Source organism: Tiliqua scincoides, chromosome 7 (assembly GCF_035046505.1).
Source record: "Tiliqua scincoides isolate rTilSci1 chromosome 7, rTilSci1.hap2, whole genome shotgun sequence".
NCBI classification, from domain to species: domain Eukaryota; kingdom Metazoa; phylum Chordata; class Lepidosauria; order Squamata; family Scincidae; genus Tiliqua; species Tiliqua scincoides.
In genome coordinates this window covers 61,361,509-61,648,513 of record NC_089827.1, presented here as the reverse complement: position 1 = coordinate 61,648,513, position 287,005 = coordinate 61,361,509, and the positions used below count along the sequence as shown (strand labels likewise).

The following is a 287,005-nucleotide window of genomic DNA, read 5'->3' as shown; positions in this document are numbered from 1 at the left end:
GGATGGCATGGCAGTGGGGGCCAGGACTTCTGGGAATTTTCAAATGGAACCAGCAGAGAAAGAAATGGGCTAATGCAGCAGTGAGATTGAGATGGGTGTGAGCCCTCTTTCATTGCGCAGGTAGCTGTATAAAGTGTGTGTGCCCATTTGCTGCCAGGTTCCTGGACAAAAACCAGAAGTGATGTTTGAGGCCTTCAGAACACCTCTGGGGGGAGGCAACGGACACGGGCAGCCATTGGGTGACTTGGCTTGGATGGTGGTGGCGCAACAGCTGTGCCACCCATGGTCACTTGCACCCTTGGACCCCCCCCCCAGGTATGCCATTGTTCCTGGGCACCATGATGGAGGTAACTGACACATGCAATGCTTTCCAAACCACAGAGAACTGCTCCATTGGGGGGGGGGGAGTCTTTGCAGGCCTTTTGCCTCAAGGTCCCCCCAAACCTAGATTTGTCATTTCATCAGGGGTTTCCAAACGTTTTGGCCAGAGGGCCGCATGAAATACCTGGTGCAGTGCTGAGGGCTGGAAAAAATTTAAATATAAAATTTAAATAAATAAATTAGATTTGGAACTTAGTTGAATGAATAAATGAATGAGTGGGCTCATTCACTCAGCCTCTCCAGCCCTCAGAACATCTTCCAGATGCAATCAGAGCACAGCTCTGGTCATGTACAGTCGAGTGGGCCAGAGGCTTGCAGGGGACAAGAGGCTGGCCGCAGGCTGGATAGAGGCTTGCTTCAGGCTGCATCTGACCCCCAGGCCAGGGTTTGGAGACAGTGTTTCTCAACCAGTGGTGCATGTGGGACCACTCGCCTCCCCCCGCCTGGCAGTGTGACCAACAATGCAATGCAACAAGCAGCAGTAGGAGGCTTGGCTCAGTGGGCAGAGCTCCAGTGTGCATTTTTCACATGCTCAAAAAAGCCCTCCCATCCGCCCTGAGCCTCTTACCAGTGGTTGTTGCATTATGTCTGGCCTCCTAATTTGTAAGTAACTGGCGATAACTTCCAATAGGTGGACCATGCAAAGCACTACAGCGGGGAACAAATGTTGAGAAACACTGCTGTAGATTGTTGTGTGCCACACCATCACTTAACTGAGCGGTACAACAATAAGCCTTCCTGTTTCTTTTTCCTTTGTTGGACTCATAGCAGACTATTTCAGCCACCAATTGTATGGGGAAATTTCTCAAGCAAATTGGTCTAACTGAAATTTGCATGTCAGCATTCCAATTTTTATTCACCTCCTTGGATTTTTGCCCTCCAACATTACTAATAATGGATGCTGCTGCGTATGGTGTTTAGGGGGAAAAGCGCAATCTACTAGTACTAAATGGAAGTCTATGCAAGCACAATTCTATACACATTTACTCAGAAGTAAGTCCAATTAAATTCCATGGGACTCACTTAGAGCAGTGTTTCTCAAACTGTGGGTCAGGACCCACTAGGTGGGTTGCAAACCAATTTCAGGTGGGTCCTTATTCATTTCAATATTTTGTTTTTAATATATTGGACTTGATGCCAACATGGTACCTTTAGGGAGAGCTTTACTTTTAACAGGCAACAATGTCTATACTTTTAACAGTGATTGTCAATGGGGCTTACTCATGGGTAAGTGTGGATAGGATTGTAGCCCAGGTTTGTTAAAAATTTTTCCTGCTTGATGATGTCACTTCCAGCCATGACATCACTTCTGGTGGGTCCTGGCAGATTGTCATTCTAAAAAATGGATCTTGGGCTAAAAGTTTGAGAATCACTGACTTAGAGCCCAATCCTAACCCCTTATATCATTGCCTTCCAGCACTGGCATAGCGGTGCCAATGGGACGTGTGCTGCATCCTGCAGTCGGGTGGCACTCACGGAGGCCTCCTCAAAGTAAGGGAATGTTTGTTCCCTTACCTCAGAGCTGCATTGCCCTTAAGTCAGTGCTGGAAAGCACTGACATAATGGGTTAGGATTGCACCCTTAGAGAACTGTGTATAGAATTGCAGCCTTAAGAATAATAAAAGGGACAATGAATGCATAACTTTCCCAGCCCAACAAAGAAAAAATCTCTGCTGATTAATCCTTAACCTTTGCAAGGAAGTGTTTGTAGTTGCTGAAGATGACTATCGGGTTTGGGGGCTTCTCCTCCCCCTTTTCACAGCAGGCAATTGTATTGTATTTCCTGGTAATGTTTTGCAGTGCTCATGGTGTGCTATAGACAAATCACAGTTATACAAATATGAGATATTTATTCATGTAGGAAGAGTGTATTTAGTAACTTTTAAAAATAGAAAGCTGTGATGTCCATTAAGAATTACGCAGTTTCACAGTCTGATCCTGTGCATACTTCTTGGGAAATATGTCGCACTGCATTTGATGGGGCTTGTTCTCAAGTAAGTATGAATAGAACTGTTACAGCCTCTGTTACTCATTCACTCTGTATGAAGCAGGACGATGGTAAGATGGTTTCAGGTAAGATGGTTTCAGAACACAAATCTTCTACCATTCACAGGGAAAAAGAGAGAAAGATTTCAGTGTGCCAGTGAAAAGGGACATTCCTCGGCAGTACGTCTCACATGAATGTCTGAAAATGAGTTTTGGCTCTTGCAATTCAGCTTCTCCGCTCCAGCTTGTTCAGTATTTGAAGCATGTGGTTTTTGCTGGAAATCTCCTCTTTCATTTTTTTCTTGCCTCTCCAGAAAGTTGCTGAAGCAAACTTAAATGGAGATGCCTCCGTCGGATAAAGACCCAAATGGGCTGGACAACCCTGTTTTTATAGTAAGTTGGCATTTCCTCTGTGAATCAAATGTCTACATAATTAAGCTTTGATGCAAATAAAATCAAAAATAAATAATAGGGAAGGGAAAAGTGGGAAGAATGAACAATGCTAGATTATTTAATGTAAAATGGATAATTTGGATTATTGCAAAACATGAATTTTACTTGTGGGTATTTAAACTGTTCTTGCTGTGTTTCTGCTTCTGGTTCAATTGGAACATTTTTGTTACTTATATCATTTTCTTTCTTAAATTTGTCAGGAGAGAGAATATATTTAATTTCATTATTATTAACTCTACTGTGATTGCTTAGTTGCCTCTACTTTGTTTCAACCCCACCCCAGACTGCAACAAATAAACAGGATAAAGAAGTATTTATTGTCATTAACATAAAGGAACTTTTGAATAGGTGAAGACACAGTGCAATTCATACTTTAAGCACATAATTTAAGAGATTTCCCACCATTATCCTTTATTCCATTGCTTGCTTTCATCAGGTTTTAAGGTGGTAATCCTGAATACATTTACTTTGGCATAAGCCCTACTGTGCTCATGAGATTTTTTCCATGAGTAAACATGCATAGGATTGGTATGATCTTATGGGGAAAGAAAGAGTGCATGGAAGGGACTAAAGGGGGAAAGTGTACATGTGTGTGGGACACAGAGGTAAATTCGAGGAGGCAGAATATATCCAAGAAAGAATATCAAATATTTTCATACACACCTAAGGGGGGCATAATCCTTGCTTTTTCAAAGCAGAGGGTACTGGGTTCAGCCCTTAGCCTCTCCAGTTTGAGGATACTGAGAGTCTGCTGCCCATCAGAGCAAAGAATACTGGGCTACATGGACCAATAGGCAGACATCATAAGGCAGTTTCATTTGTTGGTGGGTTCAACTGTCTTATTCATAAATACCAAAACCTTCACTGCAAGGATTTATGGGAGGATAAAGCAGATTATGAACATGTAATCAGATGGAAAGGCTTGGAACAAGAACGAGAAATGTAATAGGTATGACAGAGGCCCATGACTTCCTGCTTAGTTCACCAGTGATGTTATTGGGATATCTAGATGGCAGTGCTAGGAACGAACACCAGAAATTGGTATGGAGGTTTCTGCCAGCCAAGTAAAATTTTGGTTGCTAAGTACTAGAGAAATTCATCATTACTCAAGTTTAGCATATATTAAACATGCTGTATAAATAGTGGCTGTAGTAGTTATAATATTTTTATTATTATGAAGCACACTTGAGCTGGCCCTTCATCTTAAGAAGCACAGGGTAGAATATATAATAGCTTATAAAAATATTGTTACTATTAGTACAGGTGTGCACTGCTTAACAACTGTTTGCTTAATGATGGATCGCATATAAGACGGTGGTCAAAGCACAATAAAGATGCTCTTAATGAAGCAATCGCATCTCCCATAGCCTGCAGCAGAGTGTCTGTTTATGCAACAAAGAGGTTCCTAATGCAAAGAATAGGCAATCTATCTCCAGTAGCCTGTGCAGCCAGCTAGTGTCTGGCAGGGAGTGTCTGTTTACATAACAAAGGCAATAGATTGGACTGAATGTTCACTTAATGACCTAATTGCATTACAATGAGGAATAGGCGAGTGTATCCCTGTTGTTAAGTGGTGCACACCTGTATTTTTATTTGTTTATTTCAGTGTATAGTATGCTTTACATCAGGGGTTGGCAACCTTCTTCCACGTAGGGGACAGACAACCAGTCCGTCAGTAGTAGGAATGCACTGCACATTCGATACACATGCGTGAACCTCCCAATCAGGCCATAGTGTTAAGGAAAAAGAGCTGAGAATGACATGGAGAAATGTATGCCCAGACAGAGCATGTTGCTCAAAGGAAGATTCAACCCACCACCTGTTTGTAAGCTTTCCAGACATAAAATTACAAACTTGAATTCTTTCTTAGGACCACCATGGACTGGACTGGATATATCTTTTTGGGACTTTGGACTAATGGTTTTGGCAGATCTGTCCCATGGGTCATAGGTTGCCCATCTCTGCTTTACAGCATTTGTCTCTTGTTCACACAGAGCAGTTGTGTGGAGGAGACTGCTAGCATCCCCTCTTTGCACAAGGGAAACTGAACTGGAGAACAGTAATCATAGAGTTGGAAGTGCAGACCAGCACTCAAGTCCTTGCTGGTTCTCAGACCTATTGCATATTTTGTAACCCATTTCTGTTTCTCTCTGATGGTTGTGGGTCTTGCAATACCGCTTTCACTGGCCCTTCCTCCCCTGTAATGGCTCTTGTTAACATGCAAAAGAAAAGATCTTGTTCTGCTTTGTAGCAGAAAAATCAACATTTTGTTTGAAATAAACTCATTAAACATTTTCTGTTTGGGCCACATATGGAGCGAATAGTGTGTTACATTTGTGCAGCATAATCCTGAGGACAAAGGGCAGGGTAAAGAAAACCTTCATGGTATATTATTGCCTAGATAATTGTCTAGATTGTTGCCATAGATAATTTTTTCTGTTGTTTCCACCATGCTTGTCCCTTTAAGTGACAGGTGCTGCACCCTCCTCCCCTTGGAGAGCCTGGGAAATACTCAGAACACTGTAGGGGGGGTGTTGTCCCAGTCACCCCCCCATATGCTACCATCATCTTAGACACCTCCCTCCAGTCTTGCACCCAGGGTCCGCCCCCCCACTCGTTCACCTACTTTTACGTCAGTGCTTTGTCTGTACCCAATTCAAACACTAACTGTAATGTTCTATCTTGGTTCCTTCAGATTGATGATGGAGGACATTATTGTAATTTTCCTGATGTTGATGCCACAGTCCCAGCCTATGAAGGGAGGCAGAAAAGCAAAAGCAAAGACACGAACAGACTGGCTTACACAGTCACCGACATTCCTCCGTGGTACCTTTGCATCTTCTTGGGAATTCAGGTGAGGGTTGAAAAGACAAGTATTTTTTTTTTGGGGGGGGGGGTCTTGACAGATAGTGTGGTGAGGTGACTAAAAATATATTCTGTTGAACTTAAAGCCAGCCTAGATGCAAAAGTCATATATATAATTGTGAAATTGGGGCATCTAAGAGTCTTTCTGCATCTCTCTCATAAAATTTACATCCACACACTCTCATGTCAGTGATGATTCTTGTTTTAGAGGCCCTTTCAGGGCCCATCTTCACCAACTGCTGAAAGAGGATCTTTCAGGATACTTTCCTTGTCAGTTCCTCTGTGAGTGCCACACTGATTTTAGAATAGGGGCCCATGTCTTTAATAATTGTATAAAAGGCAGAATTTTGGCATTGGTGCAGCACTATAATAGGAAAAACTGAAGGTGCTGAAATTCTGTCTTCCCACAAATAGTAAAGGCATGCCTTGTACTCATTATAACCCACACTTCCTCTAAGTGGAATACACGGGGGCTGTTGTTCTATTTATTTTTACAACTGCCCTGAAAGTAGGTTACACAGAGAAAGACAGTAACAGACTCAAAGCCCAATGCTATCTATATAAACTCAGAAGTAATCAGTGGGCCTTACTCCCAGGTAAGTGTGGATTTTCCAACCATCATCATCAACCATCAGTCAAATAACAAGTCCAAAAACACAGACTGCAATGGTTTGGCCCTCTCCGCAGAATGAACACCAGTTGGCTGCCACAGAAGCTCCTCTAGAGAGAGCAACTTACCTATTGGATGGTTCAGCAGGCAGCATGGCTCAAAAACATTGAGGAAGATCTCAGAAACCAACGATTGACCATCGACAAGGCGAGAAGCATGTCATAAACAACCTATAGATCTCAGAGGCACCTATAGCAGCTTATTGGTTGAGAGGACTACCTGCTCCCCAAGTGCCAGAAAAAGTGTGGATAGCATTGCAGTCTTGGTCCTTGTGAGCTTTACAGTTGAATGGAGATTCGCTTCCAAGTCTGCCTGGTCTATCATACTCACATTACATCAAAAGGGCTCTGACAATCCTAGACCTGCCTCACAGTCATTTACACACACCTTTAATACATAAGTCATGGTGTAGCTTATTCCCTCACCTGAATTCAGTAGTGTCCTGCCTGTCTCTACTTGTTTAAAAAAAGCCTTGAGGGGTAGTGTGCTTCTGAATATTAGTTGCAGGGAAACAATGTTGGAAAGAGGGTTTACCTTCGTCTCCTGCTTGTAGGTTTCCCATAGGTAACTGGTTTTCTGTAAAAAACAGGATACTTGAGTAAGTGGACTTTGCCCTGATCCAGCATGGCTGCACTTAGGTTCTTATGCCTAGTTCACACAAATGGCTGTTGGGATGGTAAACCCATATTTGGACATCACTGCTTTACAGATTGCAGATGGAGTCTCATGTTTAAATGGCAAATTCCCTGCCCCCATGGCAACGTGCTCCCAGAATCCCATCCCCATGCATGCAGTGTTTGTCTGCATGCTGTACCCAAAGAGAGTCTCTCATTCCTAATCTCTTCCTGTGTATGATGTTCGTCCTTGCAGACAAATACTGTGGGGAATGGAGCCTACCAGTGTGCTTCTGCTGCCGCTCCAACCTACGTGTTGGGTTTCATGGGAAAACAAACATCTGAATAAGGCCATAAAGAGCCAACACGTTGGAAATGGGCCCTAGTCAATCTGTTCCACAACACGTTAATTTTGTATATGGAGAACATGTTGTCGTTTGAGTTCTAACTTGCAGTCTGCAGTGACTCAGCCCGGAAACAGACTTACCTCCTTTTTTGAGAACTAGACCCACAAGAAACCCATAGTTCCCTTCACTTATTTCCCTACATGCTGAATTGTGTAGATGTGAGGAGCCAGGAGATACATGGAATCCTTGTGGAAAAACCTGCCGCACTATACAACCCTCATGGGGAGCCCTAATAGGGAGCAGCAGCCAGTGGGAGCCGCTAGCCAAAAAAGTTTGGGAACCACTGCCCTAGACTTTCTCTTTCCTGATATTTCATCCTGAAAAGAGTGTGTCTAATCAAGTTTTCCTTGTGCCACCTCTACCAGTTGATGTGTTGCCTTGCTCAAGCCAGTCCTGTGATTAGACAGGGACAGGCAACCCGTCTCGGATAGCAGCTTTTGGTGCGTTCTTAAAGGGCAGCAAACCGTCATTATTATGTGGGTTGTCTTTTCTGCCTCAAGAGACTTATTCATAGATCCTGTGAGCCACGATGCCTGCCAAGGCAAAGGCCTTGTGTGGGTCTAACACAGAAATAGAGTTTTGTCCCTTTAGCTGGTGCTACAGCCCTATCCCCAGTACTGCTGTCGAAAGTGTCTTCTATCCTCTTCCTTGCCCTCTGGGGCATTGCTTTATTTCCCAAGAAGCCTCTTCAGGGTCCTCTTCTGCTGTGGAGTTCTGGTGCATAGGAGCTGCAGAGGTGAACAAAAACATATGCTAGCTGAGTAAAATTGTAGGGGTAGGGGAGAGATTTCATATCATTGTTCCATCCAGGTCAATATTATTTACTGTCAGTGCCAGCAGCTGCCCAGGGTATCAGAGAGTAGTCTTTCTGAGCCCTGTACAGAGATACCAGGGATTGAATCTGAGACTGATCCTGCATGCAGTGTAGACTTTCATACAAACAAAACAACAGCAAAGAACAACTTAAATGGTAGCTAGAGGGAGTACATCAGGATCAGGACCATGGCATGTAGGGAAAGGCTCAGCGACCCTTTTTCTTTGCACTCCCATTGCAACAAAAATGCTCCCACTGAGCCTGTGATTTCTGCCAGGAGGGAAGCCTTGCTGCTGAGACTACTCACAGCTGTGACGGTGGTGGTGGTAGGGACATTTTAATTAGGATCTTACAAGTGACAGTAGAAAGGCTTAATTACCTATTTTCTGCATGCCATGGGTCCCAGTCCAGGCAGGCAGGTAGGCAGGCATTTAATCCATTTGCATTTCAGACATCATTGGTGTGGTCTGGTTTAGAATTTCTCATTGTACTAATACTAAAACTTGTACCAAGTATAATAGATCCTTTTTGATAAACCATCTTTTCTCTTTGGTTCTTAGCACTACCTGACTGCGCTTGGAGGACTCGTGGCCATCCCTCTCATCCTTTCCAAAGGGCTTTGCCTAGAGCACGATGCTTTGACACAGAGTCACCTGATTAGCACCATCTTCTTTGTCTCAGGGATCTGCACCCTCCTTCAAGTCCTCTTTGGAGTCAGGTAGAATTGTACCTGTGGAAGCAGTATTGCTATATTTGCAAGGCAGCATTTATAAATGATTGAGGTGAATTAGTGCAGGAATTCTTTAAATGATGTTTTGAAGAAGTTCTGCAAGGGGAAGTGTGTTTATATTAAAATATTCCCATTTTCTGGAGAGTATTTTCATGCTCATCCACAATCGGATTTCTTTTTAGCAGTTTTTCTTCTGTAACTAATATTCACAAGATCTGACTCCAAAATTATTTGGTCACCTGTTTCCTATTTTCCAATGGCAGAATTCTGTAATGTTTTTGTTAATGGTATCAGTATAAAAACTGCAATGAAATAGCTCATCAATTGACAACTTCAGGAAACACATGAATAGTATCTGGTGTCCTTAATTCAGTGGTTCTCAAACTTTTTAACAATCCTAGGCTGCAATCCTACGCCCGCTTACCCAGGAGAAAGTCCCATTTACTGTCATTGTTGAAAGCATATACATAGTAGCCTGTTGAAAGTACAGCTCTGTAACATTTCCCCAAATGCAGTCTCATATTATGGTAGCATCAAGTCTAATATATTAAAAATAAAATATTGAAATGAATGGGGACCCACCTGAAAATGGCTTGTGACCTACCTAGTGGGTCCCAACCCACTATTTGAGAAACACTGCCTTAATTTAAGCTAAGCTAAGTGTGGCTGAGGAGGTGTAGAGTGTAGGTACTGACTTTCTGGCATGTACAAAATGTTGTGAGTCCCCAACCCCTAGCAACATTAAGGCTATTTCATGTGACCCTGGAAATAAGGTTGATGTGGATCTATAGTGTGCTGTTTTGTGGCAAAATTGTAATTATAAAAGAAAAACCCAGGAAGCAGGAAGCCTAGCTCTGCTTTGTGGTGTATATCTATTCATTTTGAGACTGACTTTCCTTGTTTTAAACTTTAGAGCATTTCCCCCAAAATAGTTGGCAGCAAAACTTCCTTCTAGTAAAATGATCTACCTGTATCAAAACACTCAGGACAGACGGTTGTAAATTGCTAATTTAGCTAAAGGAGAGTAAAAATCAAACTTGTTAATCAGAGTTGCCTAACGTGGACGGAATCTCCCTCCCAACAGAATATAGAAATATTTTCATAAGTGGTATTGAAAGCAACTTTGATCCTCTGTCAGACTACTTGCAGACATCAGCAGATGTTGTTAACATAGGATCAAAAGCAAGAGAGACACACTTGACGAACACATGTACATTCTAGCAAGAATAGCAAGGACATGCCAAATGGCACCCAGGACTGTAGTTTGTGATTGAGTTTTTAACTGTTGCTTAAATATATAACCCATAACCCACTAAAGGAACATTTAGCAGCTAGAGCATGTGATTTACACTTGAAAAATAGTATGAGGAGGAAGTGCTAAACTGAATCCTATTCTAATACTATGATTCCAGTCTAGAACTGTGATTCCAATTCTGTTCCCTACCAATGCGACTGCCTTTTGAAACATTTTAAGATGGGAGATAGAGGCTGCAATCCTAACCACACTTTTCTGAGAATAAGCTCCATTGAACTAAATAGGACTTACTTCTGAGTAGACCTAGTTAGGATTGTGCCCTGAGTTATTCAAATTCTGGTGAGAGGGCTTAACCCCTTACAATTTGTGATGGCCCCCTTAGTTACTGATTATAGAGGCTACAGGAGAGCCATAATTGACTAAAATCAGTGCCAATCAGTGATGGGGACTTGTGGATTTCATTAAAGGCCACCCTCCATCTTCTCCCATAATTTTGAGCCCTGCAGTCACAGATCTCTAATGTTCTCCTATCTACCAGCCAAAAAATTCCAGAGAGAATTTAGCTTAATCCATGGCCTCATGTAGGAATAATCCATTAATTAGCATTCTCTGAGCTACATTTGAAAAAGAACAGCTGATTCTGTGCAAAGCACAGAAAAGTTAGGTCTGCTTTATATAAGAATCTTATTAGCTGCCAATACACAGTGTATATAGAACAGCTTTCACTGCAAACATACGTAGAACAGCCTTCATTGGACTATGGGTTCTTAAGGCATGCAATGTTGTTTAAGAGTGTATGACTGTCATTCACTTATTCCACATTTGCTGTGGGAAACACTAGTGAAACACCTGTGCTCAGTTTCAAACATAACAGTGCAAAAGGTGCAGTATCCTCTTTAGGGCACATTCCTAACCAGGTCTACTCAGAAGTAAGTCCTATTTTGTTCAATGGAGTTTACTCTCAGGAAAGTGTGGTTAGGATTGCAGCCTGAGTGAGGTGTACACATGCAATTGTGTAAATTCAGCATTACTATAGAATCTTGCGTGAGAGTAGCACATATGGGTGATCTGTGAAGACTGGTGCTGGTTGAGGTAGAACAAGCTCAAGTGAAACAAACTTGAGATGAACTGCTGGTGCAGATCAGATTTCTGGATACAGTTTTGATAAGGGCTCCTTTGTGGAACGTCATGAGACCCTCCTGATAGAGGAAAGCGTATGTGTACTTTCTTATGTATCTTTGTTCTTCTGAGCCTGCAGGAGAAGGAGGAAAAACAAAGTTTATTCATAGTCACACTTTGTGTTTGCTCAACAACAAAACTCTCAGAAGTATACATTGATTCTCTTTGTTCAGAGGAAAGCAAGATCCTAATTTACTGAAGAGTTGCTTTCCCTAGCAGCCTTTCAACTTCACAATGACCCTTTTGATTGTGTTGCAGGCTGGCAAATAGTGTCCAGAGTGCAGACTCAGTTAAATCTCCTAACCTAAACTTCATGGAGCATACCTGCTTTGTAGCCATAGCTGTGGAAGAATGCAAGTGTGCCAAAAGTCATTTAAAGGCCACACGCGGGAGCTCTCACGGCCCACAGTTATGACCTAGCTATTTCTTGTGTTTGCCAGCTGTTTATATTGGGAGAAGGACATCTGATACAGTGTTGGCAGATGCCTTAGAATTAGGATTTAGACATAGTAAATAACAGCTCTTGTCTGGAGTGATTCCATATTTTCGACAAGATCAGCTATAATGTGAGTTGCTTCATCCTGCTCTGAAGTCATTCTTTTCAAACTATTTCTCATAGTGTTATTCTGTGCTTTCTCTAAGTAGCTCAGGGATGATAGCTGCATGTAGCACTTACCTATTTATTTCAGAGCGCAATCCTAAATTGCATCGGCTTCCAGGTGTTGCACATAAAGCATGTTTGTGCCACCATGGGAGTTGGGGAGGCTGGTGCAAGGACTCACAATGGCCTCCCCATGCCAGATCAAGCCCTGTGCCAGTGGTGGGCTGCTGACGCAGGGGTTTGTGAGTGTTAGTTCCAGGACAGAGAGGGTGGGCCAGGCCCAGGTGGTGGTACCTCTGGCACTTAAATCCTAATCCCGTTCCCAAGCAGCCCAGCCTTACACTGGGATGCTTGGGTCTGCATCTGTGATTAAGCTGGCACAGATCTGAGTAGCCCCATTGAAGTGGCTGGGGCTTTACTCAAGGAAAGGGAACAGAAGTCCCCTTACTCCAAACTGTGTCAGGTTCACCTCCAACCCTGTGCTAGATATAGTGCAGGTCAACCGGCCGGCCTGTTCCAGCACAGGTTAGGATTGGGCTGCTCTTCTTACAAAATCCTTGTGAAGCTGCTTAGGCTGGTGGCTGACTTATAGTCCCCCGATGAGCTGGCGTGGACTTCACAATGACCTTCAAAGTGATTAAGGAAAGAACTAGTGGTTCCAGCAGTTTATAATGCCATTACTTGCAATCCTAATACGCATCAGGCAGGGTACTCTGACTTTTTCCAGCCACTGTCTGCCAAACAAAACAGCATTCTTCTCTTTGAAGGAAATTACAGGTGGAACAAGAGCTCCTTTTCAGGAATCTGTTTTCTGCCACACCCAAAGCACCTCTATGAATGCCTCAGATGTAACCTTTGATTAGTGCGTGATCCTCATTCTCTGGTAGTCAGCCAGCTGCGGTGGGGTGTGTGTGTGTGTGATAGGATGCTAATTTTTCATTTCCTTGGGTGGCGGAATGTCTTTGACTGTTTCCAGGAGAATGAATGAACCCCAGTTTACCAAACAAAATGACTGAATCTCCTGCTTTGTAGTCTTGGCCTTGGGTACGTTCAGTGCAGTATCACTCTTTTATACAACTTGCCAAGGTAAACTGCAACCTTGATCTTTCTGTGGAAAGCCCGTGGGCATACTCAGGGAGGCAAATATTAACTAGCCCCATGGAGTGATAAGTAAAATGTCATGAAGAAAATGGAGCAACAGAAGTGTGCATTTTGGTATTTATTTATTAGATATTTTTTTCTTCTCTTCTGCCAAGGAGTGGTGTACAAGAGTGGTGAGCAAGATTATCTCCCTCCCCACCCTCATTTATCCTCCCAATGGCCCTGTGAGGTAGGTTAGACTGTGACTGACCTCAGGTCATCCAGTGAGCTTCATGTCTGAGTTAGGGTCCAAACCTGGGTTCCCTGGCCCTACTATAGTGCACTAGCCACTTCTGCAGGATGAAACTAAACATTGGGTAATGTATATCAACTCTTTCAAAAAATTTGTCTGCACATGCAGTCATCCTGGATACACAAGCCTTCTACCTACCAAGCTTTTCCTGAGAGTAGGAGAAACTTTGTAGCTATAGTTCCTGCACATCTTCTTGATTACTGGGAACAATGGAAGTGTCCATAGAGATGACTTATGGACTTTACATGACCATGATATGCAGGCATGTTCAAAAGAGGGTTTAATGACAGGATAGTGATCAAAAACCAGATTGACTGGTGTAAAGCTGGTTCATTGCAGGAAATTGCAGAAACTGAGCTGGATTCAAGGGAAGATAAGAGTCTTGCTATTGCTTCAGAATGTCAAGGGTTCCTGCTTCCATTCCTTCCCCATTCAAACCTTCATTCTCCAGTTCCTTCCCCATACTATGGAGAGGAGTTCTGCAGGGATACAGGCAGGCACTGTACTTAATTTAGAACTTCAGCCATTCATTAGCCAGTAAAATCCCATGAAAGCAGTTATGCTTAGGCAAGAAGAACTAAGCCATTTTGAAGGTGTCCTGATCTTTCCAAAAGCTCTCAAAAATCTTGAGACAAAAGGACTCTGCAGAAGGAACAAATTTTTGAGCTGTAGAGCCAATTCATTACCCTAGTATCTACTGTGCTGCATCAGCATGCATTCAGGTTCACCCAGTAGTCCTTTGTCTTTTACACAGTAGTCTAAGGTAGGTGCTTTGCTTTGGCTAAGGAAAGGGGCCCTAAATGTTAACTTATTCACCTTGCCATCTGCTTGTGTCCCTATAGGGTTCCACATGCATGATGAGGTAAATGTGGGTCTGAAACACTGACAGAGGTATATGGCAGTGGTTTTCAAACTCTCCAGGAGAGTTTGAGCCACTGTAAGTTCTTGCGGGGGCAGGGGGGGAGGCAGCAGGGGTGGGTGGAAGGTAGTGGCGTGAACCCCAGGATTGCACCGCTCAGGGGCTTGGGAGCACTTACCCAAGCCTCCTGCAGCCTCCCCAGGGTGCAGGGAGCCCGTTGCGAACCTTTGTTAGAGCTGCCTGCAGCAGTGAATTTAAAAGCGGAGTGATCGCGCCCCACCTCTGCTAAAGCGGAAGTGAAGCAGGATCACTCCACTTTCACTTTCACTGCTGTGGGGAGCCCTAAAGGTTCGCACCAGGCTCCCCGCACCCTGGGGAGGCTGCAGGAGGCTTGGGTAAGTGCTCCCAAGCCCCTGCAGCCCCCTGAGCTGCGTGATCACGGCGCTGCCTCCTCCCTGCCTCCAGGCTGCTCCCGCCCCTTAAGGGGGCAGAGGCCTGGGCCCACAGGCTGGGGCGTTGCAACGCCCCCGTTTGAAAGCCCTGGTATATGGTGTTGGGAAGGGAGTTTCCGGGGAGAACAACTGGAGGGGAAGGTGTGAACACTGTCTTCCTTGCATCATTCTCTTATGCAGATAACCTCCTCCATTGCAAAAAAGAGACAAGTCACTGTTGAAGCTTTTTTACAGGTGGTTTGTTAAAGGTGGTTTAGTGCAACATGTAAATCCATCCCTCACAGTGGAAATAATAGTTTTATTCCAAGACAACAATTTCAAGGAACTGCTATCTGTCTGAAAACTCTAAGACCATGTGGCGCCTATAAAGGTTGATGTGTGGGTGACACACAGCTGTAATTTCATTGCAACTTTCAGATGATCCTTCCAGTAGCTGTACATGCAGCAAAATGAACACATATACCAGTGGTTCCCAAATGTGCCTTGGTCACAGTGCCCTTCTTTCATGGTGTCCTGTTGCAGCAGCACCACACAGCAGACGGGCGAGCTGGCCACAGTACTCTCCAGAGAACTTGCACAACAACTGTGCAATTTCAGCAGCCAAGGTGGCAGTTCCTGACAGAGCCAGGAAGAAAAGGCTGTGGCCCCCTGTGAGTTCACCACAGTGCTCCCAGGGTTCCGTGGCACACAGCTGGGAGCCACTATCATTGCAAGTGATGACTGCACAAGTTTTATTCACCCTTTTTCTTACAGAAAAATGTATTCTGACATTAGGGATGTTTTGAATTGATTCGAGTGTTCTGCTGAAGCAGGAAATGAGACTGACAGATGTATTATAGAGCAAGTAGACGGGCAGGAGGTAAAAACATTTGGACAAGTCCAGTTTTCTCAAATTTTGGAGAATCCCTCTTTGAACCCCAGTCTGCAACATGGGACCCATTTTTAGTTTTTAATATTTTTCTTAAATATATTATAACAGGTATTTATATACCGCCTTTCTTGGTCTTTATTCAAGACTTTATTCAAGGCGGTTTACATAGGTAGGCTTTATTTAAATCCCTTATTAAATAGGGATTTTTACAATTTGAAAGAAGGTTATTTCTTTCAAGAACCACTACATTCAGGTGTTTCATTCCGATCTGGCTTCACATTCTGGCCTCCATCCTCCCATGCTCAGACCAGATGGAATAGCTCGGCTTCAGCTTGTCCGCTGCTTCAAGGTCGCACGGTGCCGGTGGCCTCGAACTAGCGACCTTGTGGATGTTATCTTCAGGCAGACGGAGGCTCTACCCTCTAGACCAGACCTCCTGCCCTGATATTGCTTTACATAAATCTGTGCTCCTCCTTTTACCATTTCTGCCTTCCCTTTCATGCCTCTCACAAAAATGGTGGTGATGTTACTGGCCCAACATTCTCCTTTGGTGAGGTCCTAACCCACCAGCTGGGGGCTAGTGATATGCTTTTCATTTTCTTGGTCAGTCAGCTGACATAAATGACTTTCAAAGTGATATTTGCTGCAGTTTGTTTTATTTGTATCAGTGCATAGCCTACCTGCCTGATCCTAAACACTCAAGGCAGGAAACTTCAAGTGGATAACCTTTCTTCTCTTCCTTTCCTGGCCCAGGTTGCCCATTCTGCAAGGAGGAACTTTTGCCTTCTTAACACCGTCGCTGGCCATGCTGTCTCTCCCCAGATTGAAGTGCCCTGCGTGGACCCACAATGCCAGCTTGGTGGATCCTTCTTCTCCAGTTTTCATTGATACCTGGCAGCCCCGAATGCAAGAGGTAATAAATGGAGATGTGGGGAGTATCTTGTTCTTGGTTGTGAACGGTTTGATCTCTTGCAAGCAGGGAATTGAACAGAGCCTGAACCCAAAAGTCAGCTTAGAGAGCGATTTTCAATGAAGAATTGAACCTGAACCTAAAATATCTGGTTTACCTTTAACCTGATCCAAACTCCTGAACACAAAAAGTAGGAACTGGTTCAAGATAGGTACTTTTCCAAGCAGACACTTTAGCTAATGTTAGCTGAGTGTTTTCTTTCATAGTTATGTTTTTTGTTTGCATGTTTTAATCATAGCACACAAACTTACTTCATGTTTTAATCCAACTATGTGTGCTTGTAAAAAAAAAAAACCTATTAAAAGTTTTTCAGGCCAATGACAAAGATGCAACATATACATTTAAATAAATAAATAAATTCAAAGCAAAACATAGGAAAACATTTACCCCCCCTCCCCCCAATTAAATTTTTACTTTTTGTATTCATTTTATAGTGGTGCACTACAAGCAAAAAAGCTTGATATTATTCTGCTTCTAAACTGGCTTATATAAAAAATTTTCTGAAGTAGTCAAACTTTTGCTACTGAACCGCTTGTACACAAGCATGCACACACCTGTTCTAATGACATGTGTTTAGATAGAAGGGCCTCCTTCCTTCCTTCCTTCCTCCCTTCCTTCCTTTAAAAAAAAAAAAGCCAATCCTGGACAAAATGGGCATTGAGCAGGATGTTCCCATGTGGTGTTTTATTATGGGGATCAGCCCACTAAAGTAGCAGTTTGCTCTCAACACAGAATTGTCGCTTTGGGGATGAATCCCCACTCCAGCATGGTGATTTTTCAGGAGAAAAACATGCAGCATGTGGGGATGGGGGAAAATGAACCTCTCACCTCCCACCATGTAGTTTTAAAGGGGGCAAAAAAAGGAGGTGCTTGCAATTGGAAACTCACCTCCAGAACGTGCTTTTGTGTGCTTGTGGTGTTTGGCCCTAAAAGTCAATGTCTGGGCTGCAATGGAACCCACCCTTTTAATGGTTCAACTCTCCACAGTGGCCCAAAGTTTCTGATTTGAAAAGACTCAAACCCTGAAGAGGAAGGAGTAAAGACAATGGCCAGGAAAGTTCATAAGTTCCTGCTTGAAATATCTGAAGGAGCTTGAGTGATTTTACTAGTGCCTTTTGATCCAACCCCTAAACTGCCGTTATCTGCTTGCAACTTAAAAGGGAAGGACTCAAACTGAAATCAGACCAATAGAAAGTTTTGTTTTTTTCTGCTTCCATTCTGTTCCAGTTGCAGGGAGCTATCATGGTGGCGTCCTGCTTCCAAATCATTGTGGGCTTTTCTGGCCTCATTGGGTTTATGATGCAGTTCATTGGCCCTTTGACCATTGCCCCTACCATCTCTTTGGTGGCACTACCTCTCTTTGAGTCAGCAGGGGAAGAAGCAGGATCACACTGGGGCATAGCTGCCGCGTAAGTTTAGCCTTCTTTTATTGACAGAATTTACGTGATACGAACAAAGTACGTAACATTGTTTCCCGTGTCCTGGGCGCCTAGATAATTATAAAGCAACTCTTTGGCCCTTGTGTATTGGCTTGTTTCATGTAAACATTTGTAAGCTGAATGCAGAATGTGCATAAACACTGGTGCACATATGCAAGGAGTATTTGAAATTATTTGCATCGTTGTCCATAATATCCAAATGATGGTGGGAGACATATACACCAATTGCAGTGAAAACAGCCTATTTTGTACATTATCTTGTTTGCTGACAATCCTTCATTCCATATTTTTGGCCTGTGTTCCCTATTTGGGACACTTCTGACCAACTTGCCCCCGAGGCTTTTGAGATGCTTTAGCATTCTAAAAAGGCTGTTGAGTCCTCCTGATGCAGCAGCCATTATTCTGGAATGCTACCCTTTGTTTTAGCATCTTTGCCTTGCCCATGACTGGTAAACAAAGAAAACTTGAATTTGAATCTGTTCATTGGACTGTGAAACTCACCTGATGTCCAAGAGTGGGAGGTTCAGAAACCTGTAACCCCCACCCCCAACCAAACTCAGAGGTAAAGTAAGGTTAATACTGTATTCACTAGCTTTTTAAAAGAGAGGACAGGTACACCCTGGTTGCGTGTTGCCCAGGCCTGTTGTTGGAAGCAGCTGCTGCTTCATAAAAGTTGTGCTGTGCCATTGGGCTGCATTGTGGGTTTAGGAATCTGAGCCCTGGAACCACATGAGTAATAAGGATAAGGATCCTACCCAGTTGCGTTTATTGCTGGCCTTGTTCCCACCACTGTTTGGATTTTCCAGCCCTTACGTTACTGCTTCATTTGCCTGGTCTTAGTTCGCTCCGAAGAGTGCAGGCTTGTCATGCCTTTCAGAAAGGCATGTTCCATTGCTGTTTTGTTCTTTGAAAGTGGGAATAATAAATAGCAGGCAGCATCTGTCCCCTGCTAGAGACAAAGCGCAAAACCCCCAGGAGGCCATGCTACCAGCTTAATTATTGTGCGTGTTGTTCCGTAACTCTCGTGGAAGTGTGTGGGGTTAAGATTATGCAAGGTGATTCAGGAAAGTTGGTGTCTCATTGAGTGAACTCTTTACCACAGTGTGGAAATAATGGTTATGAAACAGTAGGAGCATCATATCTGCATCCCTAAATAAACGTGCAACATGGCAAGTCAACCAGTCGCCAATGCTTGTATTAATCTCTGCACAAGTGTTGGCTTAAATTCTGAATCAAGTGTTTCAACCCAAAACATAAGATTTCCTTTCTTCATTTTTGTGCCACTTTAGGACCATTTTCTTCATAGTTCTGTTTTCTCAGTACCTGAAAAATGTGTCTGTTCCATTGCCATCTTACAACAAAAGCAAAAAATGCCATTTCTCCAGGATCTACCTCTTCCAGATCTTCCCAGTGAGTTATCTCCTTTGATTTTAAATTATTGGGTAGCTATGAGCTGGTGGAGTAAATTAAAAGTTTCATGTTCATTATTCACTCAACAAATCCCACTGACTTCTGCTGGAGGCAACAAGATGACTTATATGAGGAAGAAGTTCACACGGTGGCAGTCAATCTGTCACCACCTGGAGGAGATTTTGTTTTGATTTGTGTTGAAATTTATGGTGGGTGGCACCTAGAATGTGCATTTGCACAACCTATGCACACCATCTTCTCCACCTTCACTTTCAGCAAGTGGGAAGAGAATTGGGCCAGTGTTGGTCTACCTCAAGAAGAAAAAGCTATCACTGCCACAGTTGCTTCCTCACAATCTCCCTGCCCACACAGGTCCTTAGAAAACCAGACATGTGGGCAAGGAGGACTGAAATGCAGCAATCTGGAGTCCACCTCCTTACCTTGCCTGGAGTTCTGGCTGTGCCCATCCTAGTTAAAATAAACAAGAAAAGCAGAGCATCCTGGGAGCACTCCTCGAATGCCTTGCTCTTCTCATCCGTTTTTTTCTTTTTGCACCTGTATTTGTGCGTAAGTGTGGGTAGGTGGTTGGGGAGCCATATGTATGAGTTGGTGTAATGCAAATTTCACGGGTAGTGAAATTTGCATGACACTTCAGGTGGCATTTGGGGTTGGACCAGGTTTGCATATCAGTGATGGTTCTGTTCCTCATTATTCCTCTCAGCAACTGACTGCAGAATCCAAAACAATTTTTCAATGAGAAGGAGTCAGTATTAGAGGTTCATTCAAGGGTGGAAAGAGCAGGTCAAAGGAGACCATTCCACTGTCCCAGTTTTGGAGAGGGAATTTATCCTCTGTATCTCTGGTGTGTTGCACTGCAGGAAGATCTCTAATGAAGGCTGCAGTCCTATACATCAGTGGTTCTCACACATTCAGTACCACTTTTGAGAATGAGAATCTGTCAGGACCCATCGGAAGTGACGTCATGACCGGAAGTGACGTCATCAAGCAGGACCATTTTTTTAGAATCCTAGGCTGCAATACTACTCACACGTACCCAGGAGTGAGTCCCATTTACTGTCATTGTTAAATACATATTAACTTGTTAAAAGTACAGGTCTGTCACATTTCCCCAAATGCAGTCACATACCATGGTAGCATCAAGTAATATATTAAAAATAAAATATTCAAACGAATGGGAACCACCTGAAATAGGTTTGCGACCCACCTAGTGGGTCCTGACCCACAGTTTGAGAAACACTGCTATACACTGCTAAACACTGCAGGAGTAAGCCATTTAACTTGCTGGAACCTCCTTCTGAGCAGACATGCATAGAATTCCGCTACAAAACTGGACTTTTTCCACTATAGTTTTTTTTAATGGCTCCTCAAAATGCAGAATAATGGAAAGAGGAATTTCTGGGCACCTTTTTGATAATACAAATCTGCAACAAAAGAATCTACCCTGAACTCTGTGTGGCATAACTCTGATGTCATAATCTTGCTGTTGAGGTCAAACGAAAGAAACAGATCTCACTAATGGCTGCCTTTTGGACCTCCTGGCTGATTTATACATCTATGTGTCACCAGGGCCCAGTTGATTTAACTCAGAGCCCAATCCTGTGGTCCGTGCTGCGCCTCCGTGGCGTGGACCACAGTCACAAACGTGCTGTAAGGCATGTTTGTGGGGCTTACCGCCGGGCTCCCGCCAGATGTGGCTCAGCTGTGGTCGGCGCTGAGCCACTGCCCGGCAGGTGCCCGTGTTCCGCAGCTCAGCGGTGCCTGCAACCGCCGGGCTGCAGAACAGGGAATGGGGGTGTTTCCGGGAGCATGGGGGAGGCGTTCCGGGGAGGAGGGAGGCATGGTTGGGGGTGTTCCTGGGGACGGGGGGAGGCGGGTCCGCGGAGCTGAGCTCCACAGGATCCAGGGTGCTTGGGTAGCGCTGCTCGCCCTACACAAGTGCCTTCACTTTAGCGGTGACCAAACAGTCACCGCTAAAGTGAGTAGTCCCATTGCAGAACTGCTTCCCTTACTCGGGGGAAGGGGATGAATGTCCCCTTCTCCTGAGGAGCCATCCGCGGGAGCCCTTTGTGGAGCCGCTCGGTCCCGCAGCTCCGGGAAGCTCAGGATTGGGCTGCCCAGGGACAGTTTGCATGGGTCAGCTGACATGGGCATCATGGTTGGCACTACGGCAGCCAGGTTGGGCACTGACTGAGGTCCCAGCTGGCTGGGCTGACCTTTTGAGCTCCCTCAGTACTGATAGCTGCTGCTGCTGTTTCCCCCTCCATTTGTTGATGGGGAGGTTGGAAGGAGCTCATACCTGTTGCTTCCACCGCCATCCATCACTACCACTGACAAGCTTGCAGGGAGAAAGTGCTGATTTACCCAGAACCTCTGGTAACCTGGCATCAGCTCTGATGGCTATTTAAATATTTAACGATGACAATATTTAAACCAGATGTACACAGTGGCAGACATAGCTTCAGGGCAGAACAATGCGTTATTCTTGTTTCTCTCCTTTTTCAACATCACAACCCTGAATAATTCTCTGTCCTTGCACTAGATCAGCATCATGACATAAGAGAAAATGTTAAACTGAGTTATGCTTTCCATAGCAGTGGGAGAGACTTGACGGGATGCCAATTCTGGCAGCGGCCTGTGTGTTTTATGTTTTGGGGTTGTTACATTTAGCTCTGCCTTTAGGTCTAGAGCCAATGGTTAGGATCAGTTTGTTGCTGCAGCCCTGAATGATGATGCAGTTACACATCCTCTGTGTTACTTCATGCAGCAATAAAACTTTTGTGAGTGTCCTATAAAGAGACTGGCGCAAAGGTGCTGTCCACAGAAATGCTCAGACAGCAGACAAGATATCATCATCCAGCAATAATATTTCTAATCCTGAAATCCAGTATTACTGTAAGGAGTGAGTGAGAGCCAGCTGTGCCATAATTATATTTCTTGGGTACGTCTTGTAAATACGATGGAAGCCTAGTTCATCCTTAGAATAGAACTTTCTGCCTAGGGGAATGAATCCTGCCACTAACTTGATTCTGTCTTCTGTAACCGGCTAGGTACTGTTTGGCCTCTCTATTACGTGGTTTCTGTGTCTTGCCCTCACTCTCAGCAATGTCTTCCCTTCGGATCCTAAAGTTTATGGCTTTTTGGCTCGGACTGACAACAAAGGTGATGCTTTGTCCAAGGCACCCTGGTTCCGCTTTCCTTATCCAGGTACTGTGAAGTTATAATGTTGCTGGTGTTTCCTGACCTGTTGGGGGACAGTTGCTGAAAGCATCCATTGATGGGTATCTTTACAGCTCAGTCCTGTGCATGTGGGTTCAGAGGGTCTTATTCCAAAACATGCATCGGATTGCAGTTCTAATCATTTTATTTCAGATTCAAATCTGGATTTGCATCTATTATGCAATGTTAATAATGTTAGCAGTGTTATCCTTTCAGCAAACAGACTCTACTATCACTGGCACTGATGGTTGTGTGGATTTTTAATTTATTTAATTTCATCCTGCCCTTTTCACCCCCACCACAAGGGGCATGCTTCAGAAAATCTATTTAAGATTATTTTCAAGCAATATTTTGTGATTTATTGAAATGAATTAATGGTCCATTCTGTAACATTATCATTGCTGCAAAGCTTTCTGCCAAATGTAGGAATCGCAAGATTTTCTATTGGAAGCGAGAGGTGGAAATCTGAACACACCTAAGGGAGAGCCTGGTCTCTTCCTCCTGATGCTTTCCTTAAAGGCAGTGATTAAGTGGGAGGTGAATGAAAGTCATAGCCTTTAATTTGGCTCACACCTACTCTTCTTGCTGCTGCTTGCTTCAGTAGTTCCAAGGACAAGCCTGCCATTCAAAGAGCTGTCGTCTGGGAATCCAACACTCAAACCAAGCTCTGATTCCAAGGGTAGCTGTTTGCAGGGAGGAAGGAGATGAAAAAGGAAGGCATGAATAAACAGCTGAAAAGTGAAGTGGGAAAAGACTGGGAATGGGGAAGGATGCAGTTTAGGGAAAATTTTGAGTAGGGAAAGAGGAAGTTTGTGGTGTGTAGGAAAGAAAAGAGAACAGAAAGGTTATAGAGAAATTGTTTCATGGGGTGGCAGCCATACCAATGTGGTGTGCACCATTTGTATGCAGTGTTGCTTCTGTGATCCACGTGGTGAATCGCTGCATGCCAACAGCCCACCACTTGATGACAAGTTCTTCATGGGAGACTCTTAAATGGGGATGTGGGCGTAGCTCAGTAGTAGAGAGCCTGCTTTCCCATGAAGAAGGTCCCAGATTTGGGCCGTGGCCTTTCCAGATATGGCAGGGAAAGAGAGACTCTTGCCTGAAACACTGGAGAGCTTCTGCCCATTTGTTTAGATAGTATTGGCCTAGATGGGGAAAGGCTTTAACTCAGCAGAGACAGCTTCTCTTACTCCTAGAGCACCTAGCAGGCAAAGTAAAAGTATGGGTGTATTCAACATTAGGCAAGATTTTTGAGATGAAAATAGCTGGTCTCTTTTGGTGGACTTTAGTAGTCTCAGCTCCATAATCTGAACATAACCTTTTTTTTTTTTTGGTCGCGTATAGGTCAGTGGGGAGTTCCCACAATCAGTCTGGCGGGCATATTTGGCATCATAGCTGGAGTGATCTCCTCCATGGTGGAATCAGTGGGCGATTACTATGCCTGTGCTCGTTTATCTGGTGCCCCACCTCCTCCGAAGCATGCCATCAACCGTGGAATAGGAGTGGAAGGGATTGGCTGTCTTCTGGCTGGGGCCTGGGGAACTGGGAATGGCACCACCTCTTACAGTGAAAATGTTGGTGCCTTAGGGATCACCAGGGTAAGTCTCCTTTTACTGCAAGTTATCAATAGAACTTGATTCAAGCATAGAAAACTGCTAGCATTTTCAAACAGTGGAGCCAAACCTGAGCATTTAAAACAGGAATTGGGCTAGTTATAGATTAGGTCAGTGTGTTCGATCCCTTTTGCACTGACTGGTGTGCTATGCATCCTCCATGGGACCTTTGTGTTTTGTGAAGAACTGTTCATGGTCTAGGGCAGTGATTTTCAACCTTTTTCATCTCGCAGCACACTGGCAAGGCACTAAAATGGTCAAGGCACACCATCAGCTTTTTGACAACTGACAAGGCACACTGTGCTGTCAATGGGGGCTCACATCCTCCAAAGGTCCTATTGATAAATGACCCTCTCCCAAATTCCTGCAGCACACCTGGGGACCATTTGCGGCACACCAGTGTGCCATGGCACAGTGGTTGAAAACGGCTGGTCTAGGGCATGCAACCAGCTTGTGTGGGGCATTGGACACACCATTTACCCATTTGATTTTTTTGTGTGTGCACAAAGTTTATTTATTTAAATAACTTTATTTATTATAAATAAACCATTTAACCATTTGAAATGAGATCATACCTTAGAAGATCCCAATAATCCCCTGCATCTGCACCATACAAGAGAAGATCAATAGTGGGGATCAGGTATCTTTCATGGATACTTTTTACTGACCTTCTAATTGAGGAGTTGATACTTTTCCAAGGAACCTCAAATTTCCCAGGGTTTCAAAATCAACTGAATTAGAGGATTTAAGAGTACAGTACTCTTAACAACTATGATGCTCTTGGTAGGCTCATATCGGAATTCAGAGTATTTTAATTTCCATTTGTGTTAAACCACTGTAACCTACTGGTCTTCATGATAGTACAGTAGTCTATTCTTAAAAATAAAGAACAAGCAAGCATTGGCATGACCAACTTCTGACAAATGTATTCAGATATATATATATACACTGTATATATGTGATATATATGCATATGTATATATGGGATATATACAGCACACAAAATTGTTAGCAGTCTGCCCAGGGACAAAGCTAACTAGTTAGTTCATGGAAAGTTACAGACAAGGGCTAAGTATGTCCAATATATACTATTGAAATTTAGAGAATACAAAGTGGATAAGGGTATAGGTCTTAGCTGAATGTATTTTGGTTAGTGTAACAGTGAATGCTGAACCCATCATAATTTTAAGAGACAAATTCATGGAATGACCAGCTGGGATGGCTTGACATTGGTTCAGTGGAAATCCTATAGTAGAATACCGTTCAGCACTGACCTGCTATTGTATTTTGATTATACTTGTATTTATACATATTATACTGTATTTATATTTATGAGCTCTCTGGGAGTTGGCAGAATGGTGGGAGCTTTTGTCCTTTGAACCTTTTTCATGGCTTGTGGTCTTTCTTCTCTTCTCAATGCAGGTAGGGAGTAGGATGGTGATTGTGGCTGGTGGCTGCGTCATGCTTTTGACAGGCATGTTTGGTAAGATTGGAGCAGTGTTTGCCAGCATCCCAACTCCCATCATTGGAGGAATGTTCTTTATCATGTTTGGAATCATTACTGCTGTAGGCGTTTCCAATCTTCAGGTAAAATTAGTTCTGCATGGATGGAGAATCTTTCAATTTGTGAACAGTTCACTAAAATTGTGAACAGTTGTGAACAGTTTTTCACTAAATGCTAGCATGACTGTTTTTGTCTAATTAAACAAATTTATATCCTGCCTTGCAGTGTAAATATAGGCCCTTGACAGCCCAATCGTATCCACACTTTCCTGGGAGTAAGCCCCATTGACTGTAATGGGACTTACTTCTGAGTAGACATGCATAGGATTGGGCTGTGAGTTGGTTTACAGTAAAGCCATATACATGAGCATTAATGAATCCCTGAGTAGCACAAATTAGAATTAACTTGTTTTCTTTCAGCTGAATTACTCAAGGATGCTTCCAGCCTGGTGCCTTTTTCCATGTTGCCGTCATTGGTCTGATGTATGTCAAAAACAGAATAGCACTGGAGTTTCCATACATGACCCAAAATTTGTTTTTATATGAATTTTTCCTATGGGTAATCCATTTTTTCTCCAGTCAACACTAAGGAGTGGATTACATTCTTCTCTTCTATTTCCCATGCCCGCTTTCCCTAGAACAGTGGTTCTCAAACTTTTCACTTCGTGACCCACTTTTTTAGATTGACAATCTGTTGGAAACCACCAGAAGTGATGCCATTAACCTGGAAGTGTTGTCATGGCCAGAAGTGACCTTATCAAGCAGGAAAAATTTTTATCACCCCCATATGACAAAGTCAAATCAATCAATCAAGTAAATTAAAAGTTTACAATAAGTAGAAGTTTAAACATTTATTTAAAATAAAGAACCCTCCAAACCCTCCCAAGTAGTTGCTGATCTGTTTAAAAAAATTCCCAAACATCCCAAAGACTGATATCTTTTCTACACTTACCAGGGAGTAAGCCCTATTGACTATCATTGTTAAAAGCATATACGCGGTAGCCTGTTAAAAGTACAGATCTGTAACATTTCTCCAAATGTAGTCTCATACCATTGTAGCATCAAGTCTATTAAAAATCAAATACACATTGAAATGTATGGGGACCCACTTAAAATTGGCTCGCAATCCACCTGGTGGGGCCCGACCCACATTTTGAGAAACACTGCCCTAGCAAGTAAACCTCCTTCACTTAGGATAAAAAAATAATGCCCCTTGAATGCTTTTTGGAAGAAATTTCCATTTTATTAAAGAGCTTCTTCCTCTCTCCATACTTGTGTAAAACAAGTGGTGTGTCACTGCTGACCCCATCCTGAGAGCTTGCATGCCTTGTGCTATGCCAGCCCCAACTAGCATAGTGCAAGGCCTGCTGGGGTGCTGCCCACTGAGGTAGCCAGCTGTGCTGTGACCTCTGATGTTGGGTGGCACAGAAGGTGGCATGGAGCAGAGCGGGCAGCTTGGGGGCTTTGCAGGGGGCAACAGGTAGGGTGTCATTTCAGTGTCACTGCCCCCCAAGTTGGTGTTAACCTGTGTGGTCCACACCCACTGCAGTTCCCTAGTGACACCACTGCATTCAGAACATTATAAAACTCTTTAGTTCTTTTAACAAAATCTATTTAATGAAAGTTTATTTACATCAAATTTGATCATCTTAGAATGATGCAGTTACATTAATTCGTAAATAAGAAACCATTCTAGACAAATTTGGTCATACAGGACAATCAAGATAGCTAGGAACAATTTTATTAATAGACTGAATAAGATTACATGGTATTACAGAGAAAATCCAAGTTTACTACATGGAGATTGTTGTTAGATAATATAAGCAGTTTACCTATAATTAATGTATTACAGTATTGCAAAAATAGTAGTAGTCAAATGTTTGTGGAGACCAGAAAGGTGATTGAAAGAGTGGAAGCATGTTTTCCATGCCCTAAAATGCTCTAACAATGTTTATATTAAAGCAAGTTATAAGACACACTGATTGCGAATATTAACTAATAATCAACGGAAGGATAATATTTATGTACAAGTTGCGGATTGAAGATGGCGTTTATGAGCATTGTGATTTGGTTTAAGTATGGAACCACTTACAAAAATAATCTGGGAAATGTTAGATATTAAAGGAATGTAGATAGGTCAACATGACAATATAAGCTTACGTGAAGGGGATATCACGTACTTTAACAAATCCAGAACAGTCAATGAACTGTGTGTCAAACTGTACTGAAAAATAGTTGAGTTTCAGGCAACAAGAATAATTAGGCTTAAACATTAACTGGGCTATAAAAAAGGACAAATCATTAATTGAAATGGGCCTTCATCCCTTTGTAACTAATAGGATAGGTGACCTTTATCAGCAATATTATCAGATTAAGAGATAAGATTAAATGAGAGATTCTGTGATAATGATGTAAAAACTAGTCATTTATAACTGCTACCATAAAATCTGAATGTGTTATCAAATATTGTTTTATATGTTCTCTCTTATTTCTATCACACTGCAGATTCTAAACTGTAGCAAAGGATGCTTACAGATTGGCTATGGAAAGATTAACATCCAAGTGTAGCCAATTTATTGTGGCCAAACTGGTCCTCCTATTACTGAGATTAATCGGTGTGTTTATAAATGACTTTCACTCTTTATTCAGTACACAGACATGAACTCTTCAAGAAACCTCTTCATCTTTGGATTTTCTATATTTGCGGGTCTGGCAGTACCCCACTGGGTAAAGAATAATTCTGAGGTACTGGAAACAGGTACGTAAAGAGACCATGGTTTTATCCTAAGATATTACAATTTTTGCTAAAGGTTAGGATAGAGAAATAATTGGATAAGTAATTGTAATTTAAATAAATAATAATTTTGCAACTTGCTAAAAATAGAGCTTATACATTGTATCTGGCTATGCTAATGCAAATTATTGCATGCCATAAGAACATAAGAACAGCCCCACTGGATCAGGCCATAGGTCCATCTAGTCCAGCTTCCTGTATCTCACAGCGGCCCACCAAATGCCCCAGGGAGCACACCAGATAACAAGAGACCTCATCCTGGTGCCCTCCCTTGCATCTGGCATTCTGACATAACCCATTTCTAAAATCAGGAGGTTGCGCCATAATTTAAATACATTTTAACAGATATATTATTTGTGCTAGGCTATCACTGCAGTTCACTTCTTGCCTGTCATTCTTTTGATCATACGATACCAATTGCTTTAGTCTCCCCTTAGGCCTCCAGTCTTCCTGTGAACAGCATTGTCACAGCAGACCATGCTGCCATGTCCTTGGTGCTTATATGTATGCAAATTCTTGCTTGTGCAGTTTATCGGTGTGCGTGGGATCTGTAGACTGGGGCCAGTGGTTTAAACTGCAGGACTGTAGGTGTAGATTAGGTGTTATTACAACATTCTCTCTTGGGCACAGTTACTATCATAATTATGAAGATAAATCTAGACGGGTACCTTGAAGAGGTGGTTAGATCACAGTGATTCCAAAACAGTGTACTGTCAAGGGTGAGAAGATTCTTGTTTAGAGGGAGTAGATAATTAGGATTGTACAAGAGGGATATTGTTTTAGTGGCACAGCCTTCATATTACCAGCTGCTAGAGGTTTAACAACATGAGATGGCTCTCCTCGTGAAGAGAACTAATTGACTGAATGGGAATACTGAGACTGGATTTGAATGGAGTCAGGGAGATGTTTGCAGCTGTGATTGTGATTGCTGTTCTGTGTGCCCAGTTTATAATCCTGATGCATCTGTTTAGCTGCTGTTTGTTAGACAGAATGCTAAGCTCAAGGAAACCATTAATCTGACTCAACAAGGAAAGAACAGGTTCTGGGGAGGGCAACTAAGGGTGCAATCCTAACCAAATTTCTAGCACTGACATAGCTGTCCCAATGTGGCATTCACTGGGGAGGCAGTCAAGGGGCCTCCTCAAGGTAAGGGCATGTTTGTTACCTTACCTTGGCTGCATTGTGGCTAAGTCGGTGCTCAAAAGTTGGTTAGGATTGTGCCCTAAAATAGTGAGAGGTCTGGAAACCAAGCCCAATGAAGGACTGTTAAAAGAGCATAACCTGAAGAAGAAAAGACTAAAGGGAGATATGATAGCCATCTTTAGGTATCTGAAGGGCTGCCACACTGAAGGAGGAGTGAACTTCTTTTCTGACTTCTGAGGGCAGAACTAGAACCAATGGGTTGAAATTACAGGGAAGTAGATTTAGCCATGAAGAAGAATTTCCTAGCTGTACAAGCTATCCAGCACTGGGAGTGTCTGCCTTATGTAGTGGTGGACTCTTTCTCCTTGAAGATTTTCACGCAGAGCCTGGTTGACCACCTGTCAGGGATCTTGTAGCAGTTTCCTACACTGAGCAGGGTACTGGCTAAATGACCTCCAAGTCCCTTCCAATTCTAATGTTCTATTCATTCCTATAATCATATGTCCTTTTGTATGCATGATAGTGTGCAGAGAGAATCACAGGTCATCAATGCAAGAGTCACTATAAAGTGCAAACATATACAGTGACTGCCCAATAATGATTTCAAATGAATGATGCTGAAACTGTTTTAAGTATAAGAAATCATGTGCCAGTGTGGAAGAGCCACCACCATACTTTCTTCAAACAAATGGCTTCCCCTCTTGGCTTTAGTAACTTTTTGAGGGGTGGACTGGAGAGGTTCTAATTTGTCCTGATGTTTGTTTGACAAGTTGATTTTGTTTCTAGGAATTGCACAGTTGGACCAAGTGATTCAGGTGCTGCTGACCACAGGAATGTTTGTTGGAGGGTTCTTAGGTTTTCTTTTCGATAACACTATTCCAGGTAGGAGTCACTGTAATGTTCCAGCTTCCTTGGCTATATGTTAGCATTGGTTGCCTACACTGCTGTAGTGTGAGTAGGGCTGCCCTTGGTTGCCAGCCAGTATTTTAAGCATCTTTAGAACAGATCTGAAATTGCAGTCCTGATATGGTGCTTTAAAAGGAGGAACTGTGTATGCTTTCAAGCTTCCACCACTGAAACTGATGGTGCAGCAATACATAGTTGGAACGCTAAAAAAAAAAATCTCAAGCTGCTTTTCCATGGGCAGTTTCTGTATGACTGGTGTGTTGTTTAAATGGGTTGACCACATCAGAGACGTGCGGTGTGGGGGGTGGCAGGTGAGGCAGAACTGCCCTGCTGCAGTCCACAGAAAACAGCTGCAGCCTCTCCTGCAGCTGCACAAGCACTTCACCCACTTTCCGATTCAGCATGAGCACTGTCGCAGACGAGCTGTGGCTATTTTCTGTGGACTACAGTAGGGTGGTTCTGCCTCACCTGCTGCCCCCACAGCACATGTCCCTGGACCACATGGGCAAATGGAAAAAAAAATAGAAGGAATGCGTGTAGCTCTGCATCATGTTGTTATATAAGGGAAACTGCCTTGGAAAGCTAAAGTTTGTGGTGAATGGCCCTTGAATCTTGCTCTCAATCTAAAATGGCTGTGCTGAGGAAAAATGGATCCAGCTGTTTTGTGGTGCCAGGTGGTGGTACTTGAGAACAGTGCAAAATGGCTACATGAACCATGCTCTTGTTAACTATGTTCTTACTTTCTTTTGAAAGGGACCAAGGAAGAGCGGGGACTCGTGGCATGGAAAGAGGGTTATAAGGAGGACCCTGAAGAGGCTGCAAACACCTCAGACGTCTATGATCTTCCCTTTGGAATTGGTTCCAAGATCTGTGCTGCTAACTGGTTTCAGTACCTACCAGTGTGCCCTAAACGGCCGGCTGGACCGAGTGCAAATATGCACAACAGGTGTGCACCAGAGAACACTAGCAAAACTGATTTGGAAAAGAGAACAGAAGTTAACACAAGCATGTAAGATCACCACCAATCAACTGACTTGACTTGCTAAGCCACTGAAGCTGCACCTTCCGCCTTGCTATCCTGACATAGTGGCCAAAGAGACAAGTTTCTGCAAGGTGTTGTTATTTGCCACCAGCTCAGCATGAACTGGAGTACCGATGTCTCTGCGGCAAGAATATGGCATCAATTTGAGGATTAATTGTTGACTTCCTGAGTAACTGGACAAGCACATCCCAAAGAGTGAGGCTACTGGCCTGGGTCCCATGCAATCCAGCTTCACTTTTTGCCTGGCCTGGCTGTCTGTGCAGTTGGCAACACTGCTTCTTCTTTCTCTCGCCATTATTTCTGGCCTCTCTTTCTGTCTTCAAGTTTGTTCAGTATGTAAACTTTCTGAGAGGACAGGCTGCCCCTTAAAATGTGACGTTAATCTTATCTGCCATGCAGGCTGTTGAATTAAACTGGGGGCTCCAAGCACATCTAGTCTGATTTCTGGAAAACGAAGGCATTTGGGGGGAATTGGTGGCAACCAAGTGTAGGGCCAGTCAATTGAAGCAGTTGCCTCAGGCAGCAGATTGGTGGGGGCACCCCCCTCTGTCCACCTACTCGCCTTCACCGCTCCTCCTCCTCCTTTCAGTCCTTAGATTGGAAAAGGAAGAGGGAGAAAGAGAGGAAGGGGAAATATGGAGAGGAGAGTGTTGAGCTAGAACGTTGGGAGCATAGAAGGAGCAGAAACAGGTACATCACCAGGTAAGGGGGCAGCATTTGGCATGTCACTTCAGGCACAGCATGTTGATGACTCTGCAGGAAAGTGCAACTGTGTCCCAAGGAACATTGGCTGCATGTATTATGATGCCTTGTGCATTTGCTCCAGTATAGGAAAGATGTGAAAAATAAAAGAAAAGGTGTCGCCCTTCTAATGTGAATCCTGCAGAAGAGTAACATCTAATGTGCAATGTGTTAGTCTTACCTCAACAGGATCAAAAAGTACTTCAGATAATACAATATCCTGTGTCAGTGCAATTAGTTTTGTGGCCCCCAAAATGTGTAAGGTCTGCTTTGTATCTGGTAATGCCATAAAGTGTTCCTCTAGTTTGGGGAAGGGGGCATGTCCATAATCTGTCACCTGGCGTATTGGTCTGGTGTCTTTTACTCGATGCTGTCTGGTTTCCCCATAGGTATTTGATATGCATGGTATCACCATACATACCTGCATGAGCTGTGGCCAAATAATGGGGTGTAAAATCTGGCAACTTGGATGTTTTATCCAACATGAAGAAACAACTGGATGCCACTAGTTCCTACCCTCCTACCCCAAGATATCATAACTTCTACAAAGTTCTACAACAAAAGGTCATCATTTTTTCAAGATGGTGGCCAGACCATGGGGCAATCTAGATTGTTTAACTTGCCATGCTTTTCATTAAGTATAGGCATTTGCTTTGGCATGGGAAAAGTGGGATATAAATCTCTTAAATAAATAAATAAAATTAAGGAACATTTGCCTGCCACTGATTTCCACAAAATGCTTTCTCCACTTTTTCTAGAGGCTTTTTTTTCTGGATTTCTGACAGCCTCTAGCCTATGCAGTTATTGGTTCTAAATTGTTTTCAGGCTTTCATAGAAATTAGGATGTGTGAGTATATATATAATTACATTATTGTATGAATTATGTTGCTATAATGTTGTGCCTTGTGTGTTTAAACCTGTCCAAACAGAAGGAATCCCTAATCCCTCTTGGACATCCCTCTTGGAGATGCACAGGGCAGGTTTTTGATTATCTTTCCTTGTGCCAATATAACAGTCAGCCTCATTGTTGGCATTATCTGAAAGTGCCATATCTCTAAGATATGTGGGGTTTTCATATTGATAGGCTGAAGACTGGGGCATTCACAATTTCCTTATCTGGCTTCTGGAAAGCCAAGTCTCATTCTGTCGACTTTCTGTGTTTTGCTACATGGACATACCAAGAGAAACCTCATGTAAAAGGAGCAGCACCCAGTAAAACTCTGTACCTCAGCTCATGCTTAGGAGTGAGGTTGTCTTCTATCTCTCTTCCTCTTTGTAGAAACCCCAATGCACTCACACTATGTCCCAAATATATAACTCCTTTCTGGCATGTTCAGGGCAAACAGGGTCAACTATCTTTGAATGTTTGTGTTCTCTTTTTATAGTCTCAACAAAGTTCCTGTGCAGGCTTAAATGGCTTCAATCCCAAACCCATACAATCTCATGGATAGGGACTTTGCGGTCACCCCATACTTCTGCCATTCCACAAAAGTCTCTTGTGTTCCCTAATCTGTTCACAGATCACCTTTTCAATTTGGTTCCCTTCTCTCTCCTCCCCCACATCCTGGAGTTCAGGCCAGTGGCATTCCCAGAGAAAGGGCACAGCATTAAGTTTTACAGGGTGCCTCAATACGCCTTGTAAGCTGCTCCTTGCCATCAGAGCCATTCCGAAAGGCTGCAACGGTGACAGGGAGGGGAAGCTTATCCAGCACATTTTTGCAGGTGCTGCAAAAAGTTGCGCTGTGTGCCCCCTCCATGTGTCATTGCTCCAGGCTTTCCTGACCTCCCTTGCTACAATATCTGCCCGCCTGGCAACATGGTATGTCTTAATGGGGGCAGGATTGGTGCCTTCTGCCTACCCATAAATTGTTCTTTCAGAGACATGTTTGGTCTGCTTCCACCCTCGTGCAGTTGCGTCATGCAGGCCCAACTGTGGTACTGACTGCTGAGAGCTGGCAGGTATATCCTCATGGGTTGTGTGACCATATATGTTTCTTGCCTAGCTTTCTATTCTTGTTCTCTAAGGCTGACATCTGTGTTTGTGAGGTTTTTCAGTATCCATCTATTGAGGGTACCTACCTTCACATTCTTGGAATGGATGGATCAAGTTTCCACACAGTTGTCTTTATTCAGCTACTACAGGTTTCTACTCACACATATCCCTTTGAGGAAGATATGCCCATGTGACTCCCTGGGTTGGTTCATCAGTTGGGGTTGTCCACACATATAGTCACTTTGAATAATGCCCACTTGGGAGACAGAGCGATATAAATTTGTAAATAAATAAAAGAAGCTGGAATTGCAACTATCAGCTGTATGGGAAGGGGATTTGGGGGCTTGATTCAGCCCCCACCCCCATACCTACAGAATCAATCAGCACAATTCCACTTTTTTACAAAGTTGGCTGCTGCATGCGTATGCTTTTGGATTGGGGCCAATGACATGTGGCTTAGAAACGTTTCATTCCTCTGATACCAATGTATTGTCATCCGGGTGAAAAATAAAGAAAAATTAGGGCTGTGACATTTAGTCAATTGATTTAATAACCTTTGATTTTTTTAAAAAACGGGTGTTACCTATTAAATGGGTAGCAGAATTTAAAATACTGTAATTGTTAATTATGTTTTTTAAAAGTAGTACTCATAAAAGCCTCATATGGCAGGCACCATGTTTTACAAGGCATTTTTCTTTCTCTCTCACCTGGAAGGTTGTCTGTTTTCTAAAATCATACTTGCTAAGACACATTTGTGCATCATAAAAAAAAAAAAAAAACTTTCCCCCAGAATGATTGTTTATCCAACTACTAATTTATACAGATTTAGGGCCCAATCCTAACTGGGCCTAGTGCCGATGCTGGGTGTCGTAAATGGTGCCATAAAGCACATTTACAGTATCCTGTGAGGAGTCACGTGCTGGTGCTGAGCCCTGTGCTTGCTGGCCACCGCCTGGAGCACAGTAAGAGCGCTGGTGAGAACACTGGTGGCGGGGGAGGCTCTCCGGGGCAGGGGGAGGGCGGGAGGGTGGGATCAGCGGAGCCCTGCTCCACCGAATCCTGTGTATGTCGGATTGAAAAGCCCAACATGGAGCTCCTCCAGTCTGCACTGGTAAAATAGCCAGCGCAGAATGGCAGAGACTCATTGCGGCCTCTGAGATCTTATTCAGGGAAAGGGGATGAAAGACCCCTTTCCTGAGGATGACTCTGGCAGCCCCAGAGGTGCCAATGGATGCAGTTGTAGCCATTTTGGTGCTGCTGCACTTGATGGAGCCGCAGGCCACAGGATTGGTCTGTTACTCAATTAAATTAAAATTGTGTCCTTATAATGGAAGGAGATGCAAATCAAGTCAACTTATCTCCCCGTTGCCAATAAGAGTCTTAAAAACATTAAAAGTTTTATGCTTTTATCTGTCTTTTAAATTATGTTTTTAATCTGTTTTAACCTGTTGTAAGCCGCCTTGAGTCCCTTCGGGGAGAAAGGCGGGGTAAAAATAAAGTTATTATTATTATTATTATTTATTAAATGGAGATTAAATGACTACCCTGCTAAGGGCAGGCTTTTGAGATGGTCACCATAGCTCAGAGGTACAGTATCTGCCTTCCATGAAGAAGACTCTAATTCTCTCCCCCCCTCCCCCAATATCTCCAGGTAGGGCAGAGAAAAATTTCTGTCCAAATCCTTGAAGAGCCACTGCAAGTCTGTGTTCACAGCATTGAACTAGATGGACCAAAATAAGTTTCTGATGTTCAGAAATTCTCTTTCTGATTCTGGCAAAGGACTACAGCCCATGTGAGAGGGCTCTCTACCATTTACCTGTAGCAGCAATAGAATCTTTGTTGAGGTACAAGTAGCACATACCGATAAACAGCTTAGGGTGATTTAGCTTAACCTGCATCATTTTGTAAGCTCAGACTAGAAAGTGATGGAGACTGACATGTTTGTATTAAACCTGTGACTATATCGGACCTTTGGAGGGATGCTGGTGGAAATGTCTGTTAAAGTTAAGGATGCATGGAAGAAGGGAGATGATCATAGGCCTCTCTATGCCCAGTTTATATTGCATGTAGTTTGGCCTTTAGTGGTAACAGTCAGAACACTACAGAATACAGATGAAGTGATTTGTTTCTATTGTGTGTTGCTTGGCACTCAGCACTAAACTTCGGACATAAATGTTCTTTAAAACTTTATAAATATCAAATTGTGATATATTTAAAAAGTACAGATAAGTTAACTGATGGCAAAATACAAACTCAACATCAACAGAACTATTTCAAACATCCTGCAGGTCCAGGAATGGGTGCAGCAGCTTCTCTTCCCCCAGTAGTGGCAGGATGGGAGGGATGTCATTTAGCCACAATCTGAGGTTTGTCATGTAAGGCCACTTGCTCAGTTACAAATCATCATCATCAAAGGTCTCGGTGCATCGCAGCATCACAGTCTCATAGTCTAACTGGATAACCTCTTCCTGCCAAAGGGAGAGAAGGAAAAGGCATTAAAACCCCGATTTTATCAAGCAGTTTTGGTCCTCGCTGTCAGTGAATAAACATTCTGCACCTGAATAAGCCTGCAACCACTCTCTGAAAAACACTTCCCTCTTTCATGAGGGAAGGAGGGCAGGAGGTCTGGTCTAGAGGGTAGAGCCTCCGTCTGCCTGAAGATAATATCCACAAGGTCGCCAGTTCGAGGCCACCGGCACCGTGCGACCTTGAAGCAGCTGACAAGCTGAAGCCGAGCTATTTCCATCTGCTCTGAGCGTGGGAGGATGGAGGCCAGAATGTGAAGCCAGATTGGAATGAAACACCTGAATGTAGTGGTTCTTGAAAGAAAGAACCTTCTTTCAATTGTAAAAATCCCTATTTAATAAGGGATTTAAATAAAGCCTGCCTATGTAAACCGCCTTGAATAAAGACCAAGAAAGGCGGTATATAAATACCTGTTATTATTATTATTATTATTATTATTATTATTATTATTCATGACATCTGGCTGAAAACTAGAGGCTCAGCATGCCTAGTGGGAGGTTTTTTAAAATAAATGCAAGAGGACAGCCCGGCAGGTGCTAAGCACATTCTTCTGATTACTGAATGAAAATAGTCGTCCTTTTAGGTTACAATTTCCTATACAGTGAGGAGGGTCAAATGGTGTTTTATAGGCTAGTTAAGTAATAATATCTGGCCTAATAAATTTAATTATGCTCACAGTATATATATATATATATATATATATATATATATATATATATATATATATATATATATATAAGGTGAAGAAAATAGTTTTCAAATGTGGTTCAGTAGCAACAGATTCAACAATTTCAAAACTACCTACCTCTGTAGCCTTTGACCACATTGCAATGTAGAGATAAATACACACACAGCTATTGGCCTAAAGATGCTAAGTCTGTACTGGATTTTCTGAAGGTCTCCCTCACTGGAGGTTTTCAACTAGCAGCTGCACAGCCCCCTACCATGGGTGGTGTAGCAGTTGCCATCACTGAACAGAGTATTGAGCTCAGTGACCTGGATGCTCACAGGTAGAGCATGATGGAGACAGCCAACCCTTGTAAATCTGCCCCCAGCATCCAGTAATTGAAGACATGCCACCTATAATCACCAGAGGTGGTTCATGAATGTCTCTGATTCTTTTAAAGCCTTCTCTGTTAGTGACCATTATTTCACTTTGCAGCAATAAGGTGATCAGGGGCTGTAGCTCAGTGAAAGGTTCCAAGTTCAGTCTCTGGCAGCTGGGAAAAAACTGGATTAGAAAAGAAAGAGGAAGTGTGGCGGAGAGGGGTGGGCACTGGCACTCTAGTCCCACCTCTCGCCCTAACTTCCTCTTCTGCTCTGTCCCCTTCTCCCTTTCCAATTCAGGGAGTAGGAGGAATCAGGACTGACACATTTTAATACTATCTTTACTGGGTATTTATATAGGTATTTATAAGGTATTACCTTTATTAAAGCACTTTTATTATGATCAACCAAATAACACAGTCTTGCGCAGCAGCTTTTGTGTTCCTTGAGTTTAACTCTTCATCCGGCTGGATAGTAAGGAAACCAAGAGGGCAGGGGAGAAGCTGGGCTCCATGACCCCCCCCCCCAAGTTCTCTGATTCATAAAAATCCAAAGATGGAATCAGGAGTTCATGTCACTCGGCCTCACTAGCAGTGTGCAGCAGGAGGAGCTAAGATATATCTGAATGCTGCAGAGATCTTTGGGAGGCTGCAGAGACCTTCAGAATGCCACCTGCAACCAGTGCAAACCCCTTTAAAATTACTGGCAGAAGCTTCTCCTGGCCATTTTTTAAGGGTCTGCGCTGGTCACAGGAGCCATTCTGAAGGTCCCCGCAGCTTCTGGAAGGTTTCTGCATAGCAGATGACGAGAACAGAGGTGCAGACAATGAAAGTAGCAATTCTGCCCCTCACAGATAAGCGAATTCGCAGATAGTACAAAGAGCACTGTCCATATAATGTTTCAACCTCTTGTATGCCTTTATTAAAAAACGCAACACATCAATTCCTATAATTATTTCAATGGTTGCTTTTCCACCTTCTTTGGTCTATGAAAAATGAGATTCCCTATTGCTGGGTTTATTTTTGTAACACTGAGTGCAGAATCCAAGCCGTGCTCCTTCAGCCCTTCTTGTTAATTGCTCATAAGCAGTGTGTCAGATTTTCATGCACATACTTAGTTCAGAGCAGCTTATGTGACACGTCACCATCTCTGCCTGGTTTCTAGAAATAATGGTCAGTATTTAATGGGAACGACTACATTAGGTAAGGAGAAAGCTGTGGCTGAAACCAAAGCCATCCCAAGTTGTAGTTTTCTCTTTATTGAGGCGTATTCTGCTGCAGTTATCTGAAAAGAAACTGGGTGCCACCAGTATTATTTTCTTTTCATCTGTGCAGACAAGTTATCCTGCTCTTTTATTTTTCCCTGACCATCCTGTTAGAGCTCCACTGGGAACTTGTGGTTCTTGCCCAATTATAGTCTGCAGCATCTCAGTTTTATTGTCATGGGTGTGAGTCAAACTGGGACTGGGCAGTCTTAGTCATCGACTCTCTGGTGAGTTGCACAGCATCAGCTTATCCCATGTATACAGGGGTTTGAAAATGATATTTACTTTACGCAGCCTATTGTGTTCAGAAAGACTTAGGTGGTAATTCTGTCTTACTCACTGGAAACAAACACCTCTACCCATGCCTATTTCAGTAATTGCAATTTAACTCCATTTCCTATGCCAGGACAACATGCTGTCATCCATCCCAGGGCTTGTTTTGTTGTCCCTTTTCCATTTTCCAGGGCAACTTTGGCCCTGCCCCAGAGTTCCATTTGGATGCACACATGTACCATTTGTGTAAGCAGACTTGTGGGGAGGGATGTGGCTAAGCAGTATAGTACCTATTTGATGTGCAGAAGGTCATAGGTTCAATCTTGGGCATCTCCAGGAAGGACAGAGAAAAATTCCTGTCTGTAAACCCGGACAGTGGCCATCACTCTGTGCTGGCAAGACTTATACAGATTGAACAATGGTCTGATTCATTATAAGGCAGTTTCTTATAATCCACTATGTGCCACATATAACACCAATAATCCTGAGAGGTAGGAACAATATGCAACCCACCATAACTCCAGACTTCTAAAAAGGCAAGTTTGGCCTTTGGTTCTTTTTACCCTTCTCTTGTGCTGTAGAGCTGCCCTACCTTCTCTACTGAAATCCATGGACAAGCTCTGCACTCAGGAGGAATTGCTATGAGAAGGCTTTGGGTGCTTCTAGTGACAACAAAGGCTGCGAGTGGGCAAGGTACACTGACTTGGAAGATTAACTACGAACTCTTACTTTTCATTTTTCTTGTAGCTTTTTCATGCATGTAACTGCTTTTATATGGCTCAACGATCCAGGAAGCATAAAGTTATCTCTGTAAAAGGAATCTGATTGTGACTGATAAACTGAGGCACAAATGCCTGGGAAGAATTATTTCTCAATTAAGCGTGGAGACTAAATCCAAAAGAATTGGTTGTGTTTATTCCCTACTATGCAATTACACGGCTACTCTGTGTCTTTAAGAAACTTTAAGAAACAGCATATATTACACAAGTGGATCTTAAAAACACAAGGAACAAGCTCCTGCCTGTGAGTCCTTCCCTGTTTGGTGCTATTGCACTTCTACCAATCTGTGAGATAGTAGGATATCCATGCTTGTTACCGAGTCTAGAGGGCATAGAACAAACCTTTGCCATCAAATGGCCTTCTGCCCACCTAACTAGATGAGCTAATCATGTCCTGTTTCACCCTGCTTCAAAATCTGCCTACACAATCCCTCTGGGATGTTAGAAGGCAGGGATGATCTGATAAACAATTTAGGGTCCAAGATGCAAAACAATGCACTTGCACATGAGACTGGTAAATTATGATGGACACAACAGGCACCAGCTCTGATTAACCATCCATGCTGACATTTGTATTGGCAACCTTCAGTCTCGAAAGACTATGGTATCGCGCTCTGAAAGGTGGTTCTGGCACAGTGTCTAGTGTGGCTGAAAAGGCCATGCTGACATCAGCGACACTTATAAAAGAGTGCAATAGGGAAGTGGAAGGACACACACAGATGTCCTTATGAATAAAACCCAACTCAAAGAATAATCCTGAAAACATTCAGAACCCTGCCTGGAATTCTAGGCACACTTTTCAAACTACTTTTTAAAAAAATAGCATTTATACAGCATTTTTAGTGTGCTCCATGTACCGTACTTTTCGCTCCATAAGACGCACTTTTTCCCCCCAAAAAGTGGGGGGGGGGGAAGTGTGTGCATCTTATGGAGCGAATACTGCAAAGCTGCAGGCGTTCTCAGGGCAGCAGAGCCTCCTTGGCAGGTGCTTCTGCCCCTGACCAGGGTCCTGCCTGTGTTCAATGGTAATGCAAATGCAAATTGAAATGCAAATGCAGGCGCTCAGTGGTAATACAAATGTTCATCGCTTAGTGACAAAGCACTTGCAGAAAAATACTACAGTACCTCATTCTACCAGTGCAAGGATGATAAAGCATAAAAGGCTAGCATATAAAATTCCTTTTAAACTAGAGGTAGTAAAATATGCTAAGGAGCATGGAAACAGAGCAGCGGAGAGACATATTTTATTACACTATTTGGTTCAGAATATTTTTTTCCTTGTTTTCCTCCTCTAAAAACTAGGTGCGTCTTATGGTCAGGTGCGTCTTATAGAGCGAAAAATATGGTATATTATCATGTTGTAACCCTTAGAACAACCCCTATAAAGCAAACCCCTCTAAACCCCTCTACTTATGCATGAGACACAGGGGTGAAGTAGAGTGACTTGCCTCAGGCCACTGAGTGAATTTGTGGCAGAGGCAAGATTCAAACCAGGGAAGTCCTGATTCATGGATCAGTCAGCAATCCTATCCACACTTACCTGGGAGTAGGCCCCAATAAGCACAGTGGGAATTACTTCTGACTAAACATATCTAGGATTGCACTAACAGTCACCAGGCAACATCAGCTCTCGTTACTTAAAAGAATAATGTTTTCATACCATTTTTATAAGAAAATAAATGAACATACAAAAATTGAACAATTTAAACATGGCAGGAAAGGCACGGAATGACAATATGACTGCAATGGGGTTTCATTTAAAACTCAGTCATATAACCCCAACAAGGGGCATACACTGTAATTGTATCAAAGGGACATTCAAGTTGAGCCTACTTACACACTGATTTTCCATCTGTGGATCTGGTTCAACACAGGTCCCCCGACCCCCCCCCCCCCCCGCTGAGTCAGATTTGGCCAACCTGAACCCTTCAAAGGCAACTGGAGCAGTGTTCCAGTTGCCTCCAAAGGGCTTTCTGGAGCCCAGAGACCCACACATCCACTCGCGGCCTCTGTGGGCTTCACAGAATGCTTCCTAGAGGGGAAAAAATGTTAGAAAAACTGGAAGTGACATTTTTATGCCTTTAAAAGGCATTCTGAGGGCTGGGAAGCCAGCAAGCCAAATGCTGCCCTCTTACCCAATGGTGTGCCAGCCTCTGAGCTCAGCAACCTCCACCAGTTTGCGACCTGACGCCACTACTTCAGTTGGCCTCATGGACGGTCTGGCTCTGCCACTGCTTCCTTCCTGGGATACTCAGAAATGTCCACAAGGCTGGCATTACTTTCTTCCTCCTGCCTCAACTCCCCCCCTCACCCACCTGTCACTGCTGCATTGCCAAAAATATATGCATGTTGTACACACCCACAAGAATATTTAATGCTTATGATCAACAGACAATCTTTACTTTCAAAGCTGTTTTCAAAGTCTTTCAGGTGAGTTTCAGTGTCAACTGTGTGCATCACTTTACATTTGCCTATTTGTTTCAGGCTCCAATCCTAGCTATACTTTCCTGTGAGTAAGCCCCACTGAACGCAATGAGACTTGCTTCTGAGTACACATGTCTAGGACTGTGCTGTTAAGCATTCTTTCGATTTAATGCCCTGTAAGTGCAAGTCATAAGTTTGCATTGATTAATCCCCTACCCTTTAATCCAAAAACATCCCCTCACACTCTGGAAAACTACAGGTACAGCTGAACTGGGTTTTTTTTCAGGGACTGGACGCCCTCATACAATACCTCTCCCCCCATAAGGAACACTGTGCCCAGGTACAGCCTGGGAGTGGCCTCCCACTGCTACGCAAGAACAGTTTCTGTTGATCCTTGTGTATCCTTAACATGATAAATCACTGTGACTAGAAAGAAAATTATATTCAGAGAACAGGTTGCCTTATAAACAAACATGTTGCAATGGCCTACCTGTGGCATTTGTGTGTTAGCAAAAAACTGGCTTTTCAAGAAGTCAATAATCTGCAGGTACAGGTGATGGTTATCCTCTTTGCTGTCTGAAGTGCAGTCTGTGAATACTGAGCTGTAAACAGAAGAAGCACCTATAGTAAGCTTGCCCATCATCAAAGAGACAAAACGGGGAGGCATCCCCCCCTTTTCTTTAAACTCTATTGCTTCTTCTTTATGCATGCAATAAACTGGAACATGATTTCTACTCCCTGGTTAATTGCTCTTGGCCATGGTACACTAGGTGAAATAGAACCAGACTGGCATTCTGGTTTGGAACAAACTATTACAGTGCACTCTCCTTATCCATAGGTTCAGGACCTGTGGATCTGACCCAATGAGGGTGCATGTCAGGAAGGCCTCACTGAGCCTCCCAGATGTGACTGGAAGAGTCTTCTGGTTATGTCTGGGAGATGGTCTGAGGTCTGGGGAGACTGTGTGTGGCCTCCCAGAGCCTCAGAAGGCCTCCCTGGGCCTCAGAACACCTCCCAGATGCAGGTGATGGCCCCCACCCATGGATTTAATTATTCATGGGTTTCAGGATCTGCAGGGGGTCTGGCAAAAGGTAGTCTGTAGATACCAAGGTCCAAACGTATGTTAACAAACTTCTCGCTAAGGATCAAAACATGCAAACTGCTACCAAATATTAGTCATTCTTGCATTAAATCACAGTCCTGGAACGTGCTGGAATCCCTAGCATGTATTCACTGCTGAAACAGAGACGCCTGCGTTGGCTTGGTCATGTCGTGAGAATGGATGATGGCCGGATCCCAAAGGATCTCCTCTATGGAGAACTCGTGCAAGGAAAGCGCCCTACAGGTAGACCACAGCTGCGATACAAGGACATCTGCAAGAGGGATCTGAAGGCCTTAGGGATGGACCTCAACAAGTGGGAAACCCTGGCCTCTGAGCGGCCCGCTTGGAGGCAGGCTGTGCAGCATGGCCTTTCCCAGTTTGAAGAGACACTTTGCCAACAGTCTGAGGCTAAGAGGCAAAGAAGGAAGGCCCATAGCCAGGGAGACAGACCAGGGACAGACTGCACTTGCTCCCAGTGTGGAAGGGATTGTCACTCCCGGATTGGCCTTTTCAGGCACACTAGACGCTGTGCCAGAACCACCTTTCAGAGCGCGATACCATAGTCTTTCGAGACTGAAGGTTGCCAATACTTGCATTAAATCTAAATAGGTTGCCGCCTCCAAAAATTCATATGCTTCAGAATACACTTAGGCTGCAATTCTATACAACTTACCTGAGAGTAAGACCCACAGAAGTCCATGAGATGCATAGGATGGCACTATTAGAGCCTTTCACATTTTAGAGTCACAAATGATCATTTCTTGCACACACTCTCTTGAGGCTGTTTTTTTGTTAAAAGGATCTTTGTATTTTTTCATGGGTATGCTACATTTTGTACCTGGGGAAACAATACCACATTCCCTCCCTAGGATTGCTGTTAGGATTGTCATGTGAAACATGGGTTTGGAAGTGTCACAGCCAGTACAGGCTCCAGGACTTGGGGTATAAAGCTACCTCAGCAGATCCTCTTTGTTCAGAGTATTTTAAAATATTTGAAGCCCATTTTTTCTCTCTAAAAAGAGGCACACAAGGTGACTCATACTTCCTAACAGTAGAATATAAAACATCATACAAAAATAAACAAAAGCCAACAATTTATACCAAATGAGGGAAGGCCAGATGAAAGAGAAAAGGTTTTGAGTGCTGTCAGAAAGCCAAAAGTGAAGGGGCTAGCTCAAAAGGGAGAGGTCTCCACAACTGTGCCGCCACCACAGGGCAGCCCTTTCTTGCGTCATCACCAACTGGTCCTCAAACAGTGGTGGTACTCCCAAGAGGGTCCCTCCAGTTGTTCTCAATGGGGGGGCCATGGGGAGAGGGAAGTGGCCCTTCAGGTACTCTGGTCCAAACCCTACAGAGCTTTAAAGGTCTTTTCTTGAGTGCTCCATTCTAAATGAGAAAGGAGGCCCTGCCGGGACCATGGAACCTCTCGCTAGACTGGGGAGGAGGAACTACCTGTTCCTGCTACCTTCTATCACTAGTCACAGCAACCTATTTGCCATCACTTGTCATCATTGAGGTATACCAGTATTTCCCCCGTGTGATCATTTCATGAACTTTTACTTTATTGCCACTTACATTTATATAGACACTCCAACATCATTGTTAGGACAACATCCAAAATGGATATTGCATGCACTCTGCAGCCATCCAGCTGAGTGCTCACTGAGAAAATAAGTTCAGTGCTACTCCACTCTGCCTGCAATTTAATGAATATTACTTTTTTTAAAAGAAAAAATAGGTAGCATTCAGTTTCTATCCCTCCCGATTAAAGGTAGGAAATTGTGGGTGCTACCCAATGTTGTTAATGTCATCATCTGTTCATCAAGCACCTGAACTGATTCGGCCTCATTTTAAATAAATCTAAAACACATCCACTGTGGAGCTCTAAAATGTCTTTGTGCTCAGCATCTCACCAGCACTCCCACCACCTGATCCTCTGATGAGATAATGACCATCTTACCAAAGCTGTCCTGTTGAAAAAAGAAAAAAAGAAACAACTGACAGCCTTCCTGATCACTTCACTCCTCCTTTGCTATCTTCAGTTGATTAAGGAGTGTTTTCATTTCCAAGTACTGAACTATCTGTACCAATGAGTGCTTCAGGCACCAACTTAACTGTGTTTGTGTCCTACTGAACTTGTACACCACCCTTACATGATAATGTGGCAATTTGTGGGACTAAAGCCATTACCTTTGACTGGGTATTTCCTCAGTTTCATCTCTATCAAGGAAACTAATTGCCATGTCAAAGGCATCTTCAAAGAGGACCTAAAAGAGAAGGCATTTTGGACATTAACATCAGACAATACTGATTCAACTGAGTACAGTGTTGCAGCTCAGGGTATCAACTGCTCTGATTATTTTTTTGTTCTGCCAGAATTAACTGCTTTACACAGCAGTAAAAGCCCTTCTGACAGCAGGCAGAGTCATGGACTGCTGGGAAGGCTGGAGCATTCCGCATATGCTGGATAATTGTCCTGGACCAGCAGACACAGATAAGGCGGGATGGAGTGAGGGAGGGCAGAATGGGGGTGGGAGAGGACAGAAAGGGGTGGTGACAGAGCTGAGGAAGGTTGGATCAGCTCCTGGAAGGGGGCAGGTTCAGCAACAGTGGTGGCTGCAGAATCCTAGCCCCCTTCCTAGACCCAATGCTGCAGCCCCAGTCCATGCAGACCTGCTCCAGTGATTTTACTAGTGAAGGTTCATGTAGACCCCTAAACTCCATGGAGGTTTACCACCAGGTAAGAGAACAAATGTTCCCTTGCTCAGAGACATCCGTGATTGCCGCCCCGCCAGGATGCAGTGCAAGCCATATAGGCATCTCTGTATAGGCGGGAGGGATGGGTAGGATTGGGCTGTTGGTCTTTGATACTAGACTATATGCACTACTGGTTTGATCTGGTATTTATTGCATGTTGGCTTTATTATTTTTATTTGTATGATATAAGAATTTATTCCATGCTTTGCAAGTTGCCTTGGATATCAAGGAAAAAGCTGGGGCATAAATTGCTTAAATAAATAAATAAATAAATGCACAGCGCTGTACAACAACAAGATCTGTTCTTTCTTCCGCAGAGTTAGGAATCTGCACATGACAGTGGTAAATGAATGGAAAACCAAACGGAGAGGGACAAAACTTGAAAACACGAAGGTGAAACTGCTTTGCATGGATACTGATTACACACTAAAGTTATCTGTGACACCCACACATTTAAAATCCTTGTTTTTATTTCTTTAAGCCAAGAAGGTATATTATCAGCCTGGAACATGTTTTATTGTTTCTGACTGGTTTTATAGGAGGTTGCCACAATTAATAAAAAAGGGTGGAACGGAAGCTAGCCAGTTTCACTGGGAACTTCACCTTTCAGTGTCACATACTGCTTGAATCCAAGTCAGCTGTTCACAACACTCAGTGAAAGATGGAAACCACACCAGTGGCTCCAGCATTTTCTACCATCACAGTGGTCACCAACTCCAATTCAGCTGTGTGCCGCAATCCACCACTGGTTTTAACCCACCTTTCAAAAACTTACTGAATACACCCTCAGCATGCGCATCTTCTCTGCACTACATACACCCAGATAGCTTAGTTATAACCAGAACTACTCAAGAGTGAATGGCAAGCAATGGGGAGGAAAGGACTAAATTACTGTACTAATTACTCTTTACCTTCTGTTTACTCCACTGATTACCAAGGACGTTCAGTAGTGAAGCTGCAGGGTTTTTTCTTTCTTTTTGCATGGTTGTTTGCATTATCTGGGGCTGTTGCCCTGGGGATCATCTACCTATTTTAAAGTCTCATGTGTTTACTTCATCAACCCATGAAGAAAAAGTATTATCAAGAAAAGAGGGGGAAGGGAAGTCATTAGGCTGGGTTTGGTCCCTCTGTGCCAAAACACTTTAGAAAAAATCCCCCACCCCCAGGAATTGCAGTGGAGAATCCCACTGGAAAACCAGTTGGCACTGAAGTCTTTATTTATTTATTGGACCTTCATCTTGCCTTTCTGCTCCCAACATGGGTATTTATGTTAGCTCAAAACAGACCACAATGGTCTCATGTAATTAAAAAAAAACAGTATTTGTGACATTGCCATCTAATACAACAGTAGTATTCATCACCTATTGGCATTATTTCAACACCCATCACTAACTGGCAAGGCAATCAGTATACAGCTTAGTGTGGCCAACTCACAGCAGCTGAGGTCTAATGTTAGTCCTGTTGCAGTAAGGGAACCAATTCCCCAGTAACATTTGGAAAGGTATTTTAAAACATGCCTATATTTCTATATTGAAATAAATGCCTATACTGTAAAGTGTGGAAGAAGCAGGGGCTAAAAGAGGGAAAGCTGTGGGGGAAAGTCTTGGGACACAATAGAAAGAGGCAAAGACGGCAGGGGCCTGAGGCAAAGGCAGAGAATTAATCTCCCTTGGCAAAGAGGTTAAAGCAAGTGAAATGGCAAAGCAGGTGGCCTAAGGACCAATTCATACAGGATGGTGGGTAAAATGCTTCTGCGTGGATTAATCTCTATTTGGCTGCCATCACATATGTAAGCAGCAAGTTATGTAAAAAAACAGTGCTATCTTCTTTTATGTTTCTATGCTACTGCTGCACTCTGGAGTGGGTCTCTGTCAGTGCCAGAGATGCTCCATAAGAACATAAGAACAGCCCCACAGGATCAGGCCATAGGCCCATCTAGTCCAGCTTCCTGTATCTCACAGTGGCCCACCAAATGCCCCAGGAAGCACACCAGGTAACAAGAGAATTGCATCCTGGTGCCCTCCCTTGCATCTGGCATTCTGACATAGCCCATTTCTAAAATCAGGAGGTTGCACATACACATCATGGCTTGTAACCTGTAATGGATTTTTCCTCCAGAAACATGTCCAATCCCCTTTTAAAGGCATCCAGGTCAGACGCCATCACCACATCCTGTGGCAAGGAGTTCCACAGATCAACCACACGCTGAGTAAAGAAATATTTTCTTTTGTCTGTTCTAACTCTCCAACACTCAATTTTAGTGGATGTTCCCTGGTTCTGGTGTTTTGTGAGAGTGTAAAGAGCATCTCTCTATGCACTCTGTCCATCCCCTGCATAATTTCATATGTCTCAATCATGTCCCCCCTCAGGTGCCTCTTTTCTAGGCTGAAAAGGCCCAAACGCCGTAGCCTTTCCTCATAAGGAAGGTGCCCCTGCCCAGTAATCATCTTAGTCGCTCTCTTTTGCACTTCCACTCTTTTCCATTTCCACTATGTGTTTTTTGAGATGCGGCAACCAGAACTGGACACAATACTCCAGATGTAGCCTTACCATCGATTCGTACAATGGCATTATAATATTAGCCGTTTTATTCTCAATACCCTTCCTAATGATCCCAAGCATAGAATTGGCCTTCTTCACTGCCACCGCACATTGGGTCGACACTTTCATCGACCTGTCCACCACCACCCCAAGATCTCTCTCCTGATCTGTCACAAACAGCTCAGAACCCATCAGCCTATATCAAAAGTTTTGATTTTTTGCCCCAATGTGCATGACTTTACACTTACTGACATTGAAGCGCACCTGCCATTTTGCTGCCCATTCTGCCAGTCTGAAGAGATCCTTCTGGAGCTCCTCACAGTCACTTCTGGTCTTCACCACCCGAAAAAGTTTGGTGTCTGCAAACTTAGCCACCTCACTGCTCAACCCTGTCTCCAGATCATTTATGAAGAGGTTGAAGAGCACTGGTCCTAGGACAGATCCTTGGGGCACACCGCTTTTCACTTCTCTCCATTGTGAAAATTGCCCATTGACACCCACTCTCTGTTTCCTGGTCTTTAACCAGGTCTCAATCCATGAGAGGACCTGTCCTCTAATTCCCTGACTGTGGAGTTTTTTTAGTAGCCTTTGGTGAGGGACCATGTCAAACGCCTTCTGAAAGTCCAGATATATAATGTCCACGGGTTCTCTCGCATCCACATGCTTGCTGACCTTTTCAAAGAATTCTATAAGGTTCGTGAGGCAAGACTTACCCTTACAGAAGCCATGCTGATTCTCCCTCAGCAAGGCCTGTTCGTCTATGTGTTTTGAGATCCTATCTTTGATGAGGCATTCCACCATCTTACCTGGTATAGATGTTAGGCTGACCGGCCTATAGTTTCCCAGGTCCCCCCTCTTTCCCTTTTCCATGCTGCAGCCACGTACAAACTAGCCTTGGAGAAGTGTGGCCCAAAGGAAATAAAAATGGTGGAAGAAAGCCCAAAGGGTAGAGAACAAAGCTGGGACTGGCATTCACATGCCCACTTAGCTAAACAGTTTATGCCTGTTTCCACAAACCCCCATAATGTGGGAGGCATCTTATTACTAATATGCAGCATGAATTTTTCCCTTTCTGAGCATCAGTCTGACTCTGGAACATGAGCAAGATTTGCCTGTAAAATTGGGGGGGGGGGGTTTCCACCTATTTTTGAAGGGGTCTTTATTATTATTATTATTAACAGTATTTATATACCGCTTTTCAACGGAAAGTTCACAAAGCGGTTTACAGAGAAAATCAAACAAACAACTCATGGCTCCCTGTCCCAAAAGGGCTCACCATCTAAAAGGATGTGAAAGAACACCAGCAGGCAGCCACTAGAAAAGCAGTGCTGGGGTGAGGAGGGCCAGTTACTCTCCCCCTGCTAAATAAAAGAAAAGCACCCATTTAAAAAGTGCCTCTTACCCAGTTAGCGGGGTTTTTGTTTAAGAATAAATAAATAAATAAATAAATAAATAAATAAATAAAATTATTTCTCTTTTATTTAAGAATATAAGAAGGGCCCTGTTGGATCAGACAAATTCTCTCTAAACTAGCATCCCTTTTCTTCTGCTGGTTTTCCAGCAGAGAACTGCCTCTGAACCTGGAGGGAGCATGCAGCTATCATGACTACAGCCACTCACAGATGTGAATGTATCCAATCCCCCTTTCAAGCCACCTATGCTAGTAGCCATCACCACTTCAAGTGGCAGTGAATTCCAGAAATCGCGGTGTGTGAACAAGTACTTCTTTGTTGTCAGCCTTGAATCTTTTGCAAATCACTTTCACAGGTTAACTTCAGGTTCTCAGTGTTATTGGAGAGAGGAAAGTCTTCCCTCTGTTTGCTTTCTCCCCATCCTGGAGAATGACTTACCTTTGGAGTCTCAAACCAAAGCGTAATTTAACATGTTGCTTGAGTCTTTAAGCCATGAATTAAAACACATTATAGGATCTAGTTCCCAAACTCTTTGTTTCTTGGTCTGCAGGAACTCACTGACTATGGCTGAGAGAACTCTGGTTTACAGGTTTTCTTGGAAACAGATGCTATCTTACCTGTAATTTTTCCTTGTCATTTGCTAAGGCGTCCTATTATTTATTCCCTGGATCCACCCTGAGAACCATAAATCTTCCAAGTGGTTCAAGAGGAAGTTGTTCAGAATCTCTACCCCACCCTACCTTTAGAAATTCAGCATTATTTACTGTTAGAACTGTGGAACAGGAGCCCTAAAAGAGATCAATTCTCACCTCCTCTGGTGTGGATACTACTGATCCGCTGGTCTCCTGACTATTAGCTCCACTGTTCCTCACGCTGCCCTCAACGCAGCTGGGCTCTTGGGAAGCTGCCTTGACTTCAGAGATGAAATTCTGCCTCTGACTACAGTACTGCAGGACACTCTCTCTCCTTTCTTCAGGAAGGCCCTGCCAAAGGTGGGAAACAGCTGTGGAGACCACAGGTAGAGTAACCTCTTCAGGGTTCACAATCCCACTATCAAGCAGCAGATCTACTGTCTGTTTGTAAAAATACAAGTACCTAGAATGAGACAGGAAAGGAAATCATACTCAGAATGTGGTCTGGATGGCACCTTACAGGGCAAAGAGCAAATAAATATCTGTATTCCTTCCATGCCGTATGTATTTCAGTCATAACCATGCAGAGAATATATAACAAGCAAGAGAATCACTCCTTTTGTGTGCACCATTCAATATCCTTTGGGCTACACAGTTTCCACATGGTTAGTGAGCAAGTGTGGCATGGCATTGGGTCCTCAGTGGTCTGCCTTTCAGTTGTGTAAAAGTATTACCATATTCTGTGTCCCATGATGCCTAGCAGCTGCCTAGAGCAGGCCTCCTTAAATTCTGACTTGAAAAAAAGAATTAACTTAAACACAGAAACCTGCCTTATATTAAGTCAACCTTGGTCAACCTTGACAGTACGGTCAATACTGACTGGTAGTGGCTTTGCAGGGTTTCAGACAAGAGTCTTTTCCAGGCCGACTCGGAGAAAGCAAGGGTTGAAAGTGAGACTTTCTGCAGAGCAAGTGCTATACCACTGAGCTACGGCCCCACCCACATTTCTTGAGCTGAGTACATCACACAGTACTAAAGGAAAGACTCACACATGCATCGAGTTTGAGTAGAAAACTGATTACAGAAGAAGAAAAATCATGTAAAAAGAACACATGTGAGTTATGAATTTGCACAGTAGAACCTGTTATCATGAAAGTCCTGATCAGACTTGCTCTAGGTGTGTCACTTAAGGCGGGGATGAAAGAAGCAGAAACCACAATGGAATTATATCCGTTTTGTGTGGAGTACCTATTTATTCTGGCAGCTCCCAAGAACCATCAATGCTCATTAGGGAACAGCATAAGCAGCTGGATGAGAGAATGGAAGCAGGCTTGCACCACCTGCTGGACAAGCAGGGTTGTTACTGTACAAATGTTACATACCCATATCCCTAAAAAGCGGTAGATAACAGAAAAGTATGATCATGCTGTGAGAAGTGCATATGATACTGGAGTAGTAACAATGGAAGATGTATTCATGTTTTCAAGCACCTAGACACTGCCTTTCAAATAAAAGACTTCTAAGGCAATTTACAATTAAAAACACAGAATAATCAACATTACAAAATAATTACAATAATTAAAAGGAGCAGCTAAAAATCTGAAAATGATGAAAAGGTCGGAGAGAATTAAAAGTCTTAACACTAGAAAGCTACTAGCCTGGGTGCTGGGCGAACTGAAATGAGCTGCTTTAAAGCACATCTGGTCTTGGCTTGTCACTTGTAAACATGTGATTATCCCCAGCTTGTATACAGCTATAACAATTAAAACTAAGTTAACATACATATGTTCCGCCACATGCAGGCTACTGAAGCACTTGTCCATGGCTATATATTGACAGAAATTCTTTAACACAGATAGATATGAACAAACATTTTTTTTCTTTCTTTGGGTATACTTATTCTCTAAATACTTGCAGCTGGTCCTGTGTTAAATATGGAGCTTCAGGAGTCTGCCAGGTAGTGCACAAACCCCTAATGCCAAAATCAGGTGCAGGTGCAGGTACCCAATCAGGTAAAGTGTATGCTTTATATGCAGAAGGTCCCAGGTTCAAGCCCTTCACATACAGAAGGTTCCGGGGTTAGGAGACCCCTGCCTGAAACCCTGAAGCAGCAGTATAGCTATTAGTTCTGCCACCTGGGGCGGTGACTCCTGGTGTTGCCCCACCAAGCACATAGGCATGGAAGTAATTGGCAGTGACATGATGACATCACCACCAATTACTTTTAGGTTGTGGCTGCTCCGAGCTCAGCCGAGTGGTTTCATTCCCACTTGGCCCAGCACGAAGGAGGAAGCAGAATGGAACACAAACAAAGCCACTGAAACAGGAGGAGGGGGCAGGGGCGTGATGTCGCTGTTGTGTGGTTCCTTCTCCTTGAAGGTTGAGTTTCCAAAGGAGAAGGAACCGGGCAGCAGCAACACTGCAAAGCCGCTGAAACACAAGACAGCAGCCTCTACATACCTGTTGCTTTTCCCACCGCTGACACCATCTTGGGTGGGCCTCACACTGCATCTCCTTCCAGTCTGGCACCCAGGGCAGCTTGCCCCCAGCTTGTGATGCCACTGCCCTGAAGAGCCACTACTAGTCACTGCAGACAGTACTGAGCTAGATGGACCAGTGGTCTGACTGTGTATAAGGCGGTTTGCTATGAATGGAGGTTGCCTCTTTTGAGAGGACTACCTTTGCTTGGTGCTTAATCACCCTAGCATTCAGGGCTGGGATTTTGGACTCCGGTACGATCCCAGTGCTTGACTCTGAAGTGGGCTTTTATACTATTAGCAGCAGCATGGTATGCATGCATAATTGCATCACATCACGAAGGAAGATAGGCACTCAATATTTCCTAGCCTGCAACTGTTAGAAGCATAGGAGCCTTTCTTGGGTCAGGTGCAAACGGAAGCAATTACATACTATGTTCCCATCATCCTATGTTCCTACCAGTTCCAAAGGAAGAAATCACATGAGGTTTTGTGTACCGTTCAAACTCCATGAGATCAGGAGAAGAAGCAACTGGTGACTGTGTAAGCCTTAAATTCACATCGTCCTGTGTTGAGTTCTCGTATTCTTGAAACACATACCAAACTGTAGCGCCACTCTGATTCACAGCATTTGAAGGAGGTGTACCACTAAAAAGGAAAAGGAAAAACTACCTAAATTTGTGGCTAACTTAACATGAAGATATACATTTGGAAGTCAAACAGTTTTATTCCAAGCAGTTATTAATTTGCTGGACAATCTAAATCATGTGGACTATATTGGTAGAGAAAAAGAAACAGTAGAAGAGTTTGAGAATGGGATTAATATAATTAAGGTGCTTTTAAGAATCCAATCAGCCCTACCTTAATTCTCCTTCTTGCTATTTCTATAACCTAACACAAGTTGTATGTATATAACACATAAACTAAGAAGGAATGATTCAGCTAACTAAAGCAGCCATTTTCAACCACTGTGCCATGGCACACTGGTGTGCCGCGGATGGTCTGCTGGTGTGCTGTGGGAATTTGGGGGAGGATCATTTGTTAGTAATAGTTTCACTACTTCTAGGTTTGCTTTGCCATACCTGTGATTGTTGAAGTACATCTTGACATATTCCTCCTTTACTTCCTCCAAGCTTGATGGGTTACCATCCTCCAGATTTAAAACCTCTGTTGCCAGTAGAAAGAACAAGTATCACAAGTTGGAATTGTTCAATGCCTACTTATTGTCAGGTCATTTTGAGGAACTGATGCAAGCACACTGTTTCAAGTGTTAGAGAGATATTTTTCATTATAATTACTATGAAAATATATATACCTTGTTTTTCCAAAAAATAATAAAATACAATGCATATGAAACTTTAAACTCAGCAAAAATTCTGTAGTATAAAAATGAACAATACAGCTGCAGATTTCAGAAGATGAAGTACTTGTAGACAGAAAGTCAAAGATTTGTGGTATGTGAGGAATCAGAAAAAGCACAGAACTTTCTTCACTACAGCCTCTTAACTACATTACAGCACAATCCAAAGAGTTCTCTGAGCCAGTGAAGGGCCCCGAAGTTGCCTTCCGAGTGTTACAAACATGCTGTAAGGCATGTTTGCGCTGACGAGAGTTGGCTGGGCCAGGGCAGAGGCCCATGCCAGCCTAGGAGGGCCAGCCTGGACCCTGTGCCAGGCCAACGATGTATGTTTGAGCCAGGCAGCGCAGGCGGTGGGAGACTGTGGAATGAAGGCAAGGAAGAGGCATTTTGGGGTAGAGGTTGGGTGGAACAGGAGGCAGGTCAGGCCCAGGATGGCATGAGATTGGCAGCAGCAGATGCACCTAATCCTAACTCCCATTCCCGGGCCTTGCAGCTTTACACGGGCTGTTCAGATTTGTGCCAGCTAAACAGCTGCCACAGATTCGAATAGCCCCATGGGGTGGCTGGCAAAACGGGGTAAGGGGAAAAACATCCCCTTACCCCAAAGTGAACTGCAGCAGCCTCCTAACCTGCACTGGATACAACACAGGCCACTGTGGCCTGCCTGTTCCAGTGCAGGTTAGGATTGGGCTGCCCATGTCTCAATAAATCCTTTCATTCTCCATCACATTAGTATCCCAACCTTCTTCTAAGGAGCCCAGGCTGGTTTACTTCTGAGGAAGAGCTTGAAATGCATCAAGGATTCACACTCTCACTGACCATTTGACAACAATAAAACAGTCCTTCCAGCACTTTCTCCTTCTCTCTTGAAACTCTAACCCCAGTCCTGATCCAGTCCATCCCCAGCTCCTGTGGTAGCTATCTGCATTTGCAGAGATAATGTGTAGCTCCTTCCTAAAGTACAATCTAGCCAAGGTTTATACTGATTCCATAATTTGGCCACCCCTCTAATATTTTCCAAAGGGACAAGGCAGAGCCAGAAAAATAGATACACGTGAGTACTTGCATACTGTACCTTTCATCTTCAGCAAGTCTTCCAAAGTGTGTTCCAACTCTTGGATATAATTCTTAGCCTTCCATAAAACCTGACACTAAACACAATCAGGAGAATGAGTTCATCTAACCATATGTTGATAAGACTAACGTTTACTATGTTTTTAGTTTTGTGATCAGTATTTTGCTCCTGGCTAAATATTCATCAACAGCCTTCAAATGCAACAAAGTATGAGAAAAAATAAAGGGAATCAAGAAGGGAGAAAAACAATTTTTTCCCCCAGTCAGAAATAGGATTTCTTTTCATTACTATAACCCTCTATCATGTTTCTTAGAATGTACAGATAATAATAAGCAAGGATGGATATATGTTTTTCATGTGATGTTTGCAACTATCATGTGATCGCTTGGTGGCCTGAAAATTTAATCATGTGTCAAACATCCTGAACAGAGCCTTTTCACCACATGCAACCAGCATTCTTTGAAAGCAAGATAAATTCAAACTTCTTGCACAATAATCGCTTTTGAACGCCATTCACAAATCTGCCCTAATACGAAAAGGAATTGCCTAAAAATGTACGTATCAAACTGATATTTAGGGCCAGCATCAAGTAATGGCAGACTCTTGGGCAAAGTCCTATGCTACTCCCCCAACATTACCCTGCCCCCATGGTAACTAGTTACGTATCCTGGCATTGAGTGCCAGGGGTGGAAGAAAAAGGGGAAACCAGTGTCCACATCATTCATGACCCCCTGTTCCCCCTTCTCTTAATGGCACCTGGAAAACTATTCAGCCATTGGATACACTGTCCTTCAGGAGAAGAGTGTCTTCTGGGCAATTGCCTTACCTGGTGCTGAGTACCAAGGGGATGGAACATGATAGACTAGTAGACCTATTGGAGACTGCGGGCTGCTGGTTTAGAGATCTGTTCCAAAGATGCAGTTTAAGTGCACAAAAGTTTTCCTGAACTGCCCCCCCCCAATAATGCAATCATTAAGAGTTAAAATCTTCTACAGCCAAGATTGAAACAAGTCATCAGCCAGAAACCAATAATTCTGATATGTGAAGTTCCTTCCTAGCATGGCCTGAAAGACATTTTTGTATCAACAGAAACAACTTAGGGCACAATCCTAACCATGTCTATTCAGAGGTAAGTCCTATTTTGTTCAATGGGGGCTTTCTCTCAGGAAAGTGTGGTTAGGATTGCAGCCTCGAAGAGATTTATGGAAAAATAAAATGCACATAAATTACTGTGAGTCCTTGTAGATGTTTTAGCAATAATAACTAATAACAATATTTAGCATTCATTTGCTCGCACAACCGGACTCAGAGTTATTTCTATACCTTTGATGCAGAATTATCTTTCTTAGAATATACAGTTTCTCGTAGGTTGTTGAAGAGCCCCGCCAGCGTAGCTCTGTGACGTGCCTGAGACAGGCGCCTTTTGCCCACTTGTGGCTCCAGTTCTTGCAAATATGTAGATACTCTGGCATATGGGATGTTGCAGTCTCCAGATGTCTCCATCAAAAGCTGTAAGAAAATACAATTTCATTAAAAAACATAGTTGCTTAAAAAAAGCAATTAACATGGCTCGAGAGTGCTACAAAGCAACTGATTTCAACTAGATAGTTCCTCAAGTAACATGAAATCCTTAATATGAAATCCATAGTAACACATGCTGCTACCGTGTTTCCCTGAAAATAAGACCTACCCGAAAATAAGACTTAGTGTGTTTTTTGAGAATTGCTGAAAGACCTACCCCGAAAATAAGACCTAGTTGTGATCAGGGCCAGGAGAGGGGGCTGGAGGGGTCCTCAGGCGGGGCAGGTGGACAACATGACTGAGAACGCTGCACTCCCGCATGCCACCTAGAAAGCACCTGCTGTGCTGCTTGGGCAGAGGATGCTGAGGCGGGAGGCAGCAAGCGAGGCAACCCTGCCTACTGGGCTCTGAGGCTCTCCACACGTTCCAGGGAGTAAGTCCCATTAACTATAAAGGGTCTGACTTCTGAGTAGACAGGCATCCTCCTGGGTGCTGAGGGGATATTTTTGTACGGTATATTTTTGTACATGAATGTAGATCGTTGTACATTAATAAAAATAAGACCTACCCCAAAAATAATTTTTTTTGAGCCCCCCAAAATATAAGACAGTGTCTTACTTTCGGGGAAACACAGTATGAGCAAATCAGAAACTATTTGACTTCATGGGAAAAACACAGAAGCTTACTAGAAAATACAGAATTTTTTGTACAGTACTATAATGGGCGCACTTTGTTGTTGACTGATTTTATATGGGAGGATTTTATATGTTCTTTAAGTACTTAATTTTTATTATATGTTTCTATATTTTTGTTAGCCTCTTTGGGCATCCACATCATGGAGGAAAGGCGGGATATAAATGCATTAAATAAATCCAGTCAAAGTTTAGCGCATTTAAGCCCCACTTGTTTCCATGGGAGAGGTTTAAGCATGCGCTCAATTCTTCAGTTGAAACCAGAGACATAGGGCCCAGTTCGATCCAAATTTCCAGCACTGATGTAGACATGCCAATGGGGTACGCATTGCATCCTGCGTGGAGGAGGCAGTTATGGAGGCCTCCTCAAGGTAAGGGAATATAGGTGCAATGGTGCTGGAATGTTGGATAGGATTGGGTCCTTCACAATGCAATCTTATTCATGACTACTCAGAAGAAAGTCCCACTGTGGTCACTGTGGCTTACTTCCAGATAAGTGTGCATAGGATTGCAATCTTAAATGTGTACACCATAAGCTAGATCATGGACAATGTGCTTTTTCTTTTCTTTCCACTACTTATTTTCCCTTTGTGCTGTAACAATTCACTCAGTGTTAAAGCGGTGTCACTCACACTGTTGAATGAGCCAGCACAACCCTAACAGGCTGCCCCTTGATGGGATGGCATCAGGGGTCGGCCAGGTTGGGCAGTGGCCCACAACCACTGAAGGTTTCCCTGGCCAAGCCACCCCTTGGACCCTCAGTACTAGTGGAGGTGCCTAATACACCATCAATGAGTAGTTGGGAAAGGGTGCCACAACGTGCCTGGGCTTTGCTCAAAGATCCCCAGGAAGCCTGACCTGCTGGGGGTTCTGGGGCAAGCCCTGCACTGGGACCTCTGCGACACTGCCTGTTCTTACCCCGATGGCACATTGGGCACTACAACTGTTACTAAGCATTCAGGCTATTAGCCTGGCCAGGTGAAGAACATGTCAGTGTCCTCAGTCAGTGTCCAACATGGTCAACCTCTGATGCCACCCCAGCCCTTGACCCATCTTTGTATTCCATTTATCTGCTGCTTTGGGGGACTGATTTAGGGCTCAATCCTATCTAACATTCCAGTGCCAGTGCATTCACAATGCAGCCTTGAAGTAGGGGAACAAAACATTCCCTTACCTTGAGGAGGTCGCTGTGACTGCCTCCCTACTGCATGATGCAGCGCATGCCCCATTGATACAGTTGCATTGGCGCTGGGAACTTGGATAGGATTAGGCCCTTAGCTAGTTATGAATTTTGAATGAATTTATGTGTGTACCCAAGAATTTATATGAATTTATATGTGTACCCAAGAGCCATCAGGAGTATCAAAAAAACAAAAAAAGGACAGACGGCGGGAATGAGAGAGACACAGCTGTGGAAGCAGTTTGGTGGATCTGAGGCCACTTATGATCTGCCTATACTGAGGGATAGACCTGGAGGTCTCTAGGGGCCAATGGTGAAGACATAACAGAACTATGTACATACAGTGCCAACTGTTATCAACATCCTCTCAGACAGCTTTGTTAAGGGAGGGTTAGAAGCCATTTCTGCACAACGTCACATATACCCAACAGGGATCAAATGTTTATACCTGTGGGCTGGGCAGAAATGGGTTAATGGCCTCTCCCCCCACTTCTATGGCAATGTGGTGTGAAATAGGATTCTTTCGGATTTCAAATAATTTGAAACTAGCTATAATGACAATCCTAGACAGGACTTTCAACATCGGCAGTGGGGGGGAAGGCAGAATAGAAATATTATAAAATAAATAAAAAATATGCATTTTTTTTATTTGTACACTTTGGCCCATTAATCATACACCACACACTGGGGGGGGGGGAACCTATTGCCCTGGGCTAGTTGGGACATGTCTCTCTGGGCAAATGTTGTTTGTTACCATGGTGGGCCTCTCCCAACGACATGTGCCTGGGGTGCTGGGAAGGAAGACTCACATGTACTTCAGAAAAATACACATGAAGTGCCCCACTGCTCATTAAGGTTTCCCCATCTCTCTCTCTCTAAATTGCTCTTTCTGCTCAGCCTATGCAAAGAACGTATATAGTGTCATTTAACAGTATCCAAATGGGAAGACACTACTGTAACTGAAATTAATAAGACTCATTTATTTTTTCATATTTTTATACCACCCTTCCTCCAAGGAGCTCAGGGTGGTGTATACAGTTCCTCCCCTCCTTTTGTCCTCACAACAACCCTGTGAGGTAAGTGAGCCTGAAAGATAGTGACTGGACCAAGGTCACCCAGGAAGCTTCTTGTCTGAGCCAACATTAAACCTGAATCTTCCAGGTCTAAGGGCCCAATCCTATCCAACTTTCCAGCACTGGTGCAGCTGCAATGCAGCCACGAGGTAAGGGAACAAATGTTCCCATACCTTGAGGAGGCCTCTGGGACTGCCTCCCCACCACAGGACACAGTGCATGCCCCATTGGCACAGCTTCACTGGCACTGGAAAACTGGATGGACTGGGCCCTAAGTCCAACACCACAACCACTACTCCATCCTAGCCCTCCTGTAGAGCTCCTTCTGGCTCTACTTCTGAAAAAGCAGGTGTTTAGAACTGCTATATTTATAGCAGTTGTTTCACAAACAGTGGGTCACAAGCCAATTTTAGTGGGTTGTCTAAAGTTTTTGAAACATTTTTTTTAAAAAACCTTTTAAGTACCCTTGCCTGGTTTGTAGAATAGTTAGCTGATATGAGGTAATCTTCATACCCCCAAATTAACCCATTTCTGCCCAGCCCACATGTGTACACATTTGATCCCTGTTGCGTATATGCAACATTGGGCAGAAATGGCTTAAAATGTCACATTTTTCAATTGTCTCTAGTAATTGGTGTTCAATAGATCACATGTGAACCCAGTTTCAGCTTTTCGTCTGGCCTGGAAATCCCTAATGGCACATCTTGCTCAGCCTTCTGGAGCCCCTGGAATGACTGTAAAGGTTTGGGGGAACAGTCCAGTTCATTTCTAGGAAGAGTTTAACAAATGTCGTCACACACATACATACATACAAGATGTAAGGTTTCTACCAGCCTCAGAAGCACAGGACCCCAATTATTAATTAATAATGTATTAACTATTAATAAATATTATTTTATTTATTTCTATATCTCATTTTTATCCAATGGGTTGTCACTTTTTAAAAGTGGGTCCCAGTGCTAAAAAGTTTGGGAAGCACTAGTTTATAATTTAAGGACCACTGGCACACTAAATACAAATTACATCAAGTTTGTCTTTTTTCTTTCTTTAAGCTGCTCTTTCCTCCTTGTCTCAGAAAAACTCCCCCTAACTTTAAGAAAACTGAGGGCCTAATCCTATCCAGTTTGCCGGTGCTGCGATGCCGATGGGGTATGCACTGCTTCTGGTGTTGGGGAGGTAGTCACAGAGTCCCCTCAAGATATGGGAACATTTGTTCCCTTACCTGAGGCTGCATTGAGGCTGCACCAGTGATGAAAAGTTGGATAGGATTGGGCCCTAATGCTGCAGTCCTATCCACACTTTCCTGGGTATAAGCCCCATTGACTATAATGGGACTTACTTCTGAGTATGATATGCCTAGGATGGGGCTGTGAGGCTGCAATCCTATCCACACTTTCTTGGAAGTAAGTCCCATTGACTATAACGAGACTTACTTCTGAGTAGACATACACTGGACTGTAAGAGCCTGCTGTTTCTGAAGCTATCTGTGCCTCCACCCACTGCACTGTGCCTGAAAAGATCTCCCACAAGTCCCAGCTAGCCACCCTCCTCCCTCTCTGCTGGGGGTCTCTCTCTCCTAAAGCTGCATTACACCCCCAGTTTCCTGGCTCTGCTCCACTCTCCAGACTCCCACCTGCCTAATGAGGGAGGAGGGGAGGCTGCCTGCTTCTTGCCCCTCCTTTCCAAGCACCTGCTGCTGCTCCATCTCACCTTGCACCATCTCCCCCACCTGCACACTCCCTTCCCTCTCGCGCTTGCCCTAGCACCAACTTTAGCAGCGTGTACCAGAGGACCAATCAGAACGCAGGACACGATGCCTGCTGCCAATAGGAAAGCTCGGAGATTGTGACCAGGGTTTCTCAAGGGCGAGCTGCAACAAAAACGCGGGAAAAGTGGAGCCCACAAAGTCAGAAGGAGGACGAAGTGGGAGGACGTGACAGGGGCCAGGGAGGCTTCTCTGGAGAGGAAGCAGGGTTTACTTGGGTGTCACCTGGAACAGAAGAGGTGCTGTGCATGCTCTCAGCTCTGCATTTTTACACAGGGTGACCAGCTACAAGGGGGCACGCATAGAGTGCAGCCTCTACCTTGCCCCATTGTATGGAAGAGGGAATGTGGGCAAGTGTAGCTCAATGTGGGAGGGTTTTAAAAGCTGCACCTGCCCACATTCCCTCTTCCATACAATGGGGAAAGGTGGAGGCATGCATTTGGGGCTTTTGAGTATAGAAAAAAGGGGCCTGAGGGGGGGACTTGAGTGAGACATGCAAAATTGTGCATACAAAAGTGAGGCAGGCAAAATTAGGAGATGGGTAGGGTGGATAGAAGGAGGCTCTTTCCCCTCTCACACAACACCACAACCGGGACAGCCACTGAAATTGAGTGTTGGGAGACTTAGGACAGACAAAAGGAAATATTTCTTTACTCGGTATGTGATTAGTCTGTGGAACTCCTTGCCACAGGATGTTGTGACGGCGTCTGGCCTGGATGCCTTTAAAAGGGAATTGGACAAGTTTCTGGAGGAAAAATCCATTATGGGTTACAAGCCATGATGTGTATGTGCAACCTCCTGATTTTAGAAATGGGCTATGTCAGAATGCTAGATGCAAGGGAGGGCACCAGGATGAGGTCTCTTGTTATCTGGTGTGCTCCCTGGGGCATTTGGTGGGCCGCTGTGAGATACAGGAAGCTGGACTAGATGGGCCTATGTGGGGTAGATCTATGTGGACTAGATGGGCCTATGTGGGCCTATGTAGATCCAGTGGGGCTGTTCTTATGTTCTTATGTTAATGCCCACTATCTGGAAGATAGTGGCTGAGACCCCCATTTAAGCCATTTCTGCCCAATGTTGCATATACACAACAGGGATGAAATGTGTACACCTGTGGGATGGGCAGAAATGGGTTAAACAAGGCTTCTGATAGTAGCAAAGTCACTTATATAAGTTTTTGGACCCAATTCTCTCCAAATTTCCAGCACCAATGCAGCTGTGTCAATGGAGTTTGTGCTGAATCCTGCAGCAGGGGTGCAGTCATGGAGGCCTCCTCAAAGGCTTATATTGGGACTGCATCAGCAATGGAAATTTGGATAGGATTTGGCCTTTGTCTGGTGTCATGTTTAAATTGAGCAGGGAGGAATACAAAGATGAATATTTGTCTGGAGACAGCTTAGTAAGTGTGTGTAGGGCTATAGCCAAAGCCTCAGAGTAGTTTGCTAAGATGTATACGCCAATGCTTCCTTGTCTCAAAAAGAAAAGCATTGGCCATCATTGCGTTCTGTACAGTGCCTTGTACATTATGGATACCAAATAAATTTTGAAGAATGATTACACAGGTCTGCAACCTGTTTTATTAGGTTTTATTACCACCACTCCATATAAAATTAGGATTAATGAAGCAATTTGTTAAGGCACTTCCCAAAGATAGCGAATGCTTCAAGTACTTGGGATCCAAGTTTCCAGGTTTAACGGAGGCAAAACTGAAAGAGGGTTTTTTTGTTGGCCCAGATATTAGAAAACTCATATCCGCCAAAGACTTCATCAGTTCAATGACTCCAACTCAAAAAGAAGTGTGGGTTGCCTTTGTGGGTCATAAATAACTTTTTGAGAAACCAAAAGGACCCAAATTACAAGGAAATGGTGGAAACAATGTTGAAAACGTTCCACAAGCTTGGTTGCTCCATGAGCTTAAAAGTCCATTTTCTCAACTCACACCTTGACTATTTTCCTGAAAATTTGGGAGCAGTGAGTGAAGAGCAGGGAGAACGTTTCCATCAAGATATAAAAGAAATGGAAAGAAGGTATCAAGGGAAATGGAGTGTAACGATGATGGCTGACTACTGCTGGATGTTGTATAGGGATCTTCCGGAAGCCACCTACAAGAGGAAAAGCTCAAAAAGAAGTTTAGAGTTTAAAAAAGACGATTTCACAAGCAATCTACTTGAGTGTGGTGTTAATTTTGTTGTCACCTGTGCAAATGAGTTAATATTTTTCATGTAAATAAAATATTTGCGTTAAGAGATTTTTTAAAACGATGACCACCCGTTTGTTTGAAAACCTGACGTCCCAGGACAAAACTGCTATCGTTTTTGGATTCAGCACACCAAAAAACATAAGAATCAGTCAACAAAACCAAAACAGCTGTCCAAAAATTTTTTTTTGCAGACCTGTGTTATTTGTTATTTTTTATTATAGGAATACAATATCCTGACCTTAGCCTGTTCTGAAGGGTGCTGAAAAACTAGAACAGAAGAGGCTGTTTGGGGCATTTCTTTCTTGCTTTTCTACCATCCAGTTTTAATACTTCATGGATCAAGTTTTCAAAATTTTGTCCTCATGGGCCACTAACATGTCCTGTGGTTTTTTGCATAACGTTTATTTACAACAATAATTTTTTTAATTGATTTAATGTCAATTAATGATTAATCATGAATAATGAGTTATTAAATGTCTATTCCAGCCTGTTCAGTTTTGTATAATAACTCTGGTTGGGGTGAAGTTAATAAAATCATAATATTGAAAAGGTTTCAGGTCTAAAATATTGTTTTCACGTCTTTTACATATCCCACTGTTTTGGGGCTGTTGTTTTGGCATCTCTTTTATTTATTACAAGGAGTTCCAGCGGCTCCATTCCAATTTTTACACCATCCTCTCTGCTCTGGTGGGATTTTGTCTGCCTTCCACCTGTATAGGACCTCTGGGGCTCCTGGTCTACAGAAAAGCGGACTTGGAGCCCAATCCTACACATGTCTACTCAGAAGTAAGTCCCATTATAGTCAATGGGGCTTACTCCCAGGTAAGTGTGAATAGGATTGTAGCCTAAAGTGCAAGCATATGCATGCCTACACAGAACCAAGGCTGCAATTCTATATCCACATTTACCTGGGAGTAAGTCCCATTGAACTCAGTGATGCTTACTTCTGACTAGACCAGCCTAGGATTGTGGTGTCAGTTCCATTGCTTTGAATGGAGCTTACTTCCAGGAGAGTGTGCAGCCTGGGGATTGCTGCTTGCTCACATGTCACAAGATGTTGCACTCATGTGAGTCGCATGATATCCTGTGACTTACTCCAATCCTGAGTTTTTTCCTTCAGAAAGCAAAGCTGCCAAGTTGCAAAGAAACAGTCTTGTGATTGCGGTGTGGGATCCGACTAATGCTCGGATCCAGCCCTGCAAAGACAGGCGCTCTCCCCGCAAAGGGGATGCATGAAATCTGTGCCGTGCTGGCTCAGTAAAACCCTCTTCTAGGTTTAAGTGGTGAGGGATGGAGACTTGCGGAGTGGGGCTGCAATCCTATGATTTCCTGGGAGCAAGTCCCATTGACTCTAATGGCACTTACTTCTGAGTAGACATGCATAGGCTTGAACTGCAGACCTGCAATCCTCTGCACACTTGCCTGGGAGTAACTCACGGTTGGAGTCAGGCTGCAATCCTAACTACACTTAGCTGGGAGTAAGCCCCACTGACTACAGTGGGGCTTACTTCTGAGTAGACATCCATAGGATTGGGCTGCGGGGCTACAATCCTACGCAGACCTACCCGGGAGTAAGTGCCATTAACTCTAATGGCACTTACTTCTGAGTAGGCACGCACAGGCTTGGGCTGTAGGAGAGCCGGAGCAGGGAGGGGAGAGGCGGGGCGAGGGAGGCGGGAGGAGGGCCGGGCGCGTCCCTCCCACTCCCCGTGACCGGCAGGCAGCGCCATGGCGGCTGCGGTGGAGCTGACGGACGAGCTGGTGCGGGAGTATCTGCTCTTCCGCGGCTTCACCGGCACCTTGAAGCAGCTGGACGCGGAGATCAAGGCGGACAAGGAGAAGGGCTTCAGGGTGAGGGCGCGGGCGGCAGGACTGGGAAGGGGGCGCCTCTCTCCTGGCAGCTGCAGCGCCAGAATCTGCACCTTGCAGTGCAGCCTGCAAGGACCTGTGCAAGCAGGGCAGTGCCCCTTGCAGATGTGCCCTGCTCTGGGGTGCCCAGTGGTGCAGGCTGCCCAGGCACCCTCTCCCCCCCCCCGCACGTCCTCTTTTCTAGCCTCCTGTCCTGGAAAAGGACCCAAGTGTCCTCCCTCTCCCTGGGAGCAGCTGCGCAGAGCCTTCTTGCACCTCATAAATTATATGTGCGATAGTTTAAACTGAACCTTAAGTAGCAGAGTGATTAAATTAACCCCTGAAATCAACCTGCGAGTGTTTATAGCTTTTATTTGCATGTCCTACTTTTTGGGGTGCTTATGGCATCTGATCACCCTGGACATGGACCTGCCTTTGGGGCAGCTTTTTGTGGGCTTGCTGCAAGAACCAGCTAGAGCTGCTGGCATCTTGGTCCTCTTGCATGGCTACTTGCGGAGGGCACGATTCCCAAGACTTAATCGGAACTCAGCTCTGGAGTTATAAGTTTTGGGGCTCATTAGCTCTGGAACAAGCAAGGGCCAAATCCTATCCAACTTTCTAGCCCTGGCGTAGCTGTGCCAATGGGGCGTTTGCGCCATCCTATGGTGGGAGGGTAGTTACGGAGGCCTCCACATGGTAAAGCAGGGGTCTCCAAATTCCGTCCCAGGGGCCAGATGTGGCCTGCAGCAAGCCTCTTTCTGGCCAACCTCTTGTCCCCTGAAAGCCTCTGGCCCACTCATCTGAACATGACCAGAACTGTGCTCTGATAGTGTCAGAGAGGTTGAGTGGTTGAGCCCATTCATTCATTTATAACGTCACCTAAGTTCAATCTCTTATTTATTTAAATTTTATATTTAAATTTTTTTTCCAGCCCTCCACACCAGGCCACATATTCGATGCGGCCCTCTGGCCAAAAAGTTTGGAGACCCCTGTGGTAAAGGAATGTTTGTGCCCTTGCCCCAGGGCTGCATTACAGCTGCACTGGTGTTGGAAAGTTAGATAGGACTGGGCCCTACAGCACTAACACAGAGCATGTGTTCTCTGACCATGTGTTGTCTAATATGGTCTCTGAGCAAGTGTTGAGTGTTTTTTTTCTTCTTTCCTGACTTCATCACACTAGCCTTGCCCATTTGGAACACATATTTTGAGTCCATGAAGTTTGGAACTGGTTCCGTATTAAGTCCTATCTTACTACTGTACATGTGTTAATGAACTTAGTGTGTGCTTTTTCTGCTATGGCTGCTTTTGTGAGTCCTCACTGTCCCAGTTAAGCTTTCTGTTTTAAAAAATGGACACAGATCTCTTGCATTTGATAACCCTTTCACTTAACTGTTTGCATTTTTTTCTTCTTTCTCTTGTGTGTATATATGGCAATTGAGAATAATATTTGATGCATCTGAAGTAGTGTATGGAGGCTTGTATGCCACTCTGAGCTCCTTGGAGGAAGGGAAGTATACAAATGTGAAAAATAAATTCTTGTGGAGCTAGTTGCAAAATATATTTTGAAAAAGGATGGAAACAGTCTGTAGACTGGTGAATCTCAAAAACAGTAACACATGGAAATTCTGCATCAAACCTGCTTTCATTACATTTTGCCAAGCCTTGTTGCTGCTATAGTAGAAAGGAACATTTGCCTGGAAAATCTTGGCCAAGTGCACAAAGCTTTGATTCCCTCTCCCATGTCAGTAAAAAGCCCTATACAAGCTGTAGTCGTTTTACATATAGCTACTGTTATGTCTGTATTGGCAGCAGAAGCTGACAGCTGCATAGTCATGAAGTTTCTTTTGGTCTCTTCTCTGTCTTCAGGTGGATAAGATAGTGGATCAGATTCTGCAGTTTGTTCAGAATTACGATCTGACTGCCCTCCGGGGTTACTGGAGCTACCTTGACAGGCGTCTTTTCAGCCGACTGGAGGATGTGTACCGACCAACGGTGAACAAATTAAAGATCAGTTTATACCGCTACTACCTCGTTCACACTGTGCAGGTCTGTGTCATGCTGGTAGTTTCGCTTCCAGATTTGATGATTTTGTTTGAAAAGACTGGACCCCTTACTTTGTCTAACGAGAGGCTGGGCAAACCTATCTTTCTCAGCTGCTAGGCTGTTTGGTGGGAAAGGGATCTACACGACTTTATCAGGCTCGGAACACAGAGCAATGGAAATATATTTGGTGCTGCTGAAGTGAAAAAAAAATCCGACATACAAACATCCCCTCTTTGTTTTTATCTCATTTAGACAAACAAGAATGACAAGACACAAGAATTCTTTCTCAAGCAGGCTTCGGAACTTCAGAACCAGGCTGAGTGGAAGGAATGGTTTGTTCTGCCTTTCATCCCGAATCCAGATTCAAACCCTACCTTCGCCACGTATTTTTCCCGCCAGTGGGCAGACACTTTTATTGTGTCATTGCACAACTTCCTCAGTGTCTTATTTCAGTGCATGCATATCCTTTGAAGTGTGAAAAAAATCAGGTTAAGTCTTTGGCTGAATTCTTTGTGCTCTCCCTTGCAGTGGTCATCTTTCTACCTATGTCAGTGTAGTTGGCTCTTCCGCTTTGTTTCTACAGGAGGTAGATGCTAATTTTCTGGCCTTGTTGCGAGTGACTAACTTCATTTCCAACTTGCTGAGCATGGTGTATTAGATAGCAAGGCAAGTGTAGTACTGGGTGTGCTACTGTAGGCCGTGGTCCTCAAAAATGGATGGATGTCCTAGTTACCACATTTAGGTATCTAAATGTAATTTAGATACCTACAGCAAAAGGCCTGGCTGATTTAATATAAATCAGTGAACTCTGGCCCAACTCTCATCCTTGTTCCAGCGTCCCTGTCCCTTTACTATCTTCGCCTGCTGTCTCCCTGCCTAACTAGTCTCCTGAACTCTGTAGCACTGCATGAGATTTTTGAGTCAAATCAACGTTTTGCTGACCTTGCAGAAAACACCTTGTTTTTTCATATTTCATAGTATCTGTGATCATTCCATAACTTTGTAGCAGGGCAACCAATAGCTGGATAGCTTTGAAAGCAACAGGCAAATGATCAGGAGTCCAAGTTTAAGCATGTCATCCATATAAAATGCCACCCCCTGAATGTTCTCTCCCCCAATATATAAAAACTCCAGGCAGAAATGGTACCGCTGGAACAGGACTAAGTACCTGTGAATATCAGGTACACTTAATGCTTAACGTTTAATAATGGAAAAAGCAACTAAAATAACCCACCAAATACTGAATCTTCAACACCAAGCTACACAGGCCTTAAGACTGCTTGGATTTTGAGGAACTTCCAGAGGTTGTAGTTCTATGTACTTGTTTTTGATCCTTAATTTTCTCACCTGTTCCAGTAATCTTGAACTTTGAGACAGAATGCCAGAGGAGTACTTCGCTACAAGTAGAGAATGAAATTCTGGAGCAAAAGGTGAGAAGAGCAAAAGGTGTGTTTTAGAATGTCTGTGTAAGGAAAAAAAAAAAAGGCTTGATTGAATAGAACTTTAGAAAATAACATTCACCCACACCTGCAATTCAATCTCATCTTTGTATCTTGGCTTGTTCTTGAACTCTGGATAGAACAAGTCAGAACTTGCTGGGTTTGGATGTTGTGATGTGTCCTAAAACATCCTGTCCTCATCGGTTGGGGGTGGGGAGGGCATTGGCAGATCCCAAAGTGCAGATGTTCCCTGTCCTTCTCTAGGAACAAAAGTCTATAATTGACTTGGATGGTAGGAAGTGAATACACAGTCATGTTGTTACAGTGAAATATTATTGATAACGATACTGGAGGAATAGCCCCAGGTAGTAAAAAAACTGATGTTCTTTGAATGAGAAGGTTAGTATACGGTATAAACATTTCTGGGTATTGCCATGGAGGAAATTCATGCAATTCATGTGTCTTCCTTCTCCCCCACTTTTGTTTTTTAGCTGCTTATATTGCAGGACCGAATGAAGAAAGAGGAGCAGCAACAAGAGGAGGAGGAGTTGATACTTCATCACAAACTGCCTTCCTATGTGGCCAACATGGACCACCTGGGGGACTCAGAGCTGTGAGTCTGTATAGGAAAGGCTGGATCAAGTGGCTGTGTGATTGGATGACAGAGCTGCATCTTAGTTCTTTTACTGTGGCTTTCTTTCTGGTAAACTTGGTCAGGCCTCTTTGGAGTAAGTGTTTGTCACTAGAAAAATGGAAGTTTGGCATTATTAATCTTGGTTGCTGTTGCTTCGCTCTTGTGGCACATGGCACTGTACAGAGTGACATAAGCAAAAAAAAGACCACCCCCCCCCCATGAGGACATTACAGTCCAAATTCAGATTCAGTTGAGAGCGACAACCAGTGCAACTACTGAAGTAACCCTCGTGAAGGTTGTGTTACATATGCCTGTGAAGAGGGATGTGTGCTGATGTGGCCCACTAAACAAGTTGAAGCCTAGCAAGGGGCTAGCCCTTATCAGGTTAACAAACCCGTATTGTATTGGCAACCTTCAGTCTCGAAAGACTATGGTATCGCGCTCTGAAAGGTGGTTCTGGCACAGCGTATAGTGTGGCTGAAAAGGCCAATCCGGGAGTGACAATCCCTTCCACACCGGGAGCAAGTGCAGTCTGTCCCTGGTCTGTCTCCCTGGCTATGGGCCTTCCTTCTTTGCCTCTTTGCCTCAGACTGTTGGCAAAGTGTCTCTTCAAACTGGGAAAGGCCATGCTGCACAGCCTGCCTCCAAGCGGGCCGCTCAGAGGCCAGGGTTTCCCACTTGTTGAGGTCCATCCCTAAGGCCTTCAGATCCCTCTTGCAGATGTCCTTGTATCGCAGCTGTGGTCTACCTGTAGCGCCCTAACAAACCCGATTATCTTAGAAATTGAACACTATTTGCCATCTGGCTTAGGCCCTATGTGTGATGCAGAATTATTGGGTTTCCTTTCTTTTGTCTTATATATTCTCCCTTCCCCTCCCTCCCCAGTGATATGACATGCAACCAGAGAAGCACTGGTCACTCTCTGCAAGCCCGAGGGGGATTCTTGTCTTCCTTCCTGTCTCAGGGTAAAAAGGGTCCCTTTAGAGTGGCACCAGCAACAGGAGCCTCTTCTGCACAGACGGGTGTAATGTTGCTAAGCAAGAAAGAGCCTTCAAACCACCAGGTGAGGTGGGCTCGATGTAGTTTCTAAATGCCGTTTCTGTCACAGTTATTCAGAAAAATAGGAAGAAAACTAAACTAGGAAGAAAAATAGTCTAGAAAAGAGGCACCTGAGGGGGGCATGATTGAGACATGCAAAATCATGCAGAGGATGGACAGAGTGGATAGAGAGACGCTCTTTTCCCTCTCACGTAACACCTGAACCAGGGACATCCACTAAAGTTGAGTGCTGGGAGAGTTAGGACAGGCAGAAGAAAATATTTCTTTACTCAGCGTGTGGTCGGTCTGTGGAACTTCTTGCCATAGGATGTGGTGTTGGCGTCTGGCCTGGATGCCTTTCAGAGGGGATTGGACAGATTTCTGGAGGAAAAGTTCATTATGGGTTGCAAGTCATAGTAGGTCTGTGCAAGCTCTTGGTTTTAGAGGCAGGCTGCCTCTGATTGCCAGGTGCAGGAGAGGGCACCAGGACGCAGGTTGTGTCTTGTGTGCTCCCTGGGGCATTTGGTGGGATACACTGTGAGATACAGGAAGCTGGACTAGATGGGTCTTTGGCCTGATCCAGCAGGGCTCTTCTTATGTTCTAAAATCTGTTCTTCTCCCATTGATTAACTTGTATTGAGAGCTAGGTTGAGTGTCTGCTGATCTGAGGTTTTATGTATGTGTTTCTTCTTTTGCAACATTAACAAGTTAATAGTATCTGATTTTCATGTGAAGCCGCAGCTGGCTTTAGGCCACTCCTGGTAGCTTCATGCTTCCCCCACCTTGAGTGTCAGGTAGTGAAAGTGTTGGTTGGACATATTGAAGAAAATGCCTCTAACACTCACTTTACTGCTGAGCGCTATATAAAGATAAGTAGATACTGCATTTTGGTACAACATCCTAGGATAAAGCCCTAGGACTGGGATGAAATTTCATTAAAACTTTTGTAAGTCATTCACTGAGGGCTGGTGGGGAAGACATAGAGCTGGAAGCTGGGACTTTCCCAGTTCAGATCTCGCTTCTGTCATGAACACAGTAGGTGGGGCCTTAGGCAAGCCATTCCTATTCTCAGCTGCAGTATGGAGATAATAATGCTTACCTTGCTGGGTTGTTGGAAGGAAAATACATGTGAAGCACAGTTCACACTAAGTAAACTCTGTACAAACACTGTTATATAATTACTTGCTTGTCCCGTGCTTGTCTTCACTTGAAAATGCAACTGGACATTTACCTTGGGAAAATTCAGTCTGGTCCTTCTCCTATCCGTGTCAGTCATCTTGTGGAGATAGGTCTGTTTCTGAACACACAGATGGGATATGTTGCCATATAGGCAAAGATGCTGAAATTGCAGGGCAGAACTGTGGGAAAGGAACGGTATCGGCTACATGGAAAAACAAATTGCAGATAGAAACATCCATGTGGAATTGTAGTCAAACGGCATCAAAACCACATGATAGGAGTAGTGTTTGTTCTAAAACATTCTTCCTTGCCTTCCAGACTACCAAAGCAAAGGAGGGGGCAACCAGCTGCAAGGAGTCGAAAAGTATTTTCAGTGTTTTGGGGCCAGCAGAATCCAGTTCGTTACAGCAGCGTCAGAGACGCCTGCAGGATCATGGGAAGGAAAGGAAGGAGCTGTTATCAAAAACAACATCTCAGGTATGAACTGGTATCTTCAGTGGATAAGATCACAGAAGAATGGTTTTTATATGCATAATACAGTGGGCCCTCTGTATCTGCAGGGGATCTGTTCCAGTACCCCCACATATACTGATTTCTGCAGATACCGGGGCCCATGGAAAACCCTTAAAGGACCTGTTGGCTGCGACCAGAAGCGTCTTCGGGTCACGCCCATGAGGTGTCAGAAAGGCACTTCTGGTTTTCCAAAAACTGGAAGTGCCTTTCCGACACCTCCGGGAGGCTTTATGAGGTCTGGGAGGCAGCCTGTGTCTTCCCCATGTCCCAGAAAACTTCCTGAATCTGACCAGAAGACACTTCCGATTGCATCCAGGAGGTCAAGTTAGACCCTCCATTGTGAGTCAGCACCAGTGATGAGTCAAATCCATGGGTGCCTAACCCGCGGATAATGAGCGCCCACTGTAGTCTGATTGACTTGCTTCTGGTTCTGGTGTTGTATGCTGTCTGTCCTTGCTTTTCATGGCAGGTGCCCTTCTCCCAAGGCTAGTTTCTCAGTGAGTTGATAGAACATGCTGTCAGGAGCAAACACTCCTGTTCCCTTTACAGAAGACTGTTGCTTGTTCTACTACTACTAGTTGGCCTAGTAACTTTTTAGCTGCCGACTTGGTGTGGAATTCCATACTTGGTTACCTGAATCTCCTTTTCTCCTTAGCACACCAAGATGGATGTGAGCAGCTTAACTGATTCTCCTGGTTTTTGTGCTATATTCAGGTTGCTTCTCTTGGTTTAGGGGCAGAATGCTGAGAGGAAAATGGAGGTTAATACCACTGAAACAGACCCACCCCCTGAGATGCACGCTGAGCAAACAGAAACTCTGACCAAAGTTTTTGGGTCCAGCATAGATGCTGGTGGGATCAGGCAGGAGCAGCCATTCATTGTCTTGAGTCAGGAAGAATACGGAGAGCACCATTCATCCATCATGCATTGTCGGTAAGGAGTAATTTCCCTGGTGGAAGGATGACTGTTAGAGAGCCACTATGGTTCAGTAGATAGTGTTTAAGATTTGGATTGGGGAGTATAGGCTTAATTATAGAAGACTGTTGGGTGTACTTGGACAAATGCCAGTTTCTTGGCCTCTGATCCCAGTTTGCATAATGAAATGTGACTGACATCCTAGGGGTTTTATACTAAAAGCATTGAAAGGGGCCTGCACATTAAGAGCAACTATTTAAATGAGTACTACTTTATAATATTTTATCCAGGTGTGTATGTGTATGTAAAAGGTTCAAATGGAAGACACAGCACTTGCCTGTTTTTAGAAGTGGCAGCTATGATTGTGCATGTTTATTGCACAATTCCCTTCTGTGCTCAGGGTTGACTGCTCTGGACGAAGGGTAGCCAGTCTGGATGTGGACGGAGTCATCAAAGTGTGGTCTTTTAATCCGATCATGCAGACAAAAGCTTCTTCCATTTCCAAGTCTCCCCTGCTTTCCCTCGAGTGGGCAACCAAACGGGACAGGCTGGTGAGTAGCTGAGACTGTTGTGACAGCAAAATTTTGGAACTGCTCTTGAAGCACCTGTATCCGCTATATATTGTCATCACTACAGGTGATAATATACAGCCTGAGGCTTAAACTGCATTATATGGTTTTCATGCAAGCAGCATTTCCCTTCTGGTAGATTACCCTTAGCTCCTAGGAACTATGTAATTTAAACTTCGGCTTTCAAATAATATCCTTTCATCTATTACATGACCCAAATTGGACTCTGGAAGTCCCCTTCTTTTTATTTCCTTTTGATTTTCAGGAGCATGACACATATTTTCTCTCCTTTTCCTCTGTGTTGTTTTCAGTTGTTGTTGGGCAGTGGTGTGGGAACCGTTCGCCTTTATGACACAGAAGCCAAAAAGAACCTTTGTGAAATTGGCATCGATGAAGACATGCCCAGGTAATTCTCCTGGCTACGTCTTGCCAAAACAGGTGAGCCAGTCTGCTTTGGCTTGCGTGTGCTCCTCACTTCAGAGCGATGCTCCTAAGTCTCAAGACTGGAGGAAGAAGAGAGAGAGGCAGGTGACTAATGGCCCCTGCCCTTGTGAGGAGCTTGTTACAAGGCACTGTGTAGGGTGTGTGTGTGTGTGGGAGGGCTTGGGAGAACTCTGACCAAAGTGGGAAGTGTCTGCTTCCCTACATGGCCCTATTGTCTTTCTGTCCAGACAGCCCCAGTTGATGGTGTTGTGTTTTTTCAGGATCCTCTCGCTGGCATGTAGCCCAAGTGGAGCATCCTTTGTCTGTTCTGCAGCAGCATCGGGCCTTGTGAACCAGCTAGATTTCGCAGTTCCAGATTCCACAGGGAAAGGCACTAATCAAGTTCCTGGGAAACTACTTTTATGGGACACGAAGACCATGAAGCAGCAGGTTTGGTCTTTCTTCTTCCTCAAGCCCAGTTTCTAGATGAGTTTCCTTCCTTCATTTGTCACTCCATAAGAAGCCAGTGGCCTTTGCTGCCAATATATGCACAACTTTATACTTAGCTGGTCTTTATTGACTACATTTTGGAAGGATTCTTTTGAATACTGTTATTATTATTGGCAACCTTCAGTCTCGAAAGACTATGGTATCGCGCTCTGAAAGGTGGTTCTGACACAGCGTCTAGTGTGGCTGAAAAGGCCAATCCGGGAGTGACAATCCCTTCCACACCGGGAGCAAGTGCAGTCTGTCCCTGGTCTGTCTCCCTGGCTATGGGCCTTCCTTCTTTGCCTCTTTGCCTCAGACTGTTGGCAAAGTGTCTCTTCAAACTGGGAAAGGCCATGCTGCACAGCCTGCCTCCAAGCGGGCCGCTCAGAGGCCAGGGTTTCCCACTTGTTGAGGTCCATCCCTAAGGCCTTCAGATCCCTCTTGCAGATGTCCTTGTATCGCAGCTGTGGTCTACCTGTAGGGCGCTTTCCTTGCACGAGTTCTCCATAGAGGAGATCCTTTGGGATCCGGCCATCATCCATTCTCACGACATGACCAAGCCAACGCAGGCGTCTCTGTTTCAGCAGTGAATACATGCTAGGGATTCCAGCACGTTCCAGGACTGTGTTGTTTGGAACTTTGTCCTGCCAGGTGATGCCGAGGATGCGTCGGAGGCAGCGCATGTGGAAAGCGCTCAGTTTCCTCTCCTGTTGTGAGCGAAGAGTCCATGACTCGCTGCAGTACAGAAGTGTACTCAGGACGCAAGCTCTGTAGACCTGGATCTTGGTATGTTCCGTCAGCTTCTTGTTGGACCAGACTCTCTTTGTGAGTCTGGAAAACGTGGTAGCTGCTTTACCGATGCGCTTGTTTAGCTCGGTATCGAGAGAAAGAGTGTCGGAGATCGTTGAGCCAAGGTACACAAAGTCATGGACAACCTCCAGTTCATGCGCAGAGATTGTAATGCAGGGAGGTGAGTCCACATCCTGAACCATGACCTGTGTTTTCTTCAGGCTGATTGTCAGTCCAAAATCTTGGCAGGCTTTGCTAAAACGATCCATGAGCTGCTGGAGATCTTTGGCAGAGTGGGTAGTGACAGCTGCATCGTCGGCAGAGAGGAAGTCACGCAGACATTTCAGCTGGACTTTGGACTTTGCTCTCAACCTGGAGAGGTTGAAGAGCTTTCCGTCTGATACTGTATTGTTCTTGATATTCCCCCCCTCACTTTCTCTCACTTTAACAAAAACAAAACACACTGATGGAATGTTGCAGCATTCCAGGTGCGAATATATTGAACTGTGCTAGTGAACAGCAAAGCAGCTCCTGCAACTGTGGTCACTTTATTAAAGTGTCCAAACTCTCAAGCGGAATTGTGTTGTCTTCCATCTGGAAAGTTGCTGGGAGTATTTTTTATTTTCCTCCTCCCATTTACACAGTTCATGCTCTGCCCTTGTCGGTTGCTGGCTCCTGTCTTGCCATCTGTCCAGTTGCATTTTCCCACCATGTTCTCTCTCCCACCTGTGCCCTCTCACTCCTCCTTCCACCCTTAGTGGTTTTATCCTGGCCCCTTGACTTGAATGTGGCCTTGAACATCAGTGGTAGTGGTGACGATCTTGCCCGTCCATCTCAGACAAGTTGCGAGTGCTGCTACCAGTAGCCAAAGGAGAGTTCTTGGAAGTTTACTTCTGCTGATGGAAAAAAAAAATAGGTGCCAAACTAGATATGTTAAACATGTTGCTGTCCAGTTAGTGGCATTTATATTTTTGCAGCAGCCATATGGTGGCCCAATCAAGAATGGAGGTAGTGGTTTAACCTTCACCTCTATGCAGTTTTCCTACTCAAAAATCCTCCCCTTGAAACTGCTGAAGGTCCTTGAGAGTGTGGTAGTGGCAAATGGTGACTGGTCATGTTGGATATATGCTACTCTCAGGTGCAGAGGCAACAAGCCTCTAAATACCAGTTGCTAGGGAGTGATGGCAGGAGAGCACTGCAGACTTCCCAGAGGCATCTGTTTCCTGCAACCTGGCTTACAAGGATGCTGGACTAGATGGGCCTCTGGTTCAATCCAGTAGGCTTTTCTTGTATTCTTACTTTTACCATTATACACCAGAGTCCCGATCCAGATCAGGCCCCTGTACAGCTGCTGCTTAACAGTAAAAATAACTGCCATACTGAACAGCACATATTTAATGTCGCATCTAGTTTGGCCCTAAAATAATGGGGTAAAGATAGAACATGTCTGTTCTTCGTTCCTGAACTGTGGAATTTTTGAAAAGGGGCAGCCACAGCTTTTGGTGCATGAAGTAGTTTGTGATATATATCTTTTATTTTGGAAAGGAGTAATGCTTGGAAAAAGGACACACATGAGCATAAGGAAGGATATCCTCTAACCAGAAGTAGCTATATTTAATCTTGTACCTGGTGGGAAACAATTCTCGTCCTTCAGTGGTGGAAAGCCTGAGAGACCACTGAGGGCACAGATGGGCCACGATGTTCAACATTTCTTACATAAGAACATAAGAACAGCCCCACTGGATCAGGCCATAGGCCCATCTAGTCCAGCTTCCTGTATCTCACAGCGGCCCACCAAATGCCCCAGGAGCACACCAGATAACAAAAGACCTCATCCTGGTGCCCTCCCTTGCATCTGGCATTCTGACATAGCCCATTTCTAAAATCAGGAGGTTGCGCCCCTGTTTCATCATGGCTTGTACCCCATAATGGCTTGTACCCCATAATGGATTTTTCCTCCAGAAGCTTGTCCAATCCCCTTTTAAAGGCGTCTAGGCTAGATGCCAGCACCACATCCTGTGGCAAGGAGTTCCACAGACCGACCACACGCTGAGTAACGAAATATTTTCTTTTGTCTGTCCTAACCCGCCCAACACTCAATTTTAGTGGATGTCCCCTGGTTCTGGTATTATGTGAGAGTGTAAAGAGCATCTCCCTATCCACTCTGTCCATCCCCTGCATAATTTTGTATGTCTCAATCATGTCCCCCCTCAAGCGTCTCTTTTCTAGGCTGAAGAGGCCCAAACGCAGTAGCCTTTCCTCATAAGGAAGGTGCCCCAGCCCCGTAATCATCTTAGTCGCTCTCTTTTGCACCTTTTCCATTTCCACTATGTCTTTTTTGAGATGAGGCGACCAGAACTGGACACAATACTCCAGGTGTGGCCTTACCATAGATTCCCTGTGGTGCAGATCTGGGAGAGAGAAGATGGAGTTAATGTTAAGAGTGTGGTTGAGCAACCTGACGTCTTGGAGTGTATCTGTCTTACAAACAGAACTTCTAGGGGAAGAGGGACAGTATAATCTCTTAAATTTCTCTGTTTCAGCTCCAGTTTTCACTTGAACCTGAGCCCATTGCTATAAACTGCACAGCCTTCAACCACAATGGGAATCTGCTGGTCACTGGAGCAGCAGATGGCATAATTCGTCTCTTTGGTAAAGTCAAAGCCTGCTAAAGCTTGGGTTCCTAGAGCATAATAGCTTTCTTTGTTCAGCCTATATATTTATGCCCTCCCACTGTGGGACATCCTCCACCTTGGGAATGTTGCAAGACATCTGGAGGAATGGCACAAAGACCACTATTTGGGGGAGCAGTTGGCAGCTGGGGCTCTTCCCACCCTGGGAGCTTGCATTTGTATGACCTCTTCTGTCCCATCCCACCCCCACGACCCAAATAATCAAAGCCTTCATTCTGGTAGCTGTGGGGCAGGATGAGTGAGTAAACGAGACCTTGAGGAGGATGGAGCCATGCATATCTTTTGGTTTAATGCCTACTAGAGCAGTAGTTCCCAAACTGTGGGTCATGACCCATCATTGAGCATGTGAACTGGCCCATTCCCCCTTAAGGGAAGTGGCCCAGTAATAGGATCCCTGACAGCGCTGCAGCAATTGTGGTGCCGTGGGGTCCCAGCAATATTTGAGTGTACGGGGGGGGGGGCTGCTGAAGCGTCCGCAAGGGTCCTGGAGGCTCACAGCCCTTCCGTGCTGCTGCACAAAAATCTGATCACCCAGCAGAGGTCACTCACGCAAACAGGAAGTGAGTTCCGTTTGGCCATCAAAGCTCTGTGCAGCTACATGGAGGGGTTGCAAGCCTCTAGGACCTTCGTGGATACTTTAGCAATCCCCCAGGTACACTCAAATACTGCTGGGACCCTTTGGTGCTGCAATCGCTGCGTGCTATCAGGGCTTCTCCCCTTGCTCCCACCCCGCCCTCACAGAGACTTATGAGGTTCCCTATGCCCTGGTAGGAGTTTGAGAACCTCTGTTCTAGAGCAACCAGTCAGACTTCATGGGCCACTGAGTGTGGTGTCTGCTTCACATAGATGGATGTCCTCCAGGTGGATGGGAAGCGATAGCATCTCTCTGGGCATCAGTACCAGTTTTGTTTTCTTGCTTCCTTGTCCGGTCAGGGTTTGTGAGTGGGTTTGGAGTCAGAAAAGGAGTGTGAAGTCATGGGGAAAGTGGAAGCACCTTGTCTCCAAGTAGAAATCATGTTCACTAGAATTGGCTATACATATGTGTTCATTTTGGTTTTGGGGGATAACTAATTCATCCCCTTCCTGGAGTCTGGTGTAAATGAACAAACAAGTGTTGTTTGCAAGACACTTTGATTGTCTTGCTATGTGCTATGATTGGGTGCTATGTGCTATGATTGTGCTATGATTGGGGACATGGAAAAAGGTAGTGGGTGGAATACAAGCATCCTGGGAAAATCAGCTTGGATTTAAATGAGAATAAGATCCTAGTCCTTTTGGCTGTGGGTATATGCTTGAAAATGGGCAAGTAGTGCCTTGTTAAATGTTTTGGGGGAATCTCAAAAGCCTTATGATGTACATCATCTTGAGTTATGCTATGCAGAGAAGTGGTTAAGGCTCCAATCCTAAACACAATTACAAGAGAGTAAGCCCAATGAGCAGAGTGAGACTTATTTCAGAGTAAACATGCATGGGATTGCACTATAAGAAATACTGTATTTATGACCTGGGATCAGATCCCCCTTAGCCATGAAACAAAGCCAGGGGTGACATTGAACTGGTCAGTATCTTCTACCTTAACCTAGCTCACAGGGTTATTGTGAAGATAAAATGGGCAGGGGGAAAACCATGTCCATTGTTGGAGCCTTTTGTATGCTTTCCCCTTCACGTGCAGTGAAGACAATGCAAAAACAAAACAAAACACAAAACCCTTCTCTCTTCCTCAGATATGCAGCAGCATGAATGTGCCATGAGTTGGAAGGCCCATGATGGGGAAGTGTATTCTGTTGAATTCAGCTATGATGAGAATACTGTTTACAGCATTGGAGAAGATGGGAAGGTAGGCACTAGGAAGACCCTTGGATTGTGCATTGAGACCCAGTTGCATGGTGGTCCAGTGGGGCCATAGCTCCTTTTGGAAGTAGGCGGATGGCCTGAAGGGAAGCAACTGCACTGGCTGCCTCCACAACTCTTGTTTCTGCAGCTGTGGGTGCCCTTGCAGAGCAGAGAAAAGGGCAGGCATGTTCCTTTCTGCACCTAACTAGAATCTCTTGTGCCCTCCTAGTTTATTCAATGGAACATTCACAAAAGTGGCTCCAAGGTATCTGCGTATGCCCTCCCCAGAGATGCCACCGGCCCCTTTGTGTTGTCTGGCTACAGTGGATACAAGCAAGTCCAGTTCCCACGTGGAAGGCTCTTTGCATTTGACTCGGAGGGGAACTACATGCTCACCTGCTCTTCCACTGGGGGAGTCATCTACAAGGTAATGGGACCTAAAGATATTAGGAATGGCAGATGCGGTCTCGGCACTTCCAAGAGGCGGACGCTAAAGCAGCACCTAAGAATTCAAGCAAAGGGATTTTTCAGTCGCTGCTGAGGCAACAGCTGTAGAATTGATTTCCATCCATCTAGTTGATGTATGTGGATCAAAGGCCTACCAAGTCTTTTTTTTTGCAGCGCTCTGGAGGGAAAGGGAAAGGCCGCTGTCTTGCTTAGAGCAGAGGATTGAGGGCAGAGTGAGATTAGAAGTTGGTCTACACCACAAACTTCTAAACTGTTTGAATGTCATGGCTTACCTCTGCAAAGGACACCCCTAAAACTGACATGCTGAAGACAAGGCTTAGGAACCAACATAATTCTTGAAACACTTGCAAAATTATAATTCCTAGAATTCTCATTGAGGGCTGGGGAGTCAGGACAGATAATTGCAGGTTTATAATGTACCTATACACCTAAATGCACTATTAGAAATTTGTTGTGTTTTATTTCTGAGTCAGAGTACTTGGGGTCACATTGCATGTCTTCTAAATCCATGGTTGTTGCCAGTATAGCATATACAAATTTAGCAGTGGTCAGTTAATTTTACTTCAGAAAAATTTGCCATTGTCCCCACATTATGCTACAGGTAGTATGCTTCTATTTGAAAGACTTTGTATTGTTTCTAGTGACTTAAGATTTTAAGTGCTTATGTTTAAAACAGGATGACACTACGTATGAACTAAATCAATGGAACATTTCTCAAATTGGTTTTCTACCAAATGCATTTTTAAAAGTGTTAAATGTTAACAAATAGATTTCCTCTGAGATGAAGTTGATCTAGAATGTACTGCAAAGCAGTCATTTTTCTTTTTCTTTGTTTTAAAACAATATTTTAAAATAAGAAATCAAAATGAATTCAAGTAGAGAGTTAATCTTTGCAGATATACATACATATTTGGTTTCACCATATAATTGGATAACTACAATTGATTGATCTTTTTAAAATTAAAAATTTAAGATGACAAGTCATCATTATTCTTACAAAACAGAAGTTTTTTTGTCAAAACTAGAAGTGCCTTTCAGAAGCCTCGAGGAGGCTTAATAAATAAATAAATAAATAACATATTTATACATTTGTATCAATCTTAAATTATATAGAATAAATTTAAGCAACATAGACCCAGAAAACCAACGCAATGTGGAGTATCATTTATGCTTGCAAAAATAAACAAGCAACAAATGGAAAAAGTGAATTGTAGCTACCCTCAACTTAAAGTGTTGTTCTTTTGATTCCCTCATGGTAAAATGTAAGAGGCACTTATCTCACAGTTGGGAGCAAAGTTCTGGATAGGCTTGAGTCTTGTGTGCTCTCTCCATGGTTACAAGAGAGGAACAAAGTGCCACTGTGAGAGACCTGTATATAGCCTCCTTTTGTTTTCTTAATGCCCAGGGAGTTTTAGTCTCTGCTGAAATATCAAACAAATCTTGCATTGGTACAAGGGAACTTCGTGCTTCTCTTGACATCCAAATGGCTGGAACTGGGTCTTGCTGTTATTAGTTATACAGGCTTCTGCCAGACATAGGCTCTCTTAAATACAGCTGCATTGTTCTGAGTTTCTCTGGTATTTTTGTTTTGTTTTCTTCCTGAAATACATCACTTATAAACTGCTCTCTGTTACTATATTAACAGTTGAAGACTGAACATCTTTCTTGGAGCTATTGTAGCGCATGGGTGTAAAGTATTAAACTTGGACATGGACTCTCCAGAACCCGAGTTCAAATCCCAGCTTCGTTGTAGTTTGTGTACAACATAAATAATAATGACCCGGGGGGGGGATGTTTTTTGGTGATATTTTTCCCAAAATTTCTTGATTTAAAATAGCAAATTATGGTGTTGTGTTTTTATTCCAAGGATATTAATTATATCAATATATATTAATTATAACCACTTAAAAATGTATTAGATAGGTGATATAGTATCAGCAGATGCAGCCATATTTCTTACTGGAAAAGTAATCTATTTTAATTTCTGGAAACTATATCAAAACACCAAAGTGTGGCGTTTTGTGTCTTTATCTGGATATTTTAACACTATAAGGGTGGTAATGACTTGTTTCATAGGATTGGTGTGAGACTGACAGCCCAATCCTATCCACACTTTCCTGGGAGTAAGCCCTAATGACTAATAGGACTTACTTCTGAGTAGACATGCATAGGCTTGGTCTGTGAGAGCCCACAGAAGATTTCACACTTTAATAAAAATGACTGCTAAGGTGTTTTGCTACCCCAAATCTCACCACTTCTGGGGTGGTGGGGGCAGGACTACAGTACATTGTTGTAGTTAAAACAGGGTTAGATTGTTGTAAACCCTTAAGAATCAGAGGAAATCGGCATTTTCTCCAGCTTTGATGCATGTCTCTTTTCTCTCTTTCAGCTGAGCGGCAATGAGAAAGTACTGGAAAGCTGCCTTTCTTTGGGAGGACACAGGGCCCCAGTGGTCACAGTGGACTGGTGCACAGCTATGGATTGTGGAACCTGCCTCACAGCTTCCATGGATGGGAAGATCAAACTAACCACTTTGCTTGCACAGAAGTCTTAAATGGAACTGTGCAGCTGGGAAAGAACAAGATGTTGATTTTTTTGTTTAAAAAAAGATCAGTATTAGCCACTTAGATCAAACATACTTGGGAGAAGAGAGTTCCAACCCCTCCGAGATTAGATGTTGATGCCAAACCACTGCCAAGTAGCGTCTGTTACAGCAGCTCCCCAAAATGACTCATGCTCTTAGCAGATATGCACTGAGATCACTACGTTCTTTCTAGTGAGGACCTGTCCCCTCTTTCCCTGGGCCCTCAGTAGCACATGGCCATAAACATCCAGGATTGTGCCAAGGGGGGAAAGCAGATTTGCAATAGTTCCAACTTAAAAAAAAAAATTCCTGTGCAAACCTAACAGTATTTTGTGCTGTCTGCCTTGTCTCTTATTAAAAGAAAATGTTTGTCTGCATTTGCTGTGTGTTTTGCTTCTGTAGCCTTAAGAAACTTCTGTGTAGGGACTCAGGCCAAAGAATTGTAATACAGGGCCTATTGTTTTCACTTCCTTGTATTGAAGGATTTTTGAGAACTTGAGCCTAGTCCAGAGGCAGGGAATCTTCTCAAATGAGTAACGGACTGCAAATAAAAGAGTGAACACTGGTGTTGAGTAGTCCTGCAAAAAGAGCTTGTGGGTCCCTTTGGGGTATGGGAACCAAATGTTGGGGGTATGGGGCTTGATCTCTGAACAATTTTTAAAAATTTTTTTGTTGGATTAGATTAACTATCATCAGTGTCAATACAAATTGTTCTGTTTCTGGCTCTCTGTACGTAAAGTAAAATCAAGCTATTGACATCTTTTGAAGTCATACTGGTAGTTAATGGTTATACCGGTAGCCAAGGGTTGGTGATGATGATGATTTTGACAGTCTGGCAAAAGGGGTATGGGGAAATATTGGGCAATCTATTGGGGGTCTGTAATAGTAAAAAGGTTAAGAAACCTCTGCTTGGAACATGCAAGCTCCAAGTTTCCATGTTCCAAGCTCCCATAGGAATATCTTTGTCCTTGTGAGCAGATCTTCTGCTTTGTGGGGCTGAAGCACTGTAGTGCTGGACAATAATAGGGCTGCATTGAAATTGATAATCTTAAGCAACCTATCTGTCCAATGATTATTAGCTCGGTCTGGACTTAATGCCTTTGAGGAGTGAAAATTGAGAACTTTGTGGTTCTCTATAAAGAACCCTATGATTTGATTAGTAGGGCCAGCTCTCCAGCAATCTACCCTGGTGCCTTCCAACAGGGTAAATAAGCAGACCTTGCTTTTCTTAAGCAGAAGTTAGAAGTCCAAACTACTACTGTCTTAGGACACAATTTTAAGGGCATGTTTGCAGAGCTACTGTGGATTAGTGATTAGCTTGCTCCATTCCTTGAAGGGCAGCAATGTGGACTTTAGCTTGATGGTCAATTTGCTCTGATATACCAAAATAACCAGCAGAGGAAGCAAATCAATGTCCTGTTTTAGAGAACAGTGCTAGTTTATTAGGGGATGAAGGGAAGAATAGAATGGTTCATTCCATAGTTAAACTAGGCTACTATTTTATACCCTTAAACAACAAACATGTACATTAAGATTATCTGTGCATTAAGGTGCTCCCTGCTGGGCTGAACTGAAGGTCCTCTTAGCCCCCCATTCTGTTTTCATCACTAATCAGCTAGATGCTTCTGGGATGTGCTCAAGCAGGGAATGAAGAGCAATAGCTTTTCCCTACTCTTTGTTCTCACTATCTAGTCTTCAGAGATAAAATGCTTCTGGGCCAGAGAGGTTTCACTTGGTTATCATGGCTAATAGCTATTGATCTATCTCCCTTTCTATGCACTGTGTGGTAGTAAATTCTATAAGTGAATTGTGCATTGTATGAAATACTTGTTGAACGTGTTTCTGACCTCCACTTTTAATCCATCCAGCTCAAGCTGGCCTACATCAATAAAATATAAGATGTATTAAAATAAATGAGAAGAAACCAACAACAAAGCAGTATCTTGGCAAACTTAAACTAAAAAACAAGAATTGGAAACAATCAAAAGTTGGGCAGAAGAAGAAGTTGGGCACAAGTTTCAAGACCCCTTTGAAATACCAGCTAATCCTGTTCTCAGTGCCACAGGGCAGGGGCCACAACAGAAAAGACCGTTATGCATTGAGAGTGCTATCACTTTTAGATATTCAGTTGGAGACAACAAGGCACTTGTGATGACCTCATGGGTAGGAAGATTTATTTGGGGGAAGACATAAACCATTAAGGGGTTTATAAGATCACTGCCAACACTTTGACTTGAAAACATACTGGGAGCCAGTGAAGGTGGTGTAAGGGGCATGATCGGATCATGACCAGTGTTCCCTGTAAGCTGCATAGCTGTGCAGCATGGAGCTTGGCAACTTGGAAGTGCAGTGATGTGTGACATCATAGCTGAGTGCCCAGAGATTATGTTGTGACAGGATCATGATGCGTCACAGTCAAATAAGGGGTCTACATGCTTGCCCGCACCCCTTAAGAGGAAATATAGATCATGGCCCCTAGCTCTAGTGAAAATCTTGGCTTCTTTCTTTGTTCTGAACCCCTGATTGCTGATCCATTTCATCAGATGATCCAAAGTTGCATTATGAAGAAAATAATCTCTCCACACCATTAATTTACAAGCATCTGTCTTCTACCTTCTGTCACTTTTTTTCCTGCAAATGAAGAAGTCCCAAACCCTGCAGCCTTTCTTTCATAGGGAGGGTTCACTAATGCACATTTCTAATGCATCTAATTCCGCATTAGAGCAGGACTGCCTGCTGCATGTGCATCTGGGCTTTTCATAGATCTGTGGCTCTGGGTGGGGACTTTCCATCCAGAGGGAGTTGCTTGCTTGCTGTGCGCGATCGCTGAGCCTGCATGGGGGGGGGGGGGTTTGCAGGGGAGACTCTTTGCTCCATCAGTTCTTGGCTTTCTCCAAAGAGAAGGGGCAACGCAACGCCCTTTGAGTAACCGAGGAAGGTAAGCAAGCAACCCCCCTGGTGGGCTCGATCCTGCAGTTCGTTTCTTGGCTGTGCTGTGTAGTGCACTCCCAGACAGGAGAGTTGGAAAGGATCATCAGACCCTACCTGGGGAGGGCTGCCCAAAGCAGCCCCTGTCCCCTGCATCTGGTGCTGGATCAGTGGTTCCCAAACTTTTGAGCACCGGGACCCACTTTTTAAAATGACACTCTATCAGGACCCACCTAGGTTTACCAGACTTTTAAAAAAGATCTAGAAAGAAATAGTATTTTATTTATCTATAATAACGAGCAAAAAGACTCTCAAACATTTATCTCCCTGCATTTACACATGCTTGAAAACTGCAGGAGCTCAGCTCCTTGCAGCAGAGTTAGCAGCAATCTTGCAAACTGCAGGAGCTGAGCTCTTTGCAGGGTAATTAGCAGCTACGGTTTCTGATTTGGCTTGAGGCAATTTGCTATCTGATCTTTCCATCACCTTTTGGCAACCCACCAAGAATCTTTTGAGCACCAGGACCCACTTTTTAAAATGACATTCTCTCAGGACCTGTCACGACCTGATTTTTGGATACCCACCTAAAATCAGCACAGTTTGAGAACCACTGTGCTCAAGAAAGACTGCATCCAAAGGCTGCATTTGTATTTTGGACAGAACCCAGCCTTGTGGGCATCGCACTAGCAAGGGCATCCCATGCACACAAAAATCCTCCCTGCATCCCAAGGTTCTGAGCTGCAGAATATTAACAGCAGGCTGGCATGATTGCTGGTGAGCTCCTAGAGTGTGTGTGTGGGGGGGGGGGGGGAAGGCAGTGCAGGTTCTTCTCAGTCCAGGGCGTGGGGGGAGGAGCAACAGAGGCAAGTGGGTGGGCTGAGGTAGGCACCCCCACCAATCTACCTGAGACAACCACTTCAGTTGGCCTCAGGGAACAGCCAGCTGCCCCACACCTACCACTGCCTGTTTTTTAAAGAATGTGTTTAAAATATTGTCTATCCCCTCCAGGAAGGGAGTTGCTCTGGGTGGCTCACGACATATTCAACTCAGAAAAATATAATAAAAGCTGATTCAGTAACTAACAACAAGAAAAGCACATTAAATCAGACACACAACATCAGAAAGCAATCAAAACAGTATAACAGGAGACTTGGATCCAATGGATGACCTTGCTGCAGTTCTCCATGCATTTCAGCAGAATACATTTTCGGCTGTTTTTGGGGCTACTTCCGAAAAGTGGTTGGAAAAGCCAACTGGTCCAAAAGACAGCCATTAGATTGGTAATCAGGACCCACTGTGGGAAGTGTATTTCCCCCGTCAGTGCTTTGAGAGCTTTTCTGATTGCCAGTTTGTTTCTGGATCCAGTTCAAAGTCTCCATTCATTTCAATGTGCATTTTATTTTTAATATGTTAGACTTGATGCTACCATGATATGTGAATGCATTTGGGGAAATGCTGCAGATCTGTTTTAACAGATTATTCTGTATTTGCTTCTAAGGATGGTAGTCAATGGGGCTTACTCCCAGGTAAGTGTGGATAGGATTGCAGCCTTTGGGATGTTTGGGGAACGTTGTGATAGTGAGGACAAAGTGCGCGTGAGGATGAAACCCTGTCACTCTGTGTTGGGTCTGTGCCCTCAGAGAAGTAAACCATCTTGCCATGGCATAGATATAAACAAAATGGTCTGCCATGTCGTAGAAGATGAACTCTGTGCTTCCTTGTTCTGAAAGCTATTCTCTTTCCTCTTGAACTGAAGGTGATGGGCACTCCGGACATAGCCAAGAAGAGGATCCTCCCACCATGGATGACAAAGAGGGTGAATGAACCAGCAGGACTGACCAATCTGGGGGCAAAGAGGAGGAAAAAGGCAGCTTTCGTAAGGTGATTCATGTTTCCTTCTTTCACCCCTAAGGGAGGTTGAATTGCACTGAGGCCTAAAATTATGTGTTTGCTGAACCAGAAAGGAAGTGAATCGCAGGTAGTGGGATGCTGGAGCAGCTAACTTTTGCAAGAAAAAAGGGACCTGCTTATTTCAATTACTGGTGTCCAATCTCCATTTTGGTTGAAGTGAGTATGGTGGTGGGAGATGCTATGCAGCTTTTGCATACAACTAATGGGAAAAGCAAATTTCAGCTCCAGACCAACTGACGGTGGTCTGAACAAAGCCACTTCCCTCATTAGCAAGTTTCAGAAGTGCTGCCTAAGGCACTTGGAGCAAAAGTATATCATGCTGACTGAGTCCTCCAGTGATATTTGTGCTAAACGCAAGCTGGAGGACAGTTCCAAATGGTTGAGGTGCCTTATAGTACTGTCACTGTTGTGCCTGTCACTCCAGTTGTGCTATTCCACTTGGGCAAGTAGTCATCAGTGCAGTCCTTGAATGGACTTTTTGTGTTCCTGTCACTCAGAAAAGCTTCTATGCTGATGAGACTGCAGGTCCATGGCTTCATCGTATTACAGCTTCATCACTTCAGGGTCCTGTTGGGCTGTCTATATTTGCGTTTGCTTAACTCATCTCCCCATACTTTTAAAATCTCTGCTACCCAGCATCATTTCCGGTCCTTGTTTTGTCTCTGTTGTTGATTTCAAACATAGTCTTAATCTCTTTGCCCTTTAAGTGCAAGACGTTTACCCTGGGATGGTGACAACAGCAAGTCTCCCTCCTCCCCCATCGTAAACGCAATTTAACATCTTGAAACATATGAAGACCCAATTTTAGGATTATGTGCTAGAAATTTTTTTCCTGAACTCCTCAGGCCAGGAAATATAACCTGCTTTTCCTTGATGAAAGCTGAGATTCTTATTGTGCAAGGAGCCAGGGTGGAGCAGAGCACAGGAGAACTAAAGGAGGAAAGAAAAATCTACTTAGGGACAAAGAAATGGATAGCCTCACTAAATCCAGCTGAACAGGTCATTGCCCCCTTTCCCCACAAACCAGGTAGAGTTCTTATTTATGTTGCATCATCCCAGTCCATGGAGCTTTACAACCTAAGAGAAGATTGGTACCTGCCACAACAGTCCCACAATCTAAAGACAGACACAGGGGAGACAACAGAAGAAGGGAAAAGGAGCAGTGCTAGGTTAAATAAGGAAGCACCTGTGATGATGTCAGGTACACGTGCCTAGGCTTTGTTGCAGTAAAGCAAAGGGGCTAAGGAGTGGAGCCAAAACCTTCACGGGAAAGATGAATTTTGAGGAGGGGTTTGAAGAAAGCAAGGGAGTGCAGGTGGTCTGTGAGGGAGTTATGGGCAGCAAGGAAGAAGGGGTGAAGCAGAAGACATGATGGTGTCTGGAGGAGTGGGGGTCCTGGGCAGGTGTGTAGTGGGATATGCGAGCTGAGGTGGAAGGCCAGGGAGGGCTTTGAAGGCAAGGTCGAGGAGCTTGTGATGGATCCAGAAGCAGATGGAAAGCCAGAATAAGGATTTAAGAAGGGGAATGGCACAATGAGAGAGGGAAATGGTTTGGTGGCAGACTGCTGGTTAGATGAAAGGAAACTGAGGTGAGGCAATGGAAGACCAGTGAGGAGAAGGTTGCAGTTAGAGTGTGAGATTATCAGAGTGTGAACTGGAGTTTTCAGTGAGGGAGCAGAGAGGAATGGCCTTATTTTTGCAATGTTGTGTGACATGATTTGGTGGCAGACTGGATACGGAACGTGCAGGAGAAAGAAGAGTCCATGAGAAACCAAAGACTTTGAGTCCAACAGGGAGGATGGTGACCACGTTAATGGAGGGGGGGGGGAGTGCATGAAAAGGAGGAGTTGGAGGGAGAAGAGGGGAGAGGTTTTGCCTTGGACATACTGAGCTTAAGACAGTGATGAAGCATCCAGTTGGAAATGTCAGGCCATCAGAGAGGTGGGATTGGCTAGAGGGAGAAAGTCCTGGGCAGTGAAGTAGAGCTGGTTATCATCCACATGCCTATGGTGCTGAAAGCCATAGGATTTGTTGGAATCATCTAGGGACTGTGTAGGAAAAGAGAACAAGGGGCCAGGAAAACAAATCTCTGAAGAACCCTGTCAGACAAAAGGAAAGCTGAGGAAGAACTTCCCCCTGGAGAAACCCTGAAAGTATTATTAGGTTGGAAGAGAACTATATGAGGACAGAATGTAGGGCCAAATCACATTTTATAGGACGAATGTTAATATGATGATGATGATTATTTTTTTGCTCTAGGGTGGGCCTGAAACAGCATGAAACCAAGGGAAGGGGGCTTTAGCTCATTGTCCCTGCTGAAGTTCCCACCCTGATCACATTCCCTCCCTGCACTGTTTTTATTTTTGAAGACCCTTCAATTGCAAGCCAACAGAACTTACTCCCAGAATAACGTGCACAGGATTGCAGCCTCTGGGACAAAAAAAGAGGGGGGGCTAAGTGAATTTCGGAAGACTGCTTATTTCAGAATTCATGGTATGGCTTTTCTTTGCAGGACTGAGACTATTTACTGTATGAATGAAGCTGAGCTGGTGGACATGGCGCTTTGCATTTTGGCTGAGGTAAGCATTGAAGAGGTTTGCATGTTTAGCATGTGCCCACCCACTCAGCTATATCCCCGCCCCCTTCCTTGAGTTGTCCAGCCACAGTGCACCACACAGTACTGACAAGAAGACACACAAATGCAACATGTTTGAGTGGCAGACTGTTTATGGGAGAAATGTCAGCACAATGGTAGTTATCTTGGTTTTGTGTGGTGCAAATATTCTGCCAGCTAAAATGGGTGCCTGCTCATAAGAACCATCAGTGTTAAGGAACACCATGAGCAACTGTACGCAAGAAGGAAACTTCCTTTACAGAGCTACAGCTTTGGTCTACTCCACATGACTCTAATGGCTGCATCACCCCTAGATTTTCTTGCAGCTCTTGTTGTCTGAGGGTAGAGAGAGAAGGGGTAAAATAGCAGAGACTTGTTTTTGCTTTCTCACCTTCTTCTTGTCCACATACAGGGTAGCTATGGTGCATTTCCTTGACCATAGAGTACAGCGTGTAACTTTCTAAAGGGGGACCAGGACTGTGGGTATCACCGGCTCTGCCTTCACAATGCATATCTGCATCTTTCCCTTGCCAGAACGACCTTGTCAGGAACAAGGGCTTTAAGGGTTTAACATGCAGAAATGTGTACAATTGTTTTGTTTGCCAGGACTGCACCGGCAAAGAAGCGGACTTCATTGCACCAGAAGATGAAGTCCCAAAGGCCCAGCCAGGGCCCACAGAGCCCCAGCACAGCGCAGCCAGTAGCAGCAAAGCCAATATCACCACCATAGGATCCAACCTTCCCAACAAGCTGGAGTCTTTAGGCTGTAGTGAGAAGATAAAATCAGACAAAGAAGATGACGAAGACGATGATGCTTTAAAATATGTCCGTGAGATCTTTTTTAGTTAATGTTACTTTTTAGTTAATGTTACATAAGTGCACTGGGTGCAATTAGGATAACTCTTGGGTGTCTTCAAGAAGATACATAGCACAGAGGAGAGGCATGCCACACCCCCATGGCTATTTGGTAAAGGAGGGAGAGAAGTCTCCCTGGGAGAATGAATGTTTTTACTTGAATTATAACACTGAATTGTTATTAAAGAGTAAGGAATGTTGTGCTTCTTCTCAGGTAGTCCTGTTCACAGAGAAAAGCTCTTTAGGACATGTAGAGGTTGACTCAAAGGTTTAGAGACAGACATTCCCATAAGTTACATGAATCTGTATGGATGACCTGAAAGTTAGTTTGAGTCCAGGGGATGCTCTGGGCCATCCTGCCTTAAAGGTACTGAAGTAGATTTATGGCCTTTCGTGGTGGGAAAAAGCAAACAAGTGGCTAAAGGGTTAAAGTACTAGAAGCAGTTCCTTTCCTTCTTGTTTATCTTAAGGAGCCAGCAGAGAGCAAGATAAGGAATGAGGCTGAATGCAGCTGTAAAACATCTACCAGAGTCATAAGATTGAAATAGGGTTTTTTTTGGGAGGTTCCATGTTGCAATCAAGTTCTGTTTATTTCTATCAAGTCACCTGAGGTGCTCTGCATAATGTTGCATCATCCACAATTTATATATGAATGAGAAAAGGTGTACAACAGGAGCATTTGATAGCCATTCTCTTTCTGCTTCCTGCCATTTGCTTCCTGGAATGCTGACCTTCAGGTTCTGTACCACCCATGATAGACTAGAAAAAGGAGCATGAACTCTGCATCAATTTAACCTGCAAAGCACTCTTATGGAATTCCTGTTAGTTAAAGTAGAAAAGTTTGAGCCTTTGTTATTTTTGTTGCTGTGTGTTATTCTGTGTATATTTTATTTTTGAGAACAGTTTTCCTTATGCAAAATTATACAATTTTAAGAATAAATCCTTTTTTAAAATGAGTTTTGATTTGTTTGGGTGAATGTAAAGGTACTCTGAATCTTCATACAGATGCCATTAGGCAAGACTCAGCTAATTTGGGAAGTGGAAGCGAAAGTGGTTATCTGAATGTGTATTGGCTCTTTTGCCTGGGGCGGTGATTCAGGGAATGCAGACAGGCAATGGTGGTAATTGCTGACATATTTGTATGATGAAGGGTCTGAGAGCCTGTTGGAAGGAGCTGTGAGACTGAGTTTCTGGGAGCCAGCACATTAGGATGATATGAGAGAGCTAAAGCTGGGAGTTTTGAAGTAGTTTTGTCCCCTGCTCCTAAAGTTGAGTAATCCAAACTTACAGAGAGTCTCTCCCTGACCCAGCCAGCATGACAGGCCATATAACAGATTTCCATATTCAGCTCCTATGTAAAAGGTTTAGCTGGTGGATAACATCTATGGAATTGTGGATAAAGCTGCCCCTGCCAAAAGGCTGAGGAGCCAGGGGAGCTCACATATTGGAGACTGGCTCTTTTATTTATTTTATTTTATTTTATTTTTATACCACCCTTCCTCCAAAGAGCTCAGGGTGGTGTACACAGCTGCTCCCCTCTTGTTGTCCTCACAACAACCCTGTGAGGTAGGTGAGGCTGAGAGAAAGTGACTGGACCAAGGTCACCCAGGAAGCTTCATGGCTGAGGGGGGATTTGAACCTGCATCTTCCACGTCTAAGTCCACCTCCCAAACCACTACACCATCCTGGCTCTCAGTCTTCAGTAGTGTTGCTCTTCTAGAATAAGTTTTGTATAAAAAGCTGCTTAATGCGACCTAAAAGGGGGCTCCTTAAAGACAGGAATGAGACAGTGACACATTCCACAAATCTCAACTTAGCCTTGAGCAAGCCATGTCATCAACTGTGGGGACCAGAAGGCTCTGCAGGTCCATAGAGGCTTTGCTTGTCAAGGTGGCGTTGTTTCATCAGGCAGTTGCCCAGTCCGTGTGAGTTGCCTTCTGTCCCTTCCTTCCAGAGAGGAATCTGGATATCATTCATGGCCAGGGAGAGAAGACACTGCCATATGCATCTTCCATGGGCACCTGAGCTATTAACCAAGTGCCAATCTTGGCTGAAAAGTGGGGTGTAAATAGAATGCATGTGAGGCACTTTGCAGGGTCCAAGGTGCTGTAACAAAGCATGTGTCACTATGACATTTGTTCTGGTTTTTAAAAAGCCAAACACAAGTTAATGAACAGTGAGTAACAAGACTTTAATTTGAAATGACAAAACTCAGCAGGAACAACATGAGCTAGTCACTCTTAAGAACAATCCTCAGAATACTGCTTTGTTTATTCTTAACGTATAGGGTCTTAGGGGAGGAAAAGGAAGTTCTTCCACTCACTTATCAATAGTTACAAATCAGTATTACATAATGGTATCAACCTTCTCAGTCACCACAGCAATAGCAACTATATACCTTTAACATATCTTTAGCCAAGGTTTGCAAGACAGTCTTATTTGTATGATGACTGGATACATAGGAAACCTTTACCTTGAATTATATACAGCAGCCCCCCCCCCCCATTATATACAGCAGTCCTCTTGATTCTTTTCTCTATATAGCCCTTGAATGAGAATCCTTTTCCTGGTCCTAAGTTTTGATCTGTAGAGTTGACTAAATAAGCTAGCAACAGGTTTGCCCTCACAAAAACTTTCCAATATTGAAGATGTATCCAAATCTCACTGTGGGAGCTAGAGAAATTCCTGGACCTAGCTCTCATTCACTGTAAGGATCTTAGTACTGCCTTTTGGTTTCAGGCCTGCCAACCAAAAAGTTGCAGAAGCAAATCAAGTGAATGCAGAGTTACAGACCAGTCCTAACCAACCCTTCTGCGATGCGGCAGCGTGGAAATGACCTCTGCTACATCCAGCACAAAAAGAGAGGCTGCTGGAGCTCTCCCTGAGGGGACATTTGTCTCTTTCCTTCAGGGTAAGTTCCAGGGGCTGCTATAGGGCTACTCAAGCTCACGCCAGCAAAATCACTGGCACAGGCCGGAGCGGCCTCATATTGGCAGATCAGGTCTGGCAGGAGGAATCAGATCTGGTGGGAGCCTCTGACAGCCCAATCCGCCCAATCCCTCTGACAGCCCAATCCCTTTCTCAGCCCAATCCGCCAGCCCACAGTGCGCCTACCTGCTCAGGTGGGTGCTGATTTCTGACTGGCGCTGGCCTATCCACTTGCACCACCATCTTCTGCGCTGCAGCAAGTGTGCTGTAAGGCATGCTGCAACAGTAAGCACGCCTGTCCCACTGGCAGTAGCTGTCTTAGGATTGGGCTGTTAGAGTAATGTCTTGTAAAACACTGTGCTGCTTCATCTACAACTTCTTTTAAAAAGAACCAGACAGACCCCATGTAATGTTAGCAGGTCTCCACAAATCCATCTTGCCTGCGATGAGGAACCCTGGTCCTCTGGCATGCAGGAGGCACACCAGCAAACAGACCCGCTCTCCAGAAGTCTCACTGGCACTACAGTTTGAAGACTATGAGAGTGTCCAGGAGTCTCACTAAGCAGGAGTGACTCCTGTTCCTTCCTCATACCCAGGCAGAAACTGAGGACCCCAGCCTCTCCCAGGTCTTCTTGCAAGTACCCAAAGATATGGCAAGGCACACTGTGTTAATGACTATACATTATGACTGGCTTATAAACCAAGCCAGAATTTGTGGATACCTGTAGAAGAAGCTCACCTATTGATAACTTATCACAAACAGTGCGGGAATTGCAATTAGGCACCGAGAAAAGCCTGAATGCAGCTACATCAGCTACATCAGGTAACTGCTTCCACCTTTTAAAGAATTAACCAAGTTTCATGTCTGGCAGGGACACCAATCCAGGAACATTCCTGCCCCAGTACTCAAAAAAACCACATAAATGGTCATGTGTTAGTAAACCCGACTCTTCCTTAACACATTCATTTTATACTATGGTAATCCCCATTCTCAATTTAGAGCTTGAAAAGGCAGTCTCTGCAGGGTACCAACTTGTCCTTCCATTCCACCCTGGCATTTCATATGTCAGGAAGGTAACTTAGGTGCTTGAGTGCAAATTGTAGCGCCCCAGCCTCCTGTTTTTGGCACCTGTCAGGTGGCCTTATTTCTTCCAACAGCAGTGTAAGGTGGGGGTGGAAAAAGAAAAACTCATACTTGTAATTTTACAACTGACAGACTTTGCAGATAGCCACATACATCCTGGCTTCTGGACGTACATAACAGACCAACACAACATTGGATCTGACCCAGCGAAATACTGAGTCTCTCATGCAGGTGTTGTTCAGAAGGCACTTTCAAAGTTATTGCCCCACAATACTATTTAAACTTGGCACTTTCATACACTCCTAAGAGGCCCCTTCGGGGGGAAGAGTTCTTCAGGGGAAAGGGTATCTTTGAACTGTGCAAGGTACATGGCAGTAATGATCTCATGAAGTAACAGCAAAACCTGAGCCCCAGCTAGGGCTGCAAAAACCTCACCAAGTTCAGACACGTGAATCCACCTCCGAGTCTGGAGGGAAAATAAAGCAAGCCCAACAGGCAAGATCACAGTAACAACAACCAACAGATTACGGACCAGTTTCCACCCATCTTTGTCTTTAAACCAGAGGGCCTGCAGGACAGTAGTGGCAACAAAGAGGCACAAGACTGGTGTGGAATACACACAGACCCTTGACAACACCAGAGCAACCTTGCTAATACCGAGTTTCTCCAAGTCCTTGAAGGGGAGGCAATCCAGTTCTTCAGCTTTCTGGTTCCATAGGCAAAAGTTATAGAAGCCAATTTGTTTGGTGGGAAGGCTGACAATATTCCCAGCTTCCCAGACAAGAGCATAAAACAGGAGACCAATATACCCAGCAGGCAGAGAGAGATGACTCAGGAGCCAGAGGCATGGCCTGCAGCTCTGCCACTGTAGCCCTGCGCTGGGCTTAGCCATGATTCTTGGGAATTTCAGCTGCATTCTCCTCTTGAATACCTGGTTTAAAAAAACAACACACACCCCACACAAAATCAGTCTCATGTATATCAGAAAACAGAGGTTGCACAGTTCTACTTAGGAGACTGCAATGCCATCTCCTGGGTTCACTGCAGGCTCTGTAAGTACCAGAGAGTTGAGGAGAAGTGAACATGGACTGAGATTATCTCAGCCCCTCTTAGATCGGCAGGTCTTCTTACCTTCATGACCCACTTCAGCATCCGTAGTAGGTCCCAGGCCCACTGTGAATAGGAAGCTGCAAGGCAATACGGGGCACAAGCCACTTTTGGCCCACATCACTGGCAGGGTTGCACTGCATCATGTCCCCAACTGCCTTGCAGGCAGCTTTCTCAAGGCCTTCTGAGGTGTGATGCGGCCAATGATGCAGATCATGGACCGGCATGACTCGGAAGCTGCTTCTGGCTGTAGTGGGCCCACAGCCCACCAAAAATTGGGTCATGACTCACAGTTTGGGAAACACTGTCTTAGATGCTTTAGCAACAGGAAATGAGCCTTCTGGTATGTACCAGGAGAAACTCCAATACTAGTGACATCTACATCCAGGGCTCAGGCTGCCTCACAGCGCATTTCCTCTGTGTGTGTGTGTGTGGGGGGGTTGCAGTAGGGAACCATTTTCCCTTTGCTCAGGTTAGGCCCTGAGAGGACAGCAACAGCAGAGAGTTGGGAAGGACATTTAATGTCATGTTGTCCCATTTCACCCCGCCTCAAAAAATCTCTTGTGGCCATCCAACCACTAAGAATAAGTTATCTACTATGTTCTTTGCATTGTTATGCCTGGCTATTATAAGAAACAATACACTCTGATGCAGTAAACCGAGAGGTTCAGTTTTTAACTATTCTTGGATCACCTTGCAGGGGTGGAAAGCTGTATAAACAAAAACCGCTACTGTGCAGGTACTCAGACATTAAATAAAACATGCTTTCCCTAGGTTAAACACAATGATCAGAAATAGAATGACTACTAGGGAAACAACAAGTGACTCACTGAGACTTATTTCCTGTAAATTAAACATGTAACGAAAGTTTATAAGACTACTTTCACTTTCACTTACAAGCCTGAGTGGCATCTTTGGATGCATAAACACCAGCATGACTCATGAGAATATCCTTGTGATCAAATCTGTATCTGTCAATACTAGTTTCCCTTGCTGCGGTTCAGATATTGCTTTACAGGGGGCCTCAATATCTATTTATCTCTTGGCACCACTGCCTCCTTCTTTTAGGCAGACAGCATCCAATTATTTGTTTTAATTTCACACAGACCCAACATCAGCCTTCACTGTTGAGGAAAATCAAGAGTTAATTGTTGTGCTGACACAACTTGGTCTGAGCTTAGATGAACAATAGCGGGGACACTGCTTCCCAAATTTTTCAATTGACGGCTCTCTTGACCTACTGGCTCCGGCTCCCCATTAGGGCTATAATTCTATACATTGTATAGGCCAGTAGTTTTCTTGCGAGGATTCCATGGCTCCCTTGGCTGGTTTCTGCAGCTCCTCAGGGAATCATGGCTCACAGCTTGGGAACCACTGAGCTGGGGAACAGGCATATTAGGTCTAGCGAATACTTGTCTTTAAATAATCTAAATCATCTCAATAGGTCTCTCTCCCTAGATAGTCTTTTACAGAGGCTGGGGAAGCTACAGCCTAGTAATGTCAGGAAGCCTGAAACTGATCTCTCTTTGAGTCAATTTAACAGTGTTAAATTGAGAAACGAGATGATACTGATCAAGTGATGGATCTATTGCCTGATAAGTTTCCATCACTAAGATGGGGAACATATTCATACACTAAGAAAGTTTTGTCAGCTATAGCTTGGGCCAGTCCAAGTCATACTGGTGCCTGATATAGAAAAATCTATGATGGTGCCGCACCCTGTAGTAAAAAATAGAATAATGAAGTATCTAGCAAGTTGATGCCCTTTAATGCACCCAAAATCAGACAACCTGAGTAACGGTTGTAACAGTAAAATGGCATTTTCCTTGCCTATTGGTAGGGTTTGTACTGGTTTCAGTTACCATGATAGTTATGAGCTTATACTATAATGCAAATTGCCAGATCATCATATCACCTTTATTTTGTACCATCCTATTTGGCAACTAGTCTGTTTCTGGGCTCAATTCAAATTGTTGGTTATAATGGCCCGGGACCAGGATATTTAAAGCACAGTCTTTTCCCATATGAATTTAAGGTGGGTCTGTTTAAAAAAATATATCAAAGAATACAAATAAAAGTGTGGTACGCCACCACCAGAAACCTTTCAAAGGCAGAAAAGTGGCATACAATATTTGGATAAATGAATAAATACCATTTGATTGGCAGATACTCTATCATCAATACCATAAACTGGAGTAGTTTATACAGCCATATCTTTGAAAAATTACAAGATCAAAGAAGACTATCCCAAGGGTGGTACAGTGTCTGTGCAGGGTAGGGAAAGGACACTTACCTACTACTCAGCAACAAGTTCCGTGCAACCCACAACAGCCTGATCAAAATGTGTGCCGGGTGTTTATATTCACATGGTTTTGCACATGACAAGTACTGTTCAGCACATCCAAAGATGGGTACAAATCTGTGGAATCTGGGAAAACAAGATTTCAGTACACATATTATAAAAATGGGGGTTGATCACAGAGACCACAGGCTTGCGCATCTAATTTTATCATACCATTCTTGCATCATTTCAGCTTCCAGAATGATGCACTATAGGATGGCAAGAGAAGTTCTAAGGATCACACAGGTGAAAGATGTTTCATTGCAACTGAACTGAGGGCTGAAAGGGTTACCAGATACAAAGTGGGACAGAGTGCCTATACCTTTAAACATTGTATAGAAGAGGGAATTTTGGCAGGTGCAGCTCAACACAGAAGGGTTTAAAAAGCTGCACATGACAAAATTCCCTCTTCTATACAATGATTAAAGGTACAGGCACTGTGTCCCACTTTGTAACTGGTAACCCTAGTTATCTAGTTATAGGCATTGTATCTGTTGCTGGGTTTCCCTATTCATCTGCTAAGTGTAACAGCTTAGGTCCTGCATACCTGCAGGACAGGACTGTCTGGTCTCCAGAGGCTCAGAACCCCAAGATCAATGAGGGGACAGAGCTAGTCTTCACCTAAAGCAGGTGTGTCAAACATAAGGCCTGTGGGCCAAATGTGGCCCCTGGAAGGAATTTATCTGGCCTCTGTTATAATCATCTCCTAGTGTGATGATTGGGCTCTCACGTTATCTTGAAAATATGAACAAGGTTTGCACATTTTCTCTTCTGTTATTTGTAGCTAATGAATTTCTGTGTGAGAAAGAAGTGTTTACTTCCAACCGTCATCTGCTTATGATGTCACTTCCTGCTTAAAGATGTCACTTCCAGCCCTCAGCAGGCACCATGAATGCTAACTTCATCTCTTTGTATGAAACAAGTTTGACACCCCTGACCTAAAGCACAATGCTACTGCAAGCTGTGATCTGCCAGTTGCCACATACAGTACACGTTACACCCTTAAGAGTTACATGCTCAACCCAGTTCAAAGCCTCATATGCCAAAAGAGTTCCAAGGTGTGGTGTTCTCACTGTCCTCCTTTTCCCAATTTCCTGTCTCTCTTCATCCCACTCTCTGACTTACAGGGCTGCCAGAAGTAGTGCCTCCCAGTCCCAGCCTGGAATGGTGACAGAGGAGCTACTGGGCCCAAGAGGCAGCTCCTGTGATGATACAGGGGCTACAATTTGAGAGCAAGTCTGATTGGGGGGGGGGAATGGGGAGTAAGTCTGATGCAGGCATATTTTCCTCCCCCCACCAATTGGGCTTGCTCCCAGAAGGGAGCCTAAGCATTACTGCAGGGGACAAGCCCACTGGTTGCTGCAGAAGAGGTAGACTTGGCAAATGGCATCATGGAAAGGGTTAAACTCCCTTTCCGCAGGCACAACTCAATCCTTTCCCCCTCCCCCTAGATGTTTTTCACTTTTAAAAAAAGTCTCCAGAAGATCCATCCACTCTTATTTGGCCCTTAGAAGGATTCAATCCTGGGCAATATACACCTATCAAAAATATTCATCAGACAGCTCTCAATTTTCAGAGCCAGAAGCCTCTGGTGAACAGTTGTTTTTTTTAATAAAGAGTTTAATAAAAGCTTGTGAGTGTCCCCAGGAGAAAGTGGTGAGCAAGCATTTCCATCAGGCAGGATGTTAAGCAATACATGAATCAAACAAAACAAAACAGGGTGAAGGGAAGAGAAAAGGAAGCCTTTGGTCACACAAAGCTGAGGCCTGGGGTTTGCAGGATGGTGGTGGTTTCAAGCAGACTCAAGTAGGCCAGACACACACAGGTATGGGGTGCAAAAAGATCCCAAGGGCTGAGAAGCTGCTCTGCCTCTGAAAAGACAAGAGGCTGAATTTATTTGGTTCTGTCTCTAGCACTGATTAAGGCAAACCAGAGTCCCCGGTAAAGTTAAGAGCAGAAGTAAAGAAAAACAGATTAGGAAAGAAGGAGGAGGGGTAAGAAAGGATGAGAAGATAATGGCAGATAAGAGCAAGAGAGCAGGATGGGGGAAGGGGGTAGAAGAACAATAAGGAGGTACAGGCAAAATTTAGGGCTAGAAAGAGGCACAGGAGAGAAAACAAAGGGGTGGGTTTGGCAAGAGGTGGCTGCAAGCCTGGGAAGTCTTAGGGCCCAGTCCTACCCAACTTTCCAGCACTGATGCAGCAGCAAGGGCACCAATGTTTCCTTACCTTGTGGAGGCCTCCATAACTACCCTCCCATTAACAGATGCACAACCCATTGGCACAACTACACCAGGGCTGGAAAGTTGGACAGGACTGAGCCCCCAGTGAACACAGTGGCATCCCAGAGGTGCCCAGGTGAGCATGCATGAGCGTTCCACTGCACAAGGAAAAGCACAAAGTGATCCAGGGGGAAGGAAATATAATGCAAGGGGGGGGGCTTGAAAGATCCCACCACAGAATACATATGGAGTCTATCCCTATCTGAAGGGGATTTGATGCTTTCCTGGGAGTAAGCGCCACTGAATAGACCAAGGCTTGTTTCTGAGTAAGCCTGCCTAGACTTGGACTGTATCCCCAAATGGGATGCACGTTGCAATCATGGGGCTTGTTTGTATCTCTTTGGCTCTCACATTCCCTTGTCTAGCCTGCGTTTTCTGATCCCTGACCCAACACAGCGAGAACAAAAACAGCCCCTCCTTTCCAAAATTGGGGGGGGGGGAGGAATCCTATACAAGGGTGGGGGAAGAAGAGACAGAGGAGAGAAACCTCAGGAGACCCCAACTGCAAAGAGCACCTCCCCCAGAGTGCAAAAAAAACAATGCTCTGAAGCGCTCCCCATTCCATTCAGGGGATGTCGAACAGCCCAAGCCTAGGCAGATCTACTCAGAAGTAAGTCTCAGTCTAGTCAATGGAACTTACTCCCAGGAAAGCGTTGCAGAGTCTTGCACCCTAAGGCTGCAATCCTAGCCACACTTTCCTGGGCGGAAGCCCCATTGATTATCAGGGGACTTACTTCTGAGTAGACATAGCTAGACTGAGGCTGCAAGTCACCCAGAAAACCAGCACCGTGTCAACAGGCAAGGGGGGGATGCTAAATAGGAAGACCGTGTACTTACTTGCAGCCTGGCCTCCCACCCAGGGCTCTTGGACAAAGCAGCGGAGCGATCTAGGCGCTGCTTGCCAGGTCAGTCCATCTAAAAGCAGGGCTGGCTGGCTGGTCATGTGCCTCCCAGGCTGGGCGGATTCCCTTTCGATTTCGGTTTGAGAGTCCTGTTTACAGCGTTACGTGACCGCAGCTGATCTGCCGATGCTCCCCGCGCCTCTCCGCCTCCTCCGGGAGGAATCTGATCTCTCTCCTTCCCAGCAGGCGTGATTGCGCCTCCCTTGCATCGCTCACTTCCCCCTGGGCCAACTTTTCCCCTTCGCACCTTCTGTTCCACCTCTTTAGTAACTACCACCCTTAGCAAGGCAGCTACGCCTACAGCCCTAAGCTTGTCTACTCTCAGCAGTGTCTCCCACTAAAGCAGTAAGCGCTACTAAAATTGAGTGCTGGGAGAGTTAAGACACACAAAAGAAAATATTTAGTAGTAGTAGTAGTAACTTTATTGTCATTGTGCTACAGCACAATGAAATTTATGCACCTTTGAGATACAAGCATAAATATACACTACAGTTCCAACAATCACACTCTACACACTCACCCACTCATTCTATACAACATGCATCATAATATAAAAACAGTATAACAGACCATAATGCCCAGGAGCATGGTAACAACTATATCGCCTTATTCAACATAATTATGGCTGTGGGATAAAAACTGTTCAGGAATTGTGTGGTGCTGCTCTAATAGTTCTGTATCGTCTACCCGAAGGCAACAGTTCAAAGAACTTATGAGCCGGATGGAAGGGGTCTCTCAGAATACTGTGTGACTTCTGCAGATAGCGAGATGTATAGATGTCCTCCAAAGCTGGTTGATGATGTGCTGCGCGATCTTAATAATTCTCTGCAGAGCTTTTTTGTCCCCTGCAGGGCAATTTCCTTACCACACCAAGATATCATAGGTTAGGACACTCTCAGTGGTGCACCGATAGTAAGACACAAGCATAACCCAGCCTGTAATGAGTCTGTGGAACTCCTTGCCACAGGGTGTGGTGATGGCATCTGGCCTGGATGCCTTTAAAAGAAGACTGGACAACTTTCTGGAGGAAAAGTCCATCACAAGTTAAAAGCCATGATGGGCATGTGCAAACTTCCTGGTTTTAGAAGGAGGCTACCTCAGAATGCCAGGTGCAAGGAAGGGCTCCCGGGGGCACTATGAGATACAGGAAGCTGGACTAGATGGGCCTTTGATCTGATCCAGCAGGGCTCTTATGTTGTCTTCAATGGAGTTTACTCTCAAAAGTGTGCATAGCATTTCAGCCTACCACCACTAGTAGCAAGGTAGTAGCAAGGTAGCTAATGAGAGATCCTCTGAAGGTTACCCCAAAATACCCTCCCTGCCCCAGTGAACTGCTGTGTTTGAACAGCAGGGGTTCCGCTGGTGCATCTCTTCCCCCCCCCCCCCAGCAAAGAGATGGTAGCAATTGGAATGCATGGCTTGGTGAATTGTTTAGGGTGGCAGGAAGAGCTCTGCTAGATTAAATGTAAACCCTACCCCAGGGACATACTCATAGCAGAGAAATATAAGCGTCACTGTACACAGGAACATGTTTAGAAAAGTATGGGTTGGAAAAGGATGGCACTCTGGTGTTGTCCCAGGGCTCTTTTTACCTCCAAGTTGCCAGCTGGAAGCCACAGGAAACTGCAAGCAGGCAGGCAGATTGAGGCTGCTTCTATATAAACAGTTGGCCAGGAGCCAATGTTATGCAATCCCTGCTAAGCTAACTGGACAAATTGCTACCAGGCCCAGATCACATAATGGAGACAATGTTGTAATGTTCTGAAGCTTTCATTGGTTACTGAATTGAGAACAAATGTTATGTCAGGGGAGGGGAAACGTCTCTTTCAAATGTTCATCAGGTTGTACCTGATTTATTTTTCAGTTTCATTGCTTTGAGACTTTTGCATGACTCCTTACAATCTCTGTTCTAGCTAGCAGTACAGGTTCACCTACCGTTACTACCACCAATGTGGTCAAGTTTCAAAAAGCCTCTGATCTGAATCCAAAAAAGAATGATGACCCATATGTGGATTTGCTTGTGCATCCACAATACCTGGTGTGAATTTCACCACTGCCTGGACAGCCTTAGGCAAGCTTCTCCTCACAGTCCAATATTATGCAGCCCTTACATCACCAGAACTTGCCTAACTTGCCAGATATATAACAAGATTGTATTATTCAAATACCAGGATTAAAATTTTTTTTGGCAAGTAGTAGTGTCACCCTTTGCATGCGTTACCCAGTGCAGCCTGTACACCCATAGCAACGCCACAGGCCACAGGTCAAAGTAGACCCATCCTGGTGCCACAGGCTTACTCCCAGGTCAGGGAACAAATGTTCCCTTACTCAGAGAACTCTGGGACAGGCCCCCACAGGATGCAGCCTGCGCTATGGCACAACTGCATTGGCGGGGGGGAGGGGGGAAAGATGAAATTGGGGCCTCAGTTTTCCTGTCACAATATGGAGATACTAATAGTTACTTACCTTACAGGGTTGTTATAAGCTGTTAGATGGAGGTGGGAACAGGGTTTTTCCTTCTTAACTTTTCTAATCATGAATTTCACATTGTGTCAGGGAGCTATAGCAGTGACAGGTCATCTAGTGCCACTTCATGTCAGATTATTGAATTACTCAAGATCCTTAAATTCTTTCATTCTGTGCTCTGTCATGTCATCAACAGCTGGTAGACAGAAGTTTATGATTATGGATGCGCTTCTGGTTGTCATGGCCACTTGTCATGTATAGATCTTCCACATATCTATTACTACAGTAATAGCTAACACACACACATAAGCAACAATCTCTGGCTAGGAATCCAACACAATTCACTGTGTAGAGAACTACTCCATCTTAGATCTCCTACAGCTTTTTTAAGAAAACTCAATTTTGAGAAAGTTTATAATATTTGCTAATATTTTTAATGAATGATCCTACATATTTGCTTACTTGCTTTCTCTGCATCACTTGTGAACCTATAACACTTTCTGTTTTCCACTAACTTTTCTGTAAACTGACAGCCCACAAATTTAAAACAAAAATAACCAATAATCTGGTGCTATCTTCAAGATCAGCAGTGCTCAAACTTGTGCCCACTGTGCACCTGGAATGCTGTTCCTGTCTGGACGCATCAGAGTGTTCTGCTGGGGCGCCATGCGGCGTTCTCCTCTTTCGGAGGACAGGGACACTCTGGGCAATCACGTTGTCTGCCCAGCATCCTGGAAGTCCAGGCAGAGGCAACTGCCCAGAGCAGTGGTTCTCACACATTTAGCACAGGGACCCACTTTTTAGAATGAGAATCTGTCAGGATCCACCAGAAGTGATGTCATGACTGGAAGTGACATCATCAAGCAGGAAAATTTTTTAATAATCCTAGGCTGCAATCCTACCCACAATTATCCAGGAGTAAGTGCCATTTATTATCATTGTTAATATACATAGTAGCTTGTTTAAAGTACAGGTCTGTAACATTTCCCCAAATGCAGTCACATCCCAAGGTAGCATCAAGTCTAATATATTCAAAATAAAATATTGGAATGGGGACCCATGTGAAATAGGCTTGCGACCCACCCAGTGTGTCCCACCCACAGTTTGAGAAACACTGGCCCAGAGCATCCCTGTCCTCTGAAAGAGGAAGACATTGTGCAGTGCCCCAGTGGAAATGAAAGGTCTCAGTGGGTGGACAGATTCATGTGAACGCTGGATCTGGCCCCAGGGCCTAGATTTGTGCGGCCCTGTTCAAGATTAATAAATGTATTGTGTCAAATACTTTCATGAACTAGGGCTCACTTTGCCAAATGCAAAAGGTGCTTCCCTTAACTGGCAGATACAGACTGAAGGGATAGGAATGATATACACAAAGTGAATTGTATCCCCAAATCTACTCAACTCAGTGGTGGCCCATCCACGAGGCTATGTGATGTGGGTTGCATCAGCAACAGACTGCAGAGTGGCAAGAGGACAGCGGATTTGGGGTGCCCTTCACCGCAGCCTGCTGCTGCCACTGCCTCCCTCCAGCCTGCCATGGATGCAAACTGCATTGATTTGCTTTCTGGCAGCTAACAGAAAGTGGAAAGTTGATCACCTGTCTCCTTACTGTGTTCCTCACACAGTTTCTTCCAACATGGAAGTATGGGACTCTCAGTTTGATTTACAGGGACTGTGTAAACGAAGGAGCTCTTTCATTTGCTTGGTTCCTTTAAATAAAACCCAAAATCCCACTCTTCTGCAATTGGAGACATTGTGCCAGGAGCATGATAAGGGATCTTTTTTAAACTAGTTCAGAGGCTGCTGCAGCAATGAACCCCTGGCGGCATCAAGGAGTGTTCCAGGTCAAGCTGCCCTTGATCCAACTAACAGTAGCTTCTTCATCAGGTGTGTTCATCTGCTCATATTCTACCATGAAGGCCAAAACTGTCTCAGATAATAAATGGATACAAACCAGATATAAAAAATAGAAATACTCAGAAATCAGCATGGTAGCATTTCAGTCTCCCTGGACATCATGTAGTATTCCTGAAAATCAGCAAAATGGTTTCAAAGAGAGACTCCAGTGAGAAGCTGCCAAGTTATAATTCATTTGCTTGCAATACTACTGTACTTGGATACAATACAAACTGAGCAAAAACTTATGTTCTGTTAGCTCACTGCAGAACATAACTGTGCTTCCTCAGTTGTTTATGTACATTATTCATCTTGCTTTGCCAATTCATGAACTGGGAGTGGATCACACTTAGTCTAAATTTTTTATACTACTGACCCTATCATGTGCCTGCAGTGGCATTTTACACAAATTTTTTGCATTCTGTGACTGTGAGCTCTTTGGGGGCAGGGAACCACTTATTGATTTATTTTGCTTTGTAAACCACTTTGTGAACCACTTTTTGTTGAAAAGTGGTATATAAATAAGTTGTGAGATTCCATATTGAGAAACCCAAGTCAAATCTCTCCTTCTTCATGACCACAATTGTAATAGGAAGTGAGATGATGGATTTTTTTCCACTATGAAATGTACCAACAATAAAAAAAAATCAAACAAACCAGTTCATGTTTTGGTTTAGTTTTTATCAGGCACACAAGTCCTGTGATGTTCCTGTAGATTTGTATCCTGTGCTCCAAGCCTGTGTGAGGCACAGTTGCTTTGCGCTGAAAAATACTTCTCTGCACTTTTCCAGTACCACATGCAAATTGCTGGAGCTGTGATCTATGAGGATATAATTGATAGTTCTCCACCTGGATAAAGCTTTTGATGGAAGCAGCCTTGGCTTATCAGTTGTCCATTCCCAACAGACATTGCATCAGTTTCTAAGCATGGAAGAATATCGTCTCAGTTGGAGCTGGAAGGTCTTGTGCTGAGGGTCTGTGATTCAGGCTCCCACTTCTATGTCTCTTTGAGAAAAACTTGCTCTCACTATGACACAGTAAGCTTTTATTGGGCATTTTTTGCCTGGTGCATAGTAGAGACCTGGGACTAGATATTTCACCATCTTCACAGTGTTTCAGTAAAACTGTCTTGCTGATCCCCTTTGCATTCGGTAGCGTAGCCAGGTGTGGTCTGCACAGATAAACACAGTAAATTAATGTTGGTCTCCTCAAGGGACAAATCGACATACTGTATTTTGTTATTATTATCCCAACGATACTGTGTGTGTGTATGCGCTACTTCAATTACTATTTGAAGATGAGTTCTTCAACATCCAGATTTGTGTTTAATACTGCTGTTTCTAAGGATCATGGAAGCAGTATATAAATCCTCAGATGGTTACTGCAAAAACCATTGCCTTTCTTAGACTACTGCAGTTTTCTTATAATGAGAAAAGATGTACAAAGTGCTTTGAACATCCTCAACTGTTACAAAAGGCTATTCATTCTGAAAAATCCACCTCATTCTGGCATTGCCTCGTGCCATAGCTCTCCTGAAAATGTTTCTGCTATTATAATCTTTATAATAATTGAATCAAATCCCACTTCTTTAGGAAAATCTTCCTTAAACCATCACCACCTTGCCTTTGCTGTGTCTTCTACTGTTAACCACCCTATACCCATTCTTACCACTCTTTTCTATATAAAGCCCTGTCCTGTTTCCACTTCTGCCCAGTTCATCTAACTGGGACATAATATGATTATATCAAATAAAGTGTATCCTGAGCAGCACTGAAATTAATGATTGATTGATTGATTGATTCCTTTATTGAAATAAAACAATTTCCAGGAAATAGAAGCACTGGACAACATAGAATGCATGCAGTAAAAGACAAACATGAGCAAGATTAAAAAACATCAAACAAGGCAAAGTAACATAGCCAGGCACAAAAACCACTCACTATTCAAGACCAACATGCAGGGGAGCAAAATTAAATACAAATGAAATTAATGGAATAGCTCCAGTTAACTCCTCTGGAGTTAATAGCTCCAGAGGAAATGGTGCCCCTTTGAATAGTAACATGGATTTGGAGGGCACACCTACACAGGGCATTTTTGCTCTTTGGGTGCATTTTACTCTTTGGGTACAGCCTATACGTACAGAGGAGCATTTGTGGAAGCAGCATGAACAGCAGAGCCATACCACTTCAAGTATAATACTAGCATGGAATTCTTCCACCCCATATTGTGCTTTCTGGAGTAAGTTCACCCCACATTTCAGTTTCATGCTAAACTGGGGGCATGAAAAGCCTCTGGACAGAAGCAAGTTGCATTGAGTAAATTATATCCACCTACCAGTGGCAACCTAAGGATTTGGGATGTGGTTCACTCCTTTGATCTTTTTCAGTGGATGGTTTGTACTTTGCCTCTGATACTAAAGGCAATGACAGCTGTAGAAAACCTTGTGTATGAGAGGACCTGCTGACTCTAAGACCTCCTTCATGGTTTCCGCACCTGTTTCTGCCAGACTTAGAATTTCTTAGTGGGGAACTTTCCTTTGCCTTCCTTCCTTTTCCTTCTGAAATGCTTTTTGGGTCATCAAGGACACCTGGGATGATAAATAAAACACAAATAATTACTGGTTCTAGAGGACAGTATGAGCCACAACAAACTGAAGCTCAGCCTCAACATCTGGTTTTAATGCTAAGACTCTGCAGTGAGATATTTGTACTGGTATACCCTACCCTATCAAAAGCCCATATTTCAGCCCATAAACATTTCTTTCAGAGCTTGTTACTCCTATAATACTTTCACTGGAATTAAGAAAATATATACATCAAGGATTTCATCCTTTGTCCATTGAGTCCAAAACTATGACTCATGCTCAACTATTATAGTCAAATAAGCACCCAGCAGCTCTCCAATGTCCCAATATTCATGAGAAGACCATTTTGAAATATTCAGGTGCTATGTACTTGATAAGCTATGAGTGCACAGATGGGGTCTCATCCATCTGTGAGAACCACAAATCAGGAAATCCACTATGCAAGTTCAAAATATGTTCTCTTCTACAGGTATCAGCGCTTACTGTGTAAATAAAAGGGAAAGGAACATAGCAGGGGTAGAGCCCCTTCTAGCATGGGACTTTGAAGGGTTTTAATAAGACATCAACTCTATATGTTAAATGAATATTAAAATTAATGAATGAAAATACACCTTATGATTTCACTTTTATACTACTCCTCAATAAATTTGACTGTAGAGTTCTTAGGTAACAATTACTGGCAAGTCATTTGATGTGTATGAATGACCATTCCTACGTTTTACATGACTTATCCACCTGTCATAGCAAATTATGTGATTTTTGGTTCAAAACTGGCCCATGACTTATCTACAAGATCGACTAATAGATGGGTATCTGCAGGTTTCTTGTGACCAATGATTTCATCAGATAAACGCTGTGAGCACTCAACCAATTCACACCAATAAACTATGATTTGAAACCCATGACATGCAGGCAAGACCTATGGAGCTTCACTGACTTCTGGTCCACTTCTGGGCTCATTTCAAAGTGCTGGCTATTGTCTTGAAAGCACAAGATGCTTAGGAGCAGACTATTCAGACGGTCTCTTCCCACATAAGCCTAGTGAACACATTAGCTGAAGAAACCCTTTGGCATATCTGAGGCACAGCTGGCAGAAATGAGTTAGAGTTGTTTCATTGATGTATCTAGGCTAGGTGCTTAACTGACAGCAAAGTGCTCTCAGATCTTTTTGTTCAGACAGGCTTTTGACCTGACTGACATTTTTATATCTGGCTCTTCTCATGTTTGTTACTTTTAAAAATCTGTTTGAGTCTGTTTTATGCTTTTAATTGTTTTTTCTTTGGTGTTAAGCTGCCTCCATTGAGAATCAGAAAGGCAAGTGTATGAATACTTAACACTTGTGCAGCCTAATTTAGCAAAAGCTTGTCCACAGGCAGTTCAGCCTCTTGTGACATCAGACAGGTAAGACTAACTCAAGCCATCAAGAAAGCAGCTGAGCGGGCACAGCAAGACTCAACACAGCAGAAGATCAAACACAGACCAGGGACCACTATGAACATTTGAATGATGACACTTGTAACCCATTCTACTGAGGAGTCTGTTGCTAGAGAAACCTTTAAAAGAAGATGCCTTCTCTTTGCTACTAGTGGCCTTTCCAGCTTGATACTTCTCTAATCTCCAAGTTGTAGCTTTGCACAGTGGAGAAGAAAGATGCGTTTCATGGGTCAGGGTCAAATTTTGTACATCTTTTTCTCCTAATTCCAATGTGATGTAACTCCTTCCAAGATGTTTTTCTCTGGTTGCTTGAGACAAGGGCACAGAGCTGAAACAGATCAAGGCCACTTTTATTTATTTATTGGTAGGCAAAAACATATCAAAGCATAGGAGAAAATAACATCAACACATTTAATGTTTCAAAACAAAGGTCTCCAGATGAAACATAAATACCTGCTGAATGGATAATTCAGATTCAAATCACCTTTGCATAAAAAACACAGTGAGTTTTTTAAAAAATTATTTAAACTTGATATTTTAACAAAAAATATCATATGGGTAACACAGGTAACAATCTACCTCAAGTTAAACACTTTGAAATCAAACTGATTTCAATGGCATGTGCCTAACACTCTCCCATGGGAATCAATGGGCCTGAAGGTGATGGTTTAGTTTGATAGTGCTCAATGTTATATAGTGGTGGCTCCCTTCTGTTTCACAGGGGGAGAACAGCAGTCACTGCAGTACAGCATCTCTCCCAGTGACTGTTGCTGGTGTCTCCCTTTTGTTTCTGTTTAGATTCAAACATTTTTAAAAATTCTTATTAGATAGCATCAGCAAAAAAAACTCACCAAAATATACATGGTTTACTCACACTTTACAATGTGAACATACAGAGAACCACATTCTTATTTGTCTTGCTATGTCAATTGGTTTGACAACTTCTTTGGTAGAAAAGTGGAATATAAATATTCATAGCAGTATCATAGCAATAACCCCTGCTAAGTGGGCAAAGAGGCACCATTTAAGCATATTTAGAAGGAAGAGACCAAGTGTCCATCTCCATCCCAGCATGGCATCTTTTCTAGCGGCTGTTGCTGGTGTCTCTTCTTTTGTATTTTTTTTAACTAATGTGTTGAAAAGTGGTATACAAGATGATGATGATGCAATCAGAAGTTGAAAATACTGTCAAATTGTCTTAGAAATAATAAGTATTTGACATCACTAATTTTCAGGCACTAAGGGCCACTTGTCGATAAGAAAACAAGGCCTGATTTCCCAACTGATACAATTGTTGATACATCTCTCTGTCTTCCCCCCCCCCTCGCGCACACACACACATATTCTGAGCAACTGAGAGCTTTTGGCAAACCTATGGCTTTTTTTGGAAGCAGTCATATACAAATGTTTTCCATGTTTCCATTTTAGACTGTTGAAGGGAATAGTGCAGGGATTTTTTTTAAAATGTCACATTTTAAAGCATTCTGCACACAAAATCTGAAAATAATATCCAGAGGCTTACTATACTAGTAGCTAAATTAAGCTCAAATATATTTAAAGTTCAGCACGTGTACAATTTCTTGTCAAACTTAAACTCAATGAAGAGATCAAGATAACAAGATTAAAAAATGAGTAAATCATTCCCTCTGCAGGAATGCATGGCCTCTGGGAACCCAAGTGCCTCTGGGAACTAAGTGCCAGGTAAGGTACCCAGTTTAGCATCTGGGCGAGGAGAAGGCAAGTGGACCTCTGAGTTTTGGAGAAGGGGAGGAGGACAATGAGAAGGAGAAGGTAAGTGTACTCTTTCTAACTCTTTGTCTTTCTAACTCTTTGTCTTCTAACTTTAACTTTAAATCAACAGTGAAATTTAGCTTCACCTAAGGTAGCATCTAATCTAACCTAAGGGAGGGAATCTAAGGTCCAGTGAGGTGGGGCACAGGAGCTAGGTGAGGGCAATACAAATAAATATGTAGGTGTGTACATAGGCCTACTCTGAACAGGAGCAGAGTCCTACTCGTGAGTAAGAGCCCAAAGGTCAGGCACTTGGGAAAATAAATAAAACAGAGGAGGATAAAGTAGAAAGCAAGTTTTTCTACTTGTTGTAAAGTAACCCTATACCTAACCCAAGTTAAACTTAATCTAAGTTAGAACATAACCTAAATAGTTCAGTAAATTGGGACACAGGATCTAGGTGAGAGTTGTAAATAAATAAATAAACAAACTCAAATAAAAACTAGCTTGAGGTTAAAAAACAGTCCAGCCTAAGAGACCTGAAGTAGGAGGGTAAGAACCTAGGAAGGGCCAGTTCCCAATCACCCAGGCAATTTAGCATAATCCTTGACCTTTAGGAGGTGATAAGAGCCCCATTAGGCTAATCCAGGGGTGTCCAAAGTTTTTGGCAGAAGGGCCACATCATCTCTCTGATACTGCTTCGGGGGCCGGGGAAAGAAAGAATTAATTTACATTTAAAATTTGAATAAATTTACTTAAGTTTACATAAATGAATATATTAAAGATGAACTTATATGAATGAATGAAGGTCTTGCAATAGCTCAAGGCTTATAAAAGGCCTTGCACAAAGCAAGGCTGGCCTTTCCTTTGCTGCCGCTACTGCATCACAGACATGAAACAGCAAGCAGTAGAGGAAGCCCTCATCCCACAGCTCACGCAAAGAGGTCAAACAGTTGCCTTCACGCTGAGAGCAGTTGTGTCGGGCCAGTGCGGGCTGCAACAAATATGTGGAGGGCCAGGGGCTCATTGGAGACTGGGGGCTCCCTGAGGGCCGCACTGAGAGGCCTCGAGGGCCTATGTGGCCCCAGGGCCGGGGTTTGGGCACCCCTGGGCTAATCGAAGCAACCCATTCAGGGGCCTGCAGAGTGGATTAAGCCCATCAGCAGCCTTTTGTCTTTCTGAGCTTTTGTGATCTCACCTGGGAAGACCAGCCCCCCTTTCAATCAGCAAGGAGGGAGGGAGGAGGAGCTAGCTATGTGTATAAAGCTAGGGCCTGCCCCCGCGTGAGCCTCTCTGCAGGAGCGCGTGGCCTCTGGGACACCCAGTGCCTCTGGCAACTAAGTGCCAGGTAAGGCACCGCGAGTTTAGCATCTGGGCGAGTTCAGCAGCAGGGCAAGGAGCCCAGGGCCCCAGACACCACACTTTCTCTTCCCTTGAGAAGAGGGCTGCTAACCAGTGTAGGGTTTTTTAAGTACCCCTAAATAAAAACAACAAAAAAGCTATGCAGTCAGACAGCCAGCAGCAGGGTGGGGGCTATCCAGTGTTCTGCATCGAGTGCCACAAGTATGACTATATGCCTCTGGGGCATAAGTCATGGGTGTGTCCTCGGTGCAAGGAGCTCCAGGGTCTCAGGGAACGCGTCCGCTCCCTTGAAGCCTTGGTGGCCGACCTGGAGAAGCAGAGGCAGGCAGAGAAGGACCGTGGGGAAACTTCCAGGGACGATCAGGCTTCGTCCCAACCTCAGGCGTGCAGCTTCTCAGCTGCCTGGGTGGGAGGTCTCGGGGCTGGAGGACGTCATCCTGGAGAGGAGGGAAACAATCCCCTAGGAGGGACCCCTTCTCCAGGGGACGGGCCCGTATCTGAATGCACTCAGGATACTCCTCGGCGGGAGGGGGGTTGGGGGCTTCTTGTAGTGGGGGATTCGATTATTAGAAACATAGAGAGGGGGGTTTGCGGTGGATGTGAGGACCGCTTGGCAACTTGCCTGCCTGGTGCGAAGGTTGCGGACATCACTTCTCGTCTAGACAGGTTGGTAGACAGTGCTGGGGAGGAGGTAGCGGTTGTGGTGCATGTCGACACCAAAGACGTGGGCAAGTGTAGCTGGGAGGTCCTGGAGGCCAAATTTAGGCTTTTAGGTAGGAAGCTGAAAGCCAGAACCTCAAACATGGCATTCTCTGAAGTGCTACCTGTTCCACGCGCAGGGCCAGCTAGGCAGGCGGAGATCAGGGGTCTCAATGCGTGGATGAGACGGTGGTGTAGGGAGGAGGGGTTTAGATTTGTTAGGCACTGGGGAACGTTTTGGGACAAGCGGGGCCTGTACAAGAGGGACGGGCTTCACTTGAACCAGAATGGAACCAGACTGCTGGCGCTTAACATTAAAAAGGTGGCAGAGCAGCTTTTAAACTGATCCCTGGGGGAAGGCCGACAGGAGGCGAGGAGCATCCGGTTCGGGACTCCTTATCCCTATGGGACGAGGATGGGGAGGTTAGAGATCAACAAGACAAAGGCAGAGTAGGAGAAGAAATTAGGAATGGTAGTGTGATGGGATGTGATAGACAGTTTGGCACAGTGAGAGGATGCGGGGACAAAGGAGCGAATAAGCAGCCCATCCTGGGGCATTCCATGTACAAATGCTTTTATGCAAATGCCCAAAGTCTCTGGGCAAAGATGGGAGAATTGGAATGACTGGTGACAAGGGAAATCACTGACATAGTGGGCATAATGGAAACCTGGTGGAATGCGGAGAATCAGTGGGATACCGCAATCCTGGGCTATAAACTCTACAGGAGGGACAGGGAGGGGCATGTTGGAGGTGGGGTGGCCGTTTATGTTAAGGAAGGGATAGAATCCAGCAAAGTAGAGATTGAGGGTGGGTCTGACTCCACCGTAGAATCTCTGTGGGTTAAATTACCAGGCCTGTGGAGCGATGTAATACTGGGGGCGTACTATCGTCCTCCAGACCAGAAATCGGAAGGGGACCTTGAAATGAGAAAAGAGATCAGGGAGGTGACAAGGAGGGACAGGGTTGTAATCATGGGAGACTTCAATTATCCTCATATAGACTGGGTCAATTTGTGTTCCGATCATGAAAAGGAGACCGGATTCCTTGACGTGCTAAATGACTGTGGCTTAGAGCAGCTAGTCACGGAGCCCACCAGAGGAGAGGTGACTCTGGATTTAATATTGTGCGGTATGCAGGACCTGGTTAGAGATGTCAATGTTACGGAGCCATTGGGGAACAGTGATCATGCTGCGATCCGTTTCAACGTGCACGTCGGGGGAAGAATACCGGGCAAATCTCTCACAAAAACCCTTGACTTCCGATGGGCGGACTTCCCTCAAATGAGGAGGCTGGTTAGAAGGAGGTTGAAAAGGAAGATAAAAAGAGTCCAATCTCTCCAGAGTGCATGGAGGCTGCTTAAAACAACAGTAATAGAGGCCCAGCAGAGGTGTATACCACAAAGAAAGAAGGGTTCCACTAAATCCAGGAGGGTGCCTGCATGGCTAACGAGCCAAGTTAGAGAGGCTGTAAAGGGCAAGGAAGCTTCCTTCTGTAAATGGAAGTCTTGCCCTAATGAGGAGAATAAAAAGGAACATAAACTGTGGCAAAAGAAATGTAAGAAGGTGATACGGGAGGCCAAGCGAGACTGTGAGGAACGCATGGCCAGCAACATTAAGGGGAATAATAAAAGCTTCTTCAAATATGTTAGAAGCAGGAAACCTGCCAGAGAAGCAGTTGGCCCTCTGGATGGTGAGGGAGGGAAAGGGGAGATAAAAGGAGACTTAGAGATGGCAGAGAAATTGAATGAGTTCTTTGCATCTGTCTTCATGGCAGAAGACCTCAGGCAGATACCGCTGCCTGAACGGCCCCTCCTGACCGAAGAATTAAGTCAGATAGAGGTTAAAAGAGAAGATGTTTCAGACCTCATTGATAAAGATCAATAAGTCACCGGGCCCTGATTGCATCCACCCAAGAGTTATTAAGGAATTGAAGAATGAAGTTGCTGATCTCTTAACTAAAATATGCAACTTGTCCCTCAAAACGGCCACGGTGCCAGAAGATTGGAGGATAGCAAATGTCACGTCTATCTTTAAAAAGGGAAAGAGGGGGGACCCGGGAAACTATAGGCCGGTCAGCCTAACATCTATACCGGGTAAGATGGTGGAATGCCTCATCAAAGATAGAATCTCAAAACACATAGACGAACAGGCCTTGCTAAGGGAGAATCAGTATGGCTTCTGTAAGGGTAAGTCTTGCCTCACAAACCCTATAGAATTCTTTGAAAAGGTCAACAGGCATGTGGATGCGGGAAAAGCCGTAGACATTATATATCTGGACTTTCATAAGGCGTTCAACACGGTCCCTCACCAAAGGCTACTGAAAAAACTCCCCAGTCAGGGAATTAGAAAACAGGTCCTCTCATGGGTTGAGAACTGGTTGAAGACCAGGAAACAGAGAGTGGGTGTCAATGGGCAATTTTCACAATGGAGAGAAGTGAAAAGAGGTGTGCCCCAAGGATCTGTCCTGGGACCGGTGCTCTTCAATCTCTTCATAAATGATCTGGAGACAGGGTTGAGCAGTGAGGTGGCTAGGTTTGCAGACGACACCAAACTTTTCCGATTGGTGAAGACCAGAAGTGATTGTAAGGAGCTCCAGAAGGATCTCTCCAGACTGGCAGAATGGGCAGCAAAATGGCAGATAAGCTTCAATGTCAGTAAGTGTAAGGTCATGCACATTGGGGCAAAAAAAATCAAAACTTCACAAATAGGCTGATGGGTTCTGAGCTGTCTGTGACAGAACAGGAGAGAGATCTTGGGGTGGTGGTGGACAGGTCGATGAAAGTGTCGACACAATGTGTGGCGGCAGTAAAGAAGGCCAATTCTATGCTTGGGATCATTAGAAAAGGTATTGAGAACAAAACGGCGAATATTATAATGCCGTTGTACAAATCGATGGTAAGGCCACACTTGGAGTATTGTGTCCAGTTCTGGTCGCCGCATCTCAAAAAAGACATGTTGTTGGCAACCTTCAGTCTCGAGAGACTATGGTATCGTGCTCTGAAAGGTGGTTTTGGAACATCGTCTAGTGTGGCTGAAAAGGCCAATTCGGGAGTGACAATCCCTTCCACAACGGGAGCAAGTGCAGTCTGTCCCTGGTCTGTCTCCCTGGCTATGGGCCTTCCTTCTTTGCCTCTTAGCCTCAGACTGTTGGCCAAGTGTCTCTTCAAACTGGGAAAGGCCATGCTGCACAGCCTGCCTCCAAGTGGGCCGCTCAGAGGCCAGGGTTTCCCACTTGTTGAGGTCCACTCCTAAGGCCTTCAGATCCCTCTTGCAGATGTCCTTGTATCGCAGCTGTGATCTACCTGTAGGGCGCTTTCCTTGCACGAGTTCTCCACAGAGGAGATCCTTTGGGATCCGGCCATCATCCATTCTCACAACATGACCGAGCCAACGCAGGCGTCTCTGTTTCAGCAATGCATACATGCTAGGGATTCCAGCACGTTCCAGGACTGTGTTGTTTGGAACTTTGTCCTGCCAGGTGATGCCGAGAATGCGTCGGAGGCAGCGCATGTGGAAAGCGTTCAGTTTCCTCTCCTGTTGTGAGCAGAGTCCATGACTCGCTGCAGTACAGAAGTGTACTCAGGACGCAAGCTCTGTAGACCTGGATCTTGGTATGTTCCGTCAGCTTCTTGTTGAACCAGACTCTCTTTGTGAGTCTGGAAAACGTGGTAGCTGCTTTACCGATGCGTTTGTTTAGTTCGGTATCGAGAGAAAGAGTGTCAGAGATCGTTGAGCCAAGGTACACAAAGTCATGGACAACCTCCAGTTCATGCGCAGAGATTGTAATGCAGGGAGGTGAGTCCACATCCTGAACCATGACCTGTGTTTTCTTCAGGCTGATCGTCAGTCCAAAATCTTGGCAGGCCTTGCTAAAACGACCCATGAGCTGCTAGAGATCTTTGGCAGAGTGGGTAGTGACAGCTGCATTGTCGGCAAAGAGGAAGTCACGCAGACATTTCAGCTGGACTTTGGACTTTGCTCTCAGTCTGGAGAGGTTGAAGAACTTTCCGTCTGATCTGGTCCAGAGATAGAAGCCTTCTGTTGCGGTTCCAAAGGCATGCTTCAGCAGGACAGCGAAGAAAATCCCAACAAGGTTGGTGCAAGAACACAGCCCTGCTTCACGCCGCTTCGGATGTCAAAGGGGTCTGATGTGGAGCCATCAAAGACAACAGTGCCCTTCATGTCCTTGTGGAAGGATCTGATGATGCTGAGGAGCCTGGGTGGACATCCAATCTTGGGGAGAATCTTGAAGAGGCCATCCCTGCTGACCAGGTCGAAGGCCTTCGTAAGATCTATGAAGGCTATAAAGAGTGGCTGTCGCTGTTCCCTGCATTTCTCCTGCAGTTGTCTAAGGTTGTCAAGGTTGTTAAGTTGTCAAGTTCTCCTGCAGTTGTCAAAGTTGTCAAAAAAGACATAGTGGAAATGGAAAAGGTGCAAAAGAGAGCGACTAAGATGATTACTGGGCTGGGGCACCTTCCTTATGAGGAAAGGCTACAGTGTTTGGGCCTCTTCAGCCTAGAAAAGAGGCGCCTGAGGGAGGACATGATTGAGACATACAAAATTATGCACAGGAAGGACAGAGTGGATAGAGAGATGCTCTTTACACTCTCACATAACACCAGAACCAGGGGACATCCACTAAAATTGAGTGCTGGGAGGGTTAGGACAGACAAAAGAAAATATTTCTTTACTCAGCGTGCGGTTGGTATGTGGAACCCCTTGCCACAGGATGTGGTGATGGCGTCTGGCCTGGATGCCTTTAAAAGGGGATTGGACAAGTTTCTGGAGGAAAAATCCATTATGGGTTACAAGCCATGATGTGTATGTACAACCTCCTGATTTTAGAAATGGGCTATGTGAGAATGCCAGATGCAAGGGAGGGCACCAGAATGAGGTCTCTTGTTATCTGTTGTGCTCCCTGGAGCATTTGGTGGGCCGCTGTGACATACAGGAAGCTGGACTAGGTGGGCCTATGGCCTGATCCAGTGGAGCTGTTCTTATGTTCTTTATGTTTAGTCACTCATTCATTGTACAGGAATGGGATTGAGAATAAGACTCCTAATATTATACTGCCCCCATATCAGTGGCATAGCAAGCAAGGGATAGGGCTGCTTCAGGTGCTAGGCCAAAAGGGGGTGCCATGTGAGGCTCACCCAAGATGGCAGTGGTGGTGGGAGAAGCAGCAACAGCACCAGTGTGATTTCAAATATGTAGAGGCCACACCTCCTCCTCCTGTTTCAGCAGTTTTGTGAACTCACTGCTGCCCGTTCTTTTGAAGGTTGAACCTCCAAAGGAAAAGGAATGGAATAGCAGTGATATGACAAAGCCACACCACCACCACATCTGCTGCATCCTGTTTTTAGCATTGCTGTGATCTTGCTGCTGCCCCATTCCTTCTCCTTTGGAGGCTCAGCTTCCAAACAAGAAGAACAGGGCTGCAGTGAAATGGCACAGCCACCTTGCTGCCATCATCTCTTCCAGGAAAATCTGGAAGTGACATTGCAACGTTACAACACCACCACCCCAGACGTCACTCCCTACATCGATGCCCCTGCCCCATAAAAATCTATTGTGCGGCCAACATTTGGAATACAAGGAACAGTTCTGGTCTCTACACCTCACAAAGGACATTGTAGACCTGGAAAATGTGCAAAAGATGGCAACCAAAATGATCAAAGGGTTGGTGCATCTTCCTTATGAGGTAAAGCGACAGCATTTTGTGGCCTCTTAAGCTTGGAAAAATTGAGGGAGGACATGATTGCATGATACACATGGTGTAGAGACATGTTTGTCCTCCTTCACAATACTTAAACCAGGGGTCATACAATGAAACTGATGGGTGCGAGATTTAGGATATCCAAAAGGAAGTACTTCACACAATGAATAATTAGTCTGTAGAATTACTTGCCTTAAGATGTAGTGATGGCCACTAGCTTGGATGGGTTTAAAAAAAGGGATCGGACAAAGTCATGGAGGACAGATCTATCAATGGTTACCTAGTCATGATGATTATGTGCTACATCAGAGTTCAGTGGCAGGATTTCTCTAAATACTGGGTGTAGGGGAACTATGGTAGATGTATGCCTTACTCCAGTGGTTTCCAAACAGTGCACCTTGGCAAACTCACAGGGACGTTGCGGGATGTTCCCAGCAGCCTCTTCCTGCTGGCTCTCCTAGTTGCCATCATCTTGGATTGCACAAGATCTCATGAGAACTATGTGACATCTTGCACAATCCACAATGGTGTTGCCTGAGAGAGCCAGGAAGAAGAGGCCCCCATGAAAGAAGGGCACAGCGATCACAGTAAGTTTAGGAATTGCTGACTTGCTCATTTGCTTATGTGCTTTCCAGAGGAAGCTGGTGGGCCACTGTAGGAAACCAAATGATGAACTAGATGGACCTCTGGCTTGATCCAGCAAGACTTTCCTTAATGTTCTCAAAGCAGTTATCCCCACTGCTGGAAACTAAGAATACTACACTGTTTTTAAACTTACATAATTTGATTTCCATCCACTCAAATAAAGAAAGAAATCTGAAAAATCTTAATAGGAAATTGTTGAGGACAAATACGTTTTCCTACCTAGTTTGTCTCTCCACCTGTATGAGAGGGGCTGTAAGTAGAAGAGGAAAAAAAAATAATACACTATTGAATAATTGTAAGAGTTGCAAGAAATGGTCCCTTTTCTTATAATAGCATTTTTATTAGACTCTACTTCAATTTTTCTGGAATTTGTTTCTTTTATATTTAATTACTATGTAATAAGTAGGATTTGGGGTACTTCTAGAAGTTAGAACTTACATTCCAGGAGCTTTACTGTGAACTTAAAGCAAGAAAGATTGACTTTCAGTCATATGCCCTCTATTCTGATGCAGACTGTTTATCAGAGGCATTTCAAATGATAAAAAGCCCAAATACTCCTAATACATGGAAGAGAGAAGCATTTGCTACTTCTGCAAGGGGCGTTCACTGTTGTTATTTTAAAAAATCAGGAGGGAAAAAAGTATATATAGTTATGGAACATTGGTGGGTGGTGGGTAGGGTAGCCTAGTGTTACCACAGATACCAATACCAGTGAATAATGAAAACTGCAGGCCTTTCCTGTCTTCCAGTTGCATCCAGGAGGGAGGCCTCTAAAGTCCATGGAGGCAGAGCAAGGCCTTCCCGCACCATATAAAGCTTCTGGAAGGCCTCCAAAAAGCCCATCCAGTTTGGCCAGAAACTAAAAATGCCTTTTGGACACCTTCTGAGGCCCAGTGTGTGTGTGTGTGTGTGTGTGGGGGGGGAGGCTTTGTGCAGCCTCCCAGGGACTCAGAAGGGCTCCCTCCCAGATGCGACTGGAAGACTCTCATGGCCCTCCCGACCCACACTGGGATGAATTCGCTGGTCCCAAACCTGTGGATAAGGAAGTCGATCTGTATATCCCTACAGTTACATAATGGATACTGGTAAAGTCAAAGTGGTTTAGTGGATAACTTGCACAAAGAAGACATGGGTTAAAATACGTATTAATTCATTAAGCTTACTACATGGCTTTGGCAAAAACTGATCTCCGCCTAACCCTCCCTGCAGAATTTTGTAAGGATAAAATGGAATAATCCCCATAAGTGCAAGAGGATACAAACAGGGTCACAAATACACTGTCAGTCTCTGATATCTCCAGCAACCAGATATTTTCCAGACTGTTTCGTCACTTTGGGACTTTTGATGGTATGAAATTCCTAACCACAGAATGACCCAATTGCGTGGGAACATGTATGTATAGCTAGAGATTGCATACACAGGTCAAACTGTACTGTTACAGTATGCTGCTCTGTCAATTCCCGGCCCCACCCAAAATATTTAGCTACTTACATCTCCGGAGCTTTGCTTCTCTCTCCACATTTTCTACCCTAGGAAGTCGACAGCCAGAAAATGCACCATTTTTTGGTGGGTCACAAATCTGGTTAAGGATAGTAGGAGGCAGGAAAAGTCTCTGGGAAATGATGTGCTTCAAAGGTTGGGCTAGGTCATTCCAGCCAACGTCTGTATCATGCAATGAACATACAGTACTACAGTCTTTCAACTTGCCATGTTACTGGGCAAAATACAATTCATGACCTTATTCCTTCCCATGCTCTGATACACATCTCTGCTCATCCACCATGCTAGTAAGTGTCAGAAAAGTTTAAATTTGGATGCAGTTAAACAAACTTGATGTAAATAAGCAATGAAATAGGCTGCAAGTCTATATTTGATGCAACCTATATGTTAAACCATATTACCTCCAATGTATGCCTAGTATAACCTATGCACGTTTAGGCATGATTATATATACAGCATTAATTATATATACAGCATGATGGTTCCGAAACTGTGAGCCATGGTTCCCCAGAAAGCTGCAGAAATCAGCCTTGTGAAAAACCGGCCACCCTATGCAACATATAGGAGTGCAAGCCTAAAGGGCAGCTGAGACCAATGGCCCAGTAGGTCAAGGGAGCCACCAGTTGAAAAAGTTTGGGAATAACTGACTTAGCAGACTACTTACCTAATCCTTGTTCAGGAAAATAATGACTGAGATATTGAACTGTATAGTTAACTGAGTCATCTGGCAAAGAATCTGGGGAAAAAACATGTTTTGATGAGTCACTGTTGCTGTTCTTAACATAAATTAACTTATAGAAATTTTTTATCTATTTACAATAGATAAAAAATAGATAATAAAATTTTATCTATTTACAATTTTATTTACAATTTTATCTATTGTATCCTGCTTTTCCTCTAAAATGTTCAAGACAGACTATATGAAGAGTCTAATTTATCCTCATAAAATGTATAGCACATTGGTCTAAGAAGACATAGGCTGCAATCCTATACACATTTTCCTGGGAGCAAGCCCCATTAATCACAATAGGAGTTACTTATGAAGAGACATGCATAGAATTGTGCAGTGACTTGCTCAAGGCCATCCACTGAATTTCATGGCTGCTCAGAGATCTGAACCCAAGTTTCATCAGTCCAAGTTTTCTATTAATGGCATAACATCTTACAAAAGCCTAAATATTGAATTTTGTTTCTTTAGGATAACCCAGTGGTTCTCAAACTCTCAGGGACTCATCAAAACATGTTTGATTCATATAACTTAGGTACGCCACTGAAACCAAGTTATGAAGCCAGGACACATCCCTCTATTGCTTCGCAGAGCTCCGATGTGCTGATTCAGAGAATCCAGTATACGTGCAGCCCGTACAAATCTCTTAGCAGTTCACATTGAGCAACCAAAGGGAATTTGGAGGGCCACAGCAGCAACAAAAGGGGAGAAAGGGGAGAACAGGGTAAGTGAGCAAGTTGGATGCTTACTGGAGAGTTAATGGAAGGATTGAACTCTGTTCTCCTATTAAATTAATATGGTTTGAAGAAAACTAGGTTATTTTCTGAGTTTGGAAAAATGGTTCATCTTTTCAAATCCAAAACTACATCTGACTGGAGGGAATTTTGTCCATTATCAATCTGAGGACAATGCAGCTTAATCTTATCCATGATTCTTGCTGATGCAGTCCTAATGCTACACCAGGGATGCCCAAATCTATTTGCAGCCCTTGGGGACCCGCGATCCAGCCCTCGGGGAGCCCCGTCTCCAATAAACCTCTGGCCGTCCAGAGACTTGCTGGAGCCTGCGCAAGCCCAACTATTCTCAGTACAATGTCCAACTATTTGACCTCTTGAGTGAACTGCAGGCTGAAGGCTCCCTCCATTGCTTACTGTTTCACATCTATGAAGCAGTAGCGACAGCAAAGGAAAGACCAGCCTTGCTTTGTGCAAGGTCTTTTATATATCTTGAGCTATCACGAGACCTTCATTTATTTATATAAGTTCCATCTCGAATACATTTAAACACAACACAGTGTCAGAGAGATTATGTGGCCTTCCTGCCAAATAGTTTGGACACCCCTGTGCTACACCATAGTTAAAGTAAATCATGCAAAGGAGAAAGAATTTAAAAAGACGTAAGGAAGTGACTAAAATGCATGAGACCATACCATGTTTCTGATCACCTCATAACCATGAATAGAAGTTTGGGAACATTACACCTGTACCTGGCCATACAATAACAATTTTTTGAAAAAAAAAATAAGATCTGCATGTGACAAACATGTTTTGCTCATGTTATCTGGTTAAGTGAAAGTGAAATACATGTGATGAGATTTACCTTTAACAATGGGGGCCGTTTCGTTAATGAGTTCATGAAATCTTGCTAAGGTTTTTGACTATAAAAGAAAACAGAGACAAATACAGGGGTTGTTATTAATCTTTTTTGTTCCCTAAGCCTGCCACTTTTTTTTTGTCATAAAGGAAACAGTGAAACATGTACTCTAAAGTTCAGCAACTATGCAGTTGTGGAATTTTAGCATTCTGTTTTGTTGCTGAATATTACTAAAGTGCAGTTTCGGAAGTTTTAAGACAGTGTTTCTCGAACTGTGGGTCGGGACCCACTAGGTGGGTTGCGACCAATTTCAGGTGTGTCCCCGTACATTTCAAGATTTTATTTTTAATATATTAGACTTGATGCTACCATGGGATGTGACTGCATTTGGGAAAATGTTACAGACCTGTACTTTTAACAAGCTACTATGTATATTCTTTTAACAATGATAGTCAATGAGACTTACTCCTGGGTAAGTGTGGGTAGGATTGCAACCTGGGATTGTTAAAAATTTTCCTGCTTGATGATGTCACTTCTGTCATAACATTACTTCTGGTGGGTCCTAACAGATTCTCATTCTAAAAATTGGGTCCTAGTGCTAAATGTGTGACAACCACTGTTTTAAGGCTTCTTACCACTACTTACTAACTACAATGGGTCCTTGGTATCCATGGGCGATCTGTTTCAGGATCCCCTGTGGATTCTAAAATCCATGGGGTGGGGAGCAGTGCAGCACTGTAATTACTCATGTTAGGGCTGCACCTGACTCACAGCTTACTCAATAGGCCTCCCTGCCTCCTAAGAACCCCTCTCCAATCTGACCAGAAGCCACTTCCAGCTCAGACTCACAACTTCCAGTTTCATCCAGGTGTTCTGAGGTGCAGGAAGGCCTGCAGCCCACTCCATGGGTCGCATGGGTCCCACTCCATGGGTCACAAGTCACTCACTTCTGTGAACCAGAAGTGGCTTCTGGTCACAACAGAGGTGTTTTGAGACTGGGAATGGGCCTCCCTGAACTTCAGAACACCCCTCAGACATGACTGGCAGTGGCTTCTGGTCGTGTCCTAAAGGCCCTCTGAAGCACAGCTCAGTATCCATGGATACCAAGGGCTCACTGTACTGTCAAATTTTATATTTCGATCATTACAGATTGTCAAGGGAGTGATGGATTCTCCCTCACTGAAGATCTTCAAGCAGAGGTTCAACAAGCACCTGCTGGAGATGCTCTAGAGCAGTGGTTCTCAAACTGTGGGTTGGGACCCACTTGGTGGGTCACGATCCAATTTCTGGTGGGTCGCGAGAGGCTGACGGCAGCCATCTTGGAAGATGGCAAAAGACCTAGGCAGCGCCATTTTGGAAGTGGGCAAAGCCTGGGCGTTGCCATTTTAAGCTTCCTGGCATTGAGACGTAACTAAGAGCGGCTTGCACATGTGTAAAGAAAGTAGTGTGCCGCTTTTCCCCAGAAAGTGTGCTGCTGCCTTCCAGCTGGACCTCCCTTTGTACTTGGAGGCTTCCATCAGGGGGGCCAATCACAGAGTGCAGGCTTGGATTGCAGGCAAAGAAGGACTGGGAGAGACATGGGCGAGCCAGCCAGGCTTCTCCCCACCAACCTTTGTCAGCTTGGTTGCCTTGACGGGATTGGCTGCCTTGGGGTTGCAAAACAGAGCAGCTCCCCCCCTGCAGCTGGACTGGGCTGGAGAGTATAGGCGGAGACCTGAACACAGGGCTTGGGTGAGTAGTGGCAGACCCGTGTGATCTCCCCTCTTGTGAGCCTGCCTTGAAAGCAGCATCACTGCCACCGCCACCAGCACCCTACTGCCGTTCTCATCCTCTGCATCACAACCTCTCTCCCTCTCTGAAATTGGCTGGAAGCCGCGATCCTTTCCTGCCCTGACTAGCATGTCCTCTCTTTATATCTCTGCTGGGGTGAGGGGGGATCCCTGGTTGCCTGGCTGCCAAGAGAGCAGCCAGGAGGGCGGGGGGGGGGGAGGGAGGGCAAGCCTGGCATGTGGGGGGGAGCACCCAGGGAGAGTGCTGCTCCCCCAGCCGCTTCTCTGATGTGCACCCTTCCCCTCTTCTTACTTCTCTCTTAGGCTGCAATTCTGTCTACTCTTACCTGGGAGTAAGCCCCACTGCCAATAATGGGAGTCAATTCTGAGTAGATGTGCTTGGACTTGGGGGAGATGAGGGGAAGTGTCCCTGCTTATCTTCCTTCTGAGGGGATACTACTTTTTTATTTCCTTTATTTACAAAACTCAAGCTACCTCGTGTATTGAGGTGCATGAGTTGGGTGCACTTGTTTCTGGCTAATGCTGTGCACAGTATCAACAGCCACATCAGTGTTTGTTAGTTTCAAGCGCAATACAAGAAGTAGCTTGAGATTTTGTAAATAAAGACAGAAATAAAAACAGTAGTAAATAAATACACAAATATTTTGTTCCAGATGTTTTATTTTTTGCTTGTTAGCAATGGTAGCGAGGGCAGGGAGAATTGGAAGACGCTTCTGAGCTGGAATACTGTCTCCTGTCATTTACAGTTTGAGTTCCTAGGCAGGAACTTCCTGCTTGATGACATCACTTCCGGCTCTGCCATCACAGTGATGTCACTTCCTGTGTGACGATGTCATTTCTGGCTATGACATCAGTTCCAGGTTGTTGACATCACTTCCGGTGGGCCCCAGTCAGATTGTCATTCTCAGAAGTGGGTCCCGGGCTAAAAAGGGTGAGGACCACTGCTCTAGAGGATTTCCTGCTACAGGCAGTTGGTTGGACTAGATGACCTTATAAGTTCCTTCCAACTCTGATTCTATGATCATTTAATTTTTTAAAAAATCAATACCCTGCCTTTCCACTTAGAATGCATCCGAAGGAGTTTTTTAGGTCTATGGTGTGCTATTCAAGCTGGAAAAACTACCCAACATTTGATTCCAAACCAGTCTATAGTTAGCTGTGTTAGCACAGACCATTAATACTGGCGTGTCAAAGCACAATATGAAATATAGAGCATTTGACAAGAGCATCTTTGAAGCATTTGATATAAATAACATAAGAGCTGACTTTTGACAGTTTATTGAAGTTTTCTCATTCTGTCACAAACTTTTTGTGTATAAGAGCGCAATCCAAACCTTGACTTCAGCTGGCTCAAGTCTCTTGGGCCGGCCTGGGAGGGTCACAGACATGCCATAAAGCACGTTTGTGCCTCCGTGGGAGGAAGCCAGGCCAGCGCTCCCAGAAGCGCTGTCCTGCGGATGCTGATGGAGGGAGGGCGAGGGGTGGCCCCAGGGGTGGGCACGCAGGGAGCCAGAGGCGGGGTTGGGATCCAGCAGTTATGCCGGATCGCAACCCCTGTCCCCAGGGAGAACAGAGTGGCTTCAAGCCACTCCGCTCTCCTCGGACTTGTGCCACCTCAGGAGGTCAGCACATTGGGGCCAGTTTCCCCTTGCCTCTGGCTAAGCCGCTGCTGGTCACAATCCTGTGCTGCATACAGTGCAAGCCTTCTGGCGTGCCTGTTCCAGAGCAAGTTATAATTGCACCCTAAGTGCTTTAAGTGTATAAGCACATATGCCACACATAAAGAGCAAATAGTGCCATTCTGGTGCACCTCATCCAGGTCTTTGGTGCAATTTTGTTTTTGGGTCTAATGAGTTGGGCCTGGGGAGCAAACAGTAGCACAGCACAAGGGAGGTGCCGTCTCCTGTGCCCTAACCAGTCCCACAGACCTTTTTGCTCCTGTCCATGCACATCACAACTCCCTACTAGCTTTCCCATTTGTGACAGATTGACTACCCTTGTGCTATTGCTACTATGATGTTAAAACATGGGGAAGAACAATTTATCATTTATTTAGTGCCATCAATGCACATAATGCTTTAAAGCAAATCAGAGAACAAACCTCTGCCCCAACGGGATCACAGCTTAGAAATAAACGGAATGGAGATGACAGAGGAAGAAAAGGAGGGTGGCAGTAGAGCAATCATGGGAAAAACATGCAATTATTTCATGCACTCTTTTTGTTACAGTATGACTGGGAATAGCTCTTCAGAATATTATGCTGATGTTTAGTTCAACCCTTGGGACAAAGATCCTTTTACTGGACAGACTAAAGATTGGATCTAGAGCCACAGACGCACTCTAATAAATAATAATAATACAGGTATTTCTATACTGCCTTTCTTGGTCCTCAGATTTTTCCTTAGACTTTATTCAAGGCGGTTTACATAGGCAGGCACTCTACCATTCAATGATTGCCCCTCATATTGCTCTCATATGCTAAAAGCCTCAAAAGGTATGAGCCAGTCATTAAAAAATAAGGGGATATTACTGAACATACATTCACTGAGCACAACAAATATTATCATAACTCATATATGGAACTAAGACCGAGGGGGCTGACAGCACACACAGGACTTTGCCTGACAACTTGCTGGCTGCAGCCTACAACTGCAGGAACAGTCTCAATGCTGACTCATTCCATACAAAAACATTTCTACTTACTTCAGAACGCCTCCACCTTTTTCCTTGCAGACTGCAGTGGGAGGAGGAGTTGGTACAAACATGGCTTCTGGGTGGCTGCTTCCCAAGGTCATAGTTTTCCACTTTAGCACACTCCCAGAAGTGCATAAAGCATCCCTAGAAAAGGCAGATACCTTTTATCTGAAAACCCTCCTGCAGTGATGTAGGTGCTGGCCATGCCTATGGTACTCCCACAATGCTCATCAGCTATTTAGGATGGTGGGGGATCAAAGTGAGCTGAAGTTGTGCTGCATGTGTGCACAGGGAGAAAACTGACTCCCTAACAAACAGAACTCGCTGAGGGCCCAACCCTGTCCAGTTTTCCAGGGCCGGTGCAGCTGTGCCAATGGGGCATGCACTGCAGCCTATGGTGGAGGGACAGTCCCAGAGGCATTCTCAAGGCATGGGAACATTTGTTCCCTTACCTTGGGGCTGCATTGCAGCTGCACAGGTGCTGGACTGGGCCCTGAATCACTCACCTTAATCTACTCTTCCGGATAGACAGTGTAACAGTTTTTAAAAATAACATACTAATGGACTGTCTGGAAATTTGTAATTATTATCCACATTTTCCTCCACAAGGGGAAAGGGTGAAGAAGCAGGTGATTTTGAGTAGAACCTCACTATGTTGCTCTTCTGCTCTTGATTTCAGGTCCCCAAGGTTACTTTTATTCTAAAATGGCAGGAAATTGTTATATACAAACATATATACTGTAATATCTAGGTTGGTTTGAGCCATCTGTAAACCTCAGTTTGCACAGATACTTCTGAATCTGAACTATTTACATCAGCAGGCTTAATTTACAGCTGGCCCTAATGTTTCGGAATGCATGGGATATTGTGCTCCAGTAGATCAGTACTGTCAGTAAACATAAGGGCATTGCTTGTTTGAAAGTATGTGAGCCTCTGTCATCCCCAACAAATGGGAAACTAAGGTAAAACAGTAGGCAAAGGACCTTAACTCTGTCTAAGGTAGCATATGCATTACAGCCAAAGGAATCCCCTTTGGGAAACAGGATTATCACTCCATCAACTTTCTTTTAACATATTCCTCCTTAAACTATTTAAGTAAAACAGAAATTTTATCTGCTGAACTTAAAAGAAATAATCACTACTTGGAGGTATTTTCCTTTCCTTTCTCTTGAAAGTCAGAGCTTTTTGTTACAAAAAACATAAAAAAAATTAAAAAGATGCTCCACAAGGTGTTAATAGCTTTGCAGAAGGTGTTAAAAAGCATGCCAAAATGACCTTACCGACTGCTGGACACTGCAGAATAGAAATGAAGTGAGGAGAGTTAAACATTTTTTGAACCAGAATGCCTTGTACAATGCTGTTCTATCTCTGCAATTTTTAACAATATTGCAAAACACAGCTGTCCTTTTAAGAAGGGTGTTACATTATTAGATATCAATTTAACTACACTACACTACACTGTACCAGTTTAGCCTTTCCAAATGTAACAGTCAAAACTTTGCTTATATTTGCCAGTAACACATTGTATACAAAAAAAGAAGTGGACACTGACAGCATTATCTGAGTATGTTACAAAATTTATTCTATTAATGAGGCATCCAAACCTTTTTAGCACTGGGGGTTCTGGGTAAATGCTCTAAATTCTGCTTGGTAATGTCATGTTTTCCTCTTTGCATGCGTTGTAGCTCCATCAGTTTTAATTTCTGAAAAACCTGGGTCTGGGAAGAAACAGAAATATTATCCATCATTCACACAGGCAGAATTAAAAGCGTTTCCTAAGGATATGGGCAGAAGGAACTTCATTTGAAGTTCCACTCCCCTATAGCACAGGAGCCCTTGTGCCTCATCCCCATTCACTCCAGAGCGTCAGCAGAACTTCTCAAACAGAACTGTAAAAGACAAAGAGGGATGCAAAGCTGATAAGATATTGATGAAAATAGCACACTCACACCCCAGGAAAATGGAGGGGACTTCTGTTTGCAGAAGAGGGAGTTATGATACATCCCAATATGTATCTTGATAGCTGGACATGTCTGTGGTAAAAGAAAAGAATAAGTTCGATTCTAAAATGTTAACAGATACTGGGCCTGATTCAGCTCTAGTCATCATGGCAGAACAAAAAGTGGCTCCCACTGAGAGCCAGAACATGCACCAGTTCAGTAAAGATCATATGAGAATTGTGAGGTAGATGTAGGTTCAGATGCATATCTGCATTTTCATTAAAACAAACCTTTAAAGAAAATCAGAAGTCTGAAAAAAATTGTACATTTATATGGACAGATATGGGACGGAGGCATACAGTGAGGTTTTATAAACAGGTTTTGGTTAACTAATGTTTGCTGCAAGTTAGTATTGTGCTAGTCTCTTTATGGGCCAATTGTGATGATGGAAATGATTAGAGTACTCTGCATGCTAGACTGAATATATATTTCCTGCTAATCCTCTGCTAATTGGGCGAGAAGTGTTCAAATGGTATTCCTCTTTTATTTAGCAGGGAGAGAGTAACCTTCCCTTTTCACCCTAGTACAGTGACTTTTCTAGTGGTTGTTTGCTGGTGTTCTTCACAAACTTTTTAGATTGTGGGACAGGGAGCCATTTAGTTGTTATTTGATTTCATCTGTAAACCGCTCTGTGAACTTTTTTTTGTTTGTTGAAAAGCAGTACATAAATACTGTTGTTAATAATGATAACAACAACAATAATATTCTTACATTTTTTTATTACCTGTTCTTGGCTCTTGGAAATTTTATGAGAAGGTTCTTCTGATTTCTTGGTTTCACTCTAAATGGAAAGTAAGCAATTACTATTATAAGGGAAACAACCATAGCTAAGGGAAAAGTAAACATTTCAGAATACAATTCATGATATTTCAAGACTGTTACAGAAACTTTAAGATCTGGTTTCTATTCCTATTTCTATGAAACAACTAAGAACCCAAGGCAACATCTTTCTAGTGGACTGTATCCCATGGACAAGAAGTCTTCCTATAGGACCTTCCTGGTTTAGTCCACAACTCTACTGAAAAAGAGAAGAGGGGGAAAAGCAGGGGTGTATGAGGCCCATTTCTGATCTCACGTTGGGTAGAATCTTGGAGACCAATAACAAGTAAAGAGCCAATTAGGGGGCTATCCTATGCAAACATATAAATCCCACAAAATGGGAAGCCCAATTTTAACCGGCGCCAGAGTAGTGGAAACTCTCAGCCCACACCGTATCGAGCACTGAGAAGGAGCAGGCTGGAGCTTACCCCGGATAAACCCCAGCCTGTGCAATGGGGCTACTCCGATCTGAGCCAGCAAAATCGATGACGCAAGCCTTATGTCAGGCTTTCAAACTCCACAGGGGGAATAGGACATGGTGTGTGCTGCTGCCACTGATCCCACCCCCCTTCCGGGCCTGATGCACACCCCTACCCACCCTCCCCCACCCTGTTACACCCCTTCCTGCCCCCATTCTGCCCTCCCTCTACCCCTAAGCTCCTCAGTAGGAGCTTATCTGTTTCATCGGGTGCTCTGTGTTGCACTGGTGGGTTGGCACAGGCCTTCCTGCTAGTGCTCCTTACTCACAGGGTATTGCAGGGTGCTTTACAATGCTTGAGCAATGCCCTAGGCTGGTGGAGCAGTTGTTGTGCCAGTGTAAGCACCGGTTAGGATTGCGCTGGCAGTGTATTAAATTCTGAATAAACATGAACAGGATTGAACTACAGGTAACCAAACACTGTCACAAGTGCTTTCAATGACATATTTACCAGGCTTGCATCTATCTGGAAGTAATGTTAGAATACTTAGGGCACAATCTTATCCTGCGCTGGAAGAGGCAAGGCAGGAGGCTTACGCTGTATCCAGCACAGGATAGGAGCCAAAAGCGGCTCAGCCAGAGGCAAGAGGAAACTTCCCCTTACTTCTGGGTAAGGTGCATTCTCCCCTATGGGTCTCCTTGGACTCTTTGGACTATATCTTGAAGCCGCTCCGATCTCCCCGGGAAAGATGGTTGGGATCCAGCATAACTGCCAGATTCCAGCCCCGCCTCCCGCTCCCTGCCTCCCCCACGGGGCTGCCCACTTCCCACCCTCCCCCCGCCCAGGAATGCCTCCCTCCTGCCTACCTCAGAGCCTTGCGTTGGCCCAGCCAGGCCGACACAAGCCTTGGTGCCTCTGTTGCCATGGAGGCTTGTTCCAGCCTCCACAGGCCGGTGCGCCTCTGTACGCTGGCCTAGCCGACTTCTGAGGAGGCACAAAAGTCAAGGGCTGAATTGTGCCCTAACTTAAATAATAACAGCTTAAGGGCCCAATCCTATCCAATTTTCCAGTGCTGGTGCAGCCATGCCAATGGGGCATGCACTGCATCTTGTACTGGGGCAGCAGTCACAGAGGCCTCCTTAAGGTATGGGAACATTTGTTCCCTTACCTTGAGGCTGCATTGCGGTTACACCGGTGCTGGAAAATTGGATAGGATTGGGCCCTAAGGCAGCAGAGATATAAATAATGTTACACAAACTGCATTCCTTTTATTCTACCAATTTCTTGCCGATGTTATACATAATATGAAAATACTAATCAGCAAACTGAACACCCTTGGGGAAAAAGATATAATTTACCATTGGTTCATGAGAATGCTTAGGAAGTTTTCTTCCCGATACTTCCAAAAAGGCACTCCTTTCCTTTTTTGTTTTCAGATACTTCTTTCTTGGTTTTACCTAACAAGCACAAAACAAAGGTATATCTAATAAAATGGAAGACAACCATCTATGGCTTTTAATAATTAATTGAAGTCTCCACAGTTTAAGAACATAAGAACAGCCCCGCTGGATCAGGCCAAATGCCCATCTAGTCCAGCTTCCTGTATTTCACAATGGCCCACCAAATACCCCAGGGAGAACACAAGACATCAACAACAAGGTGCCCTTCCTTGCATCTGGCATTCTGACATAGCCCATTTCCAAAATTAGGAGATTGCACATACACATCATGGCTTGTAACCCATGATGGATTTTTCCTCCAGAAAAGGGATTTAAGAACATAATTGAGAAACATAGGGCTGTTGTCAAAAATTGAAGTCCCATGTTAAGTCACATTCTTCTCTTCTATAAAGTCTAGCTGGCTTTGGGCAAGAAACACATGGGGCAATTTGTACTAGATGATAAGGAAGGGAGAACTCAAAGTTCCATTTTCAGCAGCAGCAGAATATATCTTGTAATATTAGGGTCCAATACTATGCTTTCCTTGCCATAGTATACAACTCCACTCCATGCTGCTGTGGGGGGGGGGGGGTGATGAGGAGGCTTGGGAGGGGAAAGGGAAATATTTTCCCTTACCCCCTGTAAGCCTCTTGACTGCCAATGCGTATCTTCAGACCTGCACCAGTTCTTCAGCTGTAGATAGTTCGAGGAGGCAAGGGGTGTGTGTCAGCTCACTCCAGAGGGAAAAGCATCTGACACATGTTGCCTGCACCAGATGTTACCCCCTCACCTCCAACACATCCCTACTGTTGGTGGGCCTTCTTTTTCCTGCTGCTGCATGCATGACCTCCATGTCTCCAGAAGCAGTCTGGAAGTACGCAGTTAAGTGCATTTCCAGACTGCCATTTGTGATGGCCATCAAGCACTGCTGGAATACTAGTTGCAGCTACACAGGATTGGGCCATTAATTCTGGCCTGGAAAAGGCCTTTTAAACATGAAAAAATTTCATCTTGGGTAACCTAGAGTGAATTTTCTTTGGGTCCGATTTATGATGAGCTACTGATTGTGTGCATGCTTTGCAAGTTAGATTTGTCAGCAGTCAATGAGATACAGAAGCTAGAAGCCTGGGAAGAGGGAGACAGAGCCTTATCTAGCTAAAGTAACTTCTTGCTTCATCCCAATCTCCCTCAGCATTATTTATTTTTAAAATGTATATGCCACCCAATCTCCAAAGCCTCAGTAGTAGTGAAAGCAATCCTCAGAAGATAACATTGATTCCATATAGAAGGACAATCAGAGCAAAGCTTGGTGTTGCTTTTTGCCACTCATTACATGGGTGGATCATGGCCTGCTGTAGGAATCTTCCTGAAGTGATCTGCCCCAGGGTTTGACTCACCTTTTTCTTTCTTTGGAGCGAGACTCAAGAGACAGTATGGAGGGCCAAACTACACAAATACGATTTTGCAAATTCAAATGGGACTTCTTGGACCTCACTCACTACCCCCCCCCCAGCAGGATTTCCAGGATGAGCCCTTGTGAGAACTGCACTCCTCTAAAGAATTTCAAAATAGGAAGAACGACATCAGTTGTGTCCACTCGTATAATCAAGGAGTGGTAATTTTCCTTGGCATATAACTCTTGATAGTATAGGAGACCTCTCCTGGTCTGGATATGGCAGCCTTGTGTTCAGTGACAGCACGAGGTTGCTGGAGGCCCTGGGGCAAAGCCCTGAACTGGGCTCCCATGACATCCCTTGCCCATCCCTGAGGGTGGCCTGGGCACTACAACTGCCATGGTACTGAGGGTTCAGTGGTTGTTCTGGTCAGAAGGGCCTTTGTGCCAGTGTCTAACCCCTGATGCCAGCTCTGCTTGTGTTTCTATGTGTCCCTGAACCATAGTCTCAATTCTACTGGAGCACAGTACGCATTAAAATCAATTATTTAATTGATCTTAACCAGTAACAGTTTTAAAGTTTTCTCACATTAATTTGCAAAACAAAATAATGCAGCTTAACAAAGTTTTTTTCTGAACGTTAAGCTAATAACCAAACTATGGGCCTTTGAAGTCACTGAGGGCTCTCCAAGCTCTTTCCTAAATAATAGGAATAATTGCAAGAGAGTACACATTAAATGGAAGATTATTTTGACATCTGCAACCTTTTTTCCCAATCAATGCACTACTTTTAACAACTCTGTATTATCTGTTGAGGAAGTGTCTTTCAAGTTAAAAATGATTAAGTGCCCAATCTTATCCAACATTCCAGGGCCAGTGCAGTCACAAGGCAGCCCCAAGGTAAAAGAACAAATGTTTCCTTACGTTGAGGTGGCGTCCATGACCACCCCTCACTGTAGAATGCAGCATATGCCCTGTTGGCATGGCTGCATCAGTGCTGAATGTTCGATGGAACTGGGCCCTAACTTGCAATTCTACGTATACACTCTTACCTGAGAGTCCCACTGAACTCAGTAAGACTTACTTATGAGTAGACATGCATAGGATTGTGCAGAAAGAAACCAACATTTCTAAAAGGAATTTGGTCCATACCTGGGTTTCTAGGGGAACTGGAGGCTCGTTGGAGTCTGAACTATCAGAACTGGAAAAGAAGATAAGTTGTCTTCATTTATATTAAGACTGCAGATTGTAAAACATCAACTGCACAATTAATCAATTCCTTGCTCAGATAATACATCTGGAAAACATGGCACTGTTCCCTGCGTATTCCCCCCAAATTAAGATGGGGGGGGGAGTTCACATTTTTGCCACATATATATAAAACTTATATAAAATAGACAAAGTGTGTGTCTATAGATGTATTTATGCTTTTTTATGTGTTTGTGAAAATATATATACAGAATACACATACACCAATTACAACACAAAATCAAATTTTTGTATTCTCTCTCTGCTAGTAGAAATATTTTAGATACACATAAACACACACATATGCAAAACAGTATCAGGTGATCTGGAGACTAACAAGGACAGAGACAATCCAAAAGCAACCATCGAATAATACCTTTATTAGAACCAACCAAAAAGACACAAAACCTAAAGCAAGCTTTCAAGTTCCCCAGAACAATTTAATAGTGGTAGTTGAACAGTGCTGTAATAGCCTTGAAAATCTGAAGTTTACAAGAATATATTTAATATAATTTCTATTACACACACACACAGGGTGCAATCTTACCCTGTGCTGGAACAGGTGAGTCAAGGGGTTGCACTGTATCCAGTGCAGGATGGGGCCCAAGGCAGCTCAGCCAGAGCCAAGGGGAAACTTTCCCCCTTACCCCTGGGTAAAGCGCCCTTGCCCCAATGGGTCTCCTTGAACTTGAGCCTCTTGAACTCAGGAGGTGGCGCAAGTTCAAGGAGAGTGGAGTGGCTTTAAGTCGCTTTAAGCCTCCCTCCTATGCACCCTAGAGCCTTGCATCGGCCCGGCACAGAGGCTGCATTTAGCCTCCATGTGCCGACATGGCTTACACCTGAGGAGGTGCAAACGTGCTTTATGGCATGTCTGCAATCCTCTTGGTCCGACAAAAGGGCACAAAGCCAACTCCTTCTCAAGATTGCACCCAGTGTATTATAAACTGCAAACCTTTAGGGCTATTACATCGTTCCTCCACTTTTTTGTTCTTACTTTATCACTCTACTTATCACTCAGTCTGATGAAGAGCTTTGAAGAACTCAAAAACTTCCTGCCTTTGGACTTTTATTGGCCTAATTGTAGCTTTTGGATTTTTTGTTTCTTCCAAAAAATGACATTTAACAAAAAAGGACTACCCCAGCTAATCGGACAGAGAGCACCTTTTAAAAGTGGTCGTTCTCTAAAATTTAGCAGGGGAAGAGCAAATGTCCCTTTTTCCCATTGCAGCATCTCTCCCAGTGATTGCCGCGGTGTCTTCCTTGTATGTCTTTTTAGTTTTAAATTATGAGCCTCTTTGGAACAGGGAACTATCTTCTCATTTATTTTGCTATGTAAATTGCTGTACAAACTGTTCTGCTTAAATGTAGTATATAAATATCTGTAGTAATACAAATCTGACTCCCTCCCATGCATGAGAAGCACAAACAGAGAAGCAGAAACCACAGGCCAATTCCAGTGCCCTCCCCAAATACACTTTTGCTGGTACTCTCTTTCACAGTGGGCTCTCTGAGATCATGATCAGTTGCAGAGGTATAATTGGTTGACTGGGGCAGATTCTGAATTCTCTTTGTATTCCCAGAAAAGGAGATTCAATTATCAACTAAGAATGAGTAGCAATATGAAGTATTAGTATTGAAAAAATCCTTATGTGTCTCCAACCATCTCAAAACTCCCTTTCTGCTTTTTGCCTTACACCTACTTTTGAAGAACCATTACAGAATCCACCCTGCAAGTAGACTATTAAGGAAAAGATCCCCAGTCATCAGCTTCAGTATACCAATGAGGAAATGTAATTTAATTGCCCCAGTTTATTAGCAAGGATAGTCATTCACCCAAGTGGCAGAATGGTAACAGTATTAACGTTACCTGAAAATGTTCTAGCTGACAACTGAATTCACAAGATATCTCAGGTGGTGGTGGTGGTATGTGTTCAGAGAATTCAAGAGGGTTATTGAAAAGACTGACTATTTTAAATTTCCCCACTTAATGCTGAATGTGTTAAGTATATCAGCAACATTCCATTTACCTAGAATCTTTGTCTGCTGAGTCATTAACAGAGGCAGCTGGATCATCCCATTTCACCATGTCCTCCAATTCTTTCAGGTATTCATTGTACTAGGGGAGATCACAGACTCAGTTAACAATAAACTGAAGTGGTAACAAACCTTTTCTTACTGGTATGCAGTTCTGCATAAAAGTAATGTTGCTGGATATTTTTACCTTATTCTCCTTTGCATCACAGAACTCCAACAGTGAATCACATAAATGGTGTCCTATGGACTCTAGATCCTTGATATTGAAGTGAGAACCATGTCTATTGCCTGGAACATGAAGAGAAGCCCTCACTAGTGAAGTAATTCCTACAATTATTTTATCTACTGGAAGAGGGCTAAAAAATAACAAAAAACTTCTGTTGCCCTATAAATATAAAATACTTTTTGCTAACAAAATGTTCTATACTTCTAAATCTTTGCTGAAGGTTGTTGACTCTTAGGCACCTTGGATGTCATCAAATGCTTCTTTCACTTCATATTGCCTAGCTGCACCAACATGAGAAACTGCATATATTTCAAACAAAATGGTTTATATACATTATAAATAATAAATTATAAATAATTGTTTTATATCAATTTGAGAACCACAGCTTTTGCCCAAGGATTCTGGGAATTATGGGGTGCTGAGAATTCTCTGTAAGAGATCCCTAGCTTCCCTTCTTAACAAAACTACAATTCTCAAGGAAGATGGAATTACTATTATACCTGTTTGTAGTGTAGATAAACCGTATGCAGACAAAGGGCACAATCCTAGGCATCTCTACTCAGAAGCAAGTTATATTGTGTTCAGTGGGAATTACTCTCAGGAAAGGGTGGATAGGATTGCAGTTAAGGTTGCTTATCTGATAAAGCCTCAGGTACTAAATAAACACACAGTGGTGCTTCAAAAACATTGGCCAATTTATCTGTACAAATATATTTCCTTTAACCACTTTTTCTGGACCCAAAGCTACCACGTCATTAAATGCATGATTAACACAATTCCGAAATGCATCTGAAATGGATGTCATTTTACAATTCCTACCAATTTAGCATATCTCTGTCAAAACACAATGAGCTCATATCATATTCTACTGAATCTGCAATTATAGAACAAGACACTTGAAAACTTAACAGAAATCCTATTGTAAGAGAATGTTTGCCTTACCTAGTTTAGACCCACAGAAAGTAACTTCCAAGGTATAGCTATTGCTGATGCCCATCTTCCACATCACTACTCGACCAGTTCCTTCTTTGCCTTTCTGTATCTTGAAACTGCAGTCTGGGAATGAGAACTTGCACAGAAAGAAAGGGGATCTGTGCTTTTGCAGTCATGAGTAGCACTCTCTCCTACTAACGGTTAAACCACAAATTACAGCAGACATATGATTGAAATTCAAGTGGCCTCCCTGTGTCACACTCTCCCCTCCACATGTAGTGTCACCTACCAATTATGTGAAGTTGTTGCATCATGTGTTTCTCCTTGCCCACTTTGCATCATGGGCTGTTGCTGATGTTTGTGGCAGGAAAAAGGGAAATGCACAATATGGCAATGTCATGTCATGGTAAATGAAACTATGTGTTAGGAGGAGAGACAGACAATGTGAAATAAATAAGCCTTGTCTGATGTACAGTTTGGCTCTAAAGCAGGGAAAATATTTAAAGTATTAGATCTTTTCACAAACTTTTAAGATGGTGAAAGTTAGTTGCACAGATATAAATAAAACAGTGGTAAGTCATTTGTACTCAACACCACAAAATTAATATGTAGATAGTTATCATTGAGAGTAAAGCCATGGCAGCTATTTATGCTGTCTTTTTTTTATAACAGATAACATGAACTTACAGAACTGTTCCTGACATAGGAGGACCGTGTGCATTAATAAAAAGACTAATGAATTAAAGGAAAAAGGCTTTTATCATTAGTTAATGGTCTCACTCAAGTCACACACGGTTAACACCTAACAGGACTATGTAACTGAACCGAAGCCAAGTATGCCCCTCCCTTCCCTCCTATTGCTTCCCACTTTGCTGGAATCTACATTGAAAGCTCTTTGAGGCAGGGATGAGCAAAGAAATGGCTGATGGCAGTACATGCATGCACTAAGCATGAAAATATGAATGGTAGATGTTATAACCAGAGACACTTGACTAGCATGGTCAGATACCATAAAACACATTCCGGCCCCTTGGGGCAGGCAGGGAGTGGGAGGCGGGGCTGGGATCCAAAGTTATGCCAGATCCCAACCCCCCTTCCTTATGGGGGAAAATGGAGTAGCTTCAAGTCGCTCCGCTCTCCTCGGACATGCCACCTCCAGAGGTGGCTCAAGTCTGAAGAGACCCATAGGGGCCAGCGGCCCTTACCTAGGGGTAAGGGGAAAAGTTTCCCCTTGCTTCAGGCTAAGCCGCTTCTGGCAACTATCCTGTGCTGGATACAGTGGAAGTCTTTTGGCTTGCCTGTTCCAGGGCAGGATAGGATTGCGCCCTTTGAGAGTTATCCAGAGAGTATCATCAAGAGGATTGCTAACTACATTTGACCCGTCACATGAGTGACTTGTGTGAATTTAAGTATTTGAACTTGGCCCCCCAAAACAAAGACAGAGAAAACCAAATCTGAAGTTTAAATAATGCAGGCGACTCCACCTGCCATTCCATTTACTCTACTGATCCCCAGGTCGAGGATGAAACAGGAGAATGATGCTGCTGCTCCTACACGTATCACACTGTGCTTTTAGCTCTTAAAGAGACATTTGTTTCAACTACACACAATTTTGGCTTTAAGCTCTGACATAAAACTTGTGCAAGATGTGAGCCAATTGTACTTGCAATAAGAACGAACGGTCCCCAACCCCCATGATAAGTTCTTATTGAAACTTGGGAGAGAGTAATGTAGTATTGCAAGAGTGCAATTTCATAGAAATCAAAATTCATGTTGCACATTCAGAAGTTAGAAGCTGGCTTACTTTATCTGGACAATTTCTGCTCATAATGAAAGGAAACATGCGCTGGTATAAATATCCCCCTTCTTCTTGCTGTTCCCTTTTTTCACATCCATACATGAAGGCATTCTCTTTCCTACTATGACCATGAAGGTCACAATACAGGAGAACACTGCGCTCTTCCATCACTCTGTAACAAGGGAGAAAATTATGTATGGAAGGCTTTGGTTACTGCAACTCAAGTATCCCAATCTGGATTGTTGCATCACAGCATTAATTTTAGGAATTCATAGCTATTCTAGATGTTCAGAAGTCCATTATTTGGTGGCATGCTTAACCACTAGAACAGTTATTCCCAAACTAGTGGGTCGCAACCCACCAGGGGAACCAGAAGTAGGACATTTCCCCTTAGGGGAGCGGTCCTGCTCCAATGGCAGGGACTGTGCTGCAGAGATCACAGCACTGCTGCTGCCAAGGGGTTTATTTCTTACCTTGGGGGCAGAGCTGGCCTCCTGCTAGGTCCTGGAGGTTTGCAGCACCATCTGACATCCTCCAAGGCTTCTGAAAACAGTCCTTATCTCTGATCAGCAGCTGTTTCTGTTTTAGTGCAAAGGAAGTAGCTGCTGATCGGAGATAAGGATTGTTTACAGATGCCTAGGAAGGGGCTGCAAGCCTCCAGGCCCCTGCAGAAGGCCAGCTCTGCCCCCAAGGTAAGAAATAAGCCCCTTTGCAGTGCCAGCGCTGCTATCACGCTGTTGCTGCCCTCCTCCCCACCCACATAGATACTTATCAGGGTCCCAATACCCCTGTAGAAGTTTGGGAACCACTGCACAATAACAATACTTGGGTATTGGTCAGCTTCATTAACAAGAACAGAAACTTTTCCACTCAGTACAATGGAAGGCAATTTGCACTGGCTGGCCATCTCTCCCTCCTCTTTGAAGGTTAGACTTCTATGACCTGAAAATGTTCCATCCACTGCAGCCAACACAAGTTTAAAAAAAAAATTCAAACTATCACATGAGAGCTGTGATTATCATATGAAAAACACAGTTAGCCAAAGAGAAAAGAGTCTTGTGGAAAACAAAAGCCCCCTTGTTGTTGGATGGAGGCCAGCTCCTCATCAAAGGTTGGTCTTTTTATTTCACATGTCAGCTTCACAGTAATATCACTGTATTTGACATGTCACATGTCAGCTTCACAGTAATATCACTGGAATGGCTACAATGGAATGGCTGAAAAACGTATGGATGATAAGGGGTAAACTTTCTGCAATGTTGACTATATTCTATATATAGTTGACTATATATATGGCAAGGTTAAAGGCTATCAATAATTGGCAGAAATATATAAGCTGCTGAAAGCATAAGTCCCCAGTAACTTTGATGGATTTAATGTGATACTGAGATTAGTATTAGATCAGTAGGTTGACTATTAAATGAAAGCTAATAATTTATTAGGTGGAGGACATTTATTAAAAATACATTAAGTGATTTTAATCTGGTGATATTTCTTATATATTTTTCAGATAAGACCATATTTTACTTATCTTCATTGCAATTTATAATGTTTACTTTTATATAATAATATAATATAGAGAATGCATTAAAAAGGTTCACAGTACTAATTAAAAATTAACATTCAATCTTCTCTGAACAAAAATACATAAGTAAAATGGAATAGTTGAATATAGATTGTGTATTAACTAGTTTGGATTAAAAATGAACAGACTACAGTAAAGAGAGATGAAGGATGGTTTTACCTTTTTACCTTTTGATCATGGTCCGGGTGTACCAGACAGGAGGATAAGATTCCTTGAGATCTGACCTGTAAGTACGATTCAAGTCTCTGCCTGCTAAAGAGCAACGGTAATTGCCCACAATCACACCATCTGGGTTCAACATTGGTACCACCTTAAAAACAAAAGTGTCCCGAAGCAAGTGGGCATTATTTGAATCCCCCAGAATGTAATCCAGAAAGCCCTTCATCATCCAGGAGCTGTTCGTTTCACCTGGATGCACCCTGGCAGTCAAAATCACTGCTGCTTTACGTTTTTCCTCCTTGAAATTTTGCAATGGATTGGTGATAGTTAAAACATAGACTATATTCCTAGCCAGGGAATGGCATAAGATACGCATCTTGCAGAATTTGGAACGCTTTGGGTCTCGAGCAATGGCTGACAAGTAGTCCTGCAGGTTGCTGTAAGTGTAAGGGTAGCAATGGGCAAAGTAGCAGGTATCCCTGGCATGTGGGAACTGAAAAGTCCATGTCAGAGAAAAATACTGACGCCCATCTTGGCTGAGATTGTTTTTGTAATACTTGATTTCATCTCCTGTCCTTTGCCACCCCACCTTGTGGATCTTTGCTTCTGCTTCTGAATACAGCAGTGGACGCATACCACGATTGTACAAGCTTGTTGGTTTGGTGAAGTTGACAATAGTGAAACGATAGGGCATTCCTGCTTGAGTGTTGGTGACCTGGAAGTAGTACCACTGAGTGTGCTTATTTGTATAGAGATCAGTGCGTAGCGTCAGCTGGTATTCAAAATCACTACTGGTATGCGGAAGGAAAAAAAATGTTAATTTTGATTGCAATAGAAATTCAGGCACAGTAAAATAGCATGACAAATCTGTGATTTGTTCCAAATTTGTTATACTGCATATTTAAATTCACAACATCAATTTCCCTTCACAGATATTCTAAGCATAGATTCCAATGCTAATTACAGGTGTGCCCTGGTATCCACAGGGGTTCTGGAATGGAACCCCTTACAGTTAAGTGAATCTACAGGGAACACCCCCCTCCCTCCACAGGTGAGAGAAGCTCTGCTCCTCTCACCTTCAGAAAGTCTTCTGAGACCAGCAGAGGACATGCCTGTCCGCCTGCTGCCTCTGCTGGGCTCGGAATGTCTCCTAGAGGCCAAAAAATGCTTCCCTGGCCCTCCTAATGCCTTTGAAAGGCATAAAAAGTTACTTCAGGTTTTCAGTCTGGAACGATACGATAAGTGAATGTATTTATGCCTTTAAAAAGCATTAGGAGGACCGGGAAAGCCTTTTTCTAGGAGGCATTCTGAGTCTGGCAGAGGCTGAGGGCGTACACACATATCCTCTGCTGGGCTCAGAAGACCCGCTGAAGGGGGCACGTGGGGGGGGCGGACCTGATCTGCAGTTAACTGAAACCGCGAATATGGGAACCACTGGTATGGGGGGCCGCCCATTCTCCTTTACACTGACTAAACTGTATGGAAAGTACTGAAACTGTTTATTGATGTATTCGCACTTTAAAAGGAGGCCATACTACTTTTAGATCAGTGTTTCTTAATATTTATCCCCCTCTCTACACTTCACATGGTCCACCTACTGGAAGTAGCACCGGAAGGAACAGGCAATGATGTCATCACCAGTTACTTCCAAATTGGGAGGCCAGATGCAACTTGACAAACACCAGTAAAAGGCTCAAGGTGTACAGGAGGGCTTTTCGAGTGCACACAAAGTGCATGTTGGAGCACTGCCCACTAGCCAAGCCTCCTACTGCTGCTTGTCACATTACATTGCAGAGTACCATGGGATACCACCTCAAGTTCCACTGGTGGTATGAGTACCACTGGTTGAAACACTGGTTTAGATCAAATTATCAGATCTCCTGAATGAGCAAGAGAGGGAAGAATAATATAATAGGCTATGCTGTTATTGTTTGTACAAGGGTGAATTTCAACTACATCAAATGATACAGGCCAGGAAATTGTTTTCTACATTATTCTAGGCAACAAATGGGCAGTTGTGCAAATCCAGTAACAGACCATTGATACTGTGCTTGAATCAGAGAAAAACACATGTTCTTCTTTAGTTAAAAGAGAAACATCATATGAGCAGAACCCATTGCTGAATATATATAACATTCCTTGGTTGATAAAAAACATTTGACCTAGACATCTACAGAAATTCAGGCTGCAATCCTACACATATTTACTTCTGAGTAGGCATGCATAGGCTTGCACTTTGAATCTCTTAACCTGCAAAAGCAAAAGGGCACAATCCTACTTGGCCCTTGCACCAGCAGAGTGCTCCGCCATTGCTAGCCTTCACAAAGTGCTGTAAAGAACTTTGTAATGGCACAGCAGTTCAGCATATTGGCAGGAAGGCCACAGCGTTCCCTGTGAGCCGGCAGAAGGAGCAGCACCCATCAGAGTATGCAAGGAGAGGGCAGTGTTGGGGCCAGGTGGGTGGGTGGGTACATCAGGCCCAGGAGGGGAGCGGGATCGACAGTGGTGCATGTCATATCCTATCCCCCTTCCTGGGCTTGAATGGTTCAACATGGACTTGCTCCAGCTATATATGTTTGAGTTGACTCATTACAGAGGGTGGATCCTACCCCAGGGAAAGGAGACGAATGTCCCCTTACCCTGAGGAGAATTTTCACCTGCTAAACTCCTCCACAGGATGCAGTGTAGCTGACATCACTGCATCAGCAAGGTGAAATTTACATAGGATTGGGCTATAATTTTCACTGTATTGTCTTATCCTTTCAGTCCCATGTTGCTGTAGGTAACAACTCATAAGGTTAAATACTAGGATCCCAACTGTGGCACAAAGTACATAAGGACAGCCTTTATAGTATTGCTAGGATCCAATCAGAGTTCCACTACAAATGCAGAATCAGTTATATATTAATTGCAGTGATATATTGAACTTCCCTCAAGGAGGTTAATGTGGCATTCACACTGTCACTTCTCATTGTGCACCCTCTGCTATAGCACTGCTCTACCCAGGAGCAGCTATGTCAACTTTGTAGAATGCAGGAACCAGAACTGTATCAAGTAATTTCCCTTGTTTCTGACTCCTTTATGTATCTTTTCAGAGCACAAAAGGAGCATATTTATTATCTGAGGTCTGTTACATGAGGAGAGAGCAGGGAGATTTACTGACACAAGGGGGCAGAGCTACATGTGACATGGAATGTACAAATGACTACAGACAGTTCGGGTAGAGAAGACCTGATTCTATACCTCAGCTCAACTATGAGGCCTTTGGCCAAAAGAAAATTTGACAGCTGTAAAGAAAGAAGGAAGTCAAATGTGTTTAATCTTCCAGTTTAAGAGAAAGGTCTCAAAGTGCTTATTGTAGTTCTGTCATGAAAAACAAACAGTTCTGGATTTGGGCATTTATTCCGATGGTAGATAGTCTGCAAATTCCATGAGTTCTTGGAGGAAGGGTGGGATACAAATAAACAACAGAAACATTCCTGCAAGAATTCATGAAGATCTACATCTAAAATGTCCTTTAAATGATTATTCAAAGTCTGCCAAAATGGATCTTAATTCAAGACCAAACACTGACAAGAAATCAGTAGCCACTTTTTGAAAAATCAAAGCAAAAAGGACCAACCTACATTTTGACCACCTTCTGCAGATTCCCACTTTCAAATCGTGATTCAAAAATCAAAGTATTGTCCCAGTCTTCCCAGGATTGAGGGAGCACCTGCTTTGAGGGGAAGCTTCCCCCTATTCGAGAATACATAAAGCTAGAATCCTTGTCAGCTAAGTGGGAAAAACAAAATATACAATTACCCAATTGTGAATGACTGCTAGAAAAACCATTCTGTGCAAAAAGAATATATGATTTAAGATGTATTCCTTTCTGAAGCAATGGATACATTTTTGAAAGAAATTCTGCTAAAATATACCTTTTTGATTCCCAGTATTCACACATGATCAAAATCTGAACAAGAGCATTAGAAAAATCAGCATCCATGTAATGGGATTACAATCAAGATATTAATTAACTCAGTTCAGTGTAATCCTAATGGCCCAATCCTACTAATTGCCTATTTTTTTGTGTGGCTGCACCAGCAGGAGGTGGGGTAAGGATAGGATTAGGCTCTTAGTGTCTCATACCCTGATCATATCAGTTACCATTATTCAAATCCTGTGTATGGATTATAATTGCAGGAATTGAAGCTACTTTAACAGTATATAAACTATGGAGGCACTTTTAATGGGTCATGATGATACTGTTCAACACCCCCAACATTTCTTATATATTTTGTAAAGTCAAATTAAAGAAAGTTTACACTTCCACTCTGTGTGTGTTTAAAATTTACTTACTGGTATGCATCTTTTGCTAAATAAATTATAGAAGATAGAGCATACAATAGAAACAAACAAATTCAATGGATCCCCTTCAATACCCACCTATACAAGGAGATTATGAGAATAATAGTTTCATATTAGGAATATTACGAAATATTAGGAAAATTGGTATGCCATTTTTAGAGCAGTGGAATGTTCTGGAAGCATAATCACCACATTAAATCTAAATGTGTATTTCTTCTCAAGAACTTAGCTCTAAAATAATAAGATTTGGCAAATTTGAAGCAGAATCTGGTTGTGCGTGGCACTGGCTGGTCCCCCTCTAATTTGACCCACAATTATGCTCCCTTCACAGAATCCCTGGAACAGATTTTGCACTACAAAAAAGGGTTTCCTTTTTAAATATTAATAAGGTGAAAAATGAATGAATAAGCCTTCATGTGGTATTTAAAAATAAGAGGGGACTCTCTGCCTGAAACACAAGGGAAGGGTAAAATGACAACTGAGTCAGTGTTTGATTAGCTGGTATGCATTCCTGTTGTTTCAGTTGCAAAGATGGGGGGAACCCAGGTTCACTCAGCAACTGAAGAATTTGCCATGAGTTCTGTTTTCACATTATGCCTCACTTTATGCTTAGAAATCTCATATGCAAGCTACTACTTGGCACAGTCCCTTGGACTGTGCCATTACATTCAATGCTGCTACTAAATTTGTATTCTTAACCACAAAAATACAGTAAGCATGCAATCCTAATTTGTGCTGGAAAAGGGAGGCCGACTAGCCTGCACTGAATCTAGAGCAAGGTACATGTGGGTTGAGGCACAACTCGGAGTAAAGGGATTTTATTCCCCTTACCCTGTTTCACACACCAGCCAGCCCTATGGGGCTACTAAGATCAGTGCTCAAGATTTCACAGGCGCAAATGCAAGTGGCCCATGTAAGGCTGCTCCGGACGAGGACAGGGGTTAGGATCTGGCCTGTGCTGCCAGTTCCACTCCCCCACCCCTGGGCCGAATGAGCCCACAGGCCACCCTCCTCCTGCTCACCTCCTTTCCACCCTCTGCCACCCTCCTCCACCCCCTGTGCCAGCCTGCCCAAGCCAGCACAAATTTATTGTCTGGGCGCAGGTCCAGCTTTGCTAGATCAGTGCACATTTGTGTACTGGCCTAGCCTGCTCCTGAGTACCTGTGAACATGCTTTATGGCATGTTTGCCACACTTGGGAACCAGCACAAGGGACTTGTGCCAGCTCGGGGGGGGCGTGTTTGGATTGTGTAAGGAGAATTAAAAATTACTAGCCAAGAAACTGTGTAGCATTATAATAGAAATCCTGTTAATTAAATTATACCATTAAGAAAAGATCTGATTTGAAGTTCAACAAAGTGAATCATTTCCGTTGCAATCTGAATCAGATCCATATTTTGAAAAAATCCTCTAGTTCAACTTGTATGCCCTCTATAGCAAAATGTACACAGACCTGCATCTGCTAGATATACCACAGCACCTTCTCCAGGTTCTGGGCAAAGTGGCTCAGTCTCCAGACCTGTTGGAATGTACAGTGATTCTGGCTGAGGGGGCATCCAATCTGAAAAAGACAAAATGCATCTTTAACTTAGAATGGTGTATTTATGACATGTTTATTTTGCCCTACTCCCAAACAGTTGCATACAGGTTGAGACTCATTATTCGAGTGGGTTCTGTTCCAAGCACTCACATGGATTCCAAAAAACACACTATAGCAAATCCATTTAAAAAACAAACTTTCTTTGCTCCAGTGATTTAAAAACAGCCTTGCTGACCTTTGTGATGTAAGATAAGAGTCATTAAGAAGACAATCCATCAATCAGTCCTCCTCCAAGCACTTACAAAGGCGCTTCACTCAGCCCCTCCCTTCACCAGTGCAAAGTGATCATGTGCTCAGGAGGAAGAGAGGGGTCCATTGGAGAGAGAAGGATTGATGGATTGTTAGCCAGCTGCCCCCTCCCCCCCATTAAGGAGGCTATTGTTAAAGGACAGTTCAGTTTTTAAAACTGATTTTAAAGGAATGCATTTTTCCAGTTCTCCAGGGATCAGCACATTCCTTCTCATTTGTAGGGGCCATTCGTGCTGAGTCAAATCCGTGTATAAAAAATCCGTGTATAAATAGGCTGGACCTGTACATAGTTTTCTCTAAGACATTTTCTCCTAACAACCCATGAGAAGGCAAAACTGACGGAAAGTGACTCACCCAAGTCATCCAGGGAGCTCTATGGTTAAATGGGAACTTGAATGGGGGGGGGGGGCTACAATCTGAGTCGAATACTCTTAAGTCAGTGTTTCCCAAACATTTTAGCATTGGGACCCACTTTTCAAAACAACACTCTATCAGAACCCACCTAGCTTTACCAGACTTAAAAAAAAAAAAAGATCTTGAAAGAAATAATTATTTATAAGTAATAAAGAAAGACCCACAAATTTTTATCTTCCTATATTTAAACATGCTTTCAAACTTTAGGAATTCATCTCTTTGCAGGGCAATTAGTAGCTACCTTGCAAACTGTAGGAGTTGAACACTTTGCAGAGTAATTGGCAACTACAGTATCTGAGTTTTGAATAGCCTCAGGGCTTGAGGCAATTAGTTATCTGATCTTTCCATCACCCTTTGGCAACTCACCAAAAATCAGGTCATAACCCACCACTGGGTCCCAACACACAGTTTGGGAACCACTGCTTTAAGAGCTACCCCATGTGCATGTTTTTTTAAAAGTATGTTTTTCTCTCTTTAGTTTTTGCACTCTAACTTTGTAGTTAGGTTAAAGGTATAAGCACTCTGTTCTCCATTGTACCTGGTCACCCTATGATTTACTATGTTATTAGCTCCCTTCCCTAGTAGGAAGTGAAAGATGGAACATAAATATTTTAAGTAAAGAAATAAATTTGAGGCATATATGTCAGGCCACCAAAGAAATTAACTTCAAAAATATACAGTGCAAAAACAGTGAGGAAATGTTTCCTTTAAAACAAATCTTTTGGACTTTTAAGAGATCAAAGAATAAGGGGCACACAGCACAGTCTTATGCATGTCTAATTGAGTTCAGTCCAATTGAGTCCAGGTAAGTATGTAAAGGATTGCAGCCGTATTGTCCTTCCTGCATCTATGAGCTCCAGCAATATATTTTTAAATTAAAATGAAAATTTTGATGATCCCATTCCCTCATGAAAATTAAGTGTCAAAGACAAAGAAATTCTGATGAGACCCAAGAGGTAGCCACTCCAAATATAACAAGTTCAATCCTAAACGATTAGAAGAAACTTCAGCACTATTTATAATTAAAATGCTGTACTTAACTACTGAAATATATACTGCTCTTGGTGCCCAATCCAATGTATTCCTCTCCCCCACTAATGTAAGTATGCCAAAATGGCTCATGCTGTATCCTGTGAGGAGGGAGGGAGGAGCCCAGGTCTCCTCTGGGTAACGGAACAAATGTTCCCTTACCAGGAATAAGTCTCAGGACCGCAGAGGGGTCTACTTAGATCTGCGCTAGTGAAATTGCTGGTGCAGGTCCACATGGACCCAGGCCGTGGATCGGGTCCAGAAAGGAGACTAGGATTTGGTAGCTGCTGCTGCTGCTGCTGAACCCAGCCTTCCCTTGTACTGCGTTCTCCCACCAACTTACCTTCATTAGCAGGTTCCAATGGAGCCTGCTGGCACTCCAGTAGTGGGCGTCTCTGTGCGCTGTTGGTGTGTATCTTGTGACTTCCATAAGGCAGTTGTTGCTGGCGGAATACTAGTCCTGCCAGCAATCCCAGCCCATAGGATTGCACTAACTCTGTTGTAACTATCTATCACAGATAGGCATAGGCTATCAGCACAGCAGCTATGAAGCAAAGAAACAAAAATGAACTAGCAAGGTTGTGTTTTATTTTGCTGCTGAAGCAGTTTCTGCAACCAAAGTGACAATAAATGGTGCAGCTGGGTACATCTTTGGTCATGAGCTGTGTTATGAGAGAAAATATTTTTTAAAAAATTTCTTGTTAAGAACAATTTTTCTGTGTTCCTGTTAAACTGGCTCCCTAAGTTACAGACATCCAAGTTATGGATTGCTGTGCTGATGCTTTCACGTCCATTGTGGTGCTTTGTGCAGGCATGACAGAGTTGCAACTTCTAGACAGATCTCCACAATTGAATCAGCTGTTGAATGTAGAATGTGGGTATTTGGTTTACTTCTCTGAATCTCAATCAATGTTTTTATACATTATTTGTTCTCAAATCTGCTAGCAAGAATGCTGCATGAGGAACTTCTCAATACTAAAGAAGTTATTATAGAATAACATTGACATACTTATTCATTTCTCAAGAGAGGATTATAGTGGTATAGTCCATGATTCAACTGCAAAAGAAGCATTTTTCAGAAGTCATTTTTAAAGTAGCAGAGGAATATTTTGCCAGAAGGTGTCACTATGGGACCACAGAACTATGTATAAAGGAAAGACTCGCTACACAATAATTGTTACTGAATAGAAGGATTCAACATGAAATTCCCACTGAAGTGAATGGAGCTTCACCGCAGCAGTCAGGGATTACATGAACAATCTTTTCACAGGAGAAGCAACACAATACTGGCATATGTTTGGGATATGTTTGTCAGTGGTTGGACTTAGGAGCAATCCTGTCCTCACCTAGTCAGCAAACATTGTGCATGGAATTATGTTGATAACAGATTAATTGGTTGTGGGGGAAATTGGTTGTGGGGGAAATTTTAACCTTAAAAGATAAACGACACACTTACTTTAAGGTTATTTAGATTCTGGTATATTACCGTTGTTTGATACTATCAACCTGTTGTTCTGGATCTGTCATTATGAGGGCAATATCACTCCCCAATAAATCAGATTTTACTCTGCACCGCTGAACCATTATGCTTGAAAATGGTATATAAGTATTGTTAGTCAATCAAAATAACATTATGCATTTTCTTCAATATCTGAAAAGCACCTATACAGAGGTTCTGCATATTTCTTTACATTTAACTGAATTAACTGATTAAGGGCCCAGTCCTATCCAATTTTCCAGCACTGATGCAGCTGTGCCAACAGGGTGTTTGCTGTATCCTGACTTGGGGAAACAGTCATGGAGGCCTCCTCAAGGTAAAGGAATGTTTGTTCCCTTACCTTGGACCTGCATTGTGGCTGCACTGGAAAGTTGGATAGGACTGCGCCCTAAAGCAAGATCAATCAACTAAAAAATTACTTAACTAGTTGCAGAAATTATAATAAATTTGTTTTGTATTAGTAATACGTTCCTATGAAACCCACAAATAAGAAGTGCCACATCTGAACATATTATTTACCAAAATGGTGAATTTTCTCTCTAATAACTTCAAACTCATGCGGCCAGCGTACTAGGTGCAGATGTCCCGCAGGAGAAAGGCCATATAAATCTCGTGGTTCACGAAGACGTGGTACCCATTTCCCCGCGTTATATTCCAATAAAATCTGTGTGGTTCGAGGCAATAGCTGATCACTAAAAGAATCTATGAGGTAAATAGGAAAATACATTGGTCCTTCTTGCCTTGGAGTATGAAAACTCAAATCAGATAGCCAACTGAAAACAATCATGTTATTTGCTTGTACTACATGACTGCTGTATAAAGATACAACAATGTGAAACACTATCTAGCCTCTCAGAAGCACTGACCATACTGCCATGTGAATATTGTACAAATCAGCCCAGAGTTGCTAGTAAGCTAGCAACAGTTTTGTAAGGAAGCAAATGCTGAATATACTTTCAATGTGCTTGTTTTTTTCCCCCCTCTCAGAACGATTATTCCAGCACATATGTTCTTCTTAAGGTGAATTCTGACAAGTATTTATGTCTGTATCTTTGGTTTTCTTCTGAAAGTTCCTTCCATAGGTTAAAGACAAAAAGATAATTTCTACTAAGATGTATGCTTATATCACACCACACAAGGAGTTTTACTACTGGTTTTTGATGGCATGACATCCTCCTGTATAATACTCAACATGACTTGCAGCCCAGTCCTAAGTTCCTCAGTGCCAAAATGGGCCACTGTTGTATCCTATGGCTGCTGAGGCAGCTGCCGGAAACTCCTTGAGGTAAGGGAGCATTTGCTTCCTCACCCCTGATAACGCTGCTGCAGTTCCAATGAGTTTCCTTGGCTCTGTGCCCACTATTGACTCTGCCACCATCTCCACCCCCATCCCTGCCCAGTTCCACCCCCAAGAAACCTCACTGCCAAGTGCTGGCATTACTTACCACTGGCCGCTACTCAGCGATGTCTTCTTGGCGCTGAGGCCCAGTGCTGGCACTCTTTGTTCTCCAGGTGCCATGAACTTGCTTCATGGCACGTTTGCGACACTCAGAGCCAGTGGTACATGCATACCACCGACACTGGAGAACACAGGATTGGGCTCTTATTTGGATTACCAGTATGTGTACAAGAAATGGACTTTGGTTTGCTTCAGCTACATGAAAATCCATTCTTAGTCTTAATCGTATACATTCCAGTTGCCTAGCATGACAAGGAATACAAATATTCAAACCTGTAAAAAATGCATACTGCTCAAGATCTTCTGGTAAAAATGGGCTAAAGGGATCCTCATCCTAATATAAAGAAAAATAAAATGAAAAGCAAGTTCAGTTTCATTACTTGTAAGCTAAACAAAGTTAATTTCAATGTAGGATAATAATATAATGCTCACGAAACAAGAGGGAATATGATGAAAGAAAATAATGCATTGCAAACTTTGCAATAGTAAATACTCAGCCCAATCCTAACCAACCTCCTAGTGCTGATGCAATTGCAACGAAGAGTCCTCCATTACTGCCCCCACCACCACAGAATGCAGCATATCCTTCATTGGCAAGGCTGCATCAGCACTGGAAGACTGGTTAGGATTGCGATGACAGTTCCACTTTTGGAGACTTTAAACTGGCAATCAAGTTGGCTACATGGCATTATAGGTAGGCTACATAAATCTCAATGAATGTTCAATGAAGAGCATAGCAGGATTTGTTGGATGGTGATCTAAGCAGACAGCAATGCCTACTTTGTAGGTCAGACAAATAACCTATAGTATGACTTATTTTCTCCTTACAAGCTGTACGGATTTCAAATCTTTTACAAATCCATTTAGGACAGGGAAGTATCTTCCCATGGCAGAGTATCCCCATTTGTAAATACACTGTACAGTACACTTATTTTTATGTTGCTAGTAATAAAAGAAATTTGGGGAAGTGTGCACATATTTTGTTTATAGGAGTGGACCTCAACAGGTGGGAAACCTTGGCGTCTGAGCAGCCTGCTTGGGGCAGGTTGTGCAGCATGGCCTTTCCCAGTTTGAAGCGACACTTGGCCAACAGACTGAGGCAAAGAGGCAAAGAAGGAAGGCCCATAGCCAGGGAGACAGACCAGGGACAGACTGCACTTGCTCCCAGTGTGGAAGGGATTGTCACTCCCGAATCGGCCTTTTCAGCCACACTAGACGCTGTTCTAGAACCACCATTCAGAGCACGATACCATAATCTTTCGAGACTGAAGGTTGCCAACTACTACACGTGGAAATGTGATGTGCACATGGAAATAAAGCAGAGAAAATATATACTTCACAGATCAGATGTTTTGGTGTGTACTGCCTATACAAGTGCAATTAAAACATATGTAAAATTATGGATCTCATTTTATAAGGCATCATCATTTACCATTAGGGCAATACAGTACTGTCGCCTATTGGAAAGGTTGCAATACTACCCAGTAGTTAAAACTCCACTTTACAGTGGAAGAATAATTTATTGCCTTTTATAAATATATTTTGGTACACCAACAACAGACCATCACATAGTCTTAATTGTGGCAAACTTTCTTTGCTGTCAACATTCCCACAATAATGTACAGTATTCACTGCATGTACTAAACTCAGTAATAAAAAAGCAAGAAAGAAAACAGTTTCTTATTAAAGAGACTTATGATCCAAAGGTCTATGTGGAACTGATATGCAAAATGCAGATTAAACATCTTGAAACATAATCAAAGGCTCAAATATTGTAATGCTGTATTTTTCATTTGCACATTTTCTGTCTGCTAGGCTATTACTGGGAGGTCTCACAAGAATAAGAGCTTAATGACACAACCATTTCATGATCATAATGGCTGTCAAAATTAGTCATGCATGCTCTGGCATGCACAAAACCCAGATGTAACAATGACTTGAGAGTTGGTTCACACCTACAAATAGGTATTTTTTTTTCTCCACACAGTAGCACACAGGTATATTAATACACTCAGAAATGTAACTGTGAATTGTAGGTGGCAAGGTGTGGGAAGGAGAGGAAGTCTAAACTCTATTTACCAAACAAGTCACATGATAAGAAATGGGTTATGTATTATAACAATGATCAAGAATAAACATACCGAATTGTAATCATCACTGGCTGATTGTTCTGCTTGCTGTTTGCTTTTATCTGAATTTTCTGACATAATCTCCTGAAATCAGGCCCTTTATTTTTCTTCCAGACTGTAACACACACACAAACCAATCATTTGACTGAATCATTAAATGAAAACTCAACCTGCAACTAGATTTTGAAGCATGGGTAGATTATGCAACAAACAAAAGATCCCTAGAAGACATGGGAGGGATCAGGATCTGCATGCCCACAAGTGCTTCTATTCACAATTATGTGGGGGACGGTTCAGGGGATAAAATATAATCTGAGCCTGCCCTACGTTCCTAGGACAGCATTCAACTAGAAGCACTTTCATTATGTCTTCCCCTTTTTGATGTCAAGTGAGATACGTAACAGAAAGACAGCCTTGCAAGAAGTATACAAGGAAACAGAAACACAAGATGCAGAGTGAGTCCTCCAGCATGGATGGCCACAAACTGACATGGTCCAAGTTGATGAAACAAAACTGAACTGTTCAACTTCCTGGCAAAGATTATGTTGAAATGTAGCTATGGCGAGATCCTGATCAGCCCATATAGAGTTGTAAAGGTAGTCATCATTTCCAACATCAGTCATTTTGACATGGCTAATATGATGTTTCATGCAAAAGGAACTGAAGAATCATGCTCTGTGAAGATGATGCTTCTCCCACTGACAGCTGTTAGAGTGTTATCAGGGTTGTTGATCCCGATGTCACAGCTCTTACCATTTTTTTTTTGCTGCAGATTACCAATAAAAAACAATGGGTACATTTTGCTAATGGAAAGAACTTAAGATACTTTATTGCTCGCACTAGTCATAGACCTTGACAAAAAGCAACCAAACCAAGGGATTGCCAGCTCACATTGGATATAAAGCAATCAGTGGGGGTGGGGGGTGTCATCATTTTTGCTGGAAAAGGACAGCATGGAACCCGTGTTCAGCTTTCCTAGGTTTCACTGACATGCACAACTTTCAGAGTCCACAAGCAGAGTTCAACAACTTAAAGCATACACTGCATTGATGTACAATGGCAACAGTTTATATGTATCAGTGAATCTATTGTTTTCATAGGATTGATTAAATACGTATCTACAGATGTTTTGCACCAGCATTCCAGGTTGTTAATGTGCAAAGACAATTGCTCATGAAGAAACAGAAAGCTTAGAGTTGGAACTGGAGAAAAATAGAGTGGAGAAAAAATTGGGTTAACCTTCCATAGGTTCAAAATTCTGGCCATGACTTGATACACTGGATTCAAGACAACCTGACCTCAAAATTGCTCCTTCCAGAACAAATAACACATGTCTGTGTATAAGTTGTCACTAATGAAATTAGGGTACACACTCACACTTGTTCGATTTATTTCTCACTTCTACTATTAGCAATTTCCAGAAGAAATTATTGTATGTGAAATCCTTATATCACTGTAGCAGTTATTTGGAAAGATTCTGCCACTGCCAAATAAAGCTCACTTCAAATTAGAACTATGGTACACCCTTTTCGGATCAGCTTGAAACATCATCAATTTGAAATACATTTTATGTTTTTACTACAACAATTCTTGTCGTGTGCAATTCTTGTCAAACATGACCCTAAACAGCTATACTATTGGATTTACTTCTGGGTTAGCAAAGCAATTAGCAGCACCAGAGGCATTCTGCCTGCCTACAGACTAAGGATAAAATGACATGCATTTTTACTGAGTAACGCAAAAGATTTATTTTCATCAGCAAGCCAAAAAAAATTACATTTTGAAAACCAGACACTTTACAAATTATTATCTATATAACCTCCCTCACCAGGATGGAAAAGCATAGAGGGGTGTTCAAATCCTTACCACCTATCTGCAAAGAATGGGAATTGTGCAAAAGATGTGAGAGAGACCTGCATCCTGGTGCCACTCCTTCGCACCTGGCATTCTGAGGTAGCCTATTTCTAAAATCAAGAGGGTGCACATCCCCATCAAGGCTTGTAATCTGTGGACTTTTCCTCCAGAAATCTGTCCAATCTGCTTTTAAGCTATTTCTGCCCAATGTTGCATATATGCAAGAGAGACCAAATGTGTACACCTGTGGGCCAGGCAAAAATGGGTTAAAGGCCTCTAGGCCATCACCACATCCTGTAGCAAGGAGTTCCAGACTAATCACACACTGGGTGAGGAAATATTTTCTTTTATCTGTTCTAACTTTCCGGACACTCAATTTTTGTGGACATCCTCTGTTTCTGGTGTTGTGCGAGACAGAAAATAAATCCCTCTATCCATCCTCTACATAATTCTGTGTGTCTCAGTCATGTTCCCCCCTTTCCTCTTAAGGGAGGTACAGTACATAAGACCAGGTACACTACCCCTTTCAGCACAAGGCTCCTATGCCTCTGTAGCTGTTTGAAGAAGAGGGGATTTCAACAGGGGCAGCTTTTTTCAGATACAGCTCTGAGTTCAGCAGCTAGGACCTGCGGTGTGGGTGGGGAGGCAGGTGAGACAGAGCCTCCCCACCTGAGTCAGCTTGACCAGCTGCACCAGGGCTAAGGCACTGCTGAACAGGGACTTGAGGTGGTGGGAAGGCAGGTGAGGCAGAGCCTCCCCACTGGAGGCCTTTGAAAAGCACTGCTGCCATGTGAGGCACCCAAACACCCACAACCCATACACTCTGCAGGATCTGGGGTCCAGGGTCACGCTCTGCTTGTGGGTGCCTCACATGGCAGCGGTGCTTTCTGAAGGTCTCTAGTGGGGAGGCTCTGCCTCACCTGCCCCCCACATCACAAGTCCCTCTTCACCAGTGCCTCAGCCCAGGTGCAGCTGGTCAAGCTGAGGGTGGAGGGGGCTCACTGTGAGAGGCTGAGAGGCGCCTCAGAGGCACTCTGTGGGAGCGTCTCCTCTGAGGCGCCTCCTGTCAACCAGCCGCCCCCACACAGCTGCAAACAGACACGTGTCTCATGCACGTCTGAAGGTGCCCCCCTCGCCTAAGCTGGAGCCAACCCCTCAGGCACGGGGGACCACTTGCAGCGGCTAGTAACGGTTAACTCACCGTTAAGCTAGGTGCGAACGCGCGCTCCCCAGCAGGGGGAAGGGGGCCGTCCCTAAGACCGCATGGCCAAGCCTCAGCTCCGCCCTCGGGCCGAAAGCCTCGCGGCCAAGTCCAACCGCCGCGCTGCGAGGGCGTGGCCGCTGATGGCGGCCAGGAGGAGGAGAAGAAGACACGTTGCCCGGGCAACCGCCGTTCGCGGCTGGAACGCTCAGGGCCGCCTCCCTCGGCGCGCGCTCCTCGCGCCCTCGCTTCAGGGTCTGTCGAGGAGACCCGCAACCTGAGCTGCCGTGGAAGCCTTTGGGGGCGTGGCAGTGATGGTGGTCGCGCTGCTAAGGGAGCAAGCCCAGGCCTGCCTAGGCTTGTAGTCAATGGGGTGACTCCCAGGAAAGTGTGGATAGGGTGGCAGCCTCACAGCCCCATCTGATGTATGTCTACTCAGAAGTAAGTCCCATTGTAGTCAATGGGACTTACTCCTAGGAAAGTGTGGATAGGAGTGTGGCCTTAGTGAAGGTCTCCTAAGTCAGACCTGCTGATTTTAGTGGGGCTTAAAGCCTAATCTTCTGCATGTCTACTCAGAAGCAAGTCCCATTGTAGCCAATGTGGCTTACTCTCAGGTAAATGTGAATAGGATTGTATCCCTAGGTTTCCTGGGAGTGATACCCTTTGACTATAATGGGACTTGCTTCTGAGTAGACATGCAGAGGAGTGGGCTCTTAGTTTGTGTGGTTTGGTTTTTTTCTTCTGACAGGGCTTCTTTTGTGCTTTCTAGTACCTGAGTGATCCAGGTAGAACTTCAACAGAAAAAAAAGGTTTTCCTCATCTCTGTGTCCCATTTAGACTGATCCTATGCATATCTACTCAGAAGTAAGTCCTATTATAGTCAGTGGTGCTTACTCCCAGGAAAGTGTGAATAGGATTGTGACCTTGGAGCCCAATCCTATGCATGTCTACTCAGAAGTGAGTCCTATTATGGTCAATGGTGCTTACTCCCAGGAAAGTTGTGGCCTTAGGGCCCAATCCTATACAATTTTTCAGTGCCAATGCAGCCATACCAATGGGGCATGGACTGCATCTTGTGGTGGGGAAGCAGTCACAGGCCTCCTCAAGATATGGGAAAACTTGTTCCCTTACCTTGGGGCTGTGTTATGGTTGCACCTGTACTGGAAAGTTGGATAGGATTGGGCCCTAAGTGAACAGCAGCAGCTCTGGAATTTCTGTGTGTTGTATGCTGTTACAAATACAACAACCATGATAGGAAAAAAAAGGCCACAACTTTCCAGATATCTGAAAATGTCATGTCATGTCAGGTAATCTGTACATCCCCTACTATATTTTGAAGGGGATATACTGTCGTCCTTTTAATTCAACTGGATATATGAAATAACTGTTTTGTTCTGAAAATCTTGGGTAGATAGGGTTACCAGCTATAAAGAGGGACAGAGTGCCTCATTCATCATTGTATAGAAAAGGGAATTTAGGCAGCTCAGCATGGAAGAGTTTAAAAAGCTGCACCTGTCCACATTCCCTCTTCTATACAATGATTCAAGATAGAGGTATTCTGTCCCCCTTTGAATTTGGTAACCCTATGGCTAGACTTGTCTAGTACGTACCCCATCTGATGTATAACATGCACAAATGAATTTTAACCAGCACACAAACAATTATTTCCATCGTTTTCTTTGAAGTAGCTAACCACTTGGAATGAGTTGGGTGGTCGCAGCAAGGTGCTTTGAGATATGTGGACGTATGTGAATAGTTGGGTGAATGGTTTTGGGGGCTGTTAAGGATCTACATAGCTAAAATACATGTCTTCTAATTCATGAAATATAATATAATATTATTATTATTATAATATTATTATATTTCATATATATAAATATATAAATTTATAAATATATAAATTATAATAATATTATTATAATATAATATTATAATATTATTATTCATGAAATATAATATCCTTGCTTGGCAAGAAAATTTAAAGTAACTATGTCTCTTCATTTGATGATGCTTACTGCTTGCCTTTGGAAATTATGATGTTAGTGAAAATGCATTACAGAAAAGGGCAAAGTGGAATTTAGTTTAAAAATGCCAACAAATGTCTGAGACTGTATGTGAATGAGATGAGAAAAATAAATGCCTTACCTTTTACCTGTTGTACAAATCTTGAGTAAATACATAATTTTTCGTCAATCCCAATTGGACTTGCTTGTTTTCATGGAGAGCTTTCCAATCTGTTGTTGCTAATAGCTAGCAACAAATGGGGAATGTGGCAGAATAGGATATGTGTAAGGAAAAAAACCTACCTACCTTCTTCCCATGGGGATATGAGCGTGACATATGGGAGACATGAAACCGTAATGTACGGCAGCCTTTCTTTCAGGTTAATAAGGTGGAGCTGACTTGAAGCATGAGTGGACATTTTTGTGAGCCAATGGGGAGGGTGTTGGTTAATTTTCCATTTACATTGGGCTGTTACGCATTCATTCATGGTGCAGCATCCTCAGCACTGATTATCTAGCCTACTAATAGTTAAATGTTGACCTCTGGTTTGGTTTCCCATTTAGAAAGAGTTTATTATAGCATGACTACCCAGAGATTCTGAGTCTCTTCTCCTGTGGGAGCTCATGTAATTGCAACTTTGCTGGCAGATTCAGACTCACACAGTTTTGGGTATTACACTTATCACAAGTGGCTATGAGAAGGTCAATTTATATTTCACTTCTATACAGTGAATACATAGAACTGAAGGTATGTTTGATAGCTCAGACATATGTCCAATGAAAGGTAGTTTTGCACAAAAGGCAACTGTGGGGAGGGCATCTCATAAGTTATTTATCTTGGCACTTGTATCCATAGCAATAAGGTTGTAATAATGACATAATATACTCCAGGGAACCTGCTACTGCAACATTATCACTTTCCTATCTGCTACATCTGTCACTACTTGTGATCCACCATCCCCCAATGTAAGAAAGCGCTTGTGTCGGTAATGGATAAGGCAGCCTAGCCACTTATAGTTGATCAAATGGGAATCACTGGCTGTAGCTCTAAGCACACTTGCTTCAGAGAAAGCCCCACTAAACTTGGACTCCTTGATTACATATTAAATCCATTGATGAATCAAAAGGTGAGGTAGCTGCCATTTTCTCTTGGATGTTTTATTTGTTTCTCTTCTTTGTGTTGTACTCTTGGTACCTTTCTTACAAACAGGGCACACTTATTCATGAGACTAATGGAAGCAGTCACCCACTTATCTTCACTGCACCTTTCCCAGTTTGCACTTCCTGACTTCAAAAAGGAAGATGTAGACAGGCGAAAGAGGAAAAGTGGAAGAGAATGGAGAGTGGGGCTAGAGCAGGGCTGTCAAGCACAGTTGTGATCCTGGCCCCTGTGCTGCCCTGGGCCAGGGCTGCAAAATGTCACCTGTCCCAAGGCCTAAAAATATTACTTCCAGTTTTTGGAAAAAACCAGAAGTGATGTTTTTAGGCCTTCTGAGGGTTGGAGAGGCCATGATCAGGATTTATATATTTTCTGTCATTTGCAGCTAATGAGTTCCTAAGTTTTAAGAAAGTTCTTATTTCTGGTCATCACCTGCTTAATGATACTGTTTCCTGCTTCATGACATCACTTCTGGCTCTCAACAGGCACCACGAATGCTGTTCAGACCACTACACGAAACAAGTTTGACATCCCGCGCTAGAGCATCTTAAAGTGTAGCCCACCACTCTCCTTCACACTTCCTCTTTTGTTCTATCTCCGTCTTCCTTCTACTCCCAGGACTGAAAAAGGAGCAGAGGCTGGTGCACCACCAAGTAAGGGGAGGCAACATCTGGCATGCAGCTTCAGGCATCACGTGGTCTTGGGCTGACTGCGGTTACACGAGATGTCAGAACTATGGGAAAACACTGAAACCCCAACCCACCACAAGCTTAAACTCTCCTCATACCCCACCCAAATGAAAAAAACACCATGTGTCTACTTAATGAAAAAAAACTGGCTTTAAGATGATCCAAGCAATAGCCAGCATTTTCAAACAATTTTTTAAAGTCTTGATTTTATATTTTAAGAATAAAGACATACATGTAATGGGGGATATTTTGGGGTTTTGGTTGGGTTGGCAACCTTCAGTCTTGAAAGACTATGGTATAAGCCTACAGCACCCGGTATTCCCAGGCGGTCTACCATCCAAGTACTAACCAGGCCTGACCCTGCTTAGCTTCCAAGATTGGGCATGTGCAGGGTAACAGTTGCTGCCAATGGGGGATATTGTGTACAATTATATTTTGATAAATTTTTGAAATAAATGTTTTTGTTATTGTAAAACATAGTTATACGAGTAATGTTTCAAACAGGAAGTATTAGCTAGTGGAGTGATAATCCTTTTTCACCAAAGAATAGCAGTGCTGTGCAACAAGCTGTGTCAGTCTGGGATTATGGAAAATGTAATTTTCTTCACATTGGTTTTTATTAGCTCTAAAACCCAACCAAACCAAATCATTGGAAAAGGACATGGCATATGTTATGGGGACTGTACCACTTCAGATTGTAGAGCGGGCTAAGTTGTAGGCTTAAATGTTAAAAAAACAAGAGCCTCAAAACCATCTCCCTAATATTAGCCTTCTGCATACACAGAGTATATCTAAACACTGAACATTCAAATATGTCACCACCCCCACCAACACCTGCAAGTGGTATGACCCCAGAAGGAATGTGCACCCATTTTCTGCATGGTTGAATGAACTCATAGTCAGTGTACTAGATCTTGGAAGAAGAATTTCATCAGTACTTACAAACCTGTGAATATAACAGATCTGAGTGACTAGCACAAGCAGTGTATTGTTCAGGAAACAAGATGTTACAAAGCAAACATGTTGTTTCCAATCCCATGCTTGCCTCCTAACAGTGATTTGGAGTTGGGGGGCATCAACAGGGAAGAATTGGTAAGTAGGGTGGGTTTTTTTTTTATTTTGCCCCCTTCATTTTTGCCCACCTCCACTTGTTTTTAACCTGTTTTGTTCCTCAGCTGTGCTCCAAAACCCAAAAGGGAAAATATGCAAGTTGGAGAGTAGATGCTCATTTCTTTGTGCTATTGAGGGCAAGGATCAATAAATCTTTTTTGCAGAGAAACACTAGCAAGGCTGTGATCCTAAGCACAAGTATGTGGAAAGAAGCTCCATTTCATAAATGGGATTGCTTTCAAGTAATGTGTACTGGAGTACTAAAAAAAAAAAAAAAGCTGGAGAAGATAGAATCCAAAAAAGCAGAGAAACATGGCATATAAAATTAGAAATTTCAGAGGAAGCAGAAGCAAAATGAATATAAAAGAAGGGCAACAAACAAGACAGTACAATTGAAGATGGCAGAATAAAACCTACTTTTAAAAACAAAATGCAATTAGTCAGGAGCTGATGAACATCCAGCATCAGAGCCTGTAGGTGCAAAAAAGAAAGTTGAAATAAATGAGCATACAACATGGCATGAAAAATATTGCTGCATGCTTTATTAGGATTAGTAATTGTAGAACAATTCTTCATTCTTTCACTACTATAAAATCTTTTCTATTCATTTGTTGAGTTTACAGAAATCTAGATGCATTCCTGTTAATTTACTAACAAAGATTTTTCCCTTTAGATGGGTGAGGTTTACATTTTAACTTCAAAGATTCAGGCTTTGATATCAGTGCTTTGAGAGCTGATGGATATGCTCTTGTAATAATACTGTAGTAAGCAAGCGGATGCTTTCAAGTAAAAATGCAAGCTCCTAACAAATCATTTTAGTAACCATTGTAAATCAAAAGTAGCAGCATGGGGGAAAAATAAGTTTCCCAATAGTAGGATGTGGTGGGCAGAGTTCAGAGGAATCAGGTTTATAAAATATCATCCTCTATTCTGAATAGCAAATAGTGAACACTCATTTGATCCTCTCTCCCCACTGAATCAAGAGAGATAAGGAGTCATTCTAGGGCCATTCCAGGTGGGTGAAATGAACTGACAATAAAATATATATATATATATATATCTCGGGTTCTGGGATAGTAGAGGAAGTGGAGTGGAGGGAGAGCTACAAAAGAAATCAGTCTGCTTCCTACAAACTTGTTCTTATTCACATGTGCTCTGATAAGCAGAACCAAACTACATGTCACATTAAAGACACAATTTGGCTCTGTGTGGTTTTTTTTTTTTTAAATATAAGACGCAATCAGTGAGAGCTTCATTCCTGGAGCTAATAGCAACTTGGGGGAGCAACACTGTAGTGCAAGGGAAAAGGATTTAGGTACTTGCTCCCACACACTGCAGTCTGGATCTTGATCAGGTCCCTCTGTAGCTGCTGTTTAAGTAACAGCATGCACACACAGGTCCAAACAATGCATACTGTGCATACTGTCCAAACAATGCATACTGTGGTCCTCACAAACACTTCTCACATGATGCTTTCTTGACTTGTGTATGCCTAGCATGATGAAGGGGGAAATATACTTGTGTACACCATCATGTAAAAATATCTTGCAGCTGTCTGTTTTACAGTGTGTACATGGGGTAACACAGATATTGAAGTGATCTTTAAATACGATGGTGGGTGAATAAATATGAATAAGATCCATGAACCCAAATAAAGCTTGATCACTTGGGAGAATGTATCCATTGTCTGATTCAAGTAAAGTAATAACAGAATGCCCTGGAGTATGCGTACTAGTTTCTCTCTTTTCAAGGTAATCTAGCCCCCTGTAAACGATTTCATTAAAACTGCATTCAGGAGGGACAGAAAAGTGTTTCAAGAAATATAAGAAAACAATGTTTTATTTATTTTTACTAGAACAAAAATCAAATGGTCGCACACTGATGCACCTGCTGTTAAGAAAATGACTAGTGCCCATGGAACTTAGAAGGTTCCAGAGTCTTTTCCTGGCACAATGGGTGACTGGTTCTGCAACTTTCAGTGTGAACTCTTCATTATGCAGGAATGTTATTCAAGCTTTGTGAATATTTGCAAGCATGCATTGGAGCGCCATGGGATTTCATAGATGAAAAATCTAAGACTGCATATACACTCTCACAAAATATCCAAGCTACGGTGAAAAATTATAGGTATGCTCTTTATATACAGAGGAATCCTGGTTCACACAAAATGACTTTGCATGCATGGAGAATTTTAGGGAACACATTTAGAAGCATTCCAAGAACTTAGCTAATGAGCCAGGTTGGATATTGTAGCCTCTGTTCCTGATTTCTTGCCCACTGAACCTGAAAAGGAAGTTGCTCAAAACTGGCCCATACCCTCAAAGCTCCCTGTTCTGTAACAAGCCGAAACTGGGAAGGAGTGGTGCAAATAAGTATCACAGGAAATGAAGACTGTTCTGGAGCTCCAGAAGTCACCGGAGACACAAGATGGGGCTCTGTTGCATTAGATGATTCCAAACTGTGCCAGCTCGTGAAGCTCCAGATGGCTGAAAGCTTCCCAGGGGCAGATCACTGTGATATCTGCAAAAGAGAGAGAAAGCTTACTCCACCCACCCACACAAAGCTGGATACACTGGATAAAAACTTTCACTTGCAGAAGAAGGGGGCTCTGTGTAGAAAGTGACTAGAGAAATTACCACCCATTGGGTTTAAGGTACAATCCTATGAATGTCTACTCAGAAGTAAGCTCCTTGAGTCAAATGAGCCTTACTCCCAGATGTGTATAAGATTACAACCCATGGCTTATAAAAGAGAAAGCATGCCAAGCACAGAGTCTCTCAATACGAAGTGTATCTTTTCCCTACTTCTAAACTGGATGCTGAATCCAGCACATTGAACAACTGATACTGACACTTGGCTGATTCCTTTCTGTGGAACCTAATATGTACTGTATATAAAAGCAAACAAATTGATACGGACAAGCCACAAGATGCAGGAAATCATTTATATAATTAATTGCTACAGGATGTTGCAATGGCAAGTGACCCTCTGAAGATGGATTATCAAAGTTAATGGAGGTTGATCTACAGCCTAGGATTAGAACCTTCATGTTCAAAGGAATATGCCACTGATTACCAGAAACTGGGGGGAAATGACAAAGGTCACCTATTGCTTTCATGCTTGGCTTGTAGGCATCTCACAAGCATCTTACTGATCATGGTTAGAAACAGAATGTTGTTCACTAGATGTGATCTGGGCTAAAGGTTTAGCCTAGCAAGGCAGTTCTTATGTTCCTAAGCAGACAAAGCAAAGGAAAGCAAAAGGAATGTTTCTTGTGGTTGGAGTAGACAGTAATGTGTGATCTGGGTTAAGCAAAATCACACTGTCCCCATTTTCTTGTTAAGTGAACACTCAAGAACAATAGTCTGTCATTTACCTGTTCCAAGTCCCTCCATTCCTGGGATATCATCTCCAAAACTACAGAAAAGGCAAAAGACAACAAGTGAGGTGCAACCAAGCTAGAACAAAAAATATGCTTGTACAAAAACTTTTATCTAACTCAGGAGCAGAATGAAGATATGCCAGGGGACATTTTATCCTAGAATTTTCCTAATCGGTAGGCTCACCTCGCAATACTCAAGGGCTCCCCCACTGAAGTGCTCACCCACTGAAAGTTTCACATATTGCAAGATTTATCAAGCAGGTGGCTCTGTTGTTAAAGTGATCTGGGGTCCTTCCTGGGAAGAGGAAATGGCGTGTGCACTGGGCTTAAAAGTCCTGCAATAAGTCTCTATGAGAAGAGTGACAAGCTGTTAGTTCTGCCAGTGGGCAAATTGATGGAAACTCTGGGAGGCTGCCATGAATGAGGAGAAACAACAGGGTGAGATAAATGAACACCCTCCCCTCTCTCTTTTGTTTCTGAAATGCTAGGGCAAGGTAGACAAAGGAGATCTACAGGAGTGCAACTCTCCCTCCCAAGACACTGTTGGTTCATTCCTCACCCCACCACTGACTAACCCCAAGGCCAGCAGCCCTTACACTTATCATGTTCTATTTGTTTCAAAATTTTAGTATCTCCCATACCATGAACCATCTCTCATTCCTCTACCTCTCTGTGTACTCCAGTGGAAGAGATTCTTAACCACTACAGGCATGTCTCTAGTAAGTATATTAGTATGCAGTTTGCATCAAAATACCCACATCCCCTTGATCCACAACATTTGCGACTTAAAAGCACACCATGACCCTTAATTGCAGTCTGGTGCTACAAAGATGCAACATGCATTTGCAGCTCATTCATGGTTTACTTCAGGAATCTGCACTTACCCTTTTACTCCTTTCTTGGGGGGCTTGCTCTTGAACTGTCTTGTTTGCCTTTGCTTGAACTTGGGAGGCCCCTTTCGTGGTGTGGTAGGTCCAGTTGCTGCTGCTGCTTCTGTGGTGTTGAGTGTTGCTGCAGGGGCATTGTTATCCGTCATTCTTTAGCTGCTCTGAGGCACTGCTTGTTCAGAGTCTTCTCTCTGGAAGGCAAATTCAGCAGTTAATGAAATGGGGGGGGGGGAAGGTGATTCAGAGTTTTTTTGTAAGCAGCGTTGGGTCCCCTTGGGGTAAAAATGCCATAAATAAATAAAATAAATCTGGACAGCATTTCTAGTAGTTACTCCAGGGGAATTCTGTGCCTATGGAAAGGTGACCAGATACAGTCAAAGACAGGAATCCACTAACTTGAACAATTTTGCAGCAGAGGGAATTTTAGCAAGCGCAACTTTTCTCCTTTGCAGCTCAACAATATGTCAAGTGACATCTTCCAAAAGTCCTTCTTGGTTGACTGCTATCGCTATAGGAGTCCTGTCCTTGACTGAATCTTTTTATCCTATCCATGTATCTTGAACTCTCTCTGCTTGAAAACTCCCCAGGGCTTCAAGAAATTTTAAAACCCTAGTAAAATGTATTTATCTGAGCTCACTTAATGACTGGGATTAAGCAGGGATAGCAGTGGTAGTGGCCATCTTGTTTTACAATGATGGCTGCATGATGGGCAGAAAACTCTGATCAATCCTATGCATGTCTACTTGGAAGTCCTGTTGTGCTCAATGAGACTTACTCCCAGGAAAAGTGTGTATAGGATTGCAGCCTTAAAACAATTCTAGTAACCAGATGAAAAAAGTGGCTAAAGTCTATTACTGCTGTTTCCTTGGGCACATAACACTTGCAATGGACATAATGCTTTACACTCATCACCCTGCAAGAGTACTTTGAGGTCATTCATGATATTATTTCACTTCATACAGATGGGGAACTGAGACAGATTCATCCAAGACAACCCAGTGAGCCTATTGGACCTGGATCTCCAAATGCTGGACCAAAGCTGTAGTCTTCAGCCAAACCCTGTTGATCCCAGCCTAAAACATGGAATCAACTTCTCTTTTTTTCTGACTGTAAATATCTGCCTTCCTTCTCTTTACTGAGAGGCAATGTGACCACTAGATGCAGAAAGGGACAGACAGAGCTTCTGTATCTTAACAGTTGCTAGAAGAGGGAATTTTGGCAGGTGCAATTTGTATACCTGTTGAAATATCCTCTTCTACCTAGCTATGAACAGAGAAGGAGCTCTATCCACCTTCAGATCTGGTCATTCCTTCCAAACCCTGGTCTATCTCATGCTCTTAACAAATCCTTAACAAGAAGAAAATGGGGATATAAGTGGCATGGCTCTTCTTAGGCTCTGGTGCAAGTCAGCGGTGAAGTTGTAGCTCGCTTTAGGTTCTGGTGCACCTCATTTGTGGTGCCTATCTACTACCTAAAGACAAATGTGCATATTTTCTCTAAAAGGGCCTTCCTTTGGCTCAACTAGTGAATATGCTGCTTTGCCACCTGTGTGGGGTGTGTATGCACTCCAAAAGGAGCTCTCTTTGCTAGTTTTATCTCAAGTTGTCTCAGGTTTAGCCATTGAGTCAAGAGCCTTGACACTGGTTAGGACAAAGCTATATGCTGAAACAAAATGGTAATTATGTTCAAATTTCCTTTTTCATAGGAAAAAGGTGTTTACCCTAACCTTTCTGTTCCTCTTCACACATGTATGGTCACCTGCTTCACATTTCTGCCCCACATGGGCATTATGTAATTTCCCTTGTAGCTTTTGCCTTGATTGGTTCTCAGAGCACTCATGCTAAGAAAGGACAGAATTAGCCTTGTCTTCTCAGAGTAGGTGCTTAATCTCACACCATCACACTGTATTCTTGGTATAATCTCATAATATCTTCTTAAGCCTCTCTCCACAGTGGTGAGATCTTTTGTGTCTCTAACTTATACAAACACACATAGATATATAGTCAATTCTCACTATCTGATGGGGTTAGGTTCCTGGAAAACCCAGAGGATACAGAAACAGTGGTTACTGAATCATTGATCCTATGAGAAAAATATGGTTAGGTTCCTGTAGACCCTTTCCACTAGACACTATACTTTGTGACCCTGAATCTTTGAATTCTATGGGCTGGGTAATAGCGAGGGCAACTCAACATCTTGGTAAACTGCTTCTCTGCCATTGTTGAAATTGTAAACCACAGAGTGTTGAAACAGAGTAAACCACTTATTAATAAGCTGTGAAATCAACAGTTCAGTTAGCAGCTAAGATTGTTCTAAACTGCAGCCTTGGAGAGTTAAACACCACATCCAGTCACTTTACTTAAAATTCAGTCCAGTTAAGGATTTTGGAGAACTTGGAATGTTTGCTCCTAATAAAGGCATTACCAAATTGTGTGTTTGACGTGTGTCTCCCCCCCTCCCCATGCAGATTTTAAAACTACAAATCATCCGCTATGGATGACTTTTAGTGGATGATTTTATAGACGTTTAATGGATGATTTTAATGAGCGAGAAATGCTTCACTCGGAGATGTGTGTCTGTTAAGCCGCAACAATTTTAGTGGACATTTAATGAATGATCTTAATGATAGAGAAGTGCTACACATGGCAACTTGCATCTGTTAAGCTGCAAGCAACGTGGAGATTTGCATTTGATCAGCTGGGAGAGTAGCCACTTCTCATGATGGGCCTCTCAGAATAATCACGAAGAGACAGTGAGTGGGGCAATGTAACACTTTTATTCCCACAGATAAGTGAATCTGTGGGAATGGAGTGTGTGTATAACAACAATTGACTGTGTCTGGCTGCTTCTTCAATTTTCACAGAAGGAAATAATAGGCAGACACCATGTGAAAGGAACCTGCTTGTCCTCTAAAACATTTCTGAAATAGCGGTTAGCTCTTTCAGTCCAATAACAAGGTAGAACAATGTTTTGAAATCAGAACTGCTTCACAATTCCATTATCTTTTCCCTTTGTCATGTTAAGAATGACAAAGCTTGTTTCTAAGATGCCCAGACTACTACAGTAACCACATCTTTCAAGAGAAGCACTTTTTAAACATCTCATCAGCAACATTCTAACATTTCATCAATGTATGTTGTAATGATAAAGAAACAGGCCTTGGATTTTAGCTGCTCTTAGCGGCTGTTAGAAACAGGCCTGAGCAGCTCTTAGCTGCTCTTAGCAAGACTAAGCGCCCAGTTCTAACCAACTTTCCAGAACTGGCATAGCTGTGCCAGTATGTATACTGGCATAGCATGTGCTGCATCCTGCAGTTGGGGGGCAGTCACAGAGGCCTCCTCAAGGTAAGGCAATGCTTGTTCCCTCACCTCGGAATTGCATTACCCTTATGTCAGTGCTGGAAAGTGGGTTAGGATTGTGCCCAAAATGTGATAAGACTGTGGGCTGCACGGAAGCCCACGTGGGAGCCTGATTTAGATAAATGAGACTTACTTCTGAGGAGGCACACATAGAATTGTGCTCCAAAAAAGAGAATTTGCAAACAATTTAATTCATGTTTTCTAGAACCATAAACCACCAAGCCATATTAAGAGTTATGCTCTGCCAATAGATATAGTAGTCCTTCACTTGACTGCACTATATCATTGTGCCATTGTATCGTTGTATATTGACTGCACAGTTTCGTTGTACCTTGTACAATGACAATAAAGTTTTTATGTTTATGTTTATCTTATCTTCATTTATAGGTAGACGTGGGAGAAAATGGTGACAATGAAATAAAGACACTTAACACTGCTTTCTGCACTTTTCATTTTTGTAAAAAAAAAAAAGAAACCCCCAAAAATCTGCAAAAAACAAAAAATAAGCCATTTTATTTGGTTTTTATTTATTATTTAATTGGGAGGTGCATGGTTAATGACTGTGGCTGCATCTGCTGATGCTGTACCACCTATATCCCCCACCGAGTACATTTTTAAAGCAATTATCATTTAGAATTATAATGTACATTTTGAATAAAAACATATAACACTGCTTTTCTGCAGTTCTAAGCTTTGGAAAACACTGAAATCCACACATACCAGAAATCATTTTCTCCCACCTCTCACTATAGGAATTCCAACACCATATTTTTCAAAAACCATCTTGTATTTTTTTCAGTGACCTCTCGGGCATTTGTAACACTTTGACAGAGTGTTTGGGTTAGAGAAGAAGCATTACTTCCACTTTGCAGATCGGACATGTAGAAGAAGGAAACACAAAACAAAAAGAGAAACAAAACTGGTGGCAGAGCCAAGAATCAAATTTAACCTTTGATTTCCTAAATCCCATGGTAGGGTCAGAGTCTTTGCTAAAGCCAGTGGAGCTGTGCCAGTTTGCATTAGCACAAAGCTGACTCTAGTGCGTTTGCTAGACAAGGTAGTTTGCTCCTCCCTGGTCAAGTGTGTTATTTAAAGACATGACAAAGAATGGAAAAAGCCCTGTTCAAAGTTATTCTAAGGATTATTAGATTCCTTTATATTGGATTCCATTAACACAGGCTAGGACCAACTGAATGGCCAACTACATCTGTGATTATAAAGCTATAAGCCATAACCTGCAGTAGGACACCAACTATGAAATGAACAGTCATCTGGAATATTAGGGGACCAAGAACCAGCATGCAAATGTACAGTATTCAAACATCCAGAGAACACCCTGAGCAGCTATGATTTGATTTCATTAGAGCTGCGATTCTCACCTTTTTTCATCTAGGCACACTGCCAAGGCACCAAAATTGTCAAAGCACACCATAAGGTTTATGACAATTGGCAAGGCACACCATACTGTCACTGGGGGTCTCACATCCCCTTTTGGCCCTACTAATAAATGACCTTCCCCAAATTCCTGTGGCACACCTGTGGACCACTTGCGGCACACCAATGTGCCATGGCACAGTGGTTGAAAATGGTTGCATCAGAGAAATACAGTTTACTCCTGTGTGAATGAAACAGCAGGAGATTTTCAGTCACAAGGACTTAAACTCAAATCTAGAAAGGCGATGAGTAGGGGTGTTTGAAAACGGTGCTATTTTCCTTACTCAGAAGTAAGCCCACTGTGTTCATAAGACTTAGGCTGTAATCCTCTTTTACCTACCAGAAACAAACACCTCTAGCAATGAGTCACACAGCCACCCAACTGCATGACCATATCTTAGTTTATCCATCATGAAGATCACTTCACAGTCAGGATGTGATGATATTTAGACACAACTGGTCCTCCATTTCTACAAATATCTCTGGCTCCAGATAGGAAAAGGGTGCCACCTATGGGGGATTTGCAACACATTGATTCCATTTCACAACAAAGCCATTGTAGCTATCAAAGGGACACGATGCAGCCAAGATGAGCTCACTTTTGTACACAACTATTGTAAATGGTTTCTCACCTGGCACAAAGTTAAAAGAAAGGGAGAGAAACAGAACCCAGCGGTAATCAAGAATGATAGTTGTCACTGCTCTTCCACCACTCTGTCAAGATGCATCCTCCTTGTCTAGACAGGGGATAAGGCTCACAAAGGACTGCTTCTTGAATTGCTTTTGCTAGGAAACCAGTGACGAAAAAAACTGCTTTTTTCCTTCTAAAAGAGGCTAAAACGAACATTTCTTGGCTATCTTTCCCCATCAGAACTAGAAGCGTACCAATCTGTTCTCCTCCAATAATATCCTTTACTAGCTGCTCACAGGCTACTCTATGTAAAACTCACCAAGCAGGGTGAACACACAATATCTCCATCTCAATCCTTATCCTGAGATCCTCACCATCCATCACTGCACCGTAAAAGTGCCTAACCAATCTCCTGGTTCAGTTTAGACTGTTTGTTTGTCTTCCGATTCCCCTTCAGATTCTTTGGCCACTTACCTCCCAGTGGGTGCAGGGAAAAAGATATGACAGCAGCTAGTGTGCTCCCAATCTTGCCCAGTTAACTGAAAAACAGTCCTTGGGGTGGGGTAACCCAGCACAGGTGTTGGCAATGAAACAGTGCCCTATGACTTGAAAATTGCTGCGCAACTGATTGTCCTTTCCCTGCCTGCCTTCATTTCCCCCCCCTTCAACTTCAAATTCAATATTTTATAATTGGCTCTGACAGGATCCCTCTTTAGAACAGGAATTAATCTGTTGTGTAATGGCCTTGCTTACGTCATGGCTAATTTTACCTAGTGCAATCTGTTCACAGTAATGTTCTTATCTTGATGCTGTCAAATGACAACCCACCACCGGGTTAACTTCCAGGGTAATCCTCCCCCTCCGCCCTAGCAGTCGAGAGAGCTTGTGCACTAATGGCAATTAGCTTCTTCTTAATCCACTCCTTTCACAGGTCTAATCTCTGATCCTCCACGGAAAGAAAGGATAGCTGCTCAGGCTGATATTCTTTGCAGCAAGGCCAGACATGAAACTCCACATGGTCAGCTGTGATCCTTTGTGATGTATTGGCCTGGAAACATCCCATGAGCAGGATCGATGTTTGGGAGGAACATCTTGCTGAAGTCTGCCATGGAAAGGCGGGAATTATTATCCACTCCAGGCTGTTTTGTTAATAGCGCTCCAAAATCATCAGATACTGGGCCTGTATCTGCTGTGTGGTCTTCCACAAAAGGTAGCCTCGAAATCCAGTCTTCAGAAAAACGTTTCTCACATTCGCCTCGTGAGAGAGCACCAAAACAGTTGTACCATAATACTGTAATTTCTTTCCAGCAGATTTACACCTGGAAGCCTCTTAATTCAAATTCGGACATCATTCTGGATGCAGACCCACTCTTCCAGTCTGGCGGTTTTGCACTGATTTCCAACATTTAATATTTCCAGCTTCAACTTTTACCAATGACTAGCTCCTTTTCTCCTTCTCATGTTGAAAAAGAAACACTTTTACAAATGGAGACCCCCTTCAAAACATGAAATACTTAAAAAAACCCTAAACAGAACTATTTCCAGTGATCAGACTCCCTGCAATTTGTCAAAATCCTGCTTCAGTCCAAGTCTGGCATGAGTTTTCACGGAGGACTACTGCAGTCTGTTGTCACCCTTCCTTTATGCAAGCATCAACTCCCCATTGGGATTACCCTAAAAGACCACATAGACTCCTGTGCACACCCTTGAAATAATCAACAATCTGCTTCATTCCAACCACTCTGAGGAATTCTGCAAGCAATATTTTCCAACAACCCCAGCCCAGTCTCTAACCATATGAACTTCACCGTTGCCAACTTAGGGCCCAATCCTCTCCAATTTTCCAGTGCTGGTGCAACTGTGCTAATGGGCACAGTGTGCTAACTGTGCATACTGTGCATACTGTGCTAACTGTGCATAGTGTGGCAGCAGTCACAGAGGTCTCAATGTATGGGAACATTTGTTCCCCTTACCATGGGGCTGTATTGTAGTTGCACTGGGGCTGGAAAATTAGATAGGATTGGGCCCTCAGTAGACCAAAATGCCACCAAGAAAAGTGCTATGGAAGAAGTGACTGAAAAAGTGAAGAAAGCACGCCTGGACAGTCATCTAAATACAAAAGAGATACCATAAGTTTAAAAAACCAGCAACAATATCATTGTTGTATCATTTGTGTGATCATTAGGGTACTTTAAATTCTTCTGTCTAGCTAAAACAGAAAAGTAGATTATTCCCTGTGGGCTTCAATTAGATGCTATGAGCTTTTAATTTCAAATGTTAATTCCTAACAGTAGTTTCAAGTAGCATGACCCCCCATTCCCTCACATCTACCCCTCTCCTTCACCCTTGCTTGTAAGATTCAGAGCTTTTTAAAAAAACAAAAAACACAAACCTAACTTACAATGTTTGGAGCTCCTCTTGAAAACCATCAAGATACTTTCCACCTGCTTGATTGGAAAAATCTCTCAGAAAAACAATTCATCCTCCAGAAATACCCCAAGGTATATTAATCCCCTGAGTGACATCACCGTCTCATGGGACCAGTGACAAGATGCCCAGCCCCAGAGGAGGAGCAAACATTTTTCTGAGAGATCTGATCTCAGCTTGACTTTGAAGTGCATCTTGGGGTAGGTTTATATCACAAGCATTATGAGACAGACATTCACCTGAGAAGGGCACCTGGACTTCTGGCATGGGGTAACTTAACGGTTAATCTCCTGCTGTGCAGGAGCTGGGGTAAGCTGCTGGGGGTGGCTGCTTGTTCCTCATTAAAGCTATGCTCCTGCTAGAAGTCTGTTTGGTGTGTGCTCTGCATGTCACATGCAAGCTAGGCTCGGCTTACATTATTTAGCAACAAAACAACAGGACTGTAAAAGATTCTCCTTTCTGTCCAAATTCTGTCTCTGCAGAACTACTGAAATGCATGGAGTGGCCATCCAAAAAGAAGTAGCCTTTGCCGGACTGCCATTATAGTGTGGGTGAAGCTTCAGGTCTCTTACTGCCTGGAGCCTGGTGAAAATTCTGCTGTGGGCATTTAGCACCCTCTGCTCTGCCTGATCTAGGTGATTGTTGCATGTACTGCTATCCAGGAGGGAAGGGAGAGGGGAAAGGATTCAACAAAGGCACAGGGGCCCTACTTTGGTTTTTTGCTGGGTGACCTAGTGCAGCATCCAGTGTTTGCCTTCAAATCTGCTTAGGAGAGTGTACTCCACATACAGAACCACTAAGGAAAGGGTGCCCTGCATCAAATGTAAGCTGAGTACTGTGGTGCACCATGGGAAGGGGGATACTTTCAGCCCAGGGCAAGCCAGGCATCTTGGAAGCAGATATGTTGAAAGAAGGAATTTCTTCTTCAAGGCCACTTCTGTGACTGAGGAGGGACAAGACTGCTCTGTTTTACTAATCGTAAACCCCTGGTCACCCCTGTCCCATACCACACCAGTCCTCAGAATGGAAGCTAAACCAGACAGCCCAAACCTAAGGGGGAGGGAACATCACAGTCAGCCACTGCACTGTCTACAAAGAAGCCTGGGTTCCACTTCAGAGACAATCACCACCCACAGAGTTGATGGTTTTGCAGGGCTGAGTGTCATTACTGTAAAAAGAAGAGCTGTTTAGCAAAGGTCTATTGCAGTAAAGAGAGGGAGGGCAAGCCTCAGAGGAGCGCCAGCTACAGAACTCACCATTCAGGAAGCTCTCCAACCACAAGTAGCCCAGGAGAACTTGAGGAATATCCATTGTGAGGAAACCACAACCAGGTCCAATAATAGTTGCCATTACTATGAGGAAGAGGACTGTTCAATTGGGAGTGGCCACGAGGACCTCTGACACTGCCATAGACCATGGAACATTCCTTCAGTTCACTACGGCTGATCCCAGCATCCAGCTGGAGCCTTCAACAGATGTTCTTAGAACATACACAGCAGTGGCATAGCCAACAGGGACTGGGGGATCAATTGCCCCAGGTATTACGCCTTGGGGGAGTCAGAGGGTGCTGTTAGGAGGCCTTCTGAGGCCCAGGGAGGCCATGCTGGAGGGCCAAGGAGAGTCTGTGCTGGTTCAGGGTATCATTCTGTTGGTCTCTGCAGCCTCCAGAAGGTCTATGCAGCATTCAGAGACATTTTGGCACTTCCTGCTGCACTCTGTTGGCTTCCTGAGGGTCTCTGCTGGATTCTTCTGATGGTGAGTAGGCCTTTCTAAGGCCTGCTGGAGGTTTTAGAAAGGCACTTCTGGTTTTTGCCAAACCTACCACTCTCCTCTTTCCCACACTTCCTCTTCTGCTCTGTCCTCCTCTTCTTTTCCAATATAGAACATGGGAGGAGGAGTGGCTGGCACATCACCAAGCAAGGGGGACAGCACTTGGCATGCTGCCACAGGTGCCAGGCGGTCCCACTGGCCCTGATGACTGTTGGTTGTGTGATTATTTTCAGTGGTCTTGTGCCACTCTTCTTTCCCAGTATTGTGCAATGGATCTCCATTTCCTTGAAAAACAATTATAGGCAAGCATGACTTGCGATGAGTGTGCCTTTAACTACCCAATAAGGGCTAGCAATAAGCCTTTCAGCTTAACCAATGAGAAGTGAGCTTCACTTTTTAAAGCATGTATGCATAACTGAAGAAGCAGTAGATGTTCTTGTGTGGAGATGGATGTACTTTGAGGGATGGGGTTGCTGTCTGAGGAAGTGATGTGCACTGATGTGTTTTTATCAAACAATTTTTTTTCTCCAGGGTCAAGCTCAGTGAAAAACACTTGACCAATTTGCAACAGAAGCTGGCTATACACAAGCAATGCAAATTTCCTCACTCCTGGGACATCATGAGAGTACCTCCCCCCCATCCCTAGAGCTGTTTTTCAGGTTTTAGATCAAACTTTTCAAGCAATTTTTATATTGCTTTACAAAATAAGGGGCTGAGGGCCCAGTCCTAAAGGCAGTGTCGCCACCAGATGCAGCAGTGTCAAAGCAGCTACTGCTGCATCCTGCAGCACCCAGGCAACTGCCAGAGGTCTCCTTGGGGGAAAGGGGACTTTCTTCCCCCCTGGGGAAAGCTGCAAGTCCCGCAATGGGGCTTCTTAAGTCTGCACAAGCTGTTTAGCTGGTGCAGAATTGAGAGACTCCATGTTGGTTTGAAAGGTTGAAATGGAGTTCCGGATCCAGCAGAGCACAACTCCACCGGTCTGACCCCCTCCCGCCCCGCTTCCTCCCCCTGCCCCAGATCGCCTCCCTCCCGCCCTGACAAACCTTACTGCTGCCAGATCTCTTCCCTTGCTCTGGGTGGCATATAGCTGGTGCTGAGCTCAGCACCGATTGGCGCTGGGCCAGTGCCAGCACTGGCTCAGTGAAAAATGTTGCAGGCATGTCTTACAGCACATTTGCGACACCTAGCACCGGTGGTACAAGTATATTGCCAGGGCTGTTGAGCTCAGGATTGGGCTCTCAATGTACACGTTATTGAAGACATGTCTACATGCCACTTTAAAGAAAGCAGTCCCAATGAAGCAAAGGGAGTGGGGCAAAGAGGATACTGGAACCAGATTTGGAGATGCTAGTTGGTATCGATGTGTACTGCCTCTATAAGAAACAAGTGAAGAAGACTTCCAGAGAAGACGGGCCATGTTATTAAGATAGAGGACACTGTTTCCCTTTTGTAGCAGAGGTCTGCATGAGGCTGTAGGATCTAGTTGAGGCTGTAGGATCATCTCAGGGGGCTTATTTTGAAGATCTGATTGGAATGAAAGGCAAGCTTTAAAAGAAGCTTGTGGGCCAAGTGGCCCAGTACAGGGACAGTCCTCAAATAAATTGAACTTGTTATTTTGCCAATCTCAGTTTTTCTGCTCTAGGCCTTTCCTGTGAATTGTAAGCAACAAATTAGTTCTCAGGAGAAACCTGGTATATGCTGCTGGTGTTCTTAATATTTCCAATAGAAATATTCTCGCTGTGGTGCTAGAAAACAGCAGACAAACTCCATGAGATTATTCATGTTGCCTGGTAGTGTGTGTGATGAATGGAAGTGTGGGTCAGCTTGAAGAACTATACTGAGCCAGCAGGCTTGCAACAATCACCCCCTCCCACATGTCTGCCCACCCCCCCAAATGAAATCTGCATATTTCAGGCAGCTTTCTTCTGTCAATTGCTCCTTTCTATATGATAGTGACTCTTTCCTCTCTTTCATCTCTACTTCCCACATCCTTTACTGTTGGTTTCTCTTTCTTTGTCTTCTAACCATGCCCTGTCTTTACTCCCACTCTTGACTGCATTGCTAGGGACCAAACTAGACATTACGCTATCAGTGGCCTGGTTTGTCTGCTACTGGAAAGGGCAAGCAAGCATCTCCCCACCCCCACGCCATCCCGTAACTCACTTGGTGTCATGATGCCATGAATGTATTATGCTTCCCTATCCCTGCTCTACATCACTGTTTGCTGGCAAGGAAGCATGGTACATGGTGATATCACAGCATGAGTGTTGCAAGTGGCACTGCTGTGCTGTGCAAAGGCAGGAAGAACATGGTGCAAGGTTGCTGCTTTTGGCAATAACTGCCGCTTTACTGTAACACTGAAGCAGAGGAAATGGGGCTGAATAAAAGGTGAACTATGGCATGGTTAAAAATAAAATAAAATAATTTTCCCCGCTCTGCGGTTTTCCAGATTAAAATAGTTTCTGAAAGAGCAAATTGCCCTGCACTAGATAAAAAAGACAGATAAGTTATGGACACCTGTCTTTTTCTGCAGGGAAGCTATTTCAGTTGGGGAAATGGAACCAGGGAGAAAGGAATATACTGCCCCACTGCATCCCCTGGTGCTATGGCCCTGACTCATCACAGCCCTGTTGTCACTTTCAGTTTTGAAAATTTCTTTCTGAGATACAGGCAGTGATCTTTCGCATCTCAGAGCTCATCATTAGACTGCCTTGCTAATTCTCCCTTTGTAAAAAAAACAAAGGTTTCACCTCTCCCCTATTTATGCAGCCCCCCTGAAAATAAAGCTTCTTTTCCAGCTTGCTTTTCACTCTGATCAGATCTTCAAAATAAGTACTTAATTCTCCATATGGACATCAAAAGGATGAACTGCAGCTTGCATGGCAGTCTGCAGTACATGAATATTAGGACAGCTTACTGTCCTTTCTGTACTTTGCCGGGGTGTCCACCATTACAGAATTTTGGAAACATTCACCACTCAAAATGTAAATTTTCCTACCATGAAAAAAACCACACATTCCTATCCGTATCTCAAATTTGCATGTATTTGCAGTACATTATACATGTTACAACTTGCCTAGCCTGCCTCACAGGGTTGTTGTGAGGACAAAAGGAGGGCAGCAGCTGTGTACACCGCCCTGAGCTCTTTGGAGGAAGGGTAGTATAAAAATGTGAAAAATAAAATAAATAATAAACTCTGCAGCAGCTCTAACACATGCCCAGTGTCTCCAGGGAATCAGCTTTGCAAAGTCAACTACTTTTGTGCTTGTCTGTTTAATTGGGATTGCTGTGCTGCAATCCTAGACTGAAGAGTCTCACTCCAGAACTCTTCCCGGTGGAGCACTTGAGAAACAATAAAAGGCTTAACAACTGAAAAAGATGCATTGCTTCTTGTGTCTTTTGTCTTCATTTTTTAGGCTGCAAGCCAGTTTAGGCCTTACTTTGGTTTAGAGTCAGTGTGTTTCACACAAATAACAAATTCTGCATTTTTAAAATGGTGTGCAAGGTGCACATCGGCTTGGCTAATGTCTACCACAGGTTGTCCATGGTATTATGATTCATTTGCATTTTGGTCATCATAATGGATTTCTATGGACACTAAGCAGTTTTCTCTGCTGTCAAAAGGCACTGAAAGAGGCTGTGGGTGGACATGCACATCCTCTGTGGGCTTCAGAAGAGCCTCTGGAGGTGAGAGGAGCACAGCTCCCCTCATCTCCAGATGCTCCAGGTCAGCCTGCACCACAGGTTTGGGGACCCACAGATGAAGAAATTCGTGGGTACTGAACCTGTGGATAACACAGGCCGCCTGTAATTAGAAAAGAATTATTATTTATAGAGAAGATTTGTGGTTTGCTGCTTTTGCTGCCAGTTGCAGAGAGTCTGTTCTCCATCCTGTCTAGTGGTCCATGGGGCTGCTCGCTCAGCGAGACACTGGAAATGATCAAAAGCCATTTTTTTTCCTGAGACCTCACAGACCACTTCTCAGGGTCTCGCGGACCACCTGTGGTCCCCAGACCGTGCGTTGGGAACCAGTGGTCTAGCCTCTTCTAGAAGCATCTTTGTCTAGAAGCATCCCAGAGTCCTTGTCTCAGCTGTGGCTTAGCTTTTGGTTGGTAAGCACCGGTCAGCAGCACTCGCTCCAGCCCCATGTGTTTTTTTTTCTCACCTTTAGCTAGGGACAAGAGTTATGCGATTAGCTGGCCTGTGAACGGATTAATCAGGCATTACATCAACCCATCTTCTCAAAAGTGATTCGCTGTCACGAGCCAAGATCTGTTTCTTACTTAAGCAAGGCTCACTGACAGCAGCAGAGGTCTCAGGCTGCAAACCTATCCACACTTATCTGGGAGTAAGCACCATTGACTATCATGGGACTTACTTCTGAGTAGACATGCATAGGATTGGGCTCTCAGTTTCAGAAAGCTGCAGTCACCAGCTATGCGCAAGTGAAAGATGGAGCAGTTTGTGTTGTGTGGGTGACTTTCTCCTCTTTGCTAGACTACGTGATACGGAAGCCTGATAAGGAGTATACCGCAACTTATCTTCATTTATGAGTACATTTGCATTCTATCATTCCTTCAGTGAGGGTCAAGGTGGCATCTCTCCCACTCCCTGTCTCCCCCTGATTTTCATAATAACTGGAAGTTCACTCATTGGGCCAAATGGCTGCAAGAGGACTGAACCCATGACTCCTTGGTCATGGACAGAATCAATATTCCATTCATTACACCACATTAGCATGGGATTTCACACATTTTCACTCATGTGCTCTCATCGTATTCAGAAAAGCACAGACTGCTGGTGCAGGTAGTCACAGGTTTGCAATCTGCCCTATTTCGGAGCGGGCAGGTATTCTGCTCATGTTGAACCGGCTGTGGGTATTTTTTTATTTTCTTCACCTTTGGAATATGGTCTCTGCTCCCCGATCATGTGCTAAGTGTATCAGCACTGCATTCTGAACAGTAGGGAGTTGGAAAGAAGGCCAGAAACAAATTGACAAGGCTGCTGAGCTTGTTCCCACAAAAATTGTGAAAGATGGTTCCTGCAGTATGAATGGCAGACGTGTGCCCTGCCTATACGTGCCTGGGAACCATGCCTGGATGTTGGCTTCCTGACTTGTTTACAGCAGCTTTTAAGGATGGGCCAGTCATTTGTGCTTTAACAGTACTTTCAGTCCTGTGTCAAATGGCAGATGAGCATAGTTCAAAGTATACCTCAAGTATTTTTAGACACCAATAGGTAAATTGCCCGTTAAGCAAGACTTAATGTTTATTGTCAACATCTACAATGGCCAACCCTTCCATTTACAGAACAGAGAAGCAACATGGCAGCAACATTTGCTAAAACCATGAATATAAATGTAGGTTCTGAAATGGTTGCATAAGAAATTAATTTGCATTAGTAGCTTTCAGTGAGGGAGAAATGGCCTAATCCTTATTCTTACAGTTGGCATACAGGAAGCAACATTCTGGACAGCTAGCAACCACATATTGCTAAGTTCCTCTTCCTGAGAATGGCTTGAGCCTTGGAGAGCCTCAGAGAGTGTAATTATTATACACTGTCAATAGTACTTCTGTGTTTAAGTTAAGAAAGAGGTTTCTGAAATACAGCACAAATTAAATCTTAGTTGTTTTGAAATAGAACCAGGAACTAATATGACATTTCAAACATTGAGAGAGGGATGGGGAAAATGTTTAATTCTGAGATGGGTGTTGTGGTTTTTAGAAATAATAACAGGATTGAAAAAGATTATGCAACTAGTCAAGAAAGTCAAGGAAATTGTAGACCTGTTTTTCACAAATAGCAGTTGCCCCACCTTCCCATGCCCTTGGTTCACAGCACAGGGCAAATGGATTTTAAAACCAATGAGAATTTCAGAAATAGATTATAATAAGCCTGGGAGGAAAGAGGACCAGTTGTTCAAATGGGGGTGGGGTGGGGTGGTGGAATTGCACTCAGCCTGCTAAGCAATTGAATGTTAATCCTTTGTATCAAGGCAATTGTTTGTTACAAGCAAAGTGAAAACACAACTTTGCAGTGACACTGCAGTGCAGTAGTTTAGCTGAGGAATCAGTAATTAATATTTCTTTTGCAAAATGCTTCAGAGCTTTGAAAGGTCACTTATGTTGGTTTAGACAGAGTTCTGTGGGTGATGGGTGCTCTTTAAACAAGCCACGGCCACTCATTGCTTGCAGCGGCAGCCCCAGTGCACAAAATGGTGTGTCGCCTTTTGTGACACCTGTAATGGACCTTGAACTGTAAGAATGCTAGTTCTGGCAGCGCAAGGCCTCAGTAGGACTGGGGCCAGAAGCAAATTGCCATAGGGCCGGTTCAATGCTTGCATATCAATATCTTTTAAAAAAACTTGTTGCACATTATGGTCATCAGATGATGTCATGGGGAAGGAACTGGATAAATGCAAGACACTGAAGACTAGTATATTTTGTTTACTTGAAAGTAAATCCTTACAACAAAATAGTATGGCCTCAATCAACATGCTTAGGATGGGGCTGCACAACAACCCTGATCCCCTCCCAGCCAGGAAGACTATTCCATCACCTCTGTAGGCAGCTTCTTTCATTTTTTAGCTGCTACTTGAGTATCTGATCTCCCCCAGTTTTAGTATTTTTGAACATTGGAATACAATCTGCTTAACTTAGCTAGATCATGTCCATTATTAGGAAGCTTTTCCAAAAGTTCCCTCTAATAATAGTTTTCCTCTTTTCCTCTGAAGCTAAAGTCATTGCAAAAAGTATTATGAAAAGGCACACACAGGGCACACACAGGGCATCTCAAAAATTAATGTACACAAACCTTATAGTGTTGAATTTATTATGCTGTAACTCACACATATACTGTCACACATATGTGTAACTCACACATATACTGCATATAGTGTACACAGAAACAGTTAATTAATTAATTAAACCAGGTGCTCATAATATTCCCCATTGGTGTCTATACACTGCTGACGTGGTTGACTGAGGCAGGGCCTATGAGAGGAATTTTATCAGGGGGTAGAAAGTTTCTTCTGGGCCCATTCCCAAAGGGGGAAGGGGAGTACTGACAACCACAATAGTCTTTGGAGAACAGGTCTAGTAGGCTTCTTGATGCAGAGCCCAGGTCTACCTGATCATGCAGCATCGGCAGCTAGATAAAGAAATATGGAAAACCAAACACACCCCTAAGTCTCTCTAGGTATTGGCAACCTTCAGTCTCGAAAGACTATGGTATCGCGCTCTGAAAGGTGGTTCTGGCACAGCGTCTAGTGTGGCTGAAAAGGCCAATTCGGGAGTGACAATCCCTTCCACACCGGGAGCAAGCGCAGTCTGTCCCTGGTCTGTCTCCCTGGCTATGGGCCTTCCTTCTTTGCCTCTTAGCCTCAGACTGTTGGCTAAGTGTCTCTTCAAACTGGGAAAGGCCATGCTGCACAGCCTGCCTCCAAGCGGGCCGCTCAGAGGCCAGGGTTTCCCAAAATCTTTGAAATATAGAAAATCCATTGCAGATAATTAGAATCATTGTATTTAGGCTCATACTAGAATGGACCAAAATGAACTTCTGCAGCAGCTGTAGCCCCACAGCTGGATCCCTGAGCTTTTATACACTCCTTCATGGTTATGGGATCCACAAGCCAAAGAGCTACTGTAGCAAGTCAGTCTCCTCCCAGATTTGACTCTGTGTTCAGGTGGGTCATGGATGCATTCCTGAGCCTTAGCAGCAGTTAACACTGCATGCTTGTGGTTGTGCCTGAGCATCATGCACAGGCAGTGAGTTCAGGTGAGATAGGAAAATGTCAGATCCCAGGAACTTTCTGAGCCCCCTCCTTTGCTCCTGGGCCCCCTTTCTGACCCTGGGCCTGGGTACAAATTACCCCCTTTATCCCCCTCTCCTAGGCCCTGGACTGAGGGATCTGCCTATATCCAAAAGTGTATGTGCTGGGCTGGTTCCATACAATTACTCGGGTTGAGGGTATTTGAAGGACTGCCTCCTTCCATGCAATCCGACCAGTCCTCTCAGGCCATCAGAGGAGGCCCTTCTAACTCTGCCATCACCAGTGAAGGTGAGGGGGATGGTGACAAGAAAGAGGGCCTTCTCTGTGGTGGCTCCCCATTTGTGGAACTCCCTCCCTCTGGAACTAAGCTCCCTCTTTAGAGTCCTTTTGGTGGGGGCTTGAGACCTATTCATTTAAGGAAACCTTTTTAAGCTGACACTAGGGGGCATGACATTTTTTTTAACGTATTTTAATTTCAGGATGTATGTATGTATGTATTAGAGTTCATTAAAATGTGCGTACATTTTTTGAGGCACCTTCTATCTATCTATCTATCTATCTATCTATCTATCTATCTATCTATCTATCTATCTATCTATCTATCTATCTATCTAGTGTACGTACATTTTTTGAGGCACCTTGTGTGTGTGTGTCTTTCTCTCATGTATTTCCCTCCAAAAATACACACACACAGAGCTTCTGTGCAGAAATCAGAACGCTTTCTGGCGCAAGGCCAAACAGGAAGCAGTAAGTTCTAGTATCAATCAATCAATCAATCAGAGAATATAGTGCATTTTCCATCCCCAAATAGCTGATGTGGGTGAGTTGCAATGCTCAGTGCAGGAATTCAGGGACAGGATGTGCACAGGAAAAAGAGGCGACGTGCAAAGATAAAAGAAACATTGGAGACCCCTTTCCAGTGAAGAGAGACCTGTACTCTGGATTCGATGATGACTCACTGCAAATAGTACCCCTTCTCAGGAACCTTTTGCTGAGCACCATCCATAGGACATCCGAGAAAGAGAGAGACGCCTCAGCATCAGTGCGTGTGTCTGATTCTGGACACCTGGGTGAGCATCGCTGTGCCGAGGCAGCCGGGAAGTGGTGCTTCAGTGGGTGACTTGTGCCCCTGTGCGGGGACCCACCGAAGGCAACGTCCGCGCAAGCATCGTTTGTGCGCAAGGATGCTCCTTGCGCGGAGGAGGTCGGCTCTGCACGGCAGCAGCCGGAGGCTTCCTCCGAGTCGGATCTTTTGATGAGTATTTAGTTTCCACCCACTTCCTTCCTGCTTCGCACTGCCAGGGCGAGAGGAGCGAGCAGAGGGGAGCCTGGACAGAGGCGCCCGCCACCAGTGAGTACGCGCTCCGCGGGATCGGGTGGGATCCCAGCCCCCGACCTGCTCCTGGAGAGGAGAGGAGAGGGGAGGGCGGTGAATGCGCCCCGCGGGCTGGCAACCAGGCAGTGCGCTGGGCTGGACCAGAAGGGGGAGGGCGCTCTGCAGTGGCTTCGCTTCCAGGAGGGGTGGGGCACCCCATGCATGTGCTGGAAGATGTGGGTGGGAGGGGGAGAGACGGAGCTTTTGCTCCAGGGACGTGCCCTGACATGGGTTTCACCCCCTGCCCTGGAGCATGAAGAGTGCTCTGGAGCATGAAGAGTGCGCTGGAGCATGAAGAGTGCACCCATTTTTCTATTTCTCAATGGAAAATTCCATTCCATGGCCTGTGCCAGATCTTGATGCTCATGCTGCACATCAACTCCGGAGGCCTCTTTGTTTATTGCATTATTTTTAGTTTGGGATGGCTGCCCAGTTCAGGAGCCAGACCCTACTTTGGCCACAGCACTGGTCCCAGTGCTGACTGTCATGGGTTCGGTTTTCTCTTCTGCCACAAGCCGCAAGCAGTTGCACCAGAGAGGATAAGGGTGCAATGTGACTGGCTCGGCTTGGGGGTTCGGTCACACAGCCCAGGGGCGCATGTGATGCTTTGGGACCTGCTGATCCCTGCCATGTCACAGGGAATGGCGCGTAGGACAAGTGTGTGGGGTCCCGCAGTCAACATGGCTGATCCACTGACCTTGTGAGATCTTGGACAGGCCATTCAGACAGTACACTCCTGAAAAATGGTGCTTGTCTTTCTTCAGGGTATTATAACTGCAATTTAATCCTTTATTTAGTGCCATCAATTTGCATGGCACTTTACAGAGCATAAAAAGTCAGGCTCAGGCCCCTGTCCCAGTGGGCTTACAATGAAAAATGTAAAATTACAATGTAAAATTCAGCACACGGGAAACAACTGAGAAAGGAGATAGAAACAGAAGCCAAAACAGGAAAAACATATTTGTTACACTTCTATGTACTTAGGCGTGGTACAGCAGAGCATACGACTGAGCAGTGATGTAGCACATAGCAGGGCATACAGGAAATGTTGGAACATCAAACTTAGAAAGCCCCACATTTGGATATACGGGCTTAAAGATCAGCTGCATGCATATTGTTGTGTTGGGTGGCCTTCTCTCAGTGTAAAAGGGGTTCTCAGTCTTGCTAGGCTGTGCAACATTTGAAAATAATGCAAGAGTGTAACACAACCCCAAGGGGAAGCATGTGCACCTACTCCCCATGGTGGTCTTGGCTCTAGGGTCCCAAATTCCCCTTTCTACTGTTCTTTCTAGGGCTGAATTGCCCCAGCCATAAAACCTAAACCAGTCCCAAATGCTTCATTTGTATCACTCTTTTACCCACTACACAAACGAAGCTCATTTCTCACAGTCCTTCTCATGGTTTGTCCTGCTCTTGCTGGGATTTCCTGCTCCTAAACTCTACCTCTTGAGCTGCAGAAGGTCTGCCCTTGAAGTGGAAGGCTGCTCGGCTTGCCTGCTACATGATAGTGACATGATCCCCCAGAGGCCACTGTAAACTAAGGTAGTTTTTGATGATCCTACAAAAACCTTCTTTTCCAAGTGACTTTAGTAAGCCTGGGGCAATCACAAGGCCTTTAAAACTGAAGCTACTTTATGACCCACCTGCTGCAAAAATTGGTTTGGGCCTGTTCCACCTGATCTTTACTTATCTTTTGTGGACTCACTAACCTTCATGGACTACCCCTGTTTCAAAAAAGGGAAATATACTGCTTGGTACCTGAAAACCACCCTTGGGCAATTGAGTCATGTGAATAGGTTGCAGGCTCAAGATTCTTTTGTTAGTATTTTTAACCTCTTATTGCAGTCATTGCAGTCTCTTATTGCAGAATCATGAAAGCAGAAAGGTAAATATTCTTCCTCTTTTAAGAGCTAGGGCTACTGTGCCTTTAACAACTGAATGAGAGGCAGAAGTCCAGCAGGGAAAGCCTCATCACTGCCTCTGCATGCAAGGAAAGGTTCACCTACTGAACTTCCATTTCTTATGGAGTTGACAAAGACACAGAAGTCCTTACAGAAAAAAGCAGCAACTTGGCCACCCTATTTAAACCCCTTGGGGCCACCCTTTGGGTCTGGGTGAATTTTGATCTGTGCATTAGCTATAGCATGTGTAGAACTAGCAGTGTAGTGGTAAATATTGAGGTGCAAGAACTTGTCATGATGCCCCCCTCCATAACCAGCCCCCACTATGATTCTACAAGAAAAAAATTCAACTTTCAATTTCTTCATTAAAGTGTATTCTTTTCCTGCTAGGTATTTTTCCTTTAAAGTAAGTATAAGAACGTTTTAGCTAATTTTATCCAAACTCTTGAAGTGAGTTGCAGCCAGTAGTATAGCTAGAGGGGGTGCAAAGCACTCAGTCTTGCAAGGGGCCTCCTTGTGGCATGCAGGTGAACCCTCCCCTTCAGAGCCATTCCAAGTAGGGGGGAGCAAAACAAAGGCATACACATGACTGGCTCTGAAGGGGAGGGGCCACTTTCATGCCACAAGGAGGTCCCCTGCATGTCTTAGTGCTTTGCACCCCCTCTAGCTATGCCACTGATTGCAGGAATTTTAAAACAAATGCATACAAATTGAAAAATGGGAAGAAAACCCTCCAAATAAATATAAAAGGTATTTGAGAGCCACCTTGTACATGTTTTCTCCAAAGTAAGGCCCACTGTGTGTATAAGGATTTACCCCCAAGTAATTTTGCACAGGATTTTAGCCCTAATGTAAGGCTGAGCTACATATTGTCTCTCAGGTACAATGGCCTAGACATGAACATATGCCCCTAGGCAACATTCTCAGTTTGCCTCCTGTGGAACCTGATGCATCTTCTTGGCTTAAGGACTTGGGGGGGGGGGAAGCTCCAAGGGCATTAACTAAGCACTCATGCTAATTATGTTGCAGGTCTTGCAGTAAAAGAAGCCCTGGAGTTCCACTCTCCCTCAGTAGTGTAGCTAGAGGGGGTGCAAAGCACTAAGTTTTGCACAGTGCCACTTCGCAGTGTGCAAGCAGCCCCTCCCCACTCTAGCAGCCCAGAATGGACAGTTGACCAGACACACTGTGCTGCCAGCAGGGGCCTCACACACCCAATAACCCCACTAATAAATTATCCTCCCCTAACTCCTGTGGCACACCTGCAGACCATTCACGGCACACCAATGTGCCATGACACAATGGTTGAAAATGGCTGCGATAGATAGAACAAGTACAAGGCAGCTTGCTGCATAATTGTTATACAGAGCAACTTATTCATCAAAGAGAAAAAATAATGAGAACTTCTATCCATTTTGCACTGTCACAGTGTTCTCTTTTAATGCGTGGAGATCTTACTTAGTTGGAAGAAAATGTCCTCTTTCCTATTTGTCGGGAAATGCCTGTCAGTAATTGCAGCTTTTAAAAAGCTCATTGAAGTGTTTTCTTTCTAGCCACAGTTCAGGGGGTTTAGGGCTTTGTTTCTTTGTTGGGAACACTGAAGAACTGGGGTACAATGGCAGCCATTTGAAGTCTAGGGTGTGAACAAAGGAGAGCCACAGGAGGAGGGCACAGATTCAGAGGCACTGGAGGAATGGGCGAGGCATGCAGAGGCATTGGCAAGAGAGAAAAATCTTTTTGGGGTCTAAAGAAATATTCTGTGTTAAAAAAAGGCAAGTTTGCATACTGGGTGAACCCTACACGTAGAACCTTTCTGGGCTGGTATGAAGTATGTGCTTTGTGATTGGAGCAAGGAGCTTTTGCAAGCCATCATGGGGGACAGGAGAGTCTCCGAATATGTGCATCCAGATATATGGATGTGGGAATTACTGTATCGTTCTGTCTTTTAAAGCACTCTTTTGCAGTGGAGCCCAAAGGCTCCTCTTAACTCTCTTGAGCTGTGTTTCTCAACCAGTGGTACTAGTACCACCAGTGGTACTTGAGGTGGTGTCCGGTGGTACCTGAGGGACCCTCAGACCCCCACTGCCTGGCAGCAAGGCCAGCAATGCAATGCAACAAGAAGCAGTAGGAGGCTGAGCTCAGCGGGCAGAGCTCCGGCACGCGCTTTTCGCATGCTCAAAAAAGCCACCCTGTTTGCCCTGAGCCTCTTACCAGGTTTGTCATGTTGCATCTGGCCTCCTAATCCGTAAGTAACTGGTGATGATGATGTTGTCATCGGTTACTTCTGGTGGTACTTCCAATAGGTGGACCATGCAAAGTGGTACAGTGGGGGATAAACATTGAAAAACACTGCTGTAGAGACTTTGAGATTATGACAGTTTTTCTCAGTCTGTCCCTCTTTCAAATCTGCTGTGATGCTCACCTGGCCTGTGGAAGCTATGCTGTATCTGTCCTCTTTCCCCTCCTTGCAAGGAAGGTGTTTCAATTTCCAGAGATGTATTGGTGCAGCCCAAAGTGATGTCGGCAGCAGAGAGATTTCTCCCACGCCATTCCTGTCCCGAAGGAAGCAGTTCATCTTTTCCCCAGTACTTCTGGCTGAGGTAAAGCGCCATGCAGCAGGCACAGCCTTAGTTTTCTTAGAGAGAGAGAGAGAGAGAGTACAGCTAAGACTAGGTCAATTTGAGGCCTCATTGCTGTGAAGAATATGCAACTGCAAGGTGAGGCTTGGTGTTTGCCTTCCATTTGTATTTTAATGGAACACAAGTACCAAGTGCCTCACCTCCATGGAGCTTAGCGCAGTGTTTTAGTCTAGTCTAGCACAGTTGGAATCCTGTGAGGTACATTAGGCTGAGGGACAGTGAGTTGCTTCCAGTCCTTTTAGGGCCAAAGTACATGGTAGGACCCATGTACTAACCCATTTAGCAGCCAAATAAGCCTGTCTTATCCTACCATGTTGATATGTTGGCTACCAGAGCCTCTTGAGACTGAAGGTTGCCAACATATCAACATGGTAGGATAAGACAGGCTTATTTGGCTGCTAAATGGGAACTGTGAGCATGGGGTGATCTAGATTTGGATTGTAGTGTTTATGGGGTAGGGGGCTTTAGCCCTTTGCCCCTTCCAAGGTCCAGATACCAACCTGCTCTTTGCTATGGAGGAAAGCTCCCCTGTTCCTTTTGGCTTCTTGCAAAGGCTCCTTGCTCCAGTCTCAGAGCACATGCTTAAAGTCATGTGTGTTTTGGTCCTTACTGATCTTAATAGCTGAGCAGGTTTTTGAATCTTGCTCTCCCATGCTGCAATCCCACATTCTAGGCGCTGCACCATGTTTTCTTCCCTTCTCTTCGGTGCATTAGTGTGATGCCCTCATGACATGCATTGCGGTGGAACTACTTACAACTTTAATGTTAGCTCCTCCTTCTCTTGCCTCAAGTCCTGCTCATTAAGGCTGCAATCCTATAAGCACTTATCTGAAAGAACGCCTCATTGAACTTAGTGGAACTTACTTGTCAGTAGCCATACATAGGGTTGTGCTATAAATGTGATATGCTGAGGTTGTGTGTGGCTGTTTCCAGAGGAGGAGGTGGTGCTGACCCTAGCTAGGGTGATTTGATCTGTCACTAAGGAGTCCTGTAGTTCCTTTATTTCTTTACAGAGGGCCAATGATTTCTCACTGCTTGTGAATAGCATTGAAGGTTGTCTTGTGTGTATGCGCACATGCTGGAATGCCTCCTTCTGCATTCTTGCTCCCTTCCTCTTTTCATTCTGTATGAAGGTGGCCAAACTGTCTTTATAGCTAAAGGTAATGATTGGTTTAACAGCACTGCAATTCCCCTTCCCAAGGAAATCTTGGGAACTGTAGTTCTGTGTAGCCACCTAGTATGAGTTTCTCAAAGAAAGTTCTTAACATCTTTTCTTCAGTTCTTTAGGGGAAAGCATGACAGTTAAACTGGAACTAAACTGATATACATTTATAGTATAGCTAGAACTATAGATAGAAGTAATTCTTTGTTCTGTGCCATTTGGAGTCTTCCATGGGCCTGAAACTGACTCCCTAGGGCAGCAGTTTTAAATGGTGTGCACATTGGTGTGCTGCAAATGGTGCATAGGTGTGCTGTGTGAGTTTGGGGGAGGGTAATTTATTATTATTATTATTATTAATAATAATAATAATAATAATAATAATAATAATAGTAGTATTTATATACCGCTTTTCAACTAAAAGTTCACAAAGCGGTTTGCAGAGAAAATCAAACAAACAACTAATGGCTCCCTGTCCCAAAAGGACTCACAATCTGAAAAGATGCAAAAAGAACACCAGCAGACAGCCACTAGAAAAGACCCTGCTGGGGTGAGGTGGGCCAGTTACTCTCCCCCTGCTGAGCCTCTCCTGCCACCAGCGGCGCAGTGTGCCTTCTATTGTCAAAAAACTGATCGTGTGCCCTGAACATGTTAGCACCTTATTAAGGTGCCAGGAGATGAAAAAGGTTGAAAATTGCAGCTCTAGGGGGATGCTTTTTGCTGTGTTCAGCTACATTCCTCCCAACATTGAGGCATTGTCTTTTATTGCCATGCTATTAATAGTCTTACATCTTTCACTTTAAAAGTGATTTCCAGTCCATTATTTGTGTTTGCACTTCAAGCCTCTTAAGGTCAACTTTGTGCTGGTTTGCTCATGGTTTGTGCTGCTTGCCCAGTAAGCTGTAGAGCTGACCTACAAGGAGGGAGTAGGGAGTAGAAGATGTAGTAGAAGATGTAGTAGTAGAAGAAGAGGTAGTAGAAGATGCAGTTGGTAATGGTAAATGTGATCAATCTGATCTTGGTTCTGGGTTCTAGGTGAATTTAACCCAGAACTGAGATTGAGAAACATGATTTTGCTAATCACATTGTTTACTTTCTTGATCATTTACTGAGAACACAGGACAGTTGGCCAAGGATGGAGAATTAAGACAATGAACGAATAATTTGCTGATGCTCATTCCCAAAGCTGATGACAAAGTATGGATTTTAACCTGGATCCTCATGATTCATGTCCAGTACCCCCTGCTCTATTTCACAAGCTGCACATGTACAGCTCCTTTCTCCTGTCTATGTGCCAACAAACATATTTCATAGATGAACATACAAGCTGCCTTCTATTGAGGCAAACCTTTGGCCCATCAAGCTCAGTACAGTCTGCCTAGGACTGGCAGTAGCTGGATAGGGATTTTGACTGGGGTCTTTTTCAGCCCTGTCTGGGGATGCCAGGTGCTGAACATATCCCCTGCCCCATTTTCAGGAACCAAACAAATGCAAATAGGAGTTTTGAAAAAGCAGCAGCCATTTCAGAACTCTAGAAGGAATTAATCAAAGCTGGTTAGAATACTGGTGTTTTCCAAGGATAATCTGAGCACACACCACCACTCAGAGGTGGAGTGATATTTCCACTTAAGGGAATGCCTGTGTGAATAGACAGGTGGAAGTTTTGTTACGGGAAGCTCTGGGGAGATCCATCTGTTCCCCCACAGGCTTCAAATAGAGTCATATATTTGTGTAGGTGCTGGAGCTGGAATTCTAACCTCCATTTAAGCCTTCCCCAGCAGCCTTTTTTTCAGGAGTCTCTACATGGTCTCAGGATTGGGTTGGAGGACTGGGCTCTTCCCCCCCACCCTGGAACCTGGGGTGACTGTCTCCAAGCTCCAAATTGGGGATTCTTGATTGTCTTTGAGTGTGTGTGTGTGTGTGTTTGGGGGGGGAGGAGAGTAGTTAGATACAGATGGCTGTTCTTGGACAATTGCAAGCAGTACTGTAACCTCCCTGGGGAGGGAAGATAATCCTGCATGCCCCTGCGACCATTCTTGCAAGAGGCTGTGGTCCCCATCTCCCTTCTTATATCTTTGCATTATACTTTTATAAATAGAAGCGGGGTGGTTGAGGGAGCTCAGCAAACAAGCAGTCCTGGAGTTGTCAGCATCCATGAATCAGACAGGACTGTGATCAATGGCTTCTCAGAGACAGACACAAAGAAGTAAACCGGCTAGTAAAAGAAGTGCTTCTAGAGTGAGTGCTCCTGTGCATCTTTGTGTTCTTGCTTTCCCTTTGTACATAATTCTCTCCCTATGTGCCCCTCTGCATGTCTCTGTGTTTAACTCTCCCCTCTTTTAATTTCTTTTGCTGGGCTCTTGCAGATATTTCTCTTGTTCATTCTTGGTGCATCTAACCTTTTGTGTCTGGGTTTGTGGCTCGAGCCTTTCTGAACAGCTCAATAGTAAAGCACATGCTTTGCATATAGAAAGTCCCAGTCTCTTGCAGCATCTCTTGCAGCAGGTAAGGTGGGGAAATACCCCCTGTCAAAACCCTGGAGAGCTGCCAGTTACGGTAGCCAGCACTGTTCAGGATGGACTCATGTGTTGACTCAGTATTGAGGCAGTTTCATATATTTTGATTGAGATATGTGGCAGCATATTGATATGATGACCTTTGGTTTAAATGTAGGACATTTGATGAACCAAGACAGGAGATTGTTGGGGCTGACAATAGTAGTATATCCCATAGTAACTTGAGTTTTCTTAAATTTTTTAAGCAGGTTTGTGTGTGTCTTCTTTATTGTGGCGACTGGTTCTGTACTTGATAGTAGTTAGTGTTTCTCTAAGATGTATGGCTGCACAACTCAAATGGGAGCTCCATGCAGCTTAGAAGGAATGCCAAGTGCTCAAGAATTGCCCCTGCACAGTTCCTTTAAGACTCCATACAGTTCCTGTAAAAATTACAGGAAACATAGATAGGGGTATGCCTTATGTAGCATATTTTACTGTATGTAATTTGGTAATTCTGTTGTTCCATGCAAATATTCCTACAATTGAATAAAGCAGATATTTGTCACTTTTTATTTAAAAAAGAAAGACAGTCAGTATTCAGAGTTGTGAAACTCACAACTCTGTGAAACAAGTTGTGGAGTTGCCTGAGATGTTGCAGACACTAGCCAATTAGTGCTGTGCACAGCTGGCTTCTGCTGCAGACTGGCAGAACTCATTTTCTCTGACCTCAGTCCTGGATAGAAAATTGTTTGTCTGCATGCAAATGCATGGAGTATGTTTCCATAAGTGTTCAGCTGTTCAAATAATGTATGTCTGTATGAAGCCTTGAGTGCTTCTTTGTATTTAGTGCTGAAAATCTATAAGTGACTATCTGTACATTCAGAGCAAGACCTGAGTGGAAAGAGATACATAGAAGAGCTACATAAAAATTGTAATTTTGAAAACACATAGATTTAATTGTGCAGAATGCATGAAAAACATCTGCTACCGTTACATCTGCTCAAAAAAAAAAATCTGTGTGTTTCCTTTCCCAAGACATAATTGTGTAGCCAAGAGAAAATAAGTACCATACATACAGTACTGGGCTAGTTAGGCTGCTATTGGTCTGGCTTTTCTTACATCTTTACATGTAGAAATTACTGTTGCAGCCATGAAGTTTGCTGTCCATATATTTCAGTCTGACCTACCTCAAAGGGTTGTTTGTATGGATAAAATGAGGGGGCTGGGCAGGTGATGTGTGTAACCCCAAGCTTCTTGAAAGAGAAATGTGATAAAATATAGTAAATAATTAGTACAGGTAATTTGTAGTACAGGACATTCCTGCCCACCCACCCACAGAAGGTACGGTGTGGTATAGGAGAGGATACATTTTTAAAAACTTGCATTTCTGAGAGCTGATGTTTTTATTTCCACCTCATCTCATGCAACAATGAAGGCTGAACACAGGCTCCCTTCAGGTCCTTGTGTGGCTTGTTAGAACAGCACATCCAATCCTCTCAAAGCGTGCTGTGCAGACACACCACTGGTTTGTTGCTCTGATGGCCAAAAGGCCACAATGTGTTTGCCTTACAGGACGTTGTTTGTTGTCGCTCTTGCTTTCCTCTGGAGCGCCTGAACGCTCCGAGACCTCACGGTGTGCAAAGCAGAAGGGTTCCCAGCACACTTCACTGTTCATCCTTTAATCTCCTCACTTGGCAGTGGGGCGCCTTCCTCTGGTCTGTCCATGTGTTCCATCTGCCTACCTACCTACCTACTCTTGTACCCTTTTGCCATTCCTTTGCCTTCCTGAGGTGAAACCACAGGGATGGACAGGTTCTTCTTGCGCTGCAAAGGAGGGCCACCACTGTGAATGAGCCACTGCTGTGCACGCTGAATTTTGATTCTTACTTCCTCCCGTTTTGGAGAAGTTTCAGTGCTGAACGGCTGCTGCTGGTAGGAGTCTTGCAGCCAGGGCTCATGTTGTCATAGGAACAAGCCACATGCTTCCTTCCTGCACAGGAAGGGGGGACCTGGTCGTAGCTCAGGCAGCAGCTATTTTAAGTGTTGTGCAGTCAAGACATTACATTGTATTTGCAGCGGGATTCGTTGGCATTCTTGTTTGGGTGTTTAATACTATGTTTTAAACTACACTCAGGTATTTTCCTTCCTTGCATTTTCTTTCTAAATGTCATCTCGAGCCTGTCTCTCAATCCCTCTGATTTGCTGCATGGAATATTTTATTTTGATTGCAGTAGGTATCGATCAGGGCTGAAGTGGACTGTGATCTCGGTTGCTTGGTAATGGGGTGGGTTGTTCTGGAAGGAGTGCTTGCCTGTGTGGATGTAGCATGAAGCTGCTGGAGATTTACTAACTCAAAGACTCTAGTTGGTGCTGCTGGAACTGGGACAAACATCTTGTTACTGAAAAGATTGCAGTGAGACTGCATGGTTAGAGCAGTGCTGAAATGTTTCTGCTTAAACCATTTCAGCTTTGTGAGTCAGCTCACACTTTAAACAAATGTTTGGAATTCATTTCCAGTGATCAGACCCTTAGCTGGCTCAGAAAAGAAAACATAGTCCAAAATCAGAACTGTCAGCTGGTGGCCTGATGGGGGCCAAACCTTCATAGATGACTGTCATCTAGCCCATCATTCAGGCACATCTGATAGTCGAAAGGAACGATAGCTTCATTAATCCACAATGTGGGTGCGGCTGCAGCCACATGAGCATCATGTTGCCTCAAGTAAGACATTCTGGCTGCAATCCTAACCACACTTTCCTGAGAGTAAGCCCCATTGAACAAAATAGGACTTACTTCTGTGTAGACCTGGTTAGGATTGTGCCCTGTATGGTTTTCGGATATGCCGCTGGTGGTGTTCGGGTGTATGTGTGAAAAATTGGACAGTTTTGCATTTGAGCACTTTCACAAGTGCTTACTGAGTTCCACTAGCAGAAATGTATGGCAACCACAATGTAAAGGCACACAAAGAAGCACCTGGTTCTGTGGCTGCCAGCTAGAGGCTTCAGTCGGGTGTGAGGAGCAGGTAATGGTAGGAGAGAAAGGTGGAACTTAAAATGCTTAACCTACTGGGGTGTGGGCTTCTCGGGAAGTAGAGGACGGTTTGGCTCAAAGCCTAGAAGCCTGGCTTAGATGCAGGCCACTTACACACTCTTGTATTTTATAGCTTTTATTGTTTGCTGATAGCAGAACCTAGCAGGCCTGTTTGGCAGGATACAGTTTTTTTAAAATATAGATACATTGCTGACTATAGGAAGGCTGGTCCCAGCTGTGAGGCCAACTATTGGCCATTTTGAGTGGTGCATTGGGAGGGCATTGGCACACTGATGGAGGGTGCCCCGTGATCCGCCTCTGCCTGCCACCCAGTGAACTGCTGCAGTCAGCTCTCTGATCCTCTTTACAATCACTGAGAGCAGCAGCTCATTTTTTCCTCCAATACTGCCAGAGGACAAAGGAAAACAAACAAACAAAAAGCAGCCATTTCCTCCTTGCCACCTAGCTGCTTAGGAAAGCTGGGAAAGGTGGATCATGGCCATCCAGAGCCCACCCTCTGCCCTCTTGCATGCTCTGCTTATGCTATTTATTTCAAACAGATTGGCATGGTGGAAGGAGGTGACACCAGAGCTGAAGGTAAAGAGGCATAGGGCAGGCTCTGGATTGCTGCACATCCCGCCACATTGCCTCTTGCCCTGCCCCCTCCTCTCCTTGTTCACCCACCTGCTTTCCTACATATGACAGTGATAACAGCAACAGTGGCGGTAGGGCTCATGTGCACTAATGTGCTTGCAAGGGTTTGGGGGCGACAGAGTGCATACTAGCAAGGGCAATGAATCTTTCCCAATTCAGTTCAGTAGAACCGCTTGCACCACTTCTAGACTATTGTATTAGATAAATTTATAGAAGGGAATATTGATAGTTATTAAGATGGGCAGAGCATGTGTCCTCATGTGGGAAATGTACCTTGCCAGGGCTGACCTAAGACCTCCTGACACCTGAGATTGTGTTGCTAATAATTGCTCCCCCCCTTTAACTGGTGATGTATCAACCCCTCTTCCTCCTCTGTCCTGGACAGAGACGCAAGAGAGTGATGGAATGGAAATGGAAGTGTGGAGGAAAGTGATGGGCTGGAGCATCAGGGATGCTGCAGACCACCACTGTCCACCATGTGTCCTCTTCTGCTCTGTCCTCCTATTCCTTTCCAGTTGAGGAGTGGCAGGAGGAAGAGGTGAATGGGTGGATCGAGATGGGTGCCCCTGCCAGTCTGTTGCCTATGATGGCTGCCCAAGTTAGCATATGGATGAGCTGGCCCTGTACCCCACCATTAGGTTGACTGCACTTGGGAGTGACCCCTTGTGCTAATCCTGTGGAATACCTGGGACTGGCAAATGCTGGATACTGGGCTTGAAGGGCTGTTGTTGGCTCCATCAGGCTGCTGTTATATCTTTACATGTAGAAATGGCTACAGTCCAACCATTGAATGATGGTCTGAACTCAACATAATTTTTGAAAATACCAGATTAATGTCATTGACTTTTGTATTTAGATGACTATACCTATCCCTGAACTGCTCTGTTTACAGCAGAAGCCCAACTAAGGACTTACAAGCCTGGTCCCCTTCATACTTTAACTGGGCACATCCCCTTCTGAGATAAGGCAGCCATGACTGAGAAAGACCCAGAGGTACACGTGGAAGATGATGAAGATGAGCTAGACAACAAGCTGAACTACAAGCCCCCACCTCAGAAAAGCCTTCAGGAACTGCAGGAGCTGGACAAGGACGATGAAAGCCTCACGAAGTACAAGAAGTCTCTTTTGGGGGATGGACCTGTAGTGGAAGGTACAGTTCAAGAAGATCTTGATGGGGGAGGGGCCCTGATCCAGGTGGGGAAGGATAGTAGTGTAGCCAAAGGGAAGTCTTCATGGTAAGTACTGCAGGCATAGACCTGAATGGCTCAGACAGTGAATGGAAGGGGCCATTTACATAGCATATGGCAGTACCTGCAGTATTTACCATACCATTCCCCACCCCCACCCCCACCTTCACTACTGGGGAAAGAGCCATGGTTGGCATGTATTATATACAGGAATTAGTATTGTTACTGAGCAAGAGTATTGAGACATATCACCTTAAAAGAGGGGACCTGTAGGCAGGCATAGCTCATTTGGTTAAGTTTGATGTTAGAAAAGATTGAGGATCAGCTCCCAAATAGGTTGCTGTCAAGCCAACACTCTTACTTCTTAGGCAGCTAGACTTTTGTGGTTGGCATTGTCACCAAAAGTAAGGATCTTCCTGTGGGCTTTATGACCAGTCCTTCAATTAAGTTGTTCCTGACATTTCACCCTTAACTATGAAGGGCATAGTCAAAGGACTAAAAATGCTACCTGAAAACTGAGATTAGAAGAGCAAAGATGTGTAAGCTCCAAATGCATATAGATAGTAGACATGAAACATAAGTTTCTCCAGCCAAAGTCCAAAAAGACCCCAAGGCTGCCTTCCTATTCACACTTCGCTGGAAATAAGCCCCACTGTTTCTGAGTAGACATGCATAGATTGGGCTCTAAGCCTGAGCAATTCACTATAGAATCTAACTCTTAGAAAAGCCCACTCCCATCTAAATGTAGAGGGAAAAAAGAGGATATTTATAACCAAAGGCTTCCCTGGCCCAGGAAGTCTCAGCTCACTGATTGCCTTCCTCATGCCTCCAGTTAGATCATCAACCATGTGTACCATCCCCTTGCTGCCCAGCTCCATTGCTCTTAAAGGCATCTAATGCTTCTCCCTGTTCCCCATTGAAACTAAGGATTCTAGTGCTTTTGAGCAAAGGGGTCCAAGACTGACTGAGGCTGAGGCTGTCTCCCTTATGGTCCAGATTCACATGATCTTTCTGGATCTCTATAGCCTTTCGAGGATTCTGTGTCTGGTAGTGCTATTCTTTGACCAGCGCTTGTGTCTGGGCAAAGTTCAGCCTTTCCATGACATGCCAGTTGTCCATGTGTAGAGAAGTTCTCTGTGAAAGCGCATTAAAACATGAAATTTTTGTCCCCTGCTTCATGGATTACTACTAGATTCTGTAAACTGTCCCTAAATCCGATTGAACTTATTTCCAAATAAGTTTGCTTTGGATTATGTTGTGCTTGCCTGGTTTGTTTTCTGCTGGGAAAGTATCTGGTCACTGATGACATTTCTTTGGGGTTTTTCAAGTGAGTTACTGTTGATGGGCTAGTGGTCCCAGGGAGCAAAGCACAAGGCAGTGCTTCTCTATAGATTGGCTGATGCTTTAGGGGTCTTCAAGTTGACAAACACAGAGAAATTGCTGCAGATTTTTCCCTGTTTGATTAGCAAACTGAGTGCCTTCTTTTCCTGACTCTGCAGATCCGACAGTTCCCAATGTGACTGTCACCCGACTTACCCTAGTATGTGACAGTGCTCCAGGGCCAATTACCATGGACCTCACTGGTAGGTACAATTCTCTTCCTTTTGCCATTTAAGGATGCCCAGGCTTAGTTTCCTGTTTGAAACTAGTCCTCTGTGTGTTGAGAATGAGATGTATGCCTGGGGGAGTTAAGCTAGTAACATTTAGTGTTTGTTTAGCATATTTTGAGTGTTCAGAGCATTTTGTGCATGTTATCTCTGCCACAGCCCTGTAAGATAGGTCAATATTGTTCTCCCAAGAACACCCAAAGAACTCTGCAGGATCAGGCCAAAGAGCTATCTACTCCAGCAGTGGCAACCTGCCCCACAAACAGGGCATAGAGGCATCTACCCTTCCCAACAACAGAGGTACACTATCTCTGAACATGGAGATTCCATTAACTGTCGTGGCTAATACCCACTGATGGATCTACACTCCATGAGTTTGTCTGATCCACTTTTCAAGCCATCTTAGGCTGCAATCCTTACCACACTTTCCTGAGAGTAAGTCCCATTGAACAAAATATGACTTACTTCTGAGTAGACCTGGTTAGGATTGTGCCCTTAGCCACTTACCATTGGCATATCTTGTGGCAGCAAATTACATGGACGAATTGCACTTTGCATGAAGAAGTGCTTTCTTTTGTCTGTCATGCACCTAACGCCCATCAATTTAACCCATCTATTTAACTGTCTTTGTATTACCTCCTTTGGACAGGAGAAAAGAACAAAAAAAACACCTCTCTATTCACTTCCTCCATGGCATACATAAGTCTCTGTCATGTCTACTCTTACTTCTCCCCCCCCCCCAAACCAGGAAGCTCTAAACACTTCAGTTTTTCTCATAAGACAAGTGCTCTAAGCCCTTGGTCATTTTGACTGCCCCTTTCTGCACCTTCTGCAGAGAAATCCTCCTGTTGCAGATGATGTAGGGGTGGGGATCTGAGGTTCAGCAGGAAGAATAGTGGCTTTTATAAGGCCACTAACCACGTTTGTGGTTGGGATGAGATTTGTGCTGGGGATTTCCTGCTTCCAGCTCAGCTGCTACGATACATGTGTTGTTGTGTATGACATGTGTATGGACATGTCGGGACATGTGTTGTGCTTTCCCATGCAGCTCTGTAGAAGGATGTGGAAAGTTACCCAATCAAGACACAGTCAAGTGTCTTAGACTTTCAAGTGTATAGAGGAGTGATTTTCAGCTGCCATGCTGTGGTGCACTGATGTGCCGTGAATCTTGATGTGTTCGAAGGCGTTCCACAGGGTTTTGGGGGAAGGTCATTTATTAATAGGGCCATTTGGGGAGTTTGAGGGAGGGTCATTCTTCAGTCAGCAGTTGTTCAAAGTGGGTGTGTTATTCTGTGCAGGCTTGCATTAATGCATTTTGTTTATTTCTAAATATTTAGTTTTTTAAAATGATAAAACATATCCTTAAAAAAACTGATGGTGTGCCTGGACAGTTTTAGCGCCTTGTCAGTGTGCCATGAGAAAGGCTGAAAATTGCTGGTATTGAGATGTGGTCCAGTGCACAACTTTTCTGTTCCTTGTTGGCACGTACTAGAGGGATTGGCCCTTTTGAAACTGGAGAGTGAAGCAACAGGCTGTGTTCCTGTGAGCCCAGCACTAGTGAGAGACTGATGTTTCACCTTATATGGACTTCTTATCTGAGAGAGGAAGTTGGGGCTTAGCAGAGACACTTCCGCTTCAGCAGAAATCTCTGGGGGAGGCAGTACCACAAACGGTTTTCTGTTTTGTCGCACATTTTACAATTTGCTTGTATAATACACACATAGATCCTTCTTAGCCTTACCTTGCTAAAATTGTTCTCTTGCGTAACTCCTGCAGTTCTTGAGATCTTACAGTGAGTTGTGCCTCTGGGTTCTGAGTCCACTGGGAGGGTACACATTATAGTGACCTTATGCATAAATGTACACATACAGATGGGTCATCAGTATTCACACGGGATCCATTCTCAGATCCCTCCCTAAGACCAAAAACCACAGATAATGAAATCTGCAGTTTTGTCTCCTTTAAGTTCTCTGAAGGTGGTCGGAGCTGTGCTTTGGTTGCCTCCAAAGGCTTTCTGAAGCTTGCAGAGGCATAGGTCTGGTCACCTCTGGAGGGCTGAGATTAAGCCACATCTGCAGATATGGAGGCCCCACCTGCATATGACTACAGAGCAGTGGCATTCCTGGTGTGTGTGTGTGTGTGTGTGTGTGTGTGTGTGTGTGTGTGTGTGTACAACACTAAGTTTTGCCGGGCGCCTCAACACGCCATGTAAGCTGACCCTCCCCCTCCTCGTTGGAGCCATTCCAGACTGTGAGATCAAAGAGGAGGCATCTCCTTCATGGTGCATTAAGGTGCTCTGCAAAACATAACACTGTGCCCCCCTCCGGGAATGCCACAGCTACAGACACCCACGTGTTTATGGTTCAGGAATACCAGCACTTTCCTTCTGCATGTTCATTTGCATTCACATTTCCCTCTAAAAAGTACACAAATATGCTTAAGGTTTATTCACACTGCAGACTTGACTTGAAATAAATTAATAGTAAATTCCTCTACCTAGGGAAACCTTAGAACTCTGTTCTGTGATTAAGGCAGTGGGAGTGGGCCAAAGTTTCTCAGGTTCCCACTGCAGTCTGGGCACCTGTCCAAATTCTGAACAATTTCCAAAATTCTTGTGGGAACGCCATGATAGTTTAAGCCTTGAGTTCCTCTTTTTGATGAGAAGCCCATAGAAGGTGAATATCAATAGAACACCCATACATGTTTCTAGTATAGATCTGCAAGGGTACACAATCCAATACATACAACCCATACTGCAGGTCAGAAGAGTCATTGGGGGGATTTGCTCCTTCTGTTTGTGGGGAGACTTATTGAGATTTTGTTTCCGTTGTTCCAGGGGACCTTGAGGCTCTCAAGAAAGAGACGTTCGTAATCAAGGAAGGTACTGAATACAGAATCAAGATCCACTTCAAAGTAAGTTTCTTTTGCAGTGGTATGATCTTCAGTGCTGGCTTCTGTCAGTGCTGTATGTCTTCAGTGTTGTGGTCCAGTGCAGAACAGCACATTTTTAGGTGTACTTTTTACAACTGCTGCAAAATTATAAGCACACAGTGTTTATCCACAATAGAAGGCTGTTGCTTCCCATGCCAAAATGTCTCTGTGATGTTCGCCAGGCTCACCAGTGTGGCTGATAATTATTACTCTGCCATGAGGAATTTCTCGCTCTCTCTCACGCACACAGACACACACACACACAGACCCCCACACACAAACCTTAAAATTATTTTTTTATTGCAACAGCTGGTCTTTAAAGTCTTGCTGAGAAGGTTACAACCCCCCCCCCTTAATGAAATGTCTTTGCCTCACTGCTGAAAGCTGAAATAATGCCCCTCGATGAACAAAGACAAAAGGGGGAAAGGAAAGTCACAAGGATAGACTAGTGGTGGTGACAAATGGTAACCAGGATGCCCAAGATACTGAGGGGCACTAGCCCCGGGTGCTGTGCCAACAGGGGTGCAAGACTGCCCCTCAGGGTCTGCCCTAGTTACAGAGGAGGTGCTGGTGGCTTTGTGACCCTTTTCCATCTCTTTCAAAAGGGAGCTTCCAAATGAGAAGGAATGGGGGCACAAAGTTGCCTCAGCGAGTGCCCTCTCCTCTGGGGAGAACCCAGAAATGATGTCACAATGTCATGTGATGTCATGATGTCACTGCCCCAGGTGCTGGGACAGTGCATTACAGTTCTGTGTGGAGGTTACAGAATTCTAAATTGTTAAATGTGATCAGTCTGTATTAAAGTTCTCCATGCCACTTGGGCAGTTTTTCTCCTTGCCATCTCCAGCAGCCCACAAAATGAGGGTGAGGGATGGCAGAAAATGGCAAAGAAATGGAGAAGGTGGGAAGGAAAATGAGGGGTAGAAGACGACACTCCTTCCTGAGGAAATAAGGGAACAGGAACTTGAATTAAGAGTTGCCTCAGCAGACGTCTTTTCTCTTACAGGTAAATAGGGACATTGTGTCTGGCTTGAAATATGTGCAGCACACTTACCGGACAGGGGTGAAAGGTGAGTAAAGAAAAGGAGGAGGAAAAGAACTTCAGAGGTCTTGTCTGTTTCCATCTTTAGGAACATGCTCTTTAGGAACAATGGTTTCAAGATGTTGGCTACACTTGGCATTTACTTCAGGTCAGGGTCAATGGAAGAGAGAGGCCGGTAGCCTGCGATGTCATCTGTTTGATCTGGCGTTGTCTCGCTACGCTTTGGTTTGCAAAGAGTTACATTTCCCACTCTGCAATTTGCTGTGGGTGTGTTCACAAACCACCCAGCTGCTTTATACTGAATCAAATGAGTATTGTTTCCAATGATTGACAGGGGCTCTTCAGAGTTTTAGAAGGGTACGTTTTATAGCCCTACGGGAAATGCCAGATATTAAGCCTGGGTGAGCCATTGTCGCAAAGCAGCAGTAGCATTGGCAGCCTGCTGGCTGCCACAGCCAGTGACCTGCTCCAGTGCAGATAAGCAATTAGTGGACAGGGAGAGGGAGTAATGGGGCAGTTGGGAGGAGAAACTAAGGTGCATAGGGCAGGGAGGGGGTGGATCTGGCTGCAATTGCGCATGCCAGATCTTGTCCCCTCTTTTTAAAAACTTGGTGTCCCTTTTCTCTCCTGGGACATATGCCACCAAACGTCTGGTACATGTCCAAGGAGACCCATAGGTGATTGGGCAGCCTACCAGGAAGTAAGTGGGAAATAGTTTTACTTACCTACTGTAGGCTGTCCGATTGTACCCCCCCCAGCATGCCGTGCAGCCTTCATAGATGTGGCTGCATGTCGTCATGTGGCTAATAATAGGATTGGGACACTAGGCTTGATGTGCCACTGCAAGTGATGTCATTTGTAGGTTAGTGCCAGTGTTACTAAACACTAACCCAGGCTGATTTCAGTGTGTGGCAGTGGCAAGCACTTGGAAACCACCTGACAGCAGTCTGACGTGGCCTGATATCTATTGAGGCTGATAGAAAACTGCAGCTGCCACAGGCTGAATGGATACCATGAATGTGTTCAGCGGTCTGCATGTTTGTTCAATCCTGTCTTGTTATTTGACTAGCTTCCCTATAACCCTTTTTTCTGGGTTGTTCTCTCTTAGTGGACAAAGCGACGTTCATGGTGGGCAGCTATGGGCCACGGACAGAGGAATATGAATTCATGACTCCCCTAGAGGAAGCCCCTAAGGGCATGATGGCTCGTGGAAACTACCGCAACAAATCCTTCTTCACTGATGACGACAAGCATGACCACCTCACTTGGGAGTGGAACTTGGCCATCAAGAAGGAGTGGACAGAATGAGTCCCACCTCCTAGTCTTCTCCTTGCTTCCTCCTGCCAGTTGTGCTGTGTCCCAGGCGTGCCAATTCTTGGTACCTACATACCATGCTTCCTCCACATGATCCACCTGGCCCTTTTCCTGTCACAAGAGATTCTGTTAACATAGGCCTTTGGACAGACTCTGTCTCTCCTGCTGCTACACTGAAAATAACCGCAAGGAATTAAACTGGGACAAGCCATCCTCTCTGATAATCTTTGCACAGGATGTGTCCCTGAAGTGCCTTTGCTAGGAAGATGCACAGTTACCAAAACCCAACACTATTACTATCAGGGTAGATAAATTGTCCCCACCTAAAGATCTGCAGCCATTAGCCTCCCCTCTCCTTTTTAATTTTCTTATTCCTGTAGTCTGTGTTCACTGGAAAGATCTTTGGCGATGAGTGAATTCTATCTTGACTCTGTTTGTTTGGGAGTATTCCTAAAACTGTATTTGGAAGTCTTGTCTTCAGAGGTAACAGGAGACACAGTCCCTGCCCTGGTCTGTACAGACAATTTCAGTGTCTTTGAAAATAAAACCAGTTCTGTCCTTTGCTTCTGAGTGAGCCTCTCATGTTTCATGCAATTACAATAATTTATTCTTGACTCAGGCGGAGTATCAAGCCTTTTGCAGATTTGCAGTGAGTTTTAAAAATAAATCTAGTCACATTATGTTGCATGTATCACTTCAGTTGTTTGGGACATAAGCCAGCTTCTAGAGATTGGGGTTAAGGAGACCTGTTCGCTCTGAGCAATATTGAATGTGCCAGGATTTCTCTCACCTCCTTTTGTAGCATCTGCTGCTAATAACATTTTATTGAGTGATAACTCTCAATGAGGTGCTGTAGTTTTGTAGGAACATAGTTTTGACACAGCCCTTACCCAGCAGTCTATTAGACAGGCAAACAGGGACAGAGGGTTGAGATCATGCATTGCTATGGGTACAGAATAAAGTTGGAGAGAGTCAGGTGGCAGTGCAGGAATAAGTAACGAGATAATAGACTTGTTCTGACTTAGATAGAAAAGTGAATTGTGGAGGTGGATGTTTGCTCCAGGAGGATTCTTCCAGTGTACAAATAATAATGTGTCATCTTAACTATAAACTGGGCCAAAGTGCATATATAGATGATTATTCTACAGCAGGTGCATGAAACATCAGTATAAAGCAGGGGTGGCCAAACTTGCTTTACGTAAGAGCCACATGTGCTAAACTTCAGATGTTTGACAACTGTAAAAGAAATATTTGAGAGCCGCAATTTAAGAAGCATTTAAATTCTTTAATATATTTATTCACCATGAACATTAAACTTCTGTTTTAATCCAGTGGACTCTCAGGTTATACCTTGTAAATAATTATAAAGCTTGAAAATGGGCACAATCCTAACCCCTTAGTGCTTTCCAGCACTGGCATAGCTGTGCCAATGGGACATGTGCTGCATCCTGCAGTTGGGTGTCACTCACGGAGGCCTCCTCAAAGTAAGGGTTTGTTTGTTACCTTACCTCAGAGCTGCATTGCCCTTATGTCAGTGCTAGAAAGCCAAGAGGCTCGCGCTGTATCCAGTGTAGGATAGTGGCCAGAAGCGGCTTAGCCAGAGGCAAGGGGAAACTTTTCTCCTAACCCCTGGGTAAGGGCCACTGGCCCCTATGGTTCTCCTTGGACTTGCGCCACCTCTGGAGGTGGCGCATGTCAGAGAAGAGTGGAGCGACTTGAAGCTGCTCCGTTCTCCCTGAGAATGGGGGTTGGGATCCGGCATAACTGCTGAACCCCAGCCCCGCCTCCCTCTCCCTGTCCACCTGCTCTGGGGCCACCCACTGCCAGCTCTCCCCTCACCCAGGAACGCCTCCCTCCCACCTTCTCCCCACCTCCCCCTGCCGGGCTGACGCAAGCCTCAGAGAGGAAGCCAGCGTGAAGGCTTGCATCAGCCTCTGCAGGCCGGTGCTTCTTGGAGAGCCGGGCTGGCTTCCTCTCAAGGAGGCACAAACGTACCTTATGGCATGTTTGCATCCCTCCTGGGCTGGAGCAAGGGACTTGTGCTAGCCCAAATCATTTCTAGGATTGAGCCCTTATTTACCTTTTATATTAGTTGTGATACAAAAAGGAGTTCAGCTAGCATATTTCCAAGAGCCACACATTATATGTCAAAGAGCTGCAGGATGATAATCAGGGAATGCAGTCATTCTTTCTTTTTGATTTACCCCAGTGTATTAGTAGTGGATTCTGTGTCCAATGGACTGAGTTTAAGACCTTAATGCAGGTGATTGTCTTTCTGTGATTTGGTTTAAGGAGACATTTCTTTACACATGCCTCTGGACATAAAGATGGTATAATGTCTTCTACATTTTTACATTATTATAGGCAGTGCTTTTTTTGTAAAAGAAAAGGTGCAGGAACTCACAACTTGTTAATCATTTATTTATTTATTTATTTATTTATAAACCATTTTTTATTGGAGAAATAAAATATTTTTTATGTGCTTCCCCCCTAAAGATGAACTTACTTCTGAGTAGACATGCATAGGATTGGGCTGTCAGTCTCCACATCCCCTTCCCCCTAGCTACTTTTTCTACACATGGGGAAAAATACTGTACAGGTGCACTTGTAGCGTGTAGTATGTAGTGTGACACTACTTCGAGGAGAGGAAGCAGTGAATGGATTCCGAAAAATGGCTTACATGAGTTCCATGTAGTAAAATTACTCTAAGCAACTGTGGAGTAAGAACAAAAAAGGAATTCTTACACGAGAGGGGTCCTTAGGTGCACATAGAAACAGCTATGTTTGCAAACAAGCGATTAAATATGGTTTAATTCAGGTATCAGAATACTCTGTGTCTTTGGGAAGGCACTTGGCATGCAATTGCATGTTCTCTGCTGCCCTGAGCAGCTGCTGTGCATTGCTGGAGAGGAGCTGCAAATGCTGGCTGGTGGAGGGCATGCTTGTGAGGGAAGGATGAGGAGGATCTCTGGCAAGGCTGGACAGCACGTTGTACACACGTAGAATCCCTTTTCACCTGCCCTTAGCATGTGAAAACGGGTGCAGATATATATCTCTGCCAGGATTAAGAGCCCAATCCTAGGTATGTCTACTCTGAAGTAAGTCTCCTTCTAGTCAATGGAGCTTACTCCCAGGAAAGTGCCTAGGATTGCAGCCTAAGAGTCCAATCCTATGCGTGTCTACTCAGAAGTCCATTTTAGTGAATGGGGCTTACTGTGGATAGGATGGCGGCCTCAGGGCCCAATCCTGTGCCTGTCTCTTCAGAAGTCAGTCCCAGTAAAGGCAGTGGGGCTTCCTCCCAGGAAAGTGTGGAGAGGACTGCAGCCTCCGAGCCCTTCCTCTGCCTGTCTACTCAGGCTGCAAGGCTATGACACTTTCCCGGGAGTAAACCCCTTTGAACACAATGGAATTTACTTCTGAGTAGACATGCATAGGCTTGGGCTCTCAGGCTGCAAGGCTATGCACCCTTTCCCAGGAGCAAGCCCCATTGAGCACAATGAGACTTACTTCTGAGTAGACACGCCTAGGCTCGTGCTGCAGATTGGCACGGGGGCTGCACCAGCTAGCTTCCTTCTCCTCCTCCTCCGCCAAGCCAGTACCTGAGTGTTCCGTGGGTGCCGCAGCCCATCTCCCTGACTGGCTGGCTGTCCATCTTCCTCCTCGGTATCGGCGTGTGTCCCCGCGCCCTCCACCGGCTTGGAAGCTGCGCAGGGAAGCGGAGCGCGGGGGGAGGGGAGGTGGGCTGGGCTTAGGCGAGAGCTTGGGGATGGGGCAGGAGGGGGTCGTTGTGCGGTCAGGCAGAGGCCAGGTGCCCGCCCACCCTGCACCCCCCAGCACCTACCCAGTGAAGGCCTCTGTTTTGCTCCCCCCTGGAATGCCTCCGAAGGGGAGGGGCCCCTGCAAAAAGGTGCTGGAACTCCGTCCCCCCGCATTCCATTAGAAAAAAAGCCCTGATTATAGGTAGGCAGAAACCTCTCACATTCTGTGGTACCCAGGACTATTCTGCTTATATAATACCTTCCTTATGAGGAAAGGCTACGGTGTTTGGGCCTCTTCAGCCTAGAAAAGAGACGCCTGAGGGGGGACATGACTGAGACATACAAAATTATGCATGGGAAGGATAAAGTGGATAGAGAGATGCTCTTTACACTCTCACATAACACCAGAACCAGGGGACATCCACTAAAATTGAGTTGGGAGAGTTAGGACAGACAAAAGAAAATATTTCTTTACTTGGCGTGTGGTTGGTCTGTGGAACTCCTTGCCATAGGATGTGGTGACGGCATCTGGCCTGGACACCTTTAAAAGGGGATTGGACAAGTTTCTGGAGGAAAAATCCATTACGGGTTACAAGCCATGATGTGTATGTGCAACCTTTGTTTCACATACAAAGAAGATGTTTCAGACCTCATTGATAAATTAAAGATCAATAAGTCACCGGGCCCTGATGGCATCCACCCAAGGGTTATTAAGGAATTGAAGAATGAAGTTGCAGATCTCTTGACTAAGGTATGCAACTTGTCCCTCAAAACGGCCACGGTGCCAGAAGATTGGAGGATAGCAAATGTCACGCCTATTTTTAAAAAGGGAAAGAGGGGGGACCCGGGAAACTATAGGCCGGTCAGCCTAACATCCATACCGGGTAAGATGGTGGAATGCCTCATCAAAGATAGCATCTCAAAACACATAGACGAACAGGCCTTGCTGAGGGAGAGTCAGCATGGTTTCTGTAAGGGTAAGTCTTACCTCACGAACCTTATAGAATTCTTTGAAAAGGTCAACAGGCATGTGGATGCGGGAGAACCCGTGAACATTATATATCTGGACTTTCAGAAGGCATTTGACATGGTCCCTCACCAAAAGCTACTGAAAAAACTCCACCATCAGGGAATTAGAGGACAGGTCCTCTCGTGGATTGAGAACTGGTTGGAGGCCAGGAAGCAGAGAGTGGGTGTCAATGGGCAATTTTCACAATGGAGAGAGGTGAAAAGCGGTGTGCCCCAAGGATCTGTCCTGGGACCGGTGTTTTTCAACCTCTTCATAAATGACCTGGAGACAGGGTTGAGCAGTGAAGTGGCTAAGTTTGCAGACGACACCAAACTTTTCTGAGTGGTAAAGACCAGAAGTGATTGTGAGGAGCTCCAGAAGGATCTCTCCAGACTGGCAGAATGGGCAGCAAAATGGCAGATGCGCTTCAATGTCAGTAAGTGTAAAGTCATGCACATTGGGGCAAAAAATCAAAACTTCACATATAGGCTGATGGGTTCTGAGCTGTCTGTGACAGATCAGGAGAGAGATCTTGGGGTGCTGGTGGACAGGTCGATGAAAGTGTCGACCCAATGTGCGGCGGCAGTGAAGAAGGCCAATTCTATGCTTGGGATCATTAGGAAGGGTATTGAGAACAAAACGGCTAGTATTATAATGCCGTTGTATAAATCTATGGTAAGGCCACACCTGGAGTATTGTGTTCAGTTCTGGTTGCCGCATCTCAAAAAAGACATAGTGGAAATGGAAAAGGTGCAAAAGAGAGCGACTAAGATGATTACGGGACTGGGGCACCTTCCTTATGAGGAAAGGCTACGGCGTTTGGGCCTCTTCAGCCTAGAAAAGAGACGCCTGGGGGGGACATGATTGAGACATACAAAATTATGCAGGGAATGGACAGAGTGGATAGGGAGATGCTCTTTACACTCTCACATAATACCAGAACCAGGGGACATCCACTAAAATTGAGTGTTGGGCGGGTTAGGACAGACAAAAGAAAATATTTCTTTACTCAGCGTGTGGTTTGTCTGTGGAACTCCTTGCCACAGGATGTGGTGCTGTCGTCTAGCCTAGACGCCTTTAAAAGGGGATTGGACAAGTTTCTGGAGGAAAAATCCATTATGGGGTACAAGCCATGATGTGTATGCGCAACCTCCTGATTTTAGGAATGGGTTAAGTCAGAATGCCAGATGTAGGGGAGGGCACCAGGATGAGGTCTCTTGTTATCTGGTGTGCTCCCTGGGGCATTTGGTGGGCCGCTGTGAGATACAGGAAGCTGGACTAGATGGGCCTATGGCCTGATCCAGTGGGGCTGTTCTTATGTTCTTATGTTCTAACCTTCTGATTTTAGAAATGGGTTATGTCAGAATGCCAGATGCAAGGGAGGGCACAAGGATGAGGTCTCTTGTTATCTGGTGTGCTCCCTGGGGCATTTGGTGGGCCGCTGTGAGATACAGGAAGCTGGACTAGATGGACCTATGGCCTGATCCAGTGCGGCTGTTCTTATGTTCTTATAAGCCTGCAACCACAGGTAGGAAGGGGGGGGGCAACCTAAACAAAGCCACTCTGGGAGAGAGTCTTCAGCAACAAAGAACTATTCCAAAGCATGGCAGGAAATATATTTTCCTGGGTCAGGATTGCACCCCATAAGACACATTTTTATTCATTAACTTTTAAAATTCTGTTCTTCACAACTTCTGAGTAAGTGCACTATAAACAACATACCAGTAAACAACCTACCACTGGCAGTCCAGTTTCATTCATTTATGATGTATTTGTTCAGTTGAAACTCATACAGTTGATTGATGAAGATTTAATGGAGCAACAACCTTAGTAAAACTGTCTTTGGTACAGCGTGGCTTTTGGTTGAGCCTTGTGTGCACAGGTTGCGCAAAGGGAAGGAAGGCAACAAATGGTAGAGATCCCTCTTTGGTTTGGTATGTGTGCAGTGCTTTGTTGGTTCTATCTGGTTTCTATATAGGTGTGAAACTGGAGATCATTTTACTTCAAGGAAGGAATATCTTACACAGTATGGCCTGAGTGTGAAAAGAAGGCTCTGGAAGCATAACCTTCAGTTCCACCAGTCTCTTATCTCAGTAGTTGTAAATGTGACCATTCCCAGGTGCTTTTCTCCCACAGTTTTAGAATTGCCACCAAGGACAGTTGGTGAGTCACCTTTCCAAGCTCAAAGCAGAACACATGGCAGGAAGAACAGTTGTCAGGGCAAGCAGAATCTCTGTGTCGCAGGGGTTCCTTATGTTGCTCCTCAGCTGGGTCTTCCTGTTGGGATATTCTGAGAAGGGATCTGCATCAGAAGGTAAGAGATCAACGTCCTGTGTTTCAGGCAAAGAGAGTGGATAACTGTAAGTCATATAGATCAGCATGCAGAGAAAGAGAACTCATCCAGGTGGCAGTGTATTGTGCTCCAGGCTGGGTACTTCAACTCTCTCAGCCAAGAATATGATAAGTGACCTGCCCTTAAGGAGAGGCAGAAGTACATTTCCCCCTGGATAATCTACCTTTCTGAAACTGAGTCAATCTTGCAGGCTGCTCTCTCAGCTATGTGGGCTGGTGGGGTCAGCGTGGATCAAGTTACTTCTTACTCCTGTACCATATAGAATAGAATCCTTGATCCCACCCTTCCCATAAAGTGGTATGTGTGGCTGTGCTCTGAGGTTAGAGATGTGAATGAGTTCAACAGCACTTCTCTCAGTCTGGATTACTGAGAATTTTTCTTACTTACATAGTCTGCTCTTCACCTCCCATGTGGTCGACCCAAAGAAGCTTACAAACTCTGCAAAGGATAACGTTCAATTGCATAAAATAAGGAGGATTCATGACCACATAGCAGTCTTCGTTAAAAAGCTATCTTTTACAAGCCCCTGTGAATAAGAGAGCCTCAATTCTTCTGAAATGTCTGTAATGGCAGGCTGAGGTAAGCCGTCTTTGCAGAGTTCCATATCTGAAGTACCTCAATCAAGAAGGGTTGGCTTTGTGCCCTAACTGATCTTGCCTGAAAAACTGATCTTGCCTGAAAAACACAGAATATTGGTGGTGACAGAATAAAGGAGGAAGGGGGAGTAGTTCCCACAGGGCATGTGAGGCCCAGACAATGTTCAGTACAAATCTGTGAAAAGAGAAATTTCCTGGCAGGCAAGAGATCTGCCGATTTACACATTCCAAGAAATGGGTGTGGACTGTGAGTTTGTGTAGATTTTGGCCCTGAGAAGATATTGTCCATGCCTTCCTCCCTTTACCCTCAGGCACCGCTGAAGATGTGAGGAAACCTGTGCTTTTGGAGGATGTTGCGGCCACAGCAGCATTTATCAGAGCAACGGAGGTGGTTGTCATTGGATTCTTTCAGGTCTGTTGAAATTGCTTGGCTGCCACTTATTCCAGTTTTCATTGGACAGGCCTCTCACAGCACGCTGTTATTCCTCTGCACAACAAGGGGAACTGTACAAGCCAGTGCTTCTCAAACTGTGGGTCAGGACCCACAGGGTTACAAACCAATTTCAGGGTGGGTTCCCATTCATTTCAATATTTGATGGTACCATGGTATGTGACTGCATCTGGGGAAATGTTACACATCTGTGCTTTGAACAGGCTACTCTGCATGTTTTTAACAATGATAGTCAATGGGACTTACTCCTGGGTAAGTGTGAGTAGGATTGCAGCCTAGGATTGTTAAAAATTGTCCTGCTTGATGATGTCACTTCCAGTCATGACATCACTTCCAGGTCCTGACAGATACTCATTCTAAAAAGTGGGTCCCAGTACTAAAAGTTAGAGAACCACTGGCCTAATGGATCATTTTCTTACTGCAAAGCAGCATTGGGAAGGAGCAATTTGAAATGAAAATGTGCAGTGGGAATGATACTTTAACCCTCTTCTAATCGACTGCTTGATTTGCATAATTGTTAAGTGATTTGTATAATATGCAATATTATGGAAATTGGACCAAGCCAATTGGGGAAACTGGAATATGGTGATATTCATATTCATGCTAAAACAATAGCAATTTTCATCTCTGGCAAATGGTTGCTATATGTATCCAGTGGCATAATTAGAATGCAGAACTATGTATTAGTGCCACCTAGATCCATGAAAGATCATTGTGGATCTCACGTACAACCAACAGTCTGAGTTCCAAAAATAATATTGATCCACAAATAATTCTAGGTTCACAAAGTTTCTCTCTGAAGGCTGTTTCTTATATTCAATATGAGTGTATTATTGGAAATCTGGATCTTGAAAGAACAAAGACTCAGGGCCAAATGCTATCCAATTTTCCAGCGCCAGTACAACCGTGCCTCACTGGAGCCCGATATGGAGGTTCATAAGTCTCCACTGGCAAAATAGCCGGTGCAGACTTGAGAAGCTCCATGGTGGGGCCTGCCCCTGGGGGAATCTCTGGCAGCTTCCCTGTGCGATACAGCAATCACCATTTCAGCGCTGCTGTACCTCCAGGCACTGGGAAGCTTAGTCTTGGGCTGCCTGAAGTCTAATAAGTAATGAAAGGACTACGCATGTGAGTTTTAATTCAGATCTGTTTTCCTGGATCCTCTTGAGGCAGTATCTACCACTCAAAATACCAACAGCCTGCAGCTACGATGGCCTGAAGAGTCTGCAGAGTGCACAATTACTTTTCCTCTAGGATGCTGTGTTGCATTTGTGAAAAACATTCCTGTCTCTATAAATATTCTGTATATATCTGAAGCCAAGTTTTCAAAGGTCTGGAATTTGGTCAGGCTAGATGAGACCCAGTTCTTTCACAGAATGCCCCAAAGTATCTAATTCCCTAGTTTACTGGCTTGTTTTCATTCCACAATTCTGCTTCCTCTCCAGAACCAGCTGTACAAAAAACAGGTCACAAAAATTTTGTTTAAAATTAGACACTCCCCCTCCCGCGCAATCTTTTCAGTTATTTCTCCTTCCTTCTCCCCCTAACTGAACCAAGTTGGCCGGGGACTTTGTTTTTCAAATCCATGTTCTGGAAGGAACTTCAATCCTTAAGAATTTTTTGCTTGATCAGAGGCGATTTCATGAATTGTATGTATCCTTCACGGACCAGCTGTCATTGACATTTCTGGTATAAAAAGTATCAAGAGCCAAATGTTCCTAAAATAGTTGTGAATTTGCATATTTCCAGTCTTGTTCCAGAGAGGCATTCTGTCAAACACATATACTGTATATATTGGTTTGTTCTTAAAATATATGAAATGTTTTCATACTTTTCACTAAAGACAAATAATATATTGTTATTTAGAACATTTACACAGCACTGGAAAAAAGTTGTTTATTTTTTTCACCCCAGAGTGATTAAGGGCCAAATCCTATCCAATTTTCCAGTGCTGGTGCAGCTGTGCCAATGGGGCATGCACTACAACCTGTGGTGGGGAGGCAGTCACAGAGCCTCTCAAGGTATGAGAACATTTGTTCCTTTACCTTGGGGCTGCATTGTAGCTGCACGGGTGCTGGAAAGCTGGATTGGATTGGGCCCTCACATGGGATAGGAGTAAGAAAATGGTTCTGAGTCCCAAAGGGGCTCCCAATCTTAACGGTAACAACAAAAACTCAAGAGACACAGCTGGCAATAGCTACGGAGAAGGATACAGTGCTGGGATGAAAAGGGATAGTTGTTCTCCTGTTAAATATAAGAAAGCCACTGTTTTAAAGGTGCCTTTTTGCTCCATTTCCACATAGCTTTATGTTGAGAGCTTATAGATGCTGGAGGAGTTGGAGGGTGGAATTCGGAAATGGGCAGCTCAATCCTATTGAAGGTGGCTTGCACAATATCCTGTAAGGGAATTTAGGAGTCTGCAGGTCTCCTTGAGGTAAGGGAACATTTCGCTCCTTGCCCTGGGAAAGCCCCAGCTGCTGCAATGGGTCAAGTCAGACCTGTGCCTGCTAATTCACTGGTGCAAGTCTAAGGGGAGAGCGGCGGGGAGTCTCATGAAGGGGAATAGGGTATGGCTTGTGCCAATGCCACCAATCCCAACCCCTCCTAGGCCGAATCTGCCCACCTTGCCCTCCCCCCATTATCCCCTGCCCCTTCACGTCCTTGTGCTGGGCATACCTGCTGAGGCAGACATTGAGGTCCTCAGTGGTGCTGGTGCGATGGCACTGTCTCAAAGTGCTTTATGGTGCTTTTGCAACAGGCTGTGCCAGTGGAGCCTGCTCTCCACCAGCACAAGAGGAGCTTAACATTGTGCCAAAAGAGTCAGGTTTACTTAATTAACATATTGATAGGCTTCTTTCAATGGTAGAGGTTGTCACCACCCTCCATTTTTCTCCTCCTTTTCAGTATCCATGAAATTATTCTTAAATTTGATCAGTAGATCCTGTATGCTGTGCTTGGTAACAAGCTAGTCGAAAATGATACCTTTTCCTGGATTAGTTTAGTGTGCAAGCTACATTCCATGGAAAAAAGGATTACATTAGATAAAAAGGGTCTAATTAGAATTAGAGTTTATGGTGGATGGGTCTCTCCTTGGCTACTGTCCATGTTGAGCAATTATGGCTAAGCACCTATTTACCAGGTGCAATAGACAAACAGCATGGGATAGTTATCTTACATCATCAGCTTTACTGGTGAACTTCTCAGGTGTCAGGCTGACCACTCAGAGAGACAGTGTGCTGGACTAGGTGGATTCTTGGCATGATCCTTTTCATCTCTTCCGCATGCGCTTAGTGTGGGGGCATCATTTCAGCTTTCAGTAAGGGGGAAAGGCGGAGACTTCAAGGCAAGATTCTCAGCGTGGCTTAGTGTGCCATGCTCTTTATATATGCAGGATGAAATTTCCAAGACAGCAGTGTATTTTTAAGGGGATTTGTAGGTGCATTTTTAAACTCATAAACTACAGCAATGTGAGCAACTTAGATCTGCCTTGTTCCTGGGTCCACAAGAAACAAACTATCCCACCTTGCAAGTTCACCCCTGTGCTGCTCTTCACAGATATGCAGACCACATGTACAAGGAATTGCCAAGGAATTGCCTGTGAGACTGGTATGCTTACTCATTACTAGATCCCCTCGTGGGTAGATGCTGTACCATATCATTTGAAGTAGCATGCTTACTTGCTATGAGATCTACGCAGTCCATAAGTCAAGCAGTAACTTATGCTTGTTTGCAGGTATGCAAGCCTTCCAACTTCACACCATCAAACAGATATTGCCTGTTGGAAGAATTCTATACAACTTGCAAGCTTCCTCACTCCTACACCAGTTTGACCAATATAAGAAGTCATTTTATTGGTGTTTTTTTTTCTTGTTTTATAAAGCTGCAACAGCAACTATGTAGTACACAAGATAAACAACCATGCCCATCCCTGACCCATGACCTGCCCCTGCTTGTTCCTTTACCTTCCTACCCCACAGCTGCTGTTCTATGGGAACAGTTTTTCACCCTGAAGTGGTCTATTTGTTTACCCACCAGTCCTGCCTGTTCTAACAAGGTGGATTCTGCTTTTGCTTTGGAGTGGGTAGGAAAGGAGGAGGATGAATAAATGGTATCCAGCATTGTTAAAACAGAATCAAATGCTGTCCTCCAGTCAGGGGGTATCATCTATGAGAGAGACTATGAGGAACACACGGCCAGCAGCATTAAGGGGAATAATAAAAGCTTCTTCAAATATGTTAGAAGCAGGAATCCCGCCAGAGAAGCGGTTGGCCCTCTGGATGGTGAGGGAGGGAAAGGGGAGATAAAAGGAGACTTAGAGATGGCAGAGAAATTAAATGAGTTCTTTGCATCTGTCTTCACGGCAGAAGACCTCGGGCAGATACTGCTGCCCGAACGGACCCTCCTGACCCAGGAATTAAGTCAGACAGGTTAAAAGAGAAGATGTTTCAGACCTCATTGATAAATTAAAGATCAGTAAGTCACCGGGCCCTGATGGCATCCACCCAAGAGTTATTAAGGAATTGAAGAATGAAGTTGCTGAGCTCTTGACTAAAATATGCAACTTGTCCCTCAAAACGGCCACGGTGCCAGAAGATTGGAGGATAGCAAATGTTACGCCGATCTTTAAAAAGGGAAAGAGGGGGGACCCGGGAAACTATAGGCCGGTCAGCCTAACATCTATACCGGGTAAGATGGTGGAATGCCTCATCAAAGATAGCATCTCAAAACACATAGACGAACAGGCCTTGCTGAGGGAGAATCAGCATGGCTTCTGTAAGGGTAAGTCTTGCCTCACAAACCTTATAGAATTCTTTGGAAAGGTCAACAGGCATGTGGATGTGGGAGAACCTGTAGACATTATATAACTGGACTTTCAGAAGGTGTTCGACATGGTCCCTCACCAAAGGCTACTGAAAAAACTCCACAGTCAGGGAATTAGAGGACAGGTCCTCTCATGGATTGAGAACTGGTTGAAGACCAGGAAACAGAGAGTGGGTGTCAATGGGCAATTTTCACAATTGGCACCTCTCTAATGCCTTTAAAAGGGGATTGGGCAAGTTTCTGGAGGAAAAATCCATTAAGGGTTACAAGCCATGATGTGTATGTGCAACCTCCTGATTTTAGAAATGGGCTATGTCAGATGCAAGGGAGAGCACCAGGATGCAGGTCTCTTGTTATCAGGTGTGCTCCCTGGGACATTTGGTGGGGCCGCTGTGAGATACAGGAAGCTGGACTAGATGGGCCTATGGCCTGATCCAGGGGGCTGTTCTTAAGTTCTTATCTGCAGTGGCAGGGCTGCCAAGAAGAGGCCCTCGTTGTATCTGTTTACAAAAACCTGTTTACAAAAGCAGCTATGCTGGCAGAAATGTATTGCTCATCCCCTTCTACAACATAGCATAAATAGTCTGACAGCTACATTGGTATATTGAGGGGAACCCAAAGTGAAGTTTTCTGTGGATATGTATTCATTCATTTGGGAAGTGGGATGGGGCCCCTGCATGGACAGAAATGACCACCAGATGTCAGCATTCTTATTCTCCTGAGTTCCAGTGGAAAGCACAAAGGTCTGGAGAAAAGCTGAAGCATAAATATCTCCTGCCTTTAGCGTTCCTTTCTTGGCTTTCAGTTACTTTTTTCCCCTTCTGTACTCAGTGCACCTCTGTAGTATGCAGCAAAGGTTTAATAACCATTACCTCTCCCCAGGGACTCCTCGGAGCTATAGAACTACAAGGAGAGAGCTGAGGATGATTTTCAGAGAGCTTTCAACACCTTTAACGCATTCCAATTTCCATGATTCTTTAGGATAGCAGTTCTCAAAGCTTTCAGTCTCCAAAGTCCTTTGCATTCCTCAACAGAGTCTCAAGGAGTCCCACCAGTACATGCATGGAATCTTGCGGAGTCCCAGAGCCAAGAGTGGTGCGGTGACAAGCAGATGGCCACTTCTGGTGTGCTTGTGAAGCCCCTGAAGGTGTATCAGGGAGCCCCAGGGCTCCTAGGAGCACGCTTTAAGAAACACTGCTTTAGGAAAAGTCACAACGGTTAAACTTACGGCCCAATCCTAACCAAGGCTTGTGCTGGCAGAATATGTGTTCCACCAGCACATGCTGCTGCAAAAATGCCATAAAGTGTTTTGTGGCAGTGCAGGTATGTCTGTAGTAGAGATAAGTGGAAGTCTTTTTAAATTTTGTGTTAAGTGTTAAGTTTTGTAGTTTTGTATTATATTTTCTAGCTTAGTTGTTTTGTGTTTGCTTTTTATTACTTATTTAGTTTATGCTGTATTTGGTTTTTTTTCTGCGCTAAAAAATAAAATAAAAATAAAAGGAAAAAAAAATAAAGTGTTTTGTGGCAGTGCAGGGAGACATGGTACTGGTGGGAAGTTTGAAGCCTTCCTGCGATCATTGCAGAGTGATGGAGGCCCGCTGGAGGAGGTAAATCAGAGACAAGGAAGGTATGGTATGGTGTGGGGGAGGGCGGAACAGGAAGGAGATATGATGGGTATGGGCAGAAAGTGGGTGCTCCTCTTTTATTCAGCAGGGGGAGAGTAACTGGCCCACCTCCCCCCAGCAGTGTCTTTTCTAGTGGCTGTCTGCTGGTGTTCTTTTGCATATTTTTAGATTGTGAGCCCTTTTGGGACAGGGAGCCATTAGTTATTTGATTTTTTTTTTCCTGTAAACCGCTTTGGGAACTTTTTGTTGAAAAGCGGTATATAAATACTGTTATTATTATTATTATTATTATTATTATTATTATTATTATTATTATTATTATTATTATTATTATTATTGTTATTGTTGTTGTTGTTGTTGTTGTTGTTGTTGTTGTTGTTGTTGTTGTAGGAGGGGGACAGATTCAGTGGTGGCAGTGCACGCTGAATGCTATCCCCCTTCCTGGGCTTGATTCACTTGCATGGATCAACTTGGAAATGCATCAGCGATACTGCTGGCACAAGTTTGAGTTGACCCATAGTGGTTGCTGGGGCTTACCCTGGGGCAAGGTGACAAATGTTCTTTATCCTGAGGACACTTCCAGCAGCCCAAAATCCCCCATGGGATGTCGTGTAGCCTGTGCTGGTGCTGCTGCATCACCGTGCAGGAATTTAGTTATGATTGAACTGTTAGGTTATACCTGACACACATTTGTGCTATAGATGTGCCTTAATTCTTTCCTTTTATCCTCTCCCTCCGATCTTCCAGGATTCCGAGCGACCAGAAGTTTCAGAATTCCTTGCCATGGTACAAAATTTAGAAGATGTACCATTTGGACTCTGCACTAGCTCCAGTGTCCTTTCGCATTATAATATCACAATGAATACCATCTCGCTCTTTCGTATGGTATGTCTTCTTATTTCTCTTGGCTCTGCTTTTTTTCAGAAGCTTCACCCAGAGTGCTGCAGATATTCCTGTATAAATGGGAGTCTTTCCTTCACCCCAGGTAGCGGTGGGAATGAATATAACACTCGAAGAGGGAGATCTTGACAAATATTTCCCATAGCAGAAGGCAGAGGCCTGGAATAGAAGGCTCCATGAGATCCATTTCTTGTGTACATATAAACCAAGCGAAGAGAGCAGAGTGCTCACCCCTTTTTTTAAAGGCTAGTGGAATGGTTTGGAACTACTCTAAATTGGTTACAACTTCCTAAAAACCAAAATCAAAGGATTGTCATCCCAATCGGCATATGGCCAGCAACCATTTTTGCATAATATGGCAAGTCATTTAGGAAGAGTTAAAAAGTAAAACAAAACAATGAACTTTTCTGGCAGCTGCCCTGGGGTAATTTGCTAGAGTCTCTCTGTAACATTTGTTTCTCGGCTTACTGTCCTGAGAGTGTGTGTGTGTGACTAATTCAAGTTAACCTTTCTTTAATCAAGGGTTAGGCACCTGTGCTTTGTGGAGAAGCCACTGTCTTGAGATTTGGGCAACATGAAAACAATCCTTGATCAATTTCTATGGGCTGATGTGTTTGCTGTGGCTGATGATGACCTCCTCCCAGACCTACGTTCATGATCATGATTTTCTGGGTGTATTTTCACACTGAAATTTCCTCTACTTCTTGCCCAGTCCTTTAACCCGAACAGGATGAATGGGGATGAATGGGGGTGATCAGCATCAGGAGCATGGTGGAGGCAAAGTGCTAAGCTCCCCCTCAGCCATAGTTTTGCCTGGTTCTGTCAATCTTCAGTACCTTATTTAAAGAAAATAAATTGTCAGGGGTCGAGCCCTTGTCCGACCCCTGCCTTACCTGGCTGCAGGCCAGGGGCAGAACTGCCTGGCCATAGAGCCACCACCACCTCTCCAGCTGACCAGGAAAGACGTAGGGCAGCTGGGTGGGAGAGAGCATCCCCCCAGGGCTCACCCGACCCAAGCAGTGAGCAGGGCCGGGTCACCATTAACCACCAAAGAGGAGGGAAGCAGGCCAGGGTCAGGGCCCCTTTAAGCCTAGAGAGGGAGGAAGGGGAGGAGCCGAGGGTGTGGCTGGGGAGAATAAAAGCAGGGAGGCCTGTGATGACAGGCAGTGCTGGAGAGGGAAGGCAGGAGGCTGGAGGTGGAGCTCCTGCCTGAAGACCAAGGGCCTCAGGTCCTGCCTCCAGGGAGGAGGACAAGGGTGTCGTGAACCCCCTTCCCCTTGGCTTGGTTTGAGGCTTCCCCTGCAAGGAACCCCAGGGAGGTGGACACCCCACCCAGGGGTCCCATGAGACCATCCAGCCGACCCTCGGCACCCTGCCAGATGATGCCCTGAGACCCCCCCCCTTTTCGGGGCACCCCTCACATAAATCACAAACTCCTCAGGCTTTGTGATGCATTTTGCATGGCATATTGTTTGACCCTCGTGAAGTTTAGCCTCTCTGGTATCCCAGCTTCCTGCAATCTGAAGTGGTCCCCCTCAAGAAGAATGGCATCCCATGCTACTGTTGCATATTTGAATTGATTCAGTGTGGTTAAATAATCTCATCCATAAAAGCAACCATTGTAACAGGAAGCTAAGCAGGGTCAGGCCTGGTTAGTACTTGGATGGGAGACCGCCTGGGAATACTGGGTGCTGTAGGCTTATACTATAGTCTTTCGAGAGTGAAGGTTGCCAACCATTTTAACAGGCACCTTACACAGATGTGCACCAAGGCAACAGCCCTCTGGGGAGAGTTTCCTGTCCATTCATTTCTAATGGCACCTCCCTGCCTGCATCTCCATGCCGCCTGTGCTCTGCTCTTCCAAGCATTTGGCCAGCCTCCCTGTATATTTTGTTATTTACATCCAACTCTCCTGCCTTTAGCCTCAACATTAGGTAACGGGGAATTTAAAATGGCCAGACAGTGCAATTAAATCCATCTGCAAATTAGTTACGGTCAGGATCGAAGATATTTTTGCCTCTGTTAGCTTTGCCACCTTTCCCAATGCTCCTATTTACTTCCTGGCTGAGGTGAAAGGAGGAATGGAGGGGGTGTACAAATACAGCCCCCACTAGCCAATTGAACAGTGCAGTCCATAGACCAGCACAGGAAATCTTTCAGGCTACTTTGCACACATATATTGGTTGCAACTTCTAGGTCTAGGCAGTATCCTGAAACAGCTGTCTAGCTTTGCTCTTTTTGTCCAATTCGTTCATCATATAATGTGGCAGAATAGCCAAAGGGGTTCAGTGCATAATGATTGACAGTGAACTCTGTGGCTCTTTGTAGGCATGTCAGATTATAGAGTTGCAGGGGCAGAGTGATCCCTCTGTGATAGTCCATAGGCTATTACAGCCGATGACAGCTACTAATTGAAAGATAGAAGTTCACTGAACTCTGGTCTTTTTCTTAATTCTCTGATATAGACAGGCACAAAATCTTATGTGTTGGTCCATTAAAGAAAAATTGACAATCCAGAGTAGGGGACGGCTTTTATGACATCCAACCAAAAAGTGACAAAGCTTTTGAGCCCAATAGAACTCTTCATCAGGTTAATAAGTGGTAAGCAAAAGGGTGAGGTGGGGAGGTGGGCAAGCCTTTAAGTAGCAACTGGGGAAGAGAGGATGCCTGGGAAGCAACTGGGAGGAACTGATGATAGAGAGGGAGCCATAGGCAGTAACAAGAAGAATGGATCAGCTCTTCAAGGGACTGGCTTACCATTGAAGTGAATCTAGCTGTTATGGTCCTACTTTCAAAAAAGGCAAAGGAGTACTATGCCTCCTGTACTATCAGACATAAGCCTGAGCTGTAAGCATCAGTTAATGTATGCACCAAGAATAGATCCAGATCAGCCCAACCAATCAGTGTGCTTGGAGAGTTTGCTTTGTCCTAATAGCTCTATTTGGTGGGCACTGTGTGGAGCTACAGCCATGCGCTTACCTGAAACTATTTCTAGGTAAGACGTTTTCTGCTTTTGTGTCACAATAGTAGCAACTGGTCGTAGTGCATTTCCAAACCTCAGATCCTTGAAGTTCCACATATACTTTTTTGCGCTAATTTTGTGGCACTGAAATGAGGCAATCTCTTATTAGGATGGGAATTATCCTCATTCAGGGTGTCAGCATCCTCTTCCTCCTCGAGAGTTGCAATAGTCCATGAACAGGGAGACAGAGAAGAGAGGAACAGGACAATGCACTGCCCATTTCATCCCCACTCAGGTTGCCAACAAGCAGTTGCCTGACACCATGAGGACACTATAGCATTTCCCATGGTTTCAGTTGCTTCAGTTCCAGGAAAAGCTTGACCTGCTAAATTTCTGCCTGTTACCTCTCAAAGACACAGGAGCTCTGCCAGACAAAAGTTGGTAGCCTCACCTCTTTGGGTCATCCCCACGCATTCTATCTCCAGTTGAAGTTTTAAAAATTCTGAGAGTGCAGATTCTTCTCTGAGCAGGCCAAGGGATGTGACCTACCAATGATAGCCTCCTATCTCATAGCTGGAGAGGGTAGCCTGGTTACACCTACGTCTGAGATTTTTAATATTGTCAGGCAAGGAGAAAAGTAAGGGGCAGCCAGCAACTTGTTTCAAAAGAGACAGTTGCCTTTCCCCAAAATATATGAAATAAAGTGAGATTTGGATGGTGCTTCAGAATTATTCACCATTTTATCCATTAACCCTCTATATTATTTCAGCAGGTGCTGCAAATGAGAACCAGGCATAATGGAACTATTTTTTACTTAGTCATAATCTTTCTCTTCCAAAGACACTTTAAATCTCCTTTGACTTTGCAGGATGAGGGGTCTTCAAGATAGTTATTTCATTAGGGGAAGGCTCTCATTTTGGGTAGATTTTTCCATTTCTCCGAGCTTTGGTTTATTTATATGTGAATAGATGGAGCTAGAATGAAAGTGGCTTCACATTGTATAAAGATTTGCCAGGCATCTCCTAAAAAGAAGGAGAATTTATATAGAAGGGTTTTTTTTTTCCTTGAAAAAATTTGGAAGGAGTGAAAGAAGAGCAAATGAGGCTTCACGTTCAATGTGAAGCCGTGTGCAAGCAAATAAAAATGTCTGCAATAAACAAGATGCTTAACCACAATTGATCATTCTTTGCGTAGCAGAGAAAGAACAATCGGGGTCAGAAGAATGACAGCATGATTTAAATGCTCAGCAGGATTCTTGGTTCGTGTAACTGGAGAAGTTAAAGTAATGGCACAAGCTGTAGTTCTTGCCTCTTCTCCCATCAAATGCATATTAGTCATTTATGATCACTGGTCTTTCCCCTATGGAGTCTTCATAATGGAAGAAAAGACTCTTTCCATCATTTTTAGTAAATCCACCAATTTCATCAGGCTTACTTTTCTGGTAGCATCACATTTTCACTTGCTCCTCTGTTATGTCCAGTGCTCCAGTTGAATACATTTCTACTGCAGTGCGTGACTGTTACAATTGGGATGGTATTATGAATAATGAGAACATCCTTTAAAAAAAAAAAATTTAACCAGCTTCTGCTATCTGTGTATCTGAATGTGCATTCTGCACGTGTTTAGAACTACTGTGTCCTTATATCCTTTTCCTTTGCACAAACTGACTTCCTTCACAAAGAAATGGCACTGTCCATGTTTTCAGAGTCAGAGGCAGTTTTGCCCTATCCTAATGCAGTGGTTCCCTAACTGGTGGGTTGCGACCCACCAGGGAAACTGGAAAAGGCAGCAGCAGAAGTCGGAAATTGTGCTTCTGCTGGGGAGGGGAGGGGAGGGATTTTCCAATTTACCTGGGTGTTGATATGGCTCTCCGGAGGGTCTGGAGAACCTGCAACCCCCTCTGCAGTCCTCCCAGAGGCTTCAGAATGTTGAAAAAAGAAAAAAAAACAACCACCACCACTTCCTGTTTCGGGACGAAAATTAGATGTGGGCTTTTCCCCCCCTTTGTTATCAAACCGATCTCCCTCTACCTGTTTCCTCCACTCATCTTGTCTCTTGTGTCCTCTTAGTTTGTACAGAGCCTTTCTCTCATTACTTTTAAAGTACTAAAATGTCTGCCACCAGCACTGTGTTAAATATTTTGATGGATGTACGATGTGAGCTGTAAACAAGTTCTGTCCAAAAAGAGGGATAAAAATATCATTTATCAGCTCCTGGTCCAGTCTGATGGGGTCAGAGGGTTCACTACCCCTCCCCTTACCAATTCCTTGAGGAGTTTTTAGGGTATTGGTACCACACACATGTTGACTGTATGATACAGAAGATTCTTTATCTAGCTGCAAAATATGCAAAGCTCTGGAATAGGGTCAACTTATGTTTTCGCAGAAGTCTGCATACCTGATGTTTGTTCCAGGCCTACTGAAGTAGCTGGGACTCTTTCCACTGACTTTGGTGGTCCTTGAAACTGCCAATCGGCTTGTGTGCTCTGTCTCTTTGGTTAGTTTAGTACCAGTTTAACATTGCTTATTTTCCATGGAGCTGCTCTTGTTTTCCTGCCAGGCTGGTGAAGAAGAATCAACCCTCAAGCCCCTCTTCTGCAGTCTGAAAGTGGATAGCAATAGATGAAGGTTCAAGAACCAGTGGCAGGGACTATACATGGAAAAGACGGCTGGGGGCATACCAGTCTCTAAAAAAAGAGACCATAGCAGAACATGGGTACATATGTGCGCATTTCCTAAGTCCCATATGAAACTTATAATAATGTTCCTAAGGTTATAGTTCATAGTGGTTTTACAAGGCCATTACCCAAGAGTTTGGCCATGCTACATGCTGCTGGGCTATGTATCCGTGGGACCAATTCAGGGCTGGATTTATACAAAGGTTACATAAGCTACAGTTTGAGGCCTTGTATAATGAGGGGCCTCTAAATAGGAACTTTTCAAGTATTACATAATCTGCTGAGAAACAAATGACCTTTGCTTATGAACAGATGCCAGTATAAAGCTTTAATATTTCTATTTTCTTTGTCATTTCTGTTAAAATAATACATTTCTTGGGGGGAGTCATTTTGTGGGACGGGCCCTCTTAGTTTTGACATCGTTTGGGGCTCCCCGCACTACTTGAACTGGCCCTGGCTGATTAAGCATGCACCTCATTGTTCCATTGGGATTTGTTATTAAGGTTTGTTTTTCTGCCTTCCTGTGAATGAAATAGATCCAGAAAGATGTCAGAAAGTGATCGTTCCCTAAAGTGGTGTTTGTGAAGACTGATTATTTTTTTTCTGGAAAAAAAACCCTTCTATTTATTGGAGAGATTTCGTGCTTTCACAATGTTTCCAGGAAATCCATACATGCTTGTGCCAGTGTTTATTAGGTTTAGAAGTAATGAACTAAGCAGATGAATATTTTCAAAAAGGAGAGTGATTAAGATTGGTTTAAAGATTCTCTTTCCAGAGGTTCCACAAACGTTTTATCAGCTAATCCCCATGTCTGCAGAATCCAAGGCTGTTTGATGCAACTGATAACAGTAATCACGGAAATCTTTAGAGATTTCTAGTGTGCTCTGTATCAGTTACCTCGGGCAACTGGGAAAAGAAAAGAGTTCTGTCAAGGAACTACTGAAGTCATGACAATTTTAGGTGTCAATTTTAGGTGCAATTTGGGAATGCATGGGTGTGTATACAAGGGAGAGAGTGTGGGGGCTTCCCTGAAGTTTCATGGGGAGGCAGAACACCTCTGTCACAAGACTCTGGATCACACCTCCCTCAAGAGAGGTGCCTGAATACAAACAAGGTACTAGACCCAGGAGATCTTGTTGGCAGCCCTTCCTCCCTACCTAAATGATGATCTTGTTGGACTAGATGACCTTGTGGGCCCCTTCCAACTCTATGGTTCTATTAGTTATTTTGGGAGGAGCAAAGACTGGAGCAAAGCAATGGCAGCAACACTCTTTGCTTTGTTTCAGGTGGACAACAAAAGGCAAGATTTAGAAATCAAAGAAAGCGATGAAATTGATGCCACCAAACTGAGCCGATTTGTTCGTATCCATGGCCTCCGTTGGGTGACCGAGTACAACCCTATGGTAATGAAAACGTTTCTAAAATGGGCTGGTCTGTAAGTTTGATTTCCAAGTTCACTCTTTCATTCTGAGAGTACAAATGCATAAATTTGATACTCTTATGTAGACAGACTGTCTCTCCACTCAACATGGCACCAATTTTATTTGAATGAGGAGTGCCATTGCAACTTCTGCCACCAGACAATAAATCATTTATTTATATAGGTCCATTACACTTAGTTCCTGCCAGGCAGAGGGACTTGCGTGTTATGAGACATGGTGACTGTATTAAGCCATTTGCCATGCTTAGTGACTCAGATACTTTTTAAAGGAAACTTCAACTTGAGATGCCTTTCAAGTTTATGAGAGTCCTCCAAGTCCTTTTTAAGGTCCAAAAACTAGCAAAAATGGCCCTAACTCTGCAGGCTTTACAGGAGAGACTAGAAAAAAGTTATATACATATGCTCCTATAGATACCATGTAGGGCATTTTTCATTGCTGGTGCTGACATGCTTATGGGGGGCATCTTGTCAGTGCTCAAATAACAGGGAGCCAAGAGAACTACTGTTTTGAGAAGATTATGGTGGCATGATTGGGCAAAAATGGGGTAGTAAGGGGGCTGCTTGTGGATTTCATTAAAGGCCCCCTTCCTTTCCATCTCCATAATTCAAGCACTGCTTCTTGTCCCTGCAAGCCACATGCATGTGCTGATCTACTGGCCTGCATGGCAATCCAGTGGAGTTTCAGAGTCAGCCTGGAGAGTGTACTGCACATTGGGTAGAGAGAAGTAAAATGCCAGGCAGTGTGTACTGTAGCCTTTGGCGCTTGCTGTTTTCCTTCACATCAACTTTTGCACTGAATTTGGGGTACCAAAAGCTCCCATGTGTCTGTCCCCTAATCCACAACAAAGGCAGCTGGTTAGTGCTGGAGAAAGGTAGAGAGGTCCTAGATTAGACCTACACAGCTTGGGACCCCCCCCCCCAGCTGAATACATTCAAACATCCATGTTTTTTAGCCTTCCAGGTGTTTGATAACCCCCCACCCATTTTTGCAGTCTCAGGTATGCAGCAAAAACAAGAGGCTTATGGAGTCCCTGGTGGGCCTTTGTACACAGCTTGGACAGCTTGGTAGGTCACAAATTGAACAGGCCTGTCCTAGATGCAGATCATCTCTATCTTCATGGACAACATTGCTGGGATCATCCACTGATCTCTTCCACTTGTTGGAAGCTGTGGGCAGTCCTCACCTTCAGGCTCATGGTTGCCACACCAACAGGGTTGCAGTGTAGTCACACTACAAAGTTCATAGAATATTGTACCTGCTTAATACACATCATGCAACATCTTCTTATGTTCTTATGCAAGGTCAGCAGGCAGGAAATGGGATCTCAGTTCTATAGTTCATAAGTGCGACATAGCCATCTGCTCAGACTGCAGATGGATGGGAGAAGGATCACCTGTACCCAAAAACCATGCTTTGCTCTTTCCTGTATTTCTTGCATTTTCTACATGCTGCTTCAGTCTAGTGATCCCTGTGGAGTAAGAAACTATGTGAGGAGCCTGAAGGTCATAGAAGGCTGGACCTCCCAGACTGTTGAAGTCCCAGGGCTCATAAAGCTGGAAGGCGTTGAGAAATGCACTCGCTGACCTCTTCTTGTTAATTCTGGAATCCACTCACACTTTCCTCTTTTTCATAGAAAAGCTGGCAGGGTTTGATAGAAGGCCTCTCTCTCCTGCCTGTGGCTGTGAGTGGCGCATGATGAGGTAGCAGGTCAGTTGCAGGCTGTTCAGGCCTGTATTTGGCTTGAGGGAGCGGCTGCTGCAGTTCAGGAAGTGGGGGGGGGGGGAGTCAGATGACAAATTGTCCACCAACTGGAGACTAGGCAAGGAAACCATTGGCAGTGCCAGACGGCCAGTTGCTCTTCACAGAGACCTACTGTGTGTGCTGCTCAGTCATCCCACCAGAGAATACAGTATATGGAGAGATCCAGGCCTTGTTTTGGTGTGAGCCTCCATCCACTTTGCTTAGCCAGGTGGCTTCCAAACAGAGTTAACTTCAAACTGGTGTTTTTCTAAATGGCAGTGGTAGTGGTGGTAGGAATAAGGGTACACACATGTGAGTTCTTGGCCACTGTTTCAATGTTTTCACGGTGTTGCCCATCACTCAATTCCTAGGCTTAACAATCTGACTCAGAGTGCGAAACAGCCACCTTATTAAGTCCATCATTAAAATAAAGTATAAAATCATAAACATGGGTGAAAGATATTATTTTATACAATTTTATGTACATCACAGCCCAATCCTGTGCATGTTTCTTTGGATGTAAACGCTGCTGAGCTCAATGAGACTCACTTCCGAATCAGCACATATAGGTTTGCAACCATTGTTGCTTCTTAGGCTGCAATCCTGTATATGCTTTCCTGGGAGTAAACCCCAATGGACACAATGGGACTTACTCCTGTGTAGGCATTTCTAGGGTTTTGCTGTTAATCATTTGGCAGCTTAATGCTATGTAACACCCTCCCCCCCCCCATGCAGCCACACTAGTGGAACATAAGCTCTGAGCGTGGGAGGATGGAGGCCAGAATGTGCGACCAGATCAAGAACGAAACATCTGAATGTTGTGGTTTCTTGAAAGATAGAACCTTCTTTCAAATTGTAAAAATCCCTACAGGATTGCTGCCTATGTAAACCGCCTTGAATAAAGTCTAAGGAGAAATCTGAGGACCAAGAAAGGCGGTTTAGAAATACCTGTATTATTATTATTATTATTATTATTATTATTATTATTATTATTATTATTATTATTATTATTATAAGCTGCATCCTGTGAGGGGGACAGTCCGGAATTATCTGGCAAAGGGAATATTTGTTCCCTTCCCCAGAGGTAAGCATCCACTGCCCAAATGTGTCTACTTGGCCCTGTGTCAGCGATTTTGCAGGTGCAAGTCTGAGTGAACCTGGGAATGTGGATTGACGCCAGGAAGGGGGATAGGATATCGGCTGAGCTGCTACCACTGACACTGCCCCCTTTCCCGGCCTTGATACACAACCCCTGGTCTCCACTCCATTCCTGCCCTTCCATGCTCCATTCTGCCCAGTTGGCCATCTGGCTGTGCAAAATGGCGCACTGCCTTTTGGGACCACTGTAAAGCCCACTGAGCCACCAGAACATGAGTTCTAGCAGTGCACCACGCTCACAGTATTGGGCCGTAAATCAACTTTTTGTCAGTTTATACATTTCTTATGATCATAACATTTTATCTTTCAGACATGTTAATGATTTTTTTTTAAACTTTATTTTAAGAAGGACTCAATCAAGTTGTTATTCTCCTGAATGGTGCAGCTGCAGAACTTAGAACACACGCAAACAGCAAAAGTTAAAATAAACATCAAAGGAGAATTTGGATCTGAAATCTCAAATGTGTATTGTGGAAAGTCAAATTCAGCAAAATGCTAAAGAACATGCATTTCATTGTTAAATTTGTCCCATTAAAATGTGAATTTCACCATAATTTGGGGTTCTGGGTTTTGAGATCTTGTGAAGAAACCATGTTTCAAAATCCTCATCTGAATTTTATCCTTGTTTGGAACCCCTTGTTTGGCTTGAATCCAGGCCATTAGCTTATGTCTGAATTCAGGAATTCTTCATATATTGCATATGTGAAGTTTCACATGGACATTTTCCTTTTCTCAACACTTCATGTAATGTATAACATGGAAAGGAAATAAAAAACACAATGAAAGAGAACACAACAACGGGTGGAAGTTCAGATGAAGCAACTAACACACCATTTGGGTTTCTTCAACTCTGCTCCTTCCATCTCTAGATGTTTAACACATTGCATCACCCACCCACTCAGTATTTGTTCCTTCAAATTTATAACCACTCTCATGATCCTGACGGCTTGACTCATGTTTTAAACATGGAAGGTTCTAGAACTTGGTTTTGCAGCAGTGCCACAGAATTCACATTCCTCAACCAACATATTGCTTCATCTCTCCTCTGATGGTGTATTGGCAGACTGCAGTAGGCCTCTTTAGCTGCACTGTGGAGACCCACCTTCTTTTGTTCACTGACAAATCATCCCCAAAGCACAAGGAGAGGATGGAAAAGTACCGAGAGGCGGCAAAACTCTTCCAAGGTCAGGTGAGTCTGAAAGAATTTGGGCCCATGATGTGAAGGGAGTTTGGGATCCTACAAGCAAGAAGCAGATCTACTACATAAAGAACCCAATCCTATCCAGCTTTCCAGAGCTGTGCCAATGGGGTACGTACTGCACCCTGTGTGGAGGGCAGTTATAGGACACCTCCTCAAGGCAGGGGAACATTTGTTCCTTTACTTTGGAGCTGCATCATGGCTGCATTGGCACTGGAAAGTTGAATAGGATTGGGCCCTTAATTTATGAGGAAAACAACTGGTGTGATAGGGAAAAGAAACTGTAGAAAATTCAGAGTTGGTAGTTGATCTTTGAGGAAATCCCTCACAACAAAGAGTTCCCTAACATTATACCACAAAAGTAAATTAAAACTTTATATTATACATATGTCACATACTCACACACACACATATTTATTTATTCAACTTGTATCACATTTTTCTCCCCAAAGAGCACCCAAAGTGGCTTCCAGAACCATAAAATCACATTTAAAATGGTAATTTACAACATAGACATTAAAACATCCTTAAAATATCACAATAAAACACAAAACTAGCACCAGTCATCGCCAAATAAGAAAGGGGAGAGTCTATATTATACTGGATGTCTACGGGTTTTATGACTCTGTAGTTCTAATCAACATGGACATATGCGTTCAAAATCCATAGTCATCCAGTGTTAAAAACCATGTGTAGCAATAGCATGCACACTCCAAAAAGAAATTCAGAAACAAGAGCCCTTTTCAGATATTAAGTGAGGAGGTGGGGACTGACTCAGTCCTCCCTACACCTTGCCATATTTTGCCTCTGCTGTCTGTTTCACAAAGATGACAATGGCAGTCTTCCTGACGTGATTATGTAGCATCATTCAGCAAGGAGGCAGGGTACCCTGGGGGAAAAAACTGGAGACTGTGGGGAAGAATACTACTGTCACTGGTGGGTTTCAGACCACCAGCAATTCACAGTCCTTGCCCATCAAACCGCTTCCCTCTTTTCACCATCTGTGAATCAGGGACATATGGGTTGTGAGTGCTTGAGCATCTCCCATGGCAGTGTTGCTTCTCAAAAGACTCCGGTGGGGAGGCACTGCCTCACCTGCCTCTCCACCCACCACATGTCCCTGCTGTGAACAGAATGGGAAAAATGGGGGTGGGTGGGCATTTTGGCTCATGCCATTCCAACACATGTAAAAATATGTGTGCAGACAGGAAGTCTGCCTTTTGCATTAGTCCTCTCAATCCCATGAAGAGAACCTATGCACATCCAAGTGTCTGTAGGCTCTATGCAGACCTGTGGATAGGCCAGGGATTGTCAACCTTTTTCATCTCACAGCACTAAAATTGTCAGGGCGCACCATTGGTATTTGACAATTGACATGACACACCACACTGCCGGCAGGGGGCTCACATCCCTCAATGGCCCTACTAATAAATGTCCCTCTCCAAACTCCTACAGCACACTGGCGGACCATTTGCAGTACACCAATGTGCCATCACACACTGGTTGAAAATCGCTGGGATAGATACATGGCAATCAGGGGTAGCAATAGCAGGTGTGATCCTCGTCCCCTCCTTGTGTTCATTGTGTAGCTGAAAGGGCTATTGGGCACTACTTTAGTGTAACTTTTGTGGCTTCTCTATTCTTTTAAAGTTACCTTTCCTCTTTCCCCTTTTTTTGTGGGTGATATTGTAAGATCGAGGCAACACCTTACTGGCTGGGGACTGCCCAGCTTAAGGCGGGCGGTAGCTGCCCAATGAGATGCAATGATCTCTCCCACCGTCGGAAGCAGCCCCTGGTGTCATGCTCTACGCCAATCGAGCAAAGACTTATAACCGGTAAACTGCTGCTTCCCGTGTTGTGCCGATGCCGTATGGCGAAGTTGGAGTGTCCTCTCCAGTGCGCGAAGCCTGGGTAAAGAAGGTATGGAGGATAGGCTGTTACCCATGCAGCAAATCCCCTCTCTCCACGTCGCTGGAATGGTCCAATGGAAAGGCAGAAGCCAATACGGTTGGTTCCAGCGGCGTCGCAGGAGTTGCCAGAACGTGACTGTGTTCAGCCATGAACTGCCTAAGGGACTCCGGCTCCTGATTTTGCCTCGAGGTTGACTCCTGAAGCCTTTTCCAGAACTGGATGTAGCCACAAGGCAGTGGAGATTTGAGGTCAGAGTTTCCTTCTCTTAGATGAGCTGCCTTCCTAGGCTGACGAGTCCCATCTACCCGGTGGCTGTTTAGTCGCCTCTTACGACAAGTACAGCCAAACTGAGGGCCTATTCTTAGCCCCCAGCCCCCAGGGTAGAATCTACCCTCAGGGTAGAATCAGGGTAGTAGACAACTACCGCGGCATCTCTCTCCTTAGCGTTGTAGGAAAGCTGTTTGCCCGAGTTGTACTAAAGAGGCTCCAGGTACTTGCAGAGAGCGTCTATCCAGAATCGCAGTGTGGATTCCGAGCCAACAGGTCCACCACTGATATGGTATTCTCCCTTAGACAACTGCAGGAGAAATGCAGGGAACAACGACAGCCACTCTTTATAGCCTTCATAGATCTCACAAAGGCTTTCGACCTGGTCAGCAGAGACGGCCTCTTCAAGATTCTCCCCAAGATTGAATGTCCACCCAGGCTCCTCAGCATCATCAGATCTTTCCACAAGGACATGAAGGGCACTGTTGTCTTCGATGGCTCCACATCAGACCCTTTTGACATCCGAAGCGGAGTGAAGCAGGGCTGTGTTCTTGCACCAACCTTGTTTGGGATTTTCTTCGCTGTCCTGCTGAAGCAGGCCTTTGGAACTGCAACAGAAGGCATCTATCTCCGGACCAGATCAGACGGAAAGCTCTTCAACCTCTCCAGACTGAGAGCAAAATCCAAAGTCCAGCTGAAATGTCTGCGTGACTTCCTCTTTGCCGACGATGCAGCTGTCACTACCCACTCTGCCAAAGATCTCCAGCAGCTCATGGATCGTTTTAGCAAGGCCTGCCAAGATTTTGGACTGACAATCAGCCTGAAGAAAACACAGGTCATGGTTCAGGATGTGGACTCACCTCCCTGCATTACAATTTCTGAGCATGAACTGGAGGTTGTCCATGACTTTGTGTACCTTGGCTCAACGATCTCCGACACTCATTCTCTCGATACCGAGCTAAACAAGTGCATCGGTAAAGCAGCTACCACGTTTTCCAGACTCACAAAGAGAGTCTGGTCCAACAAGAAGCTGACGGAACAAACCAAGATCCAGGTCTACAGAGCTTGCGTCCTGAGTACACTTCTGTACTGCAGCGAGTCATGGACTCTTCGCTCACAACAGGAGAGGAAACTGAGCGCTTTCCACATGCGCTGCCTCCGACGCATCCTCGGCATCACCTGGCAGGACAAAGTTCCAAACAACACAGTCCTGGAACGTGCTGGAATCCCTAGCATGTATTCACTGCTGAAACAGAGACGCCTGCGTTGGCTTGGTCATGTCGTGAGAATGGATGATGGCCGGATCCCAAAGGATCTCCTCTATGGAGAACTCGTGCAAGGAAAGCGCCCTACAGGTAGACCACAGCTGCGATACAAGGACATCTGCAAGAGGGATCTGAAGGCCTTAGGGATGGACCTCAACAAGTGGGAAACCCTGGCCTCTGAGCGGCCCGCTTGGAGGCAGGCTGTGCAGCATGGCCTTTCCCAGTTTGAAGAGACACTTTGCCAACAGTCTGAGGCTAAGAGGCAAAGAAGGAAGGCCCATAGCCAGGGAGACAGACCAGGGACAGACTGCACTTGCTCCCGGTGTGGAAGGGATTGTCACTCCCAGATTGGCCTTTTCAGCCACACTAGACGCTGTGCCAGAACCACCTTTCAGAGCGCGATACCATAGTCTTTCGAGACTGAAGGTTGCCAATACATTGTAAGGTCACATCCTCATTGCTCCTACTTGTTGAGGTGTGCAAGAATGTATTTTCATTTTAAAATGGTTTTGTGGTTGTGCTTCAATAGATTTTTGTTTCCATATGCTTGGTTTTTTGATTTTTTGTTTTTATTTTTTAATTTTGTTCTTATTTAAATCTTATTTAATTTCTTAGTTAAATCCATTTTTATTTCCTCAATCCTGTTCATTTCTAATTTAATTCTGTTATAAGAAATAAAATATTCCTGGCTCTCTCGCAATTAACTCCCACTCTTACCATACCTCCACAACCATCCAATCTCAGAGCCCTATCCTATGCAGTGCGCACCAGCTCACTGCCAGTGTGCATTGTCGCAAATGTGCCATAAGGCACGTTTGCGGGGCTTAGCACCGGCAAGCGCTAGAGTTAGCCCAGTGCCAGCAGGTGCTGGGCTAGCCAGAGGATAGCCGGGCTCACTCAAACTGCTGGGCGGTGGAGAGGTAGATGGGGGCATGGGGGAGACAGGGAGGAGGCGTTCTGGGCAGGAGGAGGTGGGCGGAGGGTGGGCAAAGTGGGGGAGGAGGTGAGGTAGGTGAGGGAGCAGGGTGGGCAGAGGGCAGGACCACTGGAGCTCAACTCCATGGGATCCTGAGCTCTGTATCAGGCTATGTGGCCCGACATGGAGCTCTCTGATTCTGCGCCAGCCGAATAGCCCCATTACAGCGCTAGTTTCCTTACCTGGGGGAAGGGAAGAAATGTCCTCTTCTCCCGAGAAGCTGCTGGCGGCTGCCTGGTTGTGTGTTGGATGCTGCGGCATCCATTCTCAGCGCTGTGGCAGCCCTGTGCTCTGGGCAGCTCAGGATTAGGCTGTCTGTCCCTTAAGAACATAGAACATACAGTCCTTTCTACCTCTCTCTCAGTGTTGATATGATTCCTCCCTATTTACTTAAATATTTATTTATTTGTTGGATTTGTAATCTGCCTTTCTTCCCAAAGGGCTAACAACACTTAAAAGTCATAAAATACATAAAATTATAAAATACAACAACAATAAAATAGATAATAAAACAACAAAACCAGCGGCAATAAAAGCAGCCATAATGCCTGACCTATTGCTGTGTAGGTAAACCAGGGAGGAGGGCCAGCTAGGGCCCACAAGGGGCGCAGGAAACAATCATCTAACCTCCTAGTTCTTCAGTCTTCTGGGTGAAGAGCCATGGAAAAGAGCCCTTTGGCTCTTGCCCTTTGGCTCACTCCAAAGGCTCGCACCTGTGGCATGCCAGAAGCCTGAAAATAAAATCAGTTAGGACATTTTTGCCATTAATATCAGTAGTAATGTCCAGAAGCAGAAGTGCTGTGTATTTGATCGCACTTTCTGGATTTGTTTCCTTCTTAACACTGAAGAACCTACATTTCTATTATGTATTTGGTGACACTTAAGTTGAATTGTGGGGAGAAAACTTGGAGTGGACAATGGAACTGCTATTCCAGCTGCCTCGTCCCAGTACCTTTGAACATTCCATATGCCTTAAGAACTTGCTCCAAGAGATGGCATGACTCTCCCTTGTGCTTGCCAGTTGAACTGAGATGAGGACACTTTGAGTCAGAATTTTAGGCTTCTAGATTTTTGGTTCTGCTTAAGTGACTGGTCTAAACACCGGGGCTTCACAAACCTGTAGGTGATCTCATGTGGATTTTTCCCTCCAGATCCAAACCACTCCTATACAAATGTTGCCTTAATAGATGAAAAGACTATGAGATGTACAGGATCAAAGCTTGATGTGAATTTGGGTAGGAGCTAGTCCAGAGGTCTCTGCCTAAAAGACCAGAGGGGTATTATGCTGAGCCATATAGCCTCATATTGTGCGATCCACACTCTGTCCTTTGTGTACATGTATGCTTGCTCTCTCTCTCTCTCTCTCTCTCTCTCTCTCATTACATAATGTTTATTTGGCTGTTTGAGCACTCTTTCTCTGCCTCTTTGTCATTCTCTTCTTCTCTGTGCAGATACTTTTTATCATGGTGGACGTCCATGCAAAGGGCAATGATCGGGTGATGTCTTATTTTCACTTGAAGCAGTCCCAGCTGCCTGCACTGGCTGCATACCACACACCAGATGAGGAACAGGATGTACTGCCTCTGGATGAAGTCTCTCTGGAGACCGTGAAGAACTTCTGCAATGGTTTCTTACAGAGAATGCAGGTGATGAGTGCACTTTGGGGCTGGCCAATCTAGTCTTCCTGCCCATCCTCTCCCATCAGCTGGAAATACTGCATCCACTGTTTTAAATCTCTGTGTTGTTTTGTTTGAAGAAGGCTGACAGAGCTGATGGGGTTCAGACCATCTCTTTCTACACCTGCATCCTGCTTCCCCCCCCACCCCATGTTTCTAGCCTAGGTAGTGTAGAACTGGGCATTCGTCTACAGACTAGGGGAAACATTTGCAGAGGGAAAGCTGTGGGCTGCCTGCCTCTAAATCCTAACCCACCCACTGCTTTCTCTTTTCAACTATCCCTCTGCAGGTTAGCCTGGCTCCAAGATGATGTTTCTTCCCCACTAGCTGTTTTATCAGAATGAATTTAGCATAATTTGTTCACCTGATTTGTATGGAGAATTCCAATCATGTTGTTGCCAACCTGTTGCATTCCAGGGTTTCCTTGGTAGCAGTGGCAACAGCGAACACCCCTCCACTTCTCCGGGGGTCAGTGGGTGTGGGCCGCAGTCATGGGCCCTTGCCCAGTGCCCGACCTGGTTGACCCTGATTTCAGCATGGCAGGAACTGGAAGGAGAAGGAACCATGTTGTAGGTTAGTCCTCATACAGCAGAAACTGCAGGTGCCAATATCATTTTAGCAGCTCCTCAGACATAGTAGCAACACACTAATCTTCTCCTAGGCCCCAGCTCAGGGTCACTTTCTTTGGGACAGATACAAAATCTGTGAACAACCGTCCTAGAAAAATAGTGCCCACGTAGACATTCTCTCTTTTGCCTCTGGAATCCTTTTGATCGAAAACGCTTCCGAATCAAACGTTTCTGAGATCTGTGCTAAAAATAATTCCACCAAACCTGCCATTCTAGGATTGGAATAAATTATGCAAATTGGACAAATGTGAATGATTATATTTAATTTATATGTTTTCCTCTCTGGCTTCATAACTTGTTTTTGCAACACTTGGAACATTTTTGGTTCCGTTGTTTTATTTTCTTTCCAGGGACGAAGGAAGGAGACTCATGGAAAAATGGGGAACTGTGGTGGAATATGTGTGTAGGAGCAGGGGCTCAGGAACGACAGGAAGAGACTGGGAGTTGCTGGGATAAACAGAGGTGGTTCATTTCCTTGACAGAAGCAGCCTTAGAGTTCTGAGGCCTGCTGCTGCTGTTCTGCAGAAGGAAGAGTTTCACTGCCCTCACCCCTGCCCAGGTTTACCAGGTTTACCTGGCTGGTAAAGAATTCCCCTTAGTGGTTTGGCTAAAGCAGAAGTCTCCAAACTGGAAACTACTGTGTTTCAAAAAAGCCCTCCCTGTCCCGTTCTACTGCGGTGCTGTGTTTCTTTCACGCCGATCTGTACACAGGGATGCAGAATGGTAAGTGCCACTCATGGGGGGGGGGGTAGGACTTTTTCCAAATCCTGGATCTGGCTCACGGGCTGGGGTTTGGAGAGCCCTGAGCTAGAGGCAGGATATTTGCAATGCTGCTGTAGGACTAGAGCAGGTTTTGCATCCTCCACTCTAAGACTCATTTTATCACTGGACATTTCAGCTGAGTCTTAATTAGTTTAGGCTTTTAAGCAAAAATTAGTAAACCATGTTCAAGTTTTCTGTGACTTAGAGCCCAATCCGAACTCTCCCAGCCCTGATGCAGCCATTCTAGTGGGGCGTGCACTGCATTGAGGTGGGGGGGGCAGTCACTGAGTCCTCCTCAAAGTAAGGGAACTTGCATTCTATTACCTCAGGATAGGCCTCCACTTCCCCAGGTCTCCTTGGCTTTATGCCAGCTGTTTTGCCACTGTAAGTCAGAGAGTAGGGAAGAAAGGACAAGGATAGGATTCCAGCACAAGTCACTGCCACTGAGATCCACCTCCTTGCTCCCCTGATCTGCCTCCTGCCCCCTCCTTGCTCAGACACTCCCTCCTCTTTCCACCCCATTCCTCACACCTCTGTGCTGGCTTACTTGCACTTCCATGGGTAGTTGGCTGTGGAGGCCACTGTTTGTGGCTGCAAGTCCAAAATAGCCACTGGTGGTATGCTGTGCATGCTACCATGTCGCCATTTGCAACAGGGGAACCTCTGTTCTGTTGTAAACATTAGTTAGGATTGGGTTGTATTTGAAGTTGCCTTCTAAATAGTCAAAACACTGGTCTGTGTAGTCAGTCATGTATCATGGACTGACAGCAGCTCTTCAGGGTTACAGATGAGGGTCCTTCCTAGCTCTACCTGAAGATACCAGGTATTGAACTTGAGATCTTTGGTATGCCCTACCACTGAACTACAGTTCTTCCCTGCAATGAAGTAAGTTGTTTCCTGAGCGACTATGGATTCTGCCAGGCCTTTAGCATATTAAAAGTTGTATGGCACTTGAGATGTTCCTAGACTGAAGACTTGTAGCCTAAAAGGATGATGGCCTCCCAACTGAGGGGGAAGCCTGTTTGTTTTGCCTGAGTTGCTGTGCTCTCCAGTTTGTCGGTCAGTGTTCACTGATGGGAATGGAATCTCTAAGACGCATCTCAGTTCTCAGGATTGAGAGTGATGAATATTTGTGTATTGAAGATTTTTAAGTTGTTAAGGCAACTAGAATGGGATGAGAGTGCACCGAGGGACACACTGGCCGCACCAGTTGCATCTTAAGACTTTGCTCCTTCTTCCCTCCATGAAAAATTGTGATGTTGACACAGTTCTTCTGGCTCTGTTTTGTTTCAGAAAGAAAACCTCAAGTCAGAGGACAAAGAGGAACTCTGACTCCATTCTAAGTCTGCAACAACAACAACAACATATGTCTGCTGTAATTCCATAGCTGCTCTTAGTGGGAAAAATATCAACTGCAGCTCAACCATGAGAAGATCCTGAAACAACAGAAACATGCCAGGCATCAACTGAGTTCCAGATTTCCCCAGTGCTTTCATATACACTTATCCTTTCTTGCGCATTTGATCAGTTCCACCTTTTCATTTCCCCCCCCAGTGATTAGAGTTCTGTAATGCATTTCAAATGGTTGGGTCATGGGCCACTGGGATATGGTAACCTTTTTGGACCAGCTGCCAGGCAGCTGGAAATATTGCCTAGTCAGTGTGTAAATGAGCATGAGAAAGCCATATAACATCTCCTGCCTTTGATGTACAAGATACCTTGGTAACTAGGTTGATGTGGCATCAATGTTTTGTGCTTATGCGTGTCTGTTTGGGGCAGCCGAATCCTAAAGGCAGTGCTGTCACCGCTGGGTGGACTTTCGTCCCCTTCCCCTGGGGAAAGCCCCAAGCCCTGCAATAGGACTTCTCAAGTCTGTGCTGGCTATTTTGCCAGCTCAGACTTGAGAGACTCCGTGTCAGACCTTCCGGCTTGACATGGAGTTCAGGATCCAGTGGAGCAGACTTTACCCCCCGACTTTACATTACATTGCATTAGCATGGAAGGAAAAACGTGGGCACAGTGTTCTATCTATAAATGTTCCCTTCTGCAGTTAATAGCATCTTTGGGGACAGGATTTGGATTAGTGCTTTTTGACAAAGAAAAAGCTGTGAAGAGTTCCAGTTATGGAACTCCCACGTCATGTCTGGTCAGGCCTGAATTGAATATGTATACAACAAGAGGTTCAGGTGCTGACAGATCCTTCCGGGAAGTTAGAAAACTTTCACAGAAATCTGTGTGTTCCAGGTGACAAGCAGTGTCATTTATACACTGGCTCCCTGATTTATGGATGTCTGATGGCCCATTCCTATCCCCTACGGGCACTGGCGTAACTAGTGTGGTGCTGGTGGATGCAGCTTTACAGCAGTCTTAAAGCAGCCTCTGCTGATGTGTGCTGTGGAGGCCGGAGCAGCCTCTTGAGCACCAGCAGACAGCCAGAGACCCATCAGAGCAGGTAAGGCTGCATGGGGTGGGTGGTGGGTGGAATGGGGTGGTGGAGGGGGCAGGCAGGAGAGTGGATTAGGTCCAGAAGGGGGGTAGGTTTGGTGGTGGTGCATGCCGAATCCTGACCCCCTCTCTAGACCTGATCCACCTTCCCAGGTCAATGTGGACTTATGCCAGGTCAGTTGCTGGCTCAGGTCCAAGTTGATCCATAGTGGCTGCTGGGACTTACCCTGGGGCAAGGGGGCAAATGTCCCCTTACCCCGAGGAGACCTCCAGCAGCTGAAAATCCCTTGCAGCATACAGTGGTTGCTGTGCTGCCGCCTCTGCATTGCCATGTGGGGATGTAGTTAAAATTGGGTTGTGAGTTTCGGACAGCTGCATTGCTGTTTGTGTGTGGGCGCAGTACGATATCGCAATCTTTGTGCAGATGAGAGAGTGCTGGGCTAGCAGGAACCAGCTGTTTTGCGTTCTGACTTCTGTACAGATGTCTGGAACGGAACTGGTACATTTGTAAGGGACTTTGGGCAACAACAAACAACAACTCCTGACAGTGCTAGGCATTATACAAAAGAGAAAAAAATTGGGGCATGATCTTGTCTGCAACGTAATAATCTAATGAATTTGTGGCATGAATGGGAAGTACAAGAAAAATGAAGTCTGGAGAGAGAAGGAAAAAGGAGAACATTAATTGTGGAAAACCCATGAGAACAGTTTCTGTGTGTAGGGAATGGAATAAGTCAGCAAAATGATCTATTTTACTGGAAGTAAAAAAAGAAAAAAAAAATTGCAAGCTCCCAAACTCACATGTTCTTTTTCAGGGTGTGGGCAAGCCCATCCAGGAGGCCAACTGAGACACCCTCTTCCAACACTTCCCACTCACCTTTGCTGCTGCTCCTCTTCTTCCCACTATCTGGAAGAAGAAGGGGACAAAACTGAAGAAGAAGTATGGAGGAGAAGAGAGTGGCTGGCTAGAACATCTTTTCTTTCACACTTCCTCTTCCATTCTATGCTCCTCTTCCTGTTTCAATCCAGGGAGTGGAAGGAGCAGAGGTCAGCACACCACCAGGCAAGGGCAGGCAGCATTTGGCACATCGCCTCAGGCCACAGGGGGTCTTGCGTCATTCCCCGGTGTGGATTACCTGCTTGGTATGCTGTTCTTGGCACAAAGGAAATCACTTAATCCTGAGGAGACGCATACTTGAAAAATATTTCAAACCATTTTGCAAGAAAGAGCTGCAATTGGGATTCTAAAGAGCTCTCCAGAATCTTGTAATCTGTGGTCCAGTTCTTTTTAACATCATCATCAGTGACTTGGGTGAAGGGATTCAAAGAGGCCTCATCAAATTTGCAATGACTCTTAGCTGGAAGGAGTAGCAAACACAATTGGAAGACAGTAGAAGCGTTAGAAAGACCTTGACAGAAAGGGATACTGGGCTGAAACTAACAAGATGATCAATGGGAAAATGTAAGATTCTACACTTGGGCAAACATAACCAAAGACAGAGTTATACAGTGGGTCATACCTTGCTTCCTCTGGTTGGCAACCTTCAGTCTCGAAAGACTATGGTACAAGCCTACAGCACCCAGTATTCCCAGGCAATCTCCCATCCAAGTACTAATCAGGCCTGACCTTGCTTAGCTTCCCAGATCAGACACATGCAGGGTAACAGTTGCATTTATCCTTGCTTGGCAACACAACATGTGAGTGGGATCTGGGAGTTGCAGTGGATCACAAGATGAATGTAAGCCAGCAGTGTGATGCAGCTTCAAAGAAGGCTAACACAATTTTAGCTTACGTTAGTAGGACCATAGCTTCCAAGTTGCTAGAAGTAGTGCTTCCACTTTACTCCACGTTGATCAGACAGCCTCACCTGGAGTACCATGTCCAGTTCTGGGCAGCTCACTTTTGGAAAGATGTAACCAAACTAGAGTCGGTTCAGAGAAGAGCAAGGAGGATGATCAGAGGATAGGAGAACAAATCGTCTCGGGAAAGATTTAGGAAATTTGGTGGGTTTAGACTGAAGAAGAGAGGGAATATGATAGCTCTCATCAAATTCCTGAAGGGCTGACATATGGAAGAAGGAACAATTTATTCTCAACTGCCCGTGAGAGTAGAACTACACCAAATGGGTACAAACTACAAGAGAGGAGATTCTGGTTGAATATCAGGAAGAAATTATTGATGGACGGAGTGTTTCGGCATTGGAACAGATTGCTGTTGTGGATTCTCCCTTACTGAAGGATCTTCAAGCAGAGGGAGGGGCAACTGCTGGAGATGCTCTTGGGGGGAGGGGGTCCTACTACAGGCAAGGGGTCAGACTAGACAACCTTGTGGGTTCCCTTCAACTCTATAATTCTATCATATCTGCATGGAAGAAAATGGTACAGCAGTAGAGACCAATCTGCACCCTTTGAGGCCTAAGCTTGACGGTGGACCTAGCTCAAAGGCAGGTTGTAAATGAGGCACAGAAAATTTGTTGCCTCTACTCTTCCTTGTCCACCCAGCTAGTGGCGGCACCACATGATCCTTGTCTCATCCCGTGGTGTTCCCAGGGGGCAGGGTGGTGCAAATTCCCCAGATGCCAGGAATTTAGGTTCCTGGGGGGAGGGGGAGATGGCACTACAACCTGCTTCCCCCACACCTAGTTTTTTGTGGTTGGAATGGTGCCAACAGTGGCTGCGCTCTCTCAGCCAATGTCGGTGTGGTTCTCGATCTGAGGGCCGCCCTCCGCCCCTTTCTTTAAAAAGGAAGTGAGGGAAAGGGGCTGGTTTGTTCCCTCCCAAAGTGCTTCTTGCTTGCTTTTAGCAAATGGAAGGCAGATTGGAGTAGCTCCATTTGTAGTGGGTTGGAGGGAAATGGTGACAGACTTGGCATGAAGAACCTGCTGAATCTGTTGGCCATTCCCCACAACCCATCATTCAATGCAAGCCACATCATCAGTGGGCCAACCCTGCCAGAATATGCTTTGATTGTAGGGAATAGTAGAAAATGTTGCTCATTCAGATTGAGAATTTGGATGTTTTTGTTTTTGTTTTTAAATCAGACTGTATTAAACATCCTGTTATGGGTTCCTGAAGAAAACACAGGTCATGGTTCAGGATGTGGACTCACCTCCCTGCATTACAATCTCTGAGCATGAACTGGAGGTTGTCCATGACTTTGTGTACCTTGGTTCAACGATCTCCGACACTCTTTCTTTCGATACCGAGCTAAACAAGCGCATCGGTAAAGCAGCTACCACGTTTTCCAGACTCACAAAGAGAGTCTGGTCCAACAAGAAGCTGACGGAACATACCAAGATCCAGGTCTACAGAGCTTGCGTCCTGAGTACACTTCTGTACTGCAGCGAGTCATGGACTCTTCGCTCACAACAGGAGAGGAAACTGAGCGCTTTCCACATGCGCTACCTCCGACGCATCCTTGGCATCACCTGGCAGGACAAAGTTCCAAACAACACAGTCCTGGAACATGCTGGAATCCCTAGCATGTATTCACTGCTGAAACAGAGACGCCTGCGTTGGCTCGGTCATGTCGTGAGAATGGATGATGGCCGGATCCCAAAGGATCTCCTCTATGGAGAACTCGTGCAAGGAAAGCGCCCTACAGGTAGACCACAGCTGCGATACAAGGACATCTGCAAGAGGGATCTGAAGGCCTTAGGGATGGACCTCAACAAGTGGGAAACCCTGGCCTCTGAGCGGCCCGCTTGGAGGCAGGCTGTGCAGCATGGCCTTTTCCAGTTTGAAGAGACACTTTGCCAACAGTCTGAGGCAAAGAGGCAAAGAAGGAAGGCCCATAGCCATGGAGACAGACCAGGGACAGACTGCACTTGCTCCCGGTGTGAAAGGGATTGTCACTCCGGGATTGGCCTTTTCAGCCACACTAGACGCTGTGCCAGAACCACCTTTCAGAGCGCGATACCATAGTCTTTCGAGACTGAAGGTTGACAATACAATACAATACAATACAATACAATACAATACAATACAATACAATACAATACAATATGGGTTCCAATTAAAAGTTGGACTGCAAAGGGAGATAGTTTAGCTGCTTGTTACAGAATTGTGTCGCTTAAATCCTGGTTGGTTTCAAAACCCAGAGGGTGGAGAAGAACACTATGAATGTTTTCACTGATTCATTCCGTCCATAGTTGCTTGCACATTAGAGCCATTTGGTGCTACTGAGGCATTGCTCTTACACAAGTACCTGCACATTAAACTGGAGACTCCACACATCAGAGAAGCTGAACTATATTATTCAGCAATGTCATTCCTCAAGGCGAAGATCCTCCTATAATGTTTAAAAAGTCTCTGGCAACTTCAAACTAAAGTGCATTGCTTGCTGGTTCTGTCTGTTTTATTGCTTTCTGTTGATTCTGACTGGGAGATCAGTGGAAAATTGCCCTTGAATAACCTCTCTGACGTGCTCCATCATCATTTTCTTTGACTGAGAGGGTTCAGGTGAATCTTTAATTTTTGGTACACTTGCATCATTTTTTTCTTTTCTTTTTGTAGTGAAGTGATGCTGTAGAATTTGTTTTTAAAAGGAAATTAGTAATTAAAGCACACCCTCCCATGGACATACAAATCAACACAGAAGGACTATTTAAAGGACAGTTGCTCACCAATCTTTCAGCCAGAATCACCAGAAGCAATAAAATGGATTGAACTTGCAGAGCAAATGCATTTAAAGACATTGGGTTCCTAACAAGTCTTATAGCCCAGCCCTATCCACATGGTGCGCCATTGCAGTAGCCTCTCTGCCAAACTGTGGAGCGCTGCCACCAATGTATGGCCCAGTAGACCACACCCTGCTGACATTGCCCCACAGGCAGCTATCGATGGAATTTTGCTGGCGGTGGGGGCAGATTGGGGTGGGAGGCCTTCTAAACTGTGGGGAGCCTGCACGCGACCTCCTTGCATTTTAGAAGGCCTTCTGGGCTTCTGAGAAGCACTTTCAGTTGGATGAAAAACTGAAAGTCTGAACATCTCTTGGACTCAACCTGAAGACACTTCTGGCCGCCTGGGAACTTTTGTGAGGCCCTTCAAATGTGGATCAGGACCTGCCTTTAGTCAAATCCACGGGTCCCAAACCAGCTGGGACCAATTGGGACCAAGAAAGGCGGTTTAGCTGATAAGGAGGACCAACCTGTTTATTTGATTATCTTTCTCAAATACAAAATGTAATCAAACATGGTTATACAGGCTGGTCCTCCTTATTGATTTAACTTAATGCTGGTCCCAACCTGTGTCTGGAGCACACAAATATAGCACACATATGGGAGCATGAATTGTGGTCTGGAGGCTAAGCTGCCCAAGGACGCTTCCTGTGCTGACTGTTTCACGGAAGGGGCTTGCCCACTTGCATAACTAAGAGGGGCAGGGGGGCAAGTGTCCCTCGGTGGCATGCGTGGGCAGCAGCACTGCCATCTACTGCCTCCCTCGCAGCCTTCCTTGCGCAACCTCTCCATGTTTCACAAGGCCTCTGAAAGTCCCTGGAAGACCTTAGAAACAAACGTCAGGTTTGGGGGAAAACAGGAAGTTTATTTCTAAGGCCTTCTGGGGGCTTTCTGAAGCCCAGAGAGGCCACGTGTCTCAAACACGCGGGGGTGGTGGTGGCATTTGAAGGGCCTACCCTGGGGTGGCAAATGACCAGAAACGCCACTGGGCTTGCCTTGCGATATTTGTACTCACCAACAATAAATGGGGATGGGACCCAGTCAAGTGTACTAGACAGGAACCTGCAAGAGCTGGATCACTACAAAAGAACGGGCAGAAGACCTACATTGTGTAACCTTTCAGCATGTACTGCAACTCATGTTCAATCATGTAAGCCAGAGGAAAAACAAAACAGGACATGAGAGAACATTGTGGGCATGCTAACATGTTTGTGAGTGGAAGTTGTCTCCCCAGTGACGATCCCACCAGTGTACACAGATAATTATAGAGACAACTTTTAAAAGAGGCTTGTTATGAGTGCTGGTCAGTCAAATTCCTTTTCTTTGTTGTCTAGTAGACCACATTCAAAATAACAAGTCCTGCAACCACAATGTGGCCAAGAAACTGTCCCTGATCCTCCCACAGCTGACCATACTATACCAAGCTAAAACATAGAAAGCTGAATTATGTTGTCCTCAAAAAACCCTTCATCTGGTGGAACAGTAGATGGAGGTTGGGGGTATATGACAGTGCTTCCTCAAGATGCTCAGAACATAGCATTAAAAAGATATATTCATTGGACCAGTTCACACTTGTTGATGAACTATTCTCAGAGGAACTGTATTGATACACTGGTGTAGCAGGAGGTCTGGACTAGAGGGTTGAGCCTCCATTTGCCTGAAGATAATATCCGAAGGTCGCCAGTTCGAGGCCACCTGCACCGTGCGACCTTGAAGCAGCTGACAAGCTGAGCCGAGCTATTCCATCTGCTCCGAGCGTGGGAGGATGGAGGCCAGAATGTGCAACCAGATCAAGAAAGAAACACTTGAATGTTGTGGTTTCTTGAAAGATCGAAACCTTATTTCAAATTGTAAAAATCCCTACTGGGATTTAAATTGCCTCCCTATGTAAACTGCCTTGAATAAAGTCTAAGGAGAAATCTGAGGACCAAGAAAGGCGGTATAGAAATACCTGTATTATTATTATTATTATTATTATTATTATTATTATTATTATTATTATTATTATTATTAGCAGCTGCTATCTCGTATGAACTAGTGTGAACCACCAGCTAGTACGAACTAGGCAGGGTGACCAGGTGCAATGGAGGACAGAGTGCCTAGACCTGCTACCAGTTAGACTGGCTCTCTGAATATGCATGTGTGAATATAATAGGAACATATGCTTAACTAATATATCAAGTGTGACCACTGTAACTAGCCTGTTGGCAGGGAAAGCATGTTATGCTTGAACCCTGCTGTGGTCTCTGTGCTCCTCTTCTAAAGATCTACCTGCTACAGAGCAGGTTTGGTGAGCCTGCTCTGCATCAGTCAGACGTGCTTGAGGTTGCGCTATGAACATGGCCTTAGAAAGGTTAAGTGGCTTCCTCAAAGGCCACAGAGGGAGACCAGAGGAAGCTTTTCCTAAGCCCACACCACTGGAAAAAATAAGTCATAGTTGCCAAGCAGTTATTTCCATGGGTGGAAATGGCACTGGGAGGCCTGCAGCATTGGCTTGTGTATGGAGACACTTTGGTTAAAGCCCACAGTCTCGTCATCCCACACAGCTCTTCTGCCATTGTGCTGAATGCCAATGGGAACATTCTTCTGGATGCAACAGTTGTATTTTCTTGGATCCCAAGGCATTCCCATGTGTATCTTCATCTTGAGGTCTCCTTTGCTATAACGCCATTCCTGAGCCCTTGAAAGTCTGGATGTCTTGTGGCCATTTCTCCGCCCAACCCTGCTCAATGGAAAAAATATTTCATATTCCCTAAGAATTAAAAAAAAAGCCACAGAAAAACAAACTTACTATTTATTACATTTATATCCTGCCCTTTTTTCCATAGTGGAATTTTGGGCAACATATGTATGGTTCTCAAGCATATGTACATCTTCCACTCACAAGCTGAACATACCCAGCCCTGCGTAAGTTCAGCAAGGTGACTACATCACATGCCGTCAGAGCACAGCTGTGTAGGGAAAGGCTCTGCTTTGTGGGACCACATCTAGAGAGATGCAGTTGGCGCGTAAATGGGAAAGGGCCTTCTCCATGGAGGCCCCACATTCTGGAATGTACTTCCTCAAGAAGTTCATGCAGCTTCTTCTCTTGTAGTCTTTAGGTGTCTACTTAAGACCTGTTTATTTCAATGTGCCTTTTGTTTGGCTGAGTTGAGGTCATTGCCAGTTGATTTCTATGGGTACAAGGCAAAAAGTGGCATGCACATATTAGAAATAAAATAATAAATAATAATACTCCCCAACCCTTCCTGGATAAAAGGTGCAGTGCTGGTGATGAGAGCTGAAGCAAGAAAGAGGCATAGATTTTTGATCCACCATTCTAAACTCTACCCATTAGTTCTGGTCCTGCCTGTGCTTGATAGCCTCTCCCCCCTCTGCCCCCCCCTGCTTTGGCCACCTCAGGCATGCAGCAAAATCAGATTTATCAAGACCCTGGCAAGCCACAGTATGTGGCTGTGCTGGATTCAGCTTGGAGGGTCACAAGATGTGCAGACATGACTTAATTTGAACAGGATGACAACCTTTTTGGAAGGGGGAAGAGCCTCATGGCAAATCGTACATAGCACTTTTCTACCTTTACAGCCCCACAATGTCTGAAACCTGAGTAGGAGGGAAAAGGAAAAGGGCCAGCAGTCTGGTAAGGACAGTGGCTGGCAACAGGGAGGCTGGAGCCATGTGCAGTCACTGAGGCCAACATTCCCGGTGCTGAGGCTGAACAAGGTAGGGAGCTGGGAGGGAGGAACAAGAGGAATCTGCAGCAGATGCAAAGGTGATCAGAGCCAAGCTTGGATGCAGGAAGAGAGATTCCATTCTGGTCAGTTCCTGCCCCAGGGCCAAATCCAAGCCAGACATGACGACAGCATTATGATGAGTAAAGCAAAAACAGTGCATAGAGGGGAGGAGGGCCAGGTCCTTCCCCCTATATGGCTTACAGTCTCATGGTCTGTCCCCTGCCCAAGTGCCAGCTTAGATAGTGGAAGTGAATTCAGCTGGAAGAAAAGGGCTGTGTGTGTGTGTGTGTGTGTGTGTGTGTGTGTGTGTGTGTGTGTGTGTGTAAAAGAAGACATAGGGAGGAAGTGATTGTTTTTTGTCTTGCTCCTCACCTATGTGCCCTTCTAATCCTTGACTGAGTTATACACTCCCCAACATACCTACTGGTTCCTCTCTGGAGGTCTGCCCAGAACTCAGATCAATCATATGTAGGTTGAAGCAGCTGGCTCTTTTTGCTCCAGCCCTTTCTGGCCCTGTGGTTGAAAATTGCTGCTTGAAGGTGCCACAGTCCCCACTCCTATGGGAGTTCAGTTTACATACTTAGACTGTCTGAAAAAATGCACTCGTGAAAGTGCCTTCGGTGTTTGTGCTTACTCTGTGTTTACACAGTTCATGTGCTATGTCTGAATACAACGCCCTTCCCTTCCACAAATGCAACATAACCATCACAGGAGAACCTTGCCAAAACAGGGCAGTGTCTAGTCTTTTGCAGAAAGCAATAGGATGTGGGGAGGGTGAAAATGATCATTTATATATTAGTCACAGAGGAAACAGTGGAAAGATAGCCAAACTGCAGTAAACACAGTTCAGGTGTTTCTCATGGCACAGATCAAAATACACGTGACATTAATCATGTGCACTTCCACTTCTTAAAGCAAAAGTAGCTTTTGCTGTCCATCAGCAGTAGGCTGTCCATCAGAAGACTGACATGTTGGAGGGGGCAGGGAGAAAAATGAGTGATTTTTAACCCTTCTCTCTCTGCTGGTTTTCCAACTGCAAATTGTTCATGTATTTTATCCCACAAGCCCAAAAACAGGGGGATGGCAATTTCGGTGGAGGAAACCAGTGGAGAAGAAAGAGTTAAGATGCCCCTTCCCTCCTATGTTGATCTCTTACTGGAGATGGCACTTTGGGTTAGGCCAAAAAAAAAATTAAAAAAAAGTTGGGGGGGGGGGGGGAACCTACATGTGATTAAAATCACATTTGGTGTCTCAAAGAACCCATGCAGTAAAACCACAGAAGAAACAGCTGGTAGATGGAGCAGCTTTTTCTGGTTTCTGAGATTACATACATACCTACTGGCTGAAGTTTAAGCTTATTACACTATGCTGGCTGCAGCCACCTTGAGACTTTTTGATGCCACTTTAACATTACCTCCATCTGCATTCTGTTTTACACTTGGAGAAATAAATACCGAGGATCTTAGCCACACTTGCCTTGTTTTTCTTATAGTGCCTACTGGTAGCATATAAATAAGATCTAAATTCTGTTCTCCAAAGTAATAAAATGAGCATATACCAATATCATATTCTCCAGACCTGTGTGTGCCTGAACTTGTCTACCTTTCTCTCCTGATCAGATGCACTTTGCCAGCACATGAACACTTGATACCATGGGCAAGTTCAGAGGTGGGGAGATAACACACTGGGTTTAGTGCTCATGCAACTAAGAGAAATCATCTCATCCCTGGCAATGCCGTTGTGTTTTCAGAAATACAGAGGATAAAATCATAAGGAGATTGGACAGGTATTCAGATTTTAAGATCCTTGTGACATCACTAGTCACAAGTCACAAGTCACATATCTTGTCTCTGTTAGCATGATCCCAACTCTTAGTCAGGTAACCAAGAAACTAAATGGTGATCTGGGAAAGAAGGTATGGAGGGAGCAGGGATTAAAAGATGGGCAGATGGACCTGGACAAGTTTGGAAGTTTGAAAGGAAAAGGAGGGAAATGGAAGGTGGAGCTCAAGGGAATGACTCGCATTAAGTCAAGGGGGAGAGCATCCAGGACCATAAGAAATGGAAGGCTGGGGTGAAACAGGTGTGACCCACGATGACCAGGTACCTGAGGTGGCGTCAAACTCTGCCATCAACTGCCACCAAATTCTGCTGTTCCCCTGCCAGTACCAGCACCCTGCATTCCAGCACCAGCCAGTAGCGCTCCATGCCAGCATTAGTACCTGTGCCACTGTGAGCCAGCAGCCCAGTCCTGCCAGCCCCCTGTGCCTCAACCAGCATTTGCCCACCTACCCATCAACCAGCACCTGCTGTCATTGTCTTTCTTCAGCACTGCATCTTCTAAGCCTGCGGTGGGTAGGATCCTGAGTACATAACCACTCCCATCTGTTCAGAAAAAGTGACTCTAAAGGAGGAGATGAACCCTGCTCCTTTTGCTCACCCTCTAAGATCAAGGGATGGAGGAGTGGTTGGATAGGCAATGGGCTGGGGTAGGCAGTCAGCCTCACGGCTGGGCTGCCCTTAGAAGAAGCCAACAACAAGGCCACAGAAAGTATATTTTGTCTGTTACTTGCCCACCCACTCAGCTGCTGCCATTTTGTAGTCATCTGTGCATACACACTCCCACCAACATGGTGGCTGTATCGCTACTAAAGATATGGATGTAAGAACTGACAGGGTCCACTGAACTCATTTTGTGAGACAGAGGTTAGTCACATACTATGAGGAAGGAGATGAAAGGAAGAGACAGACCTGCCAAAGCAGGTAGCTCCATCTGGCTTTTTGGGGACACTCATAACACACTCAAGGCAGTACCAGATTAACTTAGTAGCAAAAGGAGTATATGGTATGGGCCCTAGTTGTCTCTGGTGAAATCGACATCTTACAATCTGGCTGCCCTGCTGTTTATGTCGGAGCTGCATGCTGCATGGGACGTCATTAATAACATGATGCAAATAAATAATTTCATTCACATTTAACTTTACTGCGGGCACACTCCTATTGTGCCTCAGTGCCGGTGGAGCATGTGCTCTGCTGGTGCTGGCTGTCACAAATGCGTAGCTCCTCACTAAGAGATCCTACCTGGGAAGGATCATCGACAAAAATCTTGCATCTCAAGGTCACTGTTTAAACCTGCTTCCTTTGTTAAACTGCTACACAATGCCTTTTGTGGTAGCGACATGCTGCCATTTAACAACTGCGAAAACAGCAGCGCAGGGAGGTGATTAGTGAGTGCTATGAAATCATTCACATGTTTTTTTCCAGTGTTCATGCCGGATAGGGTAAGCCAGTATATCTTCAAAGTCTGGATAGCAGGATTGATAGGACAGCCTACTGATGCTGTATTTCCATCTCATATCATCTCATACCTTTAGATGAGATCCTGTTAAAAAGATTTCCTGAGGATGTTCCCTGAGGCTAACATGAAAAAAGTCCTCTCAACCCTCCAGCACAGAACACTGAATCAGTTGATCTTAGTCACATATTGTGTTTTGAAATTTTACCCTGCTCTGAAATATACCCTGCTCTGGTGGCGAGTCCAGTTTAATATAAACCATGCTTAGTCTTATTCCTCCTCTGCTTTAACAAATCAGAACTTCCAAACCCCAAACCCTGGAAGAGACAGCTACTATTTCAAGTGGGGAACATGAGCCAAGTCTCAGCTCAGGACTTATTTTTGTTTAATAAATTAACTCCATCGCTGAGAATCTGTCTGCAACTGAAAAACAAGGTCCAGACCGTTCTGTGTTATTGCGTTTGGAGAAGAGGAGTGTATGGGGGCGGAAGTTAACCTTATTTCAGGGTAATTACTCTGACTTGTTATCCCTTCTTAACAAACCCCATAGGAGCCAGAGCTTCGTAAACATTGCTGATTTTGGCCCTGATTCATCAAATAGACTCCCACGGAGCTTGTCCCTATGCTGCAGTCTACTTCAGTACAAATATGCACAGTGTTGGTGTGCACTGCCTGTGTCCCTGAGCACGTACTTCTAAAACACCTGATCGAGGGGTCCAACTTACATATTTCATTAAGCAAGTTATTAGAATTAATGTGTTTATTTCATTCTAAACAGGAGCCTCAGGGTACTTGATCCAGATCAGGACTGTGGCATTATGCGGCAAGGGGCTTTAAATCTCTACTTTGCCATGGTCCCAATCCGGATTGGTCCTCTTGCAGTCACTATTTGCCCCAGATGGCTAGCTCCCATTGAAGACCAGGGAATCTCTCTAAATGGCAACCATCTAGGGGAAAGGACTTTATCTATCAAGATTGTTGCAGAGGGAAAGAGTTAAGGGCCCAATCCTAAACTGGGCCAGTGCTGGCGCTGAGCTTCAGAAACGGTACAGGATGTCACAAACATGCCATAAAGCATGTCCATGACACCCTGTGCAGAGTCAGTGCCGGCCCAGCACCAGTTGGTACTTTGCCCAGCACTGGCTAGATATGCTTAACATAACGAGTAGTTCGGACCTTAGGCTAAAACCGATGTGATAAGGGATATTCATGACTGCAACTTCTGATTTCCTTTTAAAAAGAAACTTTAAACTTTCAGGTAGCTTAACAGGCAGAGATCACCTGAAGTATATAGGTGATATATAATCTCTAAAGTATAGCGTTAAAAATGAACAAATCCCCACAAAATGAAGACGGCAACCTAAAATCCATGTTGCCCCATTTACTCAAGTTGCTTTCCTTGCCTCCCTCCTCCTGAACCACACCCAGGACCAGGAAATACACCAGGCTCCAACCATCCCTCCCTCAACATTCCCCTGCCCTTCTCTACTTGATTTCTGTCAGAGCAGTTTTCTGAACCACTAATAATGCGAACATTGCCGTTGTTGAGCTCCTTACCAAACACAGGCACAATTCCCCAGCATATTCTCTTGCACAAATAATCTATAACTGAACAGGAAGCTCAAAAATTGCACAGTGGAGCCTGCCACCCACTGCCTGGCAGCCATTCATTGAAGTGGGACTTGTGTGCAGGAGAGCTTCTTTGTAGATTCATTGTACCCCGTGACCATGCTAGGTTCATGCTGCCAGTTGAGCTGTAGAAGTAGGATTCACAAGATTTCAGACATGCAAACCATGGCCACCCTCTCTTTGGTAACAGGTTCACTTGGAGCCCTGTTGCAGTGGGATGACCCAACATTCGTAGCAGTTTTCAACCCACTTCCAAGAGTTTTGGTCCAGTAAACTCAGTCATCTGTTAAGTACGGGCTATGTTGAATATATATTTTTCATAGATGAAACATTTTGAAACCTGGGCCAGATTCCAGCATCGTTTAACCTGTTGTAGCTGCACTCATATCCAAGGGTCTGAATCTTGAACACTTCAGACATTGCATTATGTAGGTATACATCTAAGAACTGAAAGTGCTGACAGCAGCATGTGATGTATGAATCACAGCACACAGCAACATATGACATACATGTTTGCAAACATGTGCCCCATAATGGGGCTGTAGTTTGGTACTTGAGCACCTGTTTAGTATACAGATTCCAGGTTCAATCCTTGGCATCTCCAGGTAGGACTACCCTTATCTGAAATCCTGAAGAGCTACTGCCAGTCAGTGTAGACAAGGGTCTGGCACAGTATAAGGCAGCTTCTTATGCACACATATCAAGGATTTGATTGGCTGTAATTATCTGTTTACAGTGGTCAATCCAGTTTTGACTCTGTATTACAAATGAAACAGCCAGGGCTGGCCCAACCATTAAGCTAACTGAAGCTGTTGCATCAGGTAGCAGATTGGTGGGGGGAACTCTAACTTCTTGCCTGTACTGCTCCTCATTTTTGTTCCACTCCCTGGACTGGAAAAGGGGGATGAAGAGGAAGAGGTAATGTGAAGGAGAGGAGAGTGCTGGGGAAGACATTGATGAATGGCAGAGGTTGGAACATCATTGGGTAAGGAGGGGCAGGAATTGGCATGCCGCCCCAGGCAACAGAAATTCTTGGGCTGGTCCTGAAAATGGTTGCCCACATGCAGTAGTGTAGCTACGGGGGGGGGGGCAATGTGGTAAGCATAGCAGATTCCGCAATGCGCCATGTAAGTGGCCCCTCCCACTCACCGTCCAAGTCATTCTGGGCAATGACTGCAATGCGGCTCCTGCAGTATTTACCATTCCACCACCCTGTAGCTACTCTACTGTCCACATGGTCCCATAGTTTATTACACACGTTCACTTATATGAAAAACCTCACTCTGAACCTTCACTCAGAGTGAATAGGCTTGAGACACACCCAACAAACATTTTAAAAAGGAAAAATTGTAAAGCTATATGTTTCAGACCTCTGTTTATGCAATCTGGTCTCCTGGGATAACAGCCCCTGAACTCATTTCAACTTCTAATGTGTTTACACAGTTAAGGAATGAATAAGGTGGTGTGCTGCAAGAGTCAACAACTCCTGGCAAGTTCAGGGGATCTGAACAGTGTCTCTTTACCCAGATAAGTAATCGTCCCATCATCAGGAGGGCTGTTATTGTTTATGGGTGGAATTTAGCATTCCAGAGTGAAAAACCAAAGAGATTTTAAATGACCCAAGTCAACAAAGGTGACTGCATACCTGAAACACTTTGCAGTTCCCGGCAGTCCTTGAATTGCTAGCATTTGGCCTGTAATTGTATGAGCAAGCAATCAAATCATTCAAGTACATACATGCCATTGTGTGCATAAGAGCCGGCAATCCTGGTATAGGCATCTGTGAAATACAGTGATCTGTTATATTCATAGATCACATCTTTACATGAATCTCTGAAACATGTGAACATGCAACATGTGAAGTGACCTCAGATAGTCTGCAGTGAATGTTCAGATTCTGTTTGCTGCCTTACCGAGCTATCCTATCTAGGACTTGAGGTGATGGATTGCAAGATCTGCCACCATAAGCCCCAGACCGGCCACACAAAACTGCGCTGACACTGTGCACCTTAAAGCCACAGGCACAAGCTGCCAGAAGTTCTGTGTGCATGACAGCAGCTCCCAGAGACCCCATCAGAGCATGTAGGTTGGCTGTGAGGGAGGTTTTTGAAAGGGTTGCAGGCAGTTTGGGGTGAGCCAGGCAGGGGGTGGGAGGGGGATGATCTTGGTGGCAGTAGTGCATGCCAAAATCCTATCCTCTTTTCCCCGCCCTACACCTCCCCCCTGTGTCTCATCAGTCTTACACTAGGAAAATAACTGGTGTAGGTCCAAGGAGACCCATTGGAGGCTAGGCAACCTATGGGAAGCTAAGAAAAAGTTGACCTACCTCTTCTGGGCTATCTGGTCACCACCCCATAGTATGCGGCATGTGCTCCATCAGTGGCACTATGTGCTTTGGGCTGGTGAGTGATAGGATTGGGCCCTTAGGCCCAAATCCTAACCAACTTCAGCACTGACACAGCAGTGTGAATGGGGTACGTGCTGCATCCTGAATTTGGGTGGCAGTAATGAAGACCTCCTCAAGGTAAGGGAATGTTCGCTCCCTTACTTCAGAGCTGCATTGCCCTTACCTCAGTGCTGAAAAGTTGGTTAGGATTGTGCCCTCAGTCACCCACTCCTGCATTAAAAAAAAATGACAACTTAAAATACCCCATCAAAGTCACCAACAAGTCCAGAATAATCAAACCCTGTTTGAACATAAACACTTGGGTGGGGCTGTCTGAATTTCCTGAGCAGTGGAGTGTGATAGTGGAGGAGGCTGGTAGGCAAACACCTGGGTCCCATTTTGAATGCTAATCCCAGCTGTGTGCTTCTCCGAGGGAGGAACAGGGTGGCAGGGAGTGAGCTCATGTCTACCCAGAATGCAAAATAAAATATGCACTCTCTGCCTGGCCACACACTGCAGAGCTGGGGGAATGTTGGAGCCAGTCAGGGGAAGAATGGCTAACAAAACTCAACCTGCCTCATTTCGTGTCTGTGTATTTTGACTCACTGGTTTTGATTTGCTGTCAAACACCTGGAGGAAAAGGGCCGTATTCTGCGCTTGTTTTTTCCTCTCCCCCACCCCACTTCTCATAAGCACAGTCAGTGTTTGCATGCATGAGGAGAGGTGTGTAGATGATCTTGGCAGGAGCAGTATATTTGAGCAGGAATGATATCTTTGATTTTGACAAATATTTCCCCTGCAATCAGTGAGCTCTTTCCCCCACCCACATGCCTCAGAAGCTTTAGAGCCTGCCTTGCATTTCATGGGAGAGTCTCACAGCCCACATTTTCATTCTGCTTCCCTTTCACCCCCAACAAGCACTATGATTTGTCTGCGCCTAGCCTTGTCAGTGGACCATTTGAGGGCCAAACTACACATTACACTTAATGCATCATTAAACCATTTCTGCCCAACATTGCATATATGCAACAGGGACCAAATGTGTATGCATGTGGGCCAGGCAGAAATGGTTTAAAGGGGGTCTCTTGTTTCTGCTTATCACCATCTGGCAGTGGTAACAATGGCTCCTGCTTCAATAGTGTGCCCTGTCTCCTTCCATGCTCCATTTGTTGTGTGACTACAGAATCACACCATTTGTGTACTTGCTCTGTCACTGCAACCCAGACCAGACTGTGCATATCCACAGACCTTGTTCTCAATGGTCAATTGTTTGGCCCTCTTATCACACCACCAAAGTGGCAGCGCTTGCTTTCCTCTACCTATTTTCTTCATGGTGCTTCATGAATGGTGCTACTACAGCTTTTTAAAAAGAGGACGGCTGAAGCTCTGGTGGGGGGGGGCATGACAAGTGCTCTACAGAGGGATGTACCGTCCCATACTGGACTTCTTCAATCTCTCCCTTATGTTCTCCAGGAGCTCCATGACAGGAGGTTCTCCCCCTCCGGCTTCCCCATCTCACTCACTTCAGTTGTCTTCTGAGAACAGGGTGCCATGACCCACGTGTGTGACTCCAGTCAGGTGCTAGATCCTAGGAAGCATTCACCCCAAAGTGTTTGCAGTGAGGGCTGCACTGGAGAAGGCAGGCTACGCTGAGGCAAAAAAAGGGTTCACCCCCCATTCCCCATCAATCTCAACTTCTGACACTGCCCGTGCCCACTGGAGTGTGTGTGAATAAGTGACTCAGAGGAAACACCACTGAAGTCAGTGCTGCTTCCTTCCAGGAAAGGGACTGCTGGTTTTCAACAACATTGGATCTGCAGAAGGGTTTGTTAAGTGGGAGGGGTTTACAAATAGCATTAGTGAAAGTATACTTGGGGTGTCATCTGTGTACACTGGGGTGGTCTAACAAAGACCCATGATTGGTTATCTGGCATGTCTGTCAGCCATGAGTCTTAGGGTAATTATGTGCTTTAGGGCGCAATCCTAACCCCTTATGTCAGTGCTTTCCAGCACTGGTGTAGCGGTGCCAATGGGGTGTGTGCTGCATCCTGCAGTTGGGTGTCACTCAGGGAGGACTCCTCAAAGTAAGGGAATGTTTGCTCCCTTGCCTCAGAGCTGCATTGCCCTTATGTCAGTGCTGGAAAGCACTGACATAAGGGGTTAGGATTGCACCCTTAGAAAGCTTGCCAAAACTCACACAATAAACCCTGTGTGTTGTTTGGCCCTGATGCTCTTCTGCCGCTCAGTCCTCCCACTGCTGAAGGGCCTTAGCACCTCCAATGCTGGTTGAAGGCCAGTTCACATGACCCTCTGAGAATGGGGAGATGGGGGTTACTGCTGTGTCTGATAGATTTACCATATGCCCAGGTCTCATGTAAAAATCACATACTGTTCCACCCATGTCCAGATTTTTCAGGTAACAGTGGGCAACTGTTGGGGTGTATGACAAAATAATCACCTCATGTTGGAGATCCTCATTCCTGGTTTCACAGCCTGTGACTACTAGCTCCTTTAGTTTCTATATATTACATCTCTCATTCTTCAGGGATCATTTCAAAACAGACCTGTCTCTGAAATATCTTCATATTTGAAAAGAGATGGGCAAAGTCTGAGCCAGGGAGTTCAAGAGGAATGCTCACCCAGCTATGGGGACATTTCTACAAGGTCCCAAGAATCACAGGGAGACACCATAATTAGCACATGCAATCAGCTAGTTCGTAAAAGCTGGGAAATAGTGCCAGTTCTTGTCAGGTTGTATTAGTCAGAAGTATCTCAGTCCGAAAAGGAGGAGGAGCCAACAGTGGATGAACAGACATGTCTCCAGGGGCTCCTGAGAGACAGTGTTTTCTCCCCAAAAAACAGCAGGTCTGAAGAGGATCTGAAGATCTTAATAATAATAATAATAATAATAATAATAATAAACTTTATTTTTATCCCGCCCTTCTCCCCAAAGGGACCCAGGGCGGCTTACAACATATTTTAAAAAAAACAGATAAAAACATAATTTAACAGATAAAAACATATTAAAAACACATTAAGAGAAACCATAAAAACAGTAATCAGATAAAAGTCAGAATAAAAAGAGCATAAAACAGCAGTTCAAAGAGGAATCACACCTGTAAAAAACTAAAAGATGTATAAAAGATGTTAAAAAGGCCATAGAGTCAGAAGGCTTGTGTAAACAACAAGGTCTTCAGGCCTCGCCGAAAGGTCTCGAGGGAGGGAGCCATTCTCAAGTCAAGGGGAAGGGAGTTCCATAACATTGGTGCCACTACTGAGAAGGCCCTATTTCTTGCCGCTGCCCCACGTACCTCTTTAGGCGGCGGTACATGCAAAAAGGCCTTCTCTGATGACCTGAGAGGACGAGCCGGATTGTACGGGAGTAGGCGATCTCTAAGATAGCCTGGCCCAGAGCAGTATAGGGCTTTAAAGGTCAAGACCAGCACCTTGAATTGGGCCCGGAAACGAATGGGCAGCCAATGTAGCCCCCGGAGAAGCGGACTGACAGAGTCAAACCACCTTTATCAGGAGAGATAAGATCTTTCCACAGTGCAGGTATCTGAGATTTTGAAAGCCTGACCAGAGGGGCTTTCTTCTCGGAAACCTAATCATCAGGGACAGTACTGGGGGAGATGCAGTGTCTGCAGTCAACTTGCAGGCTCCGTGCTAAGATACCATATGGAAGAAAAAGCATGAATCGTAAAGTTTAAGTTGGAAATTTAAGTTAAGTATGTGAAAATATTGTCCCCGGCTTTGATTTACTGATTTGGCTAAAAGCCCTGGATACACTGAAGGCATTAATGAGAAACTTTTTAAAGATGTTGAAAGTGCTCTTTATCTTTGTAGTGGAATAAATCGGTTGTGGATTATATAACTATAAATATAATTTGGTGTGTGGACTAAAATCCAGAGTTGCTTGTGGACATAATTTTCATTAGACTTGAAAGAGTTTTGTCTTCTTGAGGCTGTTTCTTTCGTTTTGTTTTTCTCCATTAACCACACTGTTATCTGTAAGAAAAATTCAAAGAATGCCTGACTGAAAAAACATGTGGTGGAAGTAAGGAGAATAATATGCTGTGGACATCTTGTGGATTAGAGAGCAATTGCAAGATGGAGCCTGTTCCAGATATTTGGACTCAAATGTTCCTCAAAAATTTGGAAAAATTGCTCACAATGAGAAGACAGCAGTTGAGTTGGTCTTTGCAGATTCAGTCCAGTTTAAAGACTCTCCCTCAACAGATATATGTGTGTAAGGAGCTATTGGAAGATGTGAAGAAACAAGTAGAAGATACACAGAAGGAGAAAACGGAAAAGATGATGGTGAGGGATGAAATCATCATCAGAAGAGTGGATACAGAAAGAAGAGTGGAAAATCAACAGGATCTAGAGGGGACGTTGATGGAGATTGAAATAGAGAAGATGGACAGAGTAACATGAGTGCACAAAATACAAAATTTGTTGGAACAAGAAGAAGAAAACATATCCCAGTTAATTGGAAGAATGAACATACCTTATACAAGAAAGTGTGGGCTTATTGGATTCTGTTATGGAGATAAAAAGATATTACAGGAGAAAAAATGGAAAGAAAGAAAAAGAAACCTGAGGTTAACCTGAGGGTTAAAGAAAGTTGGAGGATTTTATTTAGTTAATAATGTTTAAATTTACTTAAAAAACAAATACAAATGAAATTGATATATATGAATTAGAATGAATTAGAAAAAAATAGCTGGAAATGTTAGCATGTGGATGAATTGTTTTATAGGTGGTTATTATTTTAAATGATAAAAAGTGAATATTTAGAAAATAAATTATTGGGAATTAGGAAAAATCTATTATATTTGATATAAGAAATATATAAATGACTAGGAGTTAGAAGTAGATGGAAGAATTGTTTTATATGTTGTTATATTTTGGTAATTAGATTATTTTGTTTTAATATTAATGAGTAATTGAAGTAAGTTTATGTTTGATAGAAAGTGAAAATTTAGAAAATATAGTACAGGGCATTAGGGAAAATTTAGTATATATTATATAAATAAATGGATAAACTAATAAGAGGCAGAAGTAGATGAGTAGTAGATTAGGAGATATAGTATGATTAATGAATAATGGTGTATGGTATTTAGCACTCCTAAATGTATGTTATATGTTTGTATGTTTGTGTGTGTTAATTAAAAATAAATAAATAAATACATAAATAAATAAATAAAAAAGAAGTATCTCATAGTCCATATGATCCCACCACTGGATATTCTAAGGAAGTGGCCAGAAAGTGATAGAACCAAGAGACTAAATACCAGAGCTTATCTTGTACATTGCATTTTGTGCTTTATATTGAATTGGAAAAATATCTCAGTAATATTATTGATACAGAGAAAAAAATAGCAAAGCAACATTTTAGTCCCTGCCACCCTGAAAGTTTACTTATTGTGCACTTACGCTGAAATCTTGGGTAAACGTCCCAAGGTAATATAGTGTCAGAGAAGGCAGGATGCAAATGGCTGCTACAGATAGCTGATAGCTTCATGGCTACTTCTGTTTAAATCCAGGTCTGGAGACAAGGGGAAAATAATACCAGAGTCCTGGCTACTCTAGAGGTTCCACATTACGCAAGATGGCACATATGTTATGCACACGATTGCACAGATGCAAGGTGCCTGAAAAAAGACAGGCAAAGCTAATTAGTTTTGAATTTTGAAACAGTTGTTAACAATACCCTCTATATAACTGTTATTAACTGTACTGAATAAGTACAGTTAATAACTATGCTGCTTTTCTATAATTTTATGTTTTGCCTTCCTTTGGTGTTGCCTGACATGCTCGTATACAAGTGTACATGGTTCAATGTGCATACCAGGCAAGCATGACCCACACCAGTCTTGAGTTGTTTTGTTGGGTTGATGACAAGGAAGCATCAGGTGCCACTTTTAGAGAGAAGGCCAAAGTTTGGTTTGTTTGACACCCCCCCTCCCCCCGCTGGCTGGCTAGGGAAAACCCTTGCTTTTGAACTATTCCAGGACCTGTTGTATCTTGCTTGGTCAGCAAATCCAAACCTGCAAACAAGGTCACATCCTGGAAGCTTCCTGACTTAGAGGTAAACAAGACCATTAGTGGTCACAAAAGAAGTGCCTTCAACCTTGGCTTCCCTCACCAACTCCATTGCAAATTCAGTCAATAGTCTATGTTGACTGAGGCACTGGTTTTCATGGCAATCAAGGAGTTCACTGTTGCACCTTCCTCAGGATGCAGAGCAATGTAGGACAATGTTCTCCTCCTAGGGATAGAGCATCAGGGGCTATCAAGACACAAGAATGGTCCTTGATGAGCTCACCCTACAGTAGCTTCTATGTTATCTTATGAGAATTTTGTCTACGTAAACTGGATGACAGATACCTCACATTCTTCTGTTGCTGTCCACCCCTGTGCTGTGTTGCTACTATTGCTGTTTCTACCACTACTTAGGGATTTTCAGTTACCCAGTGGTGCTATGTCAAGCATTCTGTGCCAGCCAGGGGCAGTGCAAACTGGCAAGAAAAGCTCCTTACCATCCTCCACGTGTACTTTTTGCAAACCTGGAACTGCGGGTCTTCCAGTTTTATTTAAAGGGACTCCACCAATCAACAAGAAAATGTAATCAAATACACAGGGTTCCACTGGCTGTCTTTGTATCTTGCAAAGAACATGTTAGTCAGAGATGAAACAGGAATGAAAGAACATGTTAGTCAGAGATCCAGCATGAAAGGTCGAGGGAGGGTGCATATGAAAATTGTTCACTGCATCCTTTCCATTTCCTGGAAACTAAGCATCTTTTGCCAAAAATTAACTGCCAGGGAATTTAATACCAAAAGAAAAAAAGGAAAGAAGTACATCTTCAAAGAGTATGCAGTGAGACTGCAGAAATTATTATCAAGCAGATCAAGTCAAATGTTTTGGCTGGAGTTCAGAGTTATACCATCTATAGCAGGGGTGCCCAAACCCTGGCCCGGGGGCCACTTGCAGCCCTCAGGGGCTCCCAATCCAGCTCGCAAGAAGCTTCCAGTCTTCAATAAGCCTCTGGCCCTCTGAAGACTTGCTGGAGCCCGTGCTGGCCCGACGCAACTGCTCTTGGTGTGAGGATGACTGTTCAACCTCTCACCTGAGCTGTGGGATGAGGGCTTCCTCCACTACTTGCTGTTTCACGTCTGTGATGCAGCAGTGGTTGCAAAGGAGAGCCTGGCCTTGCTTTGTGCAAGGCCTTTTAAAGGCCTTGAGCTACTGCAAGCATTCATTCATATAAGTTCAATCTCTAATATATTCATTTATGTAAATTGATTCAAATTTTAAATGTAAATTAATTTTTTTACCCAGCCCCCGACACAGTGTCAGAGAGATGATGTGGCCCTCCTGCCAAAATGTTTGGACACCCCTGATCTATAAAAGTTTAGCTGCCATTCGTACTTCAGGGCACAGGAATTTCTTTTTTTCTCTTCACAAAATGCATTGCACAATGGGTGAAATGCATTTTATGTTCTCCTGGCCACAACTTTCTTTGATGATTCAGGAACTGGACATAGAATGAAAGGGAAACAACATAATTTCGGCCCATGAGTTTCAGGGCCTCTTCCACAAGGCCATTGCCTGAGGATCACATTACCCCATCCTTTTTGTTTACCTCTTGACATATATTATAGGGCTGTAACAAAGAAGTATAACTACCCTAGAGGACTTTTTGCATGTTGCCATTTCAATTATCATTCCCCATTACTTATGTCAGACAGAAATCTTGGTCTCTTGCCTAGGTGTATACCTGCATCAGTTTTGTGCTTCAGGATGAAATCATTTCATCTGATGACTTTCAGGCAGGGACTGGCACTTAGCTTACTGAATGTCAAGTTCTCTAACTTAAGGGAAATGCTACAATAACCTGAGACAACAAATAAGTTGTTGTGCCTTTGGCTTGACCTGCCGTGCCCTGCAGGACAAAAGGAATGTACATTTCAGAACAACTCCATCAAGGTAAAAATCAGTGTCTGTTAAAATAGGGCCATTCCTGGTGGGTGAACTGGGTGCCTGGCAATGCATGTTTCATAACAACACATGGAATCCAACTCTACATTAAAAACATGAACACTTTGGAGTTCTCTTAGACGGTGTTTTGGCCTACGGCAGCCTGTGTGACTCACTTTGTGCAAAAGATGAAAGCCAGCTATTTACTGGCACGGAGCAGCATGAAGTCCAAACTGTTTCTTATCACTCTCACAAGTCTGGACAGGAAAATCAGCCGGATAAATCACATCTGGCTGCAGAGAATGAGTCAGCTCAGGACATAAATAAGGCTGACAAACAAGGGGAGAAAGGCAGATGGAGGAGGACCTCTAATTCACATCTCTGTAAAATTCCTGATGTTTTGCTCAAATATTCACATCCTTGCAAGGATCTGATTAGTTATGGATGGACCCTGTGTCAGAACATCTGCCAGCTATTTAAAAGATAAAAATAACATTGGCAGTCCTCTCTTATTCCTTCCCTCCTGCCTTCCTTCCTTTCCTGACTGTAGGAGTAATAACTTTATTAGGTTGGAGGAGTGGGATGAAGGAATCATCAAGAGGAAGCTAAGCAGAGAAATCCAGTTCATTTACATATTTCCCCCATATGGTGGGTGAATCTGTCTTGTGGAAGAGGTTTGTCTCCAGCGTGGACTCTTGAAAGGCTCAGACTGCTGGCCAGAACAGCTGTTGTGGGAATCATGGGTAACAGCTGAACTGCAGGCTGGCTGGCTGGCTGGCTTCCGTCAGGAGTGATTGTTGTGTGTACAGCACATTGGTGCTAATCTGTTCCTTCCCATGTCTTGTGTCCACATGCATTAGGCTCTGTTAACAGAAGTGTCTCTTGAGATAGGTAGAGAGTTGGGTTCTGTTATTGTCACAGGCCCTTCTTCCTTCCCCCCTTTCTTTCTCCCCCACCCTTTAAAATAATTTAAAAAAACGAACTTTGAAAGCATTTGGCGATCACAAATTCACATGTTCACATCTAAATGACTCTCAGTTTCCTGTGGGATGTACAATACTCATGCACACTTTTCAAGTGCTACTTTGAAATACAGTAATTCAAACCAATATTCCACACAGTCACACTGATTCCTTTCACACTAGGACCATTTAGAATGGATGAAACACTTCTTTTCCAAAATAGTTGGACGGAAATGAGAAACAGTGGCCCTATACCAGGGGTGTCAAACTCATTTCATACAGAGGGCTGAATAGCAGGATGCCCCCTGAGGGCCGGAAGTGATGTTATTAGGCAGGAAGTGATGTCATTAAACAGGTAATAACTGAAAATAAGCACCTTTTCTCACTTAGGAAGTCATTAGCTTCAAATGACAGAAGAGAAAATACACAAATCTTGATCATGTTTCAAGATATGGGGGAGCCCAATTTTCCAATGGGTTGCCCATTCAGCTAATACCTCAGCACGGCTCAGCAGTTGAGACCCTGAGGACCAGACTGAAAGCTTATGTTTGACACATAAGCTGTATACAGCACTGAGGGCCCAATCCTACCCTATCTCCTGCCATAACATGCAGTTATGCCAAAACCGGCTGCCCTCATGCTATAGTGGGGGGAGCCGAGCAGGACGCTTTGGAAAGGGAAAATGCCACCAATGGGTCTCCTCGGACTTGCACCAGCTCTTTTGCTAGAGTAGCTCTGAGGAGCCTTTGGGGATGGAGGATAAAGATCTGACATGTGCTAGTGCTGCCAAGATTCTCCCTACCCAAATCCACACATGCTGCCAGCCAACAACAGCTGGTGGAGGATCTGTGAAATGCTGCTGACGGTGTGAGGTCTGTGGGCCCTTACGCCGGTGGCAGTGGTCCAGAAAATGATGGAGAGGCCTCTGCAATGGAGGCCTGTGGGATATGGCGACGGCCCACCCGATCTGCCAGCGTATCCTGTGGGTAAGATTGGGCCATGAGGTGCCTAAAAGTTGTTCATCAGCAATGCAGCTGCCTTGCTGAAAAGGAAGCAATAAAAAGGATAGAAACTGCAAGGAGGAAAAATTACGTTTAGTGGCTCCTGAAAAGCCTCAACAGTGCTTTGCCAGTCCACAGTGGCCAAGCTGGTGTTGCAGTTGCATTTTAACATTTCTGAAAAATTGCCATAAATCAAGTCTGAAACAGATGGGAGGACAACCCAGAAGACTTTGGAACGCAGCCGGCTGGTACCATCATCTGGGAGCGCCAGCAAAATGAGTGATAGCAATTCCAGACCAAACCACTTCTGTGGAAGTAACCATTCTACGGAGACCAGTGCCCAGACGTTACCACCAGAGTTTGTGCACAACAGATATGCTTTACACCTTGCTACAGCTTATACGCTAAGGCGTTACACCTTGCTATAACTGATGTTTCCACAGCGGGTACTAATGACCGGAGAATGGGCCGTTTACTTGCAGGGTTGGGTCTGGGATCGGTGATCCGTCAATGGATGTATGTGGCCAAAAGGAGAGGCGGTTACACTTTGAATCTGAGATAGAGACCCCTAAGTGTTTTTAGCTGGAGCTGGCTAAAGTTGAGGTCTCTTTGGGGTGTATTTGCTTTCTTTGGAAACCAGATAGAAGATTAGCAGCTGTACTGCCTGTTTTTCAGGAATCTGCTTGCTCCCAGTATGAGCTGACTATATATTTGAAAAGAAACAGATGTACTGTGGACACCGCAAGTCTCTAGAACTCTCTCATTTAAAGGAAACCACTGTGTTTGGTAGCAGGCAAAAATACAAGGATCCAAATAAACCCTACAAACAGCTGTGTTTTCTTGTTACAACACATATGGAATTGAAACTCCCCCTCTCAGTCACTCCAAGAAGGCAAAAACCTACATGAGCTCAAGTAGTTCAAAAATCGCTAACTTTAACCCTCAGTGCCCAGGTATACATAACAGAAGTCTGTGGAACTTAACATAGTCTGTGGAACCCCTTGCCACAGGATGTGGTGATGGCATCTGGCCTAGATGCCTTTAAAAGAGGACTGGACAAATTTCTGGAGGAAAAGTCCATCACAGGTTACAAGCCATGAAGAGCATGTGCAGCCTCCTGATTTTAGAAGTAGGCTAACTCAGAATGCCAAATACAAGGGATTGGCACCAGGATGAAGGTATCTTGTGTGCTCCCTGAGGCATTGGGTAGGCCACTGTGAGGTACAGGAAGCTGGGCTAGATGGGCCTTTGACCTGATCCAGTGGAGCTGTTCTTAGAAACTAAACCTTGGACTCACCATTCAGGGAAGTGAAAAATGCTCAACACTAAGAATAAATGCCACACTAAAATTAGATTTGCAGGTTTTATGTGGGAGATGATATGCAAACTTTAAAATGAGAAAACTGTCCAAAGGCTCTTGTGTCCCATCCCCCCCACTTGACATGCCTTGTGCAGTCACCTAATTGAGTGGGGAGGCAGTCCTTCTGAACCACCCATCAACATGTGCATTAAATACTCTGCAGGTGAACACCCCCCCCCCCCCGATTAGGCAATCATGAGACAACATCGCTTGGAAAGAGACGGAAGTGCCACAGCGTCCCATGTGATTGAGAGGGCCAGTTGATGTACTGACCACTTCCCCTGGTCTGACACCTGCCTGAGCATTCATTTCACCCTATCACTGGCCCATTCTATTTCCACTCTCTCTCTCTCCTTGTAGAATGAGCCAAAGGAGGATGGAGAAAGTGGCTTACCTCTTTTCTCCTCCTTCTTCACTTCAGCATAGTAGACTGGGCAGGAAGGATTTAGCCTCCTTCCCTGCACAACCAGTTTTGAAGATCTGGCAGACAACAGTGGAGGTGGAGATGGAGATGGAGATGCTAGTAATGAAGAGGGTGAATGCAGGTGCATTAAAAAGAGGGGGGCAGAATGTGGGTGCCTCTTTGACCAAGCTTGGTTGTTTATAGGTGTGCTCTGTTATTTGCCAATATCTGAGCCCCACCTGTGTATTTGTCCACAAACCGATGTTCTAAGACACCATAAATTTCTAAAAGGCACTGTAAGTTTCTAGTGAGTTCTCCTCCAAAAGAGACCAGCACCCAGGTAGCACTGTAACCCCCTAACTTCTCACTGTGTGGGGATGCGGGGATTGTCTGGAACAATATTTACCTTGCATGATTGTTGAGAGGATCACATCAAAGATATACATTTGAAGTGCTTTGAACATTCAAAAGGCACGATGAAGGGGCTAACGAAGTGTGGAGGTGTGGTTTGGAGGTTGAGTTGTTGCCTTGCCTGAAAAACCAAAGCAGGATCAGTTGCTTGGATGGGAGACCAGGGTCGCTGGTGTGTCTGTCTGTGTAGAGGAGTGGAGTGCAGAGGAGTCAACTGGTAAATAATGGTTATAATGTCTTTGAGAAGTCGGTCTGAAGCTTGGTTGCAGCTGCCTGTGAGATCTCGGAAAGCTCAAGTGCCGGCAGCCAAGATGACGACTGCACCATGAAGGGAAACAGCTGGAGAAATGGAGTTTCTATTAGTGTCTCATGGAATAATACTTGTAAAAAATCTCATTGAAAAATGGATGTATGTTCAGCCTGCCTATGTAAACCATGGGTCTATCGAGGAAGGCAGCCTATAAATACATATAATAAATACATATAAATACATATAATAAAGTGTATAGTAATAAACAACATAAATAAGTACTGTTTATGGCCCAGTCTTATCAGGGCCTTATACTAACAGATCTCATCATCACATGAGCTGCTCTGACAGCAGGTGGCTTACGACTGGTGGTGTGGGAGCTGGGAAGCTCTGGGCCGGCAGTGATGGACACTGACCCACCACTGGAACAGGTAGGTTTGTGGTTGGTTTGAGGGAAGAGCATGGGCAGTTTGAAGGAGGATTATGGGCAGTTCGGTGTGGGGAGTGGGTTGGGTGGTTTGGGGAGGATCTTGGCGGCAGTGCACTGCATGGTCTGGGATGTTGGGGGGATAGGATTGGGCTGCTTGTAGTTAAAAATATTTGCCCTTCAAGACTGAGATCTCCCCAGGGTGGCTAACAAAACAACTTAATAAAATATATACATTCTTGTTAGATAGATAAAACCACACCGTGAAAACTTGACAGCTGACAAATCGATTGCAATCAGTCAGTTTAAAGCCTTTACAGCCTCGAGCGTGTTTGTTCAACACAACAAATGTGATTTCATGACTTGGATTGATCACAGGTTTAGTGGCTCAGCCTGAATTTAGCCACTGCACTAAACTCGCACTCATAATATGTATTACAAATAAGTAAGAGAGTGAGTGAGATGTGATGTCGTGCTGAAAAGTGTAATACCTGGTGAAAGGCAGTCTCGGCTGTACTGACAATCTATTGAACTTGGCAGCTTCTCCCCTCTTCACCCCCCCCCCCCCCAATTCCTAACATGGAGATTTTAATTTCTGCATTGAGACTATTAAAAATAAATAAAATAAAGCTAGATTTTGAAGGCGAGCCATATTGTTTGTCTTGGCAGGCCTGCAGAATTTCTGAAAGTGTTCCCATTCACCTGCATCTAATTTAGAAGCCTGATCCCCTCACTGCCAAACTCCCACTCAGTTCAAATATGTTGTTCCGTCATGTTCTCTAGATCTATCCTCATCCGCATCTCTTGTTTGGCAAGGGGGAAAAAAAAGGAAGAGAGCAGAGATTCCAGGTCCTCTTCATCCCTACACTTTCCTCCACCACTGGGGAACGCCGGCCAAACTGTAAGGGTTTAATGGGCTTCTGTATGCATCTGCAAGGCCTCGCAGCTCTTCTGTCCACAGAAGTGTCTGTGGTTCTAAGCATGCTTGCTGGCAGAGAAGGAGGAGGGAGGGGAGAATTCTAGCCATCAAAGAAAGAACCTCCATTCAAGAGGTGCCTTTCAAGGCCTCCATTCAAGGCCCCTTTCTGGTTAATGGCTTGCACACCGACACCCGACCCCCCAGATGTGGCTTTGACCCCATTAGCCACCGGCGTCCGTTCTTACACCCCCGCTCTCTCCTTGCTCAATTTCCTGAGGTTTCTGATTTCCTGAGAGAGGGAAGGAGATGTTTAGAAAAGAGGTGGCAGACTGGAGGAGGGTGCGTGAAGAGTGGGAGGGCAAGGGGAGGGAGGGGCCACTGCTTATCCATAAAAGGGGCCCCTTGCTGCCTGTGGAGACTGCAGGAACACTGGGAGAAGAGAACCGGCTTCCCTCAAAGAGGTCCTGAACGCAGCAAGAGGCCAGCCCTTTCACAGTGAGTATGCAGGGGCAGTGCTGATGTCTCTGCAGGTATGCACAGACTGTGGCAGGTGCTGTTCTGATCCAGTCCCTGTTAAGGTACACTGGGCTGCCCTGTTCAGTCTAATCAGTGCAGCCTTCTTTGCCAAGTTTAGAAGCAACCATCGCTTAGGTGCTGGTTTCTGCTTCTGATAGGGAGGAAGATGAAACGAGGTGATGACCGAGAATGAAGAGTGTATCTGCATGTATTATATGTGCATAGATGCGTTGTGCTGTCTGGTTTTAAAATGGCCCAGCTACAACTTTCTGCCTTCTTCCCCCCCCCCCAAAGAGCAGCCTCACTATTGAGTAATAACTATTTGTGGTTTGCATCTAATTAAAATAAATCACCATCAGGCAAATAAGCAATAGGCTTTTTTTTGGCTTTTGGAAGGAGATGCAAATCAGGATATGTCATATATTAATGGATGTTCCAGTTCTTTGGATGAGTTCCTCCAGCAACAGCAGCACAGCCAGCTGCTGGTATACAGTGAGGTAATGTTGGTGAAAGTGGTCACCATTACTTTCCGTGATTCTGGATCAAACATGAAAATACTATGATATTTTTGGCAAAGCTGTTTTAACGGGGTATTGATGATAAACTAATGACTGCACTCTTCCCAAAGTGGTCATCTTTATGACATCCAGTCATTCCAACATTTGTCCGACTTGCCTAGAAAGGCTTCCTGAAATGCTGATGAAAACCTGGACAGATCAGAATCAGGCTTTTCGCTGAGGTCCTACTCTGTTCACAGAATCTTTACCAGTCTCCAATTTTTATTCGCCCTTGGAAAATGTTAGGCGTTCTGTGGGTAAGATGTCTATAATGTCAACATGGCATTTAAAAACCCGTCCGCACTTCTGTAATCCTGGCAATTTGCATGACGACAGAGGGAACAAATCAAGAGAAAAGCTGGGAAGGAAAAAATTAGCTGTGTAGCTGGAGTCAGTACCTTCTCCCAGCAGGCTGAATGAAGATGAAGATTGGGACGTTTGTCAGGAAAGTGATCAGGGCGTCAGTTTTTTTGTGGCTAAGCATCACATGTCTTCATCCTGCTAGTCCTCTCCCCCGAACCTCTTTTTTCAGTCCCATTTTCTTATGTTCTTTCTCCACCTCTTTTGACTCAGCCTCCTTTTCTTGGTGCCACTGAGGCCCAGGCTTGCCAGAATGACTGGGAAATACAGTAAGCTCAGAAAATCCACATTCTATGAAATCTGAAATGGGGGCAGCATAAACAAATCCTTAGGAAGGCAAGTATGTTTTCTTATGGGAGACCAAAAGCATTTGCCTCCTGGAGGGGCTGGAGAACAAGGAGTAGAAGGGAAGCTGGTGCAAGAAACTGGAGGGACCATTCATATCAGGGGTGGGACTTTTGGCCTCTCGGGGAGTCCAGATCTCAGAAAGACTGTATTAAAAACTAAGATGAGGCCAGTGGAGAGGGGAAAATGTCCTAGACTGAGAAAAAGACGTTCTTTCTTCTTTGGGGGGGATACTGCTTTAGAAACAGGCTTCTCCTGTCCTTCTCTGTCTCTCCCCACATGCTCCCAGCATTTGAAGAGGGCTAGTTTTGAGTGAACGATTTCTTGGCTCCGGTGGGGCTCTCTGCAGATTCCAATCTGATCTGGACACTCCCTTCTTCATAAGCATTTTTCCAAAGGGAGTATCAGGAGTTGTTGCCTAATTCTGGTGCATTTAACAATCCCTTCTAAGCAACCTGTGTGCATGCTGCTATCTGTTTCCAAGGTCTCGACTTATCAGACGTCATTATCATCATAATTATTATTAATCATTTAATAATTTAAAAAGCAGCACACAAAAACAACCAATCATGGTGATGTTCCTTGAAAAACTGGCCTCCCTAGTTAGAAAGAAAGTGATCTATGCCCTATTTGGCTGTGTGACTCCGGAAGCTAATGGGCTAGCAAAGTTTCTTAGAGAGCCTGCTTCTGGATATTCTTTTTGGTATGGACAGTTGCCCAGCCTAGAGAGTCGGTTCTCTTCTAAATGAGGTTTTACAAGTGGTGTGAGTGAAACCACAGATTCCGTCCCTTCAAGTGTTTTGGTAGTTGTTGGGTTTCAGATGAATGTGCACATTCTCTTCTGATTCCCAGTTTCTAGGAATTAGAGATCTCACAGCCCAATCCTAATCAATTTTCCAGTGTCAAAGCAACCGTAATGCAGCCCTGAGATAAGAGAACCCTTACCTTGAGAAGAACTCTGTGACTGACCCCCCACCCACCACAGGATGCAGCGCACACCCCATTGGCACGGCTGTATTTGAAGTGAAACTTTAGTTAGGATTGGGCTGTAAATTATTCCCAGTGCAGGTTGCCCAATATCCCTGGTAGATTTTCATGTTGTGGTTTTTTTTTTTTTTTTTGGTCTTCCTAGTTCATGTGTCCCACATCTTCAAGCTGGCTAAGATTGATATCATCTGATCTCGGAAGCTAAGCAGGGTCAGGCCTGGTTAGTACTTGGATGGGAGACCGCCTGGAAATACGGTGTGCTGTAGGCTTATACCATAGTCTTTTGAGACTGAAGGTTGGCAACCAAGATGGGTGGAACGATAGCTCTTTTCCATTACCCATTGTCTCTGCTACTTGACCAAAATGTATTGTAACAAAACAACCGAGAACTGATTACCCAAACATTATTGATGGGATGATGATTTGGCAAAATGCTCACATACTCATTTTTGTGTGGGGAGACTGATCTTGTGTCTGTTTCAACATGTTATGACTGTGGCACTCAGCCTCCTGGAAAACCATAATGGGCTAGGATGGGGAGGACAGACGACATGATGATGACACATGGTTGTGTGAATTGGGGCCCAGACAAAAATTGTAGCAACTGAACTTGTAGCCATGTGTAACTACTTGAGAAATCTAGAATGTAGCACAGTTTGCATCTAAATGTTTATCCTAAAATCTAGCACAGTGGTTTTCAACCTTTTTTCATTGTATGGCACAAGACAAGGTGCTTAAATTGTCAAGACACACCATCAGTTTTTTGACCACTGACAAGGCACACCATGCTGTTGTTAGGGGGCTTACATCCCCCAATGGCCCTATCAATAAATGATCCTCCCCCAAACTCCTGTGGCACACCGGCAGACCATTCGTGGCACACCAGTGTGCCATGGCACAGTGGTTGAAAATGGTTGATCTAGCAGACCAGGAGGGAAAAATCCTTGAGAATCTGGAAGTCTCTTATTAATTATGGGTAAAAAGCCTAAAAATATTTGTTACATTTTTATCCTGCCTTTCATCTGCTCAAGGAGACTTATATGGGTTCCCAGGGTGTCTCCTATCCAGACACTGGCCAGACCTAACCTGCTTAGCTTCAGCAAAGTAGCTGAACTATGGGCCCTTAGACCACATGCTGACAAAATCCATAAATAGTATTTGCTAAAGGCTGTGAAGCTGGAATGACTCTATGAAGAGTGTGCAGTGTGCAAAATGCCTGCACTTTCTACACCTTTTCTGCCCTTTGGAGCCTTTTAATGGTTCCTGAGCACTTCTTCCTTTATCCTTGATGTTCCTGCCAAAAACCTGAAACTCTGCCATGTCCCCGAACTTCACAACTGGGAAACATTGCACGTCATGTACTCTGATGGCAGTTTGCTGAATGGACCTTGGTTGGTGTAGAAGTCTAAACTTATCACTTATCAGCCAACTTACTGTTGAGCAATAGCAGTTGCTTCTATAGAGCCTGAAGGTTTTAGCAGTGTAGTGGCCAAGTTAAAGCAGCAAAGAGTTCTGTGGCACCTTAAAAGTCTAATAAATGCTCTCAATGCAAGCTGTTGTGAGCCAGAATTTGTCAGGTGCATAGAACGTGTATATACCATGAGTGCAGCATAAAGACTGAGGCAAAGAGGCAAAGAAAGAAGGCCTGTGGCCAGGGAGACACACCAGGGACAGACTACATTTGCTCCCAGTGTGGAAGGGATTGTCACTCCCAAATTGGCCTTTTCAGCCACACTAGACGCTGTTCCAGAACCACTTTTCAGAGCACGATACCCTAGTCTTCCAAGACTGAAGGATGCCAATGATGATGACATTGAACATAAAGATTACTTTTTAAAAAGAGAGGTACACGCAGGTGAGAGGAGCTGAATCTTCCTTACCTGATCTCCCTATACCCCAAGCATTTCTCACCTCAGCCTGACTTATTTCCAGTATTGGAACTGGACTGGAAAAAAGTCACAACAGCGATGGAGCATAGAGAGGTAAGAAGGTGGAGTGTTCAGCTCCCCTCACCCCTGCAGCCTTTTGTTGCAAAAAGGGGTTCTTTCCCCCACCCCAGTTTTTGACATGAAGAACTTCTCCTGTCACAATTAATTTGACCCTCACTGAGGCAGTAAACCAGTGCCTGGGCTGTAGCGTTCCATTTTTGAATGCTCCACTGTCCAATGAATTCCTTGCATATAGAAATCTAGCATGTTGGGCAGGAGACTAGTTAGAGATAGGATACAAACAACTGATTATAGCAGAATAGGAGCATGATGGGTTCAACGCCACATGAATGATCCTCTTCTCGCTTGAACTGAAACTGACAATGCGTCTACAGGAAAGCTGTGAGTTTTAGAAAGGAGCGAGGAGAAGCCAAGTCTGAAATCAGTTTTGAAATGCCGTTTTTTTCCCCCAGGGAAAGTTATTTTATCTGGAAGGGTGAGGGATCATAATACGCACTCTGTGTATACAGACTGAGCATGGTGAAGGCAGGCAAATTATTGGAGAAATTAGAAAGGAAAATGTTTCTGCTGAGGAGACGCCTACATAATCCTCCGTCCGTGGGCCTCAGCCTAACCCATGGAATTCCATTCCCAGAGTCCGACATTTCTGAACTTGCAGAGTTAACAGCTCACCTCCCTTCGAACTGCGGAGTCCTCCCTCTGCAGGAAGGGAGGGGAAAGGGGGCATGCCCACCTCCACTGGAGGGTTATTAAACTCGCTAATAGTGGGTGTTTTGTAACAGCCTCCTCGAGGGCACATGCCAGCCAGTCCCCACCTTTCTTAGGGCCCCTCCATCTGCCTCCCAGCTGCTGCTGTCTTAATAAACACTCCACTGCTAAACTTTACAGCTTGCCTCCAGACTTCGGCTGGCCTTGGTCGATTCAGAGAATAAGAAGAGAGACACGGAAAGGGGGACAGAGGGGAAAAGAGACCAACCATGCGGACCCTTGTCATTCTCGCACTCCTGGCCGTCCTGATGATGGCAGCTTTCTGCTATGGTAAGTGCTGTTTTTGATTGCTGATAATTTGGAGTAATAGTTTGTCATAGAACTGTTCAATGTTTCGAGCCACCCACTTGAGCCTGATTGTCATCCTCTCTCTCTCTCTCTCTCTCCAATCTTGGCATCCCTTTGCCAATGTCCTAGCCTGCTTCCCCCTAACTTCTGGCCAACACTCAGCTAGAGCTCTCAAGCTCCAGAACCCCCCAAGCTTCACGTCTTTCACGGATCATTCTATCCTTCCTCCTTAACAGCTCCATCTCATCAGATAAAATGTGGGGGATAGAGGAAGATAAATCTGTCATTTTACCTGTGAACAGCACCGTTTCTCAATAAATATACTGCTGGCTTGGAACAGTTTGGAGGGTATATTCATACATTCCTGAGATACATATCCTGATTTCTTGATGAGCATTGCCCATTGGATTTTCATTAACTTGAAAGCAATGAGATTCTCAGTGGGATAGATGTATGAAAAGCATTATGTAATGATTTTGAATCTTGATTTTGCACCTTGACTTGAATCTTGATATTATATTACATTTTGGACACCTTGACCTTATATGATGACTTTGAATCAGGGGCTTCATGATTGTTCCAGTGGGCTTGAGAACAAATGCAGCTGCCTTCTAGTGAGTCATTCCACTGGTCCATCTAGTCATTATTGTCTACAACATCAACTAGGAATGACTCTCCAGGAGTTTAAGGCAGGGGTTCCTTGCCCTCTCTGGAGACTGAAGACTTAGGACTTTCAGAATGCAAAGCACATGCTACACCACTGAGCTCCTCCTTCTCCTCCTCTAAAGAGGAAATAACATTTGTTCTATCCAGAAAGTCCTTCATCTGAAGCAGCAAGGATGGACAGATGAGAGTGATAAACACTAGAGTGATAAATGCTAGGCAAATGACTATTTGACATTGGGAAACAGTTTGTCTTTTCACTGAGCAGCATATTTGTTCTTGTTCTCCATGTTTGCACTAGTAGACCATGGTTCCATTCCACCCCCCCCCCCCGCAATCCTGTGCAAATTTACCTGGGAGTAAGCCCCACAGAGAGTGACCAGATACAATGGAGGACAGAGTGCCTATACCTTTAACTATTGTATAGATGGAATTATGATTAATTATTATTAACAGTATTTGTATACTGCTTTTCAATGGAAAGTTCACAAAGCGGTTTACAGAGAAAATCAAACAACTAATGGCTCCCTGTCCCAAAAGGGCTCACAATCTAAAAAGATGCAAAAAATTTTTTGGCAGGTGTAGCTCAATATGGGGGGGGGGAGGGGGCTTAAAAAGCTGCACCTGACAAAATTCCTTCTTCTATGCAATGATTAAAGGTACAGGCACCCTGTCCTCACAGAAAACAGTGGTAGTGTGCTTCTGAATAAGCGTGCATAGGACGGCACAGGGCTTTATATAATGCCAGCAAACTATTGTCAATAATGATTTGGATATGGTCATTCCCATCAAATGGCTTATTCCAGTGTTTCTCAAACTGTGGGTAGGGACCCACTAGGTGAGTCACGAGCCAATTTCAGGTGGGTCCCCATTCATTTCAATATTTTATTTTTAATATATTAGACTTGATGCTACCATGGTATGTGACTGCATTTGGGGAACTGTTACAGACCTTTACTTTGAATGGGCTACTCTGTATATATTTTAAACAATGATAGTAAATGGGACTTACTCCTGGGTAAGTGTGGGTAGAACTGCAGCCTAGGATTGTTAAAAATTTTCCTGCTTGATGATGTCACTTCTGGTCATGATATCATTTCTGGTGGGTCCTGACAGATTCTCATTCTAAAAAGTGGGTCCTAAAGTGGGTGTTAAAAGTGTTAGAACCACTGTCTTATTCATTCATTTAGGCAATTTATACCCCACCTTTCTTCCCAACAGTGGTACTCCAGGTGGCATACAAAATGTAAAACAAATACCCAAAATGTACAAATAAAATTATAATCTGTCACCGGATCCCTTGCATTCCATCATTGATGCAACCTCACCTCTTGGTTCAACCAGTACATAAGAACATAAGAACATAAGAACAGCCCCACTGGATCAGGCCATAGGCCCATCTAGTCCAGCTTCCTGTATCTCACAGCGGCCCACCAAATGCCCCAGGGAGCACACCATATCCCAGGGAGCACACCAGTGAAATTCCATTTCTGGCGATAGCTTTGTATTTTTATATTTTTATATATTTCTCAGAACTCTATTTTACCAGTATATTAAGCATCTTGCCATTCTGAACTAATGAAGCTAGCTTACCTTTTTATAATTGAAAGAGAAACAGAAGTTAAATGTATTAAAGCTCAGGGGGCTAAAACATACAGGTGTGACTCAGCCAAAATTTGGTATTTTTAATTCAAACTGATGTCACTGATGTCAGGAAAATTAAAGCATTGGGGTCCTTAACTTTGAATGGATTCATGCTCTAAATAGTGCTATAATTATGGACAAAATTTTGTGTCATATGTATTGTTTCCGCACTGTCCAATGAACACTCAAGACAACAGATACGGGAGAAAGGGCAACTTTATTTCATGTTACCAAGAGAAGCAGAGGCTGAGACCTGCAGCATCCGAGGCAGCAAAAGCCCCTGTGGTGCGGGGAGGGACCTCTGGGCGGTACCAGAAACCTCTGCCCCCAGGCGGGCATGCACCCGACTCCGAGTCGCGCCCCGCTGCTGGGACGGCGCGTCTCATCCATGTCTATCCCTTAAGGGGAAGGCAGCCGGACGCAGACTGCGCCACCTCGAGCCGCTGAGCCTCTGAGGTGTGCCCCGCGGTCCCGGCCAGGGCCCCATCTACGTCCTCATGCCGCCAAGCCCCTGAGGACTGAAATAGGGTTCTGCCCTGCCTATGCCGCCTGAAGGTGCATGCCAAAGTCCCATTCACGCCTCCTAACCCGCACCACCTGCCCTCTTAAAATGACCAATGGCAGCTTGCAAACAGGGGGGGATGTAACCCCCAGGCCCATAACAGTCTGGGGTAGGCGAAAAAACTGCCTGCCCTCGGCCAATCTTGGCAGGCAGCAAAAAATTCCTACCCGGCCCCAAACGGCGACCAGTTAAACTCAGACTGCCTCTAGGGCGGGCGGGCGGGTATTCCCACGGTGCCCACATGCACAAGGAGGAAGAGGGCTGGGTCTCGTCCCCTTTTAAAAGGTCCGTTGTGGCTGACAGACCCCGCCCCTTCACCTCTCCCTTGGGGAGGGACTGGACCCTCGTGTCCCGGCCAGGCAAAACAAACTCCGAACACCTCTTTAATTGGGTGTTCGGGATAATCACAGGATCATAATTTCCTTTCTCCACATCTGTTTGATGAATTAGATCTATCTACCTTTATGATTTTGTGATAGCCACTACATATATGGCTTTAAAAAGGATCAGATGCATTCATGGAGGGGCTGTGTCCATCAGTGGTCATTAGTCATAATGGCATAGATTGCCATGTTCAGTAGCAGACTGCCTCTGATTACCAGATACTGGGGGAAACCGCAGGGGCACGCTATCTCCATCACACACTGCTTCTGGTGGGGGGGGGGAGGGGGGAGGTGCGGCCATCTGGTCAGCCACTGTCAGGCATCTGAACTATTGGGATTTTGGAACTGATCCAGCAAGGACCTTTAAATGCTCTTACATTTTTATTCCTTTCTGTTTTAATTGATATTATATTTCCATTTTTTCTCCTCTCACAGAATCCCACGAGAGTATTGAATCACATGAATTTCCAAGTAAGAAATACTATTTGATTTCCTGAGATGCTCAAGAGACATATTTGGCTTGGGTGGGGAAATTCACAGTGTTTTGTCATATCACCTTCCCAATCAACCTGAGGGGCAAGTAGGAAACCTTTCATTATGAGCCTGTCTGACTCTACTTTGGTCCCCTGTCCTCTTGTTGGATCCAGGCTATTCCCTCTATATCTTTTCATCCAGTTTCTGATGCAGTATGGGAGTCAGGGAGCTATATATGCAGAATCCTATCCCCCTTCCCGGGCCTGATCTGCCAACATGGGGTAATGTGCCAGTGATTTAGCAGGTGCAGATCTGAGTTGCCTTGATGTGGTGACTGAGGCTTTTCCCAGGGCAAGGGGATGAATGCCCCCTTACCTTGAGGAGACCTCCTTCCTGCAAATTCCCCTGCAGGATGCAGCAGAAGCCACAGTGGTGCCACTACATTGATGTGGGTGAACTTGGTTAGGATTGGGCTGCCTGTCTGATAAGCTGCAAAGGTGACATGCCCTCTTCCACAAAAGTAAAAGAGTTCTGTCCATCTAACTATCCATCCATCTAACTATCACAGAGTTGTCAGTGAGCTTTCAAGTTCTCGAGAACTCAGTAGCAGGATTCAGCAGCCTTCTGTTTCTCACCTAGCAGAGATGCTGATCAAGTTGCATCTCCCTGCCCTAAACCTCCTGCATTCCATGTTAACATTGTTACAAACTGAGGACCTTGGGGTTTTTCCCTTATGCCCACACTTTTTCCTGACTAATTTTAGTTTTGCTTAACCTGTAACCCGAAGTTCTGCTGAACACCAACTTGCTGTCCAGTCATTGCTGGACACCAACTTGCTGTCCAGCACCAACTTGTACCAGTCATTTTCGTTGGTCCTAGGGTTGGTTCAGACTAAAGTTAAATGGCTTTCTCAGCTCTGTGCATTTCAAGATATGCATGCTTACAGGACACATGTCCTGGCCTCCCTTCCAAGTGACTTTGGGCCAGTTTTCTTGAATGTGCTGGGGGAGGGCGGGGTGGTTTGTCCAAAGAAAAATGGTGGTGAGCCATGGGGGTGGTGGCCACTTGAGATCAGGATGTGACCCTCTTCTGGGTCCTGACCCACCTGAAGACCAATAGAACAGGATGCAGCCACAAAAAGCATTGTCCCCCCAAAGAAATTTTAGGGCCCATAGAGGAATTCTAGGGAAACAAAATGCCTCTAAAATAAACTGTTTAAATAAACTATTTCTCTTTCCCTGGTACTGGTAACAACTCTGGATGCCAGATTGTATTTCTTGACTGCCCTAAATACCAGGAATATTTCGATAAGTTGGAAAACGCACAGAGAAAATACAAAAATGTTTCACATACTGGAGACACTGAGTTTTTGAAAAAACAGAACAGGCAAACTTTTGTATATCTTGGCCAGATGAAAACTGATAGGAAACACACACATGGGGAACTGGAAGGGGGGGGCAGAGGTCAGTGTTAAAAGGCAAGGATTGGGTCTGGTGGGGTTAGCTCTCAGGAAATGAAGCCTGATGTCAATGAGTCACTGGTGGAGCAATGTTATTTTCAGGCTGTTGGCCTTCTGTTCAGCTACAGTTCATGCCACAATCAAAAACAATCCTCTTCCTCACCAGGTCCCTTTATCAACAGAAGACATGCCAACGTCTTCATGAGAACTCCACCAAGGCGGAATTCTGTGGTGCAGGAAAGGTACGATCTCAGGGTTACACACACTCAGCCTGTGTGGCAGCAAGGGTGAGGGGGAGGTTAATGTTTTCAGATAAAAGAAGCAATTGCCCCAACAAAGGACACATTTACTAGTGTTGTGCACCACTTGGACCTATTGTGAGTGGGGAGAGACATTAATGCGTCAGTTAGCACAGAGCACTTCTCTAAGATCTTAGTAGTGGGCCAAACTAGACATGGTATTAAGCGTACCATTTTTACATTTGAGTGTGCACACGTGTGTATGTTCTTCTTGATGTGACTGCTGCATCTCATTCCAAAGGGGGGTGCCCCCACAGGAGAAGGAACGGGGTGGCAACCACATCGCAAAGTGGCGGCTGCCAGCATCTCCTCCTTCACCAGGCGAACCCAGACGTTATATCATGATGTCATTTGACAATGTGATGTTGTGACCCCCGGGTGTAGGGGCCATTACATACACCTCTGTGTCAATGCACAACAACCTTTGTGATCTGCATCACAACTGAGCACTGGCTATGAGCCGGTATACTGTATTGGGGGCTGTTAAGTTTAGACTGCAGAGCTGCCTTGTTAACAGTAAGATCAATTGTCTTTGCTGGATTCTTGGTAGGGTTGCCACAGAAGCTTCTTCCACCTCTCACTGTATGAAGCCTCCTCCCCCTTAATACTGCTTCTGTGGCTTGTTTATATCTGAGGGGCGGAGGCCACACACAGCGGCTTTATCATCTCATTTTCGGGGGGGGGCATTTGAGTGAAGCAGCTCTCAGGTATTCTGAACAATCTGTAAAGACACTGCAGAGACTTTCTCTACAGATTGAATGAACGCAGGTGGAGATCATTTTAAGCCCTGCCAATGCTGTCTTTCTCCCCCTTCGCCCCCCCACTTTCTCCTCCTGTTTGTGTGGGCAGGATGAGGGAACGCAACAAGACCCCCCAGGAACGCCAGCGGGAGCTCTGCGAGGACCATGACCCCTGCGAGCGCTATGCTTGGCGCCATGGTTATGCCGCTGCTTACAAGCGTTTCTTTGGGCAGAGAAGGAGCCAATGAACCGTCAGGAATCGCCATTCCCAGTGCCAGGAGCCTGGGTCCTCTATCCATGAAGAGTGACATCTCTGAAATGTATCATGATGCTTGTTCATTGTATATTATTCCACCTGCTTCTTTGTTCTTCTTTCGCCAATGATTCTTGGATTCTCAGTTAATTAGCAAAGTGCTGATGTAGTGGTGGTGGGCAGAGAAGGATGTGGGTGTTTATTACAAAATAAACAGCTGGTTTGATACTAAAACGGAGTTTCTTTTGAGTCCTGCCAAGGATTAATGTCTATACTTGCACTCTTTGGCTTGGAGTTTAGAAGATCTAAGGAAGTGCTGGGGAATGCCGTCAGAGGGTACTTTCCCACGTGACTAGCCTGGCCCAATATGAGAGCTGGTATGGCTGATTTGGAAAAGGGCTACGGCAATAGTCCAAAACTTAAGTGGCTGATGTGGGCAAGATCATAAAGTCGAATTCAGAGAGATATTTAAAGCAACCTATTCACGCCTTCACCAGCGTACGCTTACGGACTGCAGGATGAAACAATGATACCACCCATCACTTATCCTCATACATTTGCCATAAGATGTAGAGTGGGCATATGCATGTGCACTCATGCACATTTTGTCCCAATACATGCACTTCTGCCACCCAGTAAAGGGGTTGTCTGTGTAGTGATGGGTGGATGTGTAATATCACTGCCCCATCATGCATTCAGGGTGCTTTAAAGGATGTGAAACAAATCCGCCTCCTCTTTCCTAGCAGCCAGGCTCACAATGTACTGGGTTTCTGTCATTCTTTTTAGCTTCCTCTCTATTCAGAACAAATCCACGGTTCACAAGCACTTAAGCTTCAAAAGCCTTCCTGTGTATTAGTGATTCTTTTGTGGCCCTTCCTTCCTCAGATCAGTTTAATAGGACCAACATTCACCGGACAACACTGACAGGGCCAGTGTCTATGTCTTGGTCCACTCTCAAGTGTCTTCCCCACTTCCTAACTGAAAGGCTGATGCTATTAGCTAATGAAAACTTGTATTATATTGCGCTTGTGGCAAACATCGCGTGCATTCTCCACCAAGAAGGAGTGGAGAGAGAGCCAAGAGTGTTTGTTGCAAGGTGATGGTTTCCTTTCTGTTTATGTGAAGTCTGTTCGAAATCAAACAACAGGTTTCCCCCCAAAACCGTTTAAGTTAAAAGAGTGCGGGAAGGGAGGTTTCATTCAAAATTCCATCCCAAATGGCCATTGAAAGGAGAGAAAGGGAG

The 287,005-nt window shown here is 44.3% G+C and overlaps 10 protein-coding genes across 16 annotated transcripts; 6 read left to right on the top strand and 4 right to left on the bottom strand.

Moving 5' to 3' along the window:
• The first annotated feature begins 2,709 nt into the window (after window positions 1-2,709).
• LOC136657568 (solute carrier family 23 member 1-like) lies at window positions 2,710-33,744 on the top strand. Its single transcript, XM_066634485.1, has 13 exons — window positions 2,710-2,760; window positions 5,516-5,674; window positions 8,751-8,908; window positions 16,284-16,443; window positions 17,728-17,909; window positions 19,229-19,349; window positions 22,418-22,574; window positions 23,934-24,187; window positions 25,625-25,789; window positions 28,355-28,463; window positions 30,429-30,524; window positions 31,302-31,557; window positions 33,717-33,744. Exons 1-13 carry the CDS (start codon window positions 2,710-2,712, stop codon window positions 33,742-33,744), a joined length of 1,896 nt encoding a protein of 631 aa, XP_066490582.1.
• A 2,973-nt stretch (window positions 33,745-36,717) lies between these two features.
• STRA8 (stimulated by retinoic acid 8) lies at window positions 36,718-57,496 on the bottom strand. The gene is made up of 8 exons (XM_066634552.1): window positions 57,317-57,496; window positions 55,994-56,069; window positions 54,641-54,725; window positions 54,057-54,206; window positions 51,259-51,544; window positions 45,930-46,006; window positions 43,128-43,239; window positions 36,718-36,792 (listed from the first exon to the last, which is right to left on the bottom strand). The coding sequence occupies exons 1-8, from the start codon at window positions 57,494-57,496 to the stop codon at window positions 36,718-36,720; spliced, it is 1,041 nt and encodes a 346-aa protein (XP_066490649.1).
• An 8,647-nt stretch (window positions 57,497-66,143) lies between these two features.
• Window positions 66,144-84,590, top strand: WDR91 (WD repeat domain 91). The gene is made up of 15 exons (XM_066633759.1): window positions 66,144-66,275; window positions 68,139-68,318; window positions 68,568-68,775; window positions 69,663-69,745; window positions 70,246-70,367; window positions 71,274-71,451; window positions 72,924-73,082; window positions 73,852-74,051; window positions 74,434-74,584; window positions 74,914-75,008; window positions 75,307-75,475; window positions 78,847-78,955; window positions 80,721-80,833; window positions 81,059-81,256; window positions 83,687-84,590. The coding sequence occupies exons 1-15, from the start codon at window positions 66,153-66,155 to the stop codon at window positions 83,849-83,851; spliced, it is 2,253 nt and encodes a 750-aa protein (XP_066489856.1). The 5' UTR covers window positions 66,144-66,152; the 3' UTR covers window positions 83,852-84,590.
• Window positions 84,591-86,730: 2,140 nt separating this feature from the next.
• CYREN (cell cycle regulator of NHEJ) lies at window positions 86,731-93,144 on the top strand. Its single transcript, XM_066634287.1, has 4 exons — window positions 86,731-86,819; window positions 88,566-88,690; window positions 91,232-91,298; window positions 91,940-93,144. The coding sequence occupies exons 2-4, from the start codon at window positions 88,569-88,571 to the stop codon at window positions 92,180-92,182; spliced, it is 432 nt and encodes a 143-aa protein (XP_066490384.1). The 5' UTR covers window positions 86,731-86,819; window positions 88,566-88,568; the 3' UTR covers window positions 92,183-93,144.
• Window positions 93,145-94,358: 1,214 nt separating this feature from the next.
• TMEM140 (transmembrane protein 140) lies at window positions 94,359-102,958 on the bottom strand. The gene is made up of 3 exons (XM_066634025.1): window positions 102,767-102,958; window positions 99,601-99,735; window positions 94,359-97,131 (listed from the first exon to the last, which is right to left on the bottom strand). The coding sequence occupies exon 3, from the start codon at window positions 97,114-97,116 to the stop codon at window positions 96,493-96,495; it is 624 nt and encodes a 207-aa protein (XP_066490122.1). The 5' UTR covers window positions 97,117-97,131; window positions 99,601-99,735; window positions 102,767-102,958; the 3' UTR covers window positions 94,359-96,492.
• Window positions 102,959-131,521: 28,563 nt separating this feature from the next.
• AGBL3 (AGBL carboxypeptidase 3) lies at window positions 131,522-156,526 on the bottom strand. The gene is made up of 14 exons (XM_066634484.1): window positions 156,461-156,526; window positions 154,593-154,653; window positions 153,380-153,562; window positions 149,524-149,631; window positions 147,348-147,495; window positions 143,730-144,512; window positions 141,984-142,149; window positions 140,189-140,315; window positions 139,208-139,308; window positions 139,014-139,102; window positions 136,891-136,960; window positions 134,265-134,363; window positions 132,393-132,449; window positions 131,522-131,557 (listed from the first exon to the last, which is right to left on the bottom strand). The coding sequence occupies exons 1-14, from the start codon at window positions 156,524-156,526 to the stop codon at window positions 131,522-131,524; spliced, it is 2,094 nt and encodes a 697-aa protein (XP_066490581.1).
• A 9,761-nt stretch (window positions 156,527-166,287) lies between these two features.
• On the bottom strand, window positions 166,288-187,539 carry PDE6H (phosphodiesterase 6H). 4 transcript variants are annotated; one of them, XM_066633873.1, is made up of 4 exons: window positions 187,057-187,539; window positions 168,731-168,924; window positions 167,841-167,881; window positions 166,288-166,984 (listed from the first exon to the last, which is right to left on the bottom strand). In XM_066633873.1, exons 2-4 carry the CDS (start codon window positions 168,880-168,882, stop codon window positions 166,908-166,910), a joined length of 270 nt encoding a protein of 89 aa, XP_066489970.1. In that variant the 5' UTR covers window positions 168,883-168,924; window positions 187,057-187,539; the 3' UTR covers window positions 166,288-166,907. The 4 variants fall into 4 exon arrangements, with proteins under 4 accessions (XP_066489970.1, XP_066489969.1, XP_066489967.1 ...); XM_066633872.1 differs by having other exon boundaries at window positions 187,085-187,539; XM_066633870.1 differs by lacking the exon at window positions 187,057-187,539 and adding an exon at window positions 174,632-174,813.
• Window positions 187,210-208,019, top strand: ARHGDIB (Rho GDP dissociation inhibitor beta). Of its 4 annotated transcripts, none has more exons than XM_066633867.1 (6): window positions 187,210-187,476; window positions 200,271-200,525; window positions 202,062-202,145; window positions 205,006-205,082; window positions 206,107-206,170; window positions 207,251-208,019. In XM_066633867.1, the coding sequence occupies exons 2-6, from the start codon at window positions 200,348-200,350 to the stop codon at window positions 207,448-207,450; spliced, it is 603 nt and encodes a 200-aa protein (XP_066489964.1). In that variant the 5' UTR covers window positions 187,210-187,476; window positions 200,271-200,347; the 3' UTR covers window positions 207,451-208,019. The 4 variants fall into 4 exon arrangements, with proteins under 4 accessions (XP_066489964.1, XP_066489963.1, XP_066489965.1 ...); XM_066633866.1 differs by having other exon boundaries at window positions 187,211-187,476; window positions 200,268-200,525; XM_066633868.1 differs by lacking the exon at window positions 187,210-187,476 and adding an exon at window positions 197,723-197,825 and having other exon boundaries at window positions 200,268-200,525.
• Window positions 208,020-214,419: 6,400 nt separating this feature from the next.
• Window positions 214,420-242,994, top strand: ERP27 (endoplasmic reticulum protein 27). The gene is made up of 7 exons (XM_066634483.1): window positions 214,420-214,537; window positions 215,484-215,584; window positions 222,817-222,954; window positions 229,895-230,011; window positions 234,012-234,137; window positions 240,017-240,211; window positions 242,926-242,994. Exons 1-7 carry the CDS (start codon window positions 214,420-214,422, stop codon window positions 242,962-242,964), a joined length of 834 nt encoding a protein of 277 aa, XP_066490580.1. The 3' UTR covers window positions 242,965-242,994.
• A 30,927-nt stretch (window positions 242,995-273,921) lies between these two features.
• Window positions 273,922-285,996, top strand: MGP (matrix Gla protein). Its single transcript, XM_066634139.1, has 5 exons — window positions 273,922-274,010; window positions 279,118-279,267; window positions 282,973-283,008; window positions 284,637-284,712; window positions 285,619-285,996. Exons 2-5 carry the CDS (start codon window positions 279,207-279,209, stop codon window positions 285,755-285,757), a joined length of 312 nt encoding a protein of 103 aa, XP_066490236.1. The 5' UTR covers window positions 273,922-274,010; window positions 279,118-279,206; the 3' UTR covers window positions 285,758-285,996.
• Window positions 285,997-287,005: the final 1,009 nt, after the last annotated feature.

Bases quoted from the DNA above. Each gene is read 5' to 3' on its own strand.
- LOC136657568 (XM_066634485.1), top strand. From the start codon at position 2,710: ATGCCTCCGTCGGATAAAGACCCAAATGGGCTGGACAACCCTGTTTTT. The intron at 2,761-5,515 runs GTAAGTTGGCAT...TGGTTCCTTCAG, and splicing joins TGGACAACCCTGTTTTTATA to ATTGATGATGGAGGACATTA. The intron at 28,464-30,428 runs GTACGTAAAGAG...TTTTGTTTCTAG, and splicing joins TTCTGAGGTACTGGAAACAG to GAATTGCACAGTTGGACCAA.
- STRA8 (XM_066634552.1), bottom strand. From the start codon at position 57,496: ATGGAGACATCTGGAGACTGCAACATCCCATATGCCAGAGTATCTACA. The intron at 56,070-57,316 runs GTATAGAAATAA...GATTGTGTTTAG, and splicing joins AAGATAATTCTGCATCAAAG to TGTCAGGTTTTATGGAAGGC. The intron at 43,240-45,929 runs GTAATGGCTTTA...TTCTGTTTACAG, and splicing joins GAGGAAATACCCAGTCAAAG to CTCAGTATTCACAGACTGCA.
- WDR91 (XM_066633759.1), top strand. From the start codon at position 66,153: ATGGCGGCTGCGGTGGAGCTGACGGACGAGCTGGTGCGGGAGTATCTG. The intron at 71,452-72,923 runs GTGAGGTGGGCT...CTTGCCTTCCAG, and splicing joins AAGAGCCTTCAAACCACCAG to ACTACCAAAGCAAAGGAGGG. The intron at 75,009-75,306 runs GTAATTCTCCTG...GTGTTTTTTCAG, and splicing joins ATCGATGAAGACATGCCCAG to GATCCTCTCGCTGGCATGTA.
- CYREN (XM_066634287.1), top strand. From the start codon at position 88,569: ATGGGCACTCCGGACATAGCCAAGAAGAGGATCCTCCCACCATGGATG. The intron at 88,691-91,231 runs GTGATTCATGTT...TTTTCTTTGCAG, and splicing joins AAAAAGGCAGCTTTCGTAAG to GACTGAGACTATTTACTGTA. The intron at 91,299-91,939 runs GTAAGCATTGAA...TTTGTTTGCCAG, and splicing joins CGCTTTGCATTTTGGCTGAG to GACTGCACCGGCAAAGAAGC.
- TMEM140 (XM_066634025.1), bottom strand. From the start codon at position 97,116: ATGCAGCTGAAATTCCCAAGAATCATGGCTAAGCCCAGCGCAGGGCTA.
- AGBL3 (XM_066634484.1), bottom strand. From the start codon at position 156,526: ATGTCAGAAAATTCAGATAAAAGCAAACAGCAAGCAGAACAATCAGCC. The intron at 142,150-143,729 runs GTAAAAAGGTAA...CCCTTGTTACAG, and splicing joins ACCCGGACCATGATCAAAAG to AGTGATGGAAGAGCGCAGTG. The intron at 136,961-139,013 runs GTAAATGGAATG...ATATAAATGAAG, and splicing joins TCAGCAGACAAAGATTCTAG to ACAACTTATCTTCTTTTCCA.
- PDE6H (XM_066633873.1), bottom strand. From the start codon at position 168,882: ATGACGGATAACAATGCCCCTGCAGCAACACTCAACACCACAGAAGCA. The intron at 167,882-168,730 runs GTAAGTGCAGAT...CCTTTTCTGTAG, and splicing joins CCCAAGAAAGGAGTAAAAGG to TTTTGGAGATGATATCCCAG. The intron at 166,985-167,840 runs GTAAATGACAGA...TCTCTTTTGCAG, and splicing joins AATGGAGGGACTTGGAACAG to ATATCACAGTGATCTGCCCC.
- ARHGDIB (XM_066633867.1), top strand. From the start codon at position 200,348: ATGACTGAGAAAGACCCAGAGGTACACGTGGAAGATGATGAAGATGAG. The intron at 202,146-205,005 runs GTAGGTACAATT...CCGTTGTTCCAG, and splicing joins AATTACCATGGACCTCACTG to GGGACCTTGAGGCTCTCAAG. The intron at 205,083-206,106 runs GTAAGTTTCTTT...TTTCTCTTACAG, and splicing joins GAATCAAGATCCACTTCAAA to GTAAATAGGGACATTGTGTC.
- ERP27 (XM_066634483.1), top strand. From the start codon at position 214,420: ATGGCAGGAAGAACAGTTGTCAGGGCAAGCAGAATCTCTGTGTCGCAG. The intron at 222,955-229,894 runs GTATGTCTTCTT...GCTTTGTTTCAG, and splicing joins CCATCTCGCTCTTTCGTATG to GTGGACAACAAAAGGCAAGA. The intron at 240,212-242,925 runs GTGATGAGTGCA...GTTTTGTTTCAG, and splicing joins GTTTCTTACAGAGAATGCAG to AAAGAAAACCTCAAGTCAGA.
- MGP (XM_066634139.1), top strand. From the start codon at position 279,207: ATGCGGACCCTTGTCATTCTCGCACTCCTGGCCGTCCTGATGATGGCA. The intron at 279,268-282,972 runs GTAAGTGCTGTT...CTCCTCTCACAG, and splicing joins GATGGCAGCTTTCTGCTATG to AATCCCACGAGAGTATTGAA. The intron at 284,713-285,618 runs GTACGATCTCAG...TTGTGTGGGCAG, and splicing joins AATTCTGTGGTGCAGGAAAG to GATGAGGGAACGCAACAAGA.